The 288358-nt window shown below is 35.0% G+C and overlaps 1 protein-coding gene across 1 annotated transcript; it reads left to right on the top strand.

The window, feature by feature from the left end:
* Window positions 1-55151: 55151 nt before the first annotated feature.
* COLEC12 (collectin subfamily member 12) lies at window positions 55152-267769 on the top strand. The gene is made up of 10 exons (XM_023496209.2): window positions 55152-55443; window positions 69203-69253; window positions 220921-221043; window positions 236034-236132; window positions 237233-238279; window positions 247530-248018; window positions 249400-249536; window positions 251006-251115; window positions 265282-265427; window positions 266263-267769. Exons 1-10 carry the CDS (start codon window positions 55437-55439, stop codon window positions 266280-266282), a joined length of 2229 nt encoding a protein of 742 aa, XP_023351977.1. The 5' UTR covers window positions 55152-55436; the 3' UTR covers window positions 266283-267769.
* The last annotated feature ends 20589 nt before the right edge of the window (window positions 267770-288358 follow it).

Genomic DNA, 288358 nt, shown 5'->3' with positions numbered 1-288358 from the left:
GAGGGTGAGTGATTTACTCAGGTTCATATGATAAAGGCAAAGAAGGATTTGAAAATAGGTATTTCTGACTAAAAGTCAAGAACTCAACCTATTAGACAATACTTCATCTCTTCTCTTTTGCTACTAAGAAACATTGCCCAGAGATTGTTTATTGTTTAATGGGTTTAATATGCAAAAGTGACTGATCTATGAAAAATCTGTTCTTGAATATGTCATGATACCTGTAGTGTTGTGTGGACCAGACTCTGAGTTTGGAATGTAGGATTTAGACCCTCATCTGCAACTAATTAATTATGTAACTTTGGGCCAATCAGAGAGACAAGTTTGGAACAGATGTACTCAAATGGTTCTAGAATTTCATAATTCTGTACATTTGATTTTTTATACTTGACTACTAGACTTTTCAACACAGTAAAAGAATTGTTCATCCTGAAGCTATGTGTTGGAGAAGGTAGTACTGAGATAAAGAGGGGTACAGGGATGGAAAAGGCAGTACACAGCAGAGAATACTTACGGTTCTCTCCTAAACATACCCAAACGATCCTCTCTGGGTTTTCTTTTGGGGGCAGACACTGACACACCAAAGACCCAGCCTATTTCTGTCTAAGCTACAGAATCCATCTATAGTAGATTTAGCCCTAGAAGGGACCTCAGAGAACATCTAGTCCAACTTCCTCATTTTCCACATGAAGAACTGGAGATCCAGCAAGATTGAATGATTTGCCTAAGATTGCATGTTTAATAAATATCAGAGTCAGGATTTGAACCTAGGATTTGAGTTCAGAACTAATACTCTTTCTCTGTGCAATGCTATCTTCCCACAAAAAAAGAATGTGGCTCCTCAGGTACTACTTCAAAGGCCTTATTTTCTGTCTGTGGTCATAATGCAGGGATAGTGTCACAGTGGATATCTGGATGGAAGGATCCCAGACCACAGTCTGGCTGCGTCTTCATAGGCAAAAGGATGTAAATAGTCAAGCAATGCATTATCCAATAAGTTCAGCCACTGTGAAAAGACAATCTAGATAATTCAGGTCAGAAAAAGAGTGATTTTCCTGATTAGAACAAAAGTTGTTAAGTTGTGTGTATGTGTGTGTGTGTGTGTGTGTGTGTGTGTGTGTGTGTGTGTGTTTTGGGGGGAAGGCAGCTTGAATTATCTATACTTTAAATCTCTTTATTTGGCCTATTCAGATTCAGGTAAAATGTTATTTTACAAGAGCAAATAAATATTCAATTAAATGAACATTTAAAAAATAATTTATTAAGCATTTATTTTTAATACATGTTGCTTTATGTATCATGTTGGGAGAGAAAAATCAGAAGAAAAGGAAAAACCATGAAAGAGAAAAAAAAAAACAGAAAAAAGAAGCGAACATAGCATTTACATTCAATTTCCTCTGGATGCAGATGGCATTTTCTATCCTAACTCTATTAGGATTGCCTTGGATTAAATTCACATTTAAACAAAACCTAGATTAAGTACTGAAAATCAGGCCAAGTTTTATTATTTTTAGCCAAAAGCTCACAGAATATAGAGAAGTAACTCTGATTTTCAGAGTAAGTCATGGACTCTTAGGATTCAAGCATTGGATACTTACATGGGACAGAATAAAAAATAATATGTATGAATCATACTGTAATTTGGGAAAGAAAGGATTCTCATGGCATCTGCCTTTAGTCAATGCTTATATGTATCTTAAGAAATGGTCTCATTTCTTTTTACTCATCTCTAGTAACAAGCGTTTATTAAACACCTACTTTGCCAAGCACTGGGCTAAGCAAAGTGAATACAAAGAAATGGAAAGAATAGTCTTTGCTCTCAAGATCATGATCTAATGGGAAAGATAACTCGACAACAATTATGTGCATATAAGATAGATACAACATAAACTGGAGATGATCCCGGAGGGAAAGCACTAGCATCAAGGGGGTTTGAAAAAGGCTTCTTGGAGAAATTGGGATTTTAACTGGGACTTGAAGGAACCCAGGAGGTAGAGACTAAAAGGGAGAGCATTCCAGGCATGGGAAACAGACAGTAAAAGTATGCAAAGTTGGGAAATGGAGTGTCTTGTTTGAGAAATGGCAATAAGGTAGTATAACTGGATAAAAGCTGTTCCAGTGTCAATTGATACTGAATCTATCCACCACTTAACAAGGGTGAGACACAGTCATCAAATTCATCACACTGGCAGCAATTTTTCACTTTCCCATATCATGGAACTGCTTGGGAAGATTTAGCAAGTGCTAGAACCTTTCCATATCATTGTTTAGAGTATATTATCTAGCAGATGCAGGCATATTCTCTCTGTTGCCCATGCTTTTACCTCCAACAATCTCTAAACATTCAGTCTTGTCTAAAAACACTATTACTGTTCTCCCTGTCTCTCGTTCTCTTGAATTCATACTTCTGACATCTGCCAAAGCTCTTAAAAAAACACACAAAGAAAAACAAAAAAACAAAATAAACACTTCCAACATCCCCCCAATCCTCCCCCTTGCAAAAAGAACCAACTCTTGCACTCAGCAAGCTATTTCTATGCTGCTCATTTACAATTTCCTGGGATTTTCAGTTCAGGACATTCTCCTAATAAATAAGTCTCTCTGAGTCCCAAAAAGTTGTTGGAAAAGACTTTCAAGGAGAGGCCCATTACAAATCTGTTTTAGTTTGTGGTAGACCACATGGCTTAAATACATACACACACACATACACACAAACTTCAGATTGCAATTTTATAAACTCTGAAACAAAGAAAGGAGTAAGTTATTCATGGAAAAGAGTGAAAAACTTTGAAATATTATTCTATAACAGATAAATTGTTTTCCCTTCCTGTGATCATGCCTTTTGACCTTTTAAGACTTGTGAAATTGTGAAAAACTTTATTTTATAGATGTGACTTTAGGTTGTTCAAACTTCTTGTGACTTCTGTTTCCTCTTCTCTAGAAAGAGAGAATTTAGACTAGAGGGTCCCATGATATCTTCCAGCTCTAAAATTTTATGATTATGAATACATTTTGTATATTTGAGAATTGAATTTCTGATAATGCTACTGATTTTAGTAGTCTACTCGAGTTTATTTAATTTATCTATTTCTGAATATCAGAAACCAAGGAAGTTCTATCCCATAGTGAACAGCAGATATCCAGACAGTCAAGCATGAGGAATATCATGATGGGTAAAAGGAGGTGTCATGAGAAGAGAGTGACTTATGGAATCAGGGCAGTCTGTTGACTGACATTGCAATGGAAATTTAGGCAGATAATCCATATTATAAAATTTCAGGGTTTGAGGAGACCTGAAAGTCCTCTAGTTTAATCTGTAATTGCATGGAAATTCCCTCTACAACATAACTGACAAATGGTGATCGCCTCAGATGAAAAGCTCCAATCAGGAAATTCACTGTCTTCTAATGTCATTCTAAAGAATGTCATTCTAATGAATTTTTTGCTCTAATTGTTACGAAGTTTTTCCTTGTAATAAACCAAAAATCTACCTTTTTATGATTTCTATCCATTGGTCATATTTCAGTCTTCTGGAATCAAGCAGAACAAGTTTAATTTCTAGTCCAACTCCCTCAAATCTGTTTCCTTTGAGGAAACTGCATCTCAGAGAGGGTCCAAAATTTTTAAAATAATCTCACTTAAAAAGACAGAGCTCCTCCAATGTGCCACTTTTTGTCATTCATTTTGGAATAAAAATATGATTTTGCCTCCAACCCTTATAGGAACTCAAGGAGTAAACAAATAAGCAACTAGCAACTAGGAATGAAGTGATTTTGTGTTCCAATTGGGCTATAAACAATAGAAAAGACAGAGCATCACAGACAGGATTGAAAAGGATTTTAGAGGCCATACAATTCAACTTACTCATTTTACATATGAGGAAACTGAAGAATAGAAAGATTGCCCCAAATCACACAACTAGTATGTCTAAAACATCATTTAAATTCCGGTCTTTCTGACTCCAAAGATCAGGAAGATGTATAAAGGATTTGCACTTTCCATTGATTTCTGGGTCTCTTTTTGTGGTCCACATTAGAGACTACTCACTGTGGTAGACAGATCAGTGACTCAGAGGCAGCCTTCCTCCCTATAACTTCTAACCTTCCCCTCCACCCCCAAGTACACATGTTCTTCTTTTTGGCAGGAAGATCAGCAGCCAGATGTAGCACTTCCCTTGTCTTTTCTCTCTGGCTTCCAGCCAAGATCAGTTATAACCTCTCTCCACACCCCCAACTCCTCACTTGGTTTAGACTTGATATATCTCCATGACATCTTGCTAGATAAATGTAGTTAAATGGTCCTAGAAGTACTGATTTGTATTTTAGTTCTATCTTCAAAAAAACCATAGAATGTTAGACTTAAAGAAACTTAAAGTTAATTTAATGCAACACTTTCATTTTCCAGTTAAACTGACAGTCAAAGAAATAAAGATGCTTATTAATAGAAACTAGCATTTACATAATACTTTAACACTTGCAAAGCATTTTACTTGTCCTCTTGTTTGATCCTCACAACAATCTTGGAAAGTAAGTGGTATTATTAATCCCTATTTTACTGATGAAGAAACTGAGACTAAGAGGTTGCACCTTGTCCAGTGTCACACAGCAAATAAGAGTCTGAGACAGGATTCAAACTCCAATTGTCCTGTCTCCAAGTCAAACATTCTATCTGCCGTACCATCTAGGTACTTGAAGCTTGCCAAATGTTACACAGCTAGTAAATGTCAGAGACATGAGCCCATCTTCTGGCCCTAATTCCAGGGCTCATTCCATATATCTTTGTGCATATAGGGTTATTGTTAAGAATTATGCTCTCAACTGATAGAAGTCATTTTTGATATATTTCCATATTTTTATTTAATAAAAATACTTTAATTCACTTGCTGTTGTCATCATTTATATTGGATTCTGTATTTGTCCCTTAAGATAAGTGGAACTTGTTTTATTGAAAGATTTAGTCTGTCACAAGATCTTAGGAATTTTGAGATTCCTGGATGTTTAAGGGAATTAGTCAACTAAACCTCAAATTCTTTCCTCTGAAAAGTTCTTAAGAGATTGCATAGTTGGTGGGTATTATTCTTAATATTGTACAGTAACCGTGATAGGGCAGTCAATTGAGAATGGGGATTAGAGTAAGGAAGATTAGAGTCTGAATCCTGTCTCAGGCACTGGTTTCTGTTTTGGTTTCCTCATCTGTAAAATGGGAATAATGATAGTACATCCCCAAAAAGTGTTTTGTGAAATTTAAACTGTCACATAAATGCTAAGTATTATTATCATAAGAGGGTAAGAGATTAAAGAGTACAGTATAATGAATTGTTTTAAATATGTACATATATACATACATATACATATATATATATACATATATATATATGTATTGAGATTTTTTTTTTTAACTGGGGCAATTGGAGTTAAGTGATTTACCCGGATCACACAGGTAGGAAGTATTAAGTGTTTGAGACAGGATTTGAACTCTGGTCCTCCTGATTTCAGGGCTGGTGCTCTCTCCACTGCAATACTTTTAAGTATTTTTAAAAAATTATTATTCATTTATTTTTAACATTCATTTTAAATTTTGAGTTCCAAATTCTCTCCCCCCTCCTAATTCTCTCTACCCCTTGAAAAGACAAACAATATGATATTGATTATTCACGTAAAATTGTGTAAAATATTTCCATATTAGCCACATTGCAAAACAAAATTACAAAAATAAAGAAAATGAGAAAATTATACTTCAATTTACACTCAAAGTTCATTAGTTCTTTCTCTGGCAATAGCAATTTTTTCATCATGAGAGCTTTGTAATGGTCCTGGATTAGAGTAGCCAAGTTGCTCATAGTTGATCATCATTACAACATTGCTATTACTGTGCACAATGATGTCCTGGTTCTTTTCAGTTGGATTTACATCAGTTCCTTTAGGTCTTATATATTTTTCTGAAACCATTCTCTTATTTCTATTAATATTTTCCCCCTTATCATTTCTTATAACACAATAGTACTCTATCACAATCATAGGCTACTTGTTCAGCCATTCCACAAATGATGAGAATGCCCTTGATTTCCAGTTCTTTGCCACTCTAAAAAGAGCTGCTATAAATATTTTTATATATATGGATCTTTTTCCTTTTTCTTTTGAACTCTTTGAGGTATAGACTAGTAGTGGTTTTTCTGGATCAAAGATGCTCTTAGTCTAATAACCCTTTGAGCTTTGGATTCCAGATTGTTATCCAAGACAGTCAGAGCAATTCACTAATCCACCAATAATTCATTAATTTTCCTTCATCTCCTTGTCATTTCTGATAGGTGTGTGATAGAACCTGAAAGTTGCTTAAATTTACCTTTCTCTTATCAATAGTTATTTAGAACATTTTTATATTACTATAGATAGATTTGATTTCTTCTGAAAACTGCCTGTTCATAACCCTTAGCCATTTAGAAATTGAAGAAGAAATGTAATATTCTCTTTAAAATGTAATGTTCTCTGTTGAGGTTTTCTTGGGGTCTCTGGGAGCAGAATTCGTTTCAGTTCAGTAATCACTACAAGTGGAGTCAGGCGTTAAAGTCCAAATCCTTTATTGTCTTCTTCAAAGTCTTGTCTCCTTTCCTGGGGCCCAGTTAGCTCTCTTATAGTCCATCTCTCTCCTTAGTTCCAAGAGCTTGAGCTTCCACCTGCCTTCTCTGGCTTCTGAATTTCCTGGACTTCAAAGGTTTGTGCTTCAGCCTCCAGCCACTACAAAGGTGGACGATGGAATGAATCTGTCTCAGCCTCCAAGAGCTTCCAGTGTGCTTGTCCTTTCTGGCCCTGAAAGCTTCTAGCTTATATGCTATACACTGAGGATATTGAAATATCCAGATAAACGTAGCTCATATGTTTCTGATAAAGGCTTCATTTCTAAAATATATAGAGAATTATCATTTTTAAGAATAGAAGTCAATACTCACTTGATAAATGGTCAAAGGATATGAACAGATGATTTTTAGATGAAGAAATTAAAGCCATTTCTAATCAGAGGAAAAAATACTCTAACTATTGAGTAGAGAAATGCAAGTTAAGACAACTTGGAGGTAAGATTAGAGGGAAAGATAATTATAATGTTGGAGAGAATCTAGGGAAATTAGAACACTAATGCATTGTTGGTGGAGTTGTAAAATGATCCAACCATTCTGTGAGAACAGTTTGGAATTATGCCTAAAATCTTCCCCAGAATAAAATTGTTCATATTTTGATACATCAATGTCATTACTGAGTATGTATTCCAAAGAAATCATAAAAGAAGGAAAAGATCCATATGTGTAAAAATGTTTATAGCAGTTCTTTTTATAATGGTGAGGAACTAGAAATTGAGTAGATGCCCTTAAGTTGGGGAATGGCTAAATAAGTTATAGTATATGAATATAATGGAATATTATTGTTCCATAAGAAATGATGAATAGGCTGATTCTAGAAAAGCTTGGAAAGACTTACATGACCTAATGCTGAGTGAAGTGAGCAGAATCAGGAGAACATTGTACACAGAAATAGCAAGATTATGTAATGATCAACTATCAAAGAATAAGTTTTTCTCACCAATGAGATAATCCAAGACAATTCTAATAAAGTTGTGATGGAAAATATCATCTCCATCCAGAGAAAGAACTATGGAGATCAAATGTGGATCAAAACATATTATTTCCCCTCTTTTTTGTTTTTCTCTGCCTTTTCTTTTTCATAGTTGAATTTTCCCTTTTGGTCTGATTTTTCTTTCACAGCATGATAAGTATGAAAATATGTTTAAAATGATTTTACATGTATAATTTATATTAGATTATTTACTGTCCTGAAGAAGGGAAAAGAGAAATGAGAGGGAGAAAAAATTGGAACTATATATATATATATTTTTTTAATAGCCTTTTATTTACGGGTTATATGTATGAGTAACTTTACAGCATTAACAATTGCCAAACCTCTTATTCCAATTTTTCACCTCTTACCCCCCACCCCCTCCCCCAGATGGCAGGATGACCAGTAGATGTTAAATATATTAAAATATAAATTAGATACACAATAAGTATACATGACCAAACTGTTATTTTGCTGTACAAAAAGAATCAGACTCTGAAATATTGTACAATTAATTTATGAAGGAAATCAAAAATGCAGGTGGGCATAAATATAGGGATTGGGAATTCAATGTAATGGTTTTTAGTCATCCCCCAGAGTTCTTTCTCTGGGTGTAGCTGGTTCAGTTCATTACTGCTCCATTGGAAATGATGTGGTTGATCTCATTGCTGAGGATGGCCAGGTCCATCAGAACTGGTCATCATATAGTGGAACTCAATATATTAAAAAAAATGAATATTGAAAAGTACCTTTACAAGTAATTGGACAAATAAAATACTATTGAGAAAAAATAAACAGCTTGAAGTAGCAAAAAACTGGAGATAAAGTGGATGTCCATCAATGGGGGATTACCTGAAAAAATTATGAAACTTGAATGAAATGGAATATTCATTGTTCAATAAAGAAAGGACAATATGAGGAATTCAGGGGGAAAACTCAGTTATTAAACCATAGAGAATGAAATGAACACAGCCAAAAGAATAATATACACATTGGCTACAACAGTATCAATGTCAATAAAAAGATCATTTAAAGAGGTTATTTGAAAAATCATTGAAGGACTTGGAGAACAGATAGCAAAAGGCACTTAGTTCTCACATCTGAGAAGTTAAGGAATTACTACTAGGGTATTGCATGCATTGCCAGATTTGCTTACAATATTGAATAGTTTTGCATAATTGTCTTTATGATTCATTTTGGAGGGAGAATGGACTTCCCCCTAAAAGTGACTATGATATAAAAATAAGATGCCAATAAGACAGATTTTTTAAAACTGAAATAGCTGACAAGATTGAAGAGTGTGAAAAGAGGGAAGTGGATTATAACGACAGCTGGAATTTAATTGGCACTTTTACATAGAGCTCAGCTCCTTTGGTTCTCTGGCCCTTCCTCCTCTGTGGAGAATGACAATGGTTTGACTACTTGGGAGTGAGCAAGAAAGGAAGTGAGGAGTCAAGGTCCCAACTAAGAAGTGGTGTGGATGAGGACAAGGACTTAGAAAGTGAGAGGAATGGATCATGTCTCAGCTACTAGAAATTTGAATTGAAGGGCTTAAGGTCAGAGAAAAAGGGCAATAGAAAAGACAAAGTGGGAAGCTGGAAAGAGAGAGTTTCTTTGCCTGCTAATTGTATTGAGAAACACAAATGGTATTTGATCTCTACCAGCAAAGACACTGAAAGGAAAAATCCTGAAAAAAAAAAAACATCCTTTATTTTCAGAGATGACTAATGATATAACAAGGGTCATGTCTTAAACTTGGGTATGAATTGAATTTAAGTGAAGCAAAGTTGTCTGAGGCCAGATTTGAAATCAGGTCTTCCTGACTCAAGGCTCAGTCCTCTAACCATTGAGCAGCCACTTTACAAATGAGGAATCAGGAAGTCTCATTCTCATGAGTTCAAATCCAACCTCAGAGACTTACTAGTTGTGTGACCCTGGGCAGTTCACTTAACTCTGTTTGCCTCACTTTCTCATCTGTACAATGAGCTGGAGAAGGAAATGGCAAATCATTCTACTATATTTGTCAGAAAATCCCTAAGATGGTGTCAGGAAGAGTTGGACATGACTAAAAATTGATTGAAAAGAGAAAATAGTTTTTAACTAACATAAGAAGTTGCTTTTGTCATTCTAATTTGTGTCATCTGTAAAATGAATTGTAGAAGGAAATGACAAACTACTCCAGAATCTTTACCAAGAAAACCAAATGGGGTCATGAAGAATTGGGCATAACTAATCGGCCAAACAACAACAAACTCTATTCAATCCAACAAATATTGATTGCTTACCCATCATGGTGTTATATATTCATACAAGCATAAGTACAAATCAGTTCTGATCCTCAAAGAATTTACAGTGTGGTCAAAAGGAATAGATAATATACAACTAATTGTAGTGGGAGGCAAAACACATAAGTACAACAAGAAGGGGACAAAATTTTTAAAGAATACAGAGAATTAGCACTTAGTAGAAGTTGGGAAAGTGCTGGGGAAGATTTCATTGAGTAAGTATTATTTGAGCTGAATCTTCAAGAATGGACGAGATTTCTATAAGCAAAGATGTGGAGTCAAAATCCATATCATGTTCCATACATGGAACATGATCCAAATTCCATACATGGAACATGTATCATGTTCTAGACAGAGGGCAAGGTATGAGCAAGGGCTGTTTAAAGAGCGATTCTAACAATAAATTTTGAACCATGAAACCCAACTTCACTTTGACATTTGAATATCAGTACCAGGATTGTAAAGGGAGAACAATAGAGAGACAAGGCAAGAAGCCAGAACCAAGAGCCCCAGGGATCTGCTAAGGCTTGGAAGGTTAGATAGTGGGTTCTCATCTAGGAGAGTTGTCAGAAGCTTGGAGGCATATACTTGGAGGTAGAAAAGGATCAGGTAAACAAATGTCAGGTAGAAAGAAAGCTCATGGCAAGCAGAGGATCAATAGTCAGGCAGGCATGAGAGAATAAGGAGGATAAGAGACGCAAGTCCCAAAAAATGAGGCATGGGAACAGAAATCAGGAGACCCACAGGAATTGAAGGGATCAAGCCAAAAGTAATCAGGAAAACCACTGTGTATAATATCTTAGCATCAGCAAGACATATATTGAGGAATATGTGCTTGAACTAGCCAAAAGCTTCTTGTATGCTTCCAATGTGAGAACATTGGGCCTTATAATTTGTAAAGCCTACAGGTAGAAGTAGGAAAATGCTACACTAGCTTGAGGGATGTATAAAGATATATAATAGACCCAGTGAAGAGAAAGGAAGTTCTCAGCTGACTTCTGTCCTCCTTTACACTCAAAGTACTTTACAAGATATTATATAGGACCCACCTAAAACTGTACTCTTATAAATTTTGACTTGACCTAGACCCTGAAGAAGTAATCAGAGAGAGATACCCATAAATATAGAATCATTGGGATTCTATGTAAAACATCAAAACTGTTGATGACCATAATCAACTAGAAATTCATAAGCTTAGCAAAGTTCAGTGTTGGTCATGGGTAAGAAAATAAACACAGTAAACACAAGCCAGTTGGGACTTTTGTATAATATACAGGCTTTCATGAAAAGCCATTTCAAAACAATTTGATACATTCAGTAAACATTTATCAAGTGCCTGTTATATGTATGATATTGTGCTAGATGCTGAAGATAAAAAGGTGAAAAATAATAGTTTCTTCTGGGTAAGAAGATAGAGATCTTGACATTAAAAATATTAAATAAGGCAAAACAGTTCCTACTAGAAGCTGAATAAAAATTCCTTTGATTATATTCTCTCCAAAATGTCAGCCTTCAGGACGTCGCTTTCATTTCTGGACAACTTTTCTGGTTAGAAAGTTTTTCTTTATATCAAGCCCACATCTGCTTCTCTTTTATTTTTTTATTTATTTCCTTTCTCTTCTTTTTAATTTATGTAATATAACAACCATGTCCATAGCATAATATAATAAAAAGATGATTACATGTGAAACTGCAAATCTATTATGCACAACTTGCTATTCTTTTTAAATATGTAATAAAGTTATCACATAAATTTCTTTCTTTTTCCCCCCACATCCCAGATGGCTACCATTAGGCACAGATATGCAAAACCATTCTATACATACCCCTATTTATCAGAAATGCATATTAAAACAACTCTGAGATACTGAAATACCACTTCACATCTCTTAGATCGGTTAAGATGACAGGAAAAGATAATGATAAATATTGGAGGGGATCTGAGAAAACTGGGACACTGACATATTGTTGGTGGAAGTATGAACTGATCCAGCCATTCTGGAGAACAGTTTGGAACTATGCCCAAAGGTCTATAAAACTGTGCATACCCTCTGATCCAGCAGTATCACTATTGAGTTCATATCCCAAAAGGAATCATAAAAGAGAGGAAAGGACCTACATGTGCAAAAATGTTTGTAGCAGCTCCTTTTTATAGTGGCAAGAAACTGGAAACTGAGTGGATGCCCATCTGTAGGGGAGTGAGTGAATAAGTTATGGTATATGAATGTAATGGAATATTATTGTTTTATAAGAAATGATCAGAACAATAATATTCCATAACATTCATGTACCATAACTTATTCAGCCATTCTCCAACTGATGGGCATCCCCTCAGTTTCTAGTTTCTGGCCACTAGAAAGAGAGCTGCCACAAACATTCTTGCACAAATAGGTCCCTTTCCCTTCTTTAAGATCTCTTTGGGATATAAGCCCAGTAGTAACACTGCTGGATCAAAGGGTATGCACAGTCTAATAACTCTGAGCACAGTTCTAAACTAGTCTCCAGAATGGTTGGATCCATTCACAGTTCCACCAACAATGTATCACTGTCCACTTTTCCCACATCCCCTCCAACATTCATTATCTTTTCCTATCATCTTAGATACTCTGAGAGGTGTATAGTGGTATCTCAAGAGTTGTCTTAATTTGCATTTCTCTGATTAATAGTGATTTGGAACACTCTTTCATATGACTAGAAATAGTTTCAATTTCTTCATCTGAAAGTTGTCTTTTCATATTCTTTGATCATTTAACAATTGGAGAATGGCTGAATAAATTATGGTATATGTATGTTATGGAATATTATTGTTCTGTAAGAAACGACCAGCAGGATGATTTCACAGAGACTTACATGAACTAACTCTGAGTGAAATGAGCAGAACCAGGAGATCATTATACATGCCAACAACAAGATTATACGATGATCAATTCTGATGCACGTGGCTCTCTTCAACAATGAGATGATTCAAACCAATTCTAATTGTTCAATGATGAAGACAGCCAACTATATCCAGAGAAGGGACTGTGGGGTACTGAATGTAGTTTTCAACATAGCATTTTCACTCTTTTTGTTGTTGTTTGCTTACATTTTATTTTGCTTCTCTTTTTTTTTTTTACTGTTTTGATTTGATTTTTCTTGTGCAGCACAATAATTGTATAATGTATATAATCTGTATGTATATGTATAATATGATAATATATAAATATGTATGCATATGTTGGATTTAAATATATTTCTACTATGTTTAACATATATTGGACTACTTGCCATCTAGGAGAAGGTGTGGAGGAAAGGGAAGGAACACAACGTTTTGCAAGGGATAATGTTGAAGAATTGTCCACACATATGTTTTGAAAAATAAAAAGCTTTAATTTAAAAAATTTAATTTAATTAAAAAAAAAAAAGAAATGATCAGCAGGCTGATTTCACAAAAGCCTGGAAAGACTTACATGAATTGACACTGAGTGAAGTGAGAAGAACCAAGAGAACATTGTGCATAGTAACAATAATTGTGTGAAGATCAACTGTGACAAACTTGGCTCTTCTCAACAATGCAGTTTCAAGACAATTTCAATAGAATTAGGCTGGAAAATGCCATCCACATCCAAAGTGAGGACTATGGAGACTGAATATGGAAAAAAATATACATAGTGTTTTCACTTTTTGTTTGTTTATTTCTTATGTTTTTTCCCCTTTTGGTCTGATTTTTCTTGCACAACATGACAAATACGGAAATATGTTCAAAAGAATTGCATATATTTAATTTGTATTGTGTTGTTTGCTATTTTGGGGAGAGGAAAGGAGAAAAACTGGAACACAGGCTTTGCAAAAATAGTGTTGAAAACTATCTTTATATGTATTTGGAAAATAAAATACTATTGAAAATTTAAAAAAAGAAATATATCAATAAATTCCATAATATAAAATGAACAACATGATTATTAGGATAAGTTAAATTCATCTCCAGTGTGACAGTTCTTTAGATACTTGAAGATAACTATCCTATCCTTCCTAAATCTTTTCCAAGTTAAATATTTCTAATTTCCTCAATCAATCCTCATATATCATCATCTGGAGACACTTGATCATTCTAGTCACCCTTTGCTGACTTCTCCTCAGCCTATCAATCTTTCCTGAAATGTGGCACCCAGAACTGAACTCAATAAGCCCTTTCAAATATGTTATGACCAGAGAAGAATACACATATACTATCACCTTCCTCATTCTGGATTTGGACTACATCACAACATTCCTCCAAAAAGTCCTTTCCTATGTTTCATTTGATGTGAGGATGGTGTGAGAGTGACCATGGGTTCTTAGAAACTATAAGATAATATTTATAAAAAAGCTTAGCACAGAACCTGGAACACAGGAGGCATAATACAAATGCTTACTTTTTTCCTTTCCCTTTTTTTACCCTTCCCTATTTCAGTGGAGCACAAGCATCAGAAGACTCTTTGATACTGGAAAAGTTTAGAATTTTGAATGTACCAGCAAAACACTAAGCATGTTTTCTGAGGATCTTTGTAATTATAGACAAGCTTATTGCCCAGAGCTTGACCACCTGGAGACACATTTTTTGGCCATGACTACCCATGATGTAAACAAAGTTAAAAAATAACCTTTCTTCTTCTGCAATAGTGACCAGTTTCCTTTCACCACTGCATCAATAACCTTTTCTTAATAATCACCCTTCATGATTTTTCTGAAGCTTTTAGCATTATTAATGGACTCAGAAAGTGGTTCTGGATACACTTTTTTCTCATCATTTTCTGTGACACTACTTTCTCCAGAACCCCCCTCCACCCAGTTCTTTTCAATTTCCATTCACTCAGTCAATCAATAAATGATTGAATACCTATTACATATTAAGTATTCTGCTAGGAAGTGAAAATACAAATATAAAGAATGAAACAAGTCCTACTCACCAGGAGCTTATATTTCAATAAGAGATAAGAGATATGAATACATCTGTCAGTATATATACATACATACACACATACATACAGCTAGGTGACACAATGGATAGAGTGCCAAATTAGAGTCAGGAGGATTTGAGTTCAAATCCAGCCTCATATCTTACTAGTTTTGTGATTCTGGGCAAATCACAACCTGTTTGCCTAAAGTGAGTTAGAGAAGGAAATGGGAAAGCATTCCTGTATCTTTGCCAAGAAAACTCCAAATGTGATCATGAAGAGTTGGACTGAAATGACTGAATTAATGTGAATGTATGCAAAGTAGTTAAATGAAATAAATTGGAAAAGAGGCTATAAGAAGTTTGGGTAATCAGAAAAGACTTTATGCAGAACTTTATGAGCTAGACCTTAAAGGAACATACTGTAAGAAGGAGTTAAGGAAAGAGTATATTACAAGCATGGGAGACAACCAATGTAATAGAATGGAGAGTAAAGGTGGAGTGTCGTGTGAGAACAATTTGACTGAATTAGAGAGTGTGGAAGAAGTGTAATGTTCAGAAAGTCTGAAAAGATAGATTGAGACTATGCTTTGGTACCTACCAACTTTAAAAACTAAACAGAGGAGTTTATAATTTTATCTTAGTGGCAATAGGAAGCTTCTGGTGTTAATTAAGGAGAGTCATATGACCATTAGTGCTGCAATCTATAGACTTTGTTCTGATTCTAATCTTAAATTCTAGACCTAAACACGGTGGCATAGGATCAGACCAAGGCCAGTCTTGGACAATGGACATCTGGAGAGAATGGACAAAATGTGAAAGATTATTGCTTATTTCTGCTGTTACATAGTTTAGGACTGTGGCAGAGAAGGACTGTTTTATAGAATATGTTCAGAGAGCTTGGAGACTTAAACAAAATCCAAGGTTTAAAACATGATTGTACATTAGAAAGAAGAGTAATTTTTAAAAGTATTTTTAAGTACTTTGAGATGAAAGCATTAATAAAAGGTCAAAAAGGCCGCCTGCAAAGCCAGGATCTTCACTAAAGGTTGTTAATGGGTGTTTAGCTCGAAGGATCAAAGTGGCATTTTTCTAGTCCTTCTCTTGCAATGAGATAAGGAAATACTGTTAAGAAAACCTACACATACTTAGTACTTTCCTTGCTTATTATGTTTTCCTTTTTAAAATATAATTCAGGGTCATCTCAGTCATTGCTTATTATGCAACCATCTCTTGAAAAACTAAGAAAAGTCAATAGAATCAAGAAACTGCTATTACTTCTATTGATCACAATGATTGAAAAATTGTGTAGTAAGTGAAAAAAGTCCTTTTCATATTTTAAAATAAACTTTATGAATTTTGTTAGAGTGAAGCAGAGAGAAAATAAATTGATACTCTATAATTCTTTGCCAAATTTTTAATTAAAACAATTTATAAGTATCCAACTAAGATCACTTTGTGTAAAACATTTAAATTTTCATTGTACTTTGTTCCTGTATTATGAGTTCAAATTGGGTAATTAATCTGAGTCAGTGGTGAATAAAACCTGAAATCATCTTCCCAGCCACAGATGGGTGCTTGTCTCCAATTGAAATTTCCATATAATACATGGTTTTATTCAGCACAAGGAATAAAGTTTCAAAAAAATTTTAAAAGAGGCTACAAATAAAAACCTCATCAAAATCATGTCATAGTCAAGTAACCTAAATAAAAATATAAGCACTATTATTAGATGATCAGGGACTTAGTCTTTAAAGTAATTCATCTATCTGTCTTCCTCTTTTACTGTATCTTTAGACTTAAAATCAACATAAACCAGAAATAGTTATTAAAGCAACTTTAAATTACTGTCATTATATTCCATGTCCTGAAGCTTCAAAGGTTGCTAATCTTGTCTATAAATAATAATTTACATAAACCACAGATTATTATATATCCTAAGCATAACAGCAAAAAACCAAAACAAAACAGATTTTTAGATCTAGAAAAGCTCTGAGCCCAACTCTCTTCCTTTACAAGTTGAGAAACTGAGGACCAGAAAGTTGGAATGATTTGCCCAGTTACATATCGAGGGAGAATTTCAAACAAATGATTTTTTTTCACTGAGAAATCTTTTGCAACAATTCTTTATTCCCTTAGTTGGTGGTCTAAAAAACAATGAACAGAATGAAAAAAGCTAATCAAATTTTTATGCTTGTACAGTTTTAGGATTATTTTATAATCATATTTTACACTGTGTAATTAATTAGAAAAATCATAATTCTTACTTTTAAATTTTGTTTATTTTATTTTCCTATACCAATGAAGAATAAACATGATTAGAGGCAGTTTAGTTAACAATTTGGTATGTGTTTGCCCAGGACATAATTCATACAAGGGTCTAACCTCAACTCTGCCACTAATTTTTATGCACTCCCATATTAATTAATTAAAATACATAATTTGGGAGTTTAAGCTTCAATTATTTGGAAATATTTCAATTGTATTTGACTTTTTTTTTTTGGAAGTACCACACTTTCTGGGTCTAAAGAGCAGATAAACTCATCTGGCTGTTTTGAGGATTTTTTTTGAGCTGTATAGAAATCAACAGAATCAACAAAAACTTTTTTAATTCTAGAGGAAAAATAATATGGAATTAAGTTGTGTAACTATTATTTTAAAAGTTTATCTTCATTCACTTGCCTTTATTTTTTAAATGGCTTTAGTAATGTTTAGGTATACTATAAAGCATTTCAGTAGGCCAAGACAAACATGGGGTATGTCTGAGGCATAATGAATAGCTATGTCTAGTTGGAGTGGATACTTGAACAAGGCAATACTCTTAAGTGCTATGTGGAATACAAATAAAGTATGAAATGCTGATGTTATTTCAGAGGCATGAATATAAAGAAAATGCCATTTCTGAAATTCAGGAACTCCAACATAAACCAACTAATTACTGAAATTAAATTATTGGATATAGTAGGTACTCAACAAATATTTGCTGCATGAATGACAATTGCTTGTCTCTCAATATTTGCATCTTTTTCCTAACATTTTTTTTTAACAATGGGGAAAACCATCTAGATAATGAAGGATTCTGGTGAGCTGGATGACATTTAATTTAATTTATTGTAATAATAATAATGAAGTAGCTAGGTGGTATAGTGGATAAAGCACTGGGTCTACAGTCAAAATGAGTCCTCTTCCTGAGTTCAAATATAGTCTCAGAAATTTATTAGATGTGTGACTGGGAAAGTCCTTTAACCCTATTCTCCTCAATTTCCTTATCTGTAAAATGAGCTGGAGAGGGAAATGAAAAAAACACATCAGTACCTCTTCCAAGAAAACCCCAAATGAGGTCATGAAGAATTGGTCACAACTGAAAAGTGACTTAAGAACTTAATGGCAATAATAATAATTGATTTCTATAGAAATCTAAAAACAAATTATATTAAAAGTAATTCACTTCAACAAAAGTTTAATGATGTGTAATTTGGCACTAGAAACTGGGCAGGGGAATGGGAGCAAGAAGGAATAAAAAAATGAATAAGACATAAACTAAGGAGAAATTTTTTCACATTTTCCAAAAGTAATAACTTCAGCAGACAATACAAAATATAAATAGAAGTGAAACAAAACCAATAATTTGGAATTTGTAATGATGGACACTGGTTGAGCTGAAATGTCCTTTTTATAACCTTCAGAATTTTGTTTATAATATTAATCATTCAGATAAAATTTGTAAAGTTAGCATTTAAACTATTCAATATAAACAATGGATTTGATGATTATGAACATTTTAAAAAATCCATTCAATAAACTATTCCCTACCTAGAGGTGATCTTTCTTGGCTCTAACTCACATGGCCAATAATCTCTATTATCATTTTCACAGAATTATTGGCTATATCATCCTGCCTATTAAGTTGTAAGTCCTGGGAGGGTAGAAATCTTCCCCTTTTTTGTAACTGCTCTTGTGAATACCTGCCTCAGTGCTTTGTGTAAAGTAGATTCTACAACTAATGTACAACTAACTAGATTATAAACTCCTTGAAGGAAGAGGTGATATAGGTATATCCTTCCTAGCTTGAATAATTGTTCCCATGAAATCATGATATTTGTTAAAATATTAGGAGATAGAGTCAAGAAGCTGGAGTTCCAGGAAGCAATAGAGTGAACTCTCGTCCAAGAACTTCTAACGGATTTAGAAAATCACCAGACATAATTCTTAGAGGGATATGCAGAAAAAGTCACAGAAAGTCCTTTGTCTAGCTTGGCTAGACATAGGAGACAGAGAGGGAGATCTGTGGACACAGAGGACAGGATTAGGGCAGGAATCCCATACATATGGAGGACACTGGGATCAGGAAAAAGCTGTGTACCGGGGCAAGAGGAAGTTTCAGACCCATACCAAAGTACCCTAGAGGCACAGCAGAATGCAGTGGCAATCTGAGGAAGGAAGTGCCTGGCAATAAAGGAAGAAGTTCAGAAGCCAGCAGCAGAAAACTAGCAATGTCAGTCTTGTGACTCAAACCTCAGGCACAAAGCAGGGTCTGACTTCCAATATCTATCTTAACCTGTAGCAAAATAACTAGGGCAAGAATCTCAAACCAAAGGGGAGTCTACAATTCTACTTCTCCAAGCCAACAGAGCTTTCTAGCTGATTGCTAGGAGTTAAGTTCAACAGCAGTCCAATGATGTTTAGACCTCAGATCAGAAGGGCCGCAATCAGACTTTACCCTGCACAGGCCACTTTGGGAGTTCAGAAAGCTTCCAAGTCCCCAGTCTATTCCTGAGATCATATCCAGAAGTAACACAGAGCTCATGTCTAACATCAAGTCTGATCAGGAAGTTACATTAGAGCAGATCTTAAACTTTTTCCATTAGTGACCTCTTTTTGCCCTAAAAATTTTATATGACCCTGGTACATAAATATATAAAATATGTATACAAATCAAATATTTAATATTAATAAATCATAATTTTGTGATCCCCATGTGGAGCCATGACCCATAGTTTATGAAGCTTTGGACTAGAAAAATGAACAAATAAAAAAGAGCCCTATCTTAATGAACTATGATGGTAGCAGGGACATTCAAAATACAGCCTCAGAAAAGAATGACACTCTACAACCATTGACTTGGAGAAAAACATGGCTTGGACATAAACTCAACTAGAATTCAAGGAAGAAGTAAAACAAGAATTTTTTTCTTTAAGAATTGGAGGGAAAAATTAAAAAGAAATGACACTTACTAAAGAAAGAATTAGAATGGAAATTAACAGATTGGAATAAGAGTTACAAAATCTTGACCAACAATAAACTTCCTGAAATTCAAATGGATCAAATAGAAGCCAATGATTCCATGAGGCAACATGAAATATTTAAATAAAATTAAAAGAGTGAAAAAAATAGAAGGAAATGTAAGATTTATCATAGTAGAAACAATTGATTTGGAAAACAGATCAAGGAGAAAAAAAATTGGATTATCTCAAGGTCATGACTAGAAAGAGGCTAGACATATTTCAATTAATCTTAAAAGAAAACTCACTAGATTCTTAGAATCAGAGAATCACATAGAAATAGAAAAAATGTACCAGTCAAACTCCTAGAAAAAAAATGAAAACTTCCAGGAATATCTTAATCAACATCCAGAGCAAAAATGTGAGCAGTCATAAAGAAAAAAAACAAAAAAAAAACCAGAATGCACAATTAGGATCACATGTGATTTAATAGCCAACACTATAAAGAAGTGGGGACTCAGAATAATAATCCAGAAGGCAAATAATATAGACTCAAAGTAAAGAATAATGCAACAATCTGAGTATATAGTTCGATAGGGTAAAAATGAATCTAATAAAACAGAGGACTTCCAAGAATTCCTGATGAAAAGACCAGAGCTGCTGAAAAACTTTGTAGTACAAAGAAAAGAGTGAAAACAAAAATAAAAAACTAAACATGAGTGAATGATGATAAGGGATTAAATAAAGATAAATTACTTACATTCAAATATGGAAGGATGACAATTTAGTCTTTTTTTGATCCCAACTATCAGCAAGGTTCATAGAAAGAGTCTAATTAGACAGAAGGACTGGGAGTTGTTCTATTATGTATTAATCGTAAAAGAAAAATAGAATGGGAGGGAGAGGGAAGAAAGAAAAGGAAGGTTAGGGAAATGTTTCTCATATAATTGAGGTGAGCAAGTAGATGCTTATACAAACAAGAAGAAGAGGGTGGGAGGAAGCAGCAAAACCTTATTCTCATATAAACTGTTAAAGAAAATACACACAGATTTGGACACAAATTCATTTTACTCATCAGGGAAAAACAAGGGAAAGGAACAAAGGGGAAAATAGGAAGGAAATAAAGTAGAAATTAGTCCTTAATAAATTCTAATATACAAAATATTTATAGCTTTTTTTGAGGTAACAAAGGAATCTGAGGGGAGGGCCCACAAATTGGGGAATAGATGATCAAGTTGTGGTACATAAATATAATGACTACCTTTGTGCTGAACTTTTATCTGCATAATAACCAATCAGGATTGCAGAAGACTAAGGAGGAAACATGCAGAAATGATGGACTCAGAACTCAGATTGAAACATACTATTTTTATTTTTATACATAGAAAATGAGAAATTTTATTTTGCTTATCTATAAATATATATAAAAGGAATTTTGTTTTTCTTTGATTTCTCATTAGGAACAAGGAGGGAAGTTGAAAGAAGAGAAAGATGGCTTTTTTTAATAAAATAAATTTTTGTTGGTTTTTGATTTTTGGTTTTTTTCTCCAAATTTATTTTATTTGAAGAAACAGAATAAGCAAAAAGAAAAACAGAAAAGCAGTAAAAAAGAAAATGAAACAAAACAAAAGAGAACATTATCATGTGATCAGCAGAATATCAGGAAGGATTGAACATATATAATAACAAATACCAATTTAAGAAAACATATACATTATGTAAGAAATTATGAGTGCCCATCTTTTCTTTACTTCCTTGTAAATTGTTTTGTACTCTGCGATGCACATTATTTACTTTATTCTTTTTCTCCCTTTTTCTCCCCCCACTACCTCCAAGCAGGCTATAGTTAAGAAAAAATATATTTATATATACATATGTAGATATAAACAAAACTTACATATACACACACACACACATTTCCATTTCATCCCACCACCACCCGTAAGCAAGCTACAGTTGAGAAAAGATGTATTTATGTATAGATATAGATATAGATATATACACATATAGATAAATTGACACATGGAGATTCCCCACATTCACATGTGTTTCCTATCCCTGCTGACTCATTGAATTCTTCTCCATAACTTGACTTACTATTGCTTGACCTCCCATACCCAGGAATCCCTCTCTTGTCTTCTTCCTTCACTTTTTGCTTCCCCATCCACCTATCGCTTCCCCCTTATATTTATAGATTTTGGAGGGTGCTATAAACTTCATGGTATAAATATAGTGTTGCCTATTGAGCCCATTCCTGATGTGTGTAGGTTTTTAGGACTATGAGACCTCCTCCCCACTCTAATTCCTCTGTGAAAACAAAAATAAAAAGTTAAACATGAATGAATGATGATAAGGGATTAAACAAAGATAAATTACGTACATTCAAATAAGATGACAATTTAGTCTTTTTTGATACCCATTTCTGCACCCATTTGTGTAACAAGATTACTACTTTTACCTTTACTTTCTTTTGAGCTTCATTTACTGTTGATGTAAATCTTAAATATAGAATATCTATTTCCCATGTATAAAAAGCATAAACAATTTGTCCATGTTTAAACAGTTTGTCCATGCTGAGTTCCTTAAAATTGTCTTTGATATTGCCTGTTATGCACAATTTGATAGCCTTTGGGGCATATCTCCAAATCGCTCTCCAGAATAGCTGAATCAATTCACAACTTCACCAACAATGCAGATGAGACACAGCCCTGGGAAAGAAGGAATCAGATCCTGGATATTGCAGAAGCTGCAGGAACAGGGGCACTATTGGCTGTGGGCAATGCCCACCATTGGAGGGTGGAGCTCTGGTTTTGGGGTTCCTAGTCAGAGTGGAGAAATGAAGGGAAGGTTGAGGAACCATTTCTCCACCCATAATTAGAGGTATTTATACTAATACTTCTTATTTTTAAAAATGACCCAGCAAAGAAGACAGAACCCCACCACTGAAATATATTATAGGAACAGGAAAGACCAAAATTAATCTTCAGAGGAAGACACTTTAGTTAAAAAAAAAAAAAAAAAAAAGCTTCTACCCCAAAGAGTTATGTGAAATGGCTCCCTGCCCAAAGAGAATTCATAGAAGAACTCAAAAAAGAATTCAAAAATCAGAGACACTGAAGAAAAATTAAAGAAGAAAATTAAAACCATCCAAGAAAAACAAGAAGATTATGAAAAAAAAGTTAATCAATTAGAAAAGGAGGTACAGAGTCTCAAAGATGAAAATAAAAATCATTGAAAATTAGCATTGGGCAAGAGGAAGCAAGTGAAGCTATGAGAGACCAAGAAAGAACAAAACAGATTATAAAGAATGAAAAAATAGAACAGAATGTGAAACATTTCACAAGAAAAACAAAAAATCTGGAGAACAGATCAAGAACAGAAAATATAAGAATAATTGGACTACCAGAAAGTTCTGCCCAAAAAGAGAATCTTGACACAATAATACAGGAAATAATCCAAAAAATTGTCCTGCAGTGATAAAACATGAGGGGAAAGTAGAAATAGAAAAAATCCACTGATCACCACTTCTAAGAGATCCTTTGTGGAAAACATAGAGAAATATTATTGTCATATTTTGAAACTCCCAGATCAAAGAGAAAATTTTGTAGGAAACAAGAAAAAAAAAAAACAACAATTCAAATACACTGGAGCTACAATTAAAATTGTACAAGACTTAGCATCAGCTACAATAAAAGACTATAGATCTTAGAATCATATCTACATACAAGCAAAAGAACTAAGCTTGTGGTAAAAAATATATATATCATATCTAGGAAAATTATGTATAATTTTCAATGAAAGAAAATGGTTATTCAATAAACTTGCAGATTTTCAAGACTTACTGTCAACAAAACCCAAACTTAACAGAAAATTTAACATGTAAGAGCTAATAACAAATTGCAATTTTAAGGAATTCAGCAGGACAAACTATTTAAACATGGACAAATTATTTATGCCTTTTATACATGGGAAATATATACTTTATATTTAAGATTTGCATCAACAGTAGGGTAAGCTCAAAAAAAAGATTGGCAGAGTAAAGGTAAAAGTAGTAATCATGTAACACAAATGGGTGCAGAGGAAGAATAGAACAGAGGCATTAGAGTAGGGAGGAAGTCTCATAGTTCTGAAAACCTACTCACATCAAGAATGGGCTCAATAGGCAATACTACATATATACCATGAAGTGGATAGCACTCTACAAAATCTATAAATATAAAGGGGAAGGAATAGGTGGGTGGGGAAGCAAAAAGTGAGGGAAGAAGACAAGGGAGGGATCCCTGGGTATGGGAGGTCAAGTAATAGTAAGCCAAATGATGGAGCAGAATTTAATAAAAGAGTCAACAGGGATAGGAAAGGCATGTGGGTATCTGAGGTATATGTGTGTGTATGTATGTATATATATCTATGTATGTATATATAAATATGTCCTTTCTTAACTATAGCCTGCTTGGGGGGGGGGGGCAGTTATAGGGAGGGAAAAGAATAAAGTAAATAAGGAGAGCATCAGAGAACAAAAGAACAATTTACAAGGAAATAAAGAAAAGATGGATACTCATGAATATAATATATTTTCTTAAATTGGTATTTGTTGTCATATATTTTGAATCCTCCCTGATGTTCTTCTAGACATATGATAATGTTCTCTTTTGTTTTGTTTAATTTTGTTTTGTATTGCTTTTCTGTTTTTCTTTTTTGCTTATTCTGTTTCTTCAAATAAAATAAATTTTGGGCGAAAAAGGAATATTAATGGGAAATGACAGAGGTTAAGACAATTTGTGCAAGGTATAGTACAGGGTAGGCAGCTAGGTGGTACAATGGATAGAGTTCAAGGTCTGAAGTCAGGAAGAATCCTCTTTATGAGTTCAAATTTTACCTCAGATATTTACTTGCTATGTGACCCTGGGCAAACGACTTACTCCTGTTTGCCTCAGTTTCCTCATCTATAAAATGATCTGGAAAAGGAAATGGCAGAACACTCTACAAGAAAATCTCAAATGAGGTAACAAAAAGTTGGATATAACTGAACATGGCTAAATTACAAATAGTGTAGGACATGTCTGTACAGGTTTCATGTTCTCTTTGGATTGCATATACTGAGCAATTATGTTTGAACCTTTACTACATGGCTGGCTCCCCAGTACATGCTCTGGTTGGGGAGATGTGCTTCCAGCACAGGCAGTTTAAGAAGAAAATGACATTACAATTCTGACACATGCATGTATGTATATGTGAGGGTGGGGTAGGAAGAAATAGAGAAGGAAAAGCAAAGAAACAGCAATTTACACAGTGCTGAATATGGAGAAGTGGGCAGTGAAACCTAGGCTGACATGGAAAGGGCTTTGAGAAGTGGGAATGCACGATACAACATTCACTGGCTGAAGCATCAAAAAGGCAATTTGAAAGATTCGGCAAAGACAGCTTGCAATTCATACTCTCCAATGCTCTGTTAGATATTTAAATGGACTATATCTTTCCCCTAATATTTTGAGGACACAGTGGAGAAAAAGGAATTTGACATGCAATCTACCTTGGCTAAGGATTGCCATCTGGGAATAGAAGAGGCAAGGGACTTTTGCTTCTTCAATTCCTTGCTATTTACTTTGTATTTTTTTTTATTCAACTGTCTTTTTTTTGGCCATGATTTCAGATGTCTCATTCTGGCACAATCTGGCAGGGCTGCACTTGGGGGGGGACAAATGAGGCAAAGAATGATTTGTGAAGCCCCCCTGAAGAATGAATCTGGTCTGTGTAAACTCAGAGTAAAGGCCCTGGGCCAAGAGCTACATTTTGTGAGGTCTCATCCAAAATCTATTATTAACTGGTTGAGTTTAGGCTACCTACTCTTGTATTACAGGAAAGCTATTGAAGATTGATCATTTTTTCCTTTTCTTATTTTTTTGAAGACTTTAAAGTAATAGCAGTGTTTTTTTTTAGTAAGTCTTGCAGGCCAGACAAATTGATTCAAGTAACAGCAATACTATTGTGTCAAAAAGCTATTAGAATTTAGGGTGTCCATTGCTTTAGGGAAATTGTTGAATTATCATTTTAAATTGTACATTAGAAACCTGAATGAAGTAATTGCCCTATCTATGCAATTCTTGGCATATCAGGAGTCCTTCAAAGAACTGGATACTCATCAATGGCAAATGGTTTGCAAGAAGTCTTGTTTACTCTGATGATGATGATATTATTATAAAAAGCTTTACACCATGCCATTCATCCTTTGGGAAAATATAAAATATGGAATATAGGATAAGAGAGAAGCAAGAACTGCCTTATATAAATTGCCCAAAATTAGTGTAACATCCCAGTATTCCCAGAGATAATTTTTAATGGGGTTGTGTGGAAACTATTCAATCAATCCTCTACTGCTGAATAACAAGCAGATAATGAGAAAGCTTAAAGCTTTCCTAGTAAGAAAATTGCTGCCTAAATATTATACAAAGAAATCTGGGCATACCAACCTTAATAATTCAGGATTCAGAAAGAGCATTATCCCCAGCTGCCTAGATTTCAGTGAAAGGAAGTATAGTATAATTTTTTTTTTAAAGACCTTAGGAGGTATCTTAGTTCAAATTCTGCCTGTACTACTTAAAAGTTTTGTGACTGTGAGAAAGACTTTAAACCTCTCTCTGAGACTCAGGTTCCTCATCTATAAAACAGGGATAATAATACTTGAAATTGATATTATTATGAGGAATAAATTTTAAAATTATATTTAATCAACACTTACATAACGTTTTAAATTTTGCAAAATGCTTTACAATTTTTTTTTATCTTATCCTCACAACAAACTAAGGAGGGAGGTTCTATAATTATCACCATTTTGTTGTTGTGAGTGTTTAGTCATTTCAGTCATGTCTGCCTCTCCATGACCCTTTTGGAGCATTTTCTTGGCAGATTTTTTGCAGATAAGGAAACAGAGGCAAACAGAATTCAGTGATTTACCCAGAGTCACACAACCATTAAATGTCTGAGGCCACATTTGAAATCAGGTCTTCCAGACTCTAGTGCTCTATCTACTGTACAATTTAGCTGCCTCACAAACTTTAAAATATATATAAAATCCAATTATTTTCTTCATTATTTAGTGGCATTAGCACCCTCAACAGGGAGCAACCAAGCAGAAACATCAGCATCAAGTTAGCAATTTGCTGCCAATGTTTTCCTCAACAACCAGTTAACTTGCAACAAAAGTTAATCATCATAGAGGACCGTGTGCCAGCCTAACATACATGGGACTCAATATGAAAGCTTGAGTCCTTTTCAGGTGGGCTACCCCATCCATTAAATGAGGAACACTTTGAGTACTAGCTCCAACAAGCCTCCAAAATAATGTGTGAGATATTTATGCCAAGAGGAGAAGGTTTCCCATAGTTATAGATGGTTATTATGTCCTGATTAGCACTGTTAATAGAATTGTGAACTAATCCAATCATTTTGGAGGGCAATTTAGAACCAAGCCGTAAGGGCTATAAAACTGTGCATACTTTTTGATGCATTAATACCATTGCTACATCCCAAAGACAACCCAAAAAAGGAGTGGAAAGGACTCATTTGTACAAAAGTATTTATAGTAGCTCTTTTTGTGGTGGATAAGAATTGGAAACCAAGGGAACACTCATCAATTGGAAAATGACTAAACAAGTTGTAGGGGATGATTATGTTATGCTATAAGAAATGACAAGCAGGATGATTTGAGAAAAACTTGGAAAGACTTCTATGAACCGATATATAGTGAAGTGAGCAGAACAACATTGTACACAGTAATAGCAATATTGTTGGATGAAGAATTGTGGATGACAGTTATTCTCAGTAATACAATGATCTAAGACAATCTCAAAATACTAATAATGAAGGATACTACCTGGCTCCAGAGACATAAGTTATTTGAATATAGACTAAAACATGCTATTTTTCACTTTCTTTTTTAAATCTATGTTTTCTCATACAAAATGACTAAGCTGGAAATGTTTTACATAATTGTACTATACATGTACATAGGTTATACATACCTATATCTGATTGCTTATCATCTCTGGGAGGGGGAAGGAGAAGGGGAAAAAAGAAGAGAGAAAATTCAGAGCTCAAAATTTAAATAAAAATGTTTAAATTTTAAAAAATAGCTATTTTCTGAGACTAGTTTTTTTTTTTTTAAACAAGACTTATGAAATGTGGTGGCTCTTCCATAAAGTTTCCAAAATCCTCTAGATATAGACCAAATCATGCTTGTGAGTTATTCCTCAATTTTTAAAGCTCTCTGGATCCAAGATTGCCAACTGTATCCTTGCCAATTGTCTTGACTTTTACTCTTCCTCTGGACTCTGATTGCTCTGGAAGAGAGAGTGAGGCTGAGGACTTTGTGCAACTCTGGCTCACTTGAAATCAATTCGTTTGCAGGTCAAGATTCACCTGATGATGTCTCTGGTCCTCTTTGAAAGTGAAGGTCCAAGGTCTTTATGAACAAAGCAGAACTAGAGATCATTACTGATCACAAAATAGAAAATTTCGATTATACCAAACTGAAAAGTTTTTGTACAAACAAAACTAATGCAGACAAGATTAGAAGGGAAGCAATAAACTGGGAAAATATTTTTACAGTCAAAGGTTCTGATAAAGGCCTCATTTCCAAACTATATAGAGAATTAACTCTAATCTATAAAAAATCAAGCCATTCTCCAATTGAAAAATGGTCAAAGGATATGAACAGACAATTTTCAGATGAAGAAATTGAAACTATTTCTAGCCATATGAAAAGATGCTCCAAGTCATTATTAATCAGAGAAATGCAAATTAAGACAACTCTAAGATACCACTACACACCTGTCAGATTGGCTAAGATGACAGGAAAAATAATGATGACTGTTGAGGGATGCGGAAAACTGGGACATTGATGCATTGTTGGTGGAGTTGTGAACGAATCCAACCATTTTGGAGAGTAGTTTGGAACTATGCTCAAAAAGTTATCAAACTGTGCATACCCTTTGATCCAGCAGTGTTACTACTGGGATTATATCCCAAAGAGATTATAAAGAAGGGAAAGGGACCTGTATGTGCACAAATGTTTGTGGCAGCCCTTTTGTAGTGGCTAAAACTGGAAACTGAATGGATGTCCATCAGTTGGAGAATGGTTGAATAAATTGTGGTATATGAAAATTATGGAATATTACTGTTCTGTAAGAAATGACCAACAGGATAATTTCAGAAAGGCCTGGAGAGACTTACACGAACTGATGCTGAGTGAAATGAGCAGGACCAGGAGATCATTATATACTTCAACAACAATACTATATGATGACCAGTTCTGATGGATCAGGCCATCCTCAGCAAGGAGATCAACCAAATCATTTCTAATGGAGCAGTAATGAACTGAACTAGCTATGCCCAGAAAAAGAACTCTGGGAGATGACTAAAAACCATTACATTGAATTCCTAATCCCTATATTTATGCACACCTGCATTTTTGATTTCCTTCACAAGCTAATTGTACAATATTTCAGAGTCTGATTCTTTTTCTACAGCAAAATAACGTTTTGGTCAGGTATACTTATTGTGTATCTAATTTATATTTTAATATATTTAACATCTACTGGTCATCCTGCCATCTAGGGAGGGGTGGGGGTAAGAGGTGAAAATTGGAACAAGAGGTTTGGCAATTGTTAATGCTGTAAAGTTACTCATGTATATACCCTGTAAATAAAAGGCTATTAAATAAAAAAAATAAAATAAAAAAAAAAAAAAAGAAAGTGAAGGTCCACCACCACCACCACCTCTAATAACAATGAAGGTTACTATTATAATAAGAAAAGCTTATAGGAATAATATTGCCCTGAAATATATCAGGCTATCCAATCTCTCTGCTTCTTGGGTGAGTATTTCACTTAGCATTTAAATGATGTTCTATGGAACCTCTATATCCTTAAACTATAGTAGTTTAAAGCTGGAAAGGAGATGTGGAAATGGAAGACAAGGAAGATTAAATGATTTGTCCAAAATCCAATTTGAACATAGTCTTCTGATTCCAACACCATACTGGTTTGAAAAGGTTTATTTTTGAGTCAGAGCCAGGGCTAGGGTCTAGATCGAGTGCTTAGCACAATGCCTGGGACATTTTATTAATATTATTATTGATGAATTGGATCTTTAATTCTCAGTTTCTTCAACCACATTGTGATGATTTACTAAAATGTATATTTTTCTTCATTTGATGAAACTGAATATCTCCCTCATCTGAGTCTTCCCAAGAGAGAAGGAAGCTTTTCTTACATACCTGTAAGAAAAACATAAAAACATTTTGTGAATAGACTAATAACTTGAAATGTATTAATAATAATATTTCTTCTAACAGCTATAAATAATTTTAATTACCATTTACATAGCACTTTAAGGCTTACAAAGATTGTGCACGTTAACTTATTTGACTCTCACAACTCTAGGAGGTAATTATTATTGTTATCTTCATCATACAGATGAGAAAACTGAGGTACCAAGCAATTAAGTGTCTTATTCAGGCTCACACAGCTAATAAGTGTCAAAGGCAGAATTTGAACCTAGGCCTTGTTGACTCCAAATCCAACACTTTTCACTGCACCATATATTTCATTCATAATTTGTTAAGAGCTAAAGATTTGTGTTACTCTTGAATCAATATTTGTCATTTTGAGATTCTTTGTGATGATGTGTAGAAAATCTGATCTAACTATTCCAGTCAGTGTAGCTAGAGTGTAGAAAAGGACATAGTCATACAACTATTTGAGGTTATCCTTACCAAAATGCTGAAGCATTAAGAAAAACTGTCCTACTATATTTCTGGATTAACAGGGAAATCAGTTGTCAACTCCAGCTAATACTCTTAAAAAACACTTAAAATATTAGAAAAAAATCAATATTAAATTGAATAATTTTTAAGTACCCAAAAGCTCAGTTAGAGATATATATAAAAACATCCCAAACCCAAACCCAAGTTTAGTTGGATTATATGCCAGCTGACCCCCCAGATCAACCAAAATAAGAAAGGAAGCAATTTTGGGCTCATTTCCCTAATTCACCAATCTCTATATTGGAAGCACAACTTTTATTTTAAAATACATTTTATTAATATTTTTTGATTCTGTGCCACTTAAATTTTTTTAGTATATCCTTCCCTCTTCCCCTTTTCAGAAAGCTTTTCCTTACGACAAAGTATAAACAAAGAACCATTTCATCAAAATTACAAAAACACTGATGTAGTCTGAAGTGATGTTACATACTCGTAGACTTTCATTTTTACAAAAAAAGATAGTTGGAATTATTTAAGTATAACTTTTCAGTGAGATTTCTCCACTTTCCACTTGCTATAGTTCAATTTAAGATCAATCAAATTAAAAACAGAGAACCACTTACCAAATGCCTCTTATGTACAAAGACATTTATGCTAGGTTCTGAGGATACAAAAACAAAACCGAGAAAAACAAATTAAAAAAAAAAAAAAACATATATAGAAAAGCAGATGCTACCCGCAAGGAATTTATATGCTACTAGGGCAAAGGTTCTTAACCTAGGGCTCTCAATTTAAAACAATTTTTTCAATAATGTATTTCATTGTTATTGATTTCCTTTATATGCATTTAATCCCATGTATCTTAATTTATACATTTATGCACAATTTATTAAATTATAATGAACATTTAATTTCCATGTTAATACATTACAGAACCAGTATCAGGTCTTCCATCTAATTAAACTCTATGACTCTTGATTACAATAGAGTTCAGAGGGGAGGCAAGTATCATATCCCCATATAAAAATATAAATAGTCTATCCTTATTTTGTTCTTCGTCATTATTCATATATGTTTATTTTTTTTTTGTTTCTCTACTTTTTTATGTTCCTGAAGTTTAAACATCTAAGCAATTTTAGTCTTTTTTTTTAATCAGGAATTCTTGGAAATCCTCTGTTTCATTTCCTGCCCTCCTCCCAAATTATGCTCAGTTGTGTGTGTGTTTTGTTTTTTTTTCTGTATGTTATTCTTGATTCTAAGTCTACATAATTTGGTTTCTGAAATATCATATTACAAATTAGCCACTACTTTACTATGGTAATACATGATTCTGACTGTGCCTCCTTAGTCTTTGAATTCTTTCTTTCTGACTATTTGCAATATTTTTTCCTTGACTTGATAGCTCTGGATTTTGGATATATTATTCTGGGGAGTTTTCATTTATGAGTTTCTTTCAGAAGGTGATTAGTGTATTCTTTCTATTTCTACCTTGTCCTCTGATTCTAAGAGATCTAGAAAGTCTTTTAAGGTTTCTTGACTGCACTTATCTAGACTCTCTCTCTGTCTCTCTCTCTCTGTCTCTCTCTCTCTTTCTCTCTCTCTCTCTTTGGTCATGGCTTTCAGATAGTTTAATAATTCTTTTAAAAAATGTTCATGTCAATCTGTTTTTTCAAATTAGTTGTTTTTGCCCTGGGATATACTTTATATTTTTTTCTACTTTTTCACTCTTCTGACTTTATTTTCATATCTCTTATTGTCATTTGGTGTCAAAGTTTAGCAGTACCAGATCATAAAGTATATTATAAAGCAGTAATCATCAAAACTATCTGGTACTTGCCCACATGCTATAAAACTATGCATATCCTTTGATCCAGCAATATCATTGCTAGATCTATATCACAAACATATCCAAAAAAAAGAGAGAAAGGGCCAATTTGTATAAAAATATTTATAGTAGTTTTCCTGTGGTAGCTAAGAACTGGAAATCAAAGGGATGTCCATCAATTGGGGAATTGTCTAAACCAGTTGTGGTATATGATTATGATGGAATATATTGTGCTATAAAAAGTGACTAACAGGATGATTTCAGGAAAATTTGGAAAAACTTCTGTGTTTTTCCAAATGCAAAGGAAAGTGAACAGAACCAGGAAATTGTTGTACACAGTAATAGCAATATTGTTGGATGAAGAATTGTGAATGACTTAACTATTCTCAGCATTACCATGATCCAAGATAATCCCAAAGGAGTAATGATGAAGCATACAATCTGCTTCTAAAGAAAAAAACTGGTATTAGTTGAATATAGACTAAAGCATGCTATTTTTCACTCTTTCATTCTTTTTCTTTTATTCAAGTCTTCTTGAATAAAATGACTAATATGGAAATGTTTTACATGATTGCATATGTAAAACATATATTTGATTGTTTACGCTTTCAAAGGGGAGGAAAAAGAGGTGAAGTTGGGAGGGAGAGATAGAACTTGGAACTAAAAACTTAAGAAAAAAATCCAAATGTTAAAAAAAATTGTTTCAACATATAATTGGGGGGGGGGAGGGATTTAAAAATTGTCCAAAAACTATTTAGTACTGGCTAAGAAATAGAAAGACAAATCAACAAAACAGAGTAGACATATAACTTGTAGCAACAAATAAACATAATAACATTATACTTGACAATTGTGAAGATGTAAGACTTTGAAATACAAATTTATTATTTGATTTAAAAATGTTGGGAAAACTGGAAAGCAGCATAGCAAAACTGGGCATAGACCAATATCTTACACCATTTACCAAGATAAGATCAAAGTGGTATCATTGGCTTTTATTTGGCTTATTTGAATTTTTAGGAAGTTTACTGCCTGGGGATGGTTTTATATCTTCTATGCCAGATTCTTTAATTCTTTTCCAATTTTTTGTTCTAGTGCTGTCATTTCATTTTTTAAAAAAAATACTCTCTTATTTTATCCTTTCCAGGAATTCTAGTTGAATTTGTGTCCAAACTATGTTTTTCTTTGAGGCTTTGAATCATTCTCTTCTGCGTTTGAATATTCCTGTCAACATAGTAGTTTTTAATGATGGGATTATTTTTTGTTTGTTTGTTGCTAATTCTTTCAGCCTACTTTCTGGTTTGGAACATAATATTAGAAGGTCTTGGGAGTTTCAATATTATTCCAAAATTCCAGGGACAATTCAAGTCAGGGACCTATAAGCTTTCAATGTTCTTTAAGTAGTCTGATAAAGGGAAAAGTCTGATTGCTGCTTCCCTGGCTTGAGTATGCCAGTTTCTGTCCTGGGGTTGAGTCTGACCACCAAGAGACTGCTGCTGGAATCAATCCCTACCAGGCATCTGGGAAGTTGTGCTGGTTTAGATTGACTTTCCTTTGAACTAAGATTCAAACTTTGGATTAGGTTGGACACCATTCGTGAGGTCTGAGTCATACTACTGCTGCTTGCTTCTGAACTCCTGGGACATAGCCCAGGATCTGGGAACAGCTCCTGACTTTGGACTCTTTTTTCTGGGTAAAGTTTCCTTAGTCCATGCTTGATGTGGGACTAAGCTGAACGGTGAGTGACAAAGCTTCCAATTGATAGCTATTTCTGCATCCTCCATGGTACTTTGCTTGGTTTGTGGACTACTTCTTCTTCTTCTTCTTCTTCTTTTTCTTCTTCTTCTTCTTCTTCTTCTTCTTCTTCTTCTTCTTCTTCTTCTTCTTCTTCTTCTTCTTCTTCTTCTTCTTCTTCTTCTTCTTCTTCTTCCTTTTTTATTATTTAATAGCCTTTTATTTACAGGTTATATGCATGGGTAACTTTACAGCATTAACAATTGCCAAACCTCTTGTTCCAATTTTTCACCTCTTACCCCCCACCCTCCCTAGATGGCAGGATGACCAGTAGATGTTAAATACATTAAAATATAAATTAGATACATATAAGTATACATGACCAAAACGTTATTTTGCTGTACAAAAAGAATCAGACTTTGAAATATTGTACAATTAGCTTGTGAAGGAAATCAAAAATGCAGGTGGGCATAGATATAGGGATTGGGAATTCAATGTAATGGTTTTTAGTCATCTCCCAGAGTTCTTTCTCTGGGCGTAGCTGGTTCAGTTCATTACTGCTCCATTGGAAATAATTTGGTTGATCTCATTGCTGAGGATGGCCAGATCCATCAGAACTGGTCATCATATAATATTATTGTTGAAGTATATAATGATCTCCTGGTTCTGCTCATTTCACTCAGCATCAGTTCGTGTAAGTCTCTCCAGGCCTTTCTGAAATCATCCTGTTGGTCATTTCTTATAGAACAGTAATATTCCATAGTATTCATATACCACAATTTATTCAGCCATTCTCCAACTGATGGGCATCCATTCAGTTTCCAGTTTCTAGCCACTACAAAAAGGGCTGCCACAAACATTCGTGCACATACAGGTCCCTTTCCCTTCTTTATAATCTCTTTGGGATAAAAGCCTAATAGTAACACTGCTGGATCAAAGGGTATGCACAGTTTGATAACTTTTTTGAGCATAGTTTGTGGACTACTTCTTGACCTGATACCTAGCCTCTCTCTGTGGTAGAGGCTTCCATGGGTGGACTCCTGGCTAGACCTAATCCATTATATTTACAGACTTCTGTCTTCCCATGCTGAACTGACCTAGAAAAGTCATGGGATCATGGGATTTAAAAAATAATTGTTCTTATTTAAACCATTACTTATCCTAATGATTTTCCTAATTATCCTAAGGATTCCATAATGTTTTCTTGTTTTTTGATATAAAATTAATAGTCATAGTGAAAAAATATTGAAAGGGAAAGATGTAGTTAGTCTTACTTTGAGACTCCTACCTGCCTAGTGAGTGTTGTTTAGTCACTTTCAATTGTGTCTGATCCTTTGTGACCCTATTTGGGGTTTTCTTGGCAAAGATACTAGAGCAGTTTGCCATTTTCTTCTCCAGATTATTTTACAGATAAAGAAACTGAGGCAAACAGGGTTAAGTGACTTGCTTAGGATCGTATGGTTACTTGTAAGTAGGAGTCTACTTGTGGGTTATATTTGCTTTATATGTCCTTAGGCAGATGAGGACCATATTTTCCTCACAGAAGGAGCTTACTTCCCTTCCATCTTCTTCAGCAGATTGCCCCCTTAATCGTGTTCTCTTGCCCTTTACTCTTCAACTTCTCCCTGTACACTGGTTTCTTCTCTACTGCCTTTAAATAGTATTGCTTTTTTGTATTTTATTTAGTTTTCATGTATTGAGAGAGAAAAAAAAGTAGGGGAAACAACTTCTCCTTTATAGAGATAAGATATTTTGCCTAACAGAATTTAGCTGACTGGTAGGAGTCTTACTTTAGAATTGTTGGAGGTGTAAAGTTGGGAAGCCAGTTATGTTAAGCCTACTTAAACATGAGTTGATCATTTAAAAAATTCACACAGAAGCACGCCAGACATCACCATTTTGGGTCCCTGGCTCAGTAATGCGTACATCTGCCATATTTCTGCAGTTCCAATTCTTAGCAACTAGTTTCGGAGATGATCTGCGCCAGCCTGGAATGACATCTCCCCTGCTACCCATAGTCACCGACTAATTCATCATGTCTTTTTTACTTAACTTCTTGGTTCTCTTACCTAAAAGGCCCTTTTTCAAAAGCTTATGTCTCAGGGCTTAGGGAGATAGAAGTTTGAGAATCTTAAGTCCTGTTTGTCCAATGACTCAAGACCTTCCCCTAACTCTTTATGTTCCCTCTGTGGGTGTGAATAAGCTTAAGATCACATTGATTTCACAGGATTACAGAATTTAAATGACCATCTAGCTTGGACCAAATACTAAAGCTATTCTCGTTATAATAACACACCTAATGAGTGATTATCTAGCCTTTGAAGTCTTTTTTTTTTTAATAACTTTTTATTGATAGAACCTATGCCAGGGTATTTTTTTACAACATTATCCCTTGCACTCACTTCTGTTCCGATTTTTCCCCTCCCTCCCTCCGCCCTCTTCCCAAAGATGGCAAGCAGTCCTATACATGTTAAATAGATTGCAGTAGATCTTGGATATAATATATGTGTGCAGAACTGAACAGTTTTCTTGTTGCTCAAGGAGAATTGGATTTAGAAGGTATAAATAACCCGGGAAGAAGAAAAAAAAATGCAAGCAGTTTACATTAATTTCCTAGTGTTCTTTCTTTGGGTGTAGCTGCTTCTGTCCCTCCTTGATCAATTGAAACTAAGTTAGATCTTGTCTTTGTTGAAGAAATCCACTTCCATCAGAATACATCCTCATACAGTATCGCTGTTGAGGTATATAATGATTGCCTGGTTCTGCTCATTTCGCTCAGCATCAGTTCATGTAAGTCTCGCCAATCCTCTCTGTATTCGTCCTGCTGGTCATTTCTTACAGAACAATAATATTCCATAACATTCATATACCACGATTTACTCAACCATTCTCCAATTGATGGGCATCCATTAATTTTCCAGCTTCTGGCCACTACAAACAGGGCTGCCACAAACATTTTGGCATATACAGGTCCCTTTCCCTTTTTTAGTATCTCTTTGGGGTATAAGCCCAGTAGAGACACTGCTGGCTCAAAGGGTATGCACAGTTTGATAACATTTTGGGCATAGTTCCAAATTGCTCTCCAGAATGGCTGGATGTATTCACAAGTCCACCAACAATGTATCAGTGTCCCTATTTTCCCACATCCCCTCCAACATTCTGCATTATTTTTCCCTGTCATTCTGGCCAATCTGACAGGTGTATAGTGGTATCTCAGAGTTGTCTTAATTTGCATTTCTCTGATCAATAGTGATTTGGAACACTCTTTCATATGAGTAGTAATAGTTTTAATTTCATCATCTGAAAATTGTCTGTTCATATCCTTTGACCATTTATCAATTGGAGAATGGCTTGATTTCTTATAAATTAGAGTCAATTCTCTATATATTTTGGAAATGAGGCCTTTATCAGAATCTTTGACTGTAAAACTGTTTTCCCAGTTTATTGTTTCCCTTCTAATCTTGCCTGCAATAGTTTTGTTTGTACAAAAACTTTTCAATTTGATATAGTCAAAATTTTCAATTTTGTAGTCAATAGTGATCTCTAGTTCTTCTTTGGTCATAAATTCCTTCCTCTTCCACAGGTCTGAGAGGTAAACTATCCTATGCTCTTCCAATTTACTTATGATCTCATTCTTTATGCCTAGATCATGAACCCATTTTGACCTTATCTTGGTGTACGGTGTTAAGTGCAGGTCAATGCCTAGTTTCTGCCATACTAATTTCCAATTTTCTCAGCAATTTTTGTCAAATAATGCATTCTTATCCCAAAAACTGGGGTCTGAAGTCTTCCTAGGAAAGGAAATTCACCATCTTTGGAGCCAGTCAGCAGTCTTTTGGAAAACTCTATTAGGAAGTTTTGTAACACCACACCTAAATTTGCTTCTTTGCAATCTCTACCCGTTGCTTCTTGTTTTGACCAACAAAACCAAACAGAACAAGTTCAATACTCTGTGTTCATATACCTCCTGATTCTTTCCCCAATTTCTTCAGCCAAACTTTATATAAAATTCAGTTGAGACACTTTGTCAAACAGGTTGCCCACTTCTGGCCTCAGTTTGACTTATAAATGGCCTTCTTCATCTTAAGTGCCCGGAACTGAATGCTCTTTATGAAATCTGATAATACAGAGGGATTATAACTTCTTTATTCTGGAAGCTGTATCTCTCTAAATGCACTAGTTTTGTTTTGTTTTGTTTTTTTTTTTTTTTTTTTTTTTTTTTTTTTTAGTTCTGCATTAGCTTTTTTTTGTTTGGCACATAGTACCATTGACTTCTATAGAACTTGCAGTCTTTTAGAAGATCCCAAATTTTTTTCAGATTTCTGTCTAATCACATTTCCTTGTTCTATACTTGTGAGAGTAATTTTTTTAAACCTGAATATAAGGCTTTATGTTTATTCCTGTTGAATTTCATTTTATTAGATGCCCATGTTATTTTTCTTCATTAAAATCATTAATAAAATTATAAAGCATTTATAAAAATGTTAATTTTTTTACATATTGGGGTTTTTGATTTGCTTGCTGTGTATTGGACTTATCTTTCTTTTTCTAATATCATGTCTTGAAATGCAAAGTTTCTTGATTTGGCTATAACCCATAAATTTAGATATGTTACTTCAATGTCATAATTTTATTTCATTATTATAATTTTCATAACCATCACTAATGTCTATATTTTGTCTTTGATCTACTTATTATTATTATTTTTTTTTTGCTGAGGCAATTGGGGTTAAGTTATTTGCTTAGAGTCACACAGCTAGGAAGTGTTAAGTGTCTGAAAACAGATTTGAAGTCAAATCCTCCTGACTTCAGGACTGGTGCTCTATCCACTGAGCCACCTAGATGCCCCTCATTCTATTTTTCAAAGTGAAAATTGATTTGCTGAGTTTTTTCTAGCTTCTTTTCTAGACTTCCTCTCTAGTTTTTAAAGTTTTAAGTTTTCTGTTATATTGAAGCTCTTCAAGTTTGTTTGTTTTAAAATAAGACTTCTTAATAGTTCTTTGGGTCACTGTTTTCAAAAAGCTTATAGACCTACCTAGATTTGAAAAGAGACTTCTAGACCATTTTACAAATGAGAAAATTGGCACCCAATGGGGTTGTAATTTTCTCAAGCCACAGAGGTATTAAGTATTAGTAGTAGATTCTGAATCCAGGACTTTAGGCTCTGAAGCCTATTTTCTGGAATTTTAATTATAATTATTGCTGAATTATTCTTTTGAGATTTCTCCCCAATATTTGTTAATCCTTGAGCAATCAATTTATTCATTTCCTCAACTTCTCTGCCATTTTATCTGTGGAATTTCCCTGAATTTCTTTACTTTCCCTCATTTTACTCTTATTCTTTTGGCATATTTCTTGCTGTTTTGAGGTGATGAGAGGTTGCTGGGCTTCGACACAACCTCTCACTCAACCATCTTGCCAAAAGTCACAGTAGATAAATTTTGTTTAGATTCTGAAAGAAGTTATCTTAGAAAACTGGGCAAATCCCTTAACCTCTATGAGGTCCCCTTTTAGCTTTAACAATCTATGAATCCATGAAATTTGGTTTAGCAGAAAGGAAGGAGAAAAGGATTTCAGAAAGGGTCAAAGTGCACATATGGAACCTAGCAAACTATGTGAGGATATGTTAAATAGATTACTTTGCCAGGAATAGAAAGATTGTGATAGAATAATGAGAAATGAAGAGATGGGAATAGAGGAAAGAGCCAAGTGTAAGGGAGGGCAAAGAGAGGCCTAACTGATGGAAGATCCCAAGTGCAGCAATAGTAAAACAGAATGGGTTAGATGCATCACCTCTGCTGGTACTGAGTTTTCTAGAGCATGAGAATACTACTAATAACAATTTATATCTTTTAGCATTTTACAGTTTAAAAAGTGCTTTCTCTCCAATAATTCTGTGAGATAGGCAATATTGATATTATTCCCATTGTGTGGATGAGGAAGCTGGGGTTGGTCAGGCTCACACAGTAACTGTTAGAGCTAGAGCCAGACATACTTTTTTCTCCTCCCTACCCTATCTTTGACTTTTGGAACTTCAAATTATGCTTTCTCTGCTGCTGGTTTGTCCCAAAACTTCCCTCAGTGCCTGGGGCCTCCTTGTCAACTACCTACCATCCCTGCAGCCTGCTCAACCTGAAATATTCTCCTGCAAGGCTTTCTCCCCACTCCAGTCTTCCCACTTCATTCTTCCTGAAGCTATTGTTTTTTAGAGGGGCCTGAGCTCACCTGCTTTCTGGATTTCAAAAACTTCACAAACACACTGCCTTGAACGACACCTTCCCTCTTACTCTCCTACCTATTTTCAGCTCTTTTTGTGTATCTCTTCCCTCATTAGAATGTAAACTCAAGGACAAAGAGTATCTTTTTTTTTTTGCTTGTATCTGTATCTCTAGCACTTAGCATAATTCCTGGCATATAGTAACTACTTAATAAAATTTTCCTTCATTCCTCCTCCCCTCTCCCCTCCCTCCCTTCCTCTCTACCACTTTCCCTCCCTTCCTCATTCTCTTCTTTCTTTCTTTCTTCCTTCCTTCCTTCCTTCCTTCCTTCCTTCCTTATTTTCTTCTTTTTTTCTTCCTTCCTTTCTTCCTTCCTTCCTCTGTTCCTTTCTTTGTTGCTTTCTTCTATCTTTCCCTCCCTCCCTTTCCTTCCTTCCTTCCTTTCTTCCTTCCTTCCTTCCTTCCTTTCTTCCTTATTTTCTTCTTCTTTTTCTTCCTTCCTTTGTTCCTTTCTTCCATCTTTCTCTCCCTCCCTTTCCTTCCTCTCCTTCCTTCTTTCCTTCTCCTTCCCTTTCCTTCTCTCCTTCTTCCATCCTTTCTTCATCTCTCACTCCTTTTACCTTCTTCTTTCCCTGGCATCCTGCCTTGATGAATGCTTCCAAAAGCTTTTACGTTCCTTGCTACATTTCTATAATCATTCATTGCTAGCAAATGAGAAACATGGATATGGAGCTCAAGAGTCAGATAAAACCAGTAGCAGCAGTAGTCAGGATTTTCAGTACAGATAAAAACTTCAATATCAGAATGTTTTAGGCCAATACCTGACATGTGACAACATGCTAAAACAATCTTGGCTTTGACATAATATTGGAAATCAGTGTGGGACAGTGATGGATTGAGGTAGTCGAACCCCAGTAACAACATTGGCACAAGTGATCAACAAGGCAAATAAAGCCTTGTTCATGTCTCCCTGAAAACAAAAAAGCATGGCCAATAGGCATTTTGCCACAGGTTTTCCCCACAAGTATTGGACAGAAGAGCTACTAACAAAAAAGAAAAGACAGGAAGATCTCACTTCCAGCAAATATAGAAAACAAAGGGAATTCTGCTGTGACCTGCAAAGTGTATACTTTTTCTGTGAGTTTGCCAATGCCAACTTCCTGCTATGCATATACAAGATAAAAGTTGTTCTCCATAGGTTTCAGAAAAGCATTTAACAGTGTCTCTCATTCTTTTTTTGAGGGCAAGGCAGTAAGTTGTTTCTTACACACAATAGAGATTTATTAAAATTTATTGAATTGAAGGTGGACTAGACAATAGTATAGACAAGAAGATTCAGAACAAACTGGATGAGTGAATCCAAAGACTATTAACGCCTCATTATCACCTTGGAGAGAAATCTCAAGTGAAAATAATAACTGGCCCTTATATTGAGCATAAAAGATTTTAAAGCATTTTATAAATTCTCTTTCATTTGAGCATCACACTCTCCAGATGAGGTAGGTGATAATTGGAGTATTATTCCAATTTTACAGTTAAGGAAATTGATACTACAGAGTTAAGTAAGTTGCCCACAGCCATACTTGTAAAAGTGTCAGAAATGGGATTTGAATCAAGAGCTTGCAATTGCCAAGTCCAATACTGAAATCAATATATGCCAGAGATGTCCTTGGTCCTAGGCTGTTTAAAAATTTTATAAGCAATGTGGAAAAAAGCATAAATATCATACATCAAATTTATAGCTGAAACAAAGCCTGGAAGAGGTAATGGTGGATGACAGAATAGGAATTCCAAAGATTAAGACAATGGGTGCATTTCATTTAAAAAGGTACAATACAAACTTAACTAAATTCCTACATTTTGGGTTTATAAAACCAGTTTTGCAAATACCATATAAGAGGAGACTGACTAAACTCAGATAGTATGAAAAATTCCTGAATATTTTAGTGAACCACAAACTCTGTATAAATCAATGGTGCCACATGGCCACTAGAAAAAGCTGATATAAATGGAGGCTGCATTAAGAAATGTACAGTGTTCAGAAAATAGAAGGGACTCTCCCAGCTGTGTTTTATTCTGACCATATGATACCTAGAGCATCCTCTTCTGGGCACTATTTTTTAGGAAGGACATCAACAAGTTAAGAATCTTAAGGATGGCAACCAGATGGTGCTAAGATTGGAAAATAGGCTGTAGGAAGATTGGATTAAAAATTGAAGATCTTTAGCTTAGAGAAAGAATTAAGGGCCATATGATCCATTGGAGACAGAGTTGTCTTCAAGTTGTTACTCAAGAGTTAAAACATTTATTAAGCACCTACTCTATTGCTAGGCATTGTGCTCCAAGCTGGGGTTACAAATAAGAAAAACAAGCACAATCTCTGCCTTCAAGGAATTTACAATCTACTAGGAGGAGGCAATGAACAAAAGGAAGTTAAAAAGTGGAAAAGCTGAAAGGAAGGGAAGGTATCCAGTTGGGGCCATGATGGAGAATTTCAAAGACAGCAGATGGGGAATGAAGAGATAGATGACCTGGGTGCATTTTAGAAGGGTCTAAAAGTCTTTGATAAGGTGTAAGGTGATCAAGGCTGAGGTGCATTTGAAAGATTATGAATTTCCTTGGGCAAAATGAAGAAAACCAGAAGAGGGAGGCCAATTGTGAAATGAAAAGGACTGTCATGTAGAAGAAAGATAGACTTAGACAAGAGATCAGAATGATATCATAGAAAGGGCACTGATTTTCTAGTCAGAGGTCCTGGATTCAAATTCCACCTCTACCACTTATAGTCCGTGTTTTTGGGCAATCTTTATTTTCACCTCTCTAGGACTCTGTTTCATCAACCTGAAAATGAGGAAGTTGGCTCCTCCTATTATAGATCTATGATCTAGATATATATCTATGATCAAATAAATTTTTTTTTTAAACTCTAGAATAGAAGGAAGATCTTGCCATGTTTGTGTAACTATCTGGTCTTTGTGAGTTATCGAAGCTAAAAAAATTCATCTTTTGGCATTCCATTTTCTGATGTAAACTTCTTTGAGCTGGGTTCTCTAATCTAGTTCCTGTGTTTTCTTATTGCAGTTTTTTTTTTTTCCCCCAAGCGGAGAGCAGAACCAGAAGCCATGGGTGGAATTTGCAAAAAATCATATTGTGCACAGTATCAGAGAAAACTTTAAAAACAAGTAAGTTATACTTTCTGTGGAAAGTGGGAATTAGGGTGATTTGAAAGACCCACATAAAATTCTTTGGCCCTCCCTTCATATCAGAGGAGTCTGAATGTTTTCTTTTTCTTTAATGAGGTGTTTAGAGTACTTTGTTGTAAAATTTGGGTTAAATATTTGGACATAGATTTTGTGTCATATGCTGGCCTTCATGTGTCATATGCAGACTTCTTTCTGCAAAGCTCCCCCCAAATTCCTATTTAATTTCTTATGCTGTTCCACCATATATAGAAGTCACAATGGGGAAAGGTGCAATAAGGAAGGGATAATTATAGAGGTATACAGAAAACAAAACAGCCCTTCCCTTAAGGTATTTATGTTCTCCTGGGGTTGGAAGAGGGATATGTCTCAGTCAGCCAATAAAAGTTTATTTAGCAGGTACTAGGTGCCAAGCACTATGCTAAACATGGGAGATACAAAAAGAAGCAAAATATAGTCCCTGCATTCAAAGAATGGAGGAGACAGTATGCAAATAAATATATATAAAGTAAGTTATAAATACAGGATAAAGAGGAAAAGAGGGAAGGCACTAGAATTAATTGGTGAAGACAATCAGTAAAACGTGGGATTTTTGTTGGAACTAAAATATATGTTTGTGACTGATCTTAGAATAGCATAGAAAGACTTGCACAAAATGATGAAGAGCGAAGTGAGCAGAACCAGAACATTAATACAGTAATAGCAATATTGATATAAGAATGACTTTGAGCAGTTGCTCAAGATTAAGTCACCTTGACTAATATAAATATACAAATAAAAAATAACATATGAAGAAAGATACTATTTGCATCCAGAAAAAGAACTGATAATAGAAATAGGTATAGAATAATTTTACTTATATATGTATATATGTATGTATGTATACTTATTTGTATCTAATGGTAGCCATCTCTGAGGTGAAAGGAGGGAGGGAAGAAAAAAAAAAAGAAATTTACTTTATAGCTTTGTTGTATTTGGAGAGAATAGCAAGTTGTATATGGTAGAGCTTCATTTTCATGTGCAATTATCTTTTTTAAGTGCACTGTTATGGAAATTCTTGCTTTGTTCCATGAATTGAAAATAAATTAAATTTTAAAAAAAAAGAATCCAATTTTGATGGGCCAAGCATACATGCATAAATATATGTGTGTGTTTATATACACACAGGTACACATATGCACATGTGTGTGCATATATGCACAGGTGAAAAATAATGAGGTCAAAGGAGAAGTTCATATCAAGGGCTTTAAAAATATTTGATGAGGAAGATAACACTTTTAGGTAGAGGAATCAGGGCAGTAAAGCCCCTGAACTAAGATTCTAAAAAAAAAAACAGACAGAGACAGAGACAGAGAGTGGAAAGGAAGAAGGAAGGGAGGGAGGACAGAGAGAGAGAGAGAAAGAGAGAGAGAGAGAGAGACAGGGAGAAAGGGAGGAGAGAGGGGGGAGGGAAGGAGGGAGGGAAGGAAGGAGAGAGGGAGGAGGATGAAATGAAGATGGAGAAGGAATTCATAGAACTTTTGGAAATGGGCAATAGCTAGTGCAAATGCCAAGATAATACTCTGAATGTGAAAACAAATAATTTAGCTAGATTGATTTACGTTCCAAAGGTGGTCTTCCTTTTCCTCCCTTTGTCCTGACTTTTAGGTTGAGATAGGTTCCTTCCTTCCTTCCTTCCTTCTCTCCTTCCTTCTCTCCTTCCTTCCTTCCTTCCTTCCTTCCTTCCTTCCTTCCTTCCTTCCTTCCTTCCATGACTTGCCTAGTTATATAGCTAGTAAATGTCTGAAGCTGGATTTAAACTCAGGTCTTTCTGACTCCAAACCCAGTACTCTGTCCATGTAGGTATATATATTTGTGCATATAGTATGCACACACACACACACACACATACAAACACAAACTTTACAATTTTCAAAGAAATTTTCAGCTTCAGACATTTACTAGCTATATAACTGTGGAGAAGTCATTTAATTTCTGTTTGCCTCCACTCCCTTACCTATAAAATGGGGATAATAAAAGCACTTAACCTCCCGGGATTGTTGTGAGGATCAAATGAGATAATATTTATAAGTACTTACCACAGTGCCTGATCCATAGATAGTAACCACTGACAAATTGCTTTTTCTGTTCTACCTCCCTCTTTCCTATGACTAGTATATATTGGGGACTTGTTGTGATGCCCTCTAGTGGATGAGAATGGCTAGTTAATGGGAGGCCAACATCTAAGAGATTTATTGGAGGATGAACCATACCCTGCAGACTAACGTGAGAACTACCACATACCCCATTAGGGTTAGAGACAAGAACCAGTGACTTAGCAGAGGCTTTGAGAGTCTGTTGTTTGTCCTTTGTTCTCAAAGAGGACCATGACATCTGGGAGGTGACGCCACGACAAGCAAGGGAATTAGCTTTGAGTTAGGGAGGACTGTGCAAGGTCACCTATGTCACTTCCCCCTCCAGAGCCATATAGGTCCAGTGTGGCCAGATATAGATGAAGATGGGTGGAGATGGCCCTGGGTGCAGTGGGAGACCTTGGCCCTTTTAAGCTAAGGTCTTCCATAGGTCTCAGTATGACTAAGGCTGCACCCATTCAGTGATCAAGGCTAGGGAGCAATTGAGACAAAGAAAAAGAAAGAAAGAAAGAGAGAGCAAGAGAAAGAAAGAAAGAAAAGAGAAAGAGAGAAAGAAAGGGAGAGAGAAAAAGAGGAAGAGAGAAAGAAAGAAAGAGAGAAAGAAAGAGAGAGAGAGAAAGAAAGAAAAAAGAGAAAGAAAGAAAGGGAGAAAGAGAGAGAGAGAGAGAAAGAAAAAGAGGAAGGAAGAAAGAAAGAGAGAGAGAGAGGAAGAAAGAAAGAGAGGAAGAAAGAAAGAAAGAGGAAAAAAGAGAGAGAGAGGAAGAAAGAAAGAAAATAGAAAATAAAGAAAATTCTAAATAAATAAATAAACAAATATGGCAGGGGGAGGACCCCCAGAGTTTCTGGCCAATAGCAGAAATATTATTTTCATTCCAACTGAATCAATCAGGACCCAAACAATAAACATCTGGGGCTTGCCTAGGATCTTTTTTTTTGGTGGCCTACAGTTACTCAAGTGTTGGTGTTACCCTGGTGTTGGGTGGTGTGAATTACATAATGAAGACCTGCATGCAAGAAGTAGCATAAGAAATATCATTCAGGAAATGGATATATCTCTTAGGAAAGAGTAGGCCAGTTGTGTGGCAAAAGTGAGAATGAACAGTCCAAATGATACCCTTGTGCACAGGAAATGTACCGAAGACCTGCCGGTCAGCCTCCAGACACAAATCATTGGAAACAAGCCTCTCACAGGATGACAAGGCATTGATGAATTGCTGTCTGGGATGGCCACGTTGAAAGGGTCTGCAGATTCTTAAAGTTTGGGGGCACAAAGGATAAGTCCTTGGTCATTTAAAACCTTTTTGTCAGTCTGATATCATTTATGCCAATTGCCACTCTCTCATAAAGCGTACCAGAGAATGTCATGTTGCATACAAATGTGTGGATTTCAAGGCAGTAGTAGTAAGTATACATTGCTATTGTCAACCTTACAATATCCATTGCTTTTTGTACATATATTTTTTCCTCTTTCCAGTTTGGTTTATAGATTTTCCTGATTTTAGGCTATTGGGAGCAGTCCTTGAGTCAGGAACACCCAAATTCCAATGTGGCCCTAGATAGTTTCTAATTGTGTGACTGAACAAGTCCCCTAACTTGTGTTTGTCTTAGCTTCCTCATTTGTAAAATGAAGATAATAATAGTACCTACTTTCCAGGATTGTTGTGAAGATCAAATGAAAATAGCACTTTGTATAATCCCTGACACAGAGTAAGCATGACATAAATGTTATTTTATTAATTTTTTTAGTTGAGTTTCATGCCAAGTTTTTTAAAGGCTATTTTTTCCCCTTTGTGATATTTTTTATTATTATTGAGATAGTATTGTTGGTAATATCCATCTTCCTCAGGAATATTTTTCAAATGAGCTTGTGTTGTAGATTGGTATCTCCCTTGGCTGCTATTTCTTTTGCCAAAGAGATTAAGTATTTGCTGATTGAGGCAATATTATTATGTTGGGTGTTATAACTATCTCTGTTGGTCTTTTATCCTTTTACTAGACTACAAATTCCTGGAGGATAGACACTTCCTCTTTTCTAAACTTTGTATCCTACCCAGTGATACAGTGATCCACACATAATAGGTGCTTAAAAAGTTGTTTTATTGACTTTTTTTTTTGTTTCAAATATTATTCCAAACATATTCTTTCTCTATTTAAAGAGTCATTTTTTGGAGGAGAAAAACAGAGAGAGAGAGAGAGAAAGAGAGAGAGAGAGAGAGAGAGAGAGAGAGAGAGAGCAAAAAAAAAAAAAAGGCAGTTTAACAAAGCAAACCAATCTATCTACTGATTCTGATGATACATGCATTTTCCCATACCCATGGCCCTCCCAGTTTGCAAAGAAGCAGGGAGTATGTACGTGCATTTCCCCATCTCTTCCCAGAGACAAAACTTGATCATTTTAATTATTCAGCATTTAGTTTTGGTTTTGTTGTTCGTATTAGCTAGTACTTAAAATGTTGTTGTTCAGTAATCATTCTTATCTGATTCTTTTTAACCCCATTGTGATTTTCTTATCAAAGATGTTGGATTGTTTTGCCTTTTCCTTCTCCAACCCATTTGACAGATGAGGAAACTGAGCAAATAAGGTTAAGTGACTTGCCTGGGGTCATACTGTTAGTGAGTGTTTGAGGTCAGATTTGAACTTTTTCTGAATATAATCAGCAAAACTCATGAGGAAGTTGGGTTACTCAGGAAAATACCAAAGATGGAAAGCAGCCCTCATATCAGAGGCATCAGTTTTTTATAAATATTCATATACTCCAATTTCCTATATACATCTTAAACTCAATATGACCAAAACTGAATTTATTACTTTCATTACTATTAACTCATTATTCAAACTCCTCTTCCAATTTCCCTAATACTCTCAAGGGCACCCAAACTCATAACCCAAGTATTATCCTTGACTCATCAACTATCTGTCCTTTGTAAGATCCCATTCACACCTCCATATCTCCTCTGATATTGCCATCACCCTGATGTAGGCCTTTGTCACCTCAGGCCTCAACTGTTTCAGTACCCTTCTTCAAGTGTTTCCCTACTCCAATGCATCTTCTTCTACTTATTTATCAAAGTTATCTTCCTAAAGCACAGGTTTATTCAATAAACTTCAATGGCTTCCTCTTGACTCCAAGATCAAAACTATCTAGGCAGGAGGAACAGCCAATGAGAATTCATGGAGTAGGAAGATGGATCATAGTACAAGGAATAGCAAATAGTACAAAATCATTGGTTCATAGGTTGTATGGAAAGGAATAAGGTAAGAGAAGATTGGAGAGGAAGGAAGGGCCTGGTTATGAATAGCTTTAAAAGCCAGATAGAGAATTCTACATAATTATTTACATATTGTTTCCCTCATTAGACTGTGACCTCCTTGAAAGCAGACACTATTTTTTTACCTTTCTTTATGTCCTCAGCACTTAGCATAGTGCTTGGCGCATAGTAGGTCTTTAACAAAAACATCAGCACTTTCTCAGAAAATTATAGTGGTAGGAAACTATCTATAGCTCTTAGCAGTTTTATCTGTGGTCATATAGCTAGTATGTTACAGATGTCAGAATTTGACCCTGAATCTTCCTAGCTCAGAAGACAACTAGCTCTCCATTCATTAGTCCACAGCATCCCTCCCCAACTCCCCACCATTGCAACATTTTAAACACATGATTATTCAGGCTTTCCTTAAATACCTTTAACCTTGTATTATGCGATTTTTAAAAGAAGGAGACATCACTTCCATCGGAACATATTTATATGGCTTTTGGGGGGTTTAAAGAGTGTATTTTCCATTGTAAGGACATCACAGAGAAGGTGCATTTGAGGTAGGCCTTGAATGTGGATTTAGGGAAAGGCATTCTAGAAATAGACAAAAGAAATAGCAAAAATATTCAAATAATAGAAAGTAATATGTTTTATCTGTAGTGTAGCAGAGTGGATAAAGACCTTGTCTTTTTCTTTCTTTCTTTCTTTTTTTCTTTCTTTCTTTCTTTGAGGTAATTGAAGTTAAGTAACTTGCCCAGGGTCATACATCTAGTAATTATCTGACACTAGATTTGAACTCAGGTCCTCCTGACTCCAAGGCCAGTGCCTATACACTATGCTACCTCAGTGACCCTGAAATATTGTTTTGAAATCTCTAACACCAAGATCCAAGTCATGAAATATACTGGCTGTGTGATCCTGGGCAAATCATTTAATTCTTTAAGTATAAAGAGAGAATTTCCTTTCCACTATTTGAGAGTTCCCTACACTTTTGAAATTTCCAGTCCAAGATCTGGGTGAAACAAAGTTGGCCACTGTTACCATTACTATTCAAAATTGTATTAGAAATGTCAGCTTTGGCAATAAGAGAATAAAAAAAAAAAAGAGATTAAAGGAATTAGAGTAGGTAATGAGGAAACTAAATTATCACTCTTTGCAGATGATATGATGATATTCTTAAAGAACCCTGGAGAATCAACTAAAAGACTAATAGAAACAATTCACAACTTTAGCAAAGTTGCAGGATACAAAATAAATCCGCATAAATCATCAGCATTTTTATATAATACCAACAAAATCCAGCCACAAGAAAAACAAAAAGAAATTCCATTTAAAATAACTGTCCATAGTATTAAGTTTTGGGGAATTTATCTGCCAAGGGAAATTCAGGAATTATATGAACACAATTACAAAATACTTTCCACACAATTAAAGTCAGATTTAAACAATTGGAAAAATATCAAGTGCTCATGGGTAGGCTAAGCAAATATAATAAATATGACAAACTACCTAAATTAATTTACTTATTCAGTGACATACCAATCAAGCTCCCAAGAAATTATTTTACAGATCTAGAAAAAATAATAACAAAATTTATCTGGAAGAACAAAAGATCAAGAATTTCAAGGGAATTAATGAAAAAAAAATGCCAATGAAAATGGTCTAGCTGTGCCAGACCTAAAACTATATTACAAAGCAGCGGTCATCAAAACCAATTGGCATTATCTAAGAAATAGAGTAGTCAATCAGTGGAATAGGTTAGGTTCATAGAACAAAATAGTCAATGACTAAAACAATCTAGTTTTTGACAAATTCAAACACCCCAACTTTTGGGATAAAAACTCACTATTTGACAAAAACTGCTGGGAAAAGTGGAAACTAGTATGGCAGAAAGTAGGCATTGACCCACACTTAACACCATACAGCAAGATAAGGTTGAAATGGGTTCATGATTTAGACAAAAGAGTGATATTATAAGCAAATTAGAAGAACATAGGATATTTTACCTCTCAGATTTATGGAGAAGGAAGGAATTTGTGACCAAAGAAGAACTGGAGCTCATTATCAAACACCAAATAGATAATAGTTTTTGAACAAACAAAACTACTGCAGACAAGATTAGAAGGGAAGCAATAAAGTGGGAAAACATTTTTTTTTACATTCAAAGGATCTCATAAAGGCCTCATTTCCAAAATATATAAAGAATTGCCTCAAATGTATAAGAATTCAAGACATTCTCCAATTGATAAATGGTCAAAGAATATGAACAGACAACTTTCAGATGAAGAAATTGAAACCATTTCTAGTCACTTGAAAAGGTGTTCTAAATCACTATTGATCAGAGAAATGCAAATTAAGACAAATCTGAGGTATCACTACACACACCTTTCAGGCTGGCCTAGAGATGACAGGAAAAGATAATGTTGAATGTTGGAGGGGTTGTGGAAAAACTGGGACATAATACATTGTTGGTGGAATTGTAAACTGATCCAACCATTCTGCAGAGCAATTTGGAACCATGCTCAAAAGGTTATTAAACTGTGTATTCCCTTTGATCCCGCATTGTTTCTACTGGGCTTATGTCCCAAAGAGATCTTAAAGGAGGGAAAGTGACTCACGTGTGCAAAAATATTTGTGTAGTGGCAAAAAACTGGAAACTGAGTGGATGCCCATCAGTTGGAGGACAACTGAATAAGTTATGGTAAATCAATGTTATGGAATATTATTGTTCTATAAAAAATAATCAGCAGGATGATCTCAGAAAGGCCTGGAGAGACTTACAAGAACTGATGCTAAGTGAAATGAGCAGAACCAGGAGATCATTGTACAAGGCAACAGCAAGATTATATGATGATCAATTCTGATGTATATGGTTCTTCTTAACAATGAGACAATTTAGGCCAGTTCCAATGATCTTATGATGATGAGAGCCATCTACACCCAGAGAGAGGTCTATGGGAATTGAGTGTGGATCACAATACAGCATTTTCACTTCTTTTGTTGTTGTTTGTTTGAATTTTATTTTCTTTCTCGTTTTTTGATCTGATTTTTCTTGTGCAGCAAGATGCTTATATTGAATTTACATATATTTTACCATGTTTAACATATTTTTGATTACTTGCCACTTAGGGGAGGGAGTTGGGGGAAAGGAGGGGAATTGGAACACAAGGTTTTTCAAGGGTCAATGGTAAAAAGAGAGAAATTGATTGGAAGTAGGACATTGAAAATTTGGGGCTAGCTTTAAGAGTATTACAATAGTTTTGAGGAGAAGTATTGAGGGCCAGAATTCAGTGGTGACAGTGAGAGTAAAAGGGGAGATGAATGTATCAGAGACTGAAGAGATACGTATTTGCATAAAGGTAGAAAGAAAAGAAAAGTACAGATATATGGGTACTTAAAAATAGCTGACACTGAAATTCATAAAGTGCTATTCACAAAACAATCCTAAAAAGTAGGTAATACATTATGATTCCCATTTTATAAATGAGAATTCTGAGGTTCAGAGAATGAATGACTTAGCCAAAACTATACCACTAATATTTGCTAAAGCAGATCCTCAAACCCTAGCTTTGTAAAGATTTTAGGTCCAGCATTATTTTCACTATTCCAGACATTAGGCCAACAAACAAAAAAGAAGATAATGTATTCTAGTGCAGCTAGATGGCTTAATAGATAGTGTGCCAGGCCTGGAGTCAGGAAGACTCATCTTCCTGAGTTCAAATCTCACATTAGATACTAACTAGCTGTGGACAAATTCCTCATCTGTAAAAATAAGCTGGAAAATGAAATGGCAATCCAATTCAATAATTTCTCCCAAGAAAACCCCAAGACTGAAATACAACTGAACAACAGTAGCAAAGGTGCTATACTTCTATCTTCTTCCTTAATGGTATGAAGTCTGGTTTTGTCTTATATTGGTTTTTTTCCCAGATTCTTTCCCCTGGATCAGAGATCGACCTTATAAGATATTTCCTGATCACTATTTATTGTTATAAGACACACTTTTCTGCTTTAAAAAAGAAGAATGTAATATATTGCCTCTTTATACTTATTTCTTAGAAAATAATTTTAAGAATTATAAACTTAATAACCAGCTGAATTGAATGAAAACAATCAAATGAGCAAAATAAGGAGTAACATCACATACAAAACCATAAATAATTTTTAAAGTTTAGTGAAACAGAAGACTATATATCATACATAAACATTAACAATATAAATAATACAATTTGTTCTTTGTCCCTGTTCAATGTTTTTTCTGCTTGGGAATTCTTTTTGAATTTTATTGGGTCACATTATAGTTTTTCAAGCTATTATATGAATAAATAGAAAAGCAACATGGATAGATTCCAAAGTTGTTGGTGTCCTAGTACATTCATATTTTGGTAGTATTTTATATTTCTTGAATAAAATACTCATCCAAAATATGGCATTTTGTTGGACCTCTATTTGTTTATAAAACAGGCTGGCAAAAGGGTCTGCTTCTAGTGGTTTCTGGGAACACATGCAAATTCATAGGCTTCCTTAAATAATTGAGAATGGATGTGTAAAAAAAAAAATAAAACAACCCACCATGATGTTGTGGAAAAATTCCTGGGGGCAAAATCACAAAAATTGGATTCCATTTCTAGTTCTACCACTTATTAGACATGGGACTCTAATCACTTATCTACTCTATGCCTCAGTTTCCCCATTCCCCCCAGTAAAATTAGAGACAGCATACTGTATTAGCTACAAGTCTTTCCCCAAATTTAGGAAGACTTGTATTCAAATCCCTTTTCTGACACATAGTCTGTGTGATCCTGGGCATTTTATTTAACTTTTCAGCACTCACAGACAATTCCATAAGATAGCAAGTTGCAGAGATGCTATCAAAAGAGCAGTAATGGTTGAGAATTTTTTAAATAAGTTGTTCCCTACATTAATGAGATCACAAGTTTAAAAAATGGTGGTTAGGGGAAAGGGTTTCCCTACCTGCTAAGTTTATTTCAACCTTCTCTGTGTCTCAGCTTTCTTGACTCTAAATGGGAATTCTGAGGATCAAAGGGAAGAACACATGTAAAGCATTTTAAACCACAGGGATGGATCTGTCATTTCATGGGTATAATGATAATGTCCTGAATTAGTTATCTCCTTTTTGCAAAGGAACAGATCAAGTCCAATACCCAAGAAATAAATGTGTGTTCCTGATTATTTCTGGGACAGTGGGTAAAAAGGTAATTTTTTAAAAGCAAGATTTTTTTCAATTTTCTTTTTTCTCAATATATTGAGAGGTTCTTGTTTGGTGGTGAAAGTAGTATGAGAAACAATTCAGTGCTTAAATATGTTCTTGATACTACTTATCCAGATATTTCATTTATAAGAATTTCAGCCACTCCACGTCTTCTCATTCCATGCAGTTTTTGCCTGTGTCTTTCCCAGAATTGTCCTAAGAGGATGCACAGATCCCCCTCAACATCTCTGAAACTTCCTTTTTCCATTTTCATATTTAACTGTAGCACTCAGGTTGTGTATCACTTATGCAGAGGTGCTCTGTATGTGCTTTTTTATTATAAATAATTTTTGTTATAAGGTATTTTTTTCACAATGTATCAGTGTGAAGTGAACTTTTAGTCGTCACTATGCTTGAGCAGCAAAGTTAAGGCTAAAGAACAAGCAATTAATTTGTTGGACCATATCCAATTTATCTTAAACTTCTAGTCCGTGATCTTCCCAGGCTCTCTGGCGGTCTTTGGTGGCAGCCTAATTTTGGAAAGTTAATTAGGGAGGAACACGAGCGCAGTAAATACAGGTTATCGCGCAAAGGGAGACGTTGAGAGATAAACAAACGCTAAAGAGAGAAAGTAGAGAAGAGGATCAAGTTTGTGAAAAGAAAGAACTCTGCAGCTACTACCCCCAGGTTTCTCGCCTCCCTCTCCCCTTGGCTCTGAAAATTGGATGAAAAGGGGAGGAGATGCTCTTGTGAGTTGCGCCTCCTTTCGTTGGGTCGGGTGAGTGAGTGGTATGTGATCTCCAAGTTTTCAGACTGGAAAGAGCCCGGGACGCAGAGCCCGAGCTCAGAGGACTGGCTGACTAGTCGAGAGGAGGACCGGCAACAGGCACGTTTACCAGTCAGCAGCAACAGTCACTTTGGGAAATAATAGCAGCAGCAGAAGTAGCAAGAACAGCAGCAGCACCGTCCCACCGGTGCTTGAACATGGAAGTACAATAAGAAAAAGGACTCGAGCAAACTTCAATCTAAGCGGCGTTTCGAGTCTCTCAGGAGGCTCCTCTTTTCTGTCAACATGAAAGGTCAGGCAAGGAGCGGGGTGGACATGGGGGATGTTGAGGAGTGAGGAGTTTGGGAAGACTCAATCTCTTAGCTTTTCTTGGCTGCCTTCAGACTAAGGGGGGTATCTGTCAGTACCTGGCGGTCCAGCGTTGGGCACAGGCGAGAGAGAGAGAGAGAGAGAGAGAGAGAGAGAGAGAGAGAGAGAGAGAGAGAGAGATACCTGCTTCAGACTCCTGCTAGAGAGCTTAGGAAGCAAGGGAGGGAGGGAGAAAGCCGACTCGGTAGCTATCTCGCATGAACTTCTTGTCCCACTCCTTTGGGGCACCCACGCAAATCGCGTGCGTGGGTGTGCGAGTTCATGTGTACCTTAAAGAGGACTACGCAGCATGCAGACTGGATGTGAATCCTTGGAAGTATTTCTCCCCCAACCTCCCCCTTGTCTCTCTGAAGGAGTTTGAAACCCTAAGTAGTTGTTTACGGATTCCAGTTTCCAACTTTTTAATTGAAAAAATATGGTGAGGAGAGAGGAGTAGTAATAATTCTTCCCAGTCATTTTTTTTTCCTTTAACTTTCTCAAGCATTTCCCAGCTTCTTTCCTATATTTTCGTTTTTCTTCTTTTGGGCAATTTACCAGCCGGGGAGGTTGGTATGTTGCAGTGTGAGTGTGTGTTTGCTCCATGATTTTGTGATGTTCTTGGTGAGCTTTCTAAACATCTGGCAATGATTAGGTGCCAGTGGAGGTTTTTAGCTGGCTTGGGAAATGTATTTGGCATCTTTCTTCATAAGATCCACTGACTGGAAAAATAGCTGTTCTTGGTTTTTATTCTCTTAAAGTTGAAGCTTAAGTTTTACTTGTGTGCTTAAGTTTATTTGATGCACTCATGTGGTTTAGTTGTGACACATTTACTTTAAGGCTCCACTGGAGTGGGTTTCCAGAAGTTTTGTTTACGGAAGTATCAGATAATATCTTACCTTAAAAAAACTGAGTAACAAGAAGGATTTTGCAAAGCATCCTTCTGTTTAGGGGAAATTTGGGGTTTTGTCAGCAGGATCATGATTTATATCTCAGATAAATAATTACAGCGTGGGCATCAAAGGAAATTGTTTAGATGTTAGCATGCAATTGTATATACATGAGATTCAAGTTTCCTTTTTTGTTTTGTTTAAGACAACACATTTCAATAAACATGCAAGCAGGCACCAGTTCAGAGCTCAAATTAGGTAGCTGGATGCTTAAAAATGCCATCCGGATACAGTTACATTGAGTTTCCAGAACTCAAAAGACTAGTGATGTGATCACTTATTCGTTTGCCAGACTTGCTGTCTAAAGGGTGGAGCTTGGTAAGCCCACACACACTTTTAAGGAAACTTTTGGCACTGTGAAGACTCACTCTTCTAAAAAGCAACCATACCATATTGTTAAGTGACAATTTTACATGAATTATTCTACTTTCCCTTGTTATTTTAGTCCCTACCTTCCTTAGATTTCCTATAGAGACTTACCACAACCCAAGTAAAGAAAACTCTCTAAAAGGGAACTTTTTTTCTAGAGTATAGTAGCTCCAGGATTATGTTTTCTCATGTTAGTAATAGGCCTGGTATCATTTAATCAGTTACCAAAAGGGGGAGTGTTCAGATTGCTAAATGTTCCTTTTGTTATCCATTCATGTCCGTTTGGAACAGAATTCACTCTTTCCTTTGCTTATCACCAAAGGCAGAAAGCATGTTTATCACCATGGCTTTCAGACTTTGCAGCCTGAGGACCACTTTGGCAGGGCAAATCACCAGCTCCCATGTACCCCAGGTCCTCCTATTTTTTCTGAAAAATTACAAAGAAAAGGCTGGGCTTTTTATAGAATATAGAATAACCATTACATTTTAAATGGGTTTGTCGGTGTTCTTTGTAGTTGTGATTCTACTCTTGTTTAAAAAATGTATTTTCTCACTTTCTCTTCAAAAAAACCCAACTAAATAATTGTTTTAAGAAGATTTGCATTGAAATTGGACTAGCCTACAAAAAATCAGAAGAATCTTTACCCACTGTGCAATCACAGCCAGTTTCCTTTGTGGTGAAATTTGAGGGATGTCTAAAGGTTTCTTGTCCAAAAACATCTCTCCCACTTGACTGCCTAATGGTAGGACCTGAAATTATTCATACTTTGTATAAGACCTTATGTGAAAGGTCTCTGTTAAATTGTAAATATCATCTGGGGAATTAACTCTTTTGGCCATTAACATATCAGCTTGAATTAATTTATTGGAATTGTCTTAGCAGAGAGAAGCGGACATAAGTCAAACACACTAGAGATACAAAATGGGAACTAGAAACTGAAAAGTCCAGAGCATGGGACACTCATAGGAGGCACTACCAGGGGTTGCCTATTTGGAAAAGGACCAAGTGTTCTAGCAGACTGCAAACATAATATGAATAAGCAATGAAATAGTGAAGCTGAAAGAGCTAATTCAGTTTTGGACTGGGTTAATAAACACAAAATGTTCAAAGCCAGAGAAGAAATGGCTCTGCTATACTCTGTCCTGGTCAGATCACATATAAAATATTGTTCAAGGTGCCACATTTTAGGAGAGACATTGATAAGATGAAAATTTTCCAGAGGAGTGTGGCAAAGATGATGAGAGAACTAGAAACCAAGAGGAAACATGAAGTTCAGTTGAAAGAACTAGGGATATTTAACCTGGAGAAAAGAACTGAAAAGGAGCTGGGGGGGAGTGAGGGGAGGGGAAGGGAGATGATAGATGTCTTTAAAGGTGTTAAATGTCATTGAGAAGGATTAGATTTTTTTTTTTCTGTTTGATCCCATAGGGCAGAACTAGGAGCAAACACTTCCTTACAATTTTCATGATTCATTCATTTCAATTGTATCTCACTCTGTCACCCCATTTTGGGGTTTTCTTGGTGAGGATATTGGAGTGGTTTGCCATTTCCTTCTCCAGCTCACTTTGTATGATAAGGAAATGGAGGCAAACAGGGATTAAGTAACTTGCCTAAAATCACATAACCAATAAATGTTTGAGTCTAGAGTTGAACTCAAAAAGATGAATCTTAAAAAAAAAGGTTTTTTGCTTTTTTTGTTGGTTTGTTTTGAGTTCCAAATTCCATTCCTCCATACCTCCTTCTTTCTCCTCCTCTCTCCCTGAGATAGTAAGCAATCAGATAAAGGTTGTAAATGTGCAATCATATAACAAAAAACTCCTAACTAGAGCAGTCAAAAAATTGAATGAACTGGTTTAGGGAATAGTGAACTGCCCATCACTGGATTAAGATTAAACAGAGGTTTGATGATCATTTGCCAGGAATATTAAAGTCATTAATCATGATTTGGTAGATGTTAGTCTCTAAGATCCTTCCCAAATCAAGAATTCTATGATTCTATACAAGTTAGTATAACCCTGAAAATTCAGGGGCAACTTAAAGAACCCTTAGATTTGATGGGAAAAGTAGCTGATAGAAATGGAATATGAAAATAAGGATGCAATGGTGTTAAAGGCAAACTTTGCCTGTTTACAATTTTCTTAGTTTTATCCTTTGCGTGTCATTTGAGAACCAAAAAAGCTAATGTGAGCTTAGGTTCCATTAAGAGAGGCTTAAGGTCAGGGTGGGAGTTGCCAGACTTGTTAACAGAGTAATTCCAAAGTGGAACAAGCTTCAGTGGGAGGTAGCAGTTTCCCCTTCATTGAAGTTCTTGAGGCAAAGGCTAGATGGCAAATGCAAGTATGCTCTAGAGGGCATTCTCTCTCTCTTTTTTTCAAGGTATGGACTGGATGGTTTCTGAGATCCCTTCTAAATATGAAACTCTGTTCTTATGTGAAATATTGGTACTGAATTAGAGATTCAGATGTAGGACTGACATTGGCCTCTACTTATTTTAGACATGCTCATAACGGCATAGAATTCTTCCCCCTTCCTTTGAATTCAGTGCTTGGTTCATAGTCTTCTGCTTTTCTCAATCTCTTATCCTAATATAAGGGGACTTCATCACCATATGGGTGCTCCCTCAAAAACCCTAATTTCCCTGTTACTCAATCTACTGAATTTCTTTAACTTACTTTTACTTTTCATTTCAGCTATATAGAGAGATATGTGCAAGCAAGAAAGCCTTGTTTGCCACAACCCATAAATGTCTTACTTCCTTGTCCATACTCTCAAAAATGTTTTTTATCTGATCACAGTCTTTTATCAGTCTGTCTTTCCCTATGCAATCCCTAACTCCGATTTTCATCCTTAGCATGGCATCAATTAAACCTTCCCCAAGAGGTTTCTGGAGCCAAATTGAACTGACTCCAGAGAACCAATTATTAAATTTTCAACATAAGTATTTATACCTCAGAAATTGTTAAACGATATAAATCAAGGTTTGATTCATTGTTTTGTTGGTTTTAAGAAAATGATATAAACAAATATTGATCATTAAATGTAAATAAAATTAAATTAAATGTAAATATACTCAATATATTTTTAAAGAGAATGACTTTTTAAACATTTACTTCCACATCCATTGATCCACCACTTCTGTTATTTCTCAAAACCTTCCTCTCACATTATACTCTCCTTCCTTCCCTTGGTGAACTAATTTAATTCCCTTTGGTGAATCAATTCAACTTTATATTGACCTCTGCTCTTGAATCCCTTCCTTCCTTGTACTGTCACCAATCAAATCTTGTTAAACTCCAATACTGTATTACTCACATCATGTATTACCTTCCCTGCTATTCTTGTGCTGCTTAAGTAGAGCTAAAGCCAATCATAAAACTGCTCACTGGGTCCATTATGAATTTATGTTATCAATCTCAATTAGATCAGATGAGGAAAATATTCTATTCCTCCCTAATTGATTTGTTATTCCCACTCTCCCCAGGGTTGTTTCAAATCTTCTGATCCCTCTTCAAATAATGCACTAAACCCTCTTCCTCCATTCTCTCAAGTAAAAATTTCCCCTTCTACTTCACTGAAAAATTTGAGGACATTTAGAAGAACTCCACTTTCTCCCTTCCTCATCTGATGTCATTCAAACATGCCCCTACTATTTCTCCTCCTCACATGAAGACATAGCCTTCTCCTTGCCAGGACCAGACCCTATACATGTAGGTGGTGGAGTTAGGATCACATAGGAGGGATAGTTGGGACCAAACTCAAAACCTCTTCGAATACTTACTATTTTCCATGTCGTTTGTCTTTATGTAAAAGAGGGATAATGATCCATGTCATTGACTTAATTTATCCTGATTTTTCAAAATGTTCTTTATGACATCTTTGTTGAAAAAAATTTTTTTTCTTAACGCTCTGATAGGTCCAAAAATTGGAGCTGTTTGATGAAACCGAGGCATAATCAATTCTCCATTATCTTTATAAATGGAGAGGACTACAAAAATGATAAGTAATTTTAAATAAATCAGCCAAGTAACAAACAGTTATTAGGTATCTACTATGTACTGGACTTTTTGTTGAGTATTGGGAATACAAAACCAATTTCAAAATTTCACATACAAATTTAGCCTAAGTTGCATCATGATAAATTTTTTGTTAAAACAGATTTATCTTCCTAATTAAGTTTTCCTGTAAATAAATCATTAAAGAATCATTTTATGTACCTTAAGTAAATACCAAAAAATGGTTGAGTTACAAGGAGAGAGTTGGGAATTCAAAATCTGCTACTGATATTTTCCAGGTCAATAATTTACTTGAGAGTTCCTCTAAGCTAAAGACAAAAACAATAGCTAGCAATTAGCAATATTGCCAATGCAGTTATTGAAATTTCTTTTGTCTTTTAATGACTAACTCATGACTCAGGAATCCAGAATTTCATGAATATTTATCATTTCCAGAATCATAGAATCCAATATTAACCCTGTAAAACAGTCTTAAATTAAAGTGTTAAGGTAAAGCATGCTTTAACCATACATAAAAACCAATAGGCCCCTCAAGAATTATACTGCCAAAGAAAATTTAGCTCCTATGTTCTTCTACTGCCTTTTTAAGGTACATATTTGGTTTTCTAGTTCTGATGTTTAAATCTGGTTGTCATATTTAAGATAACTAATATTTTTCAATGAAGGATATTTGCACACTCCTCCTATGAGTAACATCAACACCAGTCTACTGAGTTCAGCAAACAGCTATCTCCATTTCTATTTCCTCTATCCCTGGAATAACTAGTAGCAAAACAATTACATCATTATAAATTTGCAAAGAGCAAATGATATATTGTGTTGCTGGGATTCTGGGATTCTTTTAAATTGATTAAAACATGAAGTGCTTCATAAATTGATAGCCAGGTACATTCCCCCAGTATGGAACCATGTTTGTAAATCTTGCTAAGATTTTCTGATAACTATTCACAGCCCTTACTAAAGGATCTCTGATTCTTCTAAAGTAAGGTATGCAATTCCTAAATTACATTCTCCAGTTCTGACTTTGGGGATGTTTGTGAGTTATGATGCAGCATTTGTTGCCTAAGAGACAGCTGAAAACAACTGCCACACATTACAACATCCATATAGAACCACTGGACTAATTTAACACAGTAGAGGAAAGACATTGCTATTAAAACATGGTGTTCAGCCACATATTTTTGTGCTTTTGCATATAAACATGTTTGAAATGCTGTTTGGTTATAAAGAGTTTTAACATGCATCAGTAAATGGTGTGCTTCCCCACCCTTTTCTCCCCTTTGTCTACCTTCCCTGCAATTCTGAATTCATCATCCTTTGCTCTTCCAGGGCTTGTCTAAGATTTTTGGATTGTTTAAGAAAAAGCACATGAAAAGGCTATTTCTCTATAAGTCTAAGGGAATGATGTTAGATAAGAGGAAAACTATTAAAAAAAAAAAAAAAAAGAAAGCCTTTTCCTTCACTGTGGAGGGAAAGATTAAGAAGTGGAGGCAGTGCATTGAGCTCTTATTTTGATAAGCAAACTTTTGCAAATGAGGAAACAAGTCCAGAAGAAGTAAGTGGGAGTTGTTCAAAATCTTTGCTTGGCAAAACCAAGACTCCAAGCCAAATCCAGTGATTCCAAACCCAGTCGTTTTCCTTCTACACTGCTCTGGGTAAAGACATTAATCCTTTTGTCATTAGAAATGACTCCCTTAGGCAGAATTTAGGCCTGAATCAAGTACAATTCATTTCATAGGAGGTTGTGTTTACTGATGAATGAATAAATGTGGATAGCCATCACCACTGAAAACAATTTGAGCATAAGCAGTGCTGACAGTTTTGCCTTGAAAAACTTAAATATTGTCAGCAGTTAAATTTCCAGACATAAATCATAACACATGGTGGGTGATCAGTAAGAAACATAAATTGATGATGATGAAGGTCAGTAATATATCTTTTATATGTTTATATATGTGTAATATTGTATGTACATGTATACACAATCTCTAGAAATACAGAATTTCTGTATTCTTGTTAGCAGACTTCTTCCTAACTATACAAACCATCTAAAACTGGTGGGAAGTAAAAATGTAATTTTAAGTAACTATATGATTTTCATTTAATTAAATGGAATGTAAACAGCCAAAACTAGTGTGTGCTTTGAAAATGTCCTGTAGATTATTTTAGGGGAATAAAACTTGATATTTAAAAAGGCATAGCAACGAATGCCAACACAACTAGAAATTAATATTACAGAATTAAACTACCAGTGAATTCATATGAATACCCAATAACTAATGTAGATATTTAGACGTATCATGAAAATTAAGTCAATATTCCTTTTTGGTATTTGTAATTGGTAGAGGACATGAAAAACCAATCATCTGACTCAAACTTCAAAACATCAAAAGTCCATTTTACTGAGTTTTTAAATGTACAGTATTACCCTGTGTCGGGGAGATAATACTTGATCAAAGAGGTCAAGAATTTGAAATTCAAAGTAAATCACTGGTTTATCTCCCATGAAGATTTATGGAAATTTCTTCACTTTTCTGGCCCTGGGTTTTTGTTTTGCAACACAGGAATCTTACAAAGATATTTTTAAAGGAAATGATGATCCATTATATCCCCAGTGTCTTGTACATAATAGGTTTTTAATAATACTATTTTAATGATTGATTGAATGAATGAATTAATGAATAGGAAGGAGCTTGTCTGCCACAGAATATAAGAGGAAAACAATCTGGAAAGTTAGATCAGAACTAGATTGTAAAATGTCTAATTGTAAAATTTGGAAAATTCTATAATCAGTGAGGAAGCAATAAACTTTTATGTGCAGAGGATAAGTAATAAAGTGTGATTTTTTTCTATTTAATATTAAAATATTCAAATCTATACTCTTTTTACTCAGTCATTTTGCATTCTTTATAAAACACAGTGACATTTTATTTCTAAAGTTAGGTCCTATTTTTGCAGTATTCTTTTCCTTAGTATAACTAAATTTGAGCTATTTATCTTTTTTCCCCTGTTCTGGAACATTTTCCATGTTTCCATTATAATTATAATGATAATGTCACTATCATTTGTTATACTTTCGTTATACCTAATAACTATAGCATTATTATTACTTATATTTCCTTTATTATAACTTTAATTTCTAATTGAATTACAAATAAAATGCTGGATCCTATCATATAAGACAAGAAATAACAACCTACAGAATAGCAAAAACTGATTAAGTTAGTGGCAATCAGAGAGATGTTAAAATCCCCTTGGGATGGTCGGTGCACAGGTTCTCCATGAAAGAATTCATGAAACCTGAAATATTAATTGGAAAAAATGAAAGTTTATTGTTGGACAGGAAGCCAGTTTTGCTAAGAGACTGACTTCTATAGCGTCAAAATCCTATTAGGGAAATGGAGTCTGACACTGAGAAGAGAATGCCTTCTCGGCAGGCAGGGTCCTAGCAAGCTGCTTGAGACCTTCCGCAAGGAGTGAATTTAGAAACTACCCTTTAAAAGGGGTCTTGAGACTTCAGGTTGAAAAGGAAGCCAAGTTCCCATCGGTATCTGGCCCAGATCTCCTATTGGAATTAACAACACTTCAAAGGGATGCTTTTTAACCAAGATTTCTAATTGAATCAAAGGGTCTGGCAACCCCAAAAGATAACTTATCTGGGGGGAGACTCCAAAAGGGATCACAGATCAAAAGGGAACACAGTTTCAGAGTGATAATCTTAAAGGGAACAGTTTCCTTCCCCCTTCAAAACCATTTTCCTGAGGTCTGTATTTGACATATGGAAAACCAGCTTGATGGCATGAATACAGTGCTAGACTTGAATTAAGAAGACATGAGTTCAAATTCCCCCACTGATACTTATAACTTATTAGCCAAGGATAAGTCTTGTAAGTTCTCAAAGTCTGTTACTTTATCTATAGGAGGAGGGTAATAGTGATTATAGCACCTACATTGTGGGGTTGTTTTGGGTACTGAGTTGCCAATAAATTATGTAAGGAATTGGCAAAATCCAGAGCACTATCAGATATTACCAATTTCTCCAACATCTCAAGGATTTATAATTTCATCATTGTGGATATTCCTGCTGATGTTGATTATATCTGCTCTAGATCTTAGATTATTTTAAAACTTCTGTGTGGTCACTTTTTATTTTTCAAATTACATGAATCTAATAGGACAAAAATGATTAAGTTAAAAAGAATCTAAAATATCTAATTTTAACCTTTAGGAGCAAACCAACCTCTCTAAAATGTACCATTTGAATGTGGGAGGTGGTGGTTGTTGTCATTGTCCTAGTCCTTCTTTCTTTCTTGAAGAGGACCCAAATGACATCACTATGTGGGAGATGGGAACAAAGAGATTTAACAAAGAATTCACTTGAATTGGGTTTCATAAGCCCAGTTTGGACTCTTCATTTGCACTTATTTGGAGGGATATAGCTCTTGGCTTTTAGCAGAATTGTTTAGATAATCTAAAAATTAGGTTAAGTGATTTTAAAAGAAAACACATTTATCAGTTTTCCACCATAGAATATATTTCTAACTACATAGCATTTGTGTCACAGAGGCACATCATTGTTTTAGATTCTTCTGCTAAAGTCTTCTTGCATTGTGGAACTTTGATAGGCTTTTCAACTACTACTTTGATAGGCTTTTCAACAACTAGACTGACCCACTCTCATTCATAACCTTGTTGAGTTAATCCATATTCCCAAAATCTATTCCATTATCCTGTGTGGCTCCCTATGTCTCCTGAGCCCTTATTTGGATGATCTGTTTGTAAAGGAGCTATAGGAAACCAGTCTTCTTGATTTTTGAGTGTGAGCATCTTGACAAGGACAGCAGGAATAGGAGCCAGGACATTAACATCCCTTTAAATATGGTGTAACATTACTGAGTTTATATCCTAAAGAGATCTTAAAGAAGGGAAAGGAACCTATATGTGCAAAATGTTTGTGGCAACCTTTTTTGTAGTGGTTAAAAACTGGGAACTGAATGGATGCCCATCAATTGGAGAATGGCTGAATAAATTGTGGTATATGAATGTTATGGAATATTATTGTTATGTAATAAATGACCAACAGAATGATTTCAGAGAGGCCTGGAGAGACTTACATGAATTGATGTTGAGTAAAATAAGCAGAACCAGGAGATCATTATATACAGCAGCAAGAAGACTATACAAAGATCAATTCTGATGGAAGTGCCTCTCTTCAACAATGAGATGATTCAGACCAGTTCCAATTGTTCAGTAATGAAGAGAATCATCTAAACCAAGAGAGAGAACTATGGGAAATGGGTACAGACCACAACATAACATTTTTACTTTTTCTGTTATTGTTTGCTTGCATTTTTGTTTTCCTTCTCAGGGTTTTTTTCTTTCTTTCTAGATCCAATTTTTATTGTGGAACAAGATAACTGTATAAATACGTATACATATATTGGAGTTAACATATACTTTAACATATTTAACATGTATAGGATTACCTGCCATCTAGGGGAAGGAGTGGGGGGGGGGGAAGGAGGGGAAAATTTGGAACAGAAGATTTTGCAAGGGTCAATGTTGAAAAATTACCCATGAATATGTTTTGTAAATAAAAAGCTATAATAAAAAAATATAATGTAACAGACAAGAATCTAAGTGACTTGGTCATCTGTCCCATTGATAGACAAGGTTTTTCATTTAATTGTAGAGCAACCTAAGCCTCTCATTAATTCAACTGACAGGGTTAGTTAAAAAGGATAGAATACTAATTATTTCTTTTTGTCAACAAATTTTGACATACAACATACTATTGTGGATCCATGTGGCAGAAATACCAATTCACTTGTTTAATCAGGGCATCCTTATCCAATCTCCTTTACTTCCTCTCAGTGAGTAGGATTGGCAAAATACAAGATTAAAGAAAAGTATTCATTCTTAAGATGTTTTCTCACAATAAATGAGTACTCCAAGTACACCATCTGACACATCAGGGCATTTCAGACAAGCAACTGGGCCTTTGGGAAGAAGGGGTCATTATTTTCTGGATCAGTTGGTCAGTCAATAAACATTTTAATTTCTTACTAATGGTTGGGCATTGGACTAAGCTCTGGATCATTGAAGTGGTGCAGTTTTATATCAGTTAATCAAATAATTTATCTTCTAAACTCATTCTAGGATCACAAAGGAACCCAGTAGAAATAAAGAACAAATAAGTAAATTATGGTAACTGAGTATATTTATGAGATGTAATCATGATAAATAATCATTTTCTTAGAGCCCGCAAAGCCCTAGATATTATATGATAAGGTTTAATTTTTCTCATTAAATGAATGTGATTTTAAAAAGCAATAAAGTCTATGCTGGTAAATACTGACCATACAACCACACCTAATTTAAACATTATAATGGAAAGTCTTAAGAATTTAGTCCTCATAGACTAGGGAAGCAACAGTCCACTGGAATGTGAAGCATTTATATTTATTTGTATCTAGGAGGAGGATTTTAGGCTATTTAGAAGATAGCTTGGCCTACATAACTTTTAAGGTTCAGTTGTTTCTAAATTTGTCTAAAACTTTTTTCTTGTTAAGTGACCAAAAAATTCCACACAACAAGGAAATTACTTGTGCTTCTCTGGTTCGTCATATACTTTCATTGGATAAGCAGAGCAATAAAAAGAAAAAACACTGGACATGAAGTCAAATGACCTTTTTCTTCTCTTGTGCACTTGTACCTTGTAGAGCCATTGTCTTCCATTTCTCTGTTCTTTCTGCTGCCATGTTGCTGCCTTTCCAGTAAATCATCCGGCTGATAAAATTCATCTTCCAAATGGCATAGGTCTACTGGTCAAAAAAAGATTCAGTGGCTCCCTATTACCTTTAAGATAAAATATAATTCTTTAATGTGGACTTAAGATCCTCTCAAAATTGGCTCCAACCTTCCTTTTCAACTTTATTTCAAAACATCCTCCTCTGGTCACTCAACATTCCAGATTGGCTTGCTAGTTTTTCTGGAGCACTGTCCAGCTTTATCCTGCCTCTGTGCTTTGATAGAAGCCATCCCCTATGAATGGAATAGATTCCTTTCTTATCTTTGTCTTTTGGAATCTTTCTTTTCTTTCAAAGCTCAGCTCCCATGTCATTTCCTCCATAAAGATTTCCATTATTCCCTAGATCACTGGTATTAAACTCAAATAGAAACTCATATCAAATAAGATCAATAATCTATACATACAGAGTCTTGCTGTTCTATAATGACTTGGTTTTGAAATATTTTTTTGTTTTCTTGTATTTTTATTTATTTTGCTAAATGTTTCCCACATATATATTTATGTCTGACTCAGGCCATACTAGAGAGTGTTGTGAGGAGTGCTGGCTTGCAAGATTGTGTGTTTGCTACCTCGACCTTTGATGAGGTTGATTTCTTTCCGACTCTTCTTTGCCCTGGTGTTATAAGTGGATACTTGTAGCATCTCCAGCCATGCAGTAGATAATAAAGTTAGTCCTTGAAGGCAAGAATGTTTCATTTTTTAATTTTTATGTTTCCATAGTAGAATATTCTGATTTGCTCATAAACAATAAATATTTGCTGAATGATGCACAAGACTTTCCCTGATCCTTGAAGGTAAAGTGATCACTTCCTTTCCTTCCCCCAAGTCTATCTTGCTACTTTTTGATTTCTTCTCTATACTGAATACATTCTAATTAGTATTATAATTATTTGCATATATGTTTCATTCACCTACTTAGCAATTAGAAGTGTCTTTTTCCATCTTTGTATCTCTGTTTGATACAATGCTTTGCATATCATTGGAATTTAATAAATATTTCTTGAATTGATCAAAAGCTCTGCCATTTACTAACAGCATAATTGTGAGTCATTTAACCTCTGAATCTTTTCTCATCTCTAAAATGGGAATACTATTACTAATTCTTAGAGTGGTTGTGAAGAAAGCTTTGAATGTGTCAGTAAAAGTATTGGAAGAGTGGCAGGCTATTCAGGAAACTAATCTAAAAAAGATTATCTGAACTAGCTATCTGTATGTCTGTCTCTATCATATATTAAATAAATGTAAACTATTAGTAATATTTCTAGACATTTTTAATGACTTGAAACTCCCTATCTTAGGGAAGAAGATTAAGAGAGCTGTAATTACAGCTTTCTCTGACATCTACTGGAATTTATATTAGGTGCGTTGGATGTGAGAGTACCTTTAGAAAATATGGTCTGTATTCATCCATGTTCAACATATCTGAAGGGAAGAATGCCCATAAAATCAATCAAATTAAAATATTCTAATCACGTAAGCAGATACTTAATGAATCATATTTTCACTTCCACACTGTCTTCCACTGCTAACATATCAATTTTCTATCTCTGGTTTTCTTATAGACGATTTTGCAGAGGAGGAGGAGGTGCAGTCCTTTGGTTACAAGAGGTTTGGTAAGTAATGAATACCATCTCTCCTTCCTTGTGTATTGATGTTGAGACAGAGTAAAGAACTGTGGAATAATCAGAACAAGATCAGCATTGGGTGAGAGAAAAGCAGAGATTTTTCTGATGGACTTCTCTGGTTCTTGGGATCTGTTTTATATTTACTTGACAATGGGATGTCCATCAGTGGCTGATGTTACTGGAACTGGTGCCAGTAGATGAGCTATGGTGGATATGTTCAAGGGAGATGTATCTTAAGAGAAATGCATTCTGGAGGAGGGGGATAAACTTCTAACAACTGTAACAACTATAAAAGTAGCAACTAAATAAAATTAGGATGATGGAATCTCCAAGGGGCTATTCACTGAAAGTAAGATTGACATTTTAGCTAGATGAAGAAGTAGTAAAGATGGGATAGGTAAACTTTCAACAAGATAGAAGTTAAACAAGAGAGATTTCTTGATTCAGCTGTTAAGAGAATAGCTACATTTCCCATATGTGATCTGCTATTCATTTCTCACCCAAACCCCAATCATTATTATTTCAGTTAACATCAACATATCAATAGTATGTTCCTTCATGTTTCTTGAGCAGTATGCAAACTGGAAGTCATAAATCAGATAGCCATGAAGACACTCTCTGTCTTGAGATGCATTTCATGGATTCTCTACTTTGATTTTTCAGATTTGTAAAAAAGCAAACAAAACAAAACAAAAACCCAAAACCATTCCAGGTTTTTAAAGAAAGTTCAAGGAAAAGCAAATTCTTTCTGTCCAGATGATTTTTTGGTGGGTGGTATGAAAGAGAGAGAAAAAGAAAGAAAGACGGAGGGGAGAGGGAAGGAGAGAGGAAGGGAGAGAAGGAGAGGGGGACAGGAAGAGGTGAACAGAGAAAGAGGGGGAGAGAGAAGGAGAGAGAAAAGGGGAGAAATGAGGAGAGGGGGAAGACGAGAGAGAGAAAAAATAGAGAAAAGAAGAGATGGAGACAAAGATAGGACATAAACTAAGAGGCAGACTACTCTTATTAAAGATAACTACTTTTTACCTTTTTTTCCTTCTAAATATCTCTTCCTAAGTATAATGAATCCACTCCTACTTTTTTTCTTCCTTTATCTCTTTTTGAGTAAATAGTGCTTTTAAATTGGAAGACAGTAGGATCATCAAACCCACAGTTCCTTCATAAGCACACAAGTGGGATAGTATATTCTTCTGCTCATACTGAACCTCTCTCTACCCCTGACCAGGATTACAGAGTCAATATTTCTGGCATGTGTCATTGTATTATTCGTTTTAGGAGTTCACTGAAGTGGGGGGAGAAGTGAGAAGTGAGGGAGGATGAAGATGAAACCAGAAATTATTAAAGGAAGCATTTGAAAAGAGAAAAATAACTAGGCAGATAAGGGGGAAAAAGCAGCAGTGATTGGTAGAAAGGCAGATACAAAATACAAGAGGGAAAAGGCAATTAGGGGAAAAAAATTGAGATATCTGTGAGCTTAGAGTATCACCAAAATTATTTTGAACAGTGAACAAAAAGAATTCCTTTGGCATTATTGACTTTGAGAGAATTTTTATTTACTACTTGCTGGAGAAAGGTTTTATTGCTCTTAAAATTGCAGAAGATTAGTAGGGGTTTTATAAAAAGCAAGGGAAAAAGTAAAGAAGAATCTGGAAGGATTAAATTTATAATAAATTAAGAACTAAATATGAGAATAGAAGTTTCTAAACAGTGATGACTAAAGGGAGAAATGATAATAGCATATGAATATTTGAATAGTGAAAAGTTAAAGGAATGACCACTTATAGGGAAGAGTGGGATGAAGTTATGAATGGGAAAATTAGATCAGGATTATTTTTAGATAAATTAATGAGTGTTCCATTCAAGATAAAGTTCAATTTTACAGATAGAAGGGATCTAAGACTTTATGTAATCCAGTCCTTTCATTTTACTGAAGAGGAAACTGAAGCCCAGTGGGAAGTGATCTGACTTCTCTAAGGTTAGAAAAGGTATTGTGCTTCACCAATGCTGAGCAAAGTGCCTGGCACATAGTAAGCCCCTGACATAAATGTTTGTTTACTAAATAAAACTGATGTAACCTATACTCAGTATATATACTATAACATGTCAACATGTCAGCATGCTATGAGCTTTATATATATATATTTATATATATATATACATGATTTCAATATACATATATATTCAATATATTTCAATTCAGTAATACATATATATGTGTGTATATATATATTGATTTCAATAAGTAATCATAGAATTATTCAGATATTGGATAACAAGCAGAATGTAGGATAGGGGATGGAATGCTGGAGAGCAGTCAGAAAGACTTGTTTCATATATTTACTAGCTGTCTTAATCTCTTTGTGTCTCAGTTTCCTCATCTGTAAAGCAAGGGGATTAAGCAAGAGATGCAAAAAGAAAATGAGAGGGTTAAACTTAATGGTCTCTAACATCCCTTCTAGTTATAAAATCTATGATTTGTTTACTATCGAGAAATTTTTTCTCCCTTCTGAGACTCAGTTTCCTCTTCAATGGGAGTAGGGAACTAGATCAGATGATATCCTAGGTTCTTTCCATCTGTGTCATTCTAGGAATGACTAATCAATCTTAGGCTTATCCTGGCCATTTTCTGAGTTCCCATTACTTGTTAGTACATTTTTCTGAACAAAAAAAGCTAAAGTGTAGTGAGACTGAAAAAGACCAATTTGCCATTTGTTAGTTTCTAAAAAGCTTAAGTGAGAGAAATGTAGAAGGAATAACTATCTGGAATTTGGAAATTTCTGTTGATTTCAATTATCAACATATCCTGACCCTGATGAGACTGGATAGAGAGTATTTATGTAAGTTATTGGGGAGAGTTTATTATCCATTTAATTTTCAAAATGTGCATTATATGGTATGAGTTAATCTTTTCTGTTTCCTCCCAGTTATCATTACCTTAAAATGTTTTAAATGACATTGGTAAATTTTATTATTGTTATTAAAGTTAGCCAAAAAAAATAGTTCATATTTTAAAGCCATCAATTCAAGATGTTGGAATATATTTGATATAATGATTTAAAAGTGTCTTATCAAAGTTATGGATTAGTCTTTAATTAATATGAACACATCCCCCAATTTTTTTTTCATTAAAATGATCTTGGGAAGCAGAAGGAAAATTGCCAATTCAATTACCAAGTGATAAGGTTTGGAGTTCTGGATAATCCCTTCATTTTCATTTGAAAACTTGCATTTGGAATTCTGCTATTGATTTTCTCTAGATGAATAAGGAATAGAAAAAATGAAGAAATTTATAATAGAGATAATCTTAGAAAATAAATTGAATAATCCTTAAAAGATAAAAATTTATAAAGATTTCTGAGGACTTCTTAAAACTCTATAATCCTTTATTTATTAGAGGAATTGCATAATGGTAAGAGTTTAATATGTTGTGTTTCCTTACATTCAAGGTCTTGTTTATTAATAGACAGTGAATGCCTTAAAAAAAACCTGGAAATATATAAGTACTTCTCTTCTTCATTCTTCTTATTCTTCCTCCTCCTCCTCCTCCTCTTCTTTCTCTTCCTCTCTATTCTCTTCCTCTTCTTTTCCTCTTCCTCCTCCTTCCCCTGTTCATCTCCCTATTCCTCTCCCCTCCTTCTCCTCCTCCCCCCTCCTCCTCCTTCTCTTCCTCTTCTCCTCCTTTTTCTCCTCATTCTCTTCCTTTTCTTCCTCCCTTTCTCTTCCTCTTTCTCCTTCTTATCCTTCTTTTTCTTTCGCCTCTTCTTTTTCCATATTTGTGGTTTCTTTAGTACAGGAGTTCCAGAATAGAAAATCCCCTCTAGTAATGCAGGTGGCCAGCTATTCTGCAATGTATAGTCTTAAAGAGCTATCTGGGACACTGAAAAGTTAAGTGACTTATGCAATCACATCTCTAGTGAGTGATAGAACGCAAGGACTTGAATCAAAGTTGTCCTAGTCGTCAGGCTAATCCTACCATGTGGCTTCTCAGTGACTTAAATATGCTACATTTGGACTGTCATTTACAATATTCAACTGCATTATTTCATTTGCATTTTTTCATTTAATCTTCACATCTAATTTAATCTTCACATCTACTCTAAGGTAGACAGGACAGATAACTTTATTATTGTTTTAATTTTTAAAATGAGGATACTAACACACAAAGAGACCAGATGAATTGGCCAAAGTTTGATCCACAACTGTTATACAGTTACTAAGTGGGATAATTTGGAGATAGTCTAGAGGGAAGGCACTACTCAAGCTTGAGATTCAAACCCAAGCCTCTGATTCTAAACTCAACTTCTTTACAATTCTCCAATGCTGTCTCTATATAGACTTAACCCTTAGTTTATTTCTTATGTAGAAATATTAAGCACAAGCAAGATAACTGCATAAATGTGTATACATATGTTGGATTTAACATATATTTTAACATATTTAGCATGTATTAGACTATCTGACATCTAAGGGAGAGGGTGGGGGGAAAGGAGGGAAAAATTTAGAACAGAAAGTTTTGCAGGAGTCAATGTTGAAAAATTACCCATGAATATGTTTTGTAAATAAAAAGCTTTAACAAAATAAAAAAAGAAATATTATTATCCTTTCTATCACTGGCATTCTTTGATTCTGTGACAAAGTACCCTTTTGGGACTCGATGGGCTCTAGAGTATGCAACTTCTGAATTCCAAGAGTCCCAGAGTTGTTGCTGAGATAATGGAAAAAGACAAAAAGATTTGAAGTCATTCTTAGTATTCTGTCCTTCTCCCTATGGCAGGCAGTCCTGGTAAGAACTTTCCTCAGAGGTTATATCTAATTGATCTTAATACATGTCTTGTTTGCACACAGTTATTTGTATGTTGTCACTCCCATTAGACTATGAGATTTTAAGTGTAGAAAGTGGGTTTAGGGTGTTTTGCTTTGGTTTTGCCTTCCTTTATATCTCCAGTGTTTAGCACAGTACCTAACACATAGTAGGCACTTAATGTATATTGACTTGTTGACTTGACTTGGTAGTGAGGAATAGACCTTTGGAGAGAAGTCACTAGGATTTTCAAGATCCTTTTTTCTGTGTTAGTCTTGCCTCACAAGACCTCTTGTGAGGTCTTCCTGACCTCACTCCCCTTGCATATGGTGGGGGAGTAGTAGAGATAAATCCAGTTTTGCTTCCTTCAACTGAATTTGGTTTTCTTTTGTTGTTGTTGGAATACAAATTCACTTAATAACAGGATGCACAAAGTTTGAATAATGGAAGACCAGGAGATACATTGCTGAGCCTATCAAAAACATTGGTAAAAAGTCATGCAGATTTTAAAGTTTACAGTGAGTAATTGTGGGCAGCTGGAAACATTTGTTGGTTGGTATTTGGCAAACAAAACTCTAACCAAATTACTTCCCTGGGGCTCAGCTTTAGGGATTATTAATAGCCATAGTGTGTTTGTTGTCATTAGTCACATCACAGGAGTGAAACAGATCCATAAGGTTGCAAGTTGTAAGACAATAAGAACAAACAGAAGGAAGTCATTGTCTATGAAGTGGAATTCAGTTTTTTTAGGAAATGAAGTGATAAAGTCTCAGGGAAAAAACTTGGAGAATAGCATTTATGGGCAAGAGGTTTGTTGTGTTGTTTTTTTTTTTAAAGGTACATCCTGTATATCTTTGCCCACCTTCCATGCCAATGCACACAAATGTGCATTCCAGTTTGACCTTAAAGAACCTTACCTACCTACAGCTTCACAAGCATATGCATATTTGTTTCTTAAACTGTAAGAGCTTAATACTTATACTACTTATATTCCTTGTACTATCTAGAATGGTTGTGAAGAAAGTGTTTTCTTTTTTAAATAAATGTTTTTTGATGGCATTTGCTTTTATAGTGCTCAAGTTTCTTTCTGTATTTTCCCCTTCTTCTGTCCAGAAAGCCTTTCCATCCCAAAGTTGTTGTTTTTTAAAGAAAATGTAGAAGAAAGCAATCAAATCAATCAATTCATCAAAAAAGTCTGAAACTATATGCAATGTTCCATCCACCTAGCACTACCTCCTCTTCCCATATACCTCTACAAAGGAGTTGGGCAAAGTATTTTCTCATGTTTTCTTTGGATCGTTTGTTCTCTGTAATTTTGCAATATTCATTCTTAATTATTTGTGTGTGGGGGTGTTTCCCTTTCATATTATTGTATTCATTCTGGACCCTGCTTACTTTACATTAATTTGTATCTTTCCATACTTCTCTGTGTTTATCATATTTGTTGTGTCTCACAGCTCAGTAATATTCCATCAAATTTATGTATCATAACTTATTTAATTATTCCCCAATGGATAGACAACTTGGTTGTTTCCAATTTTGCAATACCACAAGAAATGTATATTTTAACATAATGTATGTTTATGTGTATATATATACACACACACACATATATATATATATATACACTACAAGAAATGTGTATATATATATATATGTAGAAGGCAGGAACTCTAGAGAAGTATACTTGAAACAAGGATACTTACAACATGGTATTAACTCAGTGGAATTAATGAGATGATGGTTCTCTAGTTTACTTGGTACTTAGTATGGTGATGTAATGGCTCTCTAGTTCACACATACTCAGTACATACTGTAATGATGTAATTGTACTAAGGTATATAAGGACTGAGGGGACTGGAAATGAGATATTTCATCTTTGACTATCCTCCTGGTGGTTCTCCTGTCTCCTGCACTCCTCCACTAAGATCGAGACTGGGTCAGACTGTGACAGAGACAGACTGTGAAGGGGATAATAAAGACTTTAGACTCTATTCCTGTCCATCTTAGTGATGACTATCCTGCTGAGACCAAGACACATTTAGAGGATCTCCAGAAAGCTAGCCAGGACATTATATATATATATATATACACACAAACATATATTGTATTTATACAATACATTGTACACACACACACACACACACACACACACACACTCACACAAACAAACAAACACACATATACTTTCATCTTATCAATGGCCTTTATAAGCCTAATAATGGAGTCTCTGGGTCAGGATATGAACATTTTTCACTTTATTCACACAATTCCAAATCGCTTTCCAATATGACTGTACTGATTCACAGCTGAACTAGCAATGCATTAATGTTCCTGTGGAAGAAAGTATTTATTAAGAAGTACTAGATATATGAAAATTATTATTATTTATAGCCACTGGTACAATAAGGATCTTCTTATTCTTCTCTTTAATGTCTTCTCTTTCAAAAATAATGTAAAATGAACAATAATTTTATTAAACAGTTTAACTGGCAAAGTGTTAAGTACATAGTAGAACTCAATAAATATGCACTGAATTGGATCAGTCCTGAGACTTCACCACTATTTCAAACCTCTGCTTCCCTAGGCCCTGTAGTCCTCCCAGTATACACACACAATATACAAAATTTGCAGTTTGTGCCTATTGTCAACTCCCTGAACTGCTGCTTGACAGAAAGCTAAGAGGGTGCTGAAGGACTAAGAGTGTGTTGGATTATTTGGTCTTTCTTTGGAAAAAGATAAAAAATTCATCCTTAACTATTTTCCTGTCATTAGAACTAATGATTCCTTCTTCGAAGCATGGTAAAGTTTCCTGAGCAGATGCTGTTAAGGGCAAACAGTCTGATGTTCCAGTTGGGCTCTCCTGCTTGGGCTTTGGAGACCCAACTGCCCTTCTCAAAGCATCTCCCTGACTGGGCCTTCAGATTTGAGTAGAGAAATGCCTTTGAAGTCATCTGTTTCAGAAAACAAACTATTGCTTTCCTCTCACATTCCTCTCACCACCCTCCTCCCCAAAGACTGACACTAGCAAAGTTAACCCTTTTCCCTGATAAGAATGTTAGGAATTTCCATCATTTCCTGTGGGGAATGATTAAATGAGCCCAGTGTGAGGGCTATCCATTCAACAGAACCTTTTCTAAACATCTCTAGACAGAAAGAATGAAAAAATAAGTCAGAGGGATGGAAGTGAAAAGGGAAAAGTGTTAAAGAACAATAGAGCAGAAGTCTGGCTTGGTACCCCTATGAGATTTTTTTTTAATATTCAAAACTACAAAGTAAGTATCTCTACATAAATGTCAATAACTCTAGGATTTATGTCCTATAAATCATAATGAATTCAGCTATGTCTTTGAAAATCTATGAGAATTTACATGCAATATAATGTAAGGAGAAGGCACAAAAAGAAAGTATCAGACATAATTTTTTTAACTGTTCAAATAATTTTTTTGTATTGGGAGTATTGGGAAGGACTTCAATGGGTCATCTTGACCTTGCTCGCAGGAGGACAACATTCATAGATTCTAAAAAAGGTAACTTTCTATCACTTTTCTTTAAAGTCTTTTGGAAAAGAATTTTCTAAAAAAAAATGTATTTACACATATCTGAAATTAAGTCAGTAGAGTAGATTGATTGATATAGACTATTGGATTTAGAATCAGAAAACCTGAATTCATATCCTGCTTCAGATATTTACCAGCTATGTAACCCTGGGGAAATCAGTTAATTTCTTTGCATCTCAGTCTCCTTATCTGTAAAATTGAGAGTTGGACTTGAAGACCTCTAAGATCCCCTACAGTTCTAATTTTATAATTCTATTAAGTCAAGGAAGTCAAATTTCACTATTAATACTTACTAGTCCTTTGACCCAAGGTATTTTTAATTAGTCCTGTGACCCAACTCTATGTGCCTCAAACAATTCTGTAAGACATATCTACTGTGTCATAGACTTATTTAAATAATCAAAATCAGGAATCTTGGACATTAGTGTCCATTTCATAAGTTATAGATTTGGGGTTTTTTTTTGTTGTTGTTTATTTGTTTGTTTTGTAGGAAGAGGAATCTAACTTGATTCCTGCTTCAAACATGAATAATAAATTTGTTTTCAGTTTCTACCATGACTTTTAGGGGAGACAACTCTGACTATGAATTGAGTTTTTCACAACTCCCATTTTTAATAATATCTTAAAGCCTTTCCTAGAGAAGCAAAATAATTATTGTGAATTTATATATACCAAATTAACAGTAGTTCATTCATTTCATAATGGCTGTAATATTGAACACAGCATTCAAAATTGCCCAAATGTTTCAATTATAATTCCTACCCCTAACCTTTCTGGTTTTCAGTTGCTCATAAATTTCAGTGAGGGGGTGGGGTAGGTAGTTTATATTTCCTACATTTGTTCTTAAAGTGAATATGTTTTGTTTTTATTTTTGGAAAAGTTTTAGAAAAATCCACTTAGATGTTTTGTTGTTTGACAGCATGAAAAAATTAGTGTTTTTTCAGTGGTGGTTTGCAAGGGATAGGATGGGAAAGAAATCAATCCTTATGGTTAAAAAAAAATGCAAGCAATTAAAAAAACAGCAGAGTTTTGAAAGTTTGCTTACAGTAATGTGAATTGTACTTTCATAAAGTATATAGCCGTGGCTCTATAGTCACAGGTTCTGGGGAAACTCATAATTAAGGGTGCTATCCTGGGTCAATCCAAGAAAAACCATGAAGCATTTATATTTGTCTTTGATATTCTTCATTTTCTAGGGGGGTTGTGGGCTTTTTTGTGGACTTCTTCCTATTTTAAGTGAATCTAGTCCTCAGGGTCAGTCTTTCTACAATCTTCTTTTTCCTTTTTCCTTTCTGCCTCTTTCCTACCTCAGCCTTCAGTGCTCAAGTGGTTCATTCTCCCTTTCTTCCCTTCACACTCAGTGTCATGATCTGTTCCCTGCTAATATAATTAAGGCAGGGTCTTTTAACCTTGAGTTTAAAGGTGTGTGTGGATAGATTTCATGGGGTCAGTGAACTTGGATGGGGGAAAAAAATGCACTTTTATTTTAATGCTACTCATTTCTTTGGCAATATGATACATTTTATTTTATTCATTTAAAACCATTCTGAGAAGAGATCCATAGGCTCCATCTCTGCAAAAGAAAACCATGACAAAATTGTTTAGCATACCAGATTAAGGAAATAGCTCAATTACTCCACAAGTATTTAAGCACTTACTATATACTAGTACTATGTACTATTCTAAATACTGGGAGTGCAAAGAAAGACAAAAACATCATCTCTGCCCTCAGAGAGCTTACATTCTAAAGGAGGAAATGACATGCAAGTAACTATGTACCTACAAAATATAGTAAGTGTAAATGTAACATAATCCCAGAAGGAACAAGATGGGGAAGGGAGAAGAAGAAAAGGGTTCAGGAAGACTAAGGCCTTTTGAAGAAAGCAGGGTCTGAGCTGAGTGTTAAAAGAAGAAAGGAAAGTTGGGAGCTGGAAGTGAGAAGGCAGAGTATTCTACATCTAATCAGAGTTGTAGTTATATGCATAAAATAGCAAGAAGGATGATATAGCTGAATTACAAAGGATATAAAGCATGGAGGAAGACCGGAAAGGTAGGAAGGAGCCAGGATGACTCATGAGATCTCCTAGAGACAAGGACTGGAGACAGTCAAATAGAGTTTATGATTTAAAATTTTGCTAACTCAAATTCATAACCAATGGAGAAAAAAATGGAATGGGAATGGAAGTTTGCAAGAAGTGGGCCTTTTTGCATCTCTCAAAGGCAATTTTATAGTTGACTTTCAACTTTTCCTCTGAAGCTTAGTCCAGTTCAATCATCTTTCCTCTCCAATTTATCCGTTGGCTAAGAAAATAATTTTCCTAATACTTAGGTCTTAACCATATCATTTCCCTTCTTAAAATCCTTCAGGGGCCATCCTTGTAAGCTACTCCTGTTAAACCTCATGACTGTCATATTTTCCTTCATTCAAAGAATAGCTGTAGGGATTCTCAAAGTATCTAAATTCATTCCAAAAAGTGCTTATTAAGTAACTATTACATTTGGGCATAGTCCTAGGCTTTGTAAATAAAATGACAAAATGAAGAAACAATCCCTACATTAAAGTAGATTATATTCTACTGAGGAAGGAGGAAGTACTAATTCCTAAAACAAACCTCTTTTTACTTATATAAGTGCTAGAAAAGTTAATCACTCCTACTAGATCTGCTGCTATTTATTCTACTCTCAGCAAATTCTTCCCAGAAGACTAGCATGAAGTTCTCAGAATTGCAAGGTGGTACACCATTATATTTTTTATTGTTGTCATTATCACTGATATTTAGCATTACTGTGGTATTAGAATAAATAACACCATCTAAAGTTACCTGTAAGACATCATTTCTAAGTGTATTATTTATTTTATAATGCAATACCATTTTCATTTCTACCTTTTAATTTTGGCTCTAAGACATTTGTAGTAATGTAAACCGCTGATCAAATCATGTTTTTCTCATTCTAATCATATTCCAAGCCTTACTCTAAGAAATTTTGAATCATTCTCAACTTCATTTTTCCTCTTTCTTAATAAAGTTTTCATTTATTTCCTTTTGTACTTGTCAGTGAAAATATATAGCCTCAAAACAATTAATATTACTAGAGCTGCTTGACAAAGAGTCTAGCAAAACTGTCCTTTCGGATTGAGTTGTAGCCATTGAGTGGATAATTTTACATATAAATCTCCCTCCAGAACACATTTTAGAAATCAAACCATGTAGCAATATATGAACATTTTATGTAAAACATTTTATTCAGAAATCTAAAAAAGAATTTTATAGCGATTTTTTTTATCAAATAAAACAAATGTTTTCAGGAGGGGAAAACTTTTTTTCTGATTTTTTTTATTTCTCTCTCCTAATTAAAAACTTTACTTTTCTAGTTTTCTTACCAATTAGTCACATAATAGTGACTCAAGACAGGCTTCCCAAAATAAATCTTCAAGCATGTTTACATTAACAATGTTATTGTGTCATGAAACTTTATGTCCAGGATTTAGAAAAGTGGGAATAGGGGAAAGGAACAAAAGGGACTTTTTTTTTTAAATAAGTTATCCTTTGGATCACAGATAAGGTGAGTGCAGAGGGATAAATGGAAACTTGAAAAAAATGTACACGAGAATTGGTGTATCTTGAGGAGCACTCTTTTCATGAAAAAGAATGCACTTTGTGAGATTTGCAGAGAAATTGAGACAAGCAACTCTTTAAAATGGTAAATGGCCTTCCTAGTCAATAGAATGTAAAAATTACATGATATTTATTAGCCATCCATAATGTGTTGGGTATCATGCATAATTTTTTAAAATAGAAAGCCTTTGGTTTTTTTAGTGTAAGTTAATAAAAAACACAACGACTCATAAACAATGATAGGCTTGTATAAAAGAGAAATAATAGCCAATTATAAAAGTGCCCTCCCTTTCACCAGAATGATTTTCAAAAATGCAACAGAGGGCACCCCAAGCTAGAGAAAATAGATACTACCTCTCCTCTTTTCTTTCAACCTTTTCCTCCTTTCTGGAGAGAGATTAGAGGCTTAAGAATTAACATATTAAAATATTTGGAGAAAAAATATTAAACATTTCCTCTTATCCCAGATTCTTCCCATCCTTTATTTCTCCTCTCTATGAATACATACTTCCACTTAAGTAAGGATTTTTCTTCAAGACCCTGTCTCCTTGTGCCCGGCAGCAAAGATACCATAATAAGACAGAGATCCTCCTTGATAAGCTCTAGACAATTATTTGAGGAAGGTGTTTCCTTTCCCAATTACTTCGTGTCCTAAATCATTGAAACTCTTAAGTGTTAACATATGAACCCCTATTAATATTAACAGTGGCCTTTAATTGGCTCTGGAAATATTTAGTAAGCTTATTTGGTTCAAAGGTACTAACTTTTTGTAGGAAGAAAATCTTGAAAAAGTATAAAGTTATCTGAGAGCCCAAGAATAGGAATACATTAACAGAGATGGAGAAAGAATTAGGAATTTTCCATTTATAAAATGGATATAGTACTTCTTAGTATCAATTAGGGGCATTATGAGATTTGGTATTTTAATGTGAATCACGCTTTGAAGATGTATGTCATTATTCAATCTGTGTCATACTTATAAGAAAAATACAGGCAAATAAAATAAATGGGCTTAAAATTAAACTTGAAACATTTGGTAAAAATTAACAAGTGGAAAATTCAGATCAATTTATCCTTGGTTCCAGATCAGAGTAGTTCACGCCAATCTGTCTGTTCTATGGTCTTTTCATGTACTTTCTCAATCCCATAGACATATGTAGCAAAGCTTTTGTGTCTTGAATCAATCTTCTTTCAAATTAAAATATGAGAGTTAATTACCCACCAATCACATTAAATCAATTGAGTCATTTTTCAAATGCATGTATTTGTAAAATTAATAAAACTATAATGTCATTAATAATACTATCAAGGAAATGAATTCAATGATCTGGTCATATTTATCATATTATGAAAGTTTTGTTTGTGCTTTTAAGTTAATGAAAGACATGCTAAACGAAAATCTTATCCCCACTGGTTATCATCAAACAAATATCATATTAACTATAACCTTTTTGAACTGACAATCCAAAAAAGACTTTAACTTTTTAAATCTCCTCTTGCTTATGGAAATATTCCCTATTCTTGTTGGTGTCTTTGTAGAAGACTATCAAAACAGAGCACCAGCTGGTCCTCTAAATCTTAGGACTTTTCTTCTTTTGTCTCCCAAACTCTGTAGCAAGAGAGAGCCCTTTTTCTTAAGTGATAAAACATTAGTTTAGTTCTCTGATTTCTTGCATAACTATTGTTTCCTTTGATAGTTTTCAAATTGCAAGTCAGGAAGAATGAGTTTTCTTGAACAACATTAGTATACTGAAGACTACATTCCTCTAGTGTCACCAGAATTCCTAGCAGGCTAATCCTTGAGTCTGGAAGAGCTTTCCAAGACTACAACTGAAGTTATATTTCTTCCACAAGGTTGACTTGGGACAGTAGTTTATGGAAACAGAGACTTTGAATTAAGATGATTCTGTTAGTTCAAAAGAGCAATAAATAGAATGAGTCCAAAGAGAGACTAGAGGAACTGCTAAAGTCAGCAAAGTAAGCAGTAGTCAAGACATTACTCTGAGACCCCTTTGAAGATTTTTATAAAACATCAAAATAGCCTGTCTTTCTGCTTTTCCATGAAAAAGAAAAGGCATTTGTTAAGCCTCTGCTCATAAATCTCTCTTCCACACTAACTGAAATGCTTCATTTTGTTTTACATGGAGTCACCGTAATGTGAAATTACCTTAATTATACAGCTATCCACCTATTCCCTATCTGGAAAAAAAAAACTGCATCAAAAAAGGCGGAATTTTAACAAAAGTGGGAAATGAAAGGAGAGGTCATTTGGAATCAAGATGTTTTAAAGAGTGAAACAAGTTCTGATCTTGACCCTTCTCTTTTTTTCTTTGTGCTTTTTGATTTAGTAATCCCATCAGTTCCCTATGAGTTCAATTACCATCTCTGTGTAGATGACTCAGATCTATATTTATATAACCCTAGTCTTTCTCTTGAGTTACAATCCTGAAGGACTAATACTCTAGTAAACATTTCAAACTACATATCCCATAGGCATCTCAAATTCAATAATTGTAAAACGACAACTAGAAATAGCTCAATATTTTTTCAGCATTCAACTGAGGGAGCATACCTGGAAAATTGCAGCCCCCAAGAATGCTTAGGCTTGCTCTATTTACTGAAAGGGTACATATATAATGCTTCTACTTTACTTAAAAGAACTTAAAGCTATTTCAGATGTTGAGTTGCAGAAAAGTGACTTCTACCAGGAAGATAGTAAAAAGTCTGTAAAGAGGACCAGGTGATTTGTGGTAATTCAATTCACTAATTCATTAAACATTTATTAAGCACGTATTATATATCTGGCACTGTGTGAAGTCCTAGAGATACAAAAAGAAGCAAAACACCCTCAAGTCTATTCCTTAAAAGAGACCATTAAAAGTTAGTCCTGAAGTCCAGAATTATAAGTTGTTTTGGGAATATGAATTTCCCTACTCAGGTGCCTTGCTGCTAGGTTTTTGTAAAGGTACTCATTATTCCCCAGAGGCATTGCTGGGAGAATATGACTTATTTTTATGAATAGACTGTTATTTTGATTGTATAGCAATCCATACAGCAGAATGCTTTGCTTTTTTTTTTTTTTTTGAGTAGATATCAAGTAAAGATTATTATGGCTTTTGCTTTCTTATTTAGCAATATTTCATGCTAAGAATTAATGGTGTAATTGTGAAAAAGGCACCAGTGGGAGCTTAAAAGCTACTGTTATAACTAATGGGAGCATATTTCTCACTAAGATTTCCCTTAGAACCTGGAAAATGAATGGTAGAGGAATGGTCATGGCTATGGCCAACTTACCCATAGTCCTCTCCTCCAAATTTCCTACATGCAGCATGCAGGCTATGTTGCTTTGAGGCATGATAATCCAATTTAACAACTGCACTGCCACCTTCTCTCGGCTGATTTACCTCCAACTAAGAGTGTGTGTGTGTGTGTGTGCGTGTGTGTGTGTGTGTGTGTGTGTGTGTGTGTATGTGAGATTGTTTCCTCTTTTTCTTTATATCCCTAGAGCTTGGCGTAGTGCTTGACATATAGATGCTAGCTATAAATTCTTATTGATTGATTAATTGAGACAAGGTCACAGAAAGAAAAATATGAAAATATCAAAAACAAATACCATGCACTTCACAATTTTCCTAGGATGAACCCTACTTCTATTCGAAGAGACTAGACTGAAGGAGCCTACCATATTTAAATAGTTCCCCACAGACATTTTCAGGGCCAGTAATCCTCTCATTTCTTTGGATTTGGGGCTTCAGAGTAAAGGAAATCCCACAGAGATTAGGGTATAATATTGTGAGTGGGGAAAACCAATCTAATTAATTTATCTGGTTCTGGAATATTTTCCTTGTTGACAGATCCATTTTCTGTGACTTGGGAAAGGTATCCATTCTATGAATGAGAAAACAGATCCTTAATGATTTTGTCACCTGGAGATCAGCAGCTGAGGTGGTTTACATCTTCCCAATATTCACCTCTCCCAAAATGGGGAGGATATCCCTCCTCCTCATTTTCTTCTATGGAGCTCTAGGAGTACCATTATTATATTCTGTACAGCAAGAAGGGAGGAATCAGGCGGTTTATTCATGAAAATTATTCTTTAACGACTAAGAGATTAGATAGAGCATGGAGTAGTAGGGGATGTTGGACTTGAAATCAAGAGATATGTTCAAATCCTGACTTAGACATTTATGTGCTCTGTGACCCTGGGCAAAGAACAATTTCTTTGGCCCTCAGTTTCCTCATCTGTAAAGATAAAGAGATTGGCACTGAAAGGGATCATTACAGATTGAGCTCTGGACTTCAAATAAAGAAGATCTGAGTTCAAATCCTATTTCAGACATTTATTAGCTGTGTGACATTAGGATAGTCACTTAATTTCTTACCCTCTGTAAAATGGGGATAAGAATATGTACCACTCTGGTTTGTTATTAGGATCAAATAAAATAATATATGTAAAACACTTTGCAAAATGTAGTTACTAGAAGTAGTAATAATAATGATGATGACAAAAATAATCTAGGGGATAAGCACTTTAAATCAGTGATGGTAACAAATGAAAAAAGTATTTGATGGGTATTTGAAAGGCAGATCACTAGGACTTGACTCCTTAAGTCAGAAGATAAGGAAGAAAGAAGAGTCAAAGATAATTTAAAAGCTCTTCCCACCCCAAGTTATTTCCTTGTTTAAACCCAAAGACACAGTAATGATAACCAAAGCATGTCAAAGCTAGTACCCCCAAAGAAATCCACATGTGTAATCCTAAATTTTCTGGAAAAGTAAAGCAGAAACTTGTTCACCTTTAACAGTTCTTAAGGATTACCATGTCATTAGTTACTTCAGGAAAGAAGGATGGTCATTTCTCATTTTTTTTTTTTGATTGTATAATGGATAGAAAGCTTGCCTTAAGTCAAGAAAAGCTTTGTTCAAATTTGGCCTCAGTGTGATTCTGAGCTAAACTCTTCACCTTTGTTTGCCTCAGTTTTCTTAACTATAAATTAGAGATAAGAACAGCACCTGCCTCCCAGGATTGCTGCCAGAGTCAAATCAAATAATATTTGTAAAAAAGTATCTGACACATAATTGCCATTATCCAAATGTTCATTTTCCCCCTCCCTTTTTGGATTGTTTTCCAGACAGTGAAGTTTAGATTTTGCTACTGTTGGTATCTAGGTACATTAGTAATATTAGTTTAGCATTGGATCCATAATATGATTTCTCTAGAGTTATCTCGAGTTGTGTCTCGAGTAAGTAAGCTACAGTAAGATAATTTCTTCTCCATCACTCAATTCTATGAGTTTTCCCATGATCCAGATCATAATCCACCATGCCTGCCCTTAGTGGGAAACTTTCATCCATCATTCATGTCTTCCCACAGATTCACCACAGATTCACCCAGTCACCTAAGGGCATTTCTTGTGTTCTCTCAACCACCACAGGGAAACAGGCGCAGTATATTGACTACCCATCAATCATCTCCCTTTCTTAGTGTTGATAATTGACTACTATATCATCTTTCTCACTAATACTGATGTCATACTTTATACTATTCTACATAATTCCTCATTGGCAATGTGTTGTTGTTCCTCAACTTAACTTCTTCAGAGACTGTAGGATTTCATATACCAAAAGAACATTGGTGTTAAATGGAGTACCATTTCTCTCAAGGAGAATTTTATGATCATTAAATAAAATTTGTGCTATTTCCTAAAAGCAATCCATGTTACTCTTTTCTGATCCCCTTCTAAGTCCAGCTCATTGATCTGCGTTTAACATCATGAAATTTTGAAGGGCAGCATGGGAATTGAGGAGATCAAGAATATACAAAGTCTTATAAAAATAGTAATATATATATATATATATATATATATATATATATATATATATATATATTAAAAGAACAGCTTTTAAACTAAACTGAGAAATGAGGGACACTCTACTTTTCTTCCAAAGGAAAAAAAATTTAAGACCTCCTTTTAATTATTTTTGTGGGAACTTGGAAGGGAGGAATCAAGGGAGAAAGTGGGCAGGAAATGAAATTAACCTAAGGAGAGGGTCATGAAAGGAATAGAGACAACAGCAAGAGATGGGCTTTTCTACTTTCTTTTACCATGTGCCCTCAATAACTACTCTCAATCTCAAAGAGTTATGACTTTGATGCTCTTTAGGGCTTAAATCTGAGAACTGGGAATTTATTTCTCTTAATGCTTTAGTATTGGCAGAGGAATAATGGAGATGCTAAGGACTTGAACAGTTTCTTTCTCCTATTTATTCTAGCCAAAACCTGCCCACTTCCAATGTTTTTATGGCAACAGAATCCATCTCCATGTGCACTTCTTTACATAAGCACCTGACAGTCAAACTAAGGGATAGAGAGATCTCAGGTTCTCTGACTTCTTGCCAGAAGGCCTCCTGAATAGTCAGTCTTCTTGAATGTGGTTTGAAAGGCCATTTTGTTTCCTGTTCTCCATTTCAAGAATGTCCCGGTAAAAGGGAAAAATCAGATCAAATTATATTTACATAGCACTGATTTTTAGCAAACTAGAAAACGATAGAATTGAAATGTCTTTAGAATGTTTTGACATAAGATGTCATTTAACTTTATGAAGCCTCCCTTACCAAGGCTGCCATGGGGAAAGAAATAAGTTAGCTTATGCTTTCTCTCCTTTGTGCTAAGTTCATATTTAAGTCAATCCTGTGGGAGGTATGGCAAGACAAAACTTAGGCATTACTTATGAAGCTTACTTTGGAACTAATGGAAGAAAGGAAATTTAATTTAGATAAACATCCTTGGGAAAACTCAAATGACACCTGTTTTAGCAAAAAAAAAAAAAAAAAAAAATTTCACTCCTGAAAAGGGAACCTCTAACTATCCAGCACTTTTGCGTCAAAGGAGTTTCCTTCAGCTTTTATTATTTAAATATCTTAACCACTATTTTTAGGTACCCCAGTGACTCAGAAGGAAGAAATCTTGGGAGTATCTAGAGTCTCTTAAAACTAAACTTACTAGAACTGGTCCTAGGACATTTCCTCAAAATACAGTGAGAAGCTTCCTACACTTAAACTTTTTTTTTAAAAAAATTTAAATTATAATGTACATTCATTTTTTTTACAATTTCCATATGAGTCATGTTGAGAGAGAGAAATCAGAATGAGAGAGAAAAACTATGAGAAAAAAAAAGAAGAAAAAAAAGATGAAAATAGTTTGCTTCAATCCATATTCAGTCTCCATAGTTTTCTCTGGATTCAATGGCAAAGTTTATTGTAATACTTTGGGTCACTGAACTGCTAAGAAGAGCCAAGTCTATTATAGTTGATCATTACACAATCCTTTTGTTGCTGTGTATAATGTTTTCCTGGTTCTGTTTGCTTTTCTCAACATCAGTTCATGTAAATCTTTTTGATTTCTAAAATCTTCTTGTTCATCATTTCTTACAGAACAATAATATTCCATCACTTTCATATACCATAACTTATTCAGTCATTCCCCAATTGATGGATATCCATTCATTTTCCAATTCTTTGCCACCTCAAAAAGAACTGCTACAAACATTTTTTGCACATGTGAGTCTTTTCCTCTCTTTTGTGATTTCTTCTACACTTGACTTTTGATATATTTGACTAGTAACAATGGAATGCTTTAAGAAAATGAAACCAGAGGGAATTGTTCTATTTCAGTTGTGAAAATTCACTAATCGATTTGCTTCACCTTATGCTCAACTGTTTTAAGAAAACCTTACTTCAACTACTTGAAGACAGAGACTCTTATTTTTATTTTCCTCTACCCCAGAGTTCCTCATGGTGTTCTTCAGATGTCATAACAGGCCCTTAACACATCCAAAAACTCAGGGATAGATGGAACATCAGAGAACATCTAGTCCAATCTGAACCTATATATCTTTTATGACTTCTCTCCAAGTGATCATCTAGCTCAAGCTGGAAGACCTCTAAGGGTGGCTAAACCAGTCCATTCCCTTGATTGGAATTTTCAACCACTGACTTCATTTTTTTTTTCTCTGAGGCCAACCAGAATAAGCCCAAGTTCTTCTCTTGAGCACTCTTTTTCTTGACTTGCCTCTGGCCCTAACTCCAAAATTCCAAGATCTTACAAGGAGGTCAGCAATTCCAACAGGACTATTCATGTCACTTGGAAGAGTGGAGAGGAACCAATTCCAAGCTTTTCAGTGATAAGGATGACCACTAGGCCTTGTCAGCTGCCCTGCCACTATATCCTAAAGTCCCCTGAACTTTATTGCCAGGATTATGCCCAAAGTCACAAAGCCACTCTGCGTCACAGTAATGACTCATGAGTTCTGGGATGATAACCCAGGATTTAAATCCAATTCTCCTTGGCTCTAAAGCCAGCTCCTCATCCATTATATCAGGCTTCTTCTTGAGGAATAAGGGGGAAAAGAAATAAATTCTTTTACAGAAAATACCATTGCTAAAGACCATCATTACCACCAACAGTATATCCAAGATATACTGTTCCAACACTCCAGAACAGGTTGAGATTTATCTTATCAATCTTTATGGTCATCCAACAAGCTGATACCAACTTTCCATTTCCCTTTATTTTTTATAATAAAGAGCTGATATGTGGAATGATGGCAAGGCTGTACCTGAAGTCAGGTAAGACCTGATTTTGAATGTCAACTGATACTTACTAATTGTGTATTCCTAGGCTCATTCTCTGTGTTGGTCTCTTTTCTCCCTCACCTTTAGTTTCCTCATCTGTAAAAAAGAAATGTTAAAAAAAAATACTGTGTTGACATAGAAAATCAACTAAAATACAGAAGCTAAATGGCAGAGTAGATAGGGCCTGTCAGAAAGATCTAATTCAAATCTGATTTCAGATACTTACTAGCTGTGTGACCTGGGCAAATCAATTTTCTCATCTGTAAAATGGGGGTATTAATACCTATCTCCTAGGATTGTTCTGAAATAAAATGAGATAATTTTAAAATACTTATCAAACTTTAATAAGTGTTAGCTATTATACTATGTGTAAGGTGTATATAAATTTCAAATAATATTATTATTGTTATTAAAAATCTAGCTTGTTTCTTTCCCCTCTACTTCTTTGTTGCTCTGACATAACTCTTTCTAATCAACAAATCATCAAATTCTCCCTTCTTTTAAAATCTTAACCTTCAAATCCACCTCTCATACTATGAATCATAAGGCTGGATCTCCATGGATGCTCTAGATTTTTAGATTCTCCTTTAAAGACACTTTTAAGCATTCCTCACAGACTAAGATTTAGCAGAGACTCAGAGGTTCATTCCTTAATTAAATAATGAAATCTTTTTAGAACATTTCTAACATATTGTCATCCACATCTGCCTGAAGATCTCTAATGATGGGAATCTGGAGGCAGCCCATTCAATTTGTGATAATGTGCAATTGTTAGGAAGTATTTTCTTTTGTTGAACTAAAATTTAACTCTCTATAGTTTCTAGTAAGTGACTCTAATTTTTGCCTCCAGAATTAATCAGAAAAGTCAATTTTTAATTAAAAAAAACACTCTTCAGTTGTTTTTCAGTCATATCTAACTCTTCATGATCTCATTTGGAGTTTTCTTGGCAAGGCTACTAGAATGATTTGCCTTTTCCTTCTCCCTCATCTTACAGATGAGGAAATTGAGATAAAGAGGGTTAAAATGACTTGTTTAGGGCCACATGGTTAATAAGTCTCAGTTAATAAATCTAGTCTCAGACTAGATTTGAACTCAAATTCTCCTCACTTGAGAGCCAGTGCTCTAGCCACTGTGCTACCTCACATGTTCAAAAGGTAATTTCATTTCTCCTTCATTTACTTATTGTTATCCCAACTGGACTACTCATTATTCCTACAACTCATCATTCCTTTTCTTAACTCCATGCATTTGAACAAGTAACATTTCCATCATCAGTCCCAGACCTGGAATCCTTCTGATTGGCATTGCCTTGTAGCAAGTTTCAGATTAGCTTTTGTCTCTTTTATAAAGCCATCCCTGATTATACCAAATACTACTCCTAGGTCACACTTTTCAACACTCAGATGACCTTGTGTTATCATTATCTACATAAAAGCTGTTCTTTCCTTAAAAAAATGTAAAGTACTTGAGAACAGACATGCATTTTCCTTTTGTCCTCAGAATCTAAGAGCTTGGTTCAAACAGAATAGCCATTTAATAAATGTTTGTTTAATTTAATTTAATTGTCTATTGTTATCTTCCTAGCCACAATAAGAGACTTTATCTTGTGTTTGATCTCTGTAGAGCTGTAGGACCAGTATTCTTGGCAGCATCTTTTGTGAAATATATATGTGTTGATGTTTTCAGATTCAAATGACTGCACATGATATATGAAACCACCAATGGTTACATGATTCAATGCAGTAAAAGAGCCAAATTTTGACGAAAACACCATACAATATGACTTGGCTTTACTAAAGACCCCAAAGACTGTGAAATTCCCAAATTTGTCTTCAAAGTGAAAAAAATTAAAACTTAAACTGATATATAGAATAACACAAGGGAAGGATGAAGAAAGCAGGGAAAATCCAGAAAGCCTTAGGATTTGTAATATATGAAGTATCCTGACACATTCTCTGGCCTGTCTCAGATGGCCTCCTAGAAGAGAATCTTCCATAATGAGGCAGAATAAGCATGAGTCAACCACAGTCTCTTTTTGGGATGACAACAGAGGATCTCTGTCGGCATTTTAATAACATATCCAGTCAAAAACCTCCACTTCTCTAATACTATTGTTTACTAAGCTCAGTGTCAGCTCAGAAGACTTGAATTAATTTTCTTTTCTTTTCTTCTCTATTAGGAGGATTTCTGAAGTAGATGCTTAATCTAGTTAATGAACCATCATTCAGCACTTAATTTTTTTAATGCAAGAATTTGGGGGTATTCTCCTCTGGGAAGTACTAGAAGGTCACAGAGTGAGTTAGTTGGTTAAAAGCTGAATAATGCCAAAGGATGATGAATGAGAGGAAAAAAATCTGATAAACTGATCATGTATTTTGCACATGATTTTATTAAATTTCCAAATGATTTTAGGGCTTGCTTTAAATGCTTTCAGAAGGACCTGAACATGCCCTTCTTCTAAGCTCTCCTAACTCACAATTGTAAGAAGAGAACTAGAAAAGAGATTCCTCTGGCTGTCTTTTCTTCCCTTACTGTTAATTCTTGGAAGTGAAGGAAGAAGTGGAAAAAAACTATTTGTAGCAACCTAGAGATATTTTGCCTATCTTGGGTCTCCATCCTTAACAAACTTTGAAGTAAATGAAATTTGTTTTTGAGATGCCTTGTGATATGCCCTCTCAACCCATTCTTCCACTTTCAGCATGTCCTGCTGTTCCCTCTCCCTAATCATCCTTTCATGTAATCCTGAATGCCTTCTAGGGAGGAATGTGATTTGATAAACCAATTCACACTTAGATGTTAATAACAATGTGTTATTATTCTTCCCGAGACACTTGCTTTTTAAAAGCCCTTCAGCTAGAAGGCAAATTTAACTCAAAGGGGGTGAATCTCTGGCAATCATATTTCAGATGCCTGAGCTGAGTCTTTACAACAGAATTTGGAGCAGTAGAGACTAGCAGGTAGTATAGTAGCAAGTAGTATAGTTTAGTCAAGAGAGTGTGTTGTTGTTATTCAGTCATTTCAGTGATGTCCAATTCTTTGTCATGCTATTTGAGATTTTTTCAGCAAAGACACTGAAGTGGTTTGCCAACTCCTTCTCCAGCTCATTTTACAGATAAGGAACCTGAGACAGATGGGGTTAAGTGATTTGTTCAAAGTCACACAGCTAATAAATGTCAACCATCAGATTTGAACTCATGAAAATAAGTTTTCCTGAGTCCAGGTCCATCATTGTTTCACCTAGCTATCCTTAATATATGAACTCTGGAGATATTTAAAAAGGGAGAGTAGGTACTATCTTCCCCTCAAAATACATTAGGCAGCTACTTATGTCATTCCAGTATTAGGCTCCTTTGCCTTTGTGGAGTCTAACAACTAATTGAATTATTGATGGCCTTAAGACTAAGTCAGTTCAATAATCAGTCAAATAGTCATTTAACAGCCTTCAATAAGATGAGCAATATGTGCAAAGTACTAAATAAAGTCAAGTGAAAGATAAAAGGAAGTATGATTCTTGGTTCTTGGCTTTGAGAAGCTTAAATAAATAGACCAGTCATTAATAAATATGTAGACATTTGAGTAACAGAAACAAAACCTATCTAATTAATTCACTGAAGAGGAGAAATTTAAGGGATCATGATTGTTGCCTTTAACTATTGAAGGGCTCTATGTAGAAGGATAATATTTATTCTATGTGGCTCCTGATGTCAGAACTAGGGCAGTGAATAGAAACTATAGAGTAAGAGATTCTAGCTAAGTATAATGAATAGCTTTTTAACACTTAGAGCGGTCCATGATCAGTAGGATCTCTCTCAAAGTTTCAAATTCTCTGTAACAAACACATTCAAGTATCAGCTGTGGGATTATCCATCAGATTCCTGCACCAAGCAAGAAATTGGATTTGAAAGTCAAGATTCTTCCCAGCTCTCAAATGTCAACATATGCCAATTTCCCAGAGATAAAGGCAAGTCCAGAGCAATGAGGGAAATATGAAAGCTTGAACACAAAGAACTAGGTGGAGATGGATACATTAAGCAGCATAGACAGCAGTCCTCTGGTGAAAAAGGACAAAGAGCACATTTCTGTAATGCAAGGAAGAGGGATTAACAGTTAAAGAACTATGTGGAGACCAGTTGCAAATGGTGTGTCTGCTGCTTAACAACTAGACTCACCAGGATTTGAAGGGTCTCACCACCTAAACACTTCCCTAGCAGATGAACTTTTTTTTTAGTCATGGCAATTTGTGAATAGTACCTGTGAAGGTATAGAGGCAACGTGGATAGAGAGATGGCAAGCCAGTTTTAACAATTAAAAAAAATCTAGAGTCAAATTTTACCTTCAAGGCCTGCAAGCTCCAAGATGGACAAGTCATTTAATCTCTTTATACTCCAGACAACTGTCCAGAGTTATAAAGTTATTGATAATCCATGTATAGAGATTTTCTATAGCCAGAATTCTTGACAAAAATGAAATCTCCATTCTAGGACAAAACACTAAAAAAATTTGGATTCTGGTGATGGAGACAATACAAGTCAATGACAAAAATTATACTTTTGTACAGTGCTTTAAAATTTACTTGATGTTTTTTTCTAATACTGGCCCCATATAGAAATAAATACAAGTATTATCATTCACATTTTATAATATACAGAAGAAAACATACTCTGAGAAGTTGGGTAACTAGAAAAATACAGGGTTAGAATGCAAACCCGAGTCTTATGGCTTCAATTATAACATTTCTTGTACTTTACTACATTGCCTTTTGGATTCTTGAAGTACTGTAATTAAATTGGGAAGAACTGGCATGCCTAAACCAACAGGAGCTACAATAAGATGGTTATAACTGATTTGATATGGGAGATACAGAGTGAAATCGTTTCAGTGAGATATCTCAGAGTAAATAAGCAATGTAGGTTAAATATTTAATATACAGTCAATATCAGGCACTCACTTCATGACAACTATCATGTAATAATTTTTAGATGATGCTTTCAGTTTTTTCAACATGAAAAACTAAACCTTTTTAGTCTTCCTTAAATATTTCAATAGTTCATGGAATGCATGACCTTATTGATGCATTGGCTCCCTTGATGAAGATCTTAAGCCATCTATGACTGATCATTCTTGGTAAATCTAAGGATCTTCCACAAATGAGACATCCTTCATCCTGGAACCTTCCTCTAGGGTTTTTTTTTCATTTCATGGGAACTGGTAGAGTATTCAGGCTGTCCATTTCATATCCCTTGTCCTTATTACAAGATCACTAGGCCCTCTCCATTTTAAATTATATACTTCCTTGATAATACTTTTTTTTACAATTTTTTAGATATATTTTATCCTTGGAAATATGATCAAGGTATTCATATGCACAATGTGTCTCTTCATTTTGGATGATCCAAATTTAGATTTCTTTGAGACCATAGTTTTTCAAGATTCTTAACTCTACAACAGTACTAGGAGAACATTTATATTGAGATGTGTCTTCGTATTGTTAAATAGGGATAATTCAAAACACTTTAAAAGGTATCATTTGCAATTTAATCTACTCTTTTCCTTTTGTTCAATTCTAGGCCCAAATTGTTCATGTGCAGTTATTGTTTCTCCAAAATTCTCTATCCAAGTACTGTCTAACTGTATGTCATAGTTGAGACAACAGATATTTTCCATCCTTTTAGATTTACTTTATGGAATGTTAGTCTGATCTCATTGAATAATCATGTATCTCAATGAAAAAGTGCTATAACATTTTAGGACTCAGTTCAATTAGTGGGAAGTCAGCAGTATAAAATGGGAAATATGTTGAATTTGACGTCTAACTTAGGTTTAAAGCCTGGCTCTGCCACATAATGTGTGATGTTGGAAAAGTAATTTAACCTCTCTAGGGCTCAGCATCTTCCTCTCCAGAGTGAGTTGACTAGATGAACTTTAAGGTCCCTTCTATTCTAAATAAAGGATTCCAAAGCCACACCTGCTCTAAATATCATCTGCAAATAGACATATCTGGAGAACTTCTCTATTTATAGGAGATCTCATTCTTATTTGGACCTCAGGTAAGAATGCACAACACCTTTGGCAAGCAACATCTTCTGGTTCTATTCCATGATGAATACAGTTAATAACCTGACAGTTGTTGAACAATTATCTCTATGGTTTTATTTACAAAGTACATTGTAGAATTTTAGCATACATATGAGAGTCTCCATGTTAAAGAAGAGCCTTTATGAAACAAAGTTTTCTGATTTCCCAAAAATCTCCTCTAGTGGTACAGTCCCTTTGCCACAATGAAAAATGTGGTCCATCTGGCAAGCCACATCTTCATGAAGTCACAAGATATGTTTATATAACTTAGTCAAAAGAACTTGAAAATATAAATTTGCAGCTCTTCAGACATAATGGAGCTTTTGAAAGACAATCTATATCCTGTCAGTGAGATATGCTATTCCCTTAATCACCAGTTCCAAATATCCTGAGATCCAGTTATTGTTGGCAATGAGATTCTCCAATGCTGAATGAAGACAGCTTTATTTCCCTGTGCTCAGTTTGGTGTGGAGTGCTTGCTGAGAGAGGCAAAAAGTGGGAAATAATATGGCAACCCAACAGAGAAATCTTACAATTATGAAGAATGCTCCACCCTTGCTAGAAGGTTCTCAATTGACTTCATTTGCACATTATAAAAATGAAAATAAAAAAATATATATTTCCTGACTTCTACCTTGGGTTTTTTTTTTTAAATAGTTACCCCATCACTGTGTTGGAGATAAATCAATATAGTTCATCGACTACTTTCAGAACATGAAATGTAAAATGTTTCCCTGATAGTTACACGGTTTGGATACAGTTCACCATGGTCTATATACCATACTTGACTTTGTTGAAGGAGAACATGGGTCTCAGACATTCTTCAAGGCAGGGTTAAAAACATCTGCAGTTCAGAAATCAGCAGAGTTCCCCGGGGGAGAGTGTTAAATCCAGAGTGTGCTGATCTGTTTCCTGTCTTTGTTATGATTTCTTCACTGTAACTGAATATCCCTCTGAGCTGCAGTGAATGAGTTGCCCTCGCGCAGCTGTGTCAGCAGGCCAAGGACTGTTGGCTTAGCGGACTCCTTTCACGTTTACACAGCTAGCTTCCATAATCCCAGAGTCAGTCCTATTCATTTACAGGTTAAGCTGCTCCTTGTCTTAAGATCGATGGACTTTGCTATACACTCTATTTGGTGGTTCCATGCTGAGGAAATATAATCTAATTAAAAGTAATTAGGAGTGGGAGTTAAGACTGGAAAGCAATTACTTGGCCTTCTTGAGCACTACCTAAAAAACACACACATACACACAACTAAAAACTTCCAGGAACCTGAATATATTTCTTACTTAGCTCTTAAAAAAAAAAGTGGTCAGGAAAAATATGTGGAAAAGAAGTACTACAATTAAGAATCTGAAAGGATTTCCTGATTAATCCTTGGAATTGTAAGAGGGCTAAACATTCTACAGAATAAATTAATGAATGGAATCTTGGGGGTTGGGGGATTTTTAGCCATTGGAAATCTTACCTACCTAATGCATTTTTATATTTACTTTCTGGAAAATGGTCTGACAATGCCTTTTGATATTAGAGCCTTTAAGGTCCATATCAACTCTAAATATAGAATCTCAGGATCCTATGACTATTATTTTTTTTTCCATGTATAATCTATCTAGTCTCAAAATGGTATACTGCCAGGAATTGACCACTACCAACAATCCACAACCCAGCTGGAACACTTATACTCATTTTTTAAATGAGTCATTTAGGGACCTTGAAGATTATATATTCCATTCTTAAAACAAAGAATCAGCTGCCAACAGGTTTCCAGTAAGTTAGAAGTTAGAAGAGTATTTAACCCAAAGTGGGTTTGGTGACCTTTTTGAACTGAAAAGTGGGGCTGGTTCCAGTCAGTAATGTGTGTGGAATAGATCATGAGTAATGAAAGAGGGGGGGAAGGAAGGGAGGGAGAGACAGAGACAGACAGACTGACACAGAGGGAGGGAGGGAGGGAAGGCGAGAAAGAGAGAGACAGAAAGACAGACAGACAGAGAGAGACAGAGATAGAATCAGAGGGGGGAAGGGAAGGAGGGAGGGACAGAGGAGGGAAGGAGAGACAGACAGAGAGAGAGACAGAAAGACAGAGAGGAAAAAGAAAAAGGACGAATCCATTGTTTCCAACTTTAGGGAAGGAGATGGGGTAGAGGTTAGAGGTAGAGGGAAGGAAAGCTAAGTCAGTTTAGCATTTCTACAGAGATTTTATCTGAGTGGTTTTTTTCCTTATCGTGATTAATATTCAGCTGTGGAAGTTCAACATTTGAGCATAGATTCTGCACATCATACTATTGAACCAGAATCTCTTGATTCATTCTTCCTAATGAAGGCGAGAGAACACAGCATTGCAAGATGAATATTGATGTTCTCAGCCATGATCCTTAGCTCTGAAGCCATATACAATGATCATTATTGGTATAGTAGGATCTCACAATGATTTTAGGGCCACAATCATTCTCTGATTCTACATAACTCTAGTGGTTCAAATGGTTTTTAATGATAATAATAATAATAGCTAACATTTACATCGCAGTTACTATGTGCCAGGCACAGTGCTAAGTAAGTTCTTTAAAATTATTACCTCATTTGATCCTCACATCAAACCTGGGACGTAAGAGGTACCAGACCCACAGCCATTATGGTTGTGAGTAAATGTATGTGTCAGATTATTTATCTAAATCTTATGTCTAAATTCCTTTTCACAATAGTAATGGTTCCATATTAATATAAAAATCATTCATCCAGCAGCAGCATGCCTTATAATACCACAAGAGATTCCACATACTGTTTACCCTATTAGATGCACTTTTCTTAAGCATGTCATTTAAAATATTTTTCATGAATTTTGTATCATTTTTTAAATTCCAGTGTCTTTCATCCAGCTACCGCATGGTCAGAAAAATATGAAACAATAACTTCTATTGTCTAATCTTATCTAATCCTTGATTGAAAAAAGTATTCAGTAGGACATAAGAATATTGGGGCTCATAATCCACCTGTCACTGTCATCTTGGTTACAACTTTTAGGATCTCAGTTTTCTCATCTATAAGATTCAGTCTGGCCTAAATGTGCTCCAGTCCTAAATCTATAAACCTTAGATCACCATTAAGAGAAATACGTTATCCATAATAATAAAAGCACTTTATTGGGAAAGATGTTAGTGACATATCACTGATCTTCCAAGTACTCTGTGACCTTCTATATACATCCTATATTCGACTTCACAGTTGCATGGAGAAGATAAAAAAAGGGAATAAGCATTGATATATCACCAGATATGTGCCAAATACTGTGCTACATATTAAAAAATAAATATTATGTCATTTGATCTTCATAACATCTCTGGAAGGTAGATGCTATTATTATCGTCATTCTACAGTGGAGGAAACTGAGGTAAATAGAGATTGAACTTCTGCTCAGGATAAGTGTCTAAGGCACTTAAATCAGCATTGTGTCTCACAGTAGCTTTTCCTTGATCAGCCTCACCTGACTGATGCTTCCTTAGTTCTGTGTCTACTTAGCGATTCAAAGCTTATATCTTACACTAGATTTGTTTAAATTGTAGATGTGGCTTTATATTGCTTTTCTAGTTTTTCATGCATGTGTGTTTTCTTCCTGAGTTTATTGCATATTCTTAATTAACAGGAACTCTTCCAGTTCCTTCTTTTGTGCCATCTCTCTCTAGAGTCCTTCACACAGTAGGTACAAAAGTCATCTCTATTAAAAGAAGCAGAAAATTATGAAGAGGAAGTTTGGCTTTTTTTTTAGCATTCTCTCTTTATTATTTTAAGAGTTCTCTAATGCAATTCTCTAATACAATGAGAATTTTAGCGTTTATGTTCATTTCTGTGTTTTAGATTTATAGTGTTTCTAGCTCCTTGTGCTCACTGTGTGACTTTTAAGATTAGTAATAAGGCTTTCTTTAAATTATAGAAGAAATTCTTCTTAGCAGAAGCATAGAATAACTAGTTCCCAATTTTTCCATTATTTTTTCATGGTAAAAGTTGAATAAAGGTAAACATGTGTTGATTGCCTCTCTAAAAGAGCCCATTCCTAAAGAATGAAATTCATATTTTTTAGACTTAAAAACCAAATACCTATGAGAGCCATGCCCCACTATCTAACCACAAGTACTTTTTCCTTTCATATTTTACCTTTCTTTTATTTTTCATTTCCTTAATTCCTACTCTTTTTTTCCCATTGATATTTTCTCAAATTGTCATAGTCATTACCAAGTTCTAGTGCTCCCAAAGTGAACCATCAGAGGCAAATGTGGTTAATGTTCAAGTGATAACTCTGAGAAAAGGATTGTCTTGAATACAGGTTCAAATCCTAAGACATCCCTCCCTTTGTTGATCTCCCAGTGGAAATTCATCCCAGTAATAATATGGCAGTAATTAAGAATTCTTACTTGCTGAATTCACTGTCACCTTTTAAGTAGGGGAAGTTGGGTTGATGTGGAGGAAGCAGAAAAATAAACTACCAAGCCCTAGAGACCTCTCTTTGTTATTTAGAAATTCAACTATGTATTAGAAGATGGATTTGGCACTTCTAATAAAAATGACTCTAGTTTCCCGCTGGTTTTTAGGATGATGTCTTTTGGTTACATTCTTTCAACTTGTAGAATATTAATTTAGTATTCTCTTGGGTAAGGGCTTCTAGCTGTGTTGCCTCTGTAAGAAAGAGCACTGGTTCAAGGAGGCCAGACAATGAATGGCACGTACCCCACAGCCTTCTCTTTACTAGTGTCTTGCATTTCAATTGCTTCTCATAAGAGAAGATAGAGGTTTTATGATGTTTAGAGAGGAGAAAGCAGGCCAAAAAGACATTGGCAGACATTTTTTTAAAAGCTGAAATATGAAGGACAATGCTTAGAGACTTATTTACTTTTTTCATCTCATTTTTTGTTTGGAAGTTTTGTTCAAGGTAACTAAAACTGTAATTCTCCATTGTTGCACTTCTCTAGGACCCTGTTGAAGGCAAAGTCCAGAAGCACTGAACTATAGCAATGATAAGAACTATTTGAAAATAAATAATGTTGTTGAGTTTCTTAAATAAGGAAATCAAAGTGTTTTAAAATCAAAATACAAGGAAACAAAAGATTTACTTTGTTAATAGCAAGGAGAATAAAATAAAATGAACCACATATATGAATTATAGACAGCTTCAAAATAAGGCAAATTTGAAAATGGCACCCCTTGCATTTGGAGATCACATAGGGTTTAAGTTTCCATGAGAAGATAAACCTTGTCTGTATTTTATATGTCAGTTTTTTACTTTAACATTTTAACAAACCTGTCATTTCATTGCTATTTGCCCCTCCTTCCAAGGAAAAAAATTGTGATCCCTTCTGGTCCTGTACAATTTTTGTTCATGTCTTTTCAAAATTCCTTTATACAGGAACCATCCAATATAGTGGAGGCTTTCCTTTAGTTCTCTTATTCTCTCTGAAGTACCAAGATAGCATTCAAAAGGGTCTAGCCCATCTATTATCTCTCCTTTTTGCTCCATGACTATTGTACCTGATTTTCAAATCATATTTTCCCTTGATATTGCCTACATACTTTCTGTACATTTATTCTTCAGAAGTAATATTTTATAATATGCTTCCAACTATTGATATCATGCTCTTTGGACTTTTCTTTGTTTCTTTTTTTTTTAAATACATTTTTGTCAATGTCTTTTGTTTTTTCTATCACCATAGTTTCCCTCAGTATCTTTCTCTTTCTTCCTCTCAGAGAATTATTCTATATAGCAAATGGTATTTTTAAGATAAAAAAAAGAGGAACAAATCAACAGAATCAGCATATCACAAAAATCTAAATTTGTGTAATGTGTAAGATTTATGGGTCTCTTGCCTTTTCAAAGGGATGGTAGAATGGGAGGATCTCATATCTCTTCTTTCAAGCCATGCTTATTTTCTCTAATTTTGCAACATTCATTTTAAACTTCTTTGTGATTTTTTTTGCATTTACATATCAGTTCATGTAGATCTTTCTGTGCTTCTTTGTATTCATCCAATTTATCCTATCTAACATTTTTATTTCATTATATTCTTGTATCATAATTTGTTTAGTCATTCCCTAATTAATGGACATTATTTTATTTCCAATTCTTCACTTTCACAAAAAAAAATAGCTGCCATTTTTAGTTTAGTATCTATGGAGACTTTCTTTTAATCAATGACTTTCTATCTCTTGGCTTTTAATATGTATTTGGCAATATCTGGATAAGTTCAGTGACAAATCTGAGAAAAGGTAATATTAAAATAATGAACATGTGATGATAGGCATTTGGACAACTACTGCTTTTCCCACTTCCCATTGTTGAGAGAATCCAAGAATGCTTGTACAGAGCAAGAGTTTCTGGATTAGTAACCACGCAGGATGGAGAAAAGCTGACGAGACTAAGTAAAAGAAGGGTACACATCCAATTCACACTGCCAGAACCATTTTGACAATGTCCAAGAGGTAAGCCAGTCATGGAATAGTGTTTGGAAACTGTGCCTGACTCCTGGTGCCATGCCAAGAAACATGGTCTGGTTGTAAAGGAACTATTATTGCCAAACTACTGAAGCCAAGCAGTCCCACCACAAGCCAAAGGGAAGCTAGAAACAGATGGCATTGCTACTCTAGCCTTGAAATCTATGATTTGACTCTCAATCCAATGACTTCTCTAAGTGGTTTTGAGAGTTTGTGGGGACTTTGAGCCAAACCTCTGGGAAAAGATCACTGAAAAGAGCTCTCCTAATGTCTTTGCTTCAGGCCTAAGCTTTTGGTGTTCCTAACTATTCAAAATAAACTTGACCTTTGCTTAATGCCTTTGTTAGCTTGCATGCTTAACCAAAGTGAGGAATCTCTGAGGAACATAAGCCAAAATATTGTGTTCCATCAAGATCATTACTAGAAAGAGGATCTGAAAATGAATTTAGTCTATCAGAGATAAAGGTCTAATACTTCTGCCATCATCTTTGTCTTGCTATCATCCACCACATTCCACTATGGTAACCTTGGACACTGCCCTGAGATCCCATAAGTCTACTAAGTGAACTTCTACCTTATCTTGCCCATAATCAAACTTCTATGCCACTTTCCAGTCATTTATATACCATACCTATGTGCCTATATCCCACACTTTTCTATTTTCCCTTATATATTTCTCTCTCCCCTCTCCTCCATTAAAATGCTTATTGAAGACAAGTTTTATATAAGCGTTACAGTGAGTAGAATGCCAGATTAGTAGTCAAGAAGATCCTAGTGGAAATATGACAGCAGATATTTTCTAACTATGTGATGACAAAATAGAGTAAAGGCTCTTGACAAAATGGAGTTGTTTTGGTGTGGGAATCAAGAGAACCAATTAGATTCTACTTTAGGAAAACTGGCTTCAGCTTATGGTGTCCCATATATTATCTTCCATCTTGTTGTTTTCTGTAAATCATATAAGAAGGAATTATAAACTATCTATAAATGCAGATGGATATATTTAATTAGCATCACTCAATTCTGGGAAAATAAAGACCTTGAAACCCCTTCCAACTCCCAACTCAACCAAAATCCTATCTTTCTCCTTATCAAATGGGAAAGCCCCTAATCTTTCCTCCAACTAGAATCAGATTACCTATATATAATGTTTGTATAATGGTTTGTATCCTGTTAATTGTTTTATTTTAATTAATTGGTCTTATTTGATTAATTGTTTTTATACATAAAAATCTGTCAAACTCTAGGTTTAGGGTCTTTGGACTTATTGGAGAGTCCGTTGATCTGTTTATTATGCCTTTTTTGCTAATAAATTGTATAGCTTAAACTATTTCCCTAGTTATTATTAATTATCCACCACAGTGATTCTGGCAAGTTATTTAACCTCTATTTACCTCAATTTTCTCATCTATAAAATGGGGATCATAATAGCACCTTGCTCTCAGAGTTGTTGTGAGAATCAAATGAGATAATATTTGTAAATTGCTTCCAGTGTCCATCACACAGTGAGTACTATATAAATATTAGCTATTATTTTTATCATCATCATTATTAAAATACATAGCTGATTCTGTCCCAAGTTGTTTATTATAGCTATCGTTGTCTTTCTTGAAATATATATGCTTTGAAAAGCCATTGTGTTTACACTATACTAAGTCAAGACTATATTTTCACAAAGTGCTTGTCAAATACTATCACTCTACAATAGAAATTCTGCCAGCACAAATATTAGGAGGATCAGGCTCTCAGTGTACATCCAAATTTATTTGTGAAAGGAAGTTCTGTTTTATTTCTACAATCCCAGACTCTCAACATCACATTGGAAGCTCTCCTGTGTTTATCCCATGATAATAAAAATGTGTTTGAAAGACTATTATGACCAAAAGAGATATATCTTCAAGAGACACTCAAAGACAGTGATATAGATGAGCTTCAGAAAGAAACAACCCATTTGTTGATTACCACTTGAATAATGGAAAAGAAACAGAAGGTGTCCCTCCACACCCCATAAGTTTCAATGTTTCTGGATTCTACACAGCTACCTTTTCTGATAACTTGCTTAAAACGAGTTTGCTCTTTCAAAAATATAGGTTTTTTTAGAGCAGAAAATTTAAAGTCAAGAATATCTGGGTTTAAATTAATCCCCAGATATTTACTAGCTGTGGGATTCTGTTGGACTTAATTAACCTCTATCTGTCTCAATTTCTTCATCTGTAAAGCAGGAATAATAATTGCATCTACTTTCACAAGATATTTGGGAGGATCAAATGAGATAATACAGTAAAAGTCCTTTGCAAACTATAAAGCTTTATATAAATGTTGGTTATTAAAAAGAAATTTTTTAACTAATTTGAAAGAAGATACAAAAAAGCCTTATCAAAATAAATCCCTCATTGACTATATTTAATAGCTATTGCAGGCATTTTCATATAAGAAAATTTTGAGTGTCTGTCAACATTTCTTTTTCATTACTCACTCACTAAGCATTTACTAAGTTCTTACTGTATGCCAGATTCTATGCTGCTAACCACTGGGGATTCAACAAAAGGCAAAAAAACAGTCTCTACTTGAGGAACAGCTAGATGATATGGTAGATAGAACACCACCCAGGAATCAGGAGTACCCGAGTTCAAATAAAACTTCAGAAACTTGACAAATACTAGCTGTGTAACCCTGGGCAAGTCACTTAATCCAATTTAATTGCCTTGCAAAAAACCCAGACAAAGAGACAACAACAAGAACATAACAGTCTCTGCTTTCAAGGAGCTCATAGTCTCATTGGGGAGACAACATGAAAACAACTACATACATGCAAGATATATACATAATAAGATAGAAGATAATCTCAGAGAGAGAATGGTATGGAGGGAGGCAAGTGAAAGAAGGGAAGGGCTTAGAAAGACTTCTAGAAAGTAAAATTTAAACTGAGCCTTGACACAATCCAGGGAAACTGAAAGGCCCTGTGAAAGGGGGCACCATTTCAGGAATGGGCATAGCCACTTAAAAAGGCAGAGAATAGGGAAATGGAGCATCTTATGTGATTAACAGGAAGAAGGTAAGGCTTTCTGGGTCATAAAAGTAGAAGTGAGAAGGGTGAAAAGATAGGAAGATCAAGATTGTGAAAGGCTTTAAATGTCAAATAGAGCCTCTCATATTTGGTCTTGGAATTAATAAGTAGCCACTGGATTTTATTGAGTGGACATAGAGTATGTGGGGGGCGGGCAGGGTAACATGGTCAGATGTATGTTTTTGGAGCATCACTCTAGCAACTGGATGTAAAAGTAAAGAGCGACATGAGACAGGGCAAACCAATCAAAAGATTATTGAAATAGTCCAGGAATAAAGTGATGAGGGCCTATATCTAATTGTCAGTCTTTTAAATGGAAAAAACAGTTGTGAAGGTAGAAAGAATACTTAGAAACTCACTGACTTTATAGTGTGGGTACTAGGGAAGAGTCTCAGATAATACTAATGTTTGCAAACCTGGAAGACTAGGAGAATGGTGGTGACCTTGAAAGTGATAGGGAAGTTTGGAAAGGAGAAGTATTTGAAGAAAAAAACAATGGTTAATGTTCTGAATGTCTTGAGTTTAAGGGTACTATAGAATATTTAGTTTGAGCTGTCCAAATGCTTTCACAAATAAATCAGAATATGCACAAAGGAATTGCTCCTCCAATTTTCCTGTTACAGTGATAGATTGTAGTCAGATTGTGAAAGGCTTTAAATGTCAAAACAAGAGTTTTAGCTTATCACAGAGGTAATGGAGAGCCACTAAACTTCATAAGGATAGAAAAAAGATGATTAGATGTGTACTTTCAGCATCTCTTTGACAACTATATAGATAATGTATTGGAATGGGAAGAGAAAAGATACACAGAAAGGTAGTTAAGAGACCGTTATAATAGTTCAGGCAAGAGGTGTTGAGGGCCTGAACTAGAATGGTAATAGTTTCAATAGAGAAAAAGAAATGGATGTGGGAAATGTTTAATTAACAAGATTTTAAGGTTGACTCATTAATTGTGAAATTGGGTGTTTGGAAGCATTTTGGTATCCTCAACAGAAACGGGGAAGTTTGAAAGACCTATGAGTTTAGGGGAAGAGACAATGATTTCAGTTTTTAGCATGTTAAGCCTGCTGGGACATTCAAATGGTGAAGAAACATCCAGCAGGCAGATGGATAACTATCCTGAAGCTCAGGAAAGAGATGAAGGCTAGATATGTCAATTTGGTAGTCATCCACATAAGATAACTGAATCTATGAGAGCTGATAAAGTCCTCATGAGAATAAATGGAGAAAAAAAGAGGAGATGGGGCTTGTAGACCAGAGTCTTAGAGTATCTCCATGCAGTAAAAGAGGATATGGATGATGATCCAATCTTGCACAGAGAAATAGGAAGAAATAGTTATATGGGACAGGAAGAGAACCACAACAAAAAAGTGTCAAAAAAAAAACCTAGCAAAGAAATATTCAGAAAGAGAGGGTGGTCAGTGTTCAAATGCTGCAGAGAGGACAGGAAGGATGACTGACAAAAGTGTATTGAATTTAGCAATAAAGAGGTCATTAGTTACCTTGGAGAGAACAGCTTACATGCAAATGGTACAAATTGGAAGCCCAATCATGAAGGGTTGAGGAATGAGTAAAAGATAAGGCAGTGGAGGCAATGAGCTTAGATAATTTTTTTTTCTGGAATTTGGGCTGTGAAAGGGAAAAGAAAAATAAAATGATAACTCCAGGGGATAATTTTATAGTAATACACTCCCAACTTCATGTTTTAGTTCTTTATTAACTGGAAAGAGAAACTAAATTTAATACTCAGTTTGATTTACAAAGTTCATTTTGGATTCAATTTTGTTTGTTTATATATGCATAATATTGTTTCTCTATTTACATTACTGTGTAAGGTTGTGGGTTTGCTTTTTTCCATATGAAGAGATTCTTGATCTGTATGACTTTTACTCTAAACAAAAATGAGAATTAAATGTATAATTCCAGGAAATGATATTTTTAGTTTTCTCTTTATTGTGAAACACTGACTAAATGAAAACTATGTCACTCTATGGCACTAAACATATTATGATACTCTCATCATTGGACACAGACCAAGCTTCACTATTCTTAACAGCAGCAAATGTTGCTGTTTTTACAAAACATTGTGACTTTTATTTGTTTAACTCCCACAGTGCTTGTTGGCATTATTCTACTCCCTAGTGCACAATAAACATTCTTGCCTATTTATCAACTGTATTGCTTTTAATATATTTTAAATTTTTGAAAATGAATTATTCCTTATATAACATATAATAAACAATATACTTATATATGTTTTACACACACATACACACAAACACACACACATTTTATATATATATATATATATATATATATATATATATATATATATATATAGTACATGCTATTTGCTCCAGCCCTATATGAATAAGTAAGTACAACTATTGGCCTAAAAATCTGTGACCCAATTATCAGAAGGAAAAAATTAATTATACAGAATATATTTACATATGCAAACATATGTATACATATGTCCTATCCCCCAATATTTTCCAAAATATGTGAAATTCCTTCATTCTAGGAGGATAGAATAAGACAGAACTAAGTGCACCTCACTGTTCAGAAAGATGCACATGCTACATCTGATTGGTTCTAGGTTCAGTGATTCCATATAGGTTGTAGAAAGATTTCAATAAATTTAATAAAGCACCACCTACAATTTAGCATTTGGTCTATTTTCTCCTTGGTAACTGGGTTGCAGATCTGTGAGCCTCAAAAATTTGCAGTATGATATACTATTAAAAATATTCAATTACAAGTAAAACATTAGGGTTCTGAGTATTGATTTTGCCTTTGGCTAGTTGTGTCATCTTGGACACCTCTCTCTCTTTCTTTAGACCTCAATTTTCCCTTATAAAAATGAAGGAGTTGAACCAGATGATCTTTAAGGTCCTTTCCCACTTTAACATTTATTCCATGAAAGTTTTTCATTCCCCCCAAATTTAGGCCTTCTTTGTAGAAGACAGCATTGCCATCTAAAAATCTCACAAGATTCTTAAACATTTAAGTCCTATTTTAAGAACCAAAATGCACCAATAATCATCAGGAAATGTCTTAGGAGAAATCAAGCAATATTTTTTTACATCTACTGATACTAGAAATTGTCTTCCTTTCTTGTCTTTAAATCTATAAAAAATTCACCGAAGCACCAACAATACTTGTTTAAGCTCAATAACAATTAAACTGAATCCTTTTGAGCCAGGTACACCATGATAGATTACTAATTCACCCACATCAAATTTTTAAGAAAATCTTGCACATTCTTATAGGTTTTGTAAAAATATAATACCCCAACTTTTTAGGGGGTTTAAAACAATGCCTGAAACTCATGTGTATACTCTCTTGCCTGCAGTGTGTAGGAAGGTAGGAGTACAATGTTTCTACTTCTAGTTTAGCCATTCACTGTGATTTTGGACCAATCAAATATGTGCAAATTCCCTTGTTAAACTTGGTATCCAAGTGCATATGTCTGTCTTATACAGATGTTAAGAGTGCAAAAGGAGCTATATAGTTGGTTTTATGGCAGGGATCTTATAGAGGAAAATTGGATGGAAGTAGAACATGGGTCAAAATTGTTAAATAAAAAAAAATTTGAATTGATTACACAGAAGAAGTGGTTTATGAAGCTATTTCAATTGTTTTCTTATTTGGGAGGAGTATTTATTGGGAAAAAACATCTAAGAAACATATGTAGACAGATTGCCAATAAGACTACAAGCTTTTGGTTAAAGGATTCATTTACCATTAAGAGACTCTGCAGGATCTCTATGACCACCGGAAGAAATGGTATGCTGACCCCACTCAGCAGTCTCAGAGCTTGACATTCCCTAATGACTACAGGATCCCAGGGGCTTCACATCTGTCATTTATTCCACTCAGCAGGTTCCTTTGATGACCCAAGTCACATATGCTCATTTTTCAGGGACAAATTTCCAGAGCTTGTAGAGAATAAACATTATAATTCTATTTCTCCAAAGGAAAGCCTGAAGAAATCTTTGAAAAAGTGACTATGCAAGTTCACACAGCATTCTTAGTGTTCATAATCTTTCTTGGGAATAATAATACATTTTCTCTATGTCACATTCATAGTTCTGATGGAAGAATTGGTTATTGAACAAAATTTTCTAGTTATCTACTTTGATTTTAGATAGATAGATATGGATGAAGTTTGAAAATAATAATTAAAGAAAATCATAAAATAATATCAAATTTAGATGACACCTCAAAAATTATTTCATCCGGTCCCTTAGATTTCATGAATTTTGCCAAAGTTTTTATCTTTAAAATCTACTAAGACACAAATTCCCTAACCTCCTTAAATAGCCTGTTGAAGTACTTAATAATCCTTCTTGCCAGGAAATTCTTCCTTCTATCTAGCTTGAACATTTTCTGATACAATTTAAGCCTCATCTTGTTCTGATACTTTTCAAATTAGGTTAACTATAATAAAATCATAGAGGATCCCCCTGCATCTTTCAATTTAAATGTTTTATCTGAAGTCAAAGAGAAAAGGAAAACATCAAAGGTATTAAGTCCTAAGCAGCCTTCTCTGTCACTAATGAATTAGAAAGTGTAGATTTTATGGAAATAGAATTACCACTCATTTCATCTTTTACAATAATTAATGAAACAAGTAAACTTTAACTTTCTCAAGATGCCTCACAACCTAATAATGACTTAGACACATACTGGGAGGATTTAATTCCATAGATCTGACTGTGTGGTCAAAATCTGTTCTATAACAGAACTGGATACCTTTCACAAAGTAAGCTTAGCAATTTCCCAATTGGGCTTTTAGGTAGAATTTACAAAAATAGAAAACCACTGGTCCCTCTTCTCATATCACTGGAACCTATTAAGGCAAAAAGTTCTCTTGACTCCCTTCTTATTCTTAGAAAAGTGGCTGCTACTCCAAATAGAACTTGGAAGGTAATATCAAAGGTAGCATCTTACTTTGTACCAGAAAAAGGTATCTAGGTGAGTCAGCACCTAGAGATTGTGGTCAGATAAAGAACAAAGAGAGAGACCACATGAATGGATGTGTCATCAGCAGGGTTGGAGAGATCTTAATGGAGTGGAGGATGAGTTACTCTCTGTACCATGGTGATTCCATACATTGAATTATCTGTTGCTGTTTTGTGTTATCCAGCTTTCTTAATATTTTAGGACAATGAAAAGAGTCAAGAATATTATCTCTAACAAGCACATTAGATAATGACATATCTATTTTTGCAGATTCCTTACTAAAATATTAGAGAGCATTAAAATATCATTGTTTGGGGCATAATATATAAAGCAAAATGCAAACTCACAATATGTAGTAGAACATGCCTAATGTAGGTTAAGTAGAGGAAAGACCAATTTGGATTTGTTTTTTTTAAGTGTTAATTATAAAATTTTTAAAGTAATGCCTCTCAAGTCTCTGTAAGAATGATTAACAATGTTCAGTCATACATAAGTTCTACTGAACCTGCTTTAATAAATGAGTAAAATTATATAATTGGAAAAATTAACTATTTATGAAAATAGTATAACTAAAGTTTTAGAAGGGTCTGAAAACAATTTGTTTTCATGATCAGGCAAAAATTACTCTCAGAATCTTGTTTTCCTATTGATTTGTTAGGCAAACATCTTTATGGATAGCACCAAGACAAATTTTAGCCAAACTTGTGTCCTGATGATGATGAATGTTGAATTGGTATTGTCCAAATTGATGAGGGTTTTCTAGTGTGACATAGGCAAATTTTGTGAGTAAGAAAGATCAAGAATAAAAAGCAGAAGGATAAGGTAATAATGTTTTTACCACAGTCTTCTGAAATTCACATGAAATGGAATCTGCTGAGACATGGGTTTTGCCACATTGAAAGAACAAGCGCATGTTTTTACACTTCTGGCACTGATTTCATTCTGTTCTCTGCATGAACATTATTACACTGGTCAGCTTTGATGACTTTATTATATGTGCAGTCCAGAATGCCAAGTTTCATGTGGGAAAGCCATTTTCAATAGAAGTAAATGAACTGTGAGAGCTGCAGGAAAGGAAGAAAGCAATAAGGGAGACTGGACTCCATTTAGAAATAATGTATATGAAAAGGATCTCCAATGGTATATTTTCAACTGACAAATAGGAAAAAATATGAGGGGTGAAATCTTTGTCCTGGCTGTGGGGAAGTCCTGAACATATGATCTTCCTCACTGTTAAATATCTTTCTATGATCCATCTTCTCCAGGTACCCAGTCCTAGAGTTCTGGGGTATATTGGAGTGACATCAAGATGTACTTTCTGACTTAACTATAAATTTCTTTATTTAAAGATATCTGAAAAAATAATGGATTTGGTAATTTTTTATAGTCTGTATGTTTTTTATCGCTGGAATTCCTTGGATTTTTTTTTCATTTTACCAAAAAGAATTTTTTTCACCTTTTTCTATACCCTGCTAGAGAAAAGAGATATTCTTTTATAAAAGCTGAGCATATAAAAATATAATCATTTTTTAATTTCTCAGAAAAAAAATATCCCCCTTAAAACTGCTACATGGAATTTACTGTTTGAAAATTTAAGATGAACTTTTTTCCTTATGTGATTATATTAAATAACTTCAATAAGAGTTTAAATTTTTTAAAACGCAACTCATAGATCTATCAATATTTTCACTGTTCATAGGATTTTTTCTGTCCCTGTCTTCATCTGTCAATAAAAACCTTATCATCATTTAACAACAATTACAGCTATTAGACCTACAAAGAATAGGATACTGCACTTTCTCCTTCACTAAGGGACATATCTATTATGGATGCTTACATGTGGCATGGACCAAGATCAGTTCCAAGGGAAACTAACCTCTAATGAAATATCAGACTTATTTTCTCAGGCTCTTTGGTCTCCTAAATGTCGACTTTGTTCCCCAAAGGAATATTTACTTAAAGTTTAGGTTTGGTTTATGTCTAAAGTCCTCAAACAGAAGAAAAGTACTCAAATCTTGAACATAAATCAAGAATGAGACAGATACTATTTAGGAGTCGAAGGAGTAGGCATTACAACATTTCATCTTGACTGTGTACCATACCCTCTTTGTCAATGTCTTTAAGGTCATCCAGTCCAGAGCTTAATCTTTTCTTATTGGTCATCTTCTCTGATGTAGAAACCACTTTTTGCTGCCAGTTAGCTGCTAATAAGAAATCAACCAGAATCTCAGGAACTCACAAATTCATAAGATAATCTCTAAATACAGATGATCTATTTCAAGATAGATGTTCAGACTTCTACTCAGAAGCATCATAAAACAGAAGCATCAGATAGGGTTCTGTGATCCAGTGGCAGGCTTATCTCTATATATTAGCTGCCATGTGCTCCTAGCTACATGTTTGTTACTTTGGAGAAATGGGTGAGCTGTCCTGTCCCCTCACCTTCACAGAAAGTCACAGAGTTACATGGTGCCACTCAAACAGTGAAAGCACCATGGATGGAATGATTTACCAATTCTTTGGGGCAGACCTGGGTTCTAACTGCAATACTTTCACTACCTTTTCAGCTACATCTTCTTTTTGTTCTCCTTTTTCTTTTTAATCCTTTTTGATCTTCTTTTCCTTTGATTTCTTTTATTGGCATCTTGACAGAAGGGAAAAGAGTAAACTCAAGACTTCTGTCCTAATCCCATGCCCATCCCTAGCCATTATTCTAGGATCGGCATCTACATCCTCCTTTTGTGTCAATATCTATATTGCGGGGATAAGAGAACACAGAATACTGTAGCTAAATATATTTAAAAAATCACTTCTCAGTCCCCCATTACAACATTAAAAATCCAACATGCCATTTTTACCCAACATTAAGAAACAAAACCCAGTAGGTTTTTCAATCAGATGATTAAAATGGGTTCAAAAAGAATGGAAATGGAGAAGATACAGAGCTTACTGAATTTCTTTTAAGCCTGATTTTTTTTCTAACTACAGGGAAATAGATATGCCTGTTTATTTGGATATTGTCAGTCTTCTGGTCATAATTTAGCTCCTGTTCTGAAAGAGGTACTTGAATGATAATTTAATGCTATAAAATTTAACAAGTATTTGTTAAGTACCTACTACGTGCCAGATCCTGGCTTACATTTGGTGTCCTGTTCTATTAGGGATATTAGAAACAACAAAAACCAGCCTCTGTACCTTAGGAGCTTACTGTTTAGTTGTGGAGAAAAGCTATGCTGGGGGAAATGGGGAATGAATTCAACAAAGACAGTCTATAAGAATCACCAAGGGATGCTAATAGTCAATATGTACAATTAGATGTCAGAGAAGGAAGACTTCCCTGTGAGCTGAAGTGATTAGAGAAAATTTTTAGAGGAAAGGGGACTTGAAATGGATTTTTATGAATAGGTACACTTCCAGCAGATGAAAAAAAGATATTAAAAACCATTTTATCAGGGCAGAAAGGAAAGTGAATGAGCACAGGAAGAAATGCATGTGACATGTTTGGAAAATAGTGTGTAAATCAACATGCCTAAAACAGAAGGTCCTTGCAAGGTTGAAATCACAAATAAGCTTGGAAATGAATGATGATCCTCAAATGTACCAGATCTTGATGTCTCAAAGAAATTTGGGCTTTAAGGGAAGTTTTGAAGTATTTTGTGCAGTGGCATGATGAAAATTGTATTTTTGAATAGTAAATATGGAAAAAACATGCAGGAAAAAATGGAAGGGGAGAGACCAGAAACAAGGGGAGCAATTGGGAAGCTATTACAGCCATTCAAATATGAGGTAGTAAGAGGGTTGGCAAAGGAAAGAGATAGAAATGAGAGATATTACAAAGGAAAAGTGCACAATACTTGGGAACTTATTGGATATGAGAGGCACAGGAGAGAGTTATATAAAATTATAAACGTAATTTTTTAAAGCCTGGGCAATTGGGGAAATGGAAGCATAATTAATAGAAACAAGAAGTTAGGAAGGAAAATAGAAGGTGGGGGGGGGGAGAGGATAAGTGACATTTGAAACCTGTTTAATTTCATATGATCAGAGCAACCAAAAGCAAAACACAGCAGGATGTAATACATGTGGGACCAGAGCTCAGAAGAGAGGGTTTAAAAATGTCATCTGTACAGAGGTAACAAACAGCTGAAGCCTTTAGAGTAGTTAAGATTTCTGAGAGAAAAAGAGAGAAAGAGAGAGACAGACAGACAGACAGACACAAAGAAAGAGACAGAGACAGAGACACAGAGAGAAACAGAGACACAGAGACAGACACAGAGACAGAGACACAGACACAGACACAGAGAGACAGAGTAACAGATATATTTAACAATTTGCTAGACTGATAGTCTTATATATCCTCAAAACTTGCTTGATCCTTCTCATTATTGTAAGACTATTCTAACATATAAATCGTACCTTGTTTTGTTATGTCTTCATGGAAAACTATGAATTTTTTTTCTTTAAGTACCAAGTTTATGGTCACTTAGCTAGTAAATGGCAGAGACAGGATTTAAACCAAGTCTTTGAGTATATATCTGGGGCAGAGAGGGGTAGCACAATAAATAGAATCTGATCCCCGGAAAAAGAGTTAAGGGAGGTCATGGACAAAGCATCTTTGCTCCTCTTTTTGTTGTCATTTGCTACCCTGAGCTGTGAGAATGTACAGATGTTTCCCTCACAGACTCCAGCTGTAGGCCATAGAATGAGCCAGATTCTTTCCCTTTCCTTCTCTCTCTCTCTTTTCTCCTCTACAACTTCTTATAATGCTCAAAGATCCCAAAGAATAGACTTGGAGAAGGAGGCAACAGATAATGCCTTGACTTCCTATGAATTAAGTTACGGAAAACACAAACTTAGATTGAGTGGCAAGGAAACTTCTGAGTCCCAGTCAAGAGATGGGACTTTTACTTTATGTAAGAGAAAAATTGGGAAGGAATTTTGCTTTCGTTATTTGATGCAAGTACCCCATGTTCTGGGTCCTTGGCAAGGCCTGAATCACCACATGACATAGGACTTGGGAACCTCCCAGGCCAGTAAAAAACACATTTCTCACCCAAAGGAGCATTTAGATAGCCAAAAGCCATGTTCTTGCCTTCCCATCAACAACCCATTAATTTGTAATGATAATAGCCTTCAATAAATTTGGCTCCAGATACATAAATTTTGTGCATGGATTGTCTTTCTCTGTTGTGGCCTCTAGATTACTTCTAAACTTACCAGTTTTTTTCTGCATAGTGAAAAATTTGACAGGACACATCAACTGCCTCCAATAAACCTTCTCAAATGAAATCACATAACCCAACGCCACAAAGCTAGTCACAAAAAAATGGAATTCCAATGGTAGCCCAATATTCATTTCCTTATAATGTAAACTCTGTAACAGATATATTGTATTTAAAACTAAAAAGGTTTTGTTTTATAGGTTTGTTACAATAATTGATACTTATACAGTATTTTAAGGTTCATTACTTTACATGCATTTATCTTATTTGATGTTTATAGCAGCCATGAAAAGTAATACTACTATGCCCATTTTACAGATGAATAAACTGTGATTTAATAATAAAACTGGCATTTATAAGACTTGCAAAGTGCTTTACATATGTTCATTCATTTGATCTTTATACCTACTATGTATCAGGTACTGAGCTAAGTACTTTACATAACCCTATGAGCTATATTTTATTACAATCCTCATTTGTCCATTGAGGAAACTGAGGCAGACAAAGGTTAAAAGATTGCCAGGTCATACAGCTAGGTAGTATCTGAAGCCAGATTTGAACTTAGGTGTTCCTGATTCCAAGCCAAGGACTCTATTTATTGTGCTACCTACTTGCCCCAGATATATACTCAAAGACTTGGTTTAAATCCTGGCTCTGCCATTTACTAGCTAAGTGATCATAAGCTTGGTACTTAAACTTTGAGGGCTTCTGTTTCCTCATCACTCAATGATTTCTGAAGTCCTTCTCAGCTTACATTCTGTGATTCCATGACTTCAAGCACAGTGCTCTTTCTCCCCTACCACACTTCCTCTCATGTCTTGGTTTATAGCCAGACCATTTTTGAATTTGACATAAGACACAACAACTTTCTGGGCTCAGTTTTCTAGATGCTTATCTACTTAGCATGCCATTTGGGAGTCTGTTACTGACAGAAGCATAACAGTTTTTAGTTTATAATGAAATTAGATTCATCTATATTTTAGAGGGGAAACCACACATTCTGTCCAGAATATTTAAAAACTGGAGTTGGGTCAGGAGTGGAGACTCCTGAGCAAAAAGCAGAGATAGGGTCTGTGGGTGGAGGAAAAAAAACAGTTAGATGGGAATGAAGAGATAAGTAAAGAGCTAAGTATGCTGCCAAATGAGATCAGCACTGGAATCGGGTAGAAGAATAGCTTCAGAGTTTTACTATTTTTTCCTCCCTATTCAGCACCATTATGGATACTTCAGATCCCTTTCTACACTGACCCTGAGAAGAGGTTATAAGCAAGAAAGTTAATAGTCTCATATAGCAACTAATTCAGATAGAAGGCATTTGATAGGGACTTTCATGGTAATCAAGGTAAAGATGGAGAATATGTCTTGGTGGTTGAAAACCAACCCCCCAAAATAACAACTAATGGAAAAGTGTAAGGTAGGCATGTGATCTTTAGGGGCACGTCATAGGATTTCAATGGAGCTAGAGCCATTGAACAGTTGAACATTTTTATCAAATTTGGATGGAGGCATAGTTGTCAGGCTTATTTAATGTGTAGATGGCACAGACTTGGAAAGAATAGTTAACACTTTAAATGATAGTCGCAATTCAAAAACAACAGATTAGAATAATGAGCTAAATCTGGTTAGATAAAATTTAATACAAATTTTAAAAGTCTTACATTTGGACTTCTTAAAAATCAGTTCCACAAAAACAAAATGGAAGAGGTATGGTTAAAAATAGATCACACGAAAAAACTTGGGAGTTTTTAGTAGACTGTAAGTACAATGTGAGCTAACAGTATGATATAGCAGCCAAAAATATTAATGTAATCATAGGCTGCCTTGAGAGGTGATAGTCTCACTAACTTCTGCTCAGGTCAGATCATATATCAAGTGCTCTGTTCAATCCTAGGCCCCACATTTTTAAAAAGATATAGATTATCTGGAGAGTAACTAGGCTGGTTGAGGGCTGTGAGATTATGCCATATGACAATCAGATAAGGGAACTGGGATGTTTGTCCTGGAGAAGACTTAAAGGGGATATGATAGTTTTCTTCAAGTATTTAAAGGACTTATGGAATGTGAAGTTTTGACTTACAGATAATACCTTATCATGAAAGATCTTTTGTTAGGAATGTATCAAAAAGGATTCAGACTTTACGTATTAGTTAGATAAAATTAATTCTGAGTTCCCTTTGAACTCTGTGACTTTAAGATTCCAGTAGAAAAACTATGTGAAAAATGTGTTGCAACCTGACACATCTCCTTCCATATGTATTTTGAATTGACCATATTTATGTTTTAAACTCTAACATAGAGTCACAGAATATTAGTGCTAGGAGATACCTTATATATTTTCTAGTTCAACTCTCTCATTTTAGAGATAAGAAACTGAAGTATAATATTGAGGACTCTTCAGAAATTTATAAAAGTGGTAAGATACGATAAATATATACATGCATGTATTATGCAAATGCATGAACATATATTATATGCATATGTATTTATGCATATTTATATAGGGCATTTCCAAAGTCTTAGTGTAGTTTTAAGCTTCAATAATTTATATATTTATACATGTATGTAACATTCATGTATATTTACATATACACTAATATTCATATGATTATGTATGAATGCATATCATAGACATATATAATATATACACTATACTCATACATATACACGATGTAAGAGTATACCTGGTGAAACTTTAATCAAGTTAGAATGTCTGGAGAGGAAAAGACAAAAATTTAAAAATGTAAAGGGGAAGGCCTTCAGATGCCAAAATAAACATTCTGTGCATATGAAGGGGCCAGATAACACTCGCTTTTGGGCACAAGTTGCATCATTATCATTGTTCCTAGGTATTAATCTGCATAAGACCCCCATAAGAGTTTGGGAAATATAACTGGCTGAATTAGTATTAATAAGCATAACCCAAGGAAAAGTCCCCAGTTGAAGATTGAAATCATCAATAAAGGAGAAATAACTGCGTAATAAGAGAGTCTACACCTCTTTCCTCTCTTACCTGTAGGTGACAGAAGTCAGAACCAAAGCTCTGAAAGGGTCACAGAGAAGAGGCCCCACAACCATTTGCGTTTTTTTTAAGGGAAAAAAATATAAAAGGAGGCAGCTAGATGGTGCAGTGGATACAGCATTGGTCCTGAAGTCAAGAAGACCTGAGTTCAAATCTGCCCTCAGATATTTATCTCTTCCTAGCTGTGTGACCCTGGGCAAGTCACTTAATCACAACTGCCTCATCAAAAATAAATTACAAAAAGAAAAAATATAAAAGTAAAATATAGGAAAAGATTTCACCTTTGGGAATGAATATAGCTTATCTAGATTTCTCAGAGAAATTAATTATCTGCAAAAATGAAAAATTATGGTCTGCTTTTGATTCATGCACCTTTAGACAACTCATTAATGCATTTTAAGAGTAACAATGTAAACTAAAGGTAACTTCTGTTGGAAAAGAAGGAAAAAGGAGGGGGAGGCAGTAATAAGAATTTATTTGGTCATTGGTTATAATTTTATGTCTGTGAATGTGTACCATGGGGCAAGTAGTCAAAAGCTTTGAATCCAGCCTTTTCAGACTATTTTATTTATAGTCAATGAGACATTATATCTATTTCCCTGGTCTTTGGAACTATTTGCTCTTAACTGGGTTATAGTTTAGCCACCCATTCCAAAGATTTTTTCAAGTGCTATAACAAAGTATCTCCATCTGTTCTCTCACTCAAATACTCAAATCAGATTGAAACTTTTTAATCTTAGAAATAATTTCCAAAATTAATGATGAGTGTTGGAGGGCATGTGGGAAAACTGGGACACTGATACATTGTTGGTGGAGCTGTGAACGAATCCAACCATTCTGGAGAGCAATCTGGAATTATGCCCAAAAAGTTATCAAACTGGGCATACCCTTTGATCCAGCAGTGTTTCTACTAGGCTTATACCCCAAGGAGATACTAAAGAAGGGAAAGGGACCAGTATGTGCCAAAATGTTTGTGGCAGCCTTGTTTGTAGTGGCTAGAAGCTGGAAACTGAGCGGATGCCCATCAATTGGAGAATGGTTGGGTAAATTGTGGTATATGAATGTTATGGAATATTATTGTCCTGTAAGAAACGATCAGCAAGATGAATACAGAGAAGCTTGGAGAGAATTACATGAACTGATGCCAAGTGAAATGAGCAGAACCAAGAGATCATTATATACGTCAACAACGATACTGTATGAAGATGTATTCTGATGGATGTGGATTTCTTTGACAAAGAGACCTAATTCAGTTTCAATTGATCAATGATGGACAGAAGCAGCTACACCCAAAGAAAAAACACTGGGAAATGAATGTAAACTGTTTGCATTTTTGTTTTTCTTCCCAGGTTATTTCTACCTTCTGAATCCAATTCTCCCTGTGCAACAAGAAAACTGTTTGGATCTGCACACATACATTGTATCTAGGATATACTAGGACATATTCAACATATATAGGACTGCTTGCCATCTAGGGGAGGGGGTGGAGGGTGGGAGGGAAAAATCGGAACAGAAGTGAGTGCAAGGGATAATGTTGTAAAAAAAAATTACCCTGACATGGATTCTGTCAATAAAAAGTTACTATAATAAAAAAAAGAAATAATTTCCTATCTTTTCTGATTACCTAATAATTTTCTGAAAATTATTGAAGAAAAAGAACTTGCTGTGCTATCTGCTAGCTGCTAAACAAGTTAATGACAACTTTCCTATTCCTGACCTCACAATGAAAACCAACTTACATGTATGGAAAAAAAAAGAGAGGATGAAAAAAGTTTGTTAAAAAAAAAATTCTGTTAAGTGGAGAGTCATGGGACAGGTCATCCTGGGCAGGGGAAAGAATGTTGGAGAAATGAAAACCCAGTGCAGGTGGCCACCCCGAAGCTAGTTTAACTTGGGTCAACTATGATCTCTTCCAGCTGTTAGAATATCTATAGTGGTACAATGACCCAGATGTTCTCTACTTGGTCTTCATCATACCACAGTGTTTTTTCTTTATTTATTATATCACTAACAATGCCTGAACAGAATTAAGATTTAATTTGCAGCTAATAGAAGGAAGGAGCTATCAATCTTAAGTTGCATAGATCCAATAAGGTCTACCTAGTAGAATAGAGGTTAAGAAAGTACCCACCGTCCCTCATACTTTTTTCACATTGAATCCTACCTTTCTTCTCTATCTTGTCTTTCTTCTGTCATTCCCTCCCCCCCCCCCATAATCTTTTCTTAAAATGGCATTTGATTTAGGTGGTTATCAGACTATAATCAAGAAAGCTAGGACCTCAGGTTCTGTCGCTGTATTTTTAGACCTGAAAGAAAAATCTTTTGATAAATATGATCTTGATTAACCTGGTCTCTCCAGGTTAATTTGAACAAGGGATGGCTATAGCACAACCTTACAAATGGAAGCTCAGAACCCCAAACCTAATCATTTGTACAAGGAGAAGGAGGAAGAGCAGAAGGAAGAGAAGAAAGAGAAGAAGGAAGAGGAAGAGGAAGATGAGGAAAAGGAGAAGGAGAAGGAGAAGAAGGAGGAGAAGGAGGAAGAGGAGTTGATAGCTCAACAAGGAGAAAATTTATAGACCAATAGCAGACTGTCCTTAAAACTACTCACAGGAAAAACTGAATCTCCAATAGAGTTTTAACATGCTTTTCCCCTATAATTTGTTGCTTACAAAATAAATGTTGATCTAGCAAAGAGAGAGTGCCTGCCCCAATCCTGAACCCCCTTTTATTATTGAAACTATTTATGCATTATTTCTACTACTGATTAAAAAGATGCTGAGAGGCCCAATTTAGTGGAAAAGAAAGGCAAATATGAAGATAAAGGGTTGATGGATAACAGAGGTTATTAGTTTCACAGGGGTAGTCTGGCTGACATAGTAATGGCTCAGTAATGCCCATTAATCATGGATTTTTATTTCAAACTTTCTCTCTTCCCAGAGATAATATGGATGCTTTTAAGATGAAGGAGAAAAGTGGCCACTTATTAAGGACATCTGATTGTTAGGAAGACAAGAGACTTTTGTGGCTACTTAAGATGAGCAGTCTCAATTTCAAATGAGGAAATTTCTGCTCTGCATTATCAAACAGGGGATTGCAAAGTTCCAGGGAAACCAAACAAAATAACATTCATAATATTTTTATTCCAACATTTTTGCATTTTGAAAATAAATTAACTTTGTCTTTTCTACTAGAAAAAATAATTCATATTTCCTTTAATATGTATAAGTAAATGAATTAGATGCTGTGACTTTAATGCCAGATATGCAAATGAAAAAAATTTAAATATAATACTAAACGTGGCTGGTTTGTCTATACAATGTCTATTATCTGATTATTTTGACTCTTTTTACCTCTTTGGTTTATAGAAAAAGAATTTATGCTACACAAATAAATGTTTAATTATCCACTAAAATGTGACTGCAATATGGTCTACAATAGGCAATAGGCAATTTTGAGTTTGCAAATTTGATCAAGGCTATACCCCAATGTGTATCACAATGGTCACTTATATTGTCATTCATAACAATCCTCGGATATTGTATAGCATGAAAGAATCTTAACTTTGCTAATAACTAATGGTAATTAGGCATTAGCTGTAGCATCATACATATTCTTAATAATTTGGATCTTAAAACTAAAACTTGCTTCCAAGACCAAAAATTGGTAATTCAGAGTTCTTGGAAGGTATTTCTAAGTTTTAACTTCATATCATATTGTCTCATATCACAATTGTAATTTTATGGAGAAATTGATATTTCACTAAATGATGCAATATTTTACAACTAGTTAGAAAATATTTTCTGTAGGCTGAGTGAAGAGTAGTATGTGTCTATTAGAGGCATTTGTCACAAGTATATAGAAGTTATGTTTAATAAAATATAAATCCATTTAAATATGTTTTGCTCATTTCATATTTGCCTTTTATCAATATTTTCTCAATTAATAGACATTACTCTCATGTGTAGAGTCTGTGAAATTCTTTTATCAAAAAGCATTTATCATACTTTAAAAAAGTTAGGAACCACTTGGCTAGATTTAAACCACTAGGCCAAGGTTTTTTCCATGTCTACTATATGAACCAGTAAGATTGACAAGGAATTTGAACTCTTCAAATCATTTTAGTTTGATGTACCACTGAGGAGAGGTATCCAAAAGTCTGTTGGATTAGTCCTTCCAGTAAAAAGTCAGGGCTAGAGATAAATGTTTGGGAATAATCTATAAAGAGAGGCTCCTTGAGACCAAAAAATCCAGATAAGATCACAAAGTGGGATAGTACAGAGGGAAGAGGAAAAGGATAAGAATAAAAATTTAGGGGAATATCTATAATTAGGGAAGAGAAAGGAAGAAATGATAAAGATAGAAGGAGCAAGCAGACAGGAGAATGAAGATAATATCATTTCAAAGAAGCTAAGACAGACTTTATAGATGGAAGTCAGTGTTGAATCCTATGGCCAAGATTAAACTCAAGTAAAGGCCACTGGATTTGTGACCTTTGAAAGAACAGTCTTAGAGCAGAGAGAAGGCAGTGGCTATCAAAGTAGAGGTCATGCATTTTTAAGATGGGGTGATTTGAGCAGGTTGTTAGGCAGGGGAAATGAATCCAATCAGATATAAAGATTGATGGAACTAGATCTCTGAAGAAAGGGGAGATATGGGCTCAAGAACACAGATGGACCTAGCCTTGATGAGAAAGGAGTCTATATTTCTCTAAGACTCAGATAGAAAAGAGGGCTTGAGATGGAGAGAAGGGAAACTGAGAAATTTAGATAATTGAATATTTTCTTTAAGGCAGAGAGTAATGTCATCGCTCAAAGTGAAGGGATAGACACAAAATTAGTTCTTTGAAAGAGGAGAAAGTATTTCAGCCACTGGACAAACCTAGAGGTGGATTAAAAACACATTTGGAATTAGCTTATATAAACTAGTATGATTTTTGTGGGAAATTCAGTCAACTCAATTTTGTGAATTTCTTAAATAATACAAAAGGCTAGAACTAAGAATGGAGAAAGTAATGTTACCCAGAGTTAGGAACCTATAAAATGGAAGTGGCAGAAGGTCCAGATTGGTTAGAGAGGCAAAAGAATGTAGAATAAGAGAACTGGATTGGAATATTAGAGAAGGTATTGAAGATTTCAAAGAGTCAAGGTTCAGCAAGAGGGATCAAATAGGAGAAATAGGGGGAGGGGAAGGAAAAGATTGTGACAAAGAAAAAAGTCTTGACTACAGGAGGTTAAGAAGGAAATTTTGAATTTCAAGTGAAATCTTCCTGAATTATTATTAATCATTTTGAGTTTTAATTTTTTAACTAAGAGAAGTTTTCCAGATTGCAAATCCAAAGCATGAATGAAACCAAAGAAACTGAAAAAACCTTCCTTTTGATTGACTTATTTCTCCAAAATAATTTATTGCTATCTAAATTCAGTTTGCAGAAGTGAACATATGTTTTTAAATTGCTTTTTTTCCTTTCTTCTAGCCAATGAGGATTTAATGATTTATGGGTAATAGTCTAAAAGAATACTATGCAAACACAAGATACTGGATTATTTATTAACAGTAATAATATCAACAACAATGCCATACATTTGCATAATGACTCAATAGGAGTTTGTTTTTTGTAGGGAATTCATTCTTATGGGACATAACCTTCTATGAGGTTGCTTTTTAATATTGCAAAGAAGTTAACAGCCCATGGAGTACCGTCTACTCCCTAACACAATAGTCCTGGAGCCTCTAGAACCCAAGGGACTATTGCAAGGAGTCAGATTACAAATGGGCCTGAGTCAGGAATAAAAATTCTTTAATTATGGCAGGGGGTGCTCTCTAAAATGGTCTAACTTCCAGGCTGGATGAAAGTCTGACTTCTGGGCCTTATTCCACACTTTTGTGAAATGATTGCTTGGTTACCATGGCAGAGTCAGAGATAAAATAGCACTAATCCATTCATTTGAGGATCCTGAAGAATTCTGGGGCCCCAAAATGGCTTCTCCCAGGTACTCAACCTAAATCCCATCCTGATCAAAATCTTCAGATTCTAGACTACTGCTTACTCTCGTCACCCCATTCTAAAAAATATATGTCCTCTACTTTGATATTCACTGCCTTCTCTCTTTGCTCTATTAAAATCGTCCTCTCAAAGGTCACAAATCCAATAGCTTTTACTTGAATTTAATCTTGACCATAGGATTCAACATGACTTTCATTTAGAACATCTGTCTTAGTTTCTTTGACATGATACTATCCTCATCTTCCTACCTCTCTATTTGCTCCTTCTATCTTTATTATTTCCTCTTTTCTCTTCCCTAATTATAGATATTCCCCTAAATTTTTATTCTTACCCTTTTCCTCTGCTCTCTGTATTTCTTCTTATTCTCTATAAAGACCTGAAGTCCCAAATGTTTGGAGGTAATGGTTTTGCCTTGAAGGAAAAGAGAGGAATTAGATTAAAGCAAATAAATGTTGATTATTTTAAAGATTTTAGTTAATCCTTAAAAAGTGAATCTTGAGGAGCAGCAAGGTTAATAGTTGCATTGCTCAGATCACTGACTGTAGAGTCAAGAGAACCTGAACTCAAATTCAGCCTCTGACACTTGACATTCACTAGCTGTATGACCTTGGACAAGTCACTTACCTCTCATTGATTTCTTTTCCCTCCCTGAATCTTGAGAGGACTCTCTGAAGTGAAACTGAAAATTGGGCCATTTGCTTCCTTGGAATTTTTCTTCTTGGATAATCAGAGTGAGTTTAGATATTCAGCTTCCCACTGATTTAGTTTGGTCTGGCAGGATTCTTTGGAAGGCCTATCAGATTTAAACATTAAATCTAGGAACAACACAGTGTAGTTTCAATGTATTTTCAAAAGCCATTATCATCATTATTATTGTTGATACTTTTCCAGTATAAAAATTGTTTACTGTGTTACCCCATAAAGAAATGATACATGTCAGGCTTACTATGTACCTGATTTAAGGACTTGAATATTGAAAAAATACAGTTATCTTTGAAAAGTATTTAGCCTTTTAAATGATTTCTCTCCCCTCAAAAACTTTAAGCTACTGGCATTATGTCTTAACTCCCCTATTTTCTAGTTTCTTGCTTCTTCCTTGGACTATTGAAAGATTTGAACAGAGGCTGTTGATTGAACAGAGGGAACAGAGGCTGAATGAGTGTGGCAGGAACTGTTCTTGGAGCTAAGTGAGATGTTACAGAAACTTTCACAGGACATTTCATAATTAAATGTCTGTAGATATTCTTAGCTCCAATCCTATGCCTTACTTGCCTTGCATACTACTTACTATTCACTCATCTGGCATTCCTTCCATCTCCATCCTGACTGTTCTCTATGATTGAATTGCTTTGCCCTATTTCACTTCTGCCTCTTAGATTCCCTGGCTTCTTTCATGACTCAGCTCAGATCCTATATTCTGCCAGAAATCATTACCTACCCTCCTCCCACATCCTTTCCCTGCTGCTAGTGCCATCCCACTTACAGTTACCTTCCCTAGATCTTATATGCACAGTTATGTAGACATCATCTCCCCTATTGGCATGTGAGCATCCTCAAAATAGGGGCTATTTTGCCCATTTTTTGTATGTCAGACACATTTATTAAATCTTGCTGATTGATTGATTGAGTTATAGTCCCCTATGTCTATAAAACTCTTAATTTCTCATCTCAGTCTCTTGGTTTAACCCTGACTTCCTTCCAGGCAGCTCAAATCTTATCATTTGCAGGAGGCCTTTCTTAGTCTTCCCCCTACCTTGCCCTTAGAAACTGATTACCTCCGACCTATTCTGTCTTTATCTTGTGGGTACTCAGTTATTCATATGTTGTCTCCCTCTTTACAATACAACCTCTGTTTCTACTTTTCTTGTATCTTCAAATGTATCCCACTTAGCACAGTGCCTGGGACATAGTAGGCCTCTTAATAAATTCTTTTTGATTAATTGATTATTAAAAGGTACTGTTACAGGCTATTTTAACACTAGGTAGACAAGAATTATTAATATTTTAGATATGAAATACTAGAATGTTAAAGATGGAGGACACCATAGAATGTACCCAGTTTAATGCCTGAACATTTTGCCCTAGATTACATAGTTTATGTTGTCAAGGAAGAACTAAAATTAACCAATTTTAGAGCTAAAACTTTTATTCATCCCATTTATTCTAGATATGAGAAATGAGGAGCCCCAGTTGTGATTTGCCTTAGCTAGTGGCAGAAGTGTAACCAGAGCCCAGATTTCTCCATTTTTGGCCCAATATTCTTCTTACTATCCCACACTACCGAAGAGTGAGAAATTTAAATGGATTCCTTGTATCTGCCTGGGTTTCCTGAAAAACAACCCCAAACTACAGTAGACTGATGTTTTTTATCTGCAGAAATGTATTTGCAATAAGTTATACATTATATAGTAGGAAAGCTGGCTAATTTGGTCAAAGACAAAACAGTGTAGGTTGTGATAGTTGTCATATCATTTACAACAATCCCATGTATAGCATGAAAAGATAATTAATTGTGGCATCAAATACATACTCCATAATTTGGACCTTAATATAGAATATGCTTTCAAGTCCAGATATTTGTAATTCACAGTTCTAAAAAATTATTGAATCCAAAGTTTCCATGTTTTAACTTTCAACTCCTTCATATCATATTATAAACACAGAGAAAAAATTAAAATCCTCTGTAACCTTATTACCTTTTAAAAGCAACTTCCCTTTGATACTGTGATTATATGAAACTTTTCATATAGTGCCAAATCAAAAACATGAATTTCAGAGTGGTTATTTTCCAACTGGGATTTAATACACATGGCCCGGATCTTATATATTTTTCTACTTGAGGTTTATATCTACTCTTACAATCACATTTTCAAAAAAGAAAAATAGGTGTCTAGAATGATGATGTGACTCTTATATGCATATGTTATATTTGATGCAAAAAATTTGTTTATCTATAAAGCAGATCATTGTCAACTCTCTATACAAGATAGTGTTGTATGCTTTCTGGATAAATGAAACTCATGAAAAGATATTGAAAAAAAAATGAGTCACAACCTTCCTTCTGAACTATCTTGTTTAATTGTTTAAATGGATCATATTAATTCATTAATCCAAACTCAACCAATAGCATTTATATAGAGAGCATTGAGGTGATGTTAATTGTACCTATCCTGGTCAATCCAGTGAAGAGACAAGACCAATATACACTTTAAAATAGATCATGTATGATTCCTTTGTCACATCTGAGTTACTGGAGAAATCATTCTAGGTATGACATTTCCATATGTGTTCCCACCATTATGTTTACTTTTATCTGCTATCTATAATGCAAACACTGTTCTAGTTCAAACAAAGGATATTTAATCAAGTATCCTAGCAAACAGAATAACAAGAAAAGATGCATACTTAGGCATACCTGCAATATATACTCTCTCACAGATTACTTAGCACTAGTGGGAGGACATACATTCAAAGAATACATGTGGCCAAGAAACAAACATGAAAGGCACAGAGAGAGAGAGCACTATGACCAAGGAATATGTGTGAAGAGGCACACATCAAGAACCTGTGGGGCATGGACACATACAATGAGGTACCTAGATATATTCATAACCTGTGAAACTCATGATATTAGTGTGTTCCCTTCTGCTACTTTTTGCTTGGTATCATCTCTGTGTTCTATTGAGATGCATCATTCTACTGATCTTGTGATTAGTATTGTATATTGCTCCCTATTACCAGTTTCTAGATTTCATCTCTTTGGGGCCACCTGTTAGCAACCTTGGCATCCATCCATGAATTTACTGTGACTAAAAAGTCTTTACTTGATAAAAACTGATAATAATAGATTAATAATAATAAAGAGATTATAACCCACCATATCCAATTGAGAAGGAGCCAAATTCCAGAATGCTCCAGGCTAAGATTTTTTTCCTTTAAATTACCCTCATTTGTGCCTTAATCAAAGTCCAAGATGACCATCTAATTTAGGGTTAGAAAGTTCTTGTAATTCTCACTTAATTCCTTAAGAGAATTACATGCCTTCAAAATGATTTCCTTGGTCTCTCCACATCCTCTTTCCAGATAAAAGCCAATTGCTTTGTGGAAGCTAAGGTAAGAAATTAATTTTGCTCCTTTAAAAAATGGGCTTGAATGAAAATGAATATAAGCAAGCACAAAAGCCAAGGAATTAAGTAAAGTTTTATATGTGTGTGTGTATATATATATAAAGAAAAAGAGAAAGAGTGAGAGAAAGAGGAAAGGAGAGAGATGGAGACAGACAGAGACAGAGAGAGAAAGAGGGAGAGAGGGAGAAAAGGAATGAGGGAAGGAGAGGGAAGGAAGGAAGGAAGGAACACATGCCATCTAACAATTTATGTTTGTTACTGATTTGTGCTTGAAATGATGGATTGCCAGCTCTTCATTTGGCACAGAATAGACAAAACATTAGAAAGGTGGTACATCACATTGTTGGCCACTGATTTGGCCATCAGTTAAGTTTTTACCTGATTCAACTTACTCCAATAAATTTTACTATTCACTTTAACTAGACTTCTCTCCATAGACTTAAAACATGGCCCTATATCCAAGATTTTACTTCTCATCTAATCCACGAAACTGATGGTTGGAAAGTGGTATGTTGTTTTAAAATTTGGGCCTATAGAATTAAAAATGAATGGTTAAAGAAAATTTAATTTGTAAACATAATATCTTATACATAATAAGTACCTTAAAAGTGTTGTTGAATTAGGTGCACTCTGTTATTCAGTTTTTTAGCCCTTTAAAAATATTTTTCTATATAAGTACAGACGAATAATTAAGATTTACATAACTGTAAGAATAGTAGTAGACTCATCAGGTTAGATACATAGGATTATATTGTTTTAATGAAAATAGAAATCAAGATATCACTTGAAATTTACTTTTCAATGACAATAATTTTCATATATGGAACAGGTCTACAGATTAATATGAATATGTACATATAATTAGCGATGGGTTTTGTTTGTAATACTACATTACTATAAATTTTTAACCTGCTGAATGTCTAACTATTCTTTAAAATGAATATAAAATGATAGCTCTTCTAAGAAGTCTTCTCTGATTTTCCTAATCAAAGTGGTTTCCTCTCCCTTCCTTGGACTTTACATTGCACGTTATTTGTATCTCTCCTAAGTACTTATGTATTATTTTGTACGATGTTATGTATCACATTGCCTATTACACAAGTCTTACAAAGGCAAGGACTATGCCTCATCTAAATATTATATCTTCTTCAACACAGTGTTCAGTACATAGTAAGGGATTAATCAACATCTGTATTATGTAGCATAGGTTTCAAATTTCTTTTTAAATTAGATTTTTATATATGTCTTTTATTTTTACATTGCCTACAGTTCGCCCTCTATGCCTCCCCTTCCCTCTCCCAAAGAATTATCCCTCATGACAAATGTTTAAAGAAAATTTCCAAAATCCTGTTTTTCAAAGTATAGTTTAGTGAATTAGGAAATATTTTCAAAAGATTATTTTAATAGCAGTATTATGCAACTTAGAGTCATAGGATTTAGAGCTGGAAAGGATCTCATGTCATCTAGTCCAACCTCCTTTTTTTATAGGAAAAAAATGAAGATCCTCTAAGTATATCAACATGCCCAAGATCAAACAATAAGTAAGAGCCAGGTTTAAAACTAAGGTCTTCAGACTCCAAAAGAATATTATCTATTTCCCATAGATTGTGTGAATTATCACTGTACAGTACTTCATGAATACACTAAAAATATACTTGCTATATATCAAATTGAAAATAGACAAACTTGAGATCTATATTTTACTAATAGACACTAAGACAGAATATAGTTATCTATAATTATAATAGCTAGAAGAAACCTTAGAAATCACATAGACTAACCTCTCATTTTAGAAATCACAGGATCACAGATAATTTGAGGTATCATGAAGAGAAGGGATCTCATGTATCACCTATATAGAGAATAAACAGATCCCAAAACTGGCAAAGAGCATAATATGGTAGTGATGGGGAAGTTTTAATTATCTAGACATCTGCAGCACTTTGCCCTCTTCCAAAAACAAAATACTTAACTATTCTAGTCTTGCTTCAAGGATAATTTTATCCTTTAAGAGGCAGAGGAAGTCTACATCCTCATTTGATAGATCACAGAATCAAACAATCACTGAAAAGGACCACACTGCCAATTAACCCAACCTGTACCTGCAAAAGAGATTCCCTCCTAAAACAAGCCCCAAAAAAGTCATCATCCAGACAATTTTCTGAAGACCTCAAATGAGAGGTCTTTATCTCAGACAGCCTATTCCATGCTGAAAGAGCTTTAATTCTTAAAAAGCTTTTATCTTATAGCTAGCCTAAATCTTCTGATTTGTAACTTCAACCCTTTCCTTCTAATTTGGCCATCCAGAGTCAAAAATAAAATGCTTAATCTTCTGCATGACACTCTTCAAATATTTGAATAGCTACCATGTACCTTCTCTCCCCACTATCTGAATTTAGCCATTCAACTAGTTTTGAATCAATTATATCATTGTCTAACCCCCAGTTCTCCGTTTTTTTCAAAAGAATAACATGAAATACTTTATCAAATGGTTTGCCAAAATCAAGGCATACAATATCTACAATTTAATTTACCAATATAGTAACAATGTTAGAAAAAAGAAAATAAGGTTAGCTTGATATGAGCTGTTCTTACTGAAGTCATGCAGGTTCTTTATGATCATTGCTTTCTTCTTTAGGTGTTCATTAACCAACTCTTTAATAATAGGTTCTAGGATTTTCTCAGAAATCAGTGATGTTCCCTGACTTGGGGTTAGCAGTTTATTCCCTTTTCTTCCTTCTTCCTTCTCTCTTTCCCTTCCTCCCCTCCTCCCTCCCTCCTTCCCTTCCTTCCTCCCTCCCTTTCTTTCTTTCTTTCTTTCTTTCTTTCTTTTTCTTTCTTTCTTTCTTTCTTTCTTTCTTTCTTTCTTTCTTTCTTTCTTTCATCATTTTCTCTCATTTTCTTCCCCTCTCTCTTTCTTCTTTCCTACCCTTCTTTTTTTTTCTTTTTGAAAATTGGAACAAAATTTCCCTTCCTCAATCCTGTAATTCCTTTCCCATTTTCTACAATCTTTTTTTTAATAACTTTTTATTGACAGAATACCATGCCAGGGTAATTTTTTACAACATTATCCCTTGCACTCACTTCTGTTCCGATTTTTCCCCTCCCTCTCTCCATCCTCTCCCCCAGATGGCAAGCAGTCCTATACATGTTAAATAGGTTTCAGTAGATCTTGGATACAATATATGTGTGCAGAACCAAACACTTCTCTTGTTGCTCAGGGAGAATTGGATTTAGAAGGTATAAATAACCCGGGAAGAAGAACAAAAATGCAAGCAGTTTACATTCATTTCCTAGTGTTCTTTCTTTGGGTGTAGCTGCTTCTGTCCATCCTTGGTCAATTGAAACTAAGTTATATCTTCTCCTTGTTGAAGAAATCCACTTCCATCAGAATACATCCTCATAAAGTGTTGTTGAGGTATATAATGATCTCCTGGTTCTGCTCATTTCACTCAGCATCAGTTCATGTAAGTCTCACCAATCCTCTCTGTATTCGTCCTACTGGTCATTTCTTACAGAACAATAATATTCCATAACATTAATATACCACAATTTACCCAATCATTCTCCAATTGATGGGCATCCATTCATTTTTCAGCTTCTGGCCACTACAAACAGGGTTGCCACAAACATTTTGGCACATACAGGTCCCTTTCCCTTTTTTAGTATCTCTTTGGGGTATAAACCCAGTAGAAACACTGATGGATCAAAGGGTATGCCCAGTTTGATAACTTTTTGGGCATACTTCCAAATTGCTCTCCAGGGTGGCAGGATGTGTTCACAATTCCACCAACAATGTATCAGTGTCCCTGTTTTCCCACATCCCCTCCAACATTCCACATTATCTTTCCCTGTCATTCTGGCCAATCTGACAGGTGTGTAGTAGTATCTCAGAGTTGTCTTAATTTGCATTACTCTGATCAATAGTGATTTGGAACATTCTTTCATATGAGTAGTAATAGTTTTAATTTCATCATCTGAAAATTGTCTGTTCATATCCTTTGACCATTTATCAATTGGAGAATGGCTTGATTTCTTATAAATTAGAGTCAATTCTCTATATATTTTGGAAATGAGTCCTTTATCAGAACCTTTGACTGTAAAAATGTTTTTCCCAATTTATTGTTTCCCTTCTAATCTTGTCTGCATTAGTTTTGTTTGTACAAAAACTTTTCAATTTGATATAATCAAAATTTTCTATTTTGTAGTCAATAGTGATCTCTAGTTCTTCTTTGGTCATAAATTTCTTCCTCTTCCACAGGTCTGAGAGGTATACTATCCTATGCTCTTCCAATTTATTTATGATCTTATTCTATATGCTCTACAATCTTTTAAATACCACTTAGAGAAGCTCTGTAATTTACATTTATATTTACCAGTTCTTTTACTACCTGAGAATATTGTGCATCAGTCAGATGACTTTAATTAATCAAGGACTGCTAAGTGCCCTTTTCCCCATTTATATTGATTGTTAATCAATATATTAACCCTATTAACCATGTTATATTATATTGTTGTTGTTATTGGTTAGTTGTTTTTTCAGTCATGTCCAATTCTTTGTGACTTCAGAAGTGGTTTGCCATTTTTTTTCTCCAGCATATTTTTACAGATGAAGAACTGGAAAAAACAGGGTTAAATCATTTGCCCAAGATCACATAGTTAGCGAGTGTCTGAGGCCAGATTTGAACTCAGGAAGAAGAATTTTCCTGACTTCAGGCCCCACACTCTATCTATTATGCTTTCTAACTGTCCATATTATATATTATCTTTCTACTAGCCATTTCTTTTCTTTGGAAAAACCTCCTATATTTGTTTTCTTCTTGGCAAAAAAAACCCAATAAATATTAGTTTGGCTTTTTTTTCTTTTTTCAGTTATCATCATCCTTTCAGGTAGATATCATCTCAAGAGAATCCTATCCCTTTTTTGATCCTTCTTTTCCCTCTAATTTACAATAAATATTAAATCCCTCTTTGTTGTTGTTGTGTCCTTAGCTTTCCTGAACAGGGTCTGTAGCATAGATAGAAAGGTGGTCTCAGAATCAGAAAGACTTGGAGTTCAAGCTCTGCCCTTTGTTACATATTGGCTGTGTGACTTTCTCTTCCCCCAAATCCCTCTCTAAACCAGTTCTATCAAACTTGAGGCCTGGGCATCCAGGAATGGCAAAAAAACCCCTGAGTAGCACTCAAATCAAATTAAAATGTAATTGGAAAATTATTGACAAAATTTCTTTTAAAAAATACAACATAGATAATATTACTTGAGGTTTCTAAGTCAATTTGCATTCAACAGGAATCAGTTTCTATTTCAGTTAGACACTGAAAAACAAGGAGCTGAACCAATTTTTTCCAAAGTTTCCCTCATTAACCTTTGCTTTTGCTTTTTCTGAATTTTATCCTATAAAACTCTTCTTTTTTTCATGTAAACTATAGAGGAAGAGCCAAACCATTATTAATTGTTATGTTCAGCAGATTGTGGTTATTCCATGTTGTAAGCCATATGGAGAATAATAATAATTTCTTAACATCTATTTATCTTTTTTATGAATCTTCTATCTCTTTAGTCACAGTACAGTCACTTTATTACCTTGCCTAGAAGTATGATGGGACATTGGACTATAATAGGGAAGCTCAAAAAAAGGAGTAGGTTTGGGGAGAAAGATAGTGAGTTTTGTTTTGGACATGTTGAGTTGAGATGCCTGTGTGAGCTTTATCTACTAAGCATTTTGTGATGAGGGACTAGAACTCATAAGAAAAACTAGGATTGAATACATACATCTCCAAGTCTTTGACACGTCACGCCTCTGTTTAAAAAGCTTCTTTTGCCTCATAATATAAAATGAAAACTCCTAAGATTGCCACTCAAAGCTCTCCCCAGTCCTACTCCAACCTAACTTTCTGGTTTTCTGATGTTACTTCTCCTGAATATACTCTACTTTGATCAAACAAGTTCCCTAATTTCATGTAGTCTTTTTATTTTGGTGAATGCCAAGTCTGAGTCTAGAATGGATTTTTCTTTCCTACTAAGCCCATTTCTACCTTTTGGCATGCTTCCTATCCTTCAAGATAGATCCTATCAATTACATATGAAGGTCTCAATCACTAACTACAAGGTTCCTGCAACCTCTAATTGGGACATACATGAAACAATAGGAGAGGGTTCAGAAGGTACACAAGGTTATCATTTCTCAGTCCTTTAGCTTAATCTTTGCCTAAGACCTCAAGCAACTTAGAGCACAGCTCATTGACAGAAAACTTTCCTCAGAAGTACATACAACACAGGAAAACACAAATCAATTGACCTTTCTGATTATGATATGAAATCCTTCCTGATGCCCTCAAGTAGAAATATTCATTTACTCCTCAAACTTTTTAGGTTCTTCTTATCTTTCCTAAATAATCATTTACTAATTCATAATATAATTATTTGTTTACATCACTCATGTGCCACTATAAGATTATAAGATCAATGTAAACAGAGAGTAGATGGGTTTTAGGTTGTTGTTGTTTTTTAAATTGTTGTATCTCTAATATTGCCTAGCATTATTCCTTGATATATACATATATATGTTATATTTTTATGTTTATAAAAATATAATATATATATATAAATACTGAAATAAATTCACTAACTATAGAACAAATCCCAGGAAATTTGTAGAATTTGGTTCCATGAAAGCAAGATCTGTGTCTTATTTTGTTGTTATTTTATGCCTACCCTTAATACTGTCTTTTGTGGATAAAATATAAGTAATTTAAATGTTTTTTTTAATTACATTGGAAATTTGTAAGATTATAAAAAGTGCCTAGCTTTCTTGGGTGATATAGCCATATCCAACAAGCAGAGACTTAAGCCCACTTTTTTTTAAGTAGGCAAATATAGGCACCAAACAAGGATACTTGAGTGCTCTTTCTTAAACTTAGCATAATCCATCTTTTGAAAAATGGCATAGTTGTGAGGGGTATAGTCCTTCAAGACTGGACTGACTCTTTAGCATATCTTCCAATGTCTGGAAGGCTACCATGGCCATTACAGGAATATATTTCAAAAGTAAGTGGTGGCCTAAGGATCTTACAAGTTTCTATGAAGATAACAAATCAAGTTTGATGTCCCCATAGCCCAATTCCTTGCCTGACCAAAGTGAAATCAACAGAAATCTTGGTCCCTGTGGCATTGGGGGAACCCTTCAAGATTCAGGTTAGCCAGTATGGGAAGGAGGCTTAAGTTGGGCTGACCTTTGTTGTACCAAAAAGTAGAAAGTCTAAGTCCAAATCTTTGAGCTAAAAAATGGGACTATTTTCATCTTTCTCAGAGACAGCATCTGTAAATAATCAGGCAGAAGCCTTTCTATAAAATAACACAGCAAAACCTCAAAGAGGATTCTAAGTCTGCAACATTTAAACAAGATTTTTAACCCATGGGGGAGCCAAAATCAACACAGAGCTTCCTGCACATAAAAGCCTGGAATTTCATCGCAGTGTGGGGGCAAAAGCGACAATCACGTTTTCACTTTTCTGAATCAATTTGATGTTACTATGAGGATGGATAGAATGGAATCGGGCCTATGGGTTAAATACGTCCTGGAAACACAACCTATGTGCCACCTATACATGGAGGCATTCAGCTTCTATATACGAGAAAGAAAAAGTAAATGAGAATTTAGCCAGACTAGTTAGACTGATGGAAGTCAGGGAGAAAAAAAAAAGAGGAAAAGAATAAGATCACTTTAAGGTCAGGCCACTCAACATAATTTGTAACTGGACTTTGACTCTTCACAGAATAATATAATCAGTGAAGTTTATAGTATAAAATGTTCTGCCTCTGAGGATGCTCTGCCTAAAAACAACCCCTGGGACACAACTGTAAACACCCATCCAGATAAAGCACAATTGAAACCAATTTATTTTCCTTTCTAATTCCTACTCCATGGGGAGAAGGAGCAAGAACCCAGCCCACATGTTTGTGGGGGAGAGAACTAGTAGTCAGTCTGAGACTTGAGCTGAGGTGAGTGAGTAGGAGGGCTGCAAATTGCAGTTTGATAAACCGAAGTCTTTCAATGCAAGCAATTTTCTTTTCCTGAGCAACCAACAACCTGGAGATTTCTTGGCCCCAGCAGAGAATGGAACCATAAGAGCACACTAGACTAGGCTCCCCAAAAAATGATCAGAAGCTTCTGGAGGCTCTCAAATTCATCTTTAGTAGGAGGTTCTATGCAATGTGTAGGCAGTCATGCGGTGTGAGAATCTGTTCTCAGAAAGCAAAATTAGAATGAGAAGTGATGGGTAGAAGTTAGTGAAAGGCAGATTTTGGCTCAACACATGGAAAAACTTGCTAACAATGATTTCTGTCCAGAAGTTGTCTTGGAAGTACAATTCAATTAAAAATATATACGTACTCACATATATCTATCTATGTGTGTGTTTGTGTGTGTGTTTCTGTCTCTCTCTCTCTATCTATCTATCTATCTATCAATCTACTATCTAATTCTGCATAAAACATGGTGCTTGGATTGGGGATTTGTTTAAAAAACACAAAATCTATCTTCAAGGAAGCAAACTCCAAACATTCTCTGGGACTTGTTCTAGGGTTAACAAAACTAAATGAAGTTAGTAAGCATTTATTAAGTTTTATTTTGTGTGAACAACTCTGCTCTAGAGATGTAAAGTTGTTTTTATAATCTTTTCTTTTGTTAAGGAACTTGTCATATTATAGTGATGCATGAGTGATATAATCAAAGAACAACAGTACAAGTTAATAAATGAGAGTCTCCCATCTCTAGAGACCTTTATTTAGACATTAGGTAACTATTTGTCTGGGATATTACAAAAGACTTTCCTACTCAAGACTGGAATTCATGATGTCCAACTCAAGAGAGATCCTATGATTCTCAGAAACCTTCCTAACTAGAAGTATCTTTCCCTATTGTTTTATAATCAGAAATTTTTTTTTGTTCAACAAAGTCATTAATAAATGGCCTTCCAGATTTTGTGGATTGTAACCAGGTCAAGGCCATTCTATTACTCTGAAGGAGAGAGATGTATTAGCTAATTAATAATTAACATAGCTCATCTTGAAGGAAGAGACATGTCATTCTTTTCTAAAAGCCCACATTAAAATCTTACTCCATTGTCTCATTGTAGTTTGGAGCTAACTCTGGGATTCCAAAGGCTAGGACCAGCGCTACAAGCTCTGGGTGAGCCATACTAAGTTGAAAAGGCTTTCATTATAGTCCAAACAACTGGTTACTTGACTTTCATCCAAGGACTAGACTCACTAAGTTTGTAGAGTCATTACCAGAAAATTGGCTGCTATGTGGTAAATTTTTGAATCATTACAATCCATGAAAAACTTTGATGGGCTGAAGAGGTAACACAGTGGGTTGAGCACTTGTCCTGGAGTCAGGAATGCCTGAGTTCAAATCTGGCCTTAGATATTTACTAGTTGTATGACCCTAGACTAGTCATTTAATCCTATTTGCCTCAGTTTCCTCATCTGTAAAAGAAGTTAGAGAAGAAAATGGCAAACCACTCCAGTGTCTTTGCCAAGAAAAGCCAAATTGGGATTACAAAGAATCAGAACACAACTAAAGTGACTGAATAACAATAAAAACAATTTGTAATAGTAAAAATAGTTCTTGTAGGTGAATAATAGGACATCAGAGATATAAGGGATCTTTGAAAACATCTGTTCTAACTTCTCATTTTACAGATGCATAAATTGAGGCCCAGTATGGGAGATAACGTGTTCAAAGTCATAACATCAGTGAGTAGCAAAAGTACAAGGTAGACAATTGCTGAAGGAAATCAAATTAAATTCCTCAAAGGCAGGGATCACATCTCCTACTTATTTTGCACTCATCACAATGCCCAGCAGGGTGTCAAACACATCAGCCATTTAATGAGTTCGGTGAACTTGGTATAATAGATAAACATTCTCAAAGCCAAAGAAAATCTGGGTTAAAGTCCTGCATCTGACATAGGTTATGTAGGCTATGTAACCACAGGCAAAGACTTAATATCTTAGTGCTGTGGGCAAGTGGTAAGTTGAAAGAAATGGCCTATTTACTTTGAGATTTCTGAATATCAGTGGAGTCCCAGGACCAGCTTTTATACTTATCTCTTGAATAAAGTAAAGGCTAAAGTTATGCTGACTTGAGAACAAATAATTTTAGTGGTAGGTTCACAATGCCTACCAGTAAGTATATTTTCTCTTCTCTTCTCCAAAGTCAACCATGGTCATTATGATGCTATAGCATTCAGTGATCTCCTTTTCTTTTTTTCTTTTTTTAAACCTGTATACTATTGTAATTCCTAGTTCTGATTACTTAAGTTAGCATTAGTTCATAAAAATCTTCCCAGGTTTCTCTGATTTTTTTTTGTATTTGTTCCTTATTATAATGCAATAATATTGCATTGTATTCATGTGCCACTGCTGTTCTGGGCGTTTCCTAACTGATGCACATCTATCTCATTTCCATATCTTGACCATCACAAAAAATGTTCTACTCTATTTTCATATCTTGATTATGGCAAAAATTGTTGCCACTATTATTGATGACACTATTATTCTTTCCACAAATTCTTCTAACAAACAAAGAAATAGACATTTTAAAAACCACCCTTCTTTGAAATAAATGAATATAGTAAAGCAAAATAGATCCACATATTTGCTATTTCAGAACATGTCATATTTTATTGTGGTACTTCTAGTCTATCACTTCTCTATTAAGAGTTAGGAGATATGATTCATTATGGGCCTTCTGGAGTCATGGATCTTGTCTGAATTCATCAAAGTTCTTCTTTCAAAGTTGTTTTCTTTTATAATGGTTGTAGTTATTGTAAAAAATGTTTTCCTAGTTTACTTAATTCCCCCTGTATTAATTCATACACATTTGCTCAGATATCCCCAAATCTGTCCCTTTTATTGTTTCTTACAATGCAATTATATTAATATATCATAATTTGCTCAGCCATTTCCCCATTAATGGGCAATCCTTTGTTTTCAATTTTTTACTACCATGAAAAATACGGGTATAAATATTTTTTGACATATGAGTCTTTTCTCTTTCAGCTCTTTGGGGTATAAATCTAGTTGTAATATCACTAAATAGAAAGGTAAGAATAGATTAATTATCTAGTATCTTGTTTCAGAATGCTTTTTATAATGATTGAATACATTCAGTTCTGCTAACAGTGCATTTCAAATAAGTAGACTCTTGATGATACCCTATAGTGACAAGTAAACTGATAAAAGGACAGACTTTAGGAGAAATATCCCAAAAAAGAAATTGACTTGATGAAAGAGAGATCAAAAGAAGAGAAATACATTTAGTTTCCCATGGATAAAATGTTTTTGTTCGTGGTTTTTAAAATACTGAACAAAACTGTCATATATATTTATATATTCCAACCAGGTTTGTGGTCTATGACTTGTCTGATCAAAAATATTTATGTTGATTCCTATTTCTTTTCTTTGTCATATAGATATAAAGTATTAGAATAAGAGGAAATGATATGGTCATAGGACTGCCACTTTGATCTTGAAACATTGGTTAGGAGTGATCATCTTATTTATCTCTGGAAAAAGAGTCATCTATGAGTCTTACTTAACTATATAGGTAATACTCCTCATTTTATAGATATCTAGGTTCTACCAGACTAGATCACTATCCAATGAATTCATTGATTCAACCTCTAGATAAGACCATTCCTGTGACTATTCATTTGTTTGAACAGATCGTTTCTTGATGCCATATAGACTGGATAAAAAAAATCTGTTTTCATTTGGTGCCCCTGTGCAGACACGAATAGTTTGCCATTTAACCAGAGGGTCTGTAATTGCATTTGTCAGCTTGTCATCTGTGAATTCAGCTGATACTTAAAAATATACTTACTGACAGAAGTATGGTTGGTTTTAAATAAATAAATAGAAAGCATCCCAAAGGCAAGAATTTCTAGAGGAGACCACTGTCAGTGCAAGCTGACTGTTGGAATCTTTCAAATGTTTCTATGAAGTGAGATAAAGTGCCACTTATCTTCAGTATGGGTGGCAGAGTTCTGCTTAAATGTGGTTATTGCACAGACTTACTGTGTATGACTTAAATTGTGGAAATAGGTGATTTAAACCACTAACTTCCTAAATTAAAGGCATAAAAGTCAGACATATAATTTCTTCAATTACACACCCATATTTCTCTTACATTCCTTTGGATCTTTCATGTCTGTCTTCTGCTACTTTTATATTTGCTTCATAGGAAATGAGTACTAGGAAGCAGGGACCAACTGCAAGGGAAAGAAAAAATACATTCCTTTTTTTTGCATTTATTTTTAATGAGCATTTATTCTTGGAGAAAATTAAAATCACTCTGCTTAAAAATAATTTCATTGTGAACTCTGCTGGCATACCTTTTTTTTTTAAAACGCTGTCCCAACCAATATTATTTCATAAGTCTAAGACTGTTAGAAAATATAAATAAGAGGAATATAAAGAAATATGGAAAACTTTTTAATAAATAATTCAAATTAAATAATTCCAGAAAACCAAAGCAAAAAATGAGCATAAATTTTGACTATAACTACATAAAAGGAAAAATGTGTGTTTGTGTATGTGTGTGTGTGTGTGTGTGCGTGTGCGTGTGTGTGTACAAATACAAAGGTGAATAGACAGCTAAGGAAAGTATGTACTGACACTTGGAAACAGTCTTTCCTATACAGAGTAGTAAGGAGAGCTATATCAGAAGTTTTTTATCTAGAGCAAATTCAGAGGAAGCCAGAGAACCCACCTAGTCATATACAATTAGGGATAATATGTCTACACAGATAGAACATTGAGAGAATTCTTAGAATCAACCCTTATTCTATTTTAGTACTTATTTTCTGCAACCAATCCTGGACCTTGCTGCATTTGGATTGGGTCTCTTGATGTTATTAATCTTGATTTTGCCCCTTCTGTCATTCCAGACAATGCTTTGCATGTCTGGCATCATGAACTATATCTTGATTGCCCTTCTAATGGGAGTTTTTTGTGGAATACTTTTGGGTTCCTACCAACTAGGAAATTCCTGGCTTCTGATATTCTTTCTCCACAATCTGAGAAATTTCAGCCATCACCATGAAACCTGCCTAGTCAAAGCACATGACAGTTCCAGTCATGATTCTGGTTTTGTATTGGGTCAGAGGGAACATCAAAGTAGCAGATACATAGAAAATCACAAAATTCTTAAAGATGCCTACATGTCAAAGGTAACTTTTTAGCATTTAATTAGTTGTAACCTTCACTATATCTCTCTCTATTCTAATGATCCATGATGGTCTGAGGTTCTTGAAGGTGCTGTCAGAAAAAAAAAGGCAAGCACTGAAAAGTTCAATAAGTCTGGAAAAGCTTTGGCTATGGATCCAGGGATAGACTGGAACTTTGTGTTCTGAAAATCAGCTCAACTTAAGACTAGAATGATGACCCTCAGGAAAGGTTTGAGTTTTTTTATTTGTTTGTTTTTAGCAGTTCTCTGAGGCAAGCCTATTAAAGCTTAGGGGAACTGTAGTCTATAGCTAGAAAGTATCCACAGCCATGAAGTCACATATCCTTGAAATATTGAAGTAATTATATGTGAATATAAATTTAATCAGTTTTGTTTTTGTTTAGTTTATTTTACAACAAATTGTTCATTTAAAAAAAAAACCACAAAAAGAAATTCTAACCAAACCTTACCCTAACAAGAAAAATCTTACTATAACATCAATTTAACTAATCTCTTATTTATAAGATCATTCCTAATTCTGTCCATGAATTTCATTTCATACAAAGCTAGTTTTTCACAGAACATTATCAGAATTAGTAAGGTTATTTCCATAACAATTCTGCAAATTACAAGATAGTAATACCTCTCAGAATAGAAGGAAATGATTTTTTTCAATGACTTAATACCTGGTCTCCCTTTAATTTGATTGAATATGCCTCTGATCTTTCTTGTAGCTTAATTTCCTGCTCTTCCACTTCATGTGCTCTAGACTCAGGAAAATTAGATTCTTTACGATTCCATGACTATCTTTCACACTTTCCAGCCTTTATTGCCTTTACTCACAGACCTGGAAAGTCCTTTGTTCTTATTTCCATTTGTTAAAATTCTATTTATCCTTCCAGATAAAGATCAAATGCCACCTCTTCTAAGAAGCCTTCCTTCTTCCTTCTAGTCATAAATGATCTTTCCCCACTCTTAGCTCTCATAGCTTAAGCCTCTCATAGCTTGTGCCCTTCATGCATGTTTTATTTTGTGTTAGAAATTTTATGTGTGTATGTCGTATCCCTTACTAGATCATAAGCTACTCTAGGGCAGGAATGAGACTCTATTTATGGTTTTTTTCCTCTCCTTCAGTAATTATCACAATGGATGATATATATAGATATTTAAGAAATATTTGTCATCACTGTTGAATCAATTCTATTGACTCACTAGATGAGAGCTCAATTTAAATAGATATTTTAAAAGATTCAACATTACTTTTCTACAAAAAAGATAGAATTATATATTTGTCTGGATATGTACACATACACATATTTACCACTTTACGTTTATCGAGGCTTACTCTTGGACAGAAGATCTAATCTATTGTTCATATATATGTGCTCACACACACACACACACACACACATATATATATATATATATATATATATATGTATGTATATGATCTATACTTGAAGCTTTTAAGGTTAAATAGAGTATGGAAGAGTCTATCCTTTGCTGGTATTACCTTCAAGAATTCATGATTACCTCTGCACTGCAATTTTAGAAGGTATATACCATCATTCAGTTTCAAGCAACAGTTCATTGTAGCATTTTTTTTAGATTAATAGCACAGAGAAAGAAGATTTCTGAAAATCATAGAACACTAGCACTTAATGGAGTTTTTAACAGATCCTTAAGTAAAACTCCAAAGGTTTGTTTGTAAATGTTTAACAACCAAAGTTTTTTTTTTTAAATGAGAATTAAAATTATGTCCAAATATTTGATTCTTTCTTCTACCATACTCCACTTAAAGGGAAAGTTGCAATCCTCACTGTCCTTTTGTTATGCAATATTTTATGGTGTTTTGTTGTTGTGTTGTTGCTATTATCGTTGTTGTTAACTTTATTTTTGTATGAGAAAGAACTGAGAGAGTTACATGAATTAGCAGTCCTTTCTAAGACTCCAGAAGAAAAGATTGTGCTATATTTTCCACATTCCAAAACTTAATTTTTATGGGTTATAATCTCATTTTAGTGATATGAACTTTCATAAATTTAATGGAAATATTTTATCATTTCATGTTTCAATGGATACACCCACTAACATCATCTAATATCACATAAGCCAGAAAGAGAATATCATTCTTTATTAATCCCAAATATGGCCCTGCCCTTCTTCAGAAGATATATATTTCATTGTATTTTATAATATAATACCCTCATAAAGGTAACATTTCTATATAATCTAATCTTTCTGTAGTAGTAAATAGATATCATTGAAAATTATAGTTATTTCTTTTTTCTCAAATAATTTTTCATGTTTTTTCTTCTGTTTTCAAAGAAGCTTTTAAGATTAACTAGAGTATTGAAGAGTTTTCTTACATTTCTAGATATATATGTGTATATATAATTACGTATCAGAATGAGTGATTTTATTCATCCAAGATAACAAAATTCTCTTAGTTATCTTATTAGTATCTCTTACTATCAAATCATGTGAAGGAATAAGTCATTTTATTCATCCGAGATAACAAAGTTCGTTAGTCCTCAGGTTCTTCATTCATTCATCCATAAATGCTTATAAAGGGCTAACTTTGTGGAAAGTACTTTGCAAAGCACTGAGGAAAATATAAAGCTTAGATAAAATAGTGTCTGCCTTCATGAGGTTTAAAGTCTAGTAAGGAGGTAATCATCATACTTATTCACATTTATTACATAAAATTTTAAGTTTACAAAACTCTTTCCTCACGTTATGTGACAAGTGAGTTAGAAAGAAAAAAATGCTGCTTGATGTCTGAAAGGGAAGGTCATTACCAAAGAAATGGAGGTGGAAGGACAATAAGGAAAGGCTTCTTGTAGGAGATAGCTGCTAAGTTGACATCTTAAAGGGTAGATAAGCATTCAAGAAATAGAGACATTTATTTTCTAGGCATAAGGAAGAGCTAGACTGAAGACAGATAACTTGGAGAATATATAGCATATTCAAGGAAGAGAAAATACACTGGTTTGATTAAAATATAAATAAACTGAGGTACAGCTAAAATAGCACTAGGTCAGAGAAGACATTAAATGTCGCATGAGATAGTATGAAATTGCCTCTGGAGATAATAGGGAGCTATTGAAGATTTTTGAACAGAAGATCATCATAACTATATACATAAAATGATGATTCTATTAATAGTTTGAATTGATGGCTTGTAGATGGGAAGAGTGTAAAGATCAGAAGTCTTGTGAAGAGGTTACATCTATTTATTTATATGTTAAATTATATCTATTTATATATTAAATATATGTATATATTTATCTAAGCTTTGTATTTTCCCCAATGCCTTGCAAAAATTGTTGATTTAAACCTAAGTGGATGGTAATGAGGACCTGTACTATGGTAGTAAGGTTTGGGAATAGAAAGAAATAAGCTCATGAAGGAGCTTGCATAATTGAAGTTGGAGAAAGAAGTTAAAGAAAAAGAAAAAGAAATAAATAAAACACCAAGGTTGTAAACTTAGGAGACATGGTGAATGGTAATGGTACACATAGAAACAAAGAACCAATTTAGGAACAAAGACAATAAGTATGAGCAGGCAGAAGAACATGAGATAGATCTGGTTTGAAAGATCACAGAATATTAGAGCCAATTCATCCAACCATCATCTGACCAAGAATATCTTCTTAATTGCATTGTAGCATTCCATTCCATTAATCCATTACAATTTATTTTTAATCATTTTTCCGTCATTGAAATCTTAGGTTGCTTCATGTTTTTTGTTTGTTTGGTTTCTTTTTTTTTACATAATGCTGATATGCAAATCTTTAAACAGATACCTTTGTAGCTATTTTTGATAACACTTTCAGGGAATAGTACTAACAATGAAGTTATTGGATCATAAAGTGTGTTCTGAATATGAGAACCAGTTGCTGAAATAGAAATGATAGGAAAGTAGTCATTCCATTCTGAAATATGAAGTAGAGAAGAGGTATATTTGGCATAGCTGGTCATACATGCTAGATTTGGAAAGAAATGTGAAATAGGTAGCAGCAAAATTAGGTGAATTTGGTCAAATGATCAGGTTCAAAAGGTGGTCATTCATTACTTGAGATCACCTAGAGAGAGGTATGCAGTGGAGTGTCCCAAGGATATGTCTTTTGTGCTGAACTGTTTAAAATTGTTCATCATAAGAGGTCAGGCAAGACTAGATATATCAATTTTCAAGTCATTTATGAACCAAAGGTATGTGATCATCTGATCCTGACAATCCTTTCCAGCTCTAAGAGTCTAAGGTTTAATGTTCTTGTTTCTAGTTTTTTTAGTTTCATAAACTTGGGATAGAATGAATACATAGAGTAGTATTATAATGACAATTATTTGTGGGTAAAACTTTCTTTTTAGAGAAAAGAATTAAAAGACTCTAAAGGTGCAAAAGAAGAAGGCAGAAAGACAGATCTTTTCTCTTTATACTTTGTCCAAATTTCACTTTTGTACCTATCTCACTCTTTACTTTGTTTCAGGATAGTTTTTCTGTAGATACTTTTAACAGATTGTAAGTTCCTATAGAGCAGGATGAAGCTAAGAGGCTTTGCTGAAATGTTTGTGATGGCCCTCAACATCTGAAGTGAAGAGGTTGGGGGAAGAGGCAAAAGTGAGATTTGATAAAATGGCGTGTTTTACTTTATCATTTATATTTATCTAGATCATGTATCTACATCTATATCCATTGCAAATTGAAGTTTACTGGTGATTTCCCTAATATAAGGAATTCCCAGTGAGAAAAGTCTACCCACGTACATTTGTACCATCTCATCAATTTATAATCTTAGTGTTGCCAAGGTCATTGAAAGATTAAGTAATTTGCTTAGGGTTACACAAGTAATATGTATTTGAAATTGTATTTGAATGTAGGTTTTCTTAATAGTTAACAAGTATTTATTAAATCTCTACAATATACCAGGCACTACACTAAGCACTGTGATACAAAAAAAGGGTATATCATTCGTCTTCAAAAACAAAGTTCAAACAACAATAAAAGACAGTCTCTGCTCTCAAGGGCTTACAATCTAATGATTACTGAGACCAGCACTCTATCCTTGCTATCCGTGCTGCCAATTTAACATGGGCTTTTCACATGATATTATTTGCACATGGAGGGTATAATATAATATATTAATTATTTGTTGAATGTAACAGAGAAAATAGAGGAGACTAATTTATGCTCTTCCATAAAAAAGAACTAATAAGGGAAAACTCCCTAACCTCAGGAAGCTCAAAGTTTTGGATAATTGGCTCAGGGGAGGACAAAAATTTGCAAAACTCAATTACTACAAGATTGGCCAACATTTCTTAAAACTTGCTGACAACAAATGCTTTCGAGATGATGTGACTGAAAGGACTTATGATAATCCCACTCTTGTCTCTTCACCCTCATCTCTGCATCTCCAGATGCTGAGCATCACTATGAGGACAGTAAAGTCTTGGTTTACTCTGTTCTTTTCCTGATATGACAGTAGGATGTGTTTCTTAGAGTTTGGCTCCAAACACCATCAAAAACATTCTCGGGGCGGGGGGGAGGGAGGGAGGGAAGGGGTAGCTAGGAGGTGCAGTGAACAGAGCACCAGCTCTGAAGTCAGAAGGACCTGAGTTCAAATCTGGCCTCAGACACTTAACACTTCCTAGCTGTGTGACCTTGGGCAAGTCACTTAACCCCAATTGCCTCAGGAAAAAAAATTCTAAAGAAGAGAGAAAAACATGATAGAACAGAATGGAAGAAATACAATTTTAGAAATAAGAAGGAAAAAGGCCGCCTTTGTCACCATTGGCCCACCAGATTGTTCATTTAGTCTGTAAAAGATTTTTTCACTAACTACCTCAGAGGGTGAAATGAAGAAAGTGTTTGGCAAACATCAAATGCTTCACACTCTTCCATTTGGATGTGAGTTTGCATTGGATTACAATGCTTCCAAATGCAAGGGCAGAAGTTTAATACTTACTATTGTATAGGCTGGCCAGATACTTTACACATTGTGATCCACTATAGTCACAGAGGAAATCAGGAAGGGAATGAATAGTTCAGAGAAAATCATCACCAAGATCCAAAGAGTCAAAGTTCATGTGTTGTTAAAATTGGATCTTTGATATCTTTAGACACAAAAAGAGGCAAAACATATTCTACATAATTGCTAAATTTCTCCTGAATAGCTCAGTCTTCCTTCAAAATGTCCTCATATCAGCTCTTCCTAACTATGAATTGCCACACCATAGAGCAAGCATCTTAACTTTCAAATAAGCTAAAAAAAACAACATAAGAGCCCTGTGACAAACCCAAAACTACATAATCTGAATTCAAACATGGATTTAACTCCATCCCCATGATGGAAAAGATTCCCAGCCAGAGTGGAGGCACAAACGCTGCTTGAATCATGGGAATTCCTCCAGGATATAATAACAAGACAATTAACGGAAACATTGAGTGAACACTTAAAAAGACCCATAACTCAGCAATTATTGCAGCAACTATCCCATTACAGGCTGTGCTCAGGCTCTGACCTGATCTAGCTTTTTTTTCTCCCTTCCCTCACATCATAACAAAATTTTAAAACTCACTTCTTCTTAATATTTCTACCACCCACAATTACAAACCAGTGGCAAATGTTTCCTCAGTAGCTATTCACTGGTAGTAAAACAGACTCTGAATCTTTATTTGATTTTTTAAAAATAGACCAAATTCCATATTCAATTTGCCAACAAATACAAAAGATCAGGCTTAGTATAAACTGTGTGTCTAAGAACAAAAAGAAAGTAGAACCATGAGATTCCCTTATACAGAGAGGTTTAATCCATCAGTCACACAGAGAGGAAATTTCATAAACTCATAATTTTTTCCTTAACTTTCCTATTATGATGATAACTCTGATGATGACAGCATTCACCTAAAGAAAAGTTGGTACTATTTATCACAAATTCTACTTCTTTTAGGCCCAACATGGCTAAGATAGATGTATTGACTGGTTTAAAAAGAGAGGTGGAAATAAATTATAACATAATCTCATTCATATGACACTATGACAGGCAACCAAAAAGAATCTTGCAAGTTATTGAATAATAGTAGAAATGCTGAACATTTTTTCTTATTTCTATATAAGCCAATTTAATTTCCCCTTAGTGAATTTATAGCTGCTAACCTTCCTTCCTATAATCTAAGGTTAAAAGCATTTAAATTTCATATTCTGAATTCATAGTCTTGTAATCAGCATTCTTGAGTTGCATTTAAAAATGGTCGAACAGTCCCATTATATTTTGCCATGGTTCGACCATATGTGAAGTACTATGTTCAGTTCTAAATTACACATTTTAGGAAAGACATTGATAAATTGGAAGTATGTCCTAAGAAGAATAACCAAATTGGTGAATAGCCTCAAGCTCTATTGAAGGAGTTGGTGATTTTTAGCCTAGAGACTAGAAGACTTGGGAAGAAGTAGGCAGGATGTGGGGGATGAGATATCTACTTTCAAGTATTGAGGAACTGTCATTTGAAAGAATAATGAGACTTATTCTCTTTGGTCCCAAAAGACATGATTACAAGCAATGGGTAAAAATTGAAAAGGCGAAATAAGGTTTTATATAAGGAAAAATTCCCAATAATTAGAACTCTCTAAAAGTGGAATTTACTGCCTCAGAAAAGAGGGGGTTCTTGCTCATTTAGTATTTTCAAATGAAGACCCATTTGTTGGGTATATTGGAGAGTGGATTCTTATTCAAGTAGAGTATAGATTAACCTTTGAGGTCACTTCTAACTGACATTCTTCAATTAATACAACTGACAGGTTTACTAGTAAGTGAAAATAAAAGCAAAAGGCAAATGATTGAAAGGGCAATCATCTATCTTTGTAAATAATCTGGTGAAAATCCAAACTGCTCTTTCTAGAACAGGAAGGCAATCTAATTGATTATGAATAATGACAAGTCTAATTGATAGTGAAAATAGTGGTTGAGGTGTTTAACTCAATTCAATTTAGTAACTGTTTGTTAAATGCCTAATATTTGTCAGGAACTGTGTTAAGTGCTGGAGTAACAAAGATGAGATCAAATAGTCTCTGTCCTTAAGGAAGTTACATTCTATTAGGACATAGTGTCTTCACAGATAAGTAACTACAAACTATATACAAAATAATTTCTGAAGGAAGAGCACCAGTATAATCTGAGAAGCAGTTTATTAATAAGAGGACAGGGCCATAAAAGACATAATGGAAGGACTGGAAATGATGACAGGTAAGGACACTGGAGGGATAGAATTAATGTGAACATGAGGATGAGGATGAGGTAGCAGGGCATAGGAAAAGAGCATCTCCTGAGCTAGCTTACAACCTGGAATTCAGAAGCACAAGGATTTGGAGTGGAATCCCAAAGCAATAGATTAACTCACCCTTCATGGTAACAAAAATAATGTTAATATGATCATTAATCCTTAAAAATTGGGAAAGGGGGATAGTTGTTAAATAGTCAGTGGCCTTTAATAGACTCCTAGACTATATAGTGGGCAGCTAGGTAGCACAGTAGATAGAACTCCAGGCTTGGAATAGGAAGACCTGAGTTAAAATTCACCTTCAACACTTAATAAGTATGTGACCCTGGGCAAATCACTTGACCCTGATTGCCTCAGTTCTCTCATCTGTAAAATGAGCCGGAGAAAGAAATGGAAAGCCATTTCAATATCTTTGCCAAGAAAACCCCAAATGGGGTCACAAAGAATCAGACATGATTGATATGATTAAATAACAAAAAAAGTGTATGGTAATTATCATCAAGTTTCTTCGTTACAGTGGGATTGTTGTACTTTTTGTATTTCTGTGTTGTAGAATTACTACAATGCAAAGTTGCACAACAAATTAAATTACCTTGATTGCTACAGAAATTATCTGAAGTATCAAAATGAATCATGAGGTCCAGAGCATAAAAAGTTTTAGGGAAGGATCAAACTGAGCTTAGAGATAACAGAACAAAATCTGATAGTTCCCAACTTATAGGTCTGCATAGTGGAGACACATAAATTCCACTTTTAGAGAGCTCTAATTGTTGGGAATTTTTCCTTATATAAAACCTAATTTTGCCTTTTCAACTTTTACCCATTTCTTGTAATCATGTCGTTTAGGACCAAAGAGAATGTCTCATTATTCCTTCACCCTGTTGTCATAATAAGTTTCCCAAAGGTCCACTCTGAATACATTTTTTCAAAAAGTTTTTCAAAAAGCTTCAGTAAATGGTTTCTCATTGTTTACCAAATAATGTCTGTTGGCTTACTATGGTTTTGTAATAAGCATGTATTCCTATACAAATGAATTTTGAATTAGAATTTTGAAAATGACTACTGTTATAAAGTGTTACCCTGGTTCTGCTTGCCTCACTAAGTATGACTTTATACAAGTCTTTCCAGGTTTCTCTGAAACCATCCCACTTATTATTTCTTATGACACAATATTACTCCACTATATTCATGTAACAAAATTAAATTGTAGAATTTATGCCCATTGTGGGTATTTGTTTTGCTTGCCTGAATGTATTTGTTACAGAGATTTTCTTTTTCTTTTTCACTTGGGAAAAAAGGAAACAAATACTTTTTAATTTAAAAAAATAAGATTTAACTTTAAAAGAGAAAACAATTGCTAATGTCTACTCTTTGCTAAATCAATACAAATGGGCCAAGAGAAATTAAAGGATATATGTATATTTAGTATACATTTTCTGTACATGTATATTTGTGGGTTTGTATATATATATATATATATATATATATATATATGTGTATATATATACATATCACACACATACATACACATATACACTGAAGAAAGAATATATTCCCTAACATTTCAACCAATGGGATTCAGAAAAGTAATACTTATATATTGCAAACAGATCTTATCAACTCAGGAGTTGTTCCTTGCCAATGATATAGTTTATAATCTATCCATTCTTGCCCATCTGATGATACTCTTATCACTGTCCCTTTCCTAAGTTTGTCACAGGGGTTCTATCTAATGTTCTAGAGACTTTTCTTGCTTTCTCCTGACATTCCAAGAGTAGTAGTGGAGTAATCTGATTGTCTACCTGTATTATCTCTTTCTTGCCACATGACTAGTTCACCTTCTCTTGCCATTACACAAATTTTGATGGTGTCTTTTACATGATTTACATTGTTCAATTATTCAGTCATAAATGACTCATCATGGCCCCATCTGGGTTTTTCTTGGCAAAGATACTGGAGTAATCTGCCATTTCTTTTTCCAGTTCACTTTACAGATAAAGACACTGAGACAAGAAGATTTAAGTGAGTTGTCCAGAGTCACACAGCTAGGAGAAGTACCTGAGCACATATTTGAACTAAGAAAATGAGTCTTCCAAAGTCTTGGTCCAGCACTCTATCCACTATGGCACCACCTAAGACCTTTAATAAATGCTAGTTGACTGACTTTGGACTTCACTAGTTATATATTACAACCTACTCATACTACCATATCTTCAGTGTTATATTCATATTTGAAGGCAGTTGTATTCAATATCTTGCTGTCATATGCCAATAGCAATACTGCTAATATTTAAAAAGATGAATCTTTGCTTTCCTGAAAAGCTTGGAGTCATTAAAGGAGCTTTGCAATTTCCTGATGATAAGCAGCTCACTCTTTATCCTTTCATTCAACTCTAACCCAACTCAGTACCCATCTGAGCTCTCAGTATCACTCTCCACACTGATGGACCAGCTCTATTGGGTTTCCATCTGCATATAAATTGAAATCTGAATAGATATTCTTTATAAATTTAATCTTTCCTGCATGGATGTGCTGGCCAAATTCTTTCATTTCAAATTCAAAGATCTCACAAATCTTTTCAGAAAGGTTCCACAATATTCTCAGGCTTGAAGCAATTCAGAATGTTTCATTGCTATACAGGAGCATCTGGAGGAACTTACCATTCACAGCAAATCCTTCCTGAACTCATAGCTGGGACTTTTCAAACACAGTGGCAAATAATTGTGCAAACATACACACATCCTCATTTGAGTTTTCTCATCAGAAAGCTTGAACAGAGTTATTTCTTTTGTCATGCCTTTTTAGGAATCTAGAATAATTTTGATGAATGGATATGTCACCTTATTGTGACCAAGCCTGTAAGGAACTTTTTGTTATACTGAGGCAAATGCATTTTCATAATCAACAAATAATAAGCAGGACCTCATATTTTCTATGTAACTTTGCATTAATTAGGAAATGATAAAAATATGGTTCATTATTGAATATAATTGGGGGGAGCTTTCTTGTTCTCTACTAATTTTTTTATTGAGGATCACCTCAGTTCTTATATAGATGACTTTAATAAAGATTGTGCATAGATGGAAGTGGGGATATGAGTTAGTAATTTATGGTGTTCTCTGTTACCTTTGTTAGTATTAAAAAGGTCTGAGTTGTTTTTCCCCCATGCCTTTGGTATTTTTTCTTTCTCTATGTATTTGCTATATTAGTTCCCTTCTGTACAGTCAATGTATTTCATCCATTCTGGATGTTTCCCCCATTCTCCTGTCTTTAATGTTGTTCCTACCTCTCCTATAAACATATCAAAGGCTTTGACATTGGGATTGAAGCATGTCACTCCACTGTCCTTTATGGATAAAATAATTGTAGTGATCTTTGCAAATATTTTCCATTCTTCTTCTGTTTATAATCCTTATATACTTGATTGCCCCTGGAATGATTTTACTTAGCTGTGTATCTTGCCAAGCTTACTTGTAACTCGCTTGTTACATTGTTTACAACATTGTTTCTGTCTGTTTTATGAGATGATACTGCAATTAATTGTCTATTATCCTTATCTGTAAGATTTTATAAATGAGTTTATATTCTAACCCAGTGTTGCCTTTTGCCAGTGACCTATTTCCAATTAGGAAGTAGTTAGATGTGTGCTGTTTAAGATATTTTCTGGGCTCTTTTGGTCTCCTGTTAGGGTAATTAATTTACATTGGTTAAACTTTGATATAAAATTTTATAGATAGTGTCTCTGTCCTCTTTATTGTCCATTTATCATTTTTATTTTTAACTTAAGGTAAATTTAGTGTTGTTTTGTATTCTATATCTTTTTCTTATTCTGCCACATTGTTTTGGGGTTTTTTACTTATTCTGAGATCATTTCTCACAAGTTAATGATCTGACTACACACAGATAAATGACAGAGATAATTTTACTTGAATAACAAAACTTTTTCTTTCTGTTAACATATAAACTATTTCATTCTTTATGGTGTTCTTTGCCACTTGTTAGATCCAGTATCTAACAATTCTTCTCTTGCAGAAAATGTTCATGCTATAGGAGCATCAAATTTCTGGGTAATCTGTAAGTCACTGGTCTCTCTCTATAAATGTATAAATATAATATTCCTATTTCCTATACTATGATTTCCATTTATTTTCCTATCCTCATCTTTTCTCATCTTTACATTGGAATAACCAAGTACCAAATATATATTGGTTTGATCTGGAAGATCTTATAAAGTTCCTTATATAATATCTCTACTTACAATAATTATCATTAATACCATAACATGGGATGACCAAATATCCCATAAAATAATGGTTCTTCTATTTTTAAGCACAAGATAAAGCCCACTTTAACATTCAATTTTTTCCCATCTCAAAAGAGTACCTGTGAACTGTGCTTTCATGTAGGTTTATCTTCCTTCCCTTTTTCTGGTTTCATTTATAGCAACATTGTCAATATTGATAGGATTTATCTCCTTCAAAATATATCTATTGAGAGATTCTCTGGGTCTTAGTTTTATCATCTATAAAACAAGATGATGCTCTATAGCTGGTGGCCCTTTCTAACTCTGTTATTTCTTTTTATTTATTTCAACTCAGTTCACATAAACATTCTTAAGTGCCTACTCTGCATGATGAAGAGTGCTAGGTGCTAGGGATACAGAGTTGAAATTAAGCTCATTCTTTGCTATTGAGGAACAAATCTTTTTAAGAGCATAATATACACACACATAATAGGTAAGACTATCAGTGCCTAAGGAGGTTTGGACAAAATGACATGCAACTTTTAAGAAGGAAAGGAAAAAGAGGATAATTTTTAGCAGGGAAAACCAAAGAAAATTTCATGGATGAAGTGTCATATAAGCTGAACTTGAAAAAAAGAAAAAAAATTCAACAAGGGGATAAAGTCCATCTCAGGGATAGATGAAGCATGTCCCTAAAATTGTGGCAGTAGAAAAGGGCAGAAGAGGATTGGAGAGGAGTGAATAGTCTAGTCTGACTGAAACTAAGAAAATATATAAAGGAAATGGATATCATGGGAAATAAGGCCAGGAAGTAGTATAAAGAAGGAAATGAGAGAGGAAAGTATAGATAGAGAGATAAAGATTTTTCTTCATTTGGCTTATGAAAGACCACCTAAAGAGCTGTTGTTCTTAGTTGGTAGAGTCTAGTTTGAAGCTAATTGTACTTTGAAAATATAATAATCTCTTATCCAGATACATGAATCTAAATCCCAGCCAAACATTTTTAATGTCACCCATGGTTTCTATCAACCACTTTACTAATTCCCCAATGAGGACTTCTCCCTAAAAAGAGAATACAGAGGCAATCTGTTGTGATAACAGAAGCCACGTGGTCAAGAGACCTGAATTCATACTCCACTTCTTCTACTTACTAGCTATGTGATTTTGCCCATATCATGTGCAATAATGCTTATATTACATCCATCACAGGACTATTGTGAGGAATGCAATATATGATTGGTTACTGCTAGGTACTTAACAAATGTTTGTGAATTGGATGAGTAAATGAACATTGATTTTTACATTTTTTAATTGAAAAACATGTTCAAGAATTTATACAGAAGATACAACTATGAAGTAAATAGACTGATTTCTCCAAGCCACTTAATAATGCTCATTATTTATAATTGCCTTATATAACAAATAAAATGCTTTATCATTATTATTCATGTGCAATACAGCAGAACTCTATTGCTACACAGCTTTCTGTTATTATACTAATCCTAGTGATTTTTTGCTGGTTAAGATTTGAGGATCATTGTTATAAAAAGTTTCTGGTAAGGAAATTCCCTCACCCACATAAATTGGCAAGACAACTTATAGTCTTAAAAAGTTAGAAACTGAGAGCTTCAAAGAATACCACAAAGTCAAATGATTTAGATGCATCCAAGAGTGGAATGGGCTACTTTAGGAAAGAGTAAATTCCCCATTGCTGAAAGTCCTCAAGCAAAAGCTGGAAGTCCACTTATTGGATCTGTCATAGAAGAAATTTCTGTACAAGTTAGATGATTTCTGAAGATCATCTCTTCATTCCACCACTCCATTCCATCTTACCATTTCTGACTCTATGACTCTCAATCCTCTTACACATAATTGCATCCAGAAAAAAGTCAGCCAAAATACCATTATCCAATAAGGGAGAAATTAATCCTATCTCTCGTTTTGTAAAGGTGGTACACTTTTACTAGGAGAAAATGAACAGCTTTAAGATAGAAATCGTCCTTCCCCCAAAGGTACTGCAGGTAGAAGTTTATTTAAGGATATTTATTGCAGCTCAAAATTCTAAAATGGCAATTATTTTTTCCAAACCTTTCTAACTCAGTAGAAAGCAGTGTGAAGAACAAGAGGATAAGTATGCAGAACACACCTGTCATACACATAACACACACAGGCAGATCATTTCCTTATTGACAAGATAGTCGTCTTGTCACTGGTATGAAATTACTGTGTTCTAATATAATGTTAGGTCTTTGAGAGATTAGATCCTATGTTTAAAAAAAACATTTATTACTTATCAACAAGTATTGATGGTGACAAATGTTTTTAATAACATGGTGTGATCAAAAAATTTCATGCAGACAAAAAGAAAAAGTATTGCATTTTATTAAAAGTAGAAGGACTTCATTATCTGTACAGTAGAGACGAGGAGAGATTGAAAATGAAGGATCCATGAACTTGTAGTTGTTATTGTTTTTTCAAATATTTTCACCATAACTGATTTCTTTTACAATCCTATGTATTTTGTTCTTTTAAAAACATTTTTAAAATATTACTCTCAGAAGGGATCTATAGGCTTCTCCAAACTTTTGGACTCATGGTTTTTAAAGAAAAATTAAAACCAATGAACAAGTCAATTCATTCCATTTACAATGCATTTATTATGCACCTACTATATGCTAGGTGATAGAAATTAAATGACCAAAAAAAAAATTCTTCTTTGAAAAATATTGCCTTCTGCTAGAGGGATGCAACTTTTCAAAGAATAAATAACTAAGCAGAAGACAATTTGAGGAGAGTACAATGAAGTTGGGGGAGGGAGAAGGAAAGGTTTCCAGCAGAGACTAGTACCTGCAGACTTGAAGGAAGCCGAGATAAAGGTGATTCCAGGCAAGAAGGATAGGTATGAAAGGGGAAACATTATATACTGGAAGCATAAAGTAGACTAATTTGGCTAGAATATAAACTATCTGAGGACGAGTAATTTGAAGTAAATATGGAGAGGTAAGCTGTAATCAGTGGTGAAAAGTTTTAAATGCCAAGCAGTGAAGTTGTATTTATTACTTGAGATCACTGATGATTATTTTGACAGCTGTATAGAAAGTGGTTTGTAGAAAAGAGAAACTGGAAGCAGAGCAATTAGAGGGCTATCATAATTACTCAGGCAATAATGGTTCAAACCATATGAGTAGAGAAAAGGTAGAGAATGGTAGCAAGCCATATGAGCAGAGAGAAAGCTAGAGAATAGTAGTTGTGTAAGTGGAGAGAACGACATAGATATGAAATATATTGTGGAAGCAGAATTGAGAAAACACAGAAACTGCTTGGATATAGATGGTGAGAGAAAGGAAGAAGGAAGAACCAAAGATGATTTCAAGATTATGAATGAACCTGACTGCAAGAATAGATATGTTCTCTATGGAAGGGGAAGGAAAAGAAATTAACAATCCCTACTATACTGGTTTCCAATATATAGCTCAAAAATGCAATCATAATCTTTCCTTCTTATAATTTCCTTTCTTCTTGCCTCTTCCTGCCTTTATCTCTGTCAATATTTGATAATACTTGAATTCTCTTAGGAGTTCTAACAGCAACAACTATGGATAATTCAGATTTAATCTTGCATTTATCCTCTTTTGAGTTCCAAACTTGACATCTTTTGTCTATTTATGAAGGGCAGGCTTTTGTTTTGAGAATGTAATTGAAAAGAAAGATTGTCAAATGAGGAAAGGTTATGTGATATCTTATTTATTGAAGACATTGAAATGATTTCATATGTAGCATGGATCACTCTGCTCCACTGAGCTCTAAAGGCATCCTGGGGCTAGGTTTATAATTGTTCTCTGCTCTTCTTGAATCCCACTTCAGGGGCCATATTTGTCTCCCTGGTAATCTTCATGACATGAACATATAGCCTTATTACCAGTGCTCCCTGTAAGCCCCAAATAGCTCCATACCTACTTTCTGTTTGTTATCCAAAATTATCTTCCCCTTCCCCAGATTCTGTCCATTTTTGCCCTGTAACTTTTAGTGGAATAACAATTCAATTAGCTTCAACACATATTAACTGTTTAGTAGTTATTTATTTAACTATTTAGACACAAGGACATTCTTTTTAAGTGAGATGAAATAGAAGGTATAATATTGTAGATTACCAAGACCTGCTCCTCTCTACATTCTAGGTTTAGATGGGAAGTTCTTGCTTCAAGTTTGCTCAAGCCACCCCTGTCCCTTGCTAACCAATCCAGAATTTCTAGGGATAAGATGCTAGGACAGCAAGCAACAATACTTTTCTTCCAGTTGTTCCCTATTTTCCAAAAGGGATGTGGATACCACTTTCAGTATAGACTTAGGAGATGGAGAGGAAACCAACCTTAGGAAAAATTTCAAGTGGAGTGATTTGACTTGGGTAATCTCCAGTGTGCCTCTTCCTCCAACTCCTTCCAAAATGTCTAGTACCCTCATGCTACATTTTGGTCAGTCAACTAGCAAGCTTGTATTATTGACTAACTGATTTTACTACCTAAAGCTTCTTCCTTTCCTCTCCATATCTCACTCAGGTCTGCCATTCTCTGTTCTCAAGTTCCCTATGACTATCCATTTCCCATTCCCAAAATTACCCATTTTTTCTGTCCCTTCTCACAACCATTCAAAAAGCACATTTCTTCTTAAGGGATGATTTCTGCTATATATTGGAAGAAAAACAATCCAAATTAATTAATTAACAATGACTTCCCCCAAAACTTCCAGGCATGATTACCTTTATTTTACTGATGTCTTTTATTTTTACATTAATCATATTCCTTTAAACTAAAATAACCTTCACCTTCCTCCCATAAAGTTGGACCAATTCTTAGATCCACTAGTAGAATATTAATGTACCTGCTTCTCCTCAACTATTCTAACATTAATTAGTTTCATTATTAAAAATAATCTTTGCAGATATGAACAATTTTCAGATGAAATTGAAACCATTTATAGTCATATGAAAAAATGCTCTAAATCACTGTTGATCAGAGAAATACAAATTAAGATAACTCTAAGGTACCACTATACACCTCTCAGCTTGGCTAAGATCACAGGAAAAGATAATGGCAAATGTTGGAAGGGATGTGGGAAAACTGGGATATTAATATATTGTTGGTGGAATTGTGAACATATCCAGCCATTCTGGGGAGCAATTTGGAACTATGGTCAAATAGTTGTCAAACTGTTCATACCCTTTGATCCAGCAGTGTTTCTTCTTGTATTCCAAAGAGATCTTAAAGGAGAGAAAGAGAACCACATGTGCAAAAATGTTTGTGGCAGTCCTTTTTGTAGAGGCAAGAAACTGGAAACTGAGTGAATGTTCATCAGTTGGAGAATGGCTGAATAAATTATGGTATATGAATGTTAGGAATATTATTGTTCTGTAAGAAATGATCACTAGGATGAATTCAGGGAGACCTGGAGAGATTTATATGAAGTGATGCTAAGTGAAATGAAGTGATGCTAAGTGAAATGAACAGAACCAGGAGATCATTGTACATAGCAACAAGACAATTATACAATGATCGATTCTGATGGACATGGCTCTCTTCAACAATGAGATGATTAAGACCAGTTCCAATGATCTTGTGATGAAGAGAGCCATCTATCCCCAGAGAAAAGAATGTGGGAACTGAGTATGGTTAACAACATAGCATTGTCATTTTTTTGTTGTTGTTTGCTTTTATTTTCTTTCTCATTTTTTCCTGTTTGATTTGATTTTTCTTGTGCAGCAAGATAATTGTATAAATATGAATGCATATATTGGATTAACATATATTTCTACCATGTTTAACATATATTGACCTACTTGCCATCTAGGGGAGCGGATAGGAGAAGGGGAGGGGAAATTGGAACACAAGGTTTTGGGAGGGTTAATGTTGAAAAATTATCCATGCATATGTTTTGAAAATAAAAAGCTTTAATAAAAAAAAATCTTTGCTACTCTGAGTAGTGTTAGATGACAAATGAGTTGTGTTAATTTGTATTTCTCTTTTTAGTAATGATTTTGAACAGTTCTTAAATAAAGTTGTTGAAAGTTTGCCATTCTTTTTTCAACTGTTCATTTTTTACTATAATTAATAATAACAGCATTAACATGGTAGATTGTAAAGATTAAGAACTGTAAAGCTCTTCATAAATATTTCTCATATTCTCAGTTTGAGAACATGGGAAGCTTTTGGTTTGTTTGTTTGTTTTTTGCTGAGGCAATTGGGGTTAAATGACAGCTAGGAAGTGTTAAGTGTCTGAGGTCACATTTGAACTCAGGTCCTCCTGACTTCAGGGTTGGTGCTCTATGCACTATGCCATCTAGCTGCCTCCTATGGGAAGTCTTGAAAGTAGAATCACAGAAGTGTAGAAACACTCAAAAGAAAAATTCCTTCTATGATTCTACTTTCAAGACAGGAAGAGTCTGGAAGCTTTAATACACTTTTAGAAAATGAGGTACTCCTGATAGATGAAAATCAACCCTGAATGGTGAACAATTAATAAAGGAGCAGATTAAAAATCTTCAGCCTCTTCTGCTAAGAATGTGGCTTAATCATAAGATTCAGCTACCTCCAACATTCTGGACAAAAGAACACATCTTAATCAAAATCTTTTTGTTTGGTAATGAGACAAGGAGTTCAATTAGAGTGGAAAGCTCTCAATTAACAGATAGGGTTCAGCTGAGGTTGGGAAGCATAAAGTTGTAATTGGTGAAATGAATTTATTTCATGATGTTCTCCAGTGACACTTAGAAGCCTTGGAGAAGAATCAAATAAATTGAATTGTGAGGATTGCCCAAGGATAAGGAATTGCAGGTTGGATATGGAAGATTAAAGGAATATGGAATTCTACTGTAGTAGCTTATAAAAAAAATTCATGTAGACAAGATCAAGACAAGACGTAGAAGCCAGTTATGCTAGAATTGAGAATACAAAGATAAAAGATATGGATCAAAGAACCAGAAATCATCAGGGTAAAGAAGTGGTTTAATGTGAATGAAAGAGTAGATGAGATAAAAGAGCATGCTGTTAGAGTCAAGAGAGTAGAATTTCAAAGCTGGAGATCTTGGAGAAGATGATCTGAATCAATGCATAATCATGCTAGTGTTTGATTGGGCTGGGGGAAATAGAACATCATTGGGATTGAAGATTTTGATGAATTGAGGTCAGGTTGTTAGAATGGTCATTAAAGTGATGGCTCTAAGAATAAAGTAATGGATTGGATTAGAGAGGAAGAGCAAATCAAGTAAATAAAAGATAGTTGGGGAGGAAAAACCCACCAGATTCCATGGAATTAAAAGGTGAAATGTCAAACAGGAATAGTGTTTCACTTGGGTTGCTCCTGACCATTCTGGCTACTATACTCTCTAAAACATCATTTTTATCCCATGTATAGTAATGCATTATAGTGGATAAAAGCTAGGCTTGAAGTCAGGAAATCCTAAATTCAGGTTTTTCTAAATTTTAAGCTTCTTGAGGGCAAGGATTGAGTGTCTTTTACATCTGTGTCTTTATGGAATCACATTTTCTAATTTCTTTTATATTTTGTAAGCAACAATTAGAAGCTGCTTGATTACTGTGAGAAGTCTGACTTTTTGAGTCATGTTTACAATTCTCCTTCAAGAAGTTACTAACAGCAGTACTATGGAATCACATTAGTCTTTCCATTGATCAGGGTATGCAAGTCTTTCAAAGTTATTTGTTTTTATGATATTGTTATTAGATAAGTTGTTTTAGTTTTTCTCACTTTATATCCATTGATTCACAAATTCCCAAGTTTCTCTGAAATACTATCTTTTATCATTTCTTACAGCATAATAGCATTCCATACTAGAATTTGTTCAGTCATTCCCCATTTGAACACATTTAATTTCTAGTTCTTTCCCTGTATATTCTCAATCTTGACTCTTATCAGGGAGATTTGATACAGAATATTTTCTCTTTTTAGCCTAGTCTTATTTAGCTCATGCAAATATTTTAATTTTATGTAATAAAAATTATCTTTTTTTATGATTCCCATCTGTCCCTTGTTTAATTAAGAATTCTCCTTTACCCATAATTATGAAAGGTTCCTCTTTCAGTTCTCTATGTATTGTTTTTTAATGTTGTGATCTTTTATATTTAGATCTTATATAATTATATCCATATGGAGTTTATTATGGTATAAAGTATAATGCGCTGGCTTAAACCTAATTTTTTCCAAATCTCTCAGTTTTCCTAGAGTTTCTCATCTGACCTTTACTGATTAGTCTGTAATCTTGGATCTAGCCAAAGTTATTTGCATTTTAAAATAAATCCTGTCAAAACAAATGTAATTGGTAGACTGGTAGTGAGATTAAGTGAAGAATTTCAGGTTCTGATAGGGAGATGTGGTGGAGTCAAGAAGACTATTGCATTTCCTGCTAAAGAAGCAGAAAGGCCAAAATCCCTGGATTCTTCTTGGATATGAGAATTGAAAAAAAATTAAAATCAAATTCCTTTTTACCTAGTCTTTTAGGTTCTCTGCTGTGAATTAAAGGACCCCTGGGTTCTAATCTCAGTTCTAACACCTATAAACTATGTGACCTTGGATTTTCCTTCACTATTCTAAATCTTAGTTCCATGTCAAATCACTTTGTCATCCCCAATATCATTCCCTAAATCCTGGTACTGCTCAAGGTAAGCCATATAGGACCAGAACAACATAAATAGACAAATACAACAAATAAATTAAAAAAACATAAACAAGGTTGTAATATTCTTCTCTAAAGTGTAAAGTTCTCTGGGAGCAGGTTTCTTAGGGGGGTTCTGGGAGCAGCCTTTGTTTCAGTTCAGTAATCATCCCAAATGCAGACAGGAGTTAAAGTCCAAATTCTTTATTGTCTCCTTCAAAGTCTTGTCTCTTTTCCTGGGACCTGGTTAGCTTTCTTAAAAGCCTGTCTCTCTCCTTGGTTCTGAGAACTCCTGCCGCTAGTCCTTTGCCTCTGCCAGTTTCTGCGTCTAGCTCCCTCCAAATGTCTCCGAATCCAAAGGTTTGTGCTTCAGCCTCCAGCCACAACAAAGGTGGAAGATGGAATGAATCTGTCTCAGCCTCAGAAAGCTTCTAGTGCACTTGTCCTTTCTGGCCCTGACAGCTCCTCCTCCACACAGAGTAAACACTAATCATTTTATCACTAGGAAACCATTATTTGTTGTAGAATTAAATCAACACTAAACTAGATTTAACCATTGTCTCTTCAATTCCACTGACTTAGCATCTTGTTTCAAGTTCTGGCCCATAACACAAGATAAATAGAGATAGATAGATAGACAGAAAGACAGATAGATGACATATAAAACATTTAAGAGACATAGTTTATGGATGATCAATCATTTTATTAATAATGCTAGCATATTATTGATAAAAGGTGATCATCTGGCTGTCTCTCTTAAACTAAAGACCAATCATGGAACCACTCAACACTTATATGCCTTTGGAAGAATGGCTGTTCCTGAGGATGAAAATCAATTCTGACTGATTACGAATTAATAAAATTTGAATATTATAATGAAAGGTGGACCTGTTCTAATTCTAATGAGGGTTGGAGATATGTGACTCTGATCACTTAGTCTTGGTCAAAGAGATTTATCTATATTCATATTACCCATATTCCCCAAAAGGGAAGGAATCCACATTTTCCCATTCCTGTCTGAGTAAAACACAATGGACCAGAATCTATCAATTCACCTAACTTTACCTTTTGAACTGATTTGAGTTCTCCCTATCAGTATCATTCCTGTACTTCAAAGGCTTTTTGAGTAACCTTACACAGGCTGAATGAGGAAATAGAAAGGGGGAAAAACCTTGGTCCCAATTCAATAATTAGTTATTAAATACAAGAGAAATTATAATTTCTCATTCATAAATAAATAGATGAAATATTTGTTAAGCATCTATTGTGTTCTAGACACTTTGCTAAGTGCTAGAAATACAACTATATGCAAAAAAAAGATAATCACTTCTGTTTAAGAGTCTATATTCCTAAGGAGAAGATAGTACATAAAGGGGACTTGGGAAAGAAAGTAGCAAGGACAGTAAGGAGTAAAACCTGGAGTAAAGTGAGCATGGCTTGTGTACCTTGTTGTTAAAATTTGATGTTAATAATAATAGTGATGATGCTTATGGGAAAGAGAAGGCCTGGAGTTTCCTTCCACTCCATCCTGAAAAAGTTGGGCTGCTATTAGAGAAAAGGAATGAACATCCTAGTTGACCTTTCCTTACAAACTAGTACTACACTCTGTTTTTTTGTCTTCATTATTTTTAAAAGCAGCGTAATACAGCTAAGAGAACACAGCACTTGGAAAAAGACTATGGCCATTATTTTAGCAAATTGTAAGCTTATACCATGTCTGTGTTTCTGCCATAGGCAATCAAAATTGAGGCCTTCAATAAAGACAAAGTGATCTCCCCTAGAAGAGAGTGATGAAAGAAAGTCCCTTTGTTCTTCAGCTTTTCAGGGAGGCTGAAGTGTTCCCTATCAGCTTGAAAAAAGATGGATGAAAACAAACTTTAAAAAGAAAGTATTAACCAGAGGGGAATTTAAATCAGGAGTTTGAGGTTCAGTAAGGTGGGAGATAGAATTGAACACTGGGGAAGGAGAGAGAAGAACAACCTCAGAGCCTTTGGAGACCTGGTTCAAATCCTGGCTTTCCTGCTTACTTGCCACAAGATCAAGACCAAATTGTCTAACCCAAGTGTCCTTAATTACTTCTCTCTCAAACAAGACTTTTCATATTCCCACTGTCAATTATCGAGCACAAATGAGAGAAAATAATGCTGTCTATTGTAAAATGCCTTATTGTTGTGGGCAATCATTAGAGAGGCAGAGAAGTGTTTCTTTTGACTAAGAGATAATTTTAAAAAAAACAAGGTTCAAGCCCTGGTTTTGCCACCTAGTACCTCTATGACCCCAAACAAACTACTTAATCTGATTGACATATTAGTACTTGCACTTTCTGCTTCCAAGAGTTGTGAAAATTAGATAACATATATAAAGTGTTTGTTACCATAAAGCACTACACAAAAGCCAACTATTAGTGTTATTTTCCTGTGCATTTAGAAGCACAGAATTTTGTTTCTGGGAGGAACCTTAGAGTTAATCTTTTCATTATATGGATCAGAACCCTGAGAACTAAACAGTTGCAATAGCTTTTCCAAGGTGTTGTCTAGTGCAAAGCTTCTTAAACTGTGAATCCTGACCCCATATGGGGTCTTGTAACTGAATGTGAAGGTTCTGATTTATAATTTATTATCAATAAATATTTGATTTTCATACCTATTTTATATACTTACATACCTAGAGTTGTATAAAAATTTTTCAGAAGAAAAGGGATCACAAGTAGAAAAAGTTTAAGAAGCCCCAGTCTAGTAGAAAGAGAATAAATTTGGAAACCTAGATACAAATTTTAGGTCTGCCATGCATCAGACTTTGTGACTTTGAATAAGGTATTAACTTCTCTGGGCCTCAGTTTCCTGCTCTGTAAAATCTCAAAGGCCCTTTCTACTCTACCACAGTCTTTTGACTCTATGACAGCTTCTTTTTTTGCCTCATTCCTGTGAATTTTATTCTACTTAATAAGTAAGTCTTTCCTTGCTCCTAGTCACAATAGCATTGAGGTAGTACAATGGGCAGAACAATGTGGGAAGTAGAGAAACACATTACCTCTCTATTGACCCTAGTGAATGACTTCACAACCACTTCACCAAGCCTTGCTCTTAAGTTCTGAATCTGTGGGTGGCTTTCTTATGGCGTTTGAACATGCTCTTGTGTACAGTAACAAAAAGTTCATGAGTTTATCAAGGATGCCTTAGTGTATAAGACTATAAACCAATTCTTCCTAAATTCCTACCAGACAGATGACAAGGGGATGTTCTGGGATTGGGTAATGTTAGATGAATTTGAATTTCTTCTGTGACCTGTAAACAACATACTTTTGCTACATTTTTCTAAACTCTGAAGAACAATTGTTAACTAACAAAGCCACAGGAATTACTGCAACTCAAGAAAAAAACCAGGAACCAACAAAGTTACCTAAGTTTACCCATCCATGGTTGCATCTTTACGGATTAATGTTGAATACTTTTTATATAAAAAGTTATTGAGTCTTTATTACAATGTTCATATATCAGATATCCTATCTATCCCAATTTGATTTTTTTAAAGTGAATACTAGAGGGATATCTGCTTACAGAAGATGTAGTTCTGCTTACCAACATTACTTTAGAAGTTTAATATTAAAGCTGCTTGTTTCTTCCCTAGTCAGGACCCTCAAACAAAACTTTTTGTGGCCATGTGTTCTACTAAAATCCATATAGAAGGTGGGGAAAGGAGATACTAAAGCACAATTATAAACTTGAATCTATACTGGCAAAGTGAAGGCATCTGGTGAATTTAAACTGTATGGATAAATAGGTTGGACAATTTATTAGAATACTCTTATTTTGATCTAAATTAGCAAGACAAATGTCTCAGTTCTCTGTTTCACTTAGCCATTGGAGACATCCTTTCATTAAAATTCTACCGCGATTTCAAAGTGTCACTGATTTCCTCTTCCCAGTCAACATTAGTTGCTTTTAAGGGAATGTTTAGTAGACTGCTGGTAGTATCCTAAGCTTTGCTGAATAAACAGAGCCATCTTTATTCAAGAAGGGGAAGATATGAGAATTTACAAGTTTGCAATATACCAGGTAAATTTCTGGCTAGACACATTGAAATCCATTTTTAAAAATGACTCCTAGTCATTAAGGTTTCAATTCTTAACAATAAGCCTATGAAACTAGATGTGATAACATTCCTGTAAGCTCTGACACTGAGAAGATTAATGCTGGTGAATTTCTTGAGCTCAGGTATTCTGAACTGCAATAAATGATCAAAGATTCTAGGGCAGCTGGATAGCACAGTAGATAGAGTGATAGGCTTAGAGTTTTTTTAAAAATCATCTTTCTGAATTCAAATCTAATCTCAAAAATTTAACTATCTGTGTGAACTTGGGCAAGTCATTTAACCTTGTTTGTCTTAGTTTCCTCATCTGTAAAATCATCTAGAGATTTTTCACTTCAACATCTTCACCAAGAAAATCCTCAAATGAGCTTATGAAGAGTTAGATATGTAAATGAGCAACAACAAAAGTTATTTTATGCTGATTAGTCCTGGGATAAGACCCCTTCAATTTCAAGTAGCAAAATAGGGACATCCATTCACCAAAAAAAAAAATAATAATAAAATCTCTGGAATATGACTAGACTATAAGAAATAACAGACATGAAAAACATGAAAAAGCAAAGAAAGATTTGTATCTTTCCACTCCCAGAGAGCAATTGCTTATAACAAAGAAGAAAAATAAAGCAGATCAGCAAATCTGATGTTAGGATTTGGAAGCAGCACCATGAAGTGTTAGGCTGGTAGTCAAGAACACCTGACTTTAAATATAGCTTCAGACACTAGCTGTGTGACCATGGTCATTTAACTTCATTTCCTCATCAGCAAAATGAATGTAATAATAGCAAGCTGTAGCATATACAGAGGCCATACCCCAATAAAACATCACCACAGATGGGCTAAATCAGGTTGTGGGTAACCAACAGACCTCAAACCTGTCAATAAGTTAAAGAGATATCTACTCCAAGCATCTAAAGATGTTCTCTGATGGAAGGGTCAGATGAGAATAATTTGTTCCAATGGCCAGAAAGTTGAGTAAAACAGGCATTGTAAAGCTTTTGTCTTGCTAATGAACTTTGATAAATCAAGAAGAGAGAGTTAGCCTTATGACTTTGACCAATTCTACTTTACTTAAATTCAATTCACTCTCCCATCAAGACAACCATCCATGATGTCATAAGTCCTCTTAATGAAGGATGAATAATCACCATCATAAGAGCACCTGTCTTCAATAGATATTGTATATCAAATAAGATAATAATTGCAAAACACTGAGGATAGTGCCTGGCACATAGTAAGTGCAAGTTACATGTTATTTATTTATTATTATTGTCAAGGAAACATGAGATTGTATTTAGTGGTCCCAGAATTCTACCATCATCACTTTCAACATATGTTCCCCATAAAAGCAGAAAATTGGATTAAAGTCCTTTACCATTCTTCATTTGACAGAGGACTTTCTCATTATGCAGATGAAGTACCCAGAAGGATAAAGTAATTTTTCTCCTAAGCTAGCAAAAGGCAAATATGGACACAGAATACAAGTCCCCTGACTCATTGTACAATACTGTCTCTGCTATACTGAGTTGTCTCTCACCATGGAAGACAATGTTAGAGTCTGAACTATGAAACATCAAAATAGTTTCACCACTCTAACGACTCAGGCTTATCAAAATACTGTGCTTCAAGACTTTTTCCCATGCAGTAGAACATGACACGATAGAACAGGACCAAACATAACCTTCTTCCCTTTGTAATCAGAAAGACTAATGTCTTTGAACTGCTCAACTAGCATAACAGCTGTAACTTTGAAGTTGGGGAATGGGTACCCAGTCCTTTTGTGTCCCAGGATGCTACCCACTAAAAAAAGAAAAAAAAGAAAAAGAAAAGAAAGAAAAGAGGAACTCAAATCTTCCTCAAGAATCTCATTATAAAACTATTATCTTGAGATAACAAGTTTCTAGCATAGTTAGTATATTGTAGTAAAATTAGAACTAGATTCAGATTGCAGTAACCCAGGTTTTAATTCTAACTTTACAATTTATCACTAGTTGTATGATAACTTCTTTTTCTGTAAAAAGAGACTAATATATCTGTCTTAATTGTTTCACTGGGTCATAGTAAAGATCAATAACAAGTCATGTTAAAACTCCTTGTGAACTATAAAAACTATTTTTAAAAATATATTATTCCTTAAAACATCATTAAAAGTAGGGCAATAGCAGGTTTACTAACATTGTAATAGCTTCCTGGTTGACCTCTGTATTTCCATTCTCTTGCCTGCACAATTCCTTATCATGACTCCATTTGGGGCTGTCTTGGCAAAGAAATAGGAGGGATTTGCCATTTCCTTCTCCAGCTCATTTTATAGATGAAGAAACTGAGGCAAACAGGCTTAAGTGACTTGTCCAGGATCATATAGCTAGTCTCTAAGGCCAGATTTATAAACAGGAAATTAAGTCTATATATTATCCATATCTAGAAATGACAATACAATTTTATGTAATTTAAATATCTCATATTATTTATATATATTTCTAAGCCTTTTTTGATTAATAACTTTTTCAATAGCCTCGTTATGAAAGTGTTCATTATTTGCACTACTACCAAATCAATCTTCCTAATAATATACAACTCTACTAATGTCACACCTCTACTCAAAATCTTCAATACTCTCCTTATCAAATAAATTATTAATTCTTTAACTTGGCATTCAAGGCCCTATAAAATCTATCTCCAATCGACCTCTCCAATTTTATCTTATAAAACATCATTTCATGTACTCTACTCTTCAGTGATGCTAACATATTTATGATTCCTCAAACAGAAAGTACTTTATCACATGCATATTATTGCTTATGTTCTTGTATTTGGCTGAAATGCCTTCTCCCTGTCTTTACCTGGTAAAATCCTCTTATTCTTCCCTGGTCAAATGCCATCTCCTTCACAGAATTTTTTCCTGATAGAAGTGATTTTCTTTCCTCTGAACTACCACATCAAAATGGGAGTAGGGATAGGCAAGACTCCATGTCACAGGGAAATAAAGTAAGGAGCAGAGAAGTTAAAGGATTTGGTTATGGTTAAACAGATCATAGCAGCCTTTCCTGGATTTCCCTGCTGCTGGTACCTCCCACTTAGAAATCACCTAACTTTTATTTGGTCTGTATTTTGTACTTCCACACATGCATAAATGCCATTTGTCCTGATATAATGTAGACATTAAATACATGGTTGTTTGGGTTTTGTCATTTTATCTCCAGTATCTAACATGGTACCTGGCTTATAAGAGGCATTTAATAGATGCTTGTTTATTAAGAATCAAAGATAAGACTCAAAGTCAGATTCCCCAGGCTTCTTCTTCCCTCCATACCATGTTGTTGTTTTTTTTTCCTGCTGCTTCTGGTTATCGTAAAGAAGATGATGGTACTGATTACATCCCTTAGACTTTGGAGACTTATTAGGATGTCAGCTATTAAAACTATAGTGACTAACTAGATATGCCTATAGAAAATTTCATTGTTTTCATTTGGTAAGAGTAGAAAGGGTGATTCAGAAGCTAGCTTCAAATACCATCTTTGATTCTTATGACTTGAGTCATAGAGAAATTTAACTTCCCTCAGTTTTCATCTGGTTTCTCATCTGTAAAATGGGTAGATTGAATTAGATGGCCTCAGAGTCTCTTCCAGCTCTTTCTATAATCCTATGAAAGGCTGCAAAACTACGAAGGCAAGTTTTCATTCAAAAGAATCAATGAAAGATTCAAAGTATTATTTGTATGACACTGGTCCAATCTCTGTCATTCAAAAGCTGAATAAAAGAGATAAATAAACAGGAGGGAAAGGCTTCCATGGCTATCATGAAAAACTATTCTTAAACACTTAGATTTCTCAAAAGCAAGTCAAATATATGCAATCTTGGAGTATAAGCATCACAGGAAGTGCTAACCATGTGGAGGACCTAGATAGCAGATGAGCATTATCAGACTTAGATGAAAATGCTGCTAAGAAAAAGCCAAAATTCAATTCAGAAACCTTCTTTTAGTGCATCCAGTGCATCTGATACTTCCTTGTAGATAAGTTAGAAGGAAGGAGAATTGCTTTAATTAACAGATGCTTGGTTTAACTTAGGATAAAGAATAAGTCTTAACAAAATGAGGAAGAACAGTTTATTTTTCAGGAAGCTTGAAGCATATGTTCCCAGATGTTGCCCATGCGATATAAGTCAGGGAAAGAAGCTTTAGTCTGCTTGTTTAAAGAAAAAAAAAATACACACCAAATTGTTATTTTTAAAAACAGAAAAACAAGCCCTCCAATATAGTAAATGTTGCAGAAATCATAATAAATTGTGGCAGAAATGTCCATTTTGCAAAACAAAGTCAGTCACGTCTCATGTTGCATAACAGGCAGCCATGTGTGCAGGCATTTCTGTGCTGATTGAGGACACATTGCCATATTCATAAACATCCATCACAAGCTCAGCCACGCACCTCGGAATTCCACAACATTCCAATTGTGGAGTATCCATGTTGGAGCAATTCTTACTCAGTTATCCAAGAGTTTTTGTGTCCAAATAAGCCTTCTGAAAACCCACTCAACGTAAGTAAGCACCTGGAGTGAAATAGCCCATAGGAAATCTAATAAAGAAGAAAGGAAATGTGCAATTTGAAGCCAAAATTGCTTTTTTAAAGTGCGGTCAAATCAAATATGAAAAACAATGGCCTTGTTCTGCCAGAAGGATGGATAGTAGCATGTACCCTCCTACACAACTACACTATTTCCCCCTTCAAGTTTTATTACATATTTGAACATAGATTACCAGACATGCAATATGGGAGGAATTTATAATGGTCTGGAAATGATTAATGCCATGCCATAACCTATTAAAAAACATAACCAGAATAAGTTGGCCTCAAAGCTGCTTTATGTCCTAACAAATCACTTTTCCATCATTCTGGGCTTTAATTATCCAGTTGATTGTTCCTCTAGTCCCTTTTGTTTCTCCTTCCTTCCCCACTCAATGCCTAACTAGTTACTATCTCTTTCCTTCTCAGCACCACTTAGCCAAGCTAAACTGGAGGCCTTTTTAAAAGAAAAGGGGAAGCTCAAGCCTCTTGATTTTGCTACTTGTTAGAAGGAAGCAAGGCTGGTTAAATACCAGCCAGTTATTTATCCCCAAAGTAACAACTCAAACAGTACAAGAAAAATGAAATTAAGTCTAAACTTAGCTACATTCTCTTTTATATTCAACTAACAAATAGATCTGATTGCTTAACACTGGGGCATATTATGGTATACAGCAGCACCTTCTTTGTCCAGAAATTTTAAGAGCAATTGGTGCTCTTCTTATGTCTTGACCTTTTTCATTCCTTTCAAGGATCAGCCTAGGTGCCATCTCTTATCAGAAGTTCTTCCTGATCATCCTAAATTGTTAATGCACTCTTCCTCTTGCTATTACTTTATATTTACTTATCTGTGAACATGCTGTATATATGAAGTGGAATCTCTATTTCCTGGCTCAATCTCTCTCCTATCTTGTCATAGAACATGAAGCCTTTCCCAATTCCCCCCAGCTGCTAATGTGGTTTCTCTATAATGACCCTGTGTTTATTTTGCATCTATTCTGTATTAGTTTATTCTGCACTTTTTATATATGCACATGTTGTCTCCCTATTTTGAATATAAACTCCTTAGACTAGAGATTGTTTCATTTTTTATATTTTGGATCTTGAGTGCTGAACAGAGTATCTGACACATAGCAAGTAGTGAATAAATGACTGTTGATTAATTAAAATCCAATTCTTTAATATGTGTTCATGCTCTTTTAGAAGATTATAAACATTATAGAGAGTTTATAGGATCTCAGAGCTGGAAAAGGGCCCCAAAAGTCACTTAGTTACCAGTTTTTGAACAGAAACCCCCTTCAACATCAGTTGTTCAGGTTCTGCTTACAAAGCTTCTCATACAGGTAGGGAGGATCCTACTATCCCACAACACAACTCATTCTTACTTTGAACATCTTTGTTAGGAAGCTTTTCCTGAAATCAAGCCTAATTTGGCTCCCCTGCAAATTTTCTGTATTGTTTCTGATTCTACCTTTTCAGAGCCAGACAACAAATCTCATTCCCTCTTCCCCATGACAACCCTTCAAACATGGGCTCTTATATCCTCCTCGTGTGTTTTCCATGTTATGTTTCACTCTGTAGACTATTTCAACTGTCATCTCCTGCTGCACCCATGTGCCTCTTATCCCTCTTATTCCTTTTGAGGAAGAGCCCAGACAAGTGATATTTTATTCTCTGCACTTCATACTCATGATCCTGTCCAGGTCCCTATCCCTTCTCATTTTCAGCTCCCTTTTCCATGGTGTCTTATCTTAAAGCCTAAGCCCATTAAAAAAATATTCTTCCTTCATAAATGCTTGTTGACTTGACTTGACTTTTCTTCTGACGCCTTATCTATTTATCCTTGTAGACACTGATTTGATCATATAAAACTGTTACAGATAGGAATTTTTCTTTGTACTTCACAATACCAATATCTATTTTCAGATTTAATAGTACAAGGAAAGGATTGTGAAAAGATGAGAACAAATAATCTGTGTGTTCCCTCCACGCCACTGGCTTGTGCAGTCCCTAGAAGATTTTACAATATAAAGGTTTCATTGAAGGCATGAAGCATTGAAGGCACTGAAGGGCTAGAATCACAATAGAACAGTTAGTCAGCTAGCATTTATTAAGCACCTACGATGTATAGGCATCTTGCCAAGTGTTATAGAAGCAATAGAAAGAATAACTTTATCAGGCTGTTGTTACTGAATCATTTTAGTCATGGTCAACTCTTTCTGATCTGATTTGGGGTTTTCTTGGTAAATAGTGAAGTTGTCTGTCATTTCCTTCTCCAGACCATTTTATAAATGAGGCAAACAGGGTTAAGTGACCTGCCAGTGTGATGCCAGATTCAAATTCATGAAACTGAGTCTTCCTGACTTAAATAAAGCCCAGTGATCTATGCCTGCTTCTATCTCCTCTTCATATGACTTCTCTATATGACTGTTTCAGCCATATGTCTATGCTTTTATAAGCTGTAAGTTCATGATTCCTGTCCTATTTCCTTTGACACAGCTTCTTCTGATAAGTGGCCAGCCACAGGAGCAGCAGACCTTTCATTAATGCTCCATCATTTTATCCATCAATGACACAATATGAATTTTCTGTACCTGGTGATATGGGAAATGTTCTCAGTTAAAATAGTTGCACAGGCAATGCTAATTGACACTAACTTAATTTGTTCCCCAAACAGCCCTTTGAGATAATTACTACATGCCTTATTATCCCCAATCTATAGATGAAGAGATTGATTCACAAAAGCCACAACTATCAAGAGCCTGTGTCAGAAGTTTCTGAATGCATGTTTTCCTCAGTTTAATTGCAGTACTCCTGCTACACTTATATGCCTTTCAATGAACAATGTGGCATAATAGAAAGAATGTTGGATTCTCAATCAGTGGGTCTGATTCTGTCCTATAATTGTTCTTGGATAAACTGCTTTGCCCCTCTGGACGTCATTTTCATAATGGTTTATAAGATAGTAGCAATCAATGGTCTCCAAGATCCATTTCACCTTTATATAGTATCCTATGATTTTTCTGGCTCAGTATTTCAAGTGATGTTTTGTTTTATTTTATTTTTGAATTTTTCATTTATAGCATAAAACAAATATCATTTTAAAATGATTGCACATGAAACTGCAAATCTATTATGTACAACTTGCTATTGATTTTGAGTAAATAATATATTTTTTAAACAATGTCTTAGACTGCTGATAAAGTCACCTGACTTCTAAGTGCTAATTTGATTTTTTCCTTTTATTTTTAATCTACTGGGAGTTCTACCAGATTAATAGAAAAAGGATCATAAGAATTCAGAAGTCTTTATTAGAATTTGATTTTAGGACTAACTTTTCATACCTAAGCCCCCTCCGACTACATACTTTCTTTGGCTTTATGGCTCTTCATATTGTATAATTTAAACACATGGAATTTCCAAATCAATATATAAACATTTCCAAGTAGCGTGAAAAGAGGCAGTGTGCCGAGCATGCGGTAAAATCTGTCTGCTTCACACAGGCTCCCAAAGCACATGGAACCTTCAGATGTTCTCAATTTCTGGCCTTCTGTTGGTTTCAATTTTTCTTTTCTTCTTACTCTTTTTATGAAGTTCACTGATCTGAATTTCACCAAAGCTTCCACCATGTTAGAGAATGCTGTATTAGAGAATGACTATTCTACAGTAAGATTTTTTTTGAGGATTTGTTTTGAAGATGTATCTAACCATCATGGGGCACTCCTTCCACGGATTTACATATATTGTTCTCCCTCTGTGTCTTAGTTAAAGGTCTTTGTGAGCTGCTGTGGTCAAAACACAAACACAATCATGTTTTTGCTACCAAACTTAGCTAGACTGATCTCTCAAAAAAAATTTTCAGCTTAGTAGGACTAAAAATCTGTTGGCCAAGTCTTCTAGAATCTCTAGTTCACAAGGCATTAGAGTAGAAGCTAAACAAAGAAAGAATTTTTATATTCTATATTTATTTCCATATTGATGTTCGCAGCCCCACTTCCTTGACTTGCAGTTCTAGTATGTATATTTCCCTTTTTGTTTTCAAAAGAACTCCGACTTCAAGAGATGAGTGAACAGACAATGGGAGAACTGGGTCAAGCTTGGCTTTTTACTTTACCATTGGAGAACCAGCTTTTCTTAGCACCAGACTTCTCTAGCAAAATTGGAAAAATCCTCTTGATTTTGTATTTTTAACTACAGAAGTAGGTGGAAAGGGGAATTTAGCTGTTAGGTGTTTTCATCAGATAATGGATATTTTTCCTCTGTGTTCATGATAAAATTCAAAAAGAAAATTATAAATCATGAACCTTACCACTGGAAAAAGCAAAAAGTCATTTCTTATATTTTTTTTAAATCTAGAGTCAGATGACAAAATAATTTTACTGAAAGGGATAGGAGTGAAGTTATTTATGATATTTCATAACCTATATTTTAAGCCTGAAGCATTTTCTCTCTTTGGAGGAAAGATTAATAGATAACTCAATGCTGCCTGCATACTTGAGGGGTAGGAATATTATAAGAACTTTGGAGAAGAGAGTGATTCTTTATCTCTAGTTCTACAGAAGTCTCTCACAATTCTACAGTCTTTTGTGAGGGAGGGGGAAGGAGAGATCTGTTAAAAAAGAGATCAGACTTTGGAAATCAAGGTCAAATTGAACAGCTGGCTTTTCCCTGTGTTTGCCTTCCAAAATCATCTATGTGTGTCTCTCTCTTTCTCTTTCCCTTTCTCCCCACTATCCTTCTATCCCTCTTTTTGTCTCTGACTTTCTCTTTATGTGTGTGTGTATGTGTGTGTGTGTGAAAATTTCTTCCTGAAGAGAATTTTAAACCATGTGTTTTCCAAAGCACTTCTATTACCTATTTCACAATTCTACTGGAAGCAGGTTCTCTAGCCTCCTCCTTGTGAGGCAATGCCACCAGAGACACTCTGTTCAGATGCCAGTTTCCAATTACAATTGTTTAACCTTTGGCAAGCATTGAGGGACCTGAGCTCCTTTTGTTCTTGATCCATTAGATGACCAATGGAAAAGAATTCTCTCATCCTTCCTAGTTCAATTTCTTAGTTTGAAGGTCTTTGCTTATGGACTAAAGGTATGTGTGGTACAGATCAGTTTTTCTTAATTTGAAAGTAATGCCATATTCATGTCCTCTTTGCAGATACTTAAGCCAGTTGGATATGTTTAAGCTCTGAAACATCTCTTCACTTTTGAAATGTTCAGAACTGGAGATGATTTAAATGTGGAACCAATTGTAAATCTAAATATAGCTTGCTGGCAAGCACAGTATTCTTTGTATTTTTACTTTTTACCAGCCCTTTGGTGACAGTGTCAGGCTAATATTGTATAGAATAAGCCTCAGGTTTTTGTCTTAGGGTCCCCAGAGGCCAAGAAGAATGATATTGATGGCAGCCATCCAAGCCTCTCCCCAACTCCAGTTATTCTATCCCTACAAATTTCACCTCATCAGATGCAGTGAAATTCAGAGCAACCAGAGCAGATCATAATTTTCCAGTAGCTAAGAGAAAGCTGATGGGTGTATCAGTGAGATCCACTGTTGAATAGATACAAAGAATGTCTAAAAAAGTAACATTATTATTGCCCTGAGAATCAAAAGGAAGTAAATGGGGGCAAGGACAGAAGCCATAGCAACAGAAGCAACAAAAGAACAAGGGAAAAAAAATAAGTTAAAAAAATAAAAGGTTACAGAATAATGCCTCTAGGAAATCCAGCCATGTGTCCTTCTGAGGATGGAGACTTTAAAGCTACAGATGCGATCTGAAAATTGCTTCTAGACCAAAATGAAGCTCATTATCAGCATGCCTATAGTTGAATCAATCTAATAAGAACTGATCAAGTACTGGCAGGATGAGACTTTGGTGGAATCCACTAGAAAGGGTAATTTGGAAGGTTCCCTATAGCAAGAATCAGTCCTTAAATGAAAATAATAGCTGACATTTATATAGTGCTTCAAAATGTGTAAATTATTTTAAATATCCATTATCTCATTTGATCCTTATAACAAATATGATCCACATTTTATAGTCATAGAAACGGATTCAGAGAGGTTCGACAGTTTGCCCATGATCACAGAATTAATAAGGGGTAGAGGTAGCGTCTAAATCCAGTTTTTATTTAGTTCCACACCTAGTGTCTTTTCATTCCACCATATCATCATCCTGGGCCATCTTGACCCTTATCTTACTATTGGATTTTGATGAGTCAGGGAGAGTCAGGGAGAGATGAGTCAGGGATATTTTTTCACAAGTCTACCTCACTTAAATCTAATTCATGTGCAAAGAGACCAAAAAAGGGTCCCTTTGAAAAAGAAATAACAACATGTTTCAATTTACTAAAAGAGGCATCATGGTCCAGTAGAAAAAAATACTGTCACTGGAGTCAGAAGAGCTGGTGATTATTGCTACTATGCACCCTTCAACAAGTCAAGTTAACTCCTCTGGGCTTCTGGCTGCTGTTGGTTTTTTTTTTTCCATCTGTAAAATGAGAATATTAAACTCATTGGCCTTGAAGTTCCTTCCAGCTCTGTATTTATTATACCATAACCATGGACAGCAGATTGTTTCTAATTTAAATTTTTGTGTTATCATCACTCAAACTTTTCGGGGTCACTAGAAGGAAGATGAGAAGAATGAAGAGGCTTTTCCTTAAATCCTTAAATATCTAAACCATCTCTAATACAGCTAATCAATTCTATGAAGAAGCCAATCAAAATAAAATTGATGGGTGCTGTGTAGATAAAATGGCTGGTTATAAGCAGATGAATTTTCCATTTTTCAACCAAGGAATAATATCTTTGTGCAGGCATAATCTGGGTAAATTATTTTATTTTCGGTCTGTAATTGTACTTGCCAAGTTACTGAGGCCTGAGAATATGTGGCTGTAAAAAGAGGGATAGGGATCATTATGGAGATATCTGTCCTTCAGAATGCTAAAGATGTAGATAAAGAAAGAGCAAATAGGGCATTTTCTTTGTAACTAACAAATTTGAGCTCCAGATACAATCTGCCCAACACAGTGCCTGGTACATAGTAGGTGCTTAATACATGTTTATTGATTGATTGATTAGCAAGAACTGTGTCAGTAGCTCTTTCTGCTCAGTAGCCAATAACTGAATTGCTTCTTCATTTCAATGTACCTAAGATTTTTAGGTATGAGTTCTTTCTTCTAAAGTGGCCGGGATGTAACTCTAATTCAATCTCTGTTCCATATACAAAACTTCTTGTTGGTTTTTAGAATCTAGATTAAGTAGTGAGGCCTTCTCTTCTCTTCTCTTCTCTTTTCTCCCCCTTCTCTTCTCTTCTCTCCCTCCTCTTTGTCTCTCTGTCTCTCTCTCTCTGTCTCTCTCTCTCTCTCTCTTTCTCTCTCTCTCTCTCTCATGTTTTTCTCCTTCTCCCTGTCCCTCTTCCTCTGTCTTCTTTTCCTCCTCTTCCTCCTCCTCCTCTACCTCCTCCTCCTCGTCCTCCTCCTCCTCTTCTTCTTCCTCCTCTTCTTCCTCCTCCTCTTTCTCCTCCTCTTTCTCCTTCTCCTTCTCCTTCTCCTTCTTCTTCTTCTCTCTCTGTTTCTATCTCATCTCTCTCACCTTACCTCTATCTGTCTGTGTCTGTCTCTCTCACACACACCTACACATATACATAGACACACACTAACCTGGGGGCCTGGAACAGGGAAGAGACACTTTCATTCGTCTGCATTCCTAAATACTTGCTGCACCCATCCCACCCAAATTCCTTGTCTGATTCAGAGGACCTATGTGGAATCCCTCTGTGCAGTGAGTGAATTTTGAAGCTGAGGAAGGTGCCATCTCCATTTAAGAAGCTGCTAGCAAGGTAATTAAAAGGAGCAGTAACCAGAGTTTGCAAAGCCAGTTGTTTGGCCCTTTTCTTCAGCATATTGTGCACACCAGGTCACTGAGGGCCTGTAAATTGTACAGTAATGGCTGGTTCCTCAGCAGGAATAAACATGTGCTTTCAGTTTTCTAAATGAGTCAGGCGCATGCTGCTGCGAGATAAACGCTGATAGCAAGCAGATGTGAAGTGTGCACTGTAAAAAGGCAAGGGAGAGAGGGAAAAGCATGGGCTGGCATCTTCCTCCCTCCTTGAAACTGTGGACTGATGCTTAATGGAATCTGCCCTCTTTAAAAGCATCTTTTTTTTTCCATGAGAGTAATCTCCATTTCAGCCCTTCAATGTAAACGCATTCTGGCTCCAATTTGTCGGCTAACTCTAATCGCCTCAAAACTTATATAAACTCTAGGTGAGTAATTTCCCTCAAGTACAGTACATCTCTGGAATGCACGTGCTGTGAACTTGAATTAAACTTTTAACCTCAGATTTCTCTGGCGAGGGTTATTATCCACATTTTCATTGTATAGAAAGAAAGTTGAGACTCAAGCATGCTGTGTTCTTTCAGCAGTTCAGATTTGTGTTGAGATGCTGGGTTTTCCCCATGAGCCTTCCCCTTGAGAGTCCATTGCTGGGGGTTATAATGAATGCATTGTTTTTGCCAAATGAGGTTATATTCCAGTGGGGAAGAGAGAGGCTACCCTGGAAGTAAGATTTCTCTGCACCCAGATTCCTTCCCTCTGCTTTGTAATGAGTCCTCTGAGCTGAATAGATTTAGAACTTATGGTGAGGTCTTCATTCCCTCCCAAGTTAAATATATTTCTCAGGTGCCTATGAGAGCCAGTTACAAACCAATACTTATAATTTTCTGCATGGAGCATAGCACATGGGGTCCTGTTCCAGGAGCAAAGCCATATTCTTCCATGCTTGGTTTGATTTCTCCTCGTCTCTTCTGCTTTCTTCTGGCAACTGGATCAGCAGATGTTAGGGTGTTTAACAGTTCCCCATTTCCAATGCTAAGTTTGAACATTTTTAATTTATTTACAATATTTAACCCTGTCATCATGTTCTTGAATCTAGCATCTGTGACATACATCCTAAATTACTCTTTTATCTGAGATGAACAAACTTCAATTCCTGAAACTTCACTGTGGTAGCATTGTCATGGGACTGAATACAGACGGTATCCGGTCCTTCACAGAGCTACTCTTAATCTGTGCTTTATTTTTGTCTGAAGATGATAGAAAGGTGACATGATATACTAGAAGGAATATTGGCCTGGGAATCAAGGAAACTGCAGTCTCATGACTACCTTTCAATATCTATGTGACTTTAGACAAATCACTTGCTCTCAGATTCAGTTCCTAAATCTGTAAAACGAAGGGCTAAGACTAGATCACCCTTAAGATCACATCTACTTCCAAAAATTTATAATTCTGTGTATTTAACTGTTAGGTTCTTAAGAAAATCAAATTAAAACATGAGACGCAAAAAATAAGGGTCTAGGAGGCAGAAGGGAATGTGAAGGGTTACTTTGGAATGTTATTGAAATCAATTCTATTTCAGTGTTCTGATGGAAACACAGTGATGTTATTAATCCTACTTTACATCACATCTTCCAAAGGATTCTTTGGATTCCTGAACAAATGAGAAACACACTTTCCAGGCACTGGAAACATGAGAGGAGAAGTAATAGTGTCATTCCCTCCCCAGGAATTGGAATATTTATTGGATAATTAGTTGCTGATGCTAACTTTCCCTAAAACTTCACCATAGTCTACCATTAGATGCTCACCTTGCAGACTCTCTTCTTCTCTACAATAATTTTATTTTTAACATAATGTAAACTAATCTACAGAACCATGAAACATGTACCTGACTTTGTAGTACACTAGAAAACTCCTCTGGCTGTATATCACTTTGATGCCACCTGGGTAAGGAGTTGATGTCTAATTGAACACCACAGGCAAAATCCCTAGCCAGAAGGTTTTAGTCTTCCTTATTCTCTCAGTGAGACCCACCATATGGAAAATTTTTGTGTGGGGATTAATTAAGAGCAAATAATATGCTGAATTATTGTAATTATAAATTGTGGTTTAGCTAATACTCATCACATTTAATTTGGTGTTCTATTTATCACTTAAAGATCTCTATGTTGTTGCCCTGCACCAGTGGCTCCTCAAATAAATTAGAAGTATTAATGATACCTTCTCATGAAAATACACTACAAAAAGGCAGCAGCATTAATATGAAACTTAGGATGTTGAAATGAAGATGATTCTTGATTTCTCATTAATGTTAAACATTATACAATGGAAAGACATTGGACTAGAATTTTTGGAAATCTTATATTGAGGCCTGGCTCTGACACTATTCTATGACCAAGATCAAAATCCTTTTGTTCTCTGAATCTCAGTTTCCCCATTTAAAAAATAGGAATAAAAATTCATACTATCTGACAGGTTGGGTTTGTTGTTTGATTTTTAACAAATTGTCAGTCTGCTGAGTAGCAGATCCCCTTATGTCAATGAAATCAGAGATCTAGTCCTGAAGTGTTATGGCTCAAACATCTTTTAAAAGTAATCACTATGGTTTGTACAGTATTATTAGGGGACGCAACCTTGTTTTCTGTTTGTATCTCCAAAAGTACAAAGGTGTGGGGGCAAATTTGGAAACAAGTATAAAGATGACTACTATAGCAAGGCAAAAAATAGTTAAACTATCTATTTTACCCCAACTCCACCCAGTAGGTAATTGATTCACTCCCTGGGAATGACTATTGTCTACATACTATAGTTTAGAAAAAACTATTCCCCACCCTCTATTTGTGTTTTTAGGAGTATGTATGTATGTGTGTGTGTGTGTGTATATATATATATATATATATATGCATGCATATATGTAACTAAGGAAGGCATTAAAAATCAGGCAAAGTAGAGATGTAAACTTTTGATAACAAGTATAGAGACTGGTCTGAGAATTATCCTTTAATAAAAATGTTTGGTTGGGTTTTTTTTTTTTAAACAAAACTAGAATCCAAGATGAAAAAAGATGGAATCACTTCTTAACTGAGATACACAACTGTCTATATAAAGTCCTGTTCTCAGTTTATTCTCTGATGAAATACTAGTTTGCTATTGTGGAGAATTCCGGGATCCTCAGAGTAGTATTTCCTTCCTTCAATCCTTCCTTAAGTTTTTCACCAACCACCAGGTAATGACTTTGGTAACCGAAGAACTGAAACCCACATGAGACCATTAACTCTTTCAGACCACTAGAGTACCATTTAGTTTCCTGAGACTGTCATTGACTAAATTACCTCTTTCAAAACACAAGGGCATCATTTAGTGAACAGAAGCAATAATTTGCTAAATGATACCTTTGTGGCTTGAAAGAGTTAATAGAGCTTCCCCAAAAGTCTAATTTACTTCCAGAGTGTAGCTTTTACACTTTAAGATTCTGGGTCAATTTTCTCATTTTGTTTCTCTCATTGAAATAGCTCAAGGAAAGGGGATATATAGGCAGAGACTTTCTTACATAACAGTGCCTAGTATTTATGCAGAAGATACAAGTTCCATTTCCATATTCTCTGGGAAGTTAGGTTCATCTTGAGATCCTGCTGTGCAAAAAAGTCCTGAGAACTTCCCCCAGATGGGACAATGTCTTTAAAAATAGTTTGTGAAATGTTGTTGCGGTTTTTTTTTTAATTTGTTGGAAGAAAACTTCTAGCCAAAACTGAACAAATTCCATCCAAGAGATTGAACACTGTCCCTGTTCTTTGAAGAAAGTCAGTCACTGCAGGACCTTAGAACATCTGCTCCATACAATATCTAAGTAGAAATCTCTGCATCATCCACATTAAGTGGTCATCCATTTTCTGCATAAAGAACTTCTGTAATAGAGAACTTTTTAGAAAAAAATATGTGATTTTAGGTTCTAGGGGAAGTGGATGACACTGAATAGAGCACTGTCCCTAAAGTTAAGAAGACTGGGCTAAATTTGGCCTTAAGTACTTATTAGATATGTTACCATGGACAATCATTTAACCTTTGTCTGATTCAATTTCCTTACCTGGAAAATGGGAATCACAATACCAGAGAGATGTTATAAGATTAAAATTAGGTAATATTTGTAAAGTACTCGTCATATAGTAAGCACTTAACAAATGCTTGTTCTTTCCATCTCTTTCTCCCACTTTCTATCTCAAAGTAGTAAATTAACTTGAATATTATTGTGTTTTTGTTAGTTTGACTGTGAATGATATTTCTAAACCTTTGGTCTAGCACAAATGTCAAAGATTTATTCTAAAGAGTGGAAGCTTTGATACTGTGGTCTTGTGGTCATGTGATCTACAGAGAATAAAGGGCCCAGATGTCAGGAGTATGATTTGAAGGATATAACTTCACAAGAGCAGTACCAATCAGATAAGCATTTACAGGATAAGAGGAACCTCTTCAGATCTTTCAAGACATTGTAGATAGGTGAAGGTCCAAAGAGAAGAGGGATCTCTCTCTGGCAGATTGATAGCCCCATGATTTCCAAGAAAATGCTGAGTAGTACTGCTAATTTAAAGCATTTGAGGATTTAGTATTTCTGCTTTCATGGCACTCTTCAAACCAAAGAGAACTGAGAATTAGCTATACTTTTTCACTATGGTAGGACAATAAAAACTTAGACAGAATGAAAATTAACAGGATTTTATTGATAATAGCCAATGAAAATAAAACAAAAATCACGTGCAAAATCAACACAGATGACCTAAGAAAGCCCATAATTTTTCTAAAATTCTAATGATTTCTTTTTAGTTCATAGCCAATATGCAAAATAAAGGCATATTCATAGAATGTTAGACCTGGACTCAGGAAAATTCATCTAACCTAATAAGCTACCTAACCCTGATTGACTCAGTTTCCTCATGAGTAAAATGATCTGGAAAAGAAAATGGCAAACCATTCCAGCATCTTTACCAAGAAAATCCCAAATGGGATCACAAAGAGTTGGACACAGTTGAACAACAACAAAATAATTATAGACATCAGGACTGTCTTTTTACTTTGTCTTTTTAAATATGAGCATTTTATCTCATGATATGAAACATAAAAATATGACTGAATAAATGTGATCATGAGAAATGGAAATTTTAAATTTTGCATTAAAAAGAATGCAGCATTTAGACAAAACACTAAAATCTCTAGAAAATTTAGATTTTTAAAGAAAAGATGTTGTGGAGATATCACTTGCCTTAACCAGTTATAACTTGTTTATGAGGTATAAAAACCAGATGTCTCTGAACCCATGGCTGTTATGTATCTGAGAATCAGAGCAGATCTGGAATATAGAAAGGGAAATGGGGAAGTCAAGGAAAGTCATTATAGGTCTCTACTTTTTAAATTCTATTTTAAGGAAGATCACAGTCCAGTCACTGCAATATTATGAATTCTGAAGGACATTCTTCAGTTCTTTCTGAAGTAAAAGGGCATTTGCTGAAAGTAGAACACACTCCAATCCCTAGAGATTGAAATAACAAATAATTAAGCCTGAGGCTCTCTGGGACTAAAGTTTATTGACAATAAAAGGCAGCTGTGTTGACAACTTTACCAATTAATCTGCCAAATACTAGCACGTCACATTGTTAGAAAATAGGGCTGGAAATATCCAAGGGTCTATATAAAACACAGACAATATCCTTAAAGGATTATTGCTCATCAATTTAGGACCCCACCCTTCAGCAGATGATAATGATGTCCTACACTTTTTGGTTACAATGTAGGATAAAAGGAAACACACAAGTCATGTAGAAATATCCTCAGCCCATTACAGACTAAGTCATGTGCACACTAGAGCTGTTCTAGGGTCCTGGGTCTCCCAGGGAAACTCCAAACTTCTAGTTCAAATTAAGATTTTCCACAACAGTTTATTCTAGAACTATTTCAGGAATTCTACTCTAGCTCTAGTATATTCACATTTCTGGACTTAGTCTACTTTGAAATTTGACAAGGGATGACCATAAATTGAGTAGCAACAATTAGAGAAAGGATGTCATCATTGCCCTTCTCTCAAGCTAGATTTTAGCAAGTAGTAATTCTTCAAAAACTCTCACAAATTACAGGATATAATAACATCAGTCAACCTGGCCACTACTAAAAATTGACCCATCTTTCACATAAATATTGCCAGCCTTCTAATCTAGTAAATAAATATGGGTGCTATAGTGCTTGTCCTTGTAATTTTGTTAATATTAATTCATAATGGATGTGATAAGTTTTTATTTTTTAATGGAAAGAACTTTTAAGGAAAAACATACTATATCTTTCTACAACTGCTAATGGACAGGATCTATACCAAACATTTGCCCAAGATAAATATGTGATCAATAATTTAATCATAAAATCTAAGGGTCATTAATTTGGAAAACCATATAAATAGCTGAAATCCCTTTTAGAATATGTCTCCCTAGATAACCAAAGTGAAGTTATGTCATGTTGCTGTCTTTTATTTTGCTTTAATTTATGAAATTTGTTGTATTACAGAAAGGGATTTGAAGAATTTCAATTTTTCTGAATACTTATTTCTCTACCAGAAACCTCCATATCCTTTATTCATTTGCTTAAGGATCTTTTTCTTGAAAGAATAGTTCTACTGAATTAAACAAAACAGATAGTATTCTTTCTGAAGGCTAGTTAGTTAGCAAGTATCTATTATCTACTTAATGTCGATTTCTCAAGTATTGTGAGATCTAAAAGAATGAGAAGAAACCAATGCAGCCTTTAAGGAATTTACATTTTTGCTGGGAAAGGATGCATTTAAGGTGCCACATATTTACTTCTAGAATAGCAAACACTTCAAATAATGTAGGAAAAATAAGAAAAGAATACATGATTTATTCATTGTGCCCAAATTATATATACAAATAGTCCCAGACTTTCAAACCAGTTTCATTCCAAAAGTTTATGTTAGTCTTTATAACTTAGTATTTTCCCATAGAAACAATCTCATACAAGATGGGTGTGTTTTTAGAAAAGCTGTGAAGGATTATTTCCCACAAAATATTTCCCATTATGCACTTACTAATGCTGAAACATAATACATGAGAAATAACATATATGACAACTTTGCATATACTATCTCAAACAGAAATCATGCATATATGACACATTATTGTATGTTATAACTAAATGAATAGGTTACATGCAGAAATAGTACATATATCAATAGTACATGATTAAAACACAGAACAACTTAGAACATAGCAAGCATGGGCTTTACATACAGTAAAATACAACATATATTGCAATTACATACCAAAAGTACATTAATGAACTACACCAATGGACATTATCTGTCTCTATGAAAAACCATCCTTCCCATTTGCATCCCAAGAATCACTATTACCTTGTTAGGGCTCAATAGTTATAGCACTTCTATTGTGACCTCTGGAGCTGTTGACTAGCCCAGATTAACTATGGGAATCCTCAGTCTTACAGGTTTATAGTTTTACTGTGGATGGCTCCGGTGACTATTATTCTTTTCAGTTTCTTTAAATTCAGTTTCTTCTTTGTTTCTCAGGAGCCTCCACACTGATATATTGAGCAGGAAAAGGGTGGTCTGTGGGTTCAGCCCTCCCTCTCTTTCTAAATGGAGATGTGCTAGGACCATCTCAGACTCTTCTGTCTTCCCTTACTTTTTAGGGGGCACCAGCATAGAGTATCCTTCAAATCTCTGTCTGAATCCTTACCACATGAGCCATTTATTACAAGATAGCCTAAAGCAAGGGTCAGCAAACTCTGGCCCTTGAGCCACATCTGGCCGACCACCTGTTTTCACACAGGGCTGAGAGTTAAGAATGGCACAACTATTCTTAATTCATACCCCATATAAAAACAATATAAAAACAAGCAACAAGCTGGCTCTGGTCTAGAGCTTCCCTACATTCTGACTGACAATCAGCTGGTAGATGTTTTTTTTTTCTTTTTCTTGAGATATATTTACACATATGACCAAAGAACATGTGAAAGGTACACATCAGAAATCAATGTGGCCACCTAGTTGGCCATATAGTTGCATAGGTGTAGAAAGCACACACATAGGAAGCATGGTCAGGAAACATGTTTATATTTGCCATTACTATCTGTTGCCTTAGATGAGCACATTCTCTGCTGAATGTGTCATCTATGCTAGGAGTCTCTGCTGGCTTTGTGGTCAGTATTCTGATCTCTTCTCCCACCTTCTGGTCTTCAATTCTTTAGGTGCATTGACTGGATTTTTTTTTCCTTCTTCTATATGATTCAGAGGTCTCTCACTAACCAACTCAGGCTAACTCTATAAGCCAACCACCAGGCAGCCAACAAAACTAGTAGAGTGCCTCCAGATTAAGAATGTCAATTTTTTAAACTTTTTTTTCAGGATTCTAATTGAAGTTCACAATCCCAGACAAATATTTGACTGAGTTATATTTCTCAAAACTCCAAGAAAATTCTCTGAAACTCTTGTTTAACCTCTAATTTAGCTTGTGTTCCCAAAATTTATTCAGGGAACTTTGCAAAACAAAAGAAAACAAATTCACATAAGAGCAGCATGGAAGCTATGACCATAAAATCAACCCATTCCCCAAATCATCTTTGATTAATGCACAAATACATAGAGAAGGAACAAAAGGACCAGGTGAAGCAACAGTGCCTCAATTCTTCCTATATTAGGCATATCTGCCTGCAATAAAAGTGCTGACCTTCTTTTGTTTACTTCTTTGCAGCACAGAAATGCTATATCTCAACATGCAATTACTTTTGTACAACACCTAACATATGGTCAACATGTGTATTTAACTGTTAGAACGTAAGTTGTGATTTTTTTAAAATCACAGTCAAGATTCTTTAGTTATTATTTTAAAAATGAGTATCTGACATTGGCATTTGCCACAGCGATATAATGTAACAACTATTCTTTACTTTGTGCCAGGAACCATTATACTTTATTATAGACAGAAGAGATAGAAAAAGAACACAGTTCTTGCCTTCAATGAGTTTGCAGTCTACTAGGAGGAAAACATAAATTGAAATAATAATGATATAAAGTAGAATGTTATAGGGGCAAAGTATCTTTATAAAAAAATTGGTGAAAGTAGCTCCTAAGTGGTGAAGGAAGAAAAAGATTCTGAAAAATGGTGATAAGTATGGAATAGTTCACAGTGCATATGAACACACATGGATGCAACCATAGCAGATTAAGATTAGACAGAGTGACTTGTAGTCATTTTGGCTGAAATAGAATACCTGATAGGGAAGTATTATAAAATAAGTCTGAAAGAACAATTAGAATCAAATCAAGAAGAGCCTTATAAAATCTTATATTGTGAATTTATTTTATAAATATTGTAAGTTCCAGGCAAGAGACCTTACATTTTATCCTAGAGACAATGGTGATTCAGTGATGTAATACTATCAGATCTATGGAGAGATTATTTTGGCAATTATGTAAGATATGGAATAGAATGACTAGAAGCCAGTAACAAATAAAGAGGCTCTTGAAATAATTCAGGAAAGATTAGGTAAGGTCCTGAACTGGAGAAATGACAGATTGAGCAGAAAAAAAATTTGATGAATTAAAAAGATATTGTGGAGTTGGAATGAATAAGATTTCCCCCTTCTATATGATGCAGAGGTCTCTTCCTAACCAACTCAGGCTAATCCTATGAGCCAACCAGCATGCAGCCAACAAAACTAGTAGGGGCAAGTAGAGGATAGAACACTGGCTCTGGAGTCAAGAGGACCGGAGTTCAAATCCAACCTCAGATACTTACTAATTGTGTGACTCTGGGCATGGCACTTATTCTTGATTGTCTCCCCACCAAAAATAAAATAAAATAATATAAATAAAAAAGTACATTAAAAAGAAGAAGAATTAATAGGTCTGATAGAAAATAAAGAAAGGGTATAAGATTATTTCAAGGTCATAAGTCCTCCATCAAGGACAATGATGGTACCCTCAACAGAAATGAGACTAGCCAGCCTAGCAGTTATATAATATTTTAAAATTTTGCAACATACTCTATATATGTTTTCTTATTTGATCCTGTCAACAACTCTGCCAAATAAATTCCATTATTTTTCCTAGTTAAAGAGTTGAGGAAACTAAAGCTAAAAAGGGTAAGTGAATTGCTCAGGACCTCATAGCTAGTAAATATCTGTGACAAGATTCCAACTCAGATCTTCCTGACTTCAAATTCAGTCTTCTATCCACCGTCATTTATTTGCCTTGGGAAGAGAAAGAGATTTAGATGGGAAGATAATGAGTTCATGCTCAGGCATTTTGAGTTTAAAATGTCTAATAGACTGTTGGATGTATGAGGTTGTAATTCAAAGGACCCATTTTGGCTGGATACAGAGATTTTGGCCTCATCTGTATGGATCTTTGAGGAAGTAAGCTGTAGAGAAGAGAAGAAAGCAAAAAACAGACTCTTCAAAGATAGGCACAAGAAAGAAAGGAGAGAATGAAATATTCATTCCCCTTCTTTTCCCTTACCATTAACTAAATCTTGTTTAATTTGGTCATGCATATGAAACTGCCATATGGCTTTTCTAGTACACTGATTTACTGCAGCCCTTCTTCTGTCTTGATAAAATGAATGTGTGCCTCCTCCCACTCCCAACACTACTTTTTGACACTTGGATTTCCACCTTTCCAGAGTACTTATTGCTGGGCATACTGGACTGAACTGTCGTGGAAAGAGATTCATGAACTCTCTAGAGAACCTAATCATTCTAACACTCCAAAAATCACTTGTCAGAAGAAACAAGAAGCTATCACTTAATGGCATATTAGGGAGACTTTTAGTATTTTGAACTTTGAACTGGATGAGTTGCAGTCTCAATACTAACTCATTTTATTTTTCTCCTCTATCTTCTTTTCCCTTTCTTTTCTTTCTTTTCCATAACTTTCTCTTCATTTCTCATTTTCTCCTGTGCTCACAATCTGTTGCACTGAGTACACTTGATTTGTTGGAAAATGTCTTGTCCTCTCTATGATGAGCAGTAAAGGAATAAATTAAAGGTTCCTCCAGGCCTGTGTTAAAATTATAGTGACTGCCAAAAGAGAACTCACCTCCTCCCTTCCCTGCTACCACATAAGAAAGTGGTATGGGTGGATACAGAAATGCTGGAAAACATCCCCTGACTTTGAGTGTCACTATGATTACCTGCCCCTGCTTCTCTGCATATGCCAGTTTCTAGGAGGAAAACAACAAGGTATTATGGTTTGGCATGGGATGTCTGGGTTTCAGAGATTGTCTTTGGGGAAGGATGCCCTATCCTCTACACCAGTGGTGTCAAACTCAAATAGAAACAGGAGTCGATACATGAAAATCTCTGGGAGGCCACATATTGACTTAGAAAATCACCAAATCACATTATCTTTGTTTTACTGTTTTTTATTTCTTTTGTTAAATAGTTATAGTTCCCAATCATATTTTAATCTAGTTTAAGCAACAGTTCTAACAGTATAATTGACATTCTGTATTATACCATAGAGCTTGCAAAAATGCTTTCTTCATCATATACAATCTTATGAAGACACATGCAGAAATATACTCCAATTTACACAAAAAATAAATTCCTAAAAGGCCAACATAAAAAGTACTCAAGGTGAATTTCATTGCTTATAGTAACTTAAACTACAATTTCAGCAAATGCCTCCTGTGGAATTCACCACCTCAACTGTAACCTTCATTGCCATTGTCTCCATTTGATTACACCACCTATTAATTATATCTCTTCTAGATGTAAGGGAAAAAATTTTTGGGAGATATCTTTTACATAAATAATAGCATGATTACTAATACCCTAGTATACGTGTAAGAAGGTAGTAATAAGAGGTAAACATACAGCATTTTCTTATACCTAATAGATATTCAGCCAATGTATACTGAGAATATCAAATGGCAAGAAGAAAGATTGCCAAGTCTTTGAGATCAGTGTCTAATACAAGATTGGAAACACAGTAGGTATTTAGGAATAGGTTAATGAATCAATGAATGAAATGCATAGATCTCCACCTGTAGCGATTTATCTATCTATTTATTTATTTAGTCCATAGAACATTCCATTTAGAGTTTTTGAAAACTTGCACTGATTATGAAGAAAATTTATATTGAAATTTATCAATGGTATGGCCCATAGGAGCTATTTAATATAAGTCCAATCTCACCTATTGATGAACATTTATTTAGCACTAATGCCTACTATTGTGTGCCAAGGGCACTGAGGCTAAAGACAAAAATGAAAATCCCTACCCTCAAGGAGTTTACAGTATGTTAAGAGAAACCATGCACACGTGCATACACACATATGGTGTGTGTATATATGTATATGTTCTCAGATGAGTATGTATGTTTCTATATAAAAGTAAATCTAAGATAATTTCAGAGAGGAAGTAATAGTAGATAAAGGGATGAGGAAAATCCACATCCAGAAGGTAATCATTAAGCTAGAAGCTCACTTGTTGTATCCAAATCTTCTCTTTGTCTGAATATAGTTTAATGAGCATAGAATTCCATTTTAGAAATAATTTTGGATGATGAGAATACAGTATCAATAGCAGAAGGTATGTTTGGAGACTTTGGTATTTTCTGTAATGTTTTTAAATGTATTTTTTAATGTTTCTGTAATGAAGAGAAGGGTGGTGAGTTGGGATTTGCAGTCCAAGGGCTGGCACCCATAATTATAGACTTATAATTTCAAGTTTTGTCATATTTCCAGGCTTAACAATCCTTTTTCTTTGCATGACAATTCTGCCAATTCTAAGTGGAGGAGGTACCCTGGGGAGCCCTAAACTTTTGGTATGCGAAGCAGGATTTCACATGCACCTGCTTTCTCAGGGTCTCTTGGGATTTATATCACCCCAATGTTTGACTGCTTGTAATTGTATCAGAAGGCTAGGGGTCCAAGTTCAAGCTTTGAACAGTCAGTTTTATGAGAATGAGAAGCATTCAAAAATAAAACGGGCCACCAGTGTTCCAGCAGGACTCAGGGATTCCCTCCCCTGGAGCATGAATCAAAAAGCTCAACCAGGCCCAAGTGTCCACAACTGCTTTGGAAAACTCATTTTATTTTAAAAATAGACATGTATGCTGCTTTTATGCATCCTAGCAATGGATTTTAATGACCACACATTTCTGGAGGACTAATTTGTCTTTTTCTAGTTGGCTGGGCCTATGGTTACAAAACATACATCCAAGTACAAAGACACAAAACCTATTATTCAGGCCATCCCAGAATATGCTGTTTGAAGCAAATGTTAAGGATTGCTCAGACAGGACAGTCCTGCAAAGAGATTTGAACTCAGCTAAAGTATCTATAGATATTTTTCCAATCTAATTCAAATGGATTCTTTTGTTTTTGATTCATTATCAATCAAAAGATTGTCCACTAAAACCCATAGTATTTCTATTCAATGTCACAGTTGATTGTGACTCATGTCTTTTTTTGTCTTGTGGGCCTCTTTGACAGTCTGATAAAGCCTATGGATTCTTTCTCAGTATATTTTTAAATGCATAAAATAAAATACATAGGATTATAAAGGAAACCAATTATGATGAAATTATGATGAAAACATATCAAAATATGTTTTTAAAGTTAACAAATCCAGATGGCTATAGACTTGACTTAGAAGTTTCTTCTTATTTTAGCTTTGCAATTGGAGTGGCCTAGGAATTCAAAGCTGGTTACTCTTCCTTTTGTGTAGGACTTCCATTCTGGAACTCTCTTTTAGCCCTACCTGGTTCTCTATCTCTTTCCTGTGCTTTTCTTCTCCTTTAAGTTGCCTAACCTTCAATGCAATTTTCAGAGAGATTCTCAAATCATCTCTAGCTCCATCACTCCCACTTTGCATGGAGGCCATATAATAGTTTGGAAAGACCATCTACATGGGGGGTTTTGGCCTCTGTTCAGTAGAAATGCTTCTATACCCAGAAAGCAAATGAGAAGAACCATGGTCAGTGACCAAAGGCCTTGGAAAAGTTGACCTTTGTGTTAAATTGTGATTATGGCTATTTCCAAAAACAGTTGTACTGAACAATGACAGTGTTTATCTAGCAGGAACTAGTTTGGGAATATAACTTTTCCACTACACATTTAGTTACAATTTGTGTTTCAAAACATCACACACACACACACACACACACACACACACATACACTCACACAAGGAGAAGCATGCTTCTACTATTGTAGCACTCAAAAACATAATTTTGATCCAATCAGAGGGTTTGGCTTATTGCAGTAGGACCAAGATCCCAGGACGGCAGAAGATCTATGCAGGAAAAAGAAATAGTCATTTGACACTAGACAGTACAGCCGGTAGGCTTCTCTAAGGAAGCAAAATGATCCTTTGAAAAGTAATTCACACAGAGTGTCAGCTTCTTGCCAACTCTACTTCAGTGCAACCAGCCAAAAACAGCCAAACTTTGTTTTGTGCTGTGAAAGCAGCTGTTATAATAAACTCCCTTCCTCTTTCTCTCTCTCCCCCTTCTTTCTCTCCCTCTCCCTCTCTTTTTCTCTCCTCCTTTTCCTCACTCCCTTACTCTCCCTCCCTCCCCCTCTCTCTTTCCCCTATGATGGCAGCATGACTGTTCAAAATAGATGTTTCCAAAACATGGATTTTCTGGGGTCATGATAATATTTTTAATTTCTGAAACCCAGTAAGTTTCTTCTAAAGTTCAGAAATAAAAAGTCACATAGGGTTTCATACTGTGTCTGTTTAGAATATGTGAGTGGAAAATCCTGTAGCTTGGATCCTCTTGAAATCTGTAGTCTCATCCTTGGGCTCTGAGATTTTGAACACATTCTATATGTTGTGGCTTTTGGTTTCCCTTTCCACCCTTGCCTTCATTTCTAGCTCAAGAGAGCCCTTCCCACTGACTGCCCTGGGGCCCTAGCTAACTAGGTGCTCAGCTTCCCAGATGCCTAAAGATAAAATCAGATGTATAGTGATTATACTTTTGGTTAATTGCTACTGCTGAATTGCACAAAAAAGGGCTGTCAACTTTTCAGGTCTTTAGAGCAGAATATTTCACAGTAGGACATCTGGACCTCAATAATCAACACTGGACTTATTAGTCTTAACCATGGATAAACTATTTCCTAGTTTTTGTCTGTCTCCACAACTTCTGCCTTTAAAAAAAAAAAGACTCATTCATGCTTTGTGTCAGACTCTATTTCATCTTTATCTTTAGTTGTTCAATGTGCTGGCCACATTGACAGCCATGAACCAATCTATGTCTTCCCATGTTGAGATATGTATAGGTACCTGAAAATAAACATTGCTTAAATTTGGAAATCATCGTGCAAATACACACACACAACACACACTGAAAAATTGACAACTAGACAGTGAGTTAAGTCCAAAATTGAGTAGTCAGTCTAGATTGTCTTTGGGAAACTGCAAAGTTGCTTTAATGACCCCAAACTTTTCCTTGAAACAAAGACTCATCTTTTTCCTGCCAATAAGTCAATCTGCTTTGTTCTATAACTATGAATCTCAGAACACTAGTCACTAAAGAATTAAAGTTGAAGACCACCCAAAAGACAATGGAAAGACAAATCATACTGAGAGCAAGTTGCAACACATAACAAACAAGTAATTAGAAAGGAGAGGCAGTTTAAAGGATATTATCACATAAATGTAAGACCAAAAAAAAAAAATGTACAAGCATGAAGGATAGCCAGTGGATAGGTCCAAATGCTTCATTATTGTCATTGTAATATAAAGAGAAGTTGAGGAAGGTCCAACATGTGGTGGACAAACCCTCTGTGGCAAACTTACTGGAGGACATGTGTGGTGCTGCAGTTTTTACAAAGAAATATTTACTTCAAATAGTATAATCACGAATAAATAAACTTACTCCCACAACATATGGGAGACATAATCTCTTGCCCCCTATACTACCTCAGTGTCTGAAAAATAGAAATGAATTAGATTCGTTGTTTAGTTCAGTTACTATAGAGCAGTTTCCACTCATGACTCCTTTTTGCCCAAGAAATTTTTATACAATTCCTGATATATAGGTATATAAATCAAACACTGGTAATAAATCACAAAGAAATTTATTTTAAAACTGTTCTTTGGTATACATACAATTTTACCATTTTTTAAAGACAAAGACAAATTTGCATACTAGTAGATAGATATGCTTGTTTATATTTACACAAAGAATCAAGTGATTTTCTTGTGCAGTACAAGGAATATGGAAATATGTTTAGAAGAATTGCACATGTTTAACCTATAATGGATGGCTTGCTGTCTTGAGTAGGGAAGGGAGGGAGAAGGAGAAAAATTTGGAATACAAAATCTTGCAAAGATGAATGTTGAAAACAATCTCTTTACCTGTATTTAAAAAAACAAAATACTATTTTTAAAAAAACCAAGAATTAAATCTTGCTGGGATATTTGATGCCTTTTACTGTTACCAAATTAATCACCACCCCAATATATGATCATACAACCTTAGACAGGGACCCACAGTTTAACAAGCTTTACTACAGAGCATACAGTCCCAGTTCTAAGTCCAAAACCCTCTCAGAACTTGAGTCCCAGGCACCCTCAATTCTCAGAGATTGATACTGGAATGGCTGGCTGAACCCATGCTACCTGTAATATTGGCTCAAAGTTCACCATTGCTCTAATTTCTGGGTCTGATGGAATCACTACTGTCACTTGAAACTGAAAAAAAATGACCCAGAATAGATACAAATACAGCTGCCCTTTCTGAGTCAAAGTAAAAAGGAGAGAGCAATGGAAGGAAGTCCTTCCTTTTTTACTGGCTCAGTTCATGGCATCTGCACTGTAGGTAGATTGTGCTCTTCCCTTTGGACACAACAAGAAGGAAGGCATTGGAAAAAAAAGCACAAGTCAGAAAGTTCATCAGTTTTTTCCAGTTTTAATGAGGCAGTCAGACAATTAAAAGAGGCTATCCCCCTCTCCCAAAGAAGCCTTCATGTTAGAGAATCTGGATACACTCCAAAGAGCCCTCAGGGTGTCTCTATGTTAGGCAATTTTGGCTTGACCAGACAAGCCCAAGTCACAAATGTGTGAGTTGCACAGTCTGAACAAGCCTGTTTTGCAGTCTACATTACATGGATGGTTAACCTTATGCATTGTTAGGAAGAATACCTACATTAGTCAACTCACTGACTGCTAAAGTGTTAGAATAAAATGTTGCCAGAAAAAATTTTTTATCACCTGAAAGATTATATTCTAGTAATGAATTTCTTCAAATTTAGGTTTGTTGATCCTTAGACAGCCACACAAACTTTCACTGAGGTCATATCCAACGTTTTTCCCACTTTGTAGAAATCGTTAGATCTAGCACTCAGTCACAATAATCTTTTCTGATTCAAGATCACCTCAATAAAGCAATGAGACCTCTAAATAAGACTTTGACAGATAAAATTATGCATCATAGCCATTTAAAATTTGTGGAATGAATGGATCTTTAATACTCAATAATTTATTACTATATTTCACAATTTTGGTTCTTTTAATGTTTTCATCAATACTGTCTGAAAGTCTTCATAATAATAATTATTAATTTATCAAATATTTCTTTGGTGTCTACCATGCTTAAAATAGTATGTTATGTGCTAGATATTTGAAGAAACAATATGCAGAATCCAAAAAATGTAATTCCTGGCTTCATAAAGCTCACTTTCCAGTACAAGAAAGAAAAATAAACCAATAACAACATAAGGGATTATGTGAAAGTACTACAAGAGGACTAGAAAAGACTATGGGAGATCAGAGGAGAGTTACTTTCTCTGTCTTCTTTGCTCCTCTGTCTCCAAGTTAAATGTAAACTTCAGGAAGACAGGAACTATTTAGATTTTTTTTTCATGTCTAGCGCCCATCACAGTGCTATGTACATAACAAATGTTCATTGAATTTAACTGAACTAAAAAAAATCACTTTTTTCTGTATAGATGGGGAAGGTAGAATCTTAATTTGGTATTGAAGAGTGGACAGGAACAGTTCAACAGTAACAGATAACAATAGAGGGGAGATATTCTAAATGAAAAGCTGGGTAACAAAGGCAGGAAAACACGGAGTATGTTCAGGATAAAATGGGTTTGCAGCAACAAAAATGCAATTTGGTTGAAAAGGAGCATACCTAAAAGGAAATATTGGGCGATAAGTCTGGAAAGATACATTCAGACCAGAGTGTGGTGGGCTAAAGAATCTGGATTTCATTTGGTAGATAATGAGGAGCCATGAAAGGTTTTTGAGGAGTTGAAAGAAGAGTTGGGAGAAAAGAGTGATGGTGACAAAATGTGGAGATATGTGATGGGTTTAAAATGAGATGTCATAAACTATGAGTTGATACATAAAACTATAAGCCTAGAATATTTTTTAAAAATTCAGACTGGTCCTTAGGCATTTTAATGCTTCCTAAGGTCCAAGCAGGCAAGGTTTGCTGGTCAAGGCTCAAGAATAAAGAAAAGTTTATCAATAAAAGTTATTTCATTTTTAAGGAAAAAAATCCCCAAACTTTAACAATTAATAAAAGCCACAGCAATATAGTAAGACAAAGCCCTGTGACTACAGAGTCACAGAGCCTCTATGACACATGGAGAAATAGGACAAGATCAGTAAGTGTGCTGATACATGGTTAACATCATAGATTGGTAAATTGGTTAAAAAAAAAAAAAAAAAAAAGATGGCCTGGAAAATCTTATAAGAACTTTCCATCTATCTCGATGGTCTGTTCTAACAATTTCACTTCAATGTTTGCCTCCCACCCAGAATTTGCTATAATTAGGTACAAGCTATGCTAGACAGGGGTTTATCAAAAAGAACTGGGGAAGTCCTAAGCCCCGGGTGAATACTGTGGATCATATAAAGCTCCTTTAATCCATCAGTCATTTCCCTGTTGGTACATGTCGCATAGTAGAAAGAGAACTGGACTTGAAATGAAGTAACTTGGGTTTGAATCTCTCCTTAGACACCCACTAGGGTACAACCTTGGACCAAGTTACTCCATTTCTCAGTGCCTCAGTCTCTTTATCTGTAAAATGGGGCTAATGATGTTACCAATTCAATTTCTGGGTCTGATGGGACCACTACTGTCACATGAAACTATGAAAAAAATGATCCAGAATAGAGATGAACACAGTTGCCCATTTCTTGGAGTCAAGGCAAAAAGGAGAGCAAGGGAAGGAAATCTTTTCTCTCTTACTGATTCAGTTCATGGCATCTGCACTGAAGGTGAATCTCACAGGATTGCTATGAGGAAATGGTTTTGTTGACCTTATAATGGGATTAGGAATAGGGCAGAGCAGGGCACCTATTTTCAGAGAAAATTCTGAAATATCTTTTTCACAGAAAATGCTTTTGTTTCCCCCAAATTCAGTGCCACAATGGAGAAATAGTCAAAAAAAAATTTAAGGGAAAGGTTAACTACAATAAAGATGACATAAGTGAAAAAGTATAATAAATTTCAATTTTCTGAATATTTTTAAGATTCGAAGTACTTTTTTTTTGAATAACCAAGTACTGATTATTTGAGAATTTGGGAACATTCAAAGAAAAAAAACCAAGAACCTTGAATAACTTTGTTAACATATACAGAGCTTAAATTATGTGGACTTGCTGGGATCCTAACTCTAGGGCCTCATTGGGGAGACAAGTTTTGAAGATGTATTGATGTGTATTGTAGAAAACAAGGTTCATCGAATCCAACCATTTTGGAGAGTAGTTTGGAACTATGCTCAAAAAGTTATCAAACTGTGCATACCCTTTGATCCAGCAGTGTTACTACTGGGATTATATCCCAAAGAGATTATAAAGAAGGGAAAGGGACCTGTATGTGCACGAATGTTTGTGGCAGCCCTTTTTGTAGTGGCTAGAAACTGGAAACTGAATGGATGTCCATCAGTTGGAGAATGGCTGAATAAATTGTGGTATATGAAAATTATGGAATATTACTGTTCTGTAAGAAATGACCAACAGGATGATTTCAGAAAGGCCTGGAGAGACTTACACGAACTGATGCTAAGTGAAATGAGCAGGACCAGGAGATCATTATATACTTCAACAACAATACTAGATGATGACCAGTTCTGATGGATCAGGCCATCCTCAGCAACGAGATCAACCAAATCATTTCTAATGGAGCAGTAATGAACTGAACTAGCTATACCCAGAAAAAGAACTCTGGGAGATGACTAAAAACCATTACATTGAATTCCCAATCCCTATATTTATGCACACCTGCATTTTTGATTTCCTTCACAAGCTAATTGTACAATAATTCAGAGTCTGATTCTTTTTGTACAGCAAAATAATGTTTTGGTCATGTATACTTATTGTGTATCTAAGTTATATTTTAATATATTTAACATCTACTGGTCATCCTGCCATCTAGGGGAGGGGGTGGGGGGGTAAGAGGTGAAAAATTGGAACAAGAGGTTTGGCAATTGTTAATGCTGTAAAGTTACCCATGTATATATCCTGTAAATTAAAGGCTATTAAATAAAAAAAAAAAAAAAAAAAAAAAGAAAACAAGGTTCATTATGTTTGGTGTGTGGTTCCACACACCAAAATTCCAAAAATCATTTGATCAATTCAGAAAACATTTGCCTAATACCTATCACACAGTGCTGTGTTGAACATTAAGAGAAACATGAATGAGAAGTTTTTGACATTAAGGAGTTTACAATTTAGTAAGAGAAGATATGACATGTACTCTGACAATTCTAACATAAAATATTCTATTAAAAATAATTTAAAACCTTTTTTTAAGTCTGTAATGGGGGTTGATTTGTCATTATGGAAACAAAGAGGCCAGATTTCATCAGACAGAGCTAGTGAATGCTAAATGCATGTGTTAGGCTAGCTATATCATTTGGTCTCTGGCTTTTCCGAGTCTCTTTTTCAATGATTTTGTTCAATAGTTTCCTATCCTTCCTGCCAAAGAGGCAGCCTTTTGATACTCTCGGGAATTATAAGCTCACATTTTTATGTTGTTCTGTTTATAAAGTACTTTCCCACAATAACATCATGAAGTAGGTACCACTGGAATTATCGCCACCATTTTACCTAGATATGTGCAGATTCTGTGATCATGTCAACATTGCAAAGTCCCAGGATGGAACTGTCATCCAAGGCCAATTACATGCCATCAATGATTAAGAGATTGGTGTAGGAAAACACTTTCCACACAAATAGTCAGATCTAACCAATTGGAAAAATATTAAATGTTCTTGAATAGGGCGAGCAAATATAATAAAGATGACAATACTACCTAAACTAATCAATTTATTTAGCACTATACCAATCAGACTTCTGAAAAACTATTTTAATGACCTAGAAAAAATAACAACAAAGTTCATATGGAAAAACAAAAGGTCAAGAATTTCAAGGGAACTAATGAAAAAAAATCAAATGAAGGTGGCTTACCTGTACCAGATCTAAATTATATTATAAAGTAGCAGTTACCAAAACCATTTGGTATTGGCTAAGAAATAGAATAGTTGATAAGTGGAATAGGTTAGGTTCAAAAGACAAAATAGTCAATAACTTTAATAATCTAGTGTTTGACAAACCCAAAGACTCCAGCTTTTGGGATAAGAATTCACTGTTTGACAAAAACAGCTGGGAAAATTGGAAATTAGTATGGCAGAAACTAGGCATTGACCCATACTTAACACCATACACCAAGATAAGGTCAAAATGGGTTCATGATTTAGGCATAAAGAATGAGATTATAGAAGGACACAGGATAGTTTACCTCTCAGATCTGTGGAGGAGGAAGGAATTTATGACTAAAGAAGAACTAAAGATCATTATTGATCACAAAATAGAAAATTTTGATTATATCAAATTGAAAAGTTTTTGTACAAACAAAACTAATGCAGACAAAATTAGAAGGGAAGCAATAAACTGGGAAAACATTTTTACAATCAAAGGTTCTGAGAAAGGCCTCATTTCCAAAATATATAGAGAATTGACTCTAATTTACAAGAAATCAAGCCATTCTCCAATCGATAAATGCTCAAGGGATATGAACAGAACAATTTCTTCTCAGATGAAGAAATTGAAACTATTTCTAGCCATATAAAAAGATGCTCCAAGTCATTATTAATCAGAGAAATGCAAATTAAGACAAAACTCTGAGATATCAATGTGGAATGTTGGAAGGGATGTGGGAAAACAGGGACACTGATACATTGTTGGTGGAATTGTGAACACATCCAGCCATTCTGGAGAGCAATTTGGAATTATGTTCAAAAAGATATCAAACTGTGCATACCCTTTGATCCAGCAGTGTTACTACTGGGCTTATATCCCAAAGAGATCTTAAAGAAGGAAAAGGAACCTGTATGTGCAAGAATGTTTGTGGCAGCCCTCTCTGTAGGGGAAACTGAGTAGGTGCCCATCAATTGGAGAATGGCTGAATAAACTGTGGTATATGAATGTTATGGAATATTATTGTTCGGTAAGAAATGACCAACAGGATGATTTCAGAAAGTCCTGGAGAGACTTACACGAACTGATGCTGAGTGAAATGAGCAGGACCAGGAAATCATTATTTCCTTCAACAATAATACTATATGATGACCAATTTTGATGGATGTGGCCCTTTTCAACAATGAGATGAACCAAATTCATTCCAATAGAGCAGTAATGAACTGAACCAGCTATATCCAGTGAAAGAACTCAGGGAAATGAGGGTGAACCACTACATAGAATTCCCAATCCCTCTATTTTTGTCTGCCTGCATTTTTTATTTCCTTCACAGGCTAATTGTACACTATTTCAAAGTCCTATTCTTCTTTGCAGCAAAATAACTGTATGGATATATATACATATATTGTATTTAACATATACTTTAACATATTTAACATGTATTGGTCTACTTGCCATCTTGGGGGGAGGGGGGGGAAGGAGGGGAAAAGTTGGAACAAAAAGTTTTGCAATTGTCAATGCTGAAAAATTACCCATGCATATATCTTGTAAATAAAAAGCTATAATAATAAAAAAGAGAGAGAGATTGATGTGCAGGGGTCCTCAAACTTTTTTAAATAGAGGGCAAGTTCCCTGTCCCTCAGACTGTTGGAGGGCCGGACTATAGTAAAAACAAAAACTTTATTTTGTGGGCCTTTAAATAAAGAAACTTCATAGCCCTGGGTGAGGGGGATAATCATCCTCAGCTGCTGCATCTGGCCCACGGGCTGTAGTTTGAGGACCCCTGACTATAGGGTATCACTGAGGTTAAGACTCAGTCAGGATCACATAGCTATTAAATGTCATCAGTGAGATCTAAATCCAAGTCTTATTCTATCCACTTCACCACCTCTGTTTTGCATATTTCATCACCACCCTAAAGATGAGGAAATAGAAGCTCAGGTAAGTTTAATGACTTGTCCAGGGTCATACAGATAGTTTTTTCCTGATTCAGTCTACCATGAAATCTCTGTAGCCCAGTCAGGAAAATTGAGGTACTGTTCTATACACTCCCCTAGACTCCACTAAAATTCAAATTCATTAATAGCAAGAAGAGCATTTGAATTCAGTCCCCCATCCCCCTGCACCCATCATTTTGTTATTCATGGCCAGTTGCCATATATCTACCTAAGTAAATAATCACATTTTCTTCTAGTTTTCTCTAAGAATATTTTTTTCAATTTCTATCCTGTCTCTGACCATCCTATTCCTTTTTTCTTCTCAATAGTCTTGTGTCAACACTTATTTTTATAAAACTTTGTGTTCCAAATCTTTCTCTCCCTCTTCCTCAGCTTCTCCCTTCCCATGACAGCCAGCAATCTGATATAAGTTAAATATATATGATTCTTTTAAACATATTTTTATATCTTTCATGTTGTACAAGAAAAATTAGACCAAAAGGAAAAAAACTATGAGAAAGAAAAAAAGCAAACGAACAAGGAAAAAAGGTGAAACTATTATTCACATTCAGTCTCCATAGTTCTCTCTCTGGATGTGGATGATATTTTCCATCCCAAGTCTTCTCTTCCATCCTATTCTGGTCTGATGGATCCCATGTGAGTCTGACCCATTTGCCAGAGTTCTGGAACCTCACGTTTCCACTTAACATACATGTCAATCAGGTATGATTTGTGCTGAGTTGAAGTTGACTCTGGATTAGAGGTAGAATTGTCAGAATGGATCTTCAGAACTCTAGAATTCAAAAGAATTTCTGAGGAAAATCTGGATTTTACACATGGAAATAGAACCCCAGAAAGATCCAATCACTTGACTCAAAGGTCTCTAGGGAATCCTAACAGAAACATGATTGGAATTTCATTCTCTTGCTTTCTAGCCCTGTATTCCTTCAATCCTCAAATACCAGTTCCAGTCCCCCCACCCACCAAGCTCAAAGCCAGAATGATTTTTTTTTTTGTAAAATGTTAGCTACTTTTAAAAGATTGCAGCTCAATGTTTGCACATATTCCAGAGCTGTGTGTTGCACAAGTAAATTAGAACCTCTGACTTTACTAGCTCTTGTCACAACCACAGCTGCACAGGGGCTTTTTCTATTCTTGCATCTCCTTTTGCCTGGGGTACATGTTCTTCTCCTTTACTAGGTGTTGTTTATTAGGTGTTTTCCCTTAAGTGTGGCATAAAACTGACAGATTTGTTTCAAGGCAGCCAGTAGACTCAGATTTTAGTAGCAGGTTACCTTTACTAGTTCTGCTGCTGTTGTTGCATAACTGACTTCAGGAAGGAAGAAGCAACAAAGAACAGTTAGACCTGGAAACCAAGAATTGTCATTTGCTCCTATTTCAGGGATAGATGTTCTAAGGCTTTGGGTGAACCACCAATCATACTCTGCTACTACTTCCTGATGAGCTTCTGTTTCCTCAGGAGGCTTTATAGGATAATAGTAGAACCTTCCCAACTTTCTATGTGCACTGATGATATTACTGATTTATCATTAAGGCACAAGGCTAAAGTTATTTTCCTATTAATCTTTAAAGGTTAAGGAGGGTCTACACATTCTTCCTGACTAAAGGCATAAATTTGTGTGTTGGTTTACATCTTTCAATCAACTACAAAGACGTGGTCTCCTATGGAATATCTGGAGTGGAAGCCTAGTTGTTCACTTCATCAAGAATGTCCTCAACATATATTTATTTATCTCTAACTTTAAGATTGTGTCCATATTAAAAATGGATTTTCCTTTTTGGTGTATCATATATGCTGAATATATAAGAAAATAAAAGTGACCCAGGCAGTTCAGTTTTCCTTAACATTTCATATAGATAATAAAAATAAGCCCATAGTCATTGATATTATTTTTATCACTTTTTGAGATAATAACCAAGTCTGAGAGTGTTTCCATACTTCCAGCATCTTCTCCTTCAGTTATGCTGAGAATTGATGTTACAATGTCTACACAATTATCACCTCCACAATGAGCCCACCCTATTCATTTAGCTAGTTCAGCTGCTCTTCCATCTTTACTCTTTTTATGTATTTCTACCTTCTCTGTAAGCACTAGTAGTGACTCCATTGTCCTTGAGAGGGAAAGTTTGTTATAAAAATCTTTGCTGATGTTTTCCATCTTTCCTGTATTTGTTGTCCTCTAGTTTTGTAAATTGATAAAGTTGAGACAATTTTGCTTAGTTGGGCTTAAGTTTTCTTTAAATTGATTTACTCTGTGTTATTCTTCTTACTTTTAAACTGTGATATTGTTTATAAATTCCTAAAACTCTTCTTTGTAATATTTTACAAATGAGATGATATTCTAGATTGACATTGCCTTTGACTGCTGTATGTCTCTAATTTCCAAAGAGGTAACAAGTTTGCTAACATGGATTTTAGACTCTGATCTCTCCATTTGGCTATTGATTTATATTAGTAATATATTAGTATATTTATATCAGATTTATATCTAAAGCCTTTTTTTCTCAAAGCATTCAGGATGCATAGCCATGAGGTTTCTGTGTTTACTAGTCTTTGTTCTCTCTCATTCTTAGCTTCTAAACTATTGACAAACCCTATTCTTCAACATTGTTTGGTTTTTTTAACTTGCTATTTCTTCTGTTTCCATTTTTGTACTGAAGGCACTGAGTATCAAAGTATATGTTGATTTAATTTGAAGGGTCTTTATGAATTCTTCCTAAAAGTTTTCAGTCTCTTTTTTTTTTAAACAAATGGTAGTGATTAAGCTGCAATTACTTTCATGGTGGGTTTTTTTGCAAATATTTATCTTGAGCCCTGCAATATGAAAGGACCAAATCTTTCAGAAAATGCTTTTTCTTGTTGCCTTTGGATGGATAATAAAAATCAAATTGATATATTAAACTATTAGAATTTATAGAATATCAGATGGAGGGAGCTTTGGAGTCTATTTAGTCCAAACTCTTCCCTAATGCTAATATAGCATTCTTTCAGTTGTGCAATGGCATCTCCCAAAATATATGAGCCACTTAGACCTTCTAGAATGAGGTAGAAAATCCCCCATATTATCAGTCTAAACAGAAGCATCTTCTTAGCCTGAAATTGTCAAGGGTTTTATGGTCCATCATTCTCAGAGTGACTGTATTGCGTATTATTTCATTGGCTACTGAGACAGAAGTTACCTTTAGGGAATTGTGCTATTGCACATTTTGTAGTAGTACTTTTCTGACATCTGTTCTCTAAGAAATTTGCTTATATAGTGTTTTGCAAGCAAATTGTTTAAACTTATTCATCTATAAATGCAACTGTTTCTCTTACATCTAAAAATCAGTTTAATTCAGTTATTTGTGAAGCCTTTGCAGAGGAATAACAATATTAATGAGTGTCCATTTTCTTATTTATTCAAAATTAGCTCTTCTATTGAAATTTTACTCTGAGAGCACTTCCTCTGAATTCTCAAAGGCTATAAAAGGACATGAATTTTGAAAGAACATAATCAAGTTTAAAAAAAAAAAACTTTAAAGACAGGTCTATTGGTTGTATATTTCTATCACCCAAGGATTAGTTTAACAGTTAAGGCTCAATGACCAACAATTCATTCCTTCAGTGAGGCAACTCATGAAATAGTCTTTTAATAAGGCAAAAAAAGATTGAGATTTTTATCAGTGGAAGAAATACCCACAAAGCCTAGAAATAAAGATTTAAATTTGATTGTAACTCATTGTAGTCTTAGGTACCATGTATTTGTGAGTTTATTTTCCAGTTTATATTTTGGAATATTTTAAAAAATTACAGTTGTTCAACAGATGAGTGCATTTTTACTTCCTCATCTAACTGTCCCATTTTAATAACGAATATGTGACTAGGTGAATGGGTTCTACTTCAATGGATCTGTGTGTAAGTTGCATTCCCAGCACTGGTGGTCCCATTAGCCTGCAAAATAGCTCCCTCCCATTTCCCTCATTAGTTTTCTACATTCTTTTGCTTATTTAGGTCATTTCCAGTTAAGTGACTCATTTTTCACTCAGGTTTCAGAACTAAGTCCAAATTTAACTATCCCAGAGCAATTAACCAGATTATTGCTGTAATATCCTAATGCTCATATCTATCTTCATTTTTATGTTTTCATTTTCTCTTATTCTTAGAAATCCTCACTCTTGTTATAGAAACACAAATTTGGAAGTTAAAAGGGACCTCAGCAGCCATCCAAACCAATCTATATATGAAAGGAATGCCCACTATAACATACTTGACAAATGGTAATTTTAGTTCTGCTTAAAGATTGTCAAGGAGGAAAGCCTGCTAGCCTCTCAGGGCAATCCATTCTACCTTGGGGACAGATTTAATTTTAGAAAATTTTCCTAACATCGAGCTTACATTTCCCTCCTTAGAATTTTCTCCTGGTTCTGCCCTCTGGGTTCAAAAGAATAAATCTAATCCTTCTCTTCCCATTTCCCCTACTTCCCCCCCACCCACCTCTCAAAAAAAAATCCTTCAAATATCCAAAGATAGCTAGTGTGTTTCCCTTGAGTTTTCTTTTCTCCAGGCTAAAAATGTGCAGTCCCTTAAATGGATCGTCATGTAACATGGACTCAAAACCCATCACCATTCCAGTTGCCCTCCTTGGTCCATTCTCCAGCTTATTAAACTGAGGTACCCTGAATTGGACATGAAATGTAGTCTAAAAGCTCAGTGGTTTGGGGGGGTTTTAGTTGTTGTTTTTTAACTGCCATATCGTACTGTTGACTTTTATTGACCTTACAATCCACTGAAATCTCCAGATTTTTTTTTCAGAATAAGTGCTTTCTAAGTATGCCTTCCTTATCTTGTATTGACTTACTTACTTTTTTGTGCCCAAATGTTATCCTTGTTGAATTTCATATTATTCAATTCAGAATAGGATGTTAGCCTCTAAAATTCATATCATCTGCAAATTATGTCTTTATCTAAGATACCAATTTAAAATATTTTTAAAAACTTTTTATTTCCAAAACATATACACGAATAATTTTTCAATATTGACTCTTGCATAGCCTTGTTTCAGATTTTCCCCTCTTTCCCCCGACATCCTCCCCTAGATGGCAAGCAATCCAATATATGTTATATACGTTCAAAAAATGTTACATCCAATATATGTAAACATATTTATACAATTCTCTTTCTGCACAAGAAAGATAAGATCAAAAAAGGAAAAAATGAATAAGAAAACAAAATGCAAGCAAATAACAACAAAAAGAGTGAGAATGTTATACTGTAATCCACATTCAGTTCCCACAGTTCTCTCTGGATGTAGATGGCTCTCTTCATCACGAGATCATTGGAACTGGCCTCAATCATCTCGTTGGAAAGAGTCACATTCATCAGAATTGATCGTCCTATAATACTGATGTTGCCCTGTACAATGACTCCTGGTTCTGGTCAACCAATTTAAAATGTTAAACAGCACATATGCAAGCACAGCTTTCTGTGTTATCCACTGATATTGCAAACATGAACAGCCAGTCCTCAAGATTTACCAGCAAACCAGTTCTGAAAGCATCTTTTAATATCACCTCGTCTACATCTCTCCATCTTCTCAACAAAAATAATATGAGAAATCTTATCAAAAGATTTGTTAAAATCTAGTTCAATATCTCTCTGGTTAATCTACTGGTTTAATAATCCTGACCCCTCCAAAAAAAAAAAAGGAAATATGCTTAGTTTAACAGGACTTGTTCTTAATGTATCCTGGTTAGTTCTTTGTAATCACTGCTTCTCCTTTTCTAAATATTTCTAAATAATCTGTAGTCATCCATTCCATGCCTCAGTTTCCACAGTTATAAAATGGGACTTATCATTCTTATATTATCTACAATGTCTCCCAAGGGGATGTTAAGGAAACTCCTTGAAACAACTTTACTTTAAAATATCATAAAAACACAGATTGTTATTGGATTCCCATCTAAATAGGATTCTGGCTTGGAAACATGGCAAACAATTTGCTTTTTATTTTGCTTTTGCTATTATGTATTATGTATTTTTTTTTTAAAAAGAGAGAGAAAATAGCCCTTTGTGTTCCTTTGGAACTTTCATGAGTAATATGATTGCATCAGTGCCTTTGATGAGGACCATAGAATCAAATAAGTCAAAAAAGAAAGAAATTTTGGCTACCACCTCGTATAAACCTCTTCCTTTGCCAATGAGGATCTCTAGGCCCCAGAAGAGTTTAATGGCTTTCCAAGGTCGTACTTGCTTCTTTAGGTTATGCACCCAAATAATCTTATATTTAAGCTTTCATTCCTTTCCCTCAAGGAATTTAAAATCTTATATTTTATAGGCTTAGTTTACAAGCTAAGTCCTATAAACAAATAAATGTTATGAAATAAAGTGGAGTAAGAGCAAAGGAAAGGTCCAAACAAAATAAATAGATAAGTATCAAAAGGTCACAGCAATTTAGTAGAGTATTCTAAGAATGATTTTTTTGAGTAGGATTTTGAAGGAGGAAAGGAATTTGCTTTAATGGAAGGGGGCAGTTCAATGCATAGGTCAAAATTGAGAATGAAAAATAAGGAAACAGTGGTTTAAGTACAGCAAGTAAGTTTGCTTGATGGAAATGGGGAGTTTGAGAAGGGAGGTGGCAATATAAGAAAAAGCCATTTAGAGGAAAGTCTTAAAATCCATGCTAAGGAATTTAGATAGTCTCTGATTAGCCATAGGGAACCATTGTAAATTAGTTAACAGTAGAGTGACATGATCAAGGTGGTATTTGACAAGCAGATAATTCCTGCAAGTATAAGTAGGATAGATTAAAAGAAAAGAATTTACAGCCAAGCTCATTACTACTTTTAGTTTTTTAATATAATTTCCTCTACATTTCTTTCTTTCCATTGTGACCTCTTCTACCTTGTTTCCTTCATCCCCAAACGTGGGTTAGTCTTTAGCCTGCTGGCATTTGTCATGGTTTTAACAGCTCATTGGTCCCTATGGAGTTTGACTCTGAGCTCTTCCAGTATACCAGAAACTTCAAAAAGAGTTCAATGGCCACATTACTATGGTTTTAGGCTTAACCTGTGCAAAACTCCCAAGAGCCTTGTGGCTTCCCTTCTCCACCCAACCTATCCACCCCTAATCTCACATTCCCTAACCTTCCTGCCTCACTTAGAAGTGCTTCCCCTGAAATATAAACAACCTTCTTTTTGACTTTCTAGAAAAAGTCCAAGATATATGGGCTTTGTCTCTTTCAGAGCAGTGGGTGAGGTGATTTAACCCTTTCTCTCATCAGAGATCATGAGAACCCCTTACTTGGAGGGAAGGGGGAAAAGTGATTGACCCTTTTAGGAGTTACCCCATAACAAAGCCAACACAGTCCATCTAAGACTCTGGCAAAGAATTTGACTTACTGTGTATAGCTTTTGTTGCATTCTGAGAAAGTCTTAGCTACCAAAACATGAGATGTTTTGCTTTCCTTTCCTTTTAATGAGAGTATCTTAATTAAACCATGGATTTAACGTGTCTGTTTTCAACAGTTCCTCCTCCCTGAATAGCTTTCCTTGTTTTTTCTTTCCCTCTTTGGAGGCAAACTCGGAAATTCTACTTTAGCTATTTATAATTAAAAGAGGTGACTACTCACTCATTGTTATACTATGTATGAAAAATGTGGGATAGTGGAAAGGAAGCGTTATATTTGGAGGCAGACTTCCTAAGTCTGAATCCCGGTTACTCTTTTTGTCATTTAACTTCTTTGGACTATAATCACCTCATCTGTAAAACAAGAGATAAGTGTGAACTAGATTCTAGTTCTAAATCCTTTGGCTTTCCATAAAATGTACCACACCAGGCTTTTGCCTGAGTTTTTCTCAAAATACCTGTTCAGTCTAGCATATTGCATTAGCCCAAGATATCCAGTAGCCTCTGAGTAACCAGGCTGAGGCTGAACTTTTATGTACCCTTTTAATTAAGAAATACAGTTGGGCATTGTGAAATGAAACTATTAGGGCTGTTGTAATACATCACTAAAATTGTGGACAATTCATTCAATGTCCATGGAATGACATGAACAGCAACTGAGCCAAAAAGAAGTGGGATATACAAATACATGAGACTTCATGGTTGGGCAGCCTGATCAGTGGAGATACTTCTCCTAGTAAAGAAAGCATTTGTGTTTGGTACAAGCAATGAGAAATTTCTCATGATGAAAATGAAAACCACTTGAAAGAAATGATGGCATATCTTTAAGACTCCATATTCTATGACAAAGGCAAGAAAGTTTCACCATACTATCTTTGAAAAGGATAATTTCCATGCCTTTCTTGTTTTGTTTTATTTTTAATGAATCACTAAGATCAAGTTACTGCTACTTCTGAAGATGAAGCTTTCCTGATGCCAAAACTCTACTGTAAATGCATAGAATCCAGAGATTAGGGTGAAAAACCAAGGTGTTTGGTTTCTCATAAGCCTTCTTTTTTTTTAATATATTTCCTAGTCTGAATATGTATTTTAATAAATAAAGAAGCACTGTCTTGCTTTGTTTGCTTTATTCAGAAAGTGATTTTCATTTCCAATCCCTATCCTGTTCCCATTTTCATGATTTTCCACATGGTCTAGGAAAATTGGCATGAACAAAGTGAATGGCTATCCAAAGTAGGCAATGACATTTGGAAAACTAAATTACTTACTAATAAATAATAAAAAAGTTACTAAATAAATGCATGTCATGTAGTTTTAGTAGATAGCCATTATAAAAAGAAAAAGTTTATACTTGGTGGAATAATGTCAAAGATTTCTTATGCTTTATTTCTGTTCTAGTGTAACATTCAACTGACTGACTATGAACTGAGTCACTTTACTACTTTGTTGCCTTTGAGGGCATATTAATTATATGAATCAATTTAAATAATCAATTCTGGTCCTAGAGACAGATCACTCTCCAAGGCTTATGGGAATACACCACCAGGCAGTAAATTAATAACTTTATAAAGAACCACATGAAAAAGAAAAGGCAAATCTCAGATCCAATCTTGTGGTTTACTAGATTCTGAAACCAATCAGATTTCTGAAGCTTGACTTCAGTAATCTGATCCATGTAAAGACCCAGCTCAGAGGTACACTTTTGATAATTAAAACAGACCAATAGCCATCCCTACATACCAAGTCCTACAAAATTTGCCTGCTTTCCCAATGAGAAAGGGCATTTGTCAGCATTTATCCACCTTGAGGAAAAAGCCAAATTCCTTTAATTAGTGATGGATATAGCAAAAAAAAAAAAAAAATGTTAGTAAACATAGACTGGCTGGGTTTGGGGTTGGGTTTTTTTCCCAAAAAGTATTCTGAATCATGTATTGGAACAAAAGCTGGACCACAAGCTTAGGGAGGGTTCTTTATGTAGAAACATAGCAGGAAGGAATTCTCTTCAGTGCTGAAATATTTGTCTCTATGTATTATCCCTCCAGTAGAGTTTGGAGCAATCTCCCTAAATATCCCCTCCTTTCTTCTTTTCCCTTTAGGTATGTGTCATGGGACACATTACTATAGCATACTTGGAGTTTTGACAATTGGGCCAAATTCTTAACCTTTATGGTTCTCCAGGAGTATATTCAATGAGTTAAACAAGATGCCTGTAGCTTAAATTGATTCCCAAACTTCACCTTGCACTAGAAACTTGGATTTTGTAATATGTATAAAACAAGAGCCAAAAGATGAATTCAATGAGAAATGTTTCTATAGAGCCAAGTGTGAGGACAATACACAGGCTTCCCTATGCTGTCTGGACCAGGTTTTTTGATAAGCCAAATCTCTCTCAGGGGCAAAGGGCAAAAATGCTTCACTTCCTGAAGAAGAATCTCTTATCTGCAGCTCTCCACAGAACAAGTAATCATGAATCTGCAGATGAGTGTCTTCCTCCTTCCCCCTACTCTCAGGAACCCCCTATGAGAACAAAGTCCCTAGTATCTTGAAAGTAATGCTAAGAAAATAAACACTACAAAGACTGGTAACAGGGGGATGTCTCTCTTGCATGTTTTTTTGTGGCCATTTTGGTTCAAGGAGAAGGGGGATCTCCCAGATATACGAGCCAGCAGGATCTCTTTGTAGCAAGCATTAGTGTGTTTGGCCAGATGTCCTCCCAGTGGAGGGCAGACAGAGAAAGAGAAAACAGAATTCTTATTAAAAATAAGTCACGGGAGGAAAAAAACATAGAGAAGAAGTGTGTCAAGTGGAACAGGGGGCCCACGAGGTGCCATCTGACATTGATTAAATGCTGATAAAGTCAACAGAGAGAAATGCACATTATGAGGAAGTGACCCTGGCTCTTCGGAATGCAAACCAGTGACAAATGTCTGGGAGCCAGTCTGCATTAATACCATATGTACTTGATACAGTGCTGAGAGTCTAAAGCTCAAAGGACTAGCAAAAGAGTGTGGTCTGACTGAAAGAACATCAGGATGGGAGTCAGGAGACCTGAGTTTTAGTCCCAGTGACTCTGCCACTAATTAGCTCTGCAACATTAATCAAACCATTTCTACTTCTTTGTGTCTCAGTTTCCTTTTTTTTTTTTTGGCAAAATGAGAAAGTTGATCTGTGATCTCTTTAAGGTCCCTTGCAGCTATATTATTTTATGATCACTAAAAACTAGTTTTCCTACACATGATTTTCATTTATTATCCTCAGGGACAACAATCTTTCATTGGTTCTGAAATTCTTCCAAATAAGTATAGTAGATCAGAAAGAAGAGGAATAGAAAAATAATACACTTGGGTTCTAAAATTTTAACTGAGAGAAATTTTTCAAAAGACCATAAATGTGCCTTCAAATCTCTCTCTATTTGAGATCTCCCGAGGACAAGCCCCCATTTTGTGCCTCTGTGTTTTACAGTAGTACTGCTGATGTGAACCTAGACTGTGATATTTGAAGGAGGGAAAGTACCTCCTTGACTGCATGTCTACAATTCTCTGTCAGTCAATTTCAAAAGCATCTTCATTATGACATAAAGCTTAGGTGATACCTAACTCCACTGTAAAGAATATGCATTCCTTAAATAATTGATTTTTTTCTGGAAAGGTTAACCATTTTTAAAAGAAAAAAAAGAGACAATGGATATAAGACTATAGAGATTGCACAGTATAAATGGGTTTCTGTAGGTAAATGAATGATGTATCTGTATCTAAAGAGATTTGACTTAGGCCAATGATGAAAGGTAAAAGGTTTACAGAATAGCTTAATTTCTACATAGCATTAATTCCATCAAATTAAAGTTCCTAGTTCCTGGACCTTTACTTCTCAGCTTTTTGTTTCTTGTCCAAATGTAACATGTGGCCTGGAATCCTGGACTCAAGTTTCAAGGTTAGAGATAACATTCCCTTCACCTAGAATAAAAAAGGACAAAGGAAAAGATCAAAATACTAGGCCCAATTCTTAGGAACATGTGGAACAAACGGGACTGAGGAAGAGAATTGGAGGTCTTCCTTCACCTGTTACTATATAGTGTCAATTGTAATGAAAGAATCCTTCATTCTCAGAAAGAAAAAGAAGCCCCAACTATACTTAGGCAATTTTAAAGATGCAAACAATCCAGGCACATGTCCAGTGTAAAAAAGGCAGCTCATAGCCATGTGATAGGCCAATAAAGAATATCCATACATGCTGACGTATTCTGTTCTCCCAAAATCAGGTCCCCCAACATAGGTGATTCCACCTTAGCTAGTAGAAGAATCTGCCAAACCCCCACTTTAAATAGGGATAAAACATACATGAATTAAGAAGTTGTGTAAAAAAAAAAAAAAAAACCATGGTTAAATGCGAAAAGAAAAGGTTTGGCCAACAAATGGAAGATTTCTGTTAGAATAAGGAGAAAAGGTATCAAGATGTAGTATTGATACTCAAATTAAGGTTACTCTTTAGATAGAGAAAGAAAATCCCTATCTAAGTATGAGGAGCAATTCAAACAAGCTCAAAGTCCAGGAATGAGTATAATTTTTTTAAGTAGTCGTAAAGGGATTGGTTTGTCTTTGGTTGAGGGTTCCTCTGAAAGAGTATCAAGAATTGGATAGAGAAGGAGGTTAGGCCAGATTTTAGAAAGGCTCTGACTTGCCTGGCTGAGGAAAATTCACTTTATTATGTATTTAACTTGGAAATTGTTATTATTTTTAAATGGGACAGTAATACAGTGAAATTGCTATTTGAGAAAGTTTAGTCAAATAGTGAGGTAGCTGGAATTCAAATCCAGCCTCAGATATCTACTAGCTGTTTGACCCTGGGCACTTAACCTTTGTTTGCTTTAGTCCACTGGAGAAGGAAATGGAAAACCACTCCACTATCTTTGCCAAGTATACCTGAAATGGGGTCACAGAAAGTCAGATATTATATTACTGGACAACAACAGTCTAGTAAAAGGTGCATAGAATAAATTGTAGTAGGGAGACAAGGAAACCAGTTAGGAGGATTGCAATTATCTAGGAATAAAGAGATGAGGACTCTGGGTCAGGGTTTTGCCTGTGGAGACAACATCTGTGAATTAACAGGAATAAATAATGAATGGCATGGCAGGGAGCAGGGTAGGGAAGTTGATGGTTTGGGGAGGGGGCAGTTCAAGAGAGAGGAAGAATCAAAGATAACTCAGAAGCTAATTTCCTGGACAAGTGACTAAAATTGTGATGGTGCAATTGATGGAAATGGTAAAGGTAGAAGAGGGAACTAGATGATTTGGCAAGGAATATGCTAAGTTTAGGTTTGGCTATATTGAATTTGAGTTGACATTAGGGTGTCCAACTGAGAATATTCAATATGCAAATGAAATAGGAAATTAAAGTCAGTGAGAGAATGGGACTTGAGATCCAAAGTCATATGCAAAGAGATAATAATTGTAGTAAATGATAAGAAAAGATCAATCAGCAAAGAGATTCTTTCTCAGCTCCTTTTTTTCTTGGGGAGCTACTCTTCTTCCCCCATTCCCTAAATGTGTTTGTTAATCTAATTTCATTTCTTTTAAAGCATCTCATCATCCTTGAGCCTATAAAAACTTGGACTACAGGATTCTAGCTATCTTTTCTCTGAACTGTGAAATTTATCTCTTCCACCCTCTTCTCTATATTCTCTCCTTTTAGCAACTACATCCATTCCTATGTCTTCAGTTATACTTTTATGCAGTTGACTCCAATGCAATATCCCCAACCTCTGGGTTTCACTCTTGCATTTCCAGCTACATATCATCACCTGGGTATTCTGCCAATATCTCAAACTCAACATATCCAAAACTGAGCTCATATTCCCTTTAAAGGCTATCTTCATTCCTTTTTACTTCTCTGTTTTTAATCACTGTCACCATCATTCTCATAATCACCCAGGCTGAAAATCCTCTGAAGCATCTTTAATTTATTCCTCTCTCTTCCCATCTCTAATCAATTACCAAATCCTATTGATTCTATTTCTACAATATTTCTCATATCCATCTTCTCTCTTCTCCCACTGCTATCATCCTAGTTATCATGCACTTACTACTTGTTGCCTAACCTATTGTTATAGCTTTCTACTCTGCTACCTCCATTTTCTCCCCTGGTTCAATCCAATCAATCATCAAGCACATGACTATGTGTCAGACACCATGCTAAGCAATTTGGATAAAGAGAGGCAAAATACTTTCTTTGTTCTCAAGGAGCTCACATTCTGATATGGGAGACAGCAGATAAATAAGTAGGTAAATATAAGACATATATGTGTGTGAATATACATATTTACACATGTATTTATACATGTATAAAGAAGGTGGTTTCCGAGGGAAGGCAATAAGGAAAGAGAAGAAAAAGGCTGATAGAGGGTCCCTACAGAAGATGGTATTTCAGTTAAGTTTTGAAGAAAGTAAAAAATTAAACACAGAGCTGGGGAAGGAAAATATTCCAGGCCTGGGGGATAGTCAAGCACAGAGAGGAAATGGGTTGTCCCGGTGATGAACAGTAAATAGATAAGCATGACTGCATTTTTAAGTGTATGAAGGGGAGGAAAGTATAAGACGGCTGGAAAGGTAGGAAGAGATCAAGTTGGGCCAGGCTTTTAATGCCAAACATAAGTTTATGACTGTGAGTAGAGATTAGAGAATGTATACAACAGATTTTATAAAAGAAGAAACAGGATTTGGCAATGAATTAGACAAAGAAAGTGAGTAAGATTGATGAGTCGAGGATGAGTTGAGTTTGGAATCTGAATACCTAAAATGATGGTGGTACCCTTGATAGCTCTAGAAAAGGTGGAAAGAGGGGAGAGTTTGAGTGAAAAGATAATGAGTTTAGTTTTGATTTTGTTGAACTTAAACTTGTTGAATAACCAAAACACAGTTGGTGATAAAAAAAAACTGGAGCTGGATAAATAGATGTAGGAATCACTTGCATAGAAACAATAATGGTAGATGATGAGATCATAAAGTGAGATAGTAGAGAGGGAAAAGAGGATCCAGATTAGAATCTTGAGGGTTATCTACAGGTGCTAGACATGACAAAAAAAATATTCAGCAAAAGAGACTGAGAAAGGAGTAGGCAGACAAATAGAAGAATCAGGACAGAATAGTGTCATAAAACTGAGAAACAAAACTATCCAGAAGGAGATGGTGATCCAGTGTCAAAGGTTGCAAAGAAGTCAAGAAGAATGAAAATTGAGGGTTTGGGGGCAGATAGCACAACGGATAAAGAAGTGGTCTTGAAGTCAAGAGAACTTGAGTTCAAATGTGGCTTCAGATACTATACACTTACTATCTGTGTGGCCCTGGGTAAGTCACTTAGCCCCAAATGTCTCTCTCACACACATGCTTTCCCAAAAATACAAAGGAAATTGAGGTTTTTAAAAATAGATTTATCAATTAAGAGATCATCAGTAATTTTAGAAAGGGAAGATAGAATTGAATGATGAAGTTGGGAATCAGAATACAGAGGATTTATAACTAAGTGAGAGGAGTTGGAGGCATCTCAAAGATCTTATAGATCTCAAAGAATTTGATTATATATCAATTATAGGAATTGATTTTATATCAATTATAGATCTCAAGGAATTTAGACAAGAAGAGTGAATGAGATATGGGTGATAGCTAACAGCAATTCTAGAACAGTTTCTCTTTTAAGCATGGGAGAGATATGAACATATTTGTAGGTGATGGGAAAGCAATCTGGAGATCAATAGAGACCAAATTAGAAGAAGAAACTAGAAATTATTGTAGATTCAATCTTCTGGAAAAGATGGGAGGTGATAGGATCCATATAGAAAGGTTTGCCTTGACAAGGAAAAAAAAACACCTCTTCAACAAAGGCAAAATCTAGCCTTTACACATCAGCCAGAGTAATCCTCCTATGTCATATATGAATATGCTACTTCTGTATAAATCATAGAGATAGTTGTAGTTGTTGTTTGTCCTTCATTCTCAAAGAGAACCATGAAATCAGGGAAGTGATGCCATGACATACAAGTGAATTAGACTAAGTGAGGGAGACTGTTCAAAGTCTGCTTCACTTTCCCCTCCAGAGCCTCCTGGGTCCAATGGCCAGATATGGAGCAAGGCGACTGGAGATGGTCCTGGATGCAATGGGAGACCTAGGCCTTTTTATCATTCTACATAATATATCTGATAAGTTTTTGTTGAAAATGTTTGTTAGAGGTAAAGCATGTAAAACATAGAGGACATTAAAAATCTATAGGAAACCTTGGGGTTAGGAAATAAAGACTGAGAATGCTGAAAACATCAGAGTATCAAAGCATATCCTATTTCATAAAAGAAGTCTGTTTACTTTACAAGTAAGCAAGTATTTTCTGCCTTCAAAAAGAGAAAAAGGTTGGAGGCAGGGGGAGGAATTAGAATATATAGAACCTGATTCATGCTTTTTTTCATACAGTTAATACAATTGATTATTACTTGCCAAAGAAACAAGGAAGGCACTAATCAGCAAATATTTGATCTAAATTGTTTATCTTACCCAGTGAAATCACCAGATTGAATCCATTCTACTTTTGCCTACAACCCAGAGGCATGTGACACATGGAGATATGGGTGTGCCCAAGAAGTTAAATTTCAGTCATTATAACTAACATTCTGTTTTTCTCATCATTTTATAATAAACAGGGCCGAAGATGCTTTTCCACCAAAGAATAGTGCTATGTATAAAATCACAAACCGAAGGAAAATAACTTCAACTGTGGTTTAATCCTCATCATTTATCCATCAAGAATTATTGAGCACAATTACGATCGATCAGCCACTATATACTGTTGCTCTCAAAGGACACTATTAGTTAGAGACACATAGGAAAAGAGGTCAAGAAAACAAAAGTATTCCTGATAGTTGTTACAACATGATTTTTACATTAAAATATCGAGTGTCTGTCTCCTGTGTTTCTCATCAATTGGATGGAAATTTCCCCTTTTATGGTTTACTTTCTGTACATACAGAAATGACAGCTGGTTACTACTCAGACCAACATGTTTTTTAACAGGTTGAACTGACTATACACTAAAACTTGACTCCCTCTGACCAAGACAGCAAATTCTTTGTCCCAACACCAGACTATAGCTTATAAATACAAACTAGCATTCCATATCTTACAGTTCTTCACAGTCCAAACACAGTGGCTAATTAAACATTCTGGTTTTTTAAATGATCTATATTTTTACTGAGAGACAACATAATATAGTGAATAGAGGGCTAGCCTTAGAACCAAGAAAACATGAGCTAAAAACTGACTTCTGATATATACTGGCCCATAGGAAAGTTACTTAACCTCTCAGTTCCTCTGTGACTGTAACCTATAGCACAAATCAGCTACTGACTGGTTGAAATTCCTTAAATCTATAAAATCACAGGTCTGGAATTTTTTTCTATTTTAACTGAGATTTCATTACAACAAACATCAAGAGACTTAGGGGCAGCTAAATGGCATAGTGGATGGAATGCCAGATCTAGAATCAGACTTATCTTTCTTAGTTCAAGTCTGGCTTCAAACACTAACTCTTTGACCCTAAGCAAGTCACTTAACTCTGTTTGCCTCAGTTTCTTCATCTGTAAAATAAAAAAAAATGGCAAACCACTCTAATATCTTTGCCAAATAAACTTTCAAATGGGATCAGAAAGAATAAGGCATGAGTGAAACAACTGAACAAGAACATGACAAAAGCTAGATTCTTCCACTATGCTACTTCTTTTGTCAAAAAAAATAATAAATAGACTAAAAACAAATTAACTAGAGTTTTGAAATACTTTTGTTGTAGTGATTTAACTGAAAAATTATTATAATGAGATTTTTTCCATGTCATGGAATAAGACTATGTATTATTTTCTAATTGTATGGAATATAATCATACATACATACATATATATGTGTGTGTGTGTGTGTGTGTCTATTTTAAAAATACTACTTATAGCTGTTGTTGTTCATTTGTGTCCAACTCTTCATGACCCCATTTGGAATTTTCTTGGCAAAGATACTGAAGTGTGTTTGTCATTTCCTTCTCCACTCATTTTACAGATAAGGAATTTGAGGCAAACAGGGTTAAGTGACTTGCACAGGATCACATAGCTAATAAGTATCTGATGTTGGATTTGAAACCAGTTTTTCCTGACTTCAGTCCTGATGCTTTCTACTGCACAATCTCACTACCCCACTATTTGTAATATGGATACACAATTGTAGCATTTTTTGTATGTATAGCGTGATCCTCTTAATCATTCTGTGTATTTGAACACATACTAGAGTAAAAAGTTCAAAATAACAATACTGGGTAAAGTTCTTAAAATATACCTTCTCTTACAGGTATTCAAGAAGGAACACAATGTACCAAATGTAAAAACAACTGGGCCCTGAAGTTTTCTATCATACTATTATATATTCTGTGTGCCTTGCTAACAATCACAGTAGCTATTCTGGGATACAAAGGTAGGTACCATATGAATTTTCCCTTCCAAAAGAAAGTTAAATAACTATGGAATGAAAAGTAATTTCTTTACAAGTATAAAAATTAAATATTTTTTATTGAACTTAGTAACAGTTATCAAACCCTATACTTGGGCTAGTTACTTTAGGATAGTCATGTCTAAAGGGGAAAATCCTCAATTATTTCAGTGATAATTCTCACCTATGTGAGGATTTTTGTTTTTCAGGTCTTTGGGGTTGTATAATTTTTCTTGTCTGTTAAGTGAATTATCATTTCCAGCTACACTTTCTTCCTCAGTCTTTTCCTGTCCTATCTTAGTAGTCAAATGAAAGCCTTAGAGCCAGCACACAGTAAAGCCATAGTGATGGTAGCCAAATAAAATAAAAAATCTCCATGGCTACTCATTCCTTCAGCCAGTGTCTATACAGCCACTTCCCCCATTTCTCCATAGCAGATTTACTGCGGTCACAGTTGATTTTGGCTAGTTTAATGATTATAATATCTATAACACAATATAAACACTACCTTGAAGAAATTAAAAGGTAATGTAGGTAAAGATCAGAGTTATAATTCAGTTAACCTTCCTGAATTAAAGGGAAGGAAAGGTTGTTTTATTTTGTTTTCAAACATCTGATCTCTCATTTCTACTCCATAGAATTAATCTGAATAAAATTTTCTTCTCCAAATGGAACATTTTTTCCCCTTGTGTGACTAAAAGTAAAAGAATCATAATTCAAAATGACCAGTGGAAAACAACAAAGAATTATGCAACTTTTCCTAGACACATCCATGTTGGGCTCATTTCTCTGATTTCAACATACAAACAGACATGTATAGAGTCTACTAATCTTAATAATTTTAGCTCAGCAGCCAACTTCAGCTGCTTTCCCTCAGACTGACAGATTGTGTAACTCAAAAAGAAAATTCAGACTCAGTCAGTACCTTTCTGCGCCTCTCACTATGTCTACTACAGCTGCTTTGGGGAAAGGAGGAGGAGGGGAATTTCCTCACGTTTCCTCACACCCTTCTGTTCAGAACCTTTCAGAATTATATAATACCTGAAACATGCACAGACATTTTCCTGAAGTATTCTTCCCTTAATGCCAGATACACTCAGACAAAACAGTGTAGAGCTTCCCAACTATTCTCTGATAAATTGAGACAATGAAGAATCAGGAAAATTACTAAACGAGGTCAACAAGTATAAATTCTCAGATTATGTAGGAGATACACACACACACACACACACACACACACAACTGGAGTCATCTGAAACTGTGACCCTCCCCCCAAAAAAAGAAAAAATATTAGAAAAGCAAAGAAAAGCTTTGTTTTGTCACAAATTATTCAAATAAGCTGAATTCATCAAATTAGTCAGTTGAAATCAGTGGCAAAGCAATACCTAAAAATCAAGTGGTGACAATTAAGATTTTATTAAGTCCCTATAGAGCACTCCTATATAACAGTTTATTAAGCCCTTGTTATTGAACATTTACTATACAAAGAAAAGGCACAGCCCTTGCCTTTGAAGAGCTCACCTGTTTAACATTGGGTCGATTTTGAGTTTTGTTAGGAAATAATTCAAAGAAACTTTGTATCTTCTTAAAACACAAAGACAAGTCCAAAAGCAAGTTTTTCTGAAGCTTTTAGATATTATTCCCTTGGTTTTTATAATTTTAGGGAGGAAAATCATAAACAAAAAGACCTCCTGGGAGCCTTCTTGGACCTTTACTGCAAGCATCCTTTCACTCTCCTGGTCACTGTTAATGACTGTTTGGTATCATCCAATTCTTCTGTTTCGCTCTCTCTCTCTCTCTCTCGCTCTCTCTCTCTCTCTCACACACACACACACACACACACATACACACACACACACACACACACACACACACTATTTTTAGGCATCATGTTCCAAAGAACCACAAAATCATAACCCTGGTCTATTTCCTTTTTTTTTTAGTTCAGCTATTTGCAAAAACTTGCACATCCCCATGGCTGTGCCCATTCCCAATGAAGAGACTGTGTAACCAGATTACACAGGCAGAATCTTCAGCCAAACAGCTCCAAGACTTATTTTGATATCACTTGTTTGTTCTGAATGTACTGGATCTTGATTCTTAAGGAAATACATTCCAAAGAACCTTTTGAAATTACACCTCCTGACCTTCCCCATTCACCTCTACCCATTCTTCCTTTTGTTTCTTTCTTTCTACAGACACAAAATTGAATTTTTTTGAAATAACATTTCTACAGCAAAAGGTTTATGTGAACAGTGGGGAATCCTCTAACCTCTTCACTTAAGATGTCCTCAAAATGCCTGTGATTTATGGTTCACAAAGCTGTTTTCAAAACTTCATTTATTACAGATTCCTTGGATACTCTAAGAAAAGAGCAAAAAACACTAATTCATGAAATTTTGTACATTGTTGTTACCTTTCACCAAAATTATTTGCCTCTACAGTCTTCCCTAACCTTTATAGCTCAGCAGAGCACAAGAGTAAAATAAATAAAATAAAGCTTCTGTCCTTTCAACCTGCCATTCAATCCAATGAGTAAATATACATTAAACACCTACTACGTTTAAGGTTCCATTCAAGGTGCTAACATAGATACATTGACAAAAGCAGCCCCTGACTTCAAGGATATATTCTACAGTAAGGAAAACAACTATATTCAGATAAATTAATACAAGGAGTAATTTGAGGAGGAAGGAAGTATTTTGAGCAAGTGGGTGAGAGAAGATTCAGCAAAGATTTCAAAGCAGAGGTGACTCCTAAATTGAGTCTTGTCAAAAAATGATTCCAAAAGGCAGATATGAATTATTTCTGATCCAAAGAACACAAGCACAAAACTAGCTGAAGTATTCCTGAGTACTTTGAATTATTAGTCAAAAAAAAAATCAGAACAATGAGAGAGAGACAGAGACAGAGAGAAAACTGTCAGAAAGAAAAGAAGAGTGAGAAAGGAAAAAGAGAGAGGAGAGAGAAGGAAGAAGACAAATTTAAGTATGGAATAACCTGTTCTTGATGAAGTCATGTTGCTCTTTATGAACTTCAATTCTTTTTCTAGATGTTAATAATATATTCCAGGATTTTGGCAGAAATTGAAATCAATCTGATTGGCCTATAATTTGCAGATCCATTTTCTTCCTTTGTTGAAAAATCAGATCATTTTGTTCATATCTAATTGTTAGCATCTTCCATATTCTCCACAGTCATTCAGAAATCACTGGTAATGGTTCAACAATCTCACAAAGACTTCACTTTGCCAAAATAAAAATGGCCATTAAATAAGAATTGGACCAAAGATCTGTATTTACATACACAAACTAGAGGATTGTGACACGGCTGTTATTGGGATGCAGGCCATGAAACAGTTTTTGATAAGTTGGGTTGTTTTTTTCCTTGTATTTGCATAATTCAATGTCATTGGAAAGTGTTCATTGTTTTTGCTTCAGTACTTTGAAAAATCTATGATCTCACCAGTGAATGTAATTTCACTATCAGTGTGGGTTGCCATCCATATTTTCCTCTAAATACTCCTTGAATGATTTATCCAATCCATTGGGTTCATTCTTTTTGTTATTTATCTTGGAGTAGCAATTTACTACTCAGTTCATCATCTCTTTTGTGATCAAACAAGTTCCTGATAAGGTCTCTTATAATACTTACAAAGTCTAAGTCATGGTAACATATTGCATTCTGTTTATATCCACCATCATCTTTCCTTTGCCCTTTGCCCTTTGATTTATGATTTGAATTCTTCTCAGAACATAGTCTGCTATATTTGGCAGCCATATAAAATCACTAGGAAAATATTGCATTTAAAGAGATGGTTCTGGTTGAATTTTACTCATAGGGAATAAGGTTTTTTGGGAAGATCCAATGTGGATACATATTTGGGGAGGGAGGGAATAAGGCAGGCACTGGGCTAAACACTTTACAAATATTATTTCCTTCTATTCTCATAACAACTCTGAAAAGTAGGTACTATCATGATCCCTATTTTATACTGAGGGGACTAAGAAAGACAGAGATTGAGTCACTTGTCCAATATCAATAGTAGAAAATATATGAATGTCTTCCTAGTTCGATACTTTATCAACTGTGTCACCTAACTGCTGCATAATACCCCTGTCTGGACCTCGTAAGAGATAGTTCTACTGTATTCTTTCCCCTCTCCACTTTGTCTTTCGTCTGGCTAATTTTGTTTTTTTTATGCAACTGAATAAGTCTATACATATGTGTGTATGAGACCTATTGTTACAAAGCACTAGGTTGGGCCCCAGGTAGTGCACAAAGTGTTAATAAGAAATGGTCATTAACATCTTAGAGTTTATAATGTTGTGGTCACATAATAAATGATTATTACTACATTCCTGTTGACTGGTTCAAGATCATATTCATAATTTGCTGTAATATATAATATTAAATAATAAATGCATTAGAGATGTTGCTTAATAGGTCTGGAATAAGTTTATAAATCTGGCCAAGTCACTTTTCTGCTCAGACATCAGTTGTTAATTTGTAACCCACTTAGTAAAATAGCTATAGCCTGTGGGCTTCACAAATAGCCATTCAGTGTCAAGATATCTGGAAGAAGATGCTCAAGTTTATTAAGCAGACCCTTTAGAAATAATTTTCAGTCAGAGCAAAGAAAGATGTAGGATGAGCAGCCATGAATGGATTGCATTCTGCATCATTGGAGGAAGTACCATCCTTCATGAAATCACAGATCCACCAAAGTACAAAAAAAGTCTAATAAAATTTAAAATTTTATTGAAATGCAAGGCTTCAGTGCAAAAGGAGAAAGTGTTCTCCCTAAAAACTTACATTGCCAAATAGGGATAATAACTAAAGGAAAGAAAAAGATACCAAGCGGAAAAAGTATAGCTTCGCTGTTCACACTGACTTACAGTCAAATAAGGCTTAGAGATGAAGCCAATAATTCTCTCCAATCTAAACCCCGAATTTATTCAGGATTCAAACTTGGATCTAGTTAGTTGGACAAAGCCTTGGTGTAGCATTAATAAGAAGCTACCCCATCACTGGTGGGGCAAACTGAGCAATTGAAATGACAATCCACTCTAAATTAACTAATCATGAATTAAGAATGAAAGACAGAGAATCAGGAAACTTATATCCATGCCATGCCTAAAATCATCTGAGGTTACAGAGTAAGGGGGCTGTTCCCCATCACAGATTAAGAGAAATTACGTGATACTACAACTCATTGATTCTTGACTCACAAAGCAATACTTTTCCCTCCCTGGGAATCCATGGGGTGGGAGCTTAGATGGAGGGGAAAACGGGCCATAAATGTGACCCAGAGGCAGTTGGCTGCCACTCCCCCAGTGGACCAAGATGCAGATTCTCTATAGTGGCCAGTAACTTCCACAGCTGAATACCCAATGAGCAGATGACCAGCTCATTAATTTCCTGACAATGCATGGAAGAGTAGTTTGATTCAGTTCCATCCTCTAGGATGTCTGTATGCTAAGGCTTAATTGATCCGGAGATCTGGTATTACACACATGTGCATGTCCACATACACCAGATTTTATGCTACAGCATAGCTAGAATTAAGTTTCCTAGCTTCTTATATCTGCTTAGGCAATTCAAAGTCCAACTTCATTTCAGTCACCTGTCAAAACCTACTGTCTTGGACCACTGCTAATGAGGCAATCATCTGTTAATACACATCAGCTCTTTGTTCAGCCCTGAATATGTGTTTCTGATCCTTGGATTGGATGGCATGAACATCCTGCTGCACTTGAGCCTCCTAGATATTAGCCCTATTCTGCCTATGAAATTTATGGGGCAATGGTGTTTAATACTTGTGTGCCTGTGTTTTTGTAATGGTGTTTATATACTTATATACTTATGCTGTTTTCTGTTAGCAACTGTTTATCCCATATTATTACTATGCCTGTATGGCGCTGTTACTTTAATTCATTTGAATTTAGAGTTGGAAGAAAGTTTAAAAAACATTTTCCCCAATTTCTTTTGCACAGAAAGAAACTGAGATCTTTATTATAATCAGAGACATAAAGTGAATTGCCTAAGGCAACACATGTGGCAAAACTGTGAATGAAATTAAAGTGATTGATCTCCCCAGAATTCTCTCTGTTATACCCTTCTGTTTTCCTTGTCATGCTTTGAGTTTTTAAGGGATTGTCCTCAGTATAATAGGTGTGCAATAAGTGTTTGTTGATGATTAAAGAAAAGTATACAAATGGAATTTTCACTCAAATCTAATTCATCCATTCCAATTCCAATTCATCAGTATGATGTGGCAATAGCTTTGCATTCTCAAAAGCCATACTAGGAAAGGACATTCTCCAATAGATCTAACCAAGCTGAAAGTACTCCATTATAATTCTAGTAAAAACAAAATAATGTGTGTTTCATCCAAGATCTGACTACTTAAGGCCCATTACTATAAATCTGATGATATATAGATGATGAAATTTTTGACTGTAACAACTTATAGAACATGTCAAAATTGTTATCTGCATCAGTGAAGGGACAATACCACAAATGAAGACTTCAATCTGTCAAAATACTGAAGAATTAACAGAATCATCAGTGTTTGCCATTTGACTAGAGAACCAACCTTCTGCCAAATAAATGCTAAGTACTTGCAGCAACATGATGATGTAAATAGTAATGACTATTTAGATGGAGGGGAAATGTCCTCTGTAAAAAAAAAAAAATGACATGCACCAAATTAAAGAAAAAGCAACAGCAAGAAAGCAAAGGAAACTGAAAAAAACCTGTCAGGAAAAGTAAAAAAATAAATAAATAGGTAAGCAAAAAATAAAGAACCCCAATATAGTTCTTGAATATTATTTAAAATATGGCGAAATCTCCAGAAAGAAAGCACAAGACTATAATAATAATTTAGGCTTATTGTTAAGTACAGGCACTGTGTCAAGAATTTTTGGATTTTTTTTTTCTGCTGAGGCAGTTGGGGTTAAGTGACTTCCCCAGGGTCACACAAGTAGGAAGTGTTAAGTGTCTGAGGCTAGATTTGAACTCAGGTCCTCCTGATTTCAGGGCTGGTGCTCTATTCACTGCACCACTTAGATGCCCCAAATTTTTGGATTTTTTAAAGAGGCAAAAAAAAATCCTTGCTTACAATCATTGTGGAGAGAGCATATACATACATACATACATGCATGCATATGTGTGTGTGTGTATATATATATGTATATATATATATATATATATATATATATATATATCAAGCTATATAAAGGATAAATAAGATTTAATTAATAGAGGGGGAAAGCATTAAAGAGGGGCTATGGAAGTCATCCATTGAAGGTGGAATTTTAGTTGGTATTTAAAGGAAAACAGGAGGTCAGTAGTTGGAGAGAAAGAGAGAGAGCATGGGGGACAGAGAAAATGTCCAGTAAACAATTAGACTGCTAGAAGAAACAGCAGATATAATGAAAGTATTTTCAGAGTGACTAAGTCACAGTAAAAAGGAAAATCAGCTTCTGTAAGACTGAAAATAATTTCACTGAAGGAAGAGTTCAAGAGGATAATTAACATTTACTGACTTTATAAGTGATAAAATAAAAACAGTGGCAGATTAAGCATTGAAATCCTGATGAATAGAATAGCTCAGGTAGAATGAAAAGTGACAAGGCTAAAGAACAAAAAACAAAGCAAAAAAATTTTTTTTAATTATAAAGATGACTCAATGAATAAAGCACCAGTGGGGTCAGGAAGAACTGAGTTCAAATCCAGCTTCAGACAACTACTAAGGGTGTGACCCTGGGAAAGATCTTGATTATCTTTAATAAAATAAAGAAATAAAATTATAAAACTGAAAGGATAGTAACATATGTTAGTGGATTTCTACCTGTCAAAGTAACAGAGCTAAAAAGCACAATGCAGATAAAAAATCTGAGAATTATTGGCCTTCCAGAAAAATTCAAAGAAATAAAGAATCCAAGTATTATAGGAAATAAGTTAACCCTCCCAAAATTCCTGTATTGTAAAAAATCAAAATGACAATAAGACATTGAGAAAAACCAGTTCGACATTTGACCCATCTAATGGTATGATTGTCAAGTTCTAAAGTTTTAACATCAAGTATAGAGGCTTGAAAGTGGCCAGGAAAAATTAATTTACATTATCAACAGACTATTTTGAATAAGTCAAGACTATTAAACAAAGACAAGATGTAATCAAATATAGGAAAAAATAAGAGAAATTGGTCTCTACTACAAAATTAATTTTCCTATAAAATCTAGAGGTGCTTCTTAATAGGAAAAATCATTCTTCAATGATGTCAGAAACTTTTATTCTGAAAAATGATAACTTGATAGAGTCTTTGGCAATAAATTAATAATGCCCAAACAAGATTAAAAAAGAGATTTTGAAAAGTAAGATTGGATTAATCATTTTAAAAGCTAAATTGACCAAGAAAATTAAGAACAGTTTTAGTACAATAAAACCAAATTAATTAAATTAAATTTATTTTAATAAATTTTAATGTATTTTTTAATTTTTTAACAAATTTTTAAATAGATTTTAAAAATTAAATTAAAATCCAAATAAACCAAGGATAGAAACAACAAATTCACAATTGTAAAGAAAATAAGAAAAATTACCAGAAACTATTCTATCTAATCACGACAAAATTGATAGTCTAATGAACTATCTGAATGGCTAAACAATGAAATTAAATGCTAAAAATATCAAATAAATTACCTAAATAATCCCTCAAAAAGTAAGTAAACTTCTACAGAAGAAAGTGTAGGTACAGAATAGTAATAGTAAGTAAACTTAATAAAAAAAAAAGTAAGCAACTTAAGAGTCTCAAAGAGTGGCATAGGATTCTGAGATACTCATTAGGATGCTTAAGTCACATAACCATTAGGTACCCGAATTGTGAGCTCCTCCTGACTTTGAGGCCAGTTCTCTATCAACCACATCATATTATCTCTTGTAATATGTAATATTAATAATAAAATTACAAAGACCACATGATTATATATTAAAAGCAGGAAAAGCCATTAATAAAGTATAGTACTCATTTTTTAATTCCAAAATTTTATAAATGAAGATAATTTTAAACAAAATTCAGCTTTTAAAAAATTGGTCAATGTTGGTACTAATTTGTAAAGTAATTCAGCTATCCCTTCTTTTTTACTAATAGAAAACCACTAGATTATAAAGCTTAAGCACTCATTCATATTGTTTTATATAGGCGTTTTAAGAATTGCACATTAAAAGTATTCAACAGGAAATATTTTAAGAATTTAAAGAATATATTGAAACAAAATTTATCAATGAAATATGGTAGAATGAAGGACTCAACCCCTATCTCAAGAACTGTGTACCTTTGAGTCAGTAAGTTAACTTTACTGAGTCTCAGTTCTTCATTTGTAAAATGAAAGATTTAGACTAGACTTCTTACATCTCTGGTAGATCTACATCTATGCTTCTTTGATCCTAAAAGTACTGTATAGTGTGATATAAACAAAAAGTGTTACAAAAGGTCAGAAAAAGGAGAGATCATCATAAGGTAGAATAATTGCAGAAGGCTTTGGAGTTGAGATAATATTTGAATTAGGACTTTAAGGATAGATATGGTGTGGAAGGTGAAAAGGAATAGGAGGGCATGAGTAAAAACATAATCATCAAATATTTTTACAAACATAATGATAAAACTGGCATTTGGATCCGGTCTGTGGGAAGGGGAAACATCTGGGCAGTAGGAAAAGGACATCTAGGTGGAGGAGAGGACAAGTTGAAAATATTTTCCAACTCTTGCTCAGCCATCAAAACACCAATAATGTGGAAAAGAAATTCTCCATCAAAAAAAAATGATCCCACAAGAAAAAGCCCTGGGCAAATCAGGCTGCTGACATCATCTTTCTATCAATGATGGTTTTTCTTCTTCAAGAATTATCTAACAAGACCATAGGTTGATAGACATGTGGTCTCTCAAGTAAAATAGCATATGTTCTTTGTTAAAAAGTTAATAATAAGCACCAAGGAAAATGCTGTGGGATATTACAGCAAGTGTTAGTTCTGGATTATAACCAGTCTGCTATTTGTATGCAGTAGGCAAGCTGCCATCTTTCTCAAGTCTGAAGTTTGGAGTTCTACACTAAAGCTCTATTTTTAAACACAAACATACACACATACACAGAAACACATAGACAACATGAAACTGACTCATTAACATTAAAACAGGGCAAATAGGTAATTTCCTTACTAAACCCAAGTAATAATTAATACTCTCATTAAAACATGTTTTCTTTTTTTTTTCTTCCTCACTTTTTAAAAAATTCTGTGACTCTTTAAACCAAAATAGAGAAAAATAAAGGAGAAAAATGAGTGACCATCAACACATTTAGAGGTGTCTCTTACTGCCAGCAAAGCAGGGCGAGTCTTCGGTCCTTCTTGTGGTTTTAGCACAGGCTGAGGCCCATGTTTTGACTTGAGAATTAAGCCTGAATTTAAATGTGTAAACATTATAACTTTTTTTTCCTGTTCCTGCCCACAGTGTAATAATTTTATTTTTGCTTTACTGAAGCAGTTGTATTCCTAGGGACTAAGAAATGTGCAGGTGAGCAAAATAAATAAGCAAAGGGAGAAAATCATTATAGCTAGATCTATATCTAAACTATCAATATACAGGAGTATCAAAAGGCTTCAGTTCTCCCAAATCTCTTTGTGATCCGAGAATCAATCTGGCATTTTGCCATTGTCACTTGAGGAGCTAATTCTAATACCAAAACCTTTCAAGTCACACAGCACCTTTCTCCTTTCAGATACAGGAACCAGAGGATCTTCTCAATGGTAAGAGCAAGGGTGGATTAGTAAAATGACTCAGGAACAGAAACCAACCATGTGGCAGGGCGCTTGATTACAAAGACATATCTTCAATTTTTCTTCCCTCCTATCTTCTAATTATTTGAACATTTGAAGAAATTAAAATTTCCTGTACTATATTCACCTGCTTAAAATAAGATGAATAATAATAACTGCTTTAAAGTTTGCAAAGCATTTTACATGTTATTTCATTTGATGCTTATAACAACCTTGTAAGTTAGTTACTATTATAATCCCCATTTTACGGATAAGAAAACTGAGAATAAGAGTAAATAACTTGCCCAGGATCACATAAATAGTAACTGTTTTGAGACAGGTTTGGAATTCTGGTCTTCCTCACACCAGGTCCATCACTCTATCCTCTACACTGCCTAACTGCCTTTAAAAAGTCAATCCTTAAAAACATTATTTTTAAAAATCTATGAAAAAAGATTTTAAGTAAAAAAATTTTTTTAATCTGTGGCAACCAACAAAAAGAAATGTTGATATTCACTTGAAAGCATACTGGTGATTTCTATGAAATGTTGATACAAAATTTATCAGGAAAATTTTTTATCGTGGTAGTGTATTGGACCTGGAATCAGAAAGACTTACTATCAAATACTGTATCAGATACTTTCTAGCTACATAACTATGGGTAAGCCATTTAACCTCAATGAACTTTAGTTTCTTCATTTGAAAAAATGAGAATAATGATGTCTATAACATGTATCTCAAAGTGTTGGTGTGAGGCTCAAATAAATGAAGTTTTTTAAAGCAATTTTTAAAATTTCCTAACTATTAGGGATCCAAATAAATAGTATAGTACCTGATGTCAAGAAGCTCATTCTAATAGGAAAAATGAGATAATGTGTTTAATGCTTTGAAGTCTTAAGGAGCTATGGTAGAGCTATAGAGAAAATGGTCAGAATGTGGAGTGAAGTGAAACAAGGCTGGAACTTTTCTAAAATAGTAATCTGAAAGGTCATTAATTGGGAGAATGAGATGCCATAGGACAGACATTCCAGATATGAAAGAGTTAAAACTCCCAAGCCATGATGTTTGATAGAACTCTAAAAATGTTAGGGAGGTTGTGAAAAAAATGGCCAAAGACTGGAGAGTGAGGGGTCACAAGCAGGCTAAGGTATGTCATTAATAAAACAATTTAATCAATCAGAATAGCTCAATGCACCAATTCCATCATAAAATCCCCTCCTCCTCCTTTCATCTACTATATTTTCCTGAGTTCTTTTCATACAACTATAACATAGGGTTTTTTTTAACTAATTAAACAATACCAGAAAAAAAGTGAGCATTTTAGACTTGGTATATGCTAATTTTTTTACTTACCTATCTGTAGTGGATGGTTCTAGACTCTATCTTCCAGAATGAGGGAGGCTACATTTCCTTTCAGGATTCTAAGGGTATCTTTAAATAAGTTTGGATTTCTCTAGTATGATTTTCATTTGATATAATCTCTGCCTCCCATATCTTCTCCCCCATTTCATTGTTTCCCCTCCCCACAATCACATGGCACTAACTAGCACTCCACTTCTACTTAGCCAATTAATATCCATTTGTTTTCATAAAAGTATAATTACTGAAAAAGATAATATAAAAGACAGAAGTCCAAATGTTCCCTCAAAACCTAAGGGCACAGTCTTCCCCATAATACCTCAGTCTCTGGGGAGAATGGGCTCAAACTTAATGTAATTTCTACATTTCCAAATTCAGCATAGCCACTAAATGAGTCTTAATTTTAAATCAGAATTTGCTGAACTCAGTCCCACTAGTAAATGAAGCTGGGTTCCTGAACTCCTCCTTCCTCAGGACCTCACTGCAAGATTTGTTTTCATGAATTCACTGATGGCTTGTCTCTTGATGTTTCAAAAATAGCAAAGTCACCACCATCACCAATCTTCTTCACCTAAAAATAAGATAGATAACGGGAGAGACTAAGAGCAGAGTCATGCACTCACTGAAAGGCCATATTAGAGCAGCTTCCTTAGGCAAATAAAGGACTAAGGTCTCCCTTCCCACAAGGTCTTTCAGTAGTTTTTGCCTCTTTATTTAAAGACCAGTGAGAAAAAATTAAAAGTCAAGAAACTGACACTGGCTCACTATACCCTGTTAACCCTTCTGAATACAATCAATCAACAACAGAATAGCAGACCCAACCAATACTATAGGAGCAAATGCTACAATCAGGGGACATATTACTTTCATTAATATGTCATTATGTCTTTCTCCAGACTCTTTCACATGGGAGATTGCATCAGCTCCTTACATTCCCCCTTTACATATTTATAGCAGGACTTCTTAAACTTTTTCTACTCATAAGCCCTTTTCACTCAAGAAATTTTTAAACAACCCTGGATATATAAGATATAAAATAAATATACAAATCAATCACTTACTGATAATTAATCATAAAGAAATTTATTTTAAAATACTTCTTTGGTATACATATAATTTTACAATTTTTAAAGACAAATGCAAATTTCCATACTAATGTTGTTAATTTTTACATAAAGAATTAAATTTTGGTGGAATATTTTATATCTTTTACCAGATTTTTCATTATCCTCACATTCAGTTACATGACTCCAAATGGAATCATGACCCACAATTTAAAAAGCTTTTATTTATAGAATCAGGAAAAGGAATAAGATTACCAAAAAAAAAAAAAAAACCTTTTAAACAACTACTATATAGGCTATACACTCACATCTTCTTCCAGATTCAGAAGTTTTTAACTCATCTATAGAGACATTCCAAACTCAAGAATTTGGAGGAAGAGTCAGTTCAGTTCTCTAACTTTATTGTTTTTTCCCCTTTATGAACAAGTAAAAAGCAATCTTCCCCTCTTGCAAGGAACAAGCTATAAAACTTAGTTCCCAAATTCTGATCTATTCCCAACCTTGAAGAGAGGAGAAACACACAAGCCCCAGATCCCCATACTTTTTTGTTCATACTTCTATTGTAGGCAGCAGTCTTCTCTCTCTGACTATGGTGCTGTTAATTGGCTAGCGTTATAAGATTTCAACAATTCAGCCTGGTTTGTTTGTCCCTAGTGGAAGCATAGGATGCAAAGGCAAGAGCAGACTAGACATAGGTTGACTTTGACCAACTAACTTTTTCTGTCTTTCTGGGTCCTTGAATCTTTTATGTAGTCATTTTCGTGTTGTCTTCTCCAACCACCACGGAATTTGATTTCCTTGAGGACAAGGACCATGTTTTTTTCTGTTTCTTGAATTGTTAGCACAGTGTCTGGTACATAGTGAGCATTTAATAAATACTTGTTGACTGACTGAAAATACAGTTCAGAGAATCAAATACTTTTTTTTTTCATTTCTTCATTTTTTTCATTTCAGAGACTTGTTTGACCTTGAGTGGGTTAACTTTTCTGACATTCAGTGATCTCTCCTATTCAAAAAGCATATTCCAAATGTCTGATGTATTAGGAAGGATCACAAGATAGACTTAGATGAAAATTGTTCCCTCAATAAGCCATATGTTTGGTGTCTAAATGCTAGGGAAATAACTAAATTATAGATGACAAACAGAATATGATACTTGGTGGGAATTCCCATGGCATATTAAAATGAAGCCATGTCCAAGCCAAATGCAAAACATCCAAAACATAGCAAAGTATCCCAGAGCAAAGGAGAATATAATATTCTCAAATGGCAAAATAGAAAGTACACTGAGAATCAGAAGACCTGGATAGGAGTCCCAGATCTGCCATGCATTAGTTGTACCACTTCAGACTCATCACTTAATGGCTCAGAGCCACGTGTTTCTCATCTAAAAGATGAAACTAATAACACTTGCCACAGCTATTTCATAGGATTGTTGTTAAAAAATGAGACAACTGTGAAGATATTTTAGGAATCATAAAGTGCCATGTAAATATCAACTATTCATTTATTTTCTAACTCAGAGATTTGAAAACAAAGCTAAGGAGTCATCATTTGTTCTTTGTTATATGACTTTGATTACTTAAGTAATCCTGTATCCATCACTCTATTATTCACTAGCTTGTAAATATTCTAATGTGTTACTATAATGAAACAGCAGCCCATCTTACAACTAAAAAAAACTAAGCATGAATAAGGATGCTTCTTACTAATGGATTGTTTTTCAAATATCAGTTGTAGAGAAAATGGACAACGTCACAGGTGGCATGGAGACTTCACATCTAAGATACAATGAGAAACTTACAGAAGTGGAGAGTGGACTGAAGAAATTAGGTAAATCACAAAGAGCCAAATTTATGCTCCTAATTCTAATTTGCATAAATGAATAAAGCTTTTACTAGCAGAACTCTAGTTCATTCACAGGCAGTCAGAAGAATGTTTAGATTTTGCTTTGTCAGTACAGTCTTTCCATTGGATGAAGTTCAGAAAATTTTAAAGCTAAGGATTGGTTTGGGAATAGATCCAATAAACTCTTTAGTAGGCCAAATAAAAACTTAAGATCCGTCCTGATCTTAAAGTGCTATTAAAGTGCCCTTCATCAAATGTTTTTTATTAAAGACTCAGTAGGTTTATTTTAATATGTTCCCAGTTGTAAATAAGAGTTGTATAAGTTAGCCCCTATCTAAAGGAGGCACTGTAAATTCTATTCCTATATTTTTTTATCCGAAGGAAAAAAATATTTCTGATCATTAAAGAACAATAAGTTACCCCCCCCCATAATATCCAACCCTATACAGGGGTCCTCAAACTACGGCCAGTGGGCCAGATGCGACAGCTGAGTCCATTTATTCCCCTCACCCAGGGCTATGAAGTTTCTTTATTTAAAGTCCCACAAAACAAAGTTTTTGTTTTTACTATAGTCCGGCCCTCCAACAGTCTGAAGGGCAGTGAACTGGCCCCCTATTTTAAAAGTTTGAGGACCCCTGGCCTAGAGCAAGAAAAATTTTGAGAGCAGTCCTAATACTCTTAAGATTCATCCATATAATTTAAATATATTTAATATCTACTGGTCATCCTGCCATCTGGGAGGGGGGGGAAGGAGGGGAAAAATTGGAACAAGAGGTTTGACAATTGTCAATGCTGTAAAGTTACCCATACATATTTAAAGGCTATTAAATAAATAAAAAAAGAAAAGAAAAAAAAAGGATTCATCCATATAAATTAAATTGTTAAGAGTTCAAGCTACCCAGTTTGGGCACACATGCTTTTCATGCATGTAGATCTAAATCTGTGCATGCTCAGATCATACCTCCTAAAGTTCATGCACACCAGCGTATGTCAATTAAAAATAAGATCCTAAAAACAGTCATGACTCTTTTACTTTAACTTCCTTCAATGGCATTATGTCTCATTAATAACATTTTCTATTCCAGGAGACCAAACTGGGCAGAAAGCTGTAAGCACCAATACAGAACTTTCCTCCTTCAGATCGGATATCCTGGACCTCAGACAACAACTTCATGAGATTACAGAGAAAACCAGTAAAAATAAGGATACACTAGAGAAGTTACAGGAGAGTGGGAATTTACTGGATGACAGGCAGAGTCAAATGAAAGAAACACTGGAGAATAACTCTTTCCTGATCACCACTGTCAACAAAACCCTCCAAGCTTACAATGGCTATGTCAATAATCTGCAGCATGACACAAGTGTTCTCCAAGGGAACTTACAGAGCCAAATGCATTCCCACAATGTGGTCATCATGAACCTAAACAACCTGAATCTAACACAAGTGCAGCAAAGGAATCTAATTAGCAGTCTGCAGAGGTCTGTGGATGACACAAGCCAAGCTATCCAGCGGATTAAGAATGATTTCCAAAATCTGCAACAGGTTTTCCTCCAAGCAAGGAAGGATACTGATTGGCTTAAGGAGAAAGTGCAGAACTTGCAGATGCTGGCTGCCAACAACTCTGCCTTAGCCAAAGCTAACAATGATACTCTAGAGGACATGAATAGCCAACTTAACTCTTTCAATGGTCAACTGGATAATATCACTACTATCTCACAAGCCAATGAACAAAATCTGAAAGACCTTCAAGACTACCACAAAGAGTCGGAGAATAGAACCACCACCAAGTTTAATCAGCTAGAGGAACGATTTCAAATCTTTGAAACAGATATAGTTAACATTATTAGCAATATCAGCTATACAGCCCACCATTTGAGGACGCTGACCAGCAACCTGAATGATGTCAGGACAACTTGTACAGACACTTTAACCAAACACACAGATGACCTAACTGCTTTGAACAATACACTGGCCAACATTCGTTTGGATTCTACAACTCTCAGGATGCAGCAGGATGTCATGAGATCGAGATTAGATATTGAAGTCGCCAACTTGTCTGTGATCATGGAAGAAATGAAGCTGGTAGATTCCAAGCATGGTCAGCTCATCAAGAATTTTACAATACTACAAGGTAAATGGAAATCCTAGCTTTCCTTATAGTTTTAATTCTCTTCTTGGGACAAAATATTCCAGCTTGTGTGATATTGGGAACTAAAGTTTAGAAGACATTAACCCAATTTCCCCAATGCCTTAGCTATTTTACAGTTATAAGCCAAAACTCTTTATAGGTTACATTAATTCTTCCAAGTCACAAAGATAGATACCATTTATCTGGTTCCTGCCTCATTAAATCAAGTAGAGTCCTCAGACCCCAGGCTACAGGACCATATTTTAAGTGAGACTGCATTATAATGAGGTCCTTTTGGTGATTAGAACCCTGGGACAGGATCCAAAAGTGATCTATTTATAGCATATTCCATATGAGAGTAAACTATTATAGAGAGGCTCAACTTAGCAACCTGATAGCCTTAAAATCCCTCATAATACTCTGTCCTCAAACTTTTGTAAGCATTATTTTATTAGATGAGGTTAAATATGAAGGTCACAAGATGTTTTGCAAGACCTGAGTGAACACTAGAGATTTCCTTCGAGGATGTGGACAGCCCAGACTGAAAAAATAATCCTGGATAACTGTAGCAGAGTTAATTTTTGTAAGATTTCCCTGTCTTAGAATAATTCACTATTTCTGAAAGGCAGTTTATTTGTAAGGAATAGGATCAGACAATCTTCTATCAGAAAATATGTAGTAATGTGGCATTGATGTAAAAAATGAAGATTCAAATTCTTAAAACTCAATGGAAGCTGTATGTGAAAATATGAAGATTTAATGTTATTCATAATTGAGTTTGAAATTTCAAGGATCCTTATTTTTTCATTGTATTTCCTCAATCAATGCATATTGCATCCCCTTTGTGATATAAAAGATAAAAGATCATAAGATCCTTGAAGGCAGGGACTGTATTATTGTTGTACTATATTTCTAGCATTGCACAGGAGCTTAATAAATATTTTTATATTTGAATTGAATAATCTTTAGAGTTGCCATGGCCCAGAAATCCAATATTGTGTATTCAACAAGGTGGTATGGTTCATCAAATTTAACAAGACTGATTTAAAAATTATAAACATTTAGTCTATCATGCAGGGCATATTCTCAAAATCTTTCCAACAAGAAAGACTTTTCAGAACTTTTACTTTTTTTGGCATAGCCTCCAAGAATTTGGAATGATCTTTTTTCCTCAGTCTCTAAATATTCAAAGTATTTAATTCAAAAGAAGGTACTCAAACATTTTGAATACTTTGTTTTTCATAATACTTATGGATTAATGGTGCTGCATATAATAAGTTCTGTTTTATGCTTATAATAATTATAAGACAACATTGTCTGTGCCTGAAATATAAAAAGTTGCCATGAATTCATAGAAATTATCTGCTTCCTATAATGAGTTATTAAATGCATGATTTATCTTTTCCCTTTCCTTCTTAACCTAAACATGGAAAGAAACAAATAAGAAGACTGACAATTTATTTATAGCATCAAAAGATAATATTTTTCTCACTTTGTCTTAGAATACCAATATATCAGTCCCATTGTGTTATAATATATATTTACCCATAAGCTTTTAGACAATGTGGATTGCTAGCTAAGTAGAGAGGGAAAAAATTAGTATTTGTGGACAACTTTTCATTAAATGTGCTTTCTTTTCTAGGCATGTAATAGGGGGTATAACAGGGTATGATGTTGTACTCTTAACCACAGGATCATAGAATTGCAGAATTGTAAAGGACATAAGAGATAATCACTATCCAAGTGAGCACCAAAGCTTTGCTTAAAGACCTAGAATGATAAACAAAACAAAAAAATACTGTTTCCTAGATTAGTCCATTCCATTTTAGAACACCTCTACTTGTTAGAAAATTCCATGTAATTATCAAATATTTGTCCTTGTTCTTTTCTTTGAAGTCAAATAGAAAAAAGTTGAATTCTCTCTTCCACTTGAAGGAAAAGAAGGAACAGTGACATATTAAGTATGTACCATGTGCCAGGCACTGTGCTATTAAACTTTGCAATTATCTCATTTTTAAAAAGTTATGGAATCCTCCTTCACTCACCAATACACCACCACAAGATTTCTCTTCAGGTTAAACCACATTCCTCTTATGAAATGATTTACCTTCTCCTGGATTCATTTTAATTTATCAATATTTCTTCTAAAATATGATGTCCAAAACTGGATACACTATACAAGTCATGACTTGACCAGGACAGAGCATAAAAAAATCATCTCTACTATCTTGCTATGAATATTATTTTTCGATTAAGGTAGCCCCAGATCATGTCAACTTTTTAGCTACTGTGTCATACTGGTGAATCATTGAGCTTTGAACCCATAAAAAACTCTTGGTCTTTCTCATGTGAACTGCTTTCCGGCTATTTTCTCTACTTTGTATTTGTACAGTTGCTTTATATTCATCCTTATCAAGTCACATCTTGAAACCTGGAGCCCACCATTCCTACTCATCCTTTAGTTCTCAGTTCTTTCATCCAACAATGTCAAATCCATTGCCTGTTGAAGTAACTCTTTGCACTTTTTGATAGCTCTGATTATTAAAAAGTGTTTCCTTACACTGACTCAAAATCTGCCATTCCATAATTTCTACCATTTCTCCTTCTTTGGGACCAACCAGAACATGACAGACCCCTCTTACTCTTGAATACCATTATCATGTCTCCTCCAAGCCTGTTCTCCTCCAGGCTAAATATTCTGTTTCCTTCAATCAATCTTCCTACCATGTTGATAGTGTGGAGTTCTTAGGAGAATCTTAATAAATTCATGCTGGTTGATTAATTGGTTGATTCTTTTTGATTACTGTCCTATGAAAGCATTGTAACTTGTCAATGCCATTTCTACAATACAGTACCTGGGACTGAATTCTCCAACATGAATCTCTTCCCACCAAGTCACAGTGATGTTAAGATTATTTTTTTTACCTCATTGTGTAAGGCTGCTAGCTTACTTTATTAGTAATACTCAACAACTGGTTTACAAATAACTCATTCCATCAGTGTGTAATTTTTAGAGGGGTATTGGGGGATTTTGTAACCATTGCCTTCTTTTAGCATTTGTGTCCCTCATTTGGAGCTTTAAGCAGCTATCAAAACTGTGGTACTTGACTTTAGAGTAGCTGAAGAAACAAGGGAGTTTTTTCCCCCAAGTGCTTTACCCTATTTAAGTGTCAGTGCATCAATATGTCAGACTTGTTTTCTGATATACTTTGAGATTGAACGCAACATAGGATAATGAAAGTAGGACTGGCTTTACAATCAAAAAGACCTGGCTCTGTCCCTTATTCCCTACATGAACTTGTGAAGGCCAAGTTTGTTTCTCTGATTTCCACTCTGTAAAATTTGACTAAACCAGATCATGTCAGAGTTCTCTGCTATTTTGTGGACTGTTTGATATGTGCTAAGTCTAGTACTAATAGATTAGATTAGATTAGATTAGATTGATTATTACATATTCCACAAATTGCTTCCAGGTTTAATTTAGTTATTTATTCAATTCACAAACATTTATTGAGGACTTTGTTTTTCATCTTGGCATTCCCCATTTCCAATTATATTAAATCTGCCACTATTATTATTATTATTATTAGTTCTATTTCCTAGTTAACATTATATTGTTACTATTTGATCTAATACTGAGTTCTATCCACAAAGCAAAGAAATAAAACAATAGGAAACATGTTTTAAAGGAAATGTTTGTTTATGGAAATTGATCCTCCTAATTAGTGAGACCACATCATGTATTTCTATAAATCTATTTCTTCAGACTATCTTACTCTCCTATTATATTTCTTTGTCTTGTAGTTAGAAATCTCATTCAAGACAGTGATGAAGTGGTAGGAGGATAATAAAGAACCAGGCATTATTGGATTATGTTGACTTTACGTATTGTCTTTCCTCTGCAAAGCTCAAAATACACTAATGCTTTCCTGGCAGTCCTTCTTGTCCTCTAATGCTGTCTTGCATTTTGCATTTGTTCCCTTAAAAGTTTGCCATAAACACGAGTATAGTTATATAAAGTTCTTGGCTTCCTCAAGAAATGAACCAAAAAAAATTGCCTTTGCTGAAGCTAAATTGCATCTGGAATTTTATTAAATTATGTATTAATATTAAATTAATTTTATTAAGTATATTAACATATAAGATGTTAATATATTATATAATGATGAATATATTGATATAATACATTAAAATATTAAATAATTATTAAATTAAATTTTATTAAATCTGCTGAGTCTTGATATTAGGAAGACGTTAAATTTCTAGAAAATGTTTTATTTTCACTATAGACAATTTAAAATTTTTTCTATTAATTCCACATAGAGGACATTCTAGCCCTTGTGTCACATGCTTTTGAATAGCAAATTCACTAAGAAATGAACCCATTTTTCCTCTTCATGTTCAAGAATATACAAGTAAAGCCATCTGAGTGTTACCCCCTCCCTAGATTCCACAGCATTTCTCTGGGGAAGTCTGTTCTAAGTAAACAAACACCTACAGGACTCTTGTGGTTCCAGGTAATTGCAAAGAGCCTTCCTATTTATTTCAAATCATTGTGTACAGATTAACAGTGGGGGTAAGGTGTAGGCAAGGAAGCTCACTGAAGAAAGAACATAAAAGCTACACTTTATTATTCAATCATGTTTCAGTCCTGTCTAACTGCATGACCCCATTTGGGTTTTCCTTGGCAAAGATACTGGAATGGTTTAACATTTCCTTCTCCAGCTCTATTTTTCCTCATAGTTTCCTCATCTAAGGCAAACATGTTAAGTGACTTGCCCAGTAAGTCTCTGAAATCAGATATGAACCCAAGCTTTGCACTATCTCCGTCACCACATATTTTTTTTATATTTTCAAAAACCATAAATGTAAATAACTCACAGTTCTTAACCATATCAAAATCTTTAAAAGCTCTTTCTTCTAACAACCCTGTGAAATGGGTTGTATAAGTAACTTGTTGTTGTTGTTGTATTTATTGTTGTATTATTTGTTGTATGTTGTATGTATTGTTGTAGTATTTCCGAGAGATCTAACATTCAAAGAGATTAAATACTTTGCTCATAATTACCCACTAAGTATCAAAGCCATGATTTAAAACCTCATTTTCAGTGTTCTTTCCAATACCCTTTATATATATATATATATATATATATATATATATATATATATAACTTGGGAGTTCTGAGCAACTCTGGGGCTAAAATTGATCAAATGTCCACGTTAAGACTAGAATTAATAGAATGAGGCCCCAGAGTGAAGGAGCATCAGATGGCCCAAGGAAGTCAGAAAGGGAACAGCTCAAAGCTTCCATGCCAATGAGTACTAGAATTAAGCCTATGAATGACCAGTGCCCTTCCAATGTCTCCAAAAGAATAATAGGGATAGTGGCTGGATCTGGGATTTCATTGGTGGACTGGGAAAACTTCCATTTGGAGAGAGTAACTTCTATGTGCAAATTGACATCTTCTTTGCAATTTTGGTATGAGAATTGCCACAGCACTCAGATGTTGAGTAAATTGTTCAGCATGATACAGACAATGTGTGTCAGAATTGAAACATGATCCTGACTTAGTTATTACACTAGCAGTGTCAAACTCAAAAAGAAAGAAATCCCTGCAGACTTAGAAAACCACAAATGAATATTATTTATATTGCATTGTATATTTATTTATTTAATCACACATTTCCCAATTACATTTTAATCTGGTAAGCAGCATTGAGGAGTTTGTGGGCTACAAGCAGCCTTCAGGCCATGAGTTTAATACTTCTGGACTACTCCATGCCATCTCTCTCCCTCCCTCTCCATCTCTGTCCATTCCTTTCCTTCCCTCTCTCTCTTCCTCTTTCTTCTTTCTCCCTCCCTCCCTCCCTTTCTCTCTCTCTCTCTCTCTCTCTCTCTCTCTCTCTTTCTCCCTTCTCTCTCTCTCTCTCTCTCTCTCTCTCTCTCTCTCTCTCTCTCTCTCTCTCTCTCTTCTCTCTCTCTCTTTCTCTCTTGTCTCTCTCTCTCTTCTCTCTCTCTTCTCTTTCTGTCTTTCTCTCTTTTCTCTTTCTCTCTCTCTCTCTTTCTCTCTTCTCTTTCTCTCTTTCTCTCCTCTCTCTCTCTTTCTCTCTTCTCTCTTTCTCTCTTTTCTTCCTCTTTTTCTCTCTCCTTCCCCTTACAAATAAATGGATCAATTAATGAATAAATTCATAAATGATAACTCTCCAAAGCCACCTAAGCCATCATAAATAACAGTGCCAAAATTCAAACCTAGACATTCACATTTCCCCTTCCTGCCTTTTGCCAGTCCACTGTGCTGTGGTGTTCAGATTTCAAAGTAACCAACAATGGTGCTGCTGAACACAAATTTTGAAACAGTCTTGTGCTTTTTGACTCTGAATGTTTGAATGTCAATATAGGACTATCAAAGTAACTTAAAACATCTTTTTCTCCCTAAACAGCAATTTCTAACATCTTGGACTTTCAAGGCTTCAAGAGTTCTTGAATCTAGGGAAAAGGGTAGAAAATACAAAATTTTTTAGTTTGGTTATTGTTGTTGCTTATGCATTTGTGGATATGATTGTGATGACTTTACCAGGGGAATGGGCATCCTTGCCTTTAAAAATCCTAAGCCAGGAAGCCAACCCTTTGGCTTTGAGATGTAATAACAATTTCAGCCAATGTGACAGAGAATCTGAAGTTAACCTGAAATGCTGCCTGAGCTATCACATTTACCTCTACATGCATAGTTTTAATATTTTTCAGCTGAGGGGTAAAGCTGTTACTTGCATATGCTCAGATACATATATAGTTTCCATTGTTTTGACTAAAACCCCTCTTTCAAAAATAGATTTTATTTTAGCCTTAACAGCAGCCTAAAAAAAGAACAAGAGGAAAATATAATTAGTCAATGCTTTATGTCATTCCAGATGCTAACAAGAGATGCCAACTTGAATATTCCATGGGGACAGAATATGACCCTTGGCATCAATCAGCTACTTTTTATGAGGAGCCAATGCTAACTTTCAGAATGATTTTAGATGTTTTTCTCAATGATCAAACGAATCCATGGCAAACAGGCAAATTCCTAGTCAGGCCCCAATGAAAAGAGTTCACGATGTGCCCTACAGTATGCATAGCATGAAATAATACTTTAAACAGTGTCTGAAGGCATTCAGGGTCAGCTCTTAAAGCAATGACTTAGGTTCTGGCAGCAACCTGACACTATGGACAAAGACCTCAAAAACGACATTCTTGGCCAAAAGTTCATGTATAGTCATACATATGAAAGCACATTTTATTAAGAGAGACAGAGATGGTTGTAAATATTCCCCTCTGTGTCTTTGTAAAATGTCCTTGGGCTGTTTAACTCCCACCTGACCAAACTTAGTTGGTTAAAGTAGAAATGAAAGTCAGACTTACTGATGAGGTATAGAAACCTAATTTTTCTATGAGTCCAAAATATTGTAAAAGGATGATTTTAGACATTTATCTAGAGAAAATTCCCCCTCTGTTTTTTCTTAAATTCTCCATCCTTTACGAATTTTATAAATTAGTATCACACAAGAATGTATTTCCTGCTCAAGTTTGGTGCTGACTGTGAGAATCTGCTTTTGTTGTTTCCCTTAAGATTGTGAGTCAAGTAGATCAGGAACCATTCCCAACACTCTGAGGGAAATTACTAAAAAACCATAGACTGAGGCCCCCTTTTCAGGAAGATCAATAAAAAAAAATCAGATCCTAAGGAGCCTAGAAACACAGAGCCTCCTAAAGACAGAATTCATAATTTGCTCTGCTTAGTAAGAGGCATTAAAGTGGAGATAACAGTTGAATTCATAGTGTTGACAAGATCATCAAAAGAAAGTTTGTAGAAAATTCAGGACCAAGTTGGGATCATTACATCCAACATAGCAGAAAAGACACAGAAGTAGAGAAGAATATTTCAGGTTTAAAGTCTTGCCGATGTCCCTACTCTAAGAACGGGCCCCTGTCAAAAGACACTACATTTTCAGCCCCACCCCATTCTTCCTCGTGTGGTTAGGCAAAGTCAGTAACTGCTGCTAGTTTTGTGGTGAGGTGTGCAAACAGAGAGCAGGGAAGGGAACAGGAGAGGAGGGGAGGGGAAGACACTGGTCCTGGACTTTAGGTCCAAGCCTCTGAATTAGCTTGTGTCCCTGCTGCAAGAACATAAATGGAAGAGATGGAAGAGAGGCAGAGTGTGGAGTGTGAGCATTTTAACAATATCCCTCCACTCTGTATATGAGTATTATACAGGGTGACAAGTAGCCCTAAACAGGGCAGCTTTGACCCAAAAGGGAAAATACATCAGTTGAGAAGAGACAAGGAGTCATCTAAAAGAGGAAAATTCAAGAGGCATGTGACAGTGAAGGGTTAAGAACTCTAAGTAAAAGAAACACTAAATACTTTGCTGGAAAGAACCCTGAGCTCATTCTCACCTGCCTTTCAAAGGACAACAAAGCTCTCATAAGAAGTCATGATGTAAAGAGGTTGAGAAGAATGAGAAAGTGATCATTCATTTTAATGTGAAAGAAAATTTCAAGGAAGGAAAGGAAAGGAAGAAGGAAAATGAAAAAAGAGGAAAGGAAAGAAGGAAGGAGAAAATGAAGGGCAGAAAAAAGGAAGGAAGAACTTGTCAATATTTATTCATTTGCATTTATTATTAATTATTAATTATTTTATCAATATTATTACTATGTTCCAGACACTGTGCTAAAGCTTTACAAATATTATCTCATTTGATTCTCACAACAATTCTAGGAGGCAGGCACTATTATTATCCTCATTTTATAATTGAGGAAATTGAGGCAGACAGGGGGTAAGTGACTTGTTCAAAATCACCCAGCTAGAAAGTGTCTGAAGTTGGATTTGAACTTGGGTTTTCCTGACCCAAAGTCCAATGCTCCATCCTCTTTCTATGCTATATATATGTGTGTGTGTATACATATATATGTATACACACACACACACACACACACACACACACATATATATAGTCTAAACTGTGTTACTGAAAATCTACATATAAATTTGAATTATAATAGGAAAAATTATTATTTAACGGATTTTTTCTGATGAATCCTTTAAAAAATAATAACAAAGAATCTTTTGGTAAAGTCAATAATTGGTCCATAATATAAGTTATGTTGTAAGTTTAGATTTTTGTACTTAGGAAATTCTCTGTAAAAAATTCTATAAATCTTATTATCTTTTATTTACTATTATTTATATGTCACATTTTTTATTCTGTTTCAGGGCCTCCTGGTCCTCGGGGACCTAAAGGTGACAGGGGACCCCAAGGACCTCTTGGTCCAACTGGCAATAAAGGACAAAAAGGAGAAAAGGGGGAGCCAGGACCGCCAGGCCCAACAGGTGAAAGAGGTCCAGTTGGGCCAATCGGCCCTCCAGGAGATAAAGGCAGTAAGGGCTCCAAAGGATCCCCAGGACAAAAAGGACAAAGAGGATCCCCCGGGAAGACTGGGCCCCCGGGACCAAGTGGAGACCCAGGCCCTCCAGGCCCCGCTGGCAAGGATGGTGCTCCCGGCCCCCAGGGTCCTCCTGGCTTCCAAGGATTACAGGGCACTGTGGGAGAGCCTGGAGTTCCTGGTCCCCGGGGACTTCCTGGACTACCTGGTGTGCCAGGCCTGCCGGGTCCAAAGGGCCCCCCTGGACCTCCGGGCCCCTCAGGAGCAATGGCACCACTTGCTCTACAGAATGAACCCACACCAGCACCAGAGCCTAATGGTAAGTCTGGGCTGCCCCGCAGCAAAGTCAGGTTGAGCATCTACAGGGCAGAGCACATGGCTTTGATGCACCTTCCTAGAATGTTTACTGTGCTCTGATCTGCTGTCCCATCTTATTTAGCAGCGAAAGTATCCTGCAGAGCAAGCACCAGAACCCTGCTGCTTTAACAAGCCTAGGCCCCAAGTGGCATCACTCAAACTCTCATGTATTTCGTTCTCTCAGTGTGATCAGGTTTTCTATTCCTTGTTTATTTAGCTGGGTCGGACTCTCTGAAAGCATGGTCTTCAGAAAATATTTCCTTCATTGAAACCATGAAACACATGAGTCTTCTTTTCATTTATTCTCTTTACCCTTGGGATGAAAGTGTTCTTCAATTCACCCCATTAATATTCACACTAAGCCCTCTGCTACCCATCAGTATGCAATTCATTTTTCTAAAATTTATGGTAGTTCCTATATTAATATGTTCCTTACAGCTTGAATAGTTCATACATGTAGATATGTGTATATACATTTATACATTTACTTATATAGAGAAATGTCACTGTATTATGCATGTATGTACACATACCTACATACACATATGTGTGTATATACACAAACATATACATATGTGCTTACAAAAACAGGCTGTTTAAAAGAGCCCTTGGATCCAGGAGAAACTGGCTTTTAAGTCCCATCTCTAACAATGACTGACTGTGTGCTTCTGGGCAAACTTAACTTTTCAGCATCCTAGGTGACTCTAAAACTATCCATAAATTACAGAGCAGGTGCCAGTTTATATTGGTAGAGAGGATTTTCTAATAATGAAATCACACATCTGCCCCCAAAAAATGTTTTGCTACATTTTAGATTTAACTTTTCTCTTCAACCCTGACCTAATTCTGACCTTCAAAGTACTCTTCTTTGTGAAACTCAGGTTTTCATTATTACTACCTTGATTTATTTTTTTTGTCCTGAGTCCTGGATCTTCACATCCAATTGTTTATAGACACCATATGGATTCCAGACTATGGTGCACATCTGTGCCTTCTTCAGTTGTTCATTTTTGTTTTGGTTTTTTTTCCCCTGTCCTTGAACACACTAATCCAGATGCAGATCAAATGTAAAGACAGGAAAATAATAGTCCCACAAATAACTATTTTCTAAATTGTGTGGTCTTAACTACTGTGTGGAATTTTGTAACTCACTTCTAGGTTAAACATTGTATTAAGCACTTATATAAAGTTTTTCAATATGTGTCTTTTTATGGTTTCTCCACAACAAAATGCCTTGGATATAGAATCAATTAGAGACCAACTGTATGTCTCTTGAATTTTCCTAGAAAGGGACTGTTTTACTCAGGATGTTTTAACCAGTGTTTAAATGTTCATTTTCCTAGGATGTCCCCCTCACTGGAAGAACTACACAGACAAATGCTACTATTTTTCAACAGAAAAAGAAATTTTTCATGATGCAAAACTTTTCTGTGAAGACAAGTCTTCACATCTCATCTTCATAAACACAAGGGAAGAACAGGTATATCTCTGGCAATTTAAAGATATTTAGAGACTGGAAATCACATGATGGCTAGAAAGATATTAAATATTCACAATCAATAAGCATATCCCAAATGTATAGTCAGCATTTATCCAGTAAATAAAAGAAAAGAATTGATGTTATGGAAAAGTTCTCATCCCTTCTACTTTAAAAAATGCTACGTAATTTTCTGAAAGAAGAGTTAATTATTAGGCCCCAGGTAGCCATGTTGATAGACTAGGTGATTTTTCCTTTGGCACCAGTTCATTAATGGAAAAGGAAAGAAACGAAAATATTATGGGAGAAAGTACAGCCAGTCAAGGGAATGTAGTAATAAGTATTTATTTGTGTATGCAACAAGAATTTAATTTATTAATATGTACAGAGCATCATAGGAGGAGGAAAATATTTAAATCAGTAAGATATAGTCCCTGATCTTATGGAATTTAAAATTTAATAGATGTGAGGAGAAAAAAAACATATTCAAATAATCATAATACAGAATCAAAAAGAAAAGTTTGTAGAAAAAATATAAATAATGCATTGTTCAAGGTCCAAAGAAGATAATGATCATTTTAACTATGGGAATGAAGGAAGACCTCATGGAGAAAGTAACAGTTGGGCTGGGTCCTAGAGAGTAGATGAAATTCATCAGTCAGAGATTAGCAAAAAGGTATGACTTTCCAACACAAGAATTGGAATAAGTATAAACAGAGTTGTGGGAAAATAAGAGATGTATACACATTTTCAGTCATTTTTCAGTTGTATTTGATTCTTTGTGACTCCAATGTTTTCTTGGCAAAGATGCTAGAGTTTGCTATTTCTTTCTACAACTTATTTTACAAAAGAGGAAACTGAGATAAACAGGGTTAAGTGACTTGCTCAGAGTCACACAGCTATTAAATGTCTGAGGTTGAATTTGAATTCAGGAAAATGAGTCAGGGCAGAGAATGTGCCACCTAACTGCTCAAGATGTGTCCTGTGGATATCTTCCAGTTTGGCTGACTTAGGAGTTGGTTGTACATTTATCAGAAAAAAGGGCAGAAAAAGCACAGTAGACTTCAAGGAACACACCTACTTGCCTTTACTAAGATCCTCCTGCAATAACTTTCTGGATTCCTTCCCACAATAGCCAACCAGGTTTGGAACACAGAGGAGAAGATGGCAGGAGGGTCAAAGGTTCCTGGGGTTTTCAGCAATTCAACCTAAAATAATTTAACATCAAAGAAAAGCAACTAATACAGCCCCCAAAAGGATATGGAAGGGTACATGAGAAAGATAAATTTCAAAATGTAATTAGAAATGAAAGCAGAATAGGAGAAAGTAGATTAATGTATTCTAACAAATATATTCCTTAAAAACAGGTTGAATTTCTAAATGTTTTTTTAAGGCAGCTAACTGACCTCAAAACCCCCCATAAGTCATTTATCTTAAGGGACAGTAATAATGCTCTACCATCTGTTTTGCAGCAATGGATAAAAAAGCAGATGGTGGGAAGAGATAGCCTCTGGATTGGCCTTACAGACTCTGAACAGGAGAATGAATGGAAGTGGCTCGATGGAACTATCCCAAAATATACGTGAGTACTGAAAAGTTTCTTAGAGTTTCATCAAAAAATAAGACCCTCTTTAGATTGTAAGCTTTTTCAGGGCCTCTTTTTAATATGTACAGCACTTAGCACAATGTCTGCATATAATAGGTACTTAATAAGTATTTATTGATTGATAGGATGGTGGTTCGATAATTATACAGCCTTCTCCCGCCCTCACTGTTTCCTGTCTTCCTCCTTAGCTGTGTTACTTAGAAAATTCCCTTTAAATTTATATACAGAAAGGTTTGGCAATTGTCAGTGCTGTAAAATTACCCATGCATATAACTTGTAAATAAAAAGCTATTAAAATTTTTTAAAAAATTTATATACAGTGATAATTCTATATCAGGAAATTGCTATTGAGTTCAGATGATAAGGATGAGATGGATGTTGAGGAGAATAGCAAGTGCTTATATAGTGCTTTCCACGTGCCAGGCATTGTGCTAAGTACTGCCTATAAATATCTCATTTGACCCTCACAATAGCTTTATGAAGCATTGTTATTGTAACCATTTTACATTAAAGAAATAAGGCAATTCTAGAGTAAGTGACTTGCCAAGGTCATATGGCAAATAAATAGCCTACCCTTCTATATCCTGAGCCTCTCAGAGCATTTGGAGAGAAACGTTTTCTGGTGGACTTTTGTTTTTGCTGGGTTTTGTAGCCAAAAGGAAAACTAAATATTAAATGGAAGAAATATAGAATCACGGTGTGATTTTTTTGCCAAGACATTTTTTTCTAAGTGTTTTCTCAGGTGAATAATAGAAGCCAGGAGTTTCATGGTCACTCAAGAATTTCCTCAATTCTATTGGTTATATTTATAGCACATTATAAGGAAAATTAAATCTAGCTTATTATCTTGACCTGATTATGATATGAAAATGTTATGCCCTTCCTTCTCACAAATTGGAATTTCAATTTTAGCAGCAAAATAATTGAATTTGTGGAATGTAGTCATCTAGAACAACAAGAATTTCTCATAAATCTAACTGAGATACACTCCCAGAAAAACCGTAGAACAATAGAAGCAATTTAAATTGACTTCCTGGACCAGCTTTTATACATCTCCGAACATTCAAGCCAATAGTTGTAGCCTCTTTCTCAATGCAAATAGAATTGTCTGTTACAAGAGGGAAAATATAGATAGTTGAATTTTATTTCCTTGCTTCATTCACCAAAATAGGACATATCATAATAACAATTCATTATTAAGCCTGGATGGGTCAAGGCACTTATCTTCTCCCATTCTGACGGGAGTGAATTCTAAAACTAGCTCTCAGACCCTAAAAAAAGTCTGGGGGAAAAAAGTATACTTTCCAGATGAGCCTTGTCTGAGCTAAGCGGCATCATTCAATTGGAGATCTTGGTCAAATCACCCTCCATTGATCTTTTGAGGGTGGCCAGGATCTTCAGGAAATTCCAGACTTTGAAAAAAAAAAAGAAAGAAAGAAAGAAAAAGGACTTCAAAGTGATTTCATTCAATTGGAGATCTTGGTCTGATAATTAACTCCAGGCCAAGATTTGCTCATAACATAGGTTTCTGTTTACCCACTCTTTGCAAATCTCTTCATTAATAATTTGCCTACTAAGAGAATTCCCTCTTAGTGAACAAATAAAATTTCCTTTTTGCCACAGATTTTGAGGTTTACAAATTCTTTCACATTTGGACCTGCATCTCTGAAAAGAGGGTACCTCTCCCCCTTATTCCCACAACTCAACAATTCCAAATAAGGGATCTCTTTCATCTCCAGGAGTACCTAGAGATGCAGTGAAGAGGGCTGGGCCTGTAGATAGGAAGATTCATGTTCATGAGTTCAAATCCTGTCTCATATACTTCTTACTAGCTGTGGATCTTGAACAAGTCACTTAACTCTCTTTGTCTCATTCAAAAATTTGAAAAATGAGCTGGGAAAGGAAATGGCACACCACTCCAATATCTTTGCCAAGAAGCCCCCAAATGGGGTCACAAAGAGTCTGACATGACTGAAAACAATTGAACAACAACTCATCTCAGGACACAAGTGAGTGGGCTAGGCTCAGAAATGGTAGAGGCTGACAGGGTTCTTTTCTCAAATGCTCTGGTTGTTTATATCCATTGGCTGGAACCCCAAGAAAATTTATTTGTAGCTTAACCTGACTAATGTCCAGATTCTCCTCAGAAAAGGAATGAAGATAGAAAAGCACTCAATGTACAATATAAATCAGAAATAGGGCAGATATTTTCTTCCTCCATACACACACACACAAAAAAAAAAAAAAATAAGCCAAGTGAGTTACAAATACACAGACAAAATATTTAAATACACATGAGCAGTCACAAATTATAACTGCTGTTATGTTCTTGCAAAAGCTTGATATTTAAAACATCAAGATATGAAGCAGGAACTGCTAACCTGGCTCTTCATATTTCCCCTTGGTTCTACATTGTCCAAATAATTCCCATGTCTTCTGCCAAGGCTATCTAGAAGGTAGATTCCTCCTCTCTGAAACAAAAATTCTTCTTACTCCAACTCTCCTTTCTTTTTTTTCAAAGTATTTTATTTTTCCAAATACAAGTAAAGATAGTTTTCAGTATTCATTGTTGTGTGATATTCTGTTCCAGATTTTTTCTTTCTCCCTCCCTTAGCTTTCCTCCCCCTCCCCAAGACAGCAAGCAATCTGATGTTATACATGTACAATTCTTCTAAATATATTTCCATTTTTGTCATATTGTACAAGAAAAAGTAGACCAAATGGGGGAAAAAAACACAAGAAAATAAAAGCAAACAAAAAGGTGAAGATAGGATACTTCGATCCAAAATGCACCCTCCATAGTTTTCTCTCTGAATGCAGATGGCATTTTTCATCACAAGTCTATTAGAACTGTCTTGTATCACTGTATTGCTGAAAAGAGTTGTCTATCATAGTTAATTATTACACAATTTTGCTATTACTGTGTACAATGTTCTCCTGGTTCCACTCATTTTACTTAGTATTAGTTCATGTAAATCTTCCCAGGCTTTTCTGAAATGAGCCTGTTCATCATTTCTCATAGAACAATAACATTCCATTACATCCATATATCATATTCAGTCATTCCCCAATTGAGTGAAGGAATTTCCAATTTCCTGTCACTACAAAAAGAGCTGCTATATACTTTTTTGCACATGTGGGTCTTTCTCCCTCTTTTATGATCTCTTTGGAATACAGACTTAATAGCAGCATTGCTTGATCAAAGGGTATACATACACAGTTTTATAACCCTTTGGACATAGTTCTAAATTGCTCTCCAAAATGGTTAGATCATTTCACAACTTCACTATAAATGTATTAGTGTCCCAGTTTCTCATATCCCTCCAACATTTATCATTATCTTTTCCTGTCATCTTAGCCAATCTGATAAGTATAGAGTAATACCCAAAGTTGTCTTAATTTGCATTTCTCTCATCAATAGTGATTTAAATCACTATGTAAAAGTAGTGATTTTATGTGATTATAAATGGCTTTAATTTCTTCATCTGAAAATTGACTGTTTGTTGACCATTTATCAATTGGATAATGATGTGATCTTACAAACTTGACTCAGTTCTCTCTATATTTTAGAAATGAGGCCTTTATCAGAAACAATGGTTATAAAAATTGTTTCCCGGATTTCTGCTTCCCTTCTAATCTTGGTTATATTGGTTTTGTTTATGTAAAACCTTTTTAATTTAATGTAATCAAAATTACCTATTTTGTATTTTATAATGTTCTCTATTTCTTCTTTGGTCATAAATTCTTGCCCTCTCCAAAGATCTGAAAGGTAATCTATCCCTTGCTCTCTAATTTGCTTATAGTATGATCCTTTATGTTCAAATCATGAACCCATTTTGACTTTATCTTGATATAAAGCATGAGATGTTGGTTTATACCTAGTTTCTGCCATAATATTTTCCAATATCCCCAGCAATTTTTGCCAAAAAGTGAAATCTTATCCCCAGAAATTGGAGTCTTTGGGTCTACCAAAAGTTGATTATTATAATCACTGGCTATTTTATCTTGTGTTCCTAACCTATTATATTGATTCACTAATCTATTTTAGTCAGTTCCAAATAGTTTTAATGACTGATACTTTATAATATAGTTTTAGGTCTGATTCAGCTTTCAAAATCATAATATTGTCTCTAAATGGAAATATCCATATAAGGATCACTACTCAACGTTGCCCAAGAAAAGAACACAAAACAGAAGCAGCAAAACCCAAAACACATGCTAGGAGGTGCTGGGATGGAAGAAGGGTTTGAAGAATTACACTATTTTACAGATGAGGAAATAGGCTCAGAAACAAGACTTACCAGTCACACAGTTTGTAAATAGCAGGACCAGAATTTAAATTCAATTCTTCTAACTTCATGTCCAGGGATGTTTCCAATAAACCAGATAATGAGGGAGTATAACTCAAAAACATTCAAACAGTAATATGGTATTAATTGACCTTCATAGAGCCTGTAGAATTTCAGAATGTAGAAAATACTTCTAAACAAGTAACATCTTTAAGAGATGCTTTAGGATTGATAAATGTATATATCTGGGAAATAAAAGAAAATGCCAGATGCCTCCAAAATAATGGCCAGACATCATAATAAGGCCTTTGGCACACTGAGTGGACATTGCCAATTGTCTTGACCTATGTCTTGCCACTGGATTCTGTTCACTCTGGAGGCGAGAATAAGGCTGATGACTTTTCACAGCCCTGTCTCACTTAAATCCAATTCACTTGCAAGTCAATACATTACACTCCTGATGTTATCGGTCTTCTTAGAGAGAGGATAATCAACAACTATCTGTGAGCACATTGAGTATATAACCTATGGAAAAGTCTTGGGAACACATGATCAAATTCACAAAAGATGAGAAGGTATAAACTGGTTGCAATCTACACTTTTATAGGGAGCACATACATTAGGGAGATCATGGATCCATCAACTGTATTGTTGAAGTATTGAATTAAATGGCCTGTCTGAGTCAAAGACTTAAAATTATGATATGTCAACTAGTTCTTAGACACATGATGCAGCAGGAAGATGTCTAAGGAATTAATCATTGGCTTCAGCAAGCAAAGCATAGGTAAAAGCATCAAATATGTCAGTTCAATCAATAGACATTTACTAAGTATTTATTTTGTGTCAGGTACTGTGCTAAACTCTGAAGATGCAAAGAAAAGGAGCTGCTGAAAGTCTAACTAAAAAGCAACACACAACTATATACAAGCCAGCTATCTACAGAATAAATTGGAGTTAAATTAATAGAAGAAAGGCATTAGAATTAAGGGGAATATGTGAATGCACTTAAAAGTTAGAGCCCATGCTTGAACTTAGGTTTTCTTGGCTCTGAGGCCAATTTTCTATCTGCTACATATCATATTGCTCATGCATCCAGCCTTGGTAAGGATAAAAATTCTTTAAAGTTGCTATAATAGAAAAGTGAAGCAAGAACTACAGAAGAAAATGGCAGGGGAGGTAGAGGACAGAAATATAGAGTATTAAAGAAAAAAGATTGGCTTGCTTTGCTTGATAGGGTGCCAGGATCATTATTTTTTATTTGGAGAAGTCTCCTCCACAGTTGCAGCACTTTACTCATGGCTATAAATGCAAAAAAGGAAAGAAAAGAGAAAGCTGTGGGTCAGACTATCCAAGAAATCCAATCTTAATCCTTTCCTCTAAGAAAAAGCCAATGCTGGCCCATATGGAATGGATTGAGCAGGAAGAGATCTTCCAAGCCAGCTCTCCCAAGATGAAACTGGGCTTTCCTTCCCCAGGCTCCAGAAAGAATTATGTGCTTTAAGAGTGAAACACCATTGGTATACCTGGGACTCAGATAAGTATTAAATAGTAAGCTATCTGGTTTGGAATGCAATCCCTAAACCACAGCACTTATTCAGAGACCCTCTGAGAATTTGGGCTTTTGCATCATAGCCACAGCACTGAGATTCTGCTTCTCATTTTCCATAGAAAGGAATAAATGTAAATATAAGAATCTTGAGGTTCAAATTTTAAAATATAGCATGGCAAGAATAAAATATTCAGAAATAGTGCAAGGCCCCTGAAATTAAATATCAAAATGGATAATAATGGATGCTGCATTAAACTAAGAGAGGACTCCACAGTTTAATTACCTAATCACAGTTTCCTGTGGTGAAATGTAATGAAAAAATCATTCATGATATATCTTACCACATACTTCACTGAAAAAAATTGAAGTAATCATCACATGATCCCCTTCCTTCCCAATTTTGCACTTAGAATCAGTTCAACACCCTCTCCATTTTCTCTTTTGTTCTAGTTTCTATGGAAGAGGTATACCTTGTCATTGCCAAAATCATTCCATCTATTTATATATCCTTAACTCCATTTCCTCTTCTCTCTTCCAAGTGTTTTCCCCTTTTATTATACATATTCCACCTACCATATCCAGTCTATTTTTCTTTTTTCTCCTTTCCTGCTGCCCACTAATGCCTCCAAGTATCTCCATTCTTAAAAAAAATTCATGTGACACTGCCATCCTCTCACCTATCAACTGTGCCTGTCTTCCCTTCCACAGCCAAAATCCTAGAAAAAGTCATCTATGTCCATTGATTTAACTTTCTCATTGTATCTTCACTCCATCATTCAAATGAAATTTCTCTGCCTAAGGTCTCCAATGATCTCTTCTTCACTAAAACCAATGGCCTTTTTTCAGTCCTTATCCCTCTTTACCTCTGCAAAGTTTAGCATTGTTGATCCATTCCCCTTCATCTGGATTCTTTCTTTTTTTAAATGACATTGCTCTGTCATGATTGGAGCAAGTAAATGGAAGAGTAGAGAGATCCTGGGAGCCAGAAAGACTCATCTTCCTGAGTAAAAAATCCAGCCTCAGACACTTATTAAATGTGTGACCCTGGGCAAGTCACTTACCCCTATTTGCCTCAGTTTCCTCATATGTAAAATGGTGAAAGAAATAGCAAACCACTCCAGTACCAATGCCAAGAAAAATCCAAACGAGGTCATGAAGAGTTAGCTATGATTGAACACAACTGAACAACAAAAGAGCAAGAGGAGTACTCTGAATATTTTGACCTTAGTCTGGCATTTTATCTTACATATCTCACTATCCTCTTTTCTTTGCTTTCTTGATCTTTTTAACCTTATTTATCAGCTTTATATCTCAGTCTCTAAGTGCATCATTTAGTTGTATGCCATTAAGGTGCTGGTGAGTACTTTTTCTTTCTTATACTTTCTTTTCTGAAAACTGAACAGATTTCTGACTACTCATTCATATGATCTTGGAAATGCTTTTCCAACTTGGTAGCATCTGCTAGAATTTGTGGTCTCCTGGCATTGCCTTCTGGAATCCAGGGTCACTTCCATAGGTATGTGATGAATATGGGGTGGTTCACCCTGGAGCAGCAATGCGATTAGTCTTTCTCTGGACCTTCAGGCTAATTTTCCTCCAAGAGGGGCCAGCACACCCGACCCATGTTTTCCCCATACCTAAAGTCTTATTATATAAGATGTTGTGATGTGTATTACATAATTATAATATACATCAACATTACAAAAGTCTATACATATTCTTTTCCTCCAATTATTTATCCATTTCATGTCTTTGAATTGGCTATAACAAAAAATTAATGCCTTAAAGAGAGACTATTTTGTACATTGAAATTATAGCTAAGATCCCTTGACTAGCAATAAGCTTGTCCAGACAAAGGAACATCACTTCCACAACATAAAACCAAGGGCAAGAGCATGTTTGGAAGGGCATAAGCAATAACTCACTCCATTTTCACTCATCACAATTCAGTCAGAATGGCAATAGGCCAAACCACCAGAGAGAAATAATTTTAACTGCAGACCACTGTACCAGGAAGGATTCTCCAGTAAAGACATACTTCTTACTAGTAACACTTCCCAGCTATAAGGCCAGAGCTTCACCAATGGAAGTTTCTAGGACATGAAATTTCAGTCAATTTTGTGGGCAATAAGAAAGCACATTGGTTTGGGAGTCTGGAAAGGACTATAGCCAACATTTAAAACTTGAGCGCTGCCTCCCTCTAGCTCCAAGGATGCTGGAACATTTTTAGGAGGTTTTCCTATTAGTGGCAAGGTTTCTTAATGCAGTAGAAATAGTTTCAAAATTTTCTGGAATACTCAAAATAGCTTGTTACAAATGCTTTTTACAAATATATCCATTCAGTTGTGAGGTCCTCAAGGGCAGAAATTGCTTTTTGCTCTTCTTTGTATTCCTATCCTGGTATATAATAAGAATTATATAAATATTTACTGACTGATTGACTAACAAATGCCTTGCTACATTTGCAGCTAGAATTATGCCTACTACTGCATGAGATTCATAGATTTCTCATCTATGGCTTCAATCTCTCATTCTGTGAGATAATATAAATATAATATTAAGTAAAGGAATACTTTAAATATGAAAAATGCAATAGCTTTATGAAAGAAGCATGGTGTGCAGGGAGAAAAAAAAACAAGAGGTATTTGTGGGATAAGGAAAAAGCTGTCCCAGCCTTCATATATGGTTCAGTTACAATTTTTGCTGAAATTCTTCACCATATATGATCTTTCCCATGTCTAAGCCCATTTTTCTCTCCACAACTGTAAATATATGCTGGGTCATTATATTTTATTCTGACCCTATGCTATTATTTCTGACAAGAACTTTGTCACATAAACATCCCAACACATTTGTCCTTAGACTTCTAATAAAGATTAATAATCTCTATGCCTTTTTTGTATCCTCAGAATTTAGCATAGTGCCTGATACACAGTACACTTTTAATAAATGCTTATTGATAAATTGTCTCTCTGCTGTCCTGATTTCAAGTTACATTTTGAGACCACTTGCATTGTATTACTATTGAGGGTACACCAGCCTCCCAATTGTCCAGCTTGACATCAATGTGTCATCCTTGACTTCTTATTCTCTCTAACCCCCTTCTGTTCTCTGACACTGCCATCATCCTAGTGTAGGTCTTCATCACTTGGACTATTGAAATAGCTGCTGATTTGTCTCCTATCTTATCTCTCCCCATTTCAATTCATCTGTCAAATTAATCTTCCTAAAACATAGGTCTAACCATAAGACCCTCTCCCCTACTCAAAAAACCTCCGGTGGCTCCCTATTCCCTCCAGGATCAAATATAAAATGATCTATTTAGATTTTAAAACCTGACTCCTCCCTACTTTTCTTATATCTTACTACCCACCACACACTTTGAAATTTGGAGATGATTCTTGCTGTTGCTCACTTATACCACTCCAATTTCCTGGGCATTTTCTCTGGCTATCCTCCAGGACTGGAATGTTCTCTCTCTTCATCTCACCTCCTGGCTTCCAAGGCTTCTTTTAAGTCACAGCTAAAACTCCATTTTCTGCAAGAAGGCTTTCCCTGGCCTCCCCAGGAAGTATTTTCCAGTGTCTTCCTTCTGAGAATGTTATTGTTGTTTAATCTTTTTCAGTCATGTCCAACTCTTCGTCATTGTATTTGAGATTTACTTACCAGAAACTCTGAAGTGATTTGCCATTTCATTCTCCAGCTCAGTTTATAAATGAGGAACTAAGGCAAATAAGATTAAATGATTTTAATCTCACAGCTAACAAATATTTAAGGTCAGATTTGAATTCAGGAAGATGAGTCTTCCATACTGCAGGCTTGACTCTTTATCCATTTTACTACCTATCACCCCAATATATTCCATATGTATATTGTTTGTACATAATTGTTGTCAGATTGTCTCCCCTGATAGGTTGTCAATTCGTTGAGAGTAGTTATTGAGTTTTGCCTTTCTTTGTATCCCTACTGCTCAGCACAGTGCCTGGAACATAGTAATTGCTTAATAAATGCTAATGACTAATTAATTAAAAATCATAGAAATCATAGACCTCAAATAGTTCACCACATACCAGAAACATAGGTCCCCTCCACAATATCTCCATGCTTCCTGTACATTATCACTGTCACTTCATATGAAGATCTTTGAGGACAGATAACTGACAACTTCTTGATGTGGCCCATCCAAGATAACTCTTAATTGTGAGACAGCTGGTTTACTTTTTTCTTCACATTGAACTGAAGTTTACCTCTGCCATACATTGATGTTATCTGTCTTCTGAGGATATTCTTGTTATCTCTGCTACCAGCCCCACCTCTTGACTTTGTGTCTGGTTCCAAAGAAAGAATATCAAAAACATGAAAAAATTTAAAGATATGTGGTTAGTTAAGACAGAAGTTAAAGACAATGCTACTGAATCACAGCACCTCACAGCATCTCTGTAATTTTCAACCAGTTACCCTCTAAATATCTCCTCCAATTTGAAACTCAACTTCATGAAAGATAATTTGAAAGTGAAGCACCAAAAGAAAATGAAAAGATTTCTATTTGTCCCTTCTGTGTGTTTGACACAGGTAACACTGGTTGTTCAGTCATTTTCCAACTTTTCATTTGGGATTTTCTTTGCAAAGATACTGGAGTGCTTTGCCATTTTCTTACTCAGCTCATTTTACACATGAAGAACTAAGATGAAAAAGGTTAAGTGACTTTCTCAGGGCCATACAGCCAGTATCTGATCTCAGATTTGAACTGGGGTCTTTCTGACTCCAGATCCATATATGAAATGCCTTTTTATTACTCTTTTATGTAAGATTCACTCAGTTTATCCATTAACTGAGAAATGTATGGAGTGAAGTTAAGGTGGGAAGGGCAGAAGTAGCTCTAATAGCCCTTACTTATATATTTGTGAACTATACAATGCTCTCTGATTCTCCATTCCACTGTGGTATTCAGCACACTGAACAAAATTAGAATATAAGCCCAACTTCACCAGCTTACAAAAATTAAGAGACTATACTAGTAATATTGTGCTGTTCAAAAACCTGTGTACCAGAGAAGTTAGATAAGGTGACATACAATCAACAAATATAGAAGATAATGTAAATTCAGCACATTATATTCCAATTCTCTATGCATTTCCCTTGCCTTTCTCATCTACCTTTGAGATCTTGTCACCATTCTCAAAAGCACCCTTCTATTTTGGGGCTTTACATAAGGTAGTTAACAGATGGGAGGGGGAAGCATTTGCCAAGAATTTACTAAGTGCCAACCAATACACTAAGTTCTGGGTCAGTTCCTGTCCTCAAATAGTTCATATCCTAATGACAGTGCCTAAAGAAGAGTTAGTTGTTGCTGTTTGTCCTTCATTCTTGAAGATCATGTCATCAGGGAGGTGATACCATGACAAGCAAGTGAATTGGATTTAAGTGAGGGAGGGCTGTGCAGGGTCATTTGCCTCACTCAGAGATATGTGAGTCCAGTGACCAGATCTAGATCAGGACACTGAAGATGGTCCTGGATGACATGGGAGACCTTGGTCTTTTTAAGCTAAGGTCTTCAACAGAGCTCAATTTGAGTGAGGCAACACCCATTCAGTGACTAAGGCTACCTAGCAATCTTTTCTGGCTAGAAACCCTGAGAGTCTTCTCCTCCCAGATTTATTTAAGTCCCTTTGATCATTTGGGGTGGATTCTCTAACTTTGCGCATCTTGGGTTTCTTCTGAGTGCACAGCACTTTCTCTGATGAGGATGCACCATGCTGGGCAGTCCTGTGCCAGTATCTCCCATGTCATACAATCAATTCCAAGTTCTTAGGCGAGACCTTGAGAAAGTCTTTGTGTCACTTTTTCTGACCACTGTGTGAGGGCTTGCCCTGTGTGAGTTATCCATAAAATAATTTTTTGGCGAAAAATATATTTGGCATTCAAACAATATGCACTCTCTGCAATAGAGTTGGAATATCTGGCAGTTTAGTTCAAGAAAGGAGCTCAGAACCTGGTGTCTTACCCTGCTGGTGATCTTCAGAATCTTCCTAAGACAATTCAAATGGAAGTGATTCAGTTTTCTGGCATAATACTACTATATAGTCCCATACAACAATGAGGCCAGCATAATGTAGACCTTCAGTTTATTAGATTGACTAATTCAATGTGAGTCAATCAGGACTCAAACAATGAACAAATGGAACTTGGTCTGGGACCTATTGATGGCCAATTAATGAAAATCAAAGTGATTTTGGTTTAAGGCATGGTCCTTAAGAAAGAAATCTAGCCAGTAAACCCCAAGATATCATGGGAGGGTTCAGGCATTCCAAAGGAGGGAAAAAGTTTTTAAGAGCATCTGTAGGTAAGGGTATGATACCCCATGTGGACAGAGTAAGGAAAAGGAAGGAAGGAAGGAAGGAAGGAAAGAATGAAAGGAAAGGAAAAAAAGGAAGAGAAGGAGGAAGAGAAGGAAGGGAGGAAGGAAGGAAGGATGGAAAAAAGGAAGGAAGGAAGGAAGGAAGGAAGGAAGGAAGGAAGGAAGGAAGGAAGGAAGGAAGGAAGGAAAAAAGGGATTTGAGAAAGGAGAGAAGACAGCATGGTGTAGACAAGACAAGAAGTGATCTAGCCTGGTTCCAGGCTGCATGGTCTTATAATCACTCTTCATAAAAATACCCCAAAATACACATTTGAAAGGAAATTCTACCTTGTGTGGTTTTTCTAACTTACTATCAATATCAAATGTCTTTTATAAATGTGATTGGGGGCTATTGGTCTTACCCTTAGAGTTTTCAGATGATATGGGATGTCCTTGAGTAACCTCAGGATTGCATGTTATTGATGGGAAAATGACTCATCGTTTCTGGAAAACTGTGTGCATCCTTTTCCAGATGTTTTCTCAGACCCTCCACATCAGGCAGGCGTGTCCTGAAGCTGATCATGGCATCCTTTCAGGCAGTAACCACAAGCTTCTGTGTAGCAACCTGTTTCTTAGACAGAAGAAGGGGGAAAAAACTATTTCTGAGGGCTGAGATTGAAAGTACATCTAGTTTATTAAATGAAAACATAATCAAGAAATGCTAACTCTGCCAAACAAAGATTCTAAGGATTGTTTCAAATTACACAGTCAAGGTTAATAAGCCTTAAAACAAATCCACCCTAAAGAAGTTTCCTTGTCATTTCTGGGGGGTTTTTTAATTCTTTGAAAAAACTGGAATATTCTAAACAGTTAATAGTGAAATTAAATGTATCTCTCTCAACTAGGGTAACCAACCCAAACAAGTTATAACCATTTGTTTATCATTAGAGGAATTTCTAGATGCATTAAAAAAAATTGTATGTTGGGGAAGATAGATGGCACAGTAAATAGAGTACTGGGCCTGAAATCAGACATTGATTAACTGTGTGACCCTGAGCAAGACTTCTGTTTGATTCTATTTCCTCATCTGAAAAATAGGGATAATAATAGCATTTACCTCCCCAAGTTATTATAAAAATCAAGATAATAAGTGCAAAGCATTTAGCACATGCCTGGTACATAATAAGTGCTTTATAAACATTTTTATTATTATGACTATTAACAATTGTGTTCTTAGTTTTAGTTCTTATTTATGTGCATACATTTCAAAACATATAAAGATCCAAGTAGATTTTCAAAAGGATCTCCTCTCAAAAATTAAGAAAAAAACAATGTGTGAAAATAATATCCTCCCATCATGTATATATGTACAAATACAAACCATACTCTCCCATATTGCTCAGAGCCATTGGAATGAGGACTGAATTTGGAACCATCAGACCTAACTTCAAATTCCATCAGACCTAGCACTCAATCACTGTGTTTCTGAGCAAGTGAAGGCTCTCTGGGCTCCCATTTCTTCATCTAAAAAATAAAGGTGTAAGACTAAATGACCTCTAAAGACCCTTCTCAAAACGTATGTTAAAAATTTATCATTCACCTCATCATGATAAACTACATGATTTATTGAAAATTGGGGTGTTTTCCCCTTAGCTCTGCACTGAAAAAGCACACTGAATTGATTTCATTGGGGCAAGGCAAACAAACACCTTAGGGGGTACAGCATGGAAATCAGATGGTAGGCCTCCTGACCTTAATATCCCCATTGGATTGACTTGAGAAATCTCCTCAGCAGCTGCACATATGCTTCTCATTCCCAAAAAGAACATGCATGGTTTTTTTAAATAATGTATTTTCATTTCAGGAAAGATACAGTGGTTTTAATTTTTTTTAAGTTTCTACTTTTCTGCTCTTGATCAAAGATCTTGCACTGTGTGAATAACACTCAATTTTTGTTTTTTCAAAAGAAACTGGAAAACTGGACAGCCTGATAACTGGGGTCATGGCCATGGACCAGGAGAAGACTGTGCCGGACTAATCTATGCTGGGCAATGGAATGATTTCCAATGTGAGGATATTAACAACTTCATTTGTGAAAAAGACAGGGAACCAGGTAAGCAATATAGGATTCTTAAAAGGAAAAATTGTAAGAGTCTAGGTCACTATCAATGGACATTTTATCCATATAATCTTTATCATTTTTAACTAGTCTAATACAACAGCATTCACTAAATTTTCCTATCATGTTGCACTAACATCATGATTTTTTTAAATTGTTGGGAGGGAAAAAAAATTTGATAACTGAAAAATATTAATTTAAGAAGCTAAAAAAGACAAGAGCCATGTAAGAGCGCTAACGGCCTACACTGTAAAGTTTTTGTTTTTTGTTTTTTGTTTTTACTTTGCTTTCCTCTTGAGCATCTTATATCTCTAACCCAGAGTCCTTACATACAGGCTTCTTTTACATTGGGGATCTTAACGCAGTTTCTCTCATCAGAGCTATAATTCATTTAAAAGAATGGGGTTTAAAGCAACCCAAATTTATGATTTCTTTGAATCAAGTGTATCTGATTTGGTTGTCAGTGGTATAGCCTCTAGGAATGAGCATCTGGCTTCTGAATTTGACTAGGGTTTTGGGGGGACAGAGGACAGAGAGGAGAATGCCAACGGCTGTAATTATTTCCCTTGTTAATTATTCATTTCTTTGAAATTATATATACTAGATGACTCTCAGGTGGGAAGAGGGGCAGGATACAAGAGGAACTGCAGCCTATATAAAAGCAAAAGATATCAATGAAAATCTATTTTAAAAAGAAAGGATATACATTATTGTTTAAACTAAGGTTTAAACCACAGAATTGTGAACAGTAGAACAAATTAGGTAGTCCTTATTATTTTAATACAATGTAACTTGATGAAACTTTAAAACTGTTTTTTTTTCCTTTTAGCATCAACTTCTACATTATAATAAGCTGTGAAATGACAAATATGGACACAAATTCTGGATATCTCCCAAAAGCAAAGGATGTGCCTTTTTGACTAGATCACTTTCTCACCCCATGGAAAAAGAAAGCACTGAAAACTGGTTCAACAAAAAATCCTGCTGCAAATTTTTCTTCCCTCCCACCATTACTCAAGGACTTGGGACCTAGTTGATGGTCAGTGCATAGCTGGATGGAATCCCATAATCTTTCTCAGCCAATAACCAACCAAGTATGTGAGTTCTCACTTCAGAAGCACAGGGATACTCCATTCTGAATGAATGCTTGTTATTCAGCTATAGGAAAAGCTTAAACATCTACTGTGTAAACAGTGTGTTACATTTGCTAAAATCCCAAATGTAGGAAAATTATACAGATATACATATATATATATATAGTCCAAACTCTTAGTAATAATATGGAATATACTTTTAAGAGCTTTTAAAACTTTGTATTTTTGTACAAAATATTTGCTTTTTTATATATATTATTTTCTTTTTTATGGTCATTTTACCAATATAGTACATGAAGCCAAAGAAAACAATAATGGTACTAATAATAACTCATAGAGTTTCTTGTCAGATGCAGCTCTTCCCCGTGGTAAAGGATGTTTCTCAGTTTTTTTTTTAAATTACACACATATATATTTATATATGTGTGTATATATACATATATACATATTATATAGATGTATATATATGCATATATATATATATATAGTATATGGGTGTATCATTTCCCCAGGGAATTCACTAACTTGAAATATCTTTATAGACATTGGCAATGAGAAGTTTATGATTTTGTTCAGATCTAGACAGCCAAAAATGATTAAAGCTGGTCTGTGTTGGTCATAGGGCTTATCATTAAACAGTGATTCTTCTCTGTTTCTTTTAAAAGAAGTGGCTGTCTAAAAGCTGTTTCTCATTTCTTTGTATTGGTGATGTTGGTAGGAAGATGTTCATTGGAAAATGTAGAAGGGTTCTATTCCTGGCTCCAAAGAACTTCACTTATATTTCTAAGGAAGTGCCCAGTGTCCCAGGAACCTCATAGCAGCAGGTGTTGCCTGCCAAGAGATCCAAGCATTAGTTCAGCCAATCACATTGTCTTTAGAAAGACAGAGATAAACTATGTGCTGCTGAAATGTTTGGATTTTTTGAATCATGTTTCAGAAAAATTGTTTCCAAGTATATAGATTCTGAAATGTTGGGGGAAAAAAATGAAAAGCCACTAAATCACAGTCTTGAAAATGAACTTTTCCCAGCCCCTCTCCCCTGTGAGCCTTTCTCTAATCTTCTCTCATTCAGAAAGCTAAAGTGAAATATGTCTAAAATAGGGACCAGGCACTGCCCCTGCTCAAGAGTGAGGTCTCTACCCATCAGATATTCTACCTTCCCTTCCCCAAAGAGCTGCTTAAGCAGTGCTGCTATCTATCTTAAATAAAAATTTTAAAGAATAAAGAAATAATTCAATTCTATCAATTGTGTGATTTGTCTTCAATCCAACCATTCACCATGATTTATGCCACCTGCACATCCTTTTGGCTCAGGCTGGAAAAACTGTCTCTTTAATAGTTTTGTGCTTGGAGTTGACTAGAGACAAAATAGCCAGTTCATGATAACTCTGTTGGAACTATTGTTTAAATTCAAAAGGAGATCCCAAAAGGTTGGGGTCCCAGACTGGTGTAATGAGGGCACAATGATATGCCCCTCATCCTTTGTTTCAGAAACCCTTTTGTTGCTGACCAACAAATGGTAATCTGGAAGTCAAGAAAGTTTCTAAGACTTTACTATAGTATTCCTAAAGCCAGGAGACTTTAGGATCATTGACAAACAGATTATTAGAACAATAACACTCCTAAAGTCTGGGGGCCTCAGGATTACTGTAATATTTCTCCTAGAAGCTGCATCCCCTTCACTATGAAGGTTTAGACTTCCAGCTACCCTGATCCAAAACTCAACCCCAAGGAGTCAGGCCTCTTGTGACTCAAAGGCCTTTGTGGGCAAACCTCAGCCCTCTTTCTTCCTGTTTTTCATCTGTCAATTGTGATTTGTCTCGAGAAATAACTTGGAAAAAATCCAAGGAATTCCTAATGTATACATCAGAAAGAAAGCCTAGCTAGTGCTGCTTGAACAGCTGAAAATATTCATGTCACAGTCAGTATTTTTCTTCCAGCAAAAATGTTTCATTTTTCAGAAGGCAATTGAGAGACTTTTAATGATTTATTCAATAAAATCAGAGAATTTAAAACATTATGAGGCAATCAATGTATATATGACTATATATTTGACTCTGTGTAGACCAGATGGCTCTCCATATACTCAGAATTTAGGCCATTTTCAAGGGAATAAATTTAGCAAAACTGTGACTATCAAGTGAAAGAACATATGTGTACTTTTTGCAATCTTTAAAGCACTATATAAATGCTAACTATTATTATATGTAATGAGATCTTCAGATATCTGACTTGGTACCTGTTGTGAGAGGATGGAAAAATAGTTTCCCCAGCAGTGGCCTAGGAAGAATAAAAGCTCATTTCATTAAAAAGAAAAAAAAATCTCCTTTCTCCTTCCTTCCTCTATGATCAGTGCTCATCATCCTTCCACATCCTTACAATTTTGAATTAGCTTGAGCAGTAGTAGGCAGCAAGCAGGAATGTATACTACTACAGGAAGAAGATTTTTAAGGAAGCAGAAAGTTGTACAAATCAAATACTGAGCATGTAGATTTTTTGCCCCAGACAGCAGAATTGATTTCCTCTTGGGGGAAAAAAAAAATGTTTTCAACTCACTCTTGACTTCAAGAGACAAACTCCATTTTCAGTAAGAGAGATTGAATGGTATTTTATAAAGTGTATTGTTATTTAGAGTCATAGAAACTGGACTTGAAAATTGACTCTTATCACTGACCAGCTGGAAACATCAAATAAATGTATTTACTGCTCAAAGTATCATTTTTATAGAGAGAGAGAGGAACTCAAAGCATGAGAGATGTTTTCTGGCTATGTATGCATTATACAAAGAATCTGTTGGTTAGATTTATTTGCATGGCAAATTCCTAAGTATTTGAGAATCCTAGAAATAAACTGCAAAAGACCAAACCTACATTTCTGTGTGATTCTTTTGGCAGAGGCTTTTGAAAGGGAGATAAAGAACCTATATTAGGGAATTAACTTGGAGTTGTAAGGACTTTCTAGGTCTAAGTGAGATGGAGTGAAAATAAGATATGCATTCTCCTTACAGTAGTTCAAAACTCAGGCTTAATCTTAGCCTGGGGCATCCTGTCTGATTTTTTTTTTTTTTTTTTTTTTTTTTTGGTCCCTTAGCAAGATACAATGGCTCAGCATCAGCTATAAATAAAGAGATATCAGCCTATTCCTATAAGGGACAAGATTTCTAGATATGGCACCCTAGCAAACAGGAGCCAGATATTTCTGAAGAGATGAAGCCCAAGAGCTGGTAGTCTGAAAACATTTGATAAACATGAGACCAATGGCAGACATAGACCAGAGAAATTATATGATACTAAGAGAACAAGGCCCAGTGAGAAAACATTAGAGAAAGAGAAAGAAAGAAAAGGAGGGGGGGGGGGAGGGAGAAAAGGGAAGAAGAGAAAGAGGAAAAGGAGGAAGAAGGAGAGAGACAGAAAGAAAAAGAAAAGAACTCACATAAAAGCAAAACAGATCAAAACAGTACGAACAGCTTGATAACACCTTCATTTGTATGGAATCAAATGCCCCTCATATGTATACTCCGACCAGATACATTTCCTATATGTCTTTCTCTAAAAATAAATTACCTATGGGCATCTACTCTTACCAGTGATGTTGTATATATGTAGAGAAGATGCAGGAGATTACACCCAAAATTTAGGGGTCATATTCTTCCTAAATAGAGATAGAGGTTTGTTTGTTTTTTTTTACTTTATCTTATTTAATACATACTAAAAATATTTTTATATACTATGTTGTTTCAGTCATGTCCAGCTCTTTGTGATCCCATTTGGGATTTTCTTGGCAAAGATACTTGAAGTGGTTTACCATTTCCTTCCCTCTTCAGCTAATTTTACAAATGAAGAACTGAGACAAATCGGATTAAGTGACTTGCTCAGGACCACACAGGTAATAAGTATCTGAGGCCAGATTCAAATTCAGGAAGGGTTTTCCTGTCTCTAGACCCAGCACTCTATCCATTGCACCACCTAGCTGCCTCTTTACAGGGTTCACCATACTAAACCATACCATACCATATCATACCATAGTATAACTTACCATATCATACCATACTGTGCTATGCTAGGCTATACTATGTTTTATTTTCACCATACTGTTTTATTAAATAACTTCACTTTAACTAAGTTCAAGTTAATAGCTCTGACTGGTATGTTAGTCAACTAGTTTTTGTTGGGGTTTTTTTTTAAACTCTACCATTCAGAGAAAATAAAAGGTAAAAAAAAAAAAAATGTCTAATCTCAAAGTTAAAATTTTAGTGGAGATTACATGAGAGCTACAGTTTGAATGATTAACCAGTTTCTGGGCTTCAATCTTTTCAGGGAATATACTGGACATATAGCTGCAGCCTGTTAGGGTGCCATGTCTATTCTCACAGATTACATTGAATCTGTGTAATTTTTGTGCAAACCCCATGGGCTGAATGTTTAATGCTTTACAAGCCACATGTAAAACAGAAATAATATTCAAAGGATCATTGGGAGGATGATGTAAGATAACATTTGTAAAGTATTTTATATGCCTTAAAATCCTATATAAAAGTGTATACACATGAGCGATTGTTCCGATGCTGAGTTTAAGACTTTCATAGAAACTCATGGAAAAGGTGGGTTTGTATATTATGCCCAGTGAAAAAGAAAACCCCAAATGGGGTCACAAGGAGTCATATATTACTGAAATGACTCAATAACAACAATTTTCTTGGCAAAGGTACTGGAGTGGTTTGCCATTTCCTTCTTTATTGTGTCTCCATTTTACAGATGAGGAACGGAGGCAAATAGGGGTTAAATAACTTACCTAGGGTCACACAGATAGCAAGTATCTGAGGACAGATATGAACTCAGATCTTCCTGACACCAGGCCAGTGCTCTATCCACCACACCACTTACCTGCCCTAGAATAATGTGAATAGTCTGCAAAATATGAGATATATCTAAGACAAGTTGACAAAAACAAATATAGGGGAAGAAAGTGAATTCACAGAAGAGACTATGACAAACACCAATAATAATGCTTATCATATGTCAGCTGCATTACTAGTCATTTCCACAGGCTTTTGATTACCCAAGGAAGTTAATTTTGAGAAGGATTCTGAAGGAATAAGTTGCATTATGATTTATCATGTACTAAATGATTTGCTTTAAGTTATATAAAATCTAAAAGTATTAAATATTTATTGTGTGCATATCCATCATTGTTCTAAGCACTATGGAGTTTATAAAAAATAAAACTATCCTCTGCCTTTGGGAAATTATAATCTAATTAGGAAGACAGTAAGTAAGTGCTGTAGAAAATGAGAAGGAAAAATTCAGGTTCTGCCAGATTAGTTAGTCAGCTGTTAGGTCTTAAGTGAATTGAAAGGAGAAAAAAGCAAACATATGAGAGAAGCTATGTTGCCAATCATTGATTCATCAGTGGAAAAATAATAAAGGAAGGAGAGATTGATGGGGAGGCCCATGAAAGAACTCAGATGTTAAAATGGACCCCTTCAACTTACAAAAATGTAACTGGAAGGATAAGAGCTAGAAACTGTTTCCTAATAACAGAGTGGTAACATACCTTTTCTCCCCACTAGCATGTTCAAAACCCATCCTTTAAAATAAAAAAATATATATGATACTGTCTACATTCTGATGTATCATCATTTTAGGGAAATCTTATAAATGATTGGGTATCATATTTATCTAATAATTCATAAAGAATAATTCATATCTGTAAAACTCTACCAATTTTGTGCACTTTTCCTTTTTTTTTTACCTATTACAAATATAAATGACTTTTGCATAACAACTACTTCAATATTCCAACTTAATTGACAAAGTCTAGAGGAAAAAATCAGATTCTCTCAATACTGAAAAAGTAAGAAAGGTTACATGGTGATAATACCTCCATTTTTCAACTAAATAAATCTGTGAAACTACCTCTAGATAAAGGATCAGTGACCAGGATTTGTCACTGGCTCTCTCCAAATTCCAGGGTCCTATTAGCACTTAATTTATCAAACAGAGATCTAGATATTTTGAAGGAGAAAATTTGGGAGAGATATATTACTCCAACAATACTGCATACATTTCTTTTAATTAACCCTTATAGCAGAGGTATCAAATACTGTCTGTGGTCATGTTTGTGGCCCCATAACATTGTGCAGCAGAAATCAAGGGAAAATATAATTGAGAATTATTTAACAAAATAATTTAAAATACAGAAGAACATAGATAATGTTCATATATAATTTTCTTAGTATCTAGCCCATAGTATCTGTGGTTCAGTAGCTCCCATTTTCTGCCTGAATTTGGTACCATTCCCTTAAGGGTTTGTCCTTTTATCATTTTCCAAAATTTCACTCTTGGGGAAATTTCTATATTCAAGAGACAGTGTGATGTGATCAAAAGAATGATGGAGAAGAGCTCCCATAAGACAACTAAGTGAGTGTCATTGACTTAAGACCAGTTTTTCATAATTATCAGAGAATCAATAAATGTACCAAATAAAAGAATGAGGGGGAAAAAAAAGGAGGAGGAAAAACTCTTTCCAGGGAAATGTTCACAGAAAAAGCTAACAAGAATTAAAGTGTAATATATTTTAACATAATAAACATGTATTGGAATACCTGGCATCTAGGGGAGGTGGTGAGGGGAAGGAAGGGAAAAGTTGAAACAGAAGGTTTTGCAAGGGTCATGTTGAAAAACTACCCATGCATATGTTTTGTAAATAAAAAGCTATAATTAAAAAAAGAATTAAAGAGTAAGCAAAAAAATAAGCTTCAGAACAAAGCTTAAATACTCTAGAGAAAAGAATATAAGAATAAATCTTCAGAAGAAAAGAATAAAACTATAATGACACAACAACTATATTCCCCCAAAGGCATAATGGATTTAATACAAGACTGTCAAGAATTTTTTTAGAAACTCAAGATATGGACATTGTCATCAATTTTAATAATATCAAAAGGAGAATGTAATTTAAGAAACAAGAATCAACAATGTAGAAAATAATTTGGAAAATTATCAAAGCAATAGACTTTTAAAATAATGAGTCAGCAACATGACTAATATGGAAATATGTTTATAATGATTGTACATGTATAACCTATATTAGATTGCTTGCTGTCTTGAAGAAGGGGAAGGCAAGAAAGCAAAGGAGAAAAAATATGGAACTTAAAATCTTACAAATATGATTGTTGAAAATTATCTTTACTTGTAATTGGAAAAGTCAAATATTATTAAGTTTTTTTTAAAGTGATCATCACAACCAAACAAGTGGTCAAAGCATGTGAACAAATATTCTCAAAAGAAGAAATGTCAGCTATCAACAACTGGCTGAAAAAGTTCTCAAACTTAATAATAATCAGACATAAAAATTAAAACAACACTGAAGTATCACTTCACACTCACCAAATTGACAAGGATGATAAATGATGGAAAATTTCAGTGCTGGCTGAGCTATGGAAATACAGGCAAGTTGTTCATTTCTGGTAGAGCTGTCATAGGTCCAACAATCTGAAATTATGAAAGAATGATAAATGAATTGTTCATACCCTTTGGTTGAGTGATCACCCTATCGAATTTATACCAAAAAAATGATCTGCAGGAAGAGAAAAAAAAAAACTTGTGCAAAAATATTCATAGCAGCCTTAATTATAACAGCAAAAATGTTAGAAGCAAATTTTGTGCCCTATGATTATGGAATGATTGAGCAACTTATGGTATATGAATGCAATGCAATATATTGTACTATAAGAAATGACAAATATCTAAAATTCAAAAAATGAGGGAAGATATGTTGAAACTGATAGAGTAAAGAAAATGGAATAAAATGAATAATGAAAATGGAATAAAATGAATAAAATACAAAATTACAACTATGTACACAAGGACAACTCTAAAATATTAGTCAACAACAGTTTTAGTAATTTATTAAAGTTAAAACACATAAACAAAATATAGGATTTTGTTTACATATCATTAGTAGAAGTCATTCTTACAAAGCGTTGCTTGACTATTTTCAGAGATTATACTTTGTTCATATTTATTTGTGAATTTTTTTGAAATGTGTAAACTATGTCAAAATTAAAATCATCAAAAAAGGAAAGAAGGAAGGAAGGAAAAAAGAGAGAGAGAGAAAGAGAGGGAGGGAGGGAAGGAGGAAGAAGGGAGGAAGCTATGTTGCCCAGCTGGAAATGGTCAACTGGGTCCCAAGTGGGGCAGTTACTATTACTCACATTGGGAGAGGTGAAGAAGGGAGGGAAAGAAAATTTGAAACATAAAATTTATAAAAATGAATGTTGAAAACTATCTTTACATGTATTTGGGGAAAATTAAATACTGTTGTGATAGCCTCCATTTAAAAAAATTATTCTTTTTAAAAATCATGTTTCTTCAATCAGACCTTGAATTATTGGTGGACAGAGCACCAGACTTGCAATCATAGAGAGTTGAGTTAAAATCCTGCCTTAGATGTGTTAGTATGTGTGTAACCCTGAGAAAGTCACTTAATTTCTCTTAGAATTGGTTTCCACTTAAGTAAACACCTAGCCCAAATGGCTGTTTTGAGAGTTAAACAATGTAATATGTGTAAAGGGTTTACAAACAATATATGCACTATGTGAGTATGGGGAAAAAATTTATATTAATACTAACTGTTGTTCTTACTCATTTACAATCCCATGGTACCTAGAACAATGCTGGACACACAAAAGGTATTAAATTAATACTTGTTAACTTAAATTGTCTCAGTCCCCAGGTTAAATCTAGGAAGTTTCTTCAGTGACAAATTTACAAAGCCAGTTTCCAACCAGGGATATTCATTTCCCTTCTTCTTGACCCCTATAAGCATCTCCTTTCTTCTACATGTATTCTGTGGAATAAAGCTTTGGGGTCACTTAATGAGATTTCTTTTTTATTATTTTTTAATTAAGGATATCTTTACTCTTCTTTCCACCTTCTCTTCCCTCTGTTCTCCCAAAGTAAAATAATAATAATAATAAAACCATTGTAATAAATACAGTAAGGTTCCATAGTGAAGAGTACTAGACCTAGAGTTAGAAAATCTTGAATTCAAATCCTGCCTCAAACACTGACTAGTTATGTGGGCAAATAATTTTATCTCCATCTTGACTCAATTTACTCATAAATTCCCGCACCTACCTCCTGGGGGTTTGAGGATCAAATGAGATAATACTTGTAAAATGCCTTGCAAACCTTAAGGCACTATATAAATGCTAGTTATTATTACTGTGAAACATGCTTAGGAAAATAGCTAGGTCAGCAGGAAGCTTGAATTCGGAAGGAGGCCAACAGCTGTCTTGTAGTTTTGGCTTCTACTCCTAATCTCATTTTGAGAGGAAAAAGTCCTAAAAATTGTCTTACTCATACCATCAGAAATATCACACAAACTAAAAGAGCAACACTTAAATTTAGTTTTATAAAGGTATATTTAAAAAGAAAAACATTCAATAAAAACCAAATAAAGAAAATATTTCTGGCCCCTACTCCCCTCACCCCAAGAAGTAAAGGTAACAAAACAAAATCAGCAATCTTTCCAGCTCTTTAGAATATATGGTTACTATATTATGCTCCCAGTAAACCCTGATACATGGTTTTGTTTTGCCATGGTGGTGATGACTTCTTTCTCTATGGTAAAGCTCCTGTTAAGCTAAGAGTATATTAAAAGTAACAGCTCTCCTTTGTACAGCATTTCTTAATTCCTTTTCCTAACTCCATTAATAAAATAACCCTAAATTTATGATGCAATAAAATCCCACTGAGAGTTGTGATGTAGTGAAAGGAGAACTTGAAGTCAGAACAAGTCATGATTCTACCTATGACTCATTTAACCTATCTTATCTTCAACTGTAAAATTACCTTAAACTATTTCCTTGGCAGTGGGAGAAGAGAGAAGAATATGTTGATACTGTGATCAGTATTGCTGCATGTATATTCATTTTGTTTGTAATGGGGATTTAAAAAAAAAACAACCATGTTGTCTATGAAATTTTCCACCCATAGTCTCCCTAGACAGGGTGGAAAGTATGGATAGATGAGGATTGAGAACAGGGGACAAAAATCTAGTCCCTGAAGTAAGGAAGAGGTTGAAACTAATACTTGAAAATAAGGAAGGATGTTTTTTATTCATGTGCTTCGAGCAATATATGTTAATTCATCTCTATGAAAAAGTAGAACAAAAGCAAAGGATAGGCCCATCAATAAATACAGATTCAGATGAAATAGAAGTATAATCTTAGAAGAAAGGTCACCTAGGGAACATTATTTATTTGGGAAGAAGGTATCAAAGATGTCTCAGAAGGATCTTTTTTTTCTGCATTTGTTTATGAAGTTTCAATGATCTCAATACATAATCAAATCATGACACTGCCATGAACTTCTGAGAAATGGATGTAGTGATTCCCATTCAAAAGTCTATCATATCTAACTTTTCTAAAATACTGTTTAATTCTTAATTTTCTTATTTTTCTCATTATTATTCTTTCTCTATTTTTAAATGTCTAAAAGGGCAAAGCACCCCAATAATTAATTTTACTGTTTTTCTTTATATTTCATTTAACTTTTCCAGAAAGAATTTAGATACTCTGCCATTTGAGCATATATGTTTAATATTGCTATTAATTCATCCACGCTTTCAATAAAATGTGACTTGCTTATTTATTTTTTAATTAGTTCTATTTTTGCTTTCTCTTTGAGGTCCTGATTGCTACTCCTGCATGTAGCAATAATAGATTCTGTTCCAGCCACTTAATTTAATGCTTTGTGTATATTTCTGTTTCAAGTATGTTTCTTATAAACAACATATTGTTGGATTATGGTTTCTAATCCATTCTGACATACTCTTCTATTTTATGATTACATTCATCTCAATCATGTTCATGATTATGATTGCTAGCTGTGTATTTCCTTCTATTCAATTTTCTTAAACCCTCTTTAAGAATTTGCTTTGCTTCTTGCTAATGCCTCCCTTAGTTTACATTCCCTGTTGTTCCCTCTTTTATCCTTCACTCCTTTCCTTCCTATTTCTTTGTTGTTGTATCCAATTGTCTGTGTATGTGTATATTCTTCTTTCTTTTAACAAGTTCATATGAAAGTGAGTTTCAAATATCACTTATTCTTCACCACTGCTTTTTTCTTGTGTACAATATTTATATGATAATTTCTCTATTTTTCCTTTCCCTCCTCCTTTCTCCCAATGTATTCTATCTTTCTCACCTTTTCCATACTTCTTCATCAAAACAAAACAGAATCACTTCTAGATACTCTATCTAATTAGATTTTCTCAATGCCACAATGACAATAGAGTTCTAAGGTCCTACACGTACCATCTTTCATATGAAAATGTAAACAATTTATATTCTCATTCAGTCTATTGTGATTGCTTATATATTTACTTTTTTATGCTTCTCTGACTCCTGTGTTTATATGTTAAATATCCTACTCACTTCTGGTCTTTTCATCAGGAATTCTTGGAATACCTCTATTTATTACCTCTATTTCTCCTGTAGGATTATAATCAGCTTTTTGGGGAATAAATTGTTTATTCATTTATTTTGTAAGCCTAGGGCCTTCAACTTCTAGAATATCACATTTCAAGCTTTCTTTTTCTTGAAGATACTGGCTGCTAAATACTTTGTGATCCTGACTCTGGCTCCTCAGTACCTGAATTCTTTTTTTTTTTTTTTTTGTAGTTATTTGTAGTATTTTCTCTTTGATCTGGGAGTTCTGAATTTTGGCTATAATATTCCTAGTAGTTTTCATTTGGATGTTTCCTTTAAGAGGTGACTGATAGTCTCTCCATTTCTACTTTGCTCTCTGGTTCTCATACATCCTCATATGTACACATTTTCTATGATTTCTTGAAATATGCTGTTATAACTTTCAGATAGGTCAGTGATTCTTAAATTAATTTAAATTAAATTAAATCAATTTGTTCTACTCTCCATTATCCATAGAGACAGATGTCTGCTTAGTCTGCTTTGGATTTATGACACAGAATTAGGCAGCAAATAAGAGCTACTATATAGCACCTATTCCCACCCGACATACCAGTTCAGGGATCCTCTGGCCCTCTTCTTGAACCAGTGTAAAGCCTCTGTTCTCTTTCAGTCACTGAGCATTGGAATGCTCTCTGCAACATACTCCTGACCAGACCTCAGTGTTCCCAGATCTTTCTATTTCTTTATATTGACTTGGGCTGGGAAAATGAGTTGATGTGGTATTTTTTTTAATTTCCCAAATGAGGATTTATTTTCTAGATCTTTATGGAGGAGATATGATGGAAGAACTTGGCTATTCTTCATAGCTCTCCATGATCTTTACTACTCTTCAATATCCTTTTTTTTTAAAGCAAGAAGTATGAAATTGCATTTTGTGATTTCATTTACAGCTCTATTTTCACATTCTACCATAATCTTTTTTGGTGTTTAAGTTCAAAATTTTTAAAATTATTTTCAAACATCAAAAAATTAGAAAATGAGTAGAAGCCCATCAATTGGAGAATGGTTGACTAAGTTATAGTATATGAAAGTAATGAAATATTATTATTCTATAAAAAATGATGAACAAGATTTAGAAAAGCCTGGAAAGATTTACAAAACTGATGTTGAACGAAACAAGTAGAACCAGGAATGCACTGTACACAATAACAGCAAGATTGTGTGATGATCAACTCTAAAAGACTTGGTTCTTCTCAGTGGTTTGATATTCCAAGACAATTCCAATAAACTTTGAATGGAAAACACCATCTGCATCCAGAAAGAACACTGAATGTAAATCAAAACATGATATGTTCTCCCTTTTTCCCCTTTTTCTTCTGTTTTTTTTTCCTCTCATGGTTTTTCCCTTTTATTCTGATTTTTCTCTCACACCATGATTTATCAAATGTGTATTTAAAAAAATCAATGTACATATATAACCAAAAAATAATAATAAAAGTTTTTTTAATTATTTTTAAAGTTCATTAACAATTTTTTTAAAACTTATTTAAGGCTTTGCTAATATCACTCCAAAACAAAAATCCTAAGAAGACAGTGTGTTTTCAAAGAAATAGGGAAAGGGTTTGAAGAAAAAAGGTAATGTTTTCTCATCTAGTCAACTAGGAAATAGGACTCAGAAATAGAAGGTTGTAACAGTTAGAATCCAACTGATGAAAACAGTATACAGAATTAGACAATATCTCAAAGCATATGGTGCCCAAAAAATATCTTCTGTGAGGCATCCTCCAGGGTAGTACCCTTTCTAGGATAATACTTCTTTTGAAATATATCTATCTTTCAGGATGGTTGCAAGGATGAAATGAAATAATGTTTGTGAAGCCCTTTGTAATACATAAAGTATTATATATGAGGCAGCATGGTGTAGGGTTTAGAGGTCCAGCCTTGGAGTTAGAAATATCTGGGTTCAGATCCTGCCTTGGACACATTCTAACTTTGTAGATCTAGGAAATATCCCTAACTTCTCAGGGTCTCAGGTAACTTTTTAAGAATATAAATTAAACATGACTAACACATGTTGCATGACAGCATGTGTATAACCTATGTCAGGTTTTCAATGAGGGGAAGGGAAGGGAAGAAAGGAAAGAATTGGAAAACAAAGTTTTGAGAGACAAATGTTTAAAAATTTTTTACTTGTAACTTGAGGAGAAATAAAATAATTTTTTTTCTAAAAGAATGTAAATTAAAAAGTTAAATGAAAGGGACAAATAGGTGGCACACTGGACTGAATACCAATTCTGGAGTCAGGAGGATCTGAGTTCAAATGTGGCCTCAAACTTAACACTTACTATCTATATAACTCTGGACAAATCACTTAATCCCAAGTGCCTCAGAAAATAAAAAAATATATATTCAAGCATTTATTAAGAGTATCAAAATAGCCTTTGTCCTTACAAAGCTCACAGTCTATTAGGAGGAAAAAATATGCAAATAACTATGTACAAATGATGTTACAAGATAAACTGGAGATAATCAATGAAGGGAAGGACTAGCCTTAAGGAAGATTGAGAAAGGCTTCTTACAGAAGGGAGAAATTTAGCTGATTTTTAGGTTACTGAACAGTTTCAATATGCATTAACATAGGGAGTTATTTACATTGATCAAATCCACAGGGCAAAAAAAAAGTGTCCTTCAAATTCCAATGACTACTATTACTATTTAAGCTCAGCAAATAGATGACTAGTTCAAGCCAAATTCTTCTCTTTTGATTATATGAAGTGAAGAATATTGCTTTAACATGTAAGAAGCCAAAAGGCACCAATAATAATCTGAGCATCTTCTTATAAATGCTAATATTTTAAAAAAGGGGGGCGGAAACCTGAAAAAAAAATCAAGATGCTAAACCACTATTACTTTTTTTACATAGGGAAGTATGAAAGAAGTTTATTCTGGTAGAGTGAACACTACCACTGAAAATTCATTTTTAAGTCTTCCAATCTGACCCCCAGTTGTAAGTTTTTGATTATGTTTATGATCGATTAGAAGAAGTTGGCTCCAGTACATATGTTATACTGAGAGGAAAAAAACACATCTGTTCAAAATCATTTGTGGTTGGTTCAACTCTGTAGGTATAGCATTTGGAAATTACAGACTACTATAAATTACCTTCTCAAAAAATTTCCGGGTGCCATCACAGGCACAGAATCATGTGTCTTGCATTTTCCATGGCTCCACAGTAAAAATTGGCACCTTGGTCAAGAAACCCTGAGGTTTGGGGTTACAGTTCTTTCTTTTCTTTGTGAACAATTCTGCTCCCTGGGTAATTCAGTTCACTCAAATATATTCAGAAAAAGTGGGCATCTAGTAAGTTTAGAGTAGAGGAAGTCAAAAACAGAACTATTAATAAACACAGGGCAAAAAAAGGTCCCTTAGAACAGTCCCATTTTGTGTAGAACCAGTTCTGCTTTCCACAATGACAGGCAGGTTCCCGAACCTCCTCTAAGAGGTAGGCAAAAATCCAGATGAAGGTAAAACTTGTCTTCAGGCTCAACCCTTCCTTGTTCTAAATATTCCTCCTTTCAATCCACTTTTTTCTTCCCATGCATCCAATAAATCCAGACTTCCCCTTCCCTCTTGTCCCTTCATTGGGGAGAAAAAACTCTTGAAAAATTAATTTGTACACATTTTAGTGGCAATGTATTTCTCTTCCCAGAATTATCTGCTAGTTTAAAAGCTGATGTTTGGGCCAAAGGAGGATCTTTTTAATAATGAATTTCAGGCAGTAAGAGAGATTATTTTTCACCTGACTAGGAAGGGTAGAAGTGAAGACACAAAACCTTTCTGGTGCCTTTCCATTCAAAATTTCCCAAAATTAAGAGTTAGTCTCACTTAGAACAAAGGCTATCCAGGGGCAGCTGGGTGGTACAATGGATAGAGGAGCATCACCCCTGAAGTCAGGAGGTCCTGAGTTCAAATGTGACCTCAGACACTTAATACTTCCTAGCTGTGTGACTCTGGGCAAATCATTTGACCCCAACTGCCTCAGCCAAAAAAAAAAAAAAGAAAAAGAAAATTAAAGAAGAAAGGCTATCCCACTATGGGAGTTTAGACACCTAATAACCCTTTTACTTTTCAATAGAATGTAAGGCCAAAGATCAGGCACCTAGATGTCATATGTCCAGTTAAGAAGACCTGAATTTATGTCCTGCCTCAACTATTTACTAATTATATGAACCTGGACAAGTCACTTAACATCTATCTACCTAGTTTTCCTCATCTGTAAAATGGGAATATTAATAGTACCTACCTCCCTGAGTTGTTATAAAGATAAAATGAATCAATATTTGAAAAAAAACAATTTTAAGCCCTAAAGTTTTATCTAAATACTAGTTATCATGATCATTATTATTTTTTAAGATCATGGGCTATTTCTCATTTTGATTTCATACCCTAGTACCTACTTTGAATATAGAAAATGCCAAATGAATACTTCTTTTTGATTTTTTGTCCAAGACTCTGAATATAGGTGACTACTTAAAAAACATTTTGAGTTATGGGAGAATAGGAGAATCTTAGAAAAAGCTGGAAGTGTGAAAGGAATCAGCTTCATATTTTTCATTGCTTCTTACTACCTTCCACAAGCCTCTTAACCATCATCATATAGACTTCATCTTACAACAAGGAAAGAATTGATGTCTACATACAAGATGTCAGTCAATAAATAAGCAATTTATTGACTTATAAATTTACTTTGGATTTATTTAGTATTTGCTTTTACAAGTATATGTTGTTTCCCTTCCTTTCCCACTCCATTAAAGGTAAGTTGAAGTAGGCAGAAACAATTTCATTGTTGCCTTTATATCACAAGCGCCTGTCACAATGTTTTGGATGCAGTAGACATTTAATGAATATTTGCTACTTGCCTTGCTTGCTTTTGATTGGAGACTAATTCAGAAAGATGTGAATAGGAAAAGGTACCGAATCCTATGCTTCTAATACAATGCAATTCAGTTAAGTTGTGGAGGGGCAAGAGCCACATTCCTTAGAGAAGCTGCATCATTCAGCTGAATATGTCAGTACCAATGATCCTGTGACAGTTCTGATAGATCTTTAGATGCTGGATAGATTATACTTCTCCAGGGGAATTGAAGCAAAAGGAGTATCCATGTCAGAAAAGAGGCAATTAAGTGGTGCTGATATGCTACAACACAGTCATTTTCTCTGTGGAGATATTCCTACCACTGTCACATGTGTGCCTTCATGTAGCAGATTTGTAAGAGATGCAATGTTGAAAACCCACAAGGAAATTACAAATATAAAAAGAAAGTTGCATTGCTGTCAAATGAACCTTTCCAATAGAGATTTATGTATATAAGGGATTTCTGAGCTCTTATTACAGGACTTCAGGAATCAGATTGAGAAGAATTGTATTAGAAAGAGGAGAAGCAGAGAAGTGCACTAAAACAATCCTGCCATTTCCACTTCAACATCCCATTTCACTACCCTCCAGCTTCTTTTAAACTCTCTCCCAAACCTTTATGTTCTGTGTGTGTGTGTGTGTGTATGTGTGTATCCTATCAATTATTGATGATCAATGTCAAAAGATACCAATGTTTCTTAATAATGATGATGCTGATAACTAGCATTTTGTAGCACCTATAGGTTGCCTTGGCATACAATGCTAAGTTATGTAAATATTAAGTTATCTGTTCCACACAACCCTGAGTTAGTTAAAATCCTCATCTACAGATGAGGAAACTGAGGCAAATAAATGGTAAGTGACTTGCCCAAGCTAAGTAAATGTCTGAAGCCAAATTTTAATTCAGGTTTTCCTAACTCCAGTCCCAGAGCCCTAACAATTGTGCCATCTAGTTGGGAACCTAATCAACTCACTTCCTACTGGCCTGAGGGGAAATACCTGTCCAATTCCTCCATTCAAACTATATTTTTATCCATTTGATCCATTTCCAGAATATAATCCCATCCTTCAGGATAAGGTGGCCCCAGTGATAAATTTACCTTTAGACCAAGCCAATAGACATCTGCTGTTCATTAACAGGATTCTTTTCTAAATCCAATCCTTGATCTTGCTTTAGGTCTTTTTAAAAAAAAAAATTTAACAATAGAACATTGTCTTCTCAGGGCCATTGATCCCTAGTACTTTATCCTGATTGTGTTAGTGAACTGCTCTCATAGTTCCTTTGATTGAGTCTACTTAAAGATTTGGATGGGAGGGATGGAATTTGGAAAGATTACCAAACTGCTGAAGGCTTCCCTATAAAAAAATGGAACTTGAGAATAAAAGACAACTGGCTCTCCCCACTTTCTTTTCCCCATATACAGAAAGGTTCTGACTTCATAATATACATCAGATAGAAAACAACATGAAAAATAAGTCATATCCAAATAAAAGTTTTTTTATAAAGTGGCATATAATTAATACTTAGGAAACTTTAAAAAAAAAAGCCTCCTATTGATTGGCCTTAAACTCCTTGACAACTTACCAACCAGTATCATTGTTGGAAAAAGAAAGTGATCTTTTCTTCCTGGATTTCTATATGACCCTTTTTTGTGAAAATTCCTGCCTATGACTACAAATCCAAATAACATGTCCTTGATGATTCTCAAGAACAAGGAAGTCAAGATACATTATTTTATGGACATTTATTCTTTTTAAATGATGTTATGATGGTCACTCTCTTCCATCAAAGGGATATTTGTTAAATTTGATAAAAGTGTTACATAGTAAAAACTTTTAGTAATCACTTAGTTATCATCACTAAGTAACCCTATGCAAATTTTGCTAAAAGACTTTTCTTAAAAGCATCAAATGGACACTCTTCCCAATGAAAACCTTCCATTTAACCTTGTTTCTTTTTATTAGGTGTTATAAGCCAAAGCTCAATGGAAGAACTAATGGGCTGTGCCATGAGGCAGTCAGGGTGTGGTTCAGCATTACAGAAAATTGGGCCCAGTTGTGGGTGAGGAGAATTTACATGACTTTTTAAAAATTCTCCAGAGACATTTAAGAGATGTGTATTGAATGGACTCCTAGAGGTCAGAACGAGTTGTTAATTTCCCAAGACAATCTAGCTCTCTCTAGTGTTGGATGGACAACAGCCATGTCCATCAGATACTCTATTTAATCAAGTTTATTGATATTTGAAATTTTTGTTCAAGTTAAGCTTGGGGGAAAAAAATCTATGGAGTGGAAGAGGGAGAGCATTTTAGGCATGAAGAACAGCCAGAAGGAATGCCCAGAACCAAAAGATGAAGTGTCTTGTTCCTGGAGCAGCCAGGAGGTTGATATCATTGGATGGAAGTCATTAGATGTGAGTACTAAATCCAATTCACTTGCAAGTCAAGACATCACCCTCTTGATGGCATTGGTCCTCTCTGAAAAAAAAGGATAAATAACAAACAATGTCTGTGAGGGAGTGAGATGTAAAAAAATTGCAAAGGTAAGAGAAGGCTAGATTATAAAGAGCTTTGAATGCCTAACAGAGCATTTGTTATTTGTTCCTGGAAGCAATAGGACATGATGACAAGACCAGAAGACATAGGTGGCAGAATGTCATAGGTTTGAATTATCCTGGTTACATGTATGTGTCTGATCTTGTTCTATAAATTGTTTCTAAGCGTAAGAAAACAACCTTTCATACAAGGATAGTTCAAGCAACTCTCAAAGATGAATTTATAACATCCTAGAACTTGATTCATCACTATAAGGAAGACATTAGTGATAATAAGAAGATATTATGAAAGTCTCCACAAAAAATTGAAATGGGGGTAAAATCAAATAAGAAAGTGGTGGAAACTAGATTAAAGTTGATGACACATGTCAAGAGAGAAAGAAGATAGAGGGGTCTGTTTTCTTTATTTCCATAAAAGGTCCACTTAATTTGAAGATAAAAGTAGCATGGTGAGTACATCTAGAAATAACTGTGATATAAAAAACAAAGAAAAAGTAAGGGAATTCTGAGTGTGAAGGTGGCAAAGCAGCTAAGACAATAGAACATTGAGATGGAGGTACCCATTAACGGAGAAATGTTTGTGATATGTGAGTGAAATGGAATATTGCTATACCAGACAAAACAACAAATATGACGAATTAAGAGGAAAAAAAATTTAGAAGAATGGATTCAGGGGCAGCCAGATGGCACAGTGGACAGAGTACTGGCCCTGAAGTCAGGAGGATCTGAATTCAAATCTGGTCTCAAACACTTAATACTGCCTATCTGTGTGACTCTAGAGGCAAGTCACTTAATCCCAATTGCCTCAGCAAAAAGAAAAAAAAAAGAATGGATTCAGAATGAAGAAAACAAAAGCAGAATAATAAAGAATATCTCAAAGATCTTAGTATAGTTATGCTTAAAATTGCAGTAAGACTTTTGCGACACCTTGTACAACAATGACCATAATAATGTAAATGAAAACAATTAGATTTATTGCAGTGACCAACATTGAGTCCAAGATAAAAAAAAATAACAAAACAAAATTTCCTTCATTTCTATAGAAAGATGGGAGACTACAGATATGAAATATTACATAATCTATCAGATAAGGAATTTGTTAGTTTTGATTTACCAGTTTTCTTTGTTTATAGAAAAGGATTCACCAGGGAAGAAGTTTATTAGGAAATGACTGTGATGTAAAAAACAACAGGCATAAATCCATAAAATATGTTTTTTTGAAAATGTGTAAATCAGTGTTGTGTGGGAAATGAATATTAATACCACTTTTGTTTTGGACCTAAGGAGACCAGACCTGTGGAAGATGTGTTACAAAGTTCTAAAATCCACTCTTTGCAAATATGTTTGGCCACTGTGCTATATAATTACAAAGGATGAATGGAGGAAAGCAATCATTAAATATGCCAATACATGAGGAAATACTCCAACATATATTCACTGTAACATTATAAATACATCATAATCAAGGTCCAGTGTAGAATTGCAAAACTCTACCATTATGCTGCCAGGACAATCAGTCATGTATAACACTGCTTTTATAAAACTTACTGTTTTTTATGATAACAATTCATTACATTAGGTAATGTATATTATATGCATATATATATAATTTCTATTATGTAGAACCACATAAACTAGATAGAATAATGAGATTTTAATCTCTTCATTCAAAAGTTTATTTTTCTAAAGAATTAAAATAAACAGTGAAACAATTAGTCTGTAGTGGAAGCCTACCCCATACAGTTCCCTCAGACATTCACATGACATCGTGAGAAGAGCTGCTGGTTGAAATCCTTTGTGAAATAATTGCCATTTGTGGAACAGATCCCCAGGCTAGGAGGTCCCAAACACATGTTTTTCATGTGAAAGACAGTTGTCACTCCTTTTCCCTGACCAACTGCTACATGCTGGTCCCCCTTCCCCTCTCTGATCCAAATATGGGTCATTACATGGTATTAATATATAAAGCTAATTGAAATAAAGATTCTTTTGCAACAAGAATGACTAGCCAACAAGACTCTTTGGAATGACCATCTCTGTGTGTTCTCGTTTGGGTCAGGAATCTGACAATGCTGAGGCATTGGGAAGACAAGTTTCTCAAAAAAATAGAAGTGAAATCTATTCTCTGAGTGGGAAGGTGACAATTATTTCCCCAAAAAAATAGTAATTCAAGAAGTCAATTTGCCCAGACCATTCACTTGTCTAGGGGGAGGTTGTAACCCAACATTACTTCATATGTTCAACATTTGCAAACACTCCAAAAAATGCAACCAAAGAAATCCCCACTTTAAAGACCTTTGTTATATTAGTTCTCTAGAGTTAGCAAGTGGATTTTGGGTTACTGTTAGCATTCTCCCTTACCTAAACACTATCTACTGTAGGTATGTATTCCTGATTATACAAAACACCCATCTGTTTTCACAAACTACAGCATATTATTCACCCTTTTATCCCTATATCTACTTTCCCTATTTCCTTTAGGTAACCATTTGCTTGAAGACCAAGCTCTGCTTTGTTATCATTCCAACCCTAAAAAATAAAAAGAGTATAATAGGTCTCAACTGCAGTTACATCCTGTGAAATACATGCATAACACTTTTAAGATTTGCAAAATGCTTTACTGTGTATCATTATTTGACACTGACAACCAATGAGGCAGATGCAATTCCCATTTTATGTCTGACAAAACTGAAGCTGAGAAAAGTTAAGTGATTTGGCCAAGGTGGCACAACATAGTATGGTTTTAACTCAGACCATCATGACTCTAGTCAAGTCCAATAGTTTATCCATTATAACACTTGATGACTTCACATAGCTGATTTATTTTAGTCAATCAATCAACAAGTATTTATTAAACACTATGTGGCAGCTATGGGGCTATAAGTACTGAGAATCTAAACAAGCTTGAATGGGGACGATAACATA

The sequence above is a fragment of the Sarcophilus harrisii genome, chromosome 1, assembly GCF_902635505.1.
Source record: "Sarcophilus harrisii chromosome 1, mSarHar1.11, whole genome shotgun sequence".
In the NCBI taxonomy this organism is placed as follows: Eukaryota; Metazoa; Chordata; class Mammalia; order Dasyuromorphia; family Dasyuridae; genus Sarcophilus; species Sarcophilus harrisii.
The sequence above is the reverse complement of the archived record's forward strand: the minus strand, read 5'-3'. Positions and strand labels throughout refer to the sequence as shown.

Coding starts and splice junctions, on each gene's coding strand:
- COLEC12 (XM_023496209.2), top strand. Junction 69,254..220,920: donor CTTTGGTTACAAGAGGTTTG/GTAAGTAATGAA, acceptor CTTCTCTTACAG/GTATTCAAGAAGGAACACAA. Junction 221,044..236,033: donor AGCTATTCTGGGATACAAAG/GTAGGTACCATA, acceptor TTCAAATATCAG/TTGTAGAGAAAATGGACAAC.